At 39.0% G+C, this 288358-nt stretch overlaps 3 protein-coding genes across 12 annotated transcripts; 2 read left to right on the top strand and 1 right to left on the bottom strand.

Moving 5' to 3' along the window:
• Window positions 1–27718: 27718 nt before the first annotated feature.
• Window positions 27719–29509, bottom strand: LOC141362510 (ADP-ribosylation factor 6). Its single transcript, XM_073864706.1, has 2 exons — window positions 29354–29509; window positions 27719–29164 (listed from the first exon to the last, which is right to left on the bottom strand). Exon 2 carries the CDS (start codon window positions 28484–28486, stop codon window positions 27959–27961), a length of 528 nt encoding a protein of 175 aa, XP_073720807.1. The 5' UTR covers window positions 28487–29164; window positions 29354–29509; the 3' UTR covers window positions 27719–27958.
• Window positions 29510–31858: 2349 nt separating this feature from the next.
• Window positions 31859–69926, top strand: LOC129417342 (60 kDa lysophospholipase). 7 transcript variants are annotated; one of them, XM_055171959.2, is made up of 19 exons: window positions 31859–32011; window positions 32386–32536; window positions 35546–35675; window positions 36102–36137; window positions 42042–42153; window positions 44029–44154; window positions 44549–44632; window positions 45103–45229; window positions 46452–46564; window positions 48109–48294; window positions 48361–48474; window positions 49206–49325; window positions 49900–49995; window positions 54479–54642; window positions 63237–63323; window positions 65650–65749; window positions 65931–65996; window positions 68339–68460; window positions 68646–69926. In XM_055171959.2, coding segments are annotated over exons 1-19 (1953 nt in total). In that variant the 5' UTR covers window positions 31859–31993; the 3' UTR covers window positions 68647–69926. The 7 variants fall into 7 exon arrangements, with proteins under 7 accessions (XP_055027934.1, XP_055027930.1, XP_055027932.1 ...); XM_055171955.2 differs by lacking the exons at window positions 31859–32011; window positions 68339–68460 and adding exons at window positions 67280–67303; window positions 67875–67901 and having other exon boundaries at window positions 32234–32536; XM_055171957.2 differs by lacking the exons at window positions 31859–32011; window positions 68339–68460 and adding an exon at window positions 67875–67901 and having other exon boundaries at window positions 32234–32536.
• Window positions 69927–76073: 6147 nt separating this feature from the next.
• On the top strand, window positions 76074–183063 carry LOC129417557 (kinesin-like protein KIF26A). Of its 4 annotated transcripts, none has more exons than XM_055172314.2 (15): window positions 76074–76557; window positions 78810–79046; window positions 116515–116994; window positions 123460–123626; window positions 158141–158324; window positions 161329–161538; window positions 166342–166435; window positions 167094–167356; window positions 169321–169504; window positions 173762–173921; window positions 174513–174675; window positions 174833–178172; window positions 178605–178795; window positions 180226–180373; window positions 180529–183063. In XM_055172314.2, the coding sequence occupies exons 1-15, from the start codon at window positions 76423–76425 to the stop codon at window positions 180705–180707; spliced, it is 6135 nt and encodes a 2044-aa protein (XP_055028289.2). In that variant the 5' UTR covers window positions 76074–76422; the 3' UTR covers window positions 180708–183063. The 4 variants fall into 4 exon arrangements, with proteins under 4 accessions (XP_055028289.2, XP_055028290.2, XP_055028291.2 ...); XM_055172315.2 differs by lacking the exon at window positions 76074–76557 and adding an exon at window positions 77983–78284; XM_055172316.2 differs by lacking the exons at window positions 76074–76557; window positions 78810–79046; window positions 116515–116994; window positions 123460–123626 and adding an exon at window positions 153074–153626.
• The last annotated feature ends 105295 nt before the right edge of the window (window positions 183064–288358 follow it).

Below are 288358 nucleotides of genomic sequence, written 5' to 3' on the forward strand. Positions count from 1 at the left end.
TATGCTGTAGTGTGCTTCAGTCTGACAGTATTATAGAGTGGCGGTGAAGAATTGTGCGATTGGCGGTGTGCGTGAGTACTACATTTACTGTTGTTACTTTACCTGTGTCTTTTTCATCACTACAGAGTAGAGGCGAACGAGATCTGCCGGCCCGAGGTCTCGACGAAAGGGCGCCCCGGTCCGGTTTTCGATTGACCAACGTGTCTCGAGGAAAGGGCAGCGCTCGACCCGGTGTGCCGGCGTGACGTCCTTGCCCCTCCGTCAACCAACAAGTTCGCCGAGTGGGTCTTGGTCCCCGGCGTCCCATTGTAAACTACTGTCCAATCGACGCATTGCATAGCCAGCCAGCGTTAAGCCCGCCACCCGTAGCCGTCTGTAAGATATTGAGCTGTGGAGAGAGTCATGCCTACCTAGAAGCTGTAACCAGCACAGAGGTGAGAGAAAATCTAGAAATCGATTCACTGTGCCCTTGTATCCCAGCAGTCGTCTGTGGAGAGAAAGAGAGCCAGCGTGAGCACTGAGAGATTGAGCTGTGGAGAGAGCCGTACCTACCTAGAAGCTGTAACCAGCACAGAGGTGAGAGAAAACCTAGAAATCGATTCACTGTGTCCTTGTATCCCAGCAGTCGTCTGTGGAGAGAAAGAGAGCCAGCGCGAGCACTGAGATATTGAGCTGTGGAGAGAGCCATACCTACCTAGAAGCTGTAATCAGCGCAGAGGTGAGAGAAAACCTAGAACTCGATTCACTGTGTCCTTGTATCCCAGCAGTCGTCTGTGGAGAGAAGGAGAGCCAGCGTGAGCACTGAGATATTAAGCTGTGGAAAGAGCCATACCTACCTAGAAGCTGTAATCAGCGCAGAGGTGAGAGAAAACCTAGAACTCGATTCACTGTGTCCTTGTATCCCAGCAGTCGTCTGTGGAGAGAAAGAGAGCCAGCGTGAGCACTGAGATATTGAGCTGTGGAAAGAGCCATATCTACCTAGAAGCTGTAATCAGCGCAGAGGTGAGAGAAAACCTAGAACTCGATTCACTGTGTCCTTGCATCCCAGCAGTCGTCTGTGGAGAGAAAGAGAGCCAGCGTGAGCACTGAGATAGTGAGCAGTGGAAAGAGCCATACCTACCTAGAAGCTGTAACCAGCCCAGAGGTGAGAGAAAAGCCTTGGAGCCGATTCACTGTGTCCCTGTGTCCCAGCAGAGTCTGTGAAGAGAGAGAGAATAAAGAAGAAGAGTGAGTCAACGAGTAAGGAACTGTGGGAGATAGGCGGCGAAACGCTGTGCGCTGCAGAAAGGTACACTGATCAGAAAAGTCCATACCCACACTCACTGTGATTTTATTCTGCCTCCAGGAAGGAAGAGGAGCGCGCCACGGGTAGAGGGAACCAGAGGCGGGAGCCAGTTCCCCGACGCAAAATCCCCTCCCCTTACCCTCCGTCTTCCATTCAGCCGTGGCCCCCTGGAGGACAGATTCTGATTTTAGTTTTAATTCCCCTTTCCCCAAGTCCCCGTATATTTTAACTATTTAAATAAATAAAGAATATTTTTATACTTACCTGTACTCGTTGTTGTCTGGTCATTGGGTTGGTTTTGGGGACCTCCTCGAGGTGGAAGTTTAGAAGGGGCGTGGCTTAACCATTAGCGGCCAGCCCCTGGCTTGTGACAGATTTTGGCGTAGTCGGCAGGGTTCCACCTCGAGTTGAGTAACCAGACTAGCCCAATGACCGACAACGCAGGACCCGCAGCCCAACCCCGTGCGGTGCCTGTCTTTATGGGCAGCCCTTGGGTCCAAAAGTATGGAGGGACAGAGTCGGGAGTACGACTTACGGAATGGAAGGCCCAGTTGGAGTATCTAGCCGACCTGCAAGGCCTTAGTGTAGCCCAGCGGCTCCAGTTCGTGCTGAACTCCCTAGAGGGAGAAGCGCGGCGAGAAGTACAGGCCGCCCCTGAAGCTGTCCGAACCAGCACCCAAACTATATTCCAGTTTCTCACCGAGCAATATGGTGATCACACCCCCGTAGCCGTCCTCCGTTCCCAATTTTTTAATAGTAAACAAGGCCCCCGACAACCCATTAGAGCTTTTGCCCTGAGACTGCGAGAGCAGTTCACCCGGTTACTAACCCGCCGCGATCATGGATTGGGAGATGGAGAGACTTTGCTGCGCGACCAATTCCTTTTGGGGATGAAAGAGGGCCCCGTGAGACAGAGTCTGAGGGTCCAGTTTCGGAGAGACCCCGACCTCACATTTGAAGATCTAAGGAAGGAGGCGCTAGCGTTGGAGGGCGACGAGGTTGAGGTGAGTGAGACCCCAGTGTGTGCGGCTGTGAACGAAAGCGTGCCACCACCACCTGAGCGCACGGATTGGAAACAGGCTCTGAAGGCAGAACTCTTGAAAGACGTCCGGGAACAGATGTCAGAAATATCTAAGACCCTCCTGGGAGAGCTACGCCAAGGAAGGGCGCGGGAGGAACCAAGGCCGGCACCCCGAGAGCGAGTGTACTCGGAGAGGAGCCGAGAGCCACCTGGACGCCCAAGCCGCTACAATCGGCCCCGTTTCGAATGGGATGACCAGGGGCGGCCGATTTGCAACCGCTGTGGTGAGCCAGGACATTATACGCACAACCGGCGCAACGTCATAGAATGTCTCTGAACAGGTTCACGCCCACTTTTGGGGGAAATCGCACTAGACGTTCCATTGACTTCCATTCAAAATAGCGGAACAAAGCAACCTTCGTACACAGCCGGCAGGCGTAAATAACTTATGAAATCACTCAGATTAAACACGTTGAGTAATTATCTGTCCACCCTGCCTGCCTTAGAGCGCGAAAGATACATTAACACATTTAATTTGGTCAATATAAAAACATGTCTCTTTCATTCTCCCAGCATCAAATTTGTGTAACAACGCTCCCTATTGGCCAGAGGTGTCTTACCCGGACATTAAACACGTACCTCATCAAGTCAACAGGGAAGCAAGTGAATGATTTTACTTCGTATTTGAAAGTTACTTCGTATTTATTTATTATGTCTTTATATTTAGAGTAATGAGTGCACTTTTCCTTCCAGCCATACAACTAACTGGCTTAGCGATATTTCCAGCAATCACTGGATGGCGTTGTTACACAAATTTGACGCTGTGAGAATGAAAGGGACATGTTTTTATATTGACCAAATTAAATGTGTTAATGTATCTTTCGCGCTCTATGGCAGGCAGGATGGACAGATAAATACTCGACATGTTTAATCTGAGTGATTTCATAAGTTATTTACGCCTGCCGGCTGTGTAAAACCGTTGCTTTGTTCCGCTATTTTGAATGGAAGCCAATGGAGGCGCTGCTTTTTTAACCCCCGAAAAGGGGCGGTGACGAAATTTACAGTCAAGTTCCCGGATGTGCCGGTAGTCCGTATAGCCGTCAGTGTGGGCCCCGCAGGGCATCGGAAGGGGGTTTTTAGGACGACCGGCCACAGTGGGTCGTGTGGCCGGGGCCCCTCGAGAAGACCCGGGAAGAAGGGACAGTTCAAGGCAACAGAGGATCGGCCATAGCCCGGTGGCAGAAGTAAAAGTGTGTGGCAAGTGGATTCAGTGCCTGGTAGATACGGGCTCACAGGTAACGATGTTTGCAGAAAGCCTCTCCAAGGAGATATTCGGACGTTGAAGGGCGCTAATGGCCTGGAAATCCCCTACATTGGCTATCGCCTGACGGATCTGGAAGTGCATGGAGTCGTTGTCCCCCAAAAAGGTGTGATCATTGTTGAAGATAAGTGTTTGGGCGCCCACAGGGCCCTGTTGGGCATGAATGTCCTCTCTGAGTGTTGGGAGGAGATATTCCGGGCTAGGCCTGGTCCAAGGATCTCACCTACCGAGAGGCCCAAGTGGGAGCGCGTAGTGGCCGACTGCCGCCGGGTCCAGATGAACCAGGTTCGTAGAGATCAGGAGGAAGTGGGAAGAGTAATGTGTCGTTTTGCTTTGTCTATTCCCCCTAGGAGTGAGGCTATCGTATGGGCAAGAGTGCCCCTTCGGGAAGCGAGCCCTGAGGAGTGGGTGTTGGTAGAGCCACACACAGATTGTCCACAAGTGGAGGTAGCAAGAGGATTAGCTGCGGTCCACCGGGGGAGGATCCCTGTGAGGGTACGAAACGAGCACCCCTATGCAGTACAATTGTACCGACATCAACGACTGGCCCGGCTGACGATGGTCACGCCCCACCAGGTGAGAGAAGAGAGGGACGTCAGTTTCCGTCAGGTGTGCCCCACTGTGATCGAGGTGGCCCTGACTCAGATGGATGCCCCGGCGAGTAGCCAGGGGAGAGGTGTGCCAAGACATCTGGCGGGTGAGTCACTGCAAGGGGATGACCTGGGACAGGTACAGACACAGAAACTACAGACACTCCTTCGGAAGTGGCAACATGTGTTTGCGAGGCATGATGAGGACTATGGGTGCACCCGGGTGGTGGAACATCACATCCCCACTGGGGATGCAGGGCCCAGCAGGGAGAGGTACCGACCGATTCCACCTACCTTGTATGCAGAAGTGCGTACACTTCTGCAGGGCCTGTTGGGCCGGGGCATCGTCAGAGAGAGTAGTAGCCCCTGGGCAGCCCCCATCGTGCTCGTACAAAAGAAGACAGGAGCCTGGAGGTTCTGTGTGGACTATCGCAAGTTGAACCTGGTAACCAAGAAAGATGCTTTCCCTTTACCACGAATTGAAGACTCCCTCGCTGGCCTCACGCAGTCGGCCTGGTACTCCACCCTGGATCTGGCCAGTGGATATTGGCAGGTGCAAGTAGCCGAGGTAGACCGGGAGAAGACTGCCTTTACGACCCCGTTCGGACTATTTGAATGGGACCGGATGCCTTTCGGGCTTTGCAACGCTCCGGCCACCTTCCAACGCCTGATGCAACGCTGCCTTGGAGGTCAGTTGATGGTATACTTGGATGATGTGATTGTGTATTCCCCAGATTTCGACTCTCACCTCCGGCACCTAGAGGAAGTCTTTCGAGTCATGGAGAGATACGGGCTGAAGCTGCAGCCAGACAAATGCCACCTGCTGCGGCGAGAGGTGAAATTTCTGGGCCATGTTGTCAGCGCAGCAGGGGTGGCCGTGGACCCCGAGAAAGTCTCTGCAGTGAAGGATTGGAATGCGCCTAAGACTGTGAGGCAAGTACGATCCTTTCTGGGGTTCGTGGGATATTACAGACGTTTTATTAAGGATTTCTCGAAGATTGCCAAGCCCCTTAACCAGTTGCTGGTTGGCACGGGACGAAGCCGGGGCCGTGGATCGCCCTCTATTAACTGGGGTAGTGAGTGCGAGATGGCTTTTCAGAGGCTGAAGCAGGAGTTGTTACAGGCCCCCATCTTGGCGTATGCTGATTTTTCTAAACCTTTTGTCTTATATACAGACGCGAGCAACCTGGGATTGGGGGCAGTATTGGCCCAACGACAAGAGGGAACAGAGCGGGTAATCGCTTATGCGAGCCGGAGCCTTCATCCGGCAGAGAGGAACGACGCAAATTACAGCTCCTTCAAGCTGGAACTGCTGGCCCTGAAGTGGGCCCTGAGCGAAAAGTTCAAGGACTACCTGTGGGGAGCTAAGGTAACAGTCATCACAGATAACAACCCTTTAGTACATTTACAGACGGCGAAGCTGGGGGCCGTGGAACAGCGATGGGTGGCTCAGCTGGCCAACTTTGATTACAAGTTGCAGTATCGGCCCGGACGAGAGCATACGAACGCGGACGTCCTCTCAAGACTGCCAGAGGTAAAGAGCCCCAGATACCAGGAGTATTGAAGGGAGGATAGCCAAGAGGAGGGCTACATGATAGGGGCTGTAGAGGCGCCAGGAGGCCAGCAGGAAGCCGCACCAGGGAACTGGGGGTGGGACCCCCGCCGTTGGATGGAAAGGCAGGCCCAGGACCGGGACGTGCGTCAGGTGAAGACGTGGGTGGAGCAGGGCCAACGGCCCACACCGGCGGAAAGGCTAGCCCAGACAGAGACTGGGAAGAAGTTGCTGGGACAGTGGGAGAAGCTGGAGCTACAGGAGGGGGTACTTTGCAGGAAGACCCGTGATCCGAAAGTGGCTGAAGAGGTGTGCCAGATCGTAGTGCCCGCCGACCAGGTAAACGCATTGGTCTCAGCCTATCATGACCAGTTGGGACATCAGGGACAGGAGAGGACTGTATCTCTACTGCGTAGATTCTTCTACTGGCCGGGACTGGAGGCGTCTGTGCACAACCTAATTCAAGCTTGCCCCCGGTGCATGTTGTTTAAATCTAGACGAGAGGCCCGAGCACCGATGGTACCCATTCACGCGAAAGCCCCCCTCCATATAATGGCAATGGACTTCCTGACGCTGGGTCGCCCTCGGGACCGTTATCAAAACATTCTGGTAATTACTGACCTATTTACCAAATACGCCTGGGCAGTCCCGACGCTCGATCAGACAGCCAACACCACCGCCACAGCTCTATGGCGAAATGTGTTCCAGACATTTGGATGCCCCGAGTTTCTGCACTCCGACCAAGGGGCAAATTTTGAATCCAAGGTAATCCGTGAGTTATGCCAGCTGTATGGTTGTACCAAGACCCACACGACGTCGTATCATCCCCAGGGGAACGGAAGCTGTGAGAGGTTAAATCAGACCCTATTGGGACTACTGGGGACTTTAGACCAACGACAGCAGAGCGATTGGGTGAGTGCTTTACCAAACCTTTTGCAAGCCTATAACAACAGTGTTCATAGCACGACGGGGTATGCCCCTACTTATCTGATGTTCGGCAGGCACGTACGGATGCCCACTGACCTGGTCTTGGGAGTAGCAGCAGACCGGGAAGAAGTGAGCGTGACAGAGTGGGTGGGGCGCCATCACCAGCGCTTACACTTTGCGTATGAACAGGTTTCAAGGAGAATACAGACGGCAGGAGAAAGGAACAAACGGTTGTATGACCGGACTGCCCGAGAGGCCCCCCTGTTACCAGGTGAGAGGGTCCTGGCGAGAGATAACCGGCGGCAAGGAAAAGGCAAGTTAAGCGACCGCTGGGAGGCTATCCCGTATGTCATCTGCAAGCAGCAGAGGCCGGGACAGCCGGTGTACACCATCCGGCCGGAGGGAAAACCCGGCCCCGAACGTGTGGTGCATCGAAACATGCTTCGCCCCTGTCCGAACTACCCTGAGGCCGTGATGGAGGGGCCCACCGAGCCAGTACCGGAGGCCCCCTGGATGGAAGGATGGGCTATGGTACCAGGTCGACCCGTGATAGCGCCACCCCCGGCCGCCCCGAGACAGCCAGAGATAGCACCCGAGCCAGCTGAACCCCCTGTGGCCCAGATACAGCCTGAGCTGGCACCTGAGCCGGTTGAACCCCCGGCGGCCCAGATGCAACTAGAGGTAGTACCCGAGCCAGCCGAGCCCGATTCACCCGTGAGACGCTCCCAACGGGAGAGCCGAGGACGCCCCCCTGCCCGGTACGGTGAGTGGACAACGCCGAGGCATTCCAGGGACTAGAATGCATTGGCGGGGGAGGATGTCACAGGAGTGACGATCTTTTAGGCGGAACCAAAAATTGGGAAAGTTTGGTTCCGCCCGGATGTTTCCACCCGGACCGGTAAGAGAAAACACCGGACATCCGGTAGCGTCGCGAACGCTGAAATCAGCCAAATCATACACAGCTGGCAGTTATTAAGAGGAGCGCCGGGTGATTGGACGAAAGCGACACCAGGAGAGTATTTTAGAACAACGTAAATCACAGTCTTGGTGGTTGTTGTTACGGTGTGTTGTTGTGTATCGTAGCGCCGAGTTGGGCTCGCCGGATACGCTGTTTGGATCGCTGTATTGCTCTCTCTCTCTCTTGCTTGGATTACAGATCTATGCAAAGGAAGATATCGACGACCTTATAGGTGGAATATTAGACGAATACTAACGTTGGATGAGAGAAATGGAGGAAGAGGAAAACTTACTGTTGTGAGTACGCACCTGTGGAAGAGTGGTGTTGGTGGCTGGAAAACACCTCGTTTATGCATCTGGAGTTATTACAGCGTGAAGTCAACCTAGGACGAAGGGAGACAGATGTTGTGAGTAACTACATCTCTTGAAGTAGGTGTTTTATATGCAGTTGATTTATGCAATCGTTTGGAGTGTTTTTCAAGAGAGAACGAGTGGCCCTACCCCTGTACCAGCGTGGTGGGTGAGCCGAAGGGTTTTTGTGTAAGCAGCTACAGTGACGACAATAAACAAACGCTAGGCCGTCTACCATCTCCCTATTCTCGCCCAGAGCAAAGTGGAAGAAGGCGGGTGTCATTTGGCGCTTTTCCATTGCATAGTACCCCACGGTTTGGTTTAGTTTGGGTCGGGTCAGCTTACTTTTGGGAGCTTTTCCATTGGGATCACTTCGTAGTACCCGATACTTTTTTTCGTACCACCTCGGTTGGGGTTCCAAGCGACCCGAGCTGATACCAAACGTGACGCGTAAACACTGTAGTTCACTGATTGGTCTGAGAGAATCGTCATCGGCGCCGTCATCCTATTATGTAAAATACTCGCTTTAGCTTAAGCTTGCTGCTAGCTTGCGCTGTCTCGAGCAAACATGTTGTCATCTGTGCTCTGTTTTAAGTTTCCAAACACCCTTTTAGCGATTAAAAACATCCACAGGTTGTGAATCAGGAACACATAAAAGTTTTTTCCAGACTTGCAGTTTGTGGCGGCACATTCGCGACGTGCACGTCAGTATTATTTATGCTTTAATGCAACTTCATTGAGGCTCAGCGGAGCGCCGTCGACAGACGCCACGGGTGTTTGAACAGAAACTGTTATGTGAGACAGTGATGTGCAAAGTAAACTTCTATTTGTGGTGGCCAATTTTAATTTTGTGGCGGCACATTCGCGACGTGCACGTCAGTATTATTTATGCTTTAATGCAACTTCATTGAGGCTCAGCGGAGCCGTCGACTGACGCCACGGGTGTTTGAACAGAAACTGTCATGTGAGACATAGGTAATTATAAACGCGATGTGCAAAGTAAACATCTATTTGTGGTGGCCAATTTTAATTTTGTGGCGGACTGATAAATAAATGTATGGGAATGTACCAGGACGCTCTCACTTGTATGATGTCACAGCCGTATGCAGCGCAAATATAACGACACGCCTATAATTCCTCCCACTGCGAAGTGATACTAAACTCAATGGAAAAGCTAACCACGCCAAAGTGAGGTGAGCTGACCCGACCCAAACTAAACTAAACCGTGGGGTACTATGCAATGGAAAAGCGCCAATTGTGTGCACTGAGCGTGGTGGGTGAGTCTTTTGGATGTAGAACTTTTCACTTGAAGTGGTGCTGTGTAATGCTGTGTATTGCAGTGAGAGTGCTGTGTCTTGTCTGACGTAACCCTGCCTTCAGTCACTCGTCCCGGTACGACGAAGAGGAAAAACGGCGCTAGAGAACATCTGTACGATTATGCTGTAGTGTGCTTCAGTCTGACAGTATTATAGAGTGGCGGTGAAGAATTGTGCGATTGGCGGTGTGCGTGAGTACTACATTTACTGTTGTTACTTTACCTGTGTCTTTTTCATCACTACAGAGTAGAGGCGAACAAGATCCGCCGGCCCGAGGTCTCGACGAAAGGGCGCCCCGGTCCGGTTTTCGATTAACCAAAGGGTCTCGAGGAAAGGGCAGCGCTCGACCCGGTGTGCCGGCGTGACGTCCTCGCCCCTCCGTCAACCAACAAGTTCGCCGAGTGGGTCTTGGTCCCCGGCGTCCCATTGTAAACTACTGTCCAATCGACGCATTGCATAGCCAGCCAGCGTTAAGCCCGCCACCCGTAGCCGTCTGTGAGATATTGAGCTGTGGAGAGAGTCATGCCTACCTAGAAGCTGTAACCAGCACAGAGGTGAGAGAAAATCTAGAAATCGATTCACTGTGCCCTTGTATCCCAGCAGTCGTCTGTGGAGAGAAAGAGAGCCAGCGTGAGCACTGAGAGATTGAGCTGTGGAGAGAGCTGTACCTACCTAGAAGCTGTAACCAGCACAGAGGTGAGAGAAAACCTAGAAATCGATTCACTGTGTCCTTGTATCCCAGCAGTCGTCTGTGGAGAGAAAGAGAGCCAGCGCGAGCACTGAGATATTGAGCTGTGGAGAGAGCCATACCTACCTAGAAGCTGTAATCAGCGCAGAGGTGAGAGAAAACCTAGAACTCGATTCACTGTGTCCTTGTATCCCAGCAGTCGTCTGTGGAGAGAAGGAGAGCCAGCGTGAGCACTGAGATATTAAGCTGTGGAAAGAGCCATACCTACCTAGAAGCTGTAATCAGCGCAGAGGTGAGAGAAAACCTAGAACTCGATTCACTGTGTCCTTGTATCCCAGCAGTCGTCTGTGGAGAGAAAGAGAGCCAGCGTGAGCACTGAGATAGTGAGCTGTGGAAAGAGCCATACCTACCTAGAAGCTGTAACCAGCCCAGAGGTGAGAGAAAAGCCTTGGAGCCGATTCACTGTCTCCCTGTGTCCCAGCAGAGTCTGTGAAGAGAGAGAGAATAAAGAAGAAGAGTGAGTCAACGAGCAAGGAACTGTGGGAGATAGGCGGCGAAACGCCGTGCGCTGCAGAAAGGTACACTGATCAGAAAAGTCCATACCCACACTCACTGTGATTTTATTCTGCCTCCAGGAAGGAAGAGGAGCGCGCCACGGGTAGAGGGAACCAGAGGCGGGAGCCAGTTCCCCGACGCAAAATCCCCTCCCCTTACCCTCCGTCTTCCATTCAGCCGTGGCCCCCTGGAGGACAGATTCTGATTTTAGTTTTAATTCCCCTTTCCCCAAGTCCCCGTATATTTTAACTATTTAAATAAATAAAGAATATTTTTATACTTACCTGTACTCGTTGTTGTCTGGTCATTGGGTTGGTTTTGGGGACCTCCTCGAGGTGGAAGTTTAGAAGGGGCGTGGCTTAACCATTAGCGGCCAGCCCCTGGCTTGTGACATAAACAGTCGCTTCACTTCACATAAAAACATTATGTTGTTTTTCATTGCTCTATTAACCAAATGTATGTTAATGGACTACAATATAAGACACAGTAGCACAACTCTCTCTAAAGTTTACACATCAAGAGTTTTGATCTTTGAAGGGCATAGATGATCAAGTCTGACTGGAGCTAGACTGGACACATTTAACCGCATGTGTATACAGAAACCTGCTCACTTTAGCACCTTTTTATGGTTAAATTGTTTAAAATCACTTGAATGTTAACATTTTCATGCCTTTGAAACGTGTAAATGATAAACTTTTTTCCAATTTAAACTTGCATATTAATCCGTGAATCGCATATGCGAGCAGAACGTTTGGATCACGGATCAATTGCGATCCGTCACAGCACTGATTAGAAGACTAAACGTTACCGAGGCTTTCTTCTTCCTTTCTTCGTTTTTGTCCCAGTGCACCAGAGGGTTTAGTAGGCCGCTTGATTTTAGATCAATGCGCCAGCAGCTGAGCACTTGCCTAACGTAACATAACTCCCCTCCCACCAAAGGGTGCCCGCGCCCCCCAACACGTTTGTCGTCCTAGGCAACTGACTAGTCCACTTATAGCAAAAGCCGGCCCTGCTTCCATGTTTTCCCTATTTAAAGACTGTTACACGAGTAAGTATGGTGGCACAAAATAAAATGTGGCAATTTTTTAAGCGGATAAAAAATGAGAACTATATTGTTTGGTGAAAGAGCACTTAGTTTGCAGCACTTTGACCTCGGCCGCATTAATTTCGACGGAAGTTTGAGGAGGGGTAGTCAGGAGTGATGATGTTACTGCGCGCCAAGGTAAAAGTGCTGCAAACTAAGTGCTCTTCCGCCATACAATATAGTTCTCATTTTTTATCCGCTTAAAAAATCACCACGTTTTATTTTGTGCTACCATACTTACTCATGTAACAGTCTTTAAATAGGGAAAACATGGAAGTGTTTGGTGGCTTCTAAATTCATCACTGTTTGGATCCTAAGGAATGAATGGGGCTAGGCTAAATGCTAATAAATTCACGACGTGCTGTGCAAAGTTGAAGTACACGCATTGAAACAGATAGGTATGTATTAGTTAGTCTAAAATGAGGTAAGAACATAGTAAAATATTTAAAACGGTGGTGTTTTCCTTTAAGTGTAAAATGGCATTAATATTTCACTGTCTGGTGCCTTTCTTATAACAGATGATAGTCACTAATTTAAAGCTAGGATTTTCTTATGGCTCTAGAAAAATATCCTACATTTAAAGCTCATTGGATTGGTTAAAAAAAGTTAATTCTGGTAAGATTTCGATCACACTATTTCAACTAAGGCACTGCTATTATGACAAATAGGAATGCTGCACTGAATAGATATAGAATCAGGTTATGCACCATATGCAGCAACACGTAGGGGCGCTATATGAACAGGGGGTGCAAACCATCAGGGGGAGGGGTGGGTGCACAGTTGTAGGGTCAGCATACATGTTCAACACTACTTCAGAACCTTCAGGGTCTTATTAAGACATCAGCTGCTCTTAATGGTGCTCTAGTGGTCTGGCAGGTCATGTAGTCTGCTGAGGTTAAACCCCATTAAAAGACCAGAAGAAGCCATCTGTGCTGTGTCACTGCAGCCCATTTCAGTGTAATCCCATTATGTATTCATTTTACATTTATGGATTTTGGCAGACGCTTTTATCCAAAGCAACTTACAATGCATTACAAGCGATACATGTTTATCTGTATGTGTGTTCCTTGACCTATGACCTTTTGTGCTGCTAACACGATGCTCACTGAGCTATACAAGAGTCTTTGTTGTATTCTTTCAGGGTTTGAGGTTGATGTTGACACTGCACATGATCAATTAACACATATTTACTGTCCTACTATCTACTATTTACTCTCATGCTTTGTGTTTAAAAACAGCAACAACAACAAGCTGATTTTTGCACTACTTAAAGTCAACATGATGTCATTTGTGATGTGACTTATTTCCAAATAAAACAGGACGTTCAATTAAACAAATGTAGTGCTTAATAACCATCAAGAAAATATAACGATATTTATTATAACATGCTTTCTTGCTCTCTATCTCTGTCTGCCCAACATAACCAACAGGTGGCACTGTATGGACAGCAACCACAGAATACAGTAGTGTGCACCATAAAGGTTTTGAATACAGTTTGAATTCAAATGTTTAAATAAATATACAGGAAACTACATAAAAAACAGTCTAGTTTAGACAATGAGGGTTATTTCAGACATATTAAGAATTCTGTTTTTGACAGAATAAAGTTAAATCTAAAGTAAAATAAGTTTTATGTTAGTGAATAGATGCTATGGCATAGTACTAGCTTGCATGTGATGCATTTTACCCTGAAATTGCCTCACTTCCCTTGCAACAGTTACTATAGGAAACCCACACTTCCTCTCTTTCTGCATTGCAATCTGACTATGCAAGCTGCTCTATGATAAAGGCCATTGATTCATTCAGTAAAAGTTCATTGCATGTCTGTCACTTGATGATGGGACTGACCAGGTAGGTAGGTTATAGTTCTTTAGAGTTCTTTAGTCTCTCTGAAGAAGGACCGGTGTACAGTACACAAATACAGATAGAAATCCTTCAGGGTTTTTGCACAATACACATTCACTGCTATTAAATCCCATTAAAATTGTGCAGAATAAATATTAATGCTACTCTTGAATATGACTACAGGATTTGACATTGTGACTTCTAATAAGATTATTCTGCCCAGCAGGAACGGAACTGTATCAATGTTTTACATCACAGGACATCTCTGCCTTTCATTGGTAGATAGTGACATCATGCAGAATGGTTTTTGCATGGTGCATGTACACACACATTCACAGTGCAGAAATGTTATCATTTGAAATACTGATAATATTCAAAACTACCAATTACAATCAAATGAATCAAACCCAATAAGGGTGTCCTTTCTTATTAGCCTAATAACAACACTGTCCTTAGATCAGCTTCTGACCAGATAAAAATGGGCCTACATATCTGCCTAAATGTATAGATTTGAATAGGATGTTAATAGGAGAAATACTATTTAATCCATTCCTCTTGCTTGGTGAGACTTCACAATTCAAGCTTAGAAACTGGATGAAGCTGCTTAGAAATTTTACTGAATTGAATTTGGTCAGCATGATGTTTCAGAGAAGTGGTATGCTGGTTGGGAAACATTTTCTGATAGCTTTGTGTAAGAAAACAGATATAAATGTAAGTTTTATTACTGTAGTATGGAGACAAGTTAACAGTTTGATTTCAGGATTGTGAGGCAGTGGCAGGCCTGGACAGTGGAGCAATGGTGGGCCTGGGCCGTGGAGCAATGGTAGGACAGCTAGCCACTAGCATAGCAGGCTAGATGTGAGCAGACTCTGGTTGAGCAGAAATTATGTGAGCAAACTCTGGTTTGGCAGGAATTATGTGAGCAAGTTGTGACATGGCATGCATGACGTGAGCAGGTTGTGGCATAGCAGGCTTGATGTGAGCAAGCTGTGGCATAGCAGGCTTGACGTGAGCAGGCTGTGGCATAGCAGGCTTGACGTGAGCAGGCTGTGGCATAGCAGGCTTGAAGTGAGCAAGCTGTGGCATCGCAGGCTTGACGTGAGCAAGCTGTGGCATCGCAGGCTTGACGTGAGCAGGCTGTGGCATCGCAGGCATGACGTGAGCAGGTTATGGCATAGCAGGCATGATAAGAGCAGGCTGTGGCATAGCAGGCATGGCGTGAGCAGGCTGTGGTATTGCAGGCATGGCGTGGGCAGGCTGTGGCATCGCAGGCATGACTTGAGCAGGCTGTGGCATAGCAGGCAGAATGTGAGCAGGCTGTGGCATAGCAGGCATGACGTGAGCATGCTGTGGCATAGCAGGCATGAGGAGAACAGGCTGTGGTATAGCAGGCATGATGTGAGCAGGCTGTGGAATAGCAGGCATGACGAGAGCAGACTGTGGCATTGCAGGCATGACGAAAGGAGGCCGTGGCAAGGCAGGCTTGACGTGAAAGGGCTCTCAGTTCCCACAGTGAAAGGAGAGGCACCCAACAACAAGGCATAGTTTATATATTTTTCTAGAGTTCAAAGTGGATTATTGCATGGCATTAAACAGAATATATATATATATATATATATATATATATATATATATATATATATATATATATATATATATATATATATATATATATATATATATATATATATATATATATATATATATATATATATATATATATATATGAGTTTATTCACAGCAGTTATGTGAAGTTGATCTGAATTCCATTATTTTCAAAGGGCAGTGTGCCTGAAAATGTGCATTGCATATGCCTGGGTGCTTTGTGGACAGATCTAAAGCTCCTGTCATACACACACTGCTGCTGATGTCTGAGAGCTAACATTAAGAAGCCTGTCAAAGCCTGATGATACTCTGGGTTCGTGAGAGCGTGTGGGCTAGGCAGTTATAATCAAACCATAAAATTTAACCCACAGTCTAAAGGAAGTGGTTGGTAACATCCTCAAACAGCAACTGTCAGTGTCATCTTTGCTTGTGGCCATGGCTATTGTGCATAAAATAGTCTAAACCATCAAACTGATTGATTTAAGCTTTCTGAGAATCATCACAGATAAGCCTTACATAGTAACTATACACTACAATTGTTTAAAACACAGTGAGGACTTTATACAATTATTTGCTAAGAACTATGGTTGTATTTTTACCAGCGTGATTCACTCGTCCCCCCGCCCCGTGCACAACAGAAAGTTAAACTCAAAAGGCCTGTTTGTTTTATTTTAATCTGGTGGATGAGGGTAAGAGCCTGATCACCATGTTTTTCAAATCTGTGTCCAGCAGTGGCATGTATGCATGCTCTCTGAATGGAAATGTGTTTAATGTGCGTACATGTACTATGCAATTGCAAAATTGCAGTATTCCACATATGTGAACCTGTCTGTGAAATCCATTCTGCATCTGTATTACCCAGTGATAGCGTTGCGTTAGCAGCACAAAATGTCAAGGGTTAGGATCCTGGGAACACAAATACTAATTAAAAATTGTATACTTTGTATACATGCACTGTAAATTGCTTTGGATAAAGTGTCTGTCAAACGTGCAAATTTAATGTTAAATCCAGGCTAAAGTGTCAGAATCAATCATTTGATGTGGCAACCAAGTTTGATTTCAAACATTAGTTTCTCATTGATTTCAATCGTTGACCTTACTCTGTCAATATATTAAAGATATTAAGGTTATTTTCACAAAATGTTTCTTACACGTAAAATGATTTTATGTAGAAAACAGTAAATCACTAAAATGACTTTAGCTGGGTTTTAACATCCAGAGTCAAATATATTACTGCAGTTACTACTTCAACAATAAGCATAATTACATTAAAGGGGATTTTTCACAAACCTTTTTTGAGATGTAAAATAAATCTTTATTGTCCCAAAAGTACGTATGTGAAGTTTAAGCTCAAAATACCATATAAATAATTTATTATAGCATGTTAAAATTACCACTTTGTAGCAAAAATTTGCCATTTGTGGGTGTGTCCTTTAAATGCAAATGTCGTGGTTGGATATTGCAGATTAAGGGGCGGTATTATCCACTTCTGAGATCACAAGGGGAGCCAAATTTCAATGACCCATTTTTTTCACATGCTTGCAGAGAATGGTTTACCAAAACTAGTTACTGGGTTGATCTTTTTCACATTTTCTAGGTTGATACAAGCACTGGGGACCCACTTGAAAAAAGTATAAACATGGAAAAAGTAAGATTTTCATGATATGACACCTTTAACATAATTATAGTATTCTGTATATGTGAGTTTAAATGCAGTTGCAGTATTACCTTGATTCCATTATAATAACATTTTGAGGTTGCATGTAAACATACTGTAAAAAAGCAAGCATGAATTTAAAACAACTTGGTTTTGCAAGTTAAAGGCGGGGTGCATGATCTCTGAAAGCCAATGTTGACATTTGAAATCACCTAAACAAACACACCCCTATAGAATCTGGACCTATAGACCCATACATACGCAACCCAGGCAACAATGTCAGTAAGTAGACACACCATTACTGCTGATTGGCGCTATACTGTTTTGGTAGTCAACATGACTCCCTTTTCTAAATTTTTTTTTTGTTCAATCATGCACCCCGCCCTAATAAAACTTAGTATTTTAAGTTTTGGCTTGTGAAAAGTTAATATAACTTAAAAAAAATTAAAAAGTTAAACAATTTCAACTTTTATAAGTTAAAATAATATAAAAAATATGTTGATTTGAGAAAATTGCTGTGTATTTTTTACAGTGCATGTTCAATGCTTTGAGACTAACAGCACAAGTAGTGATTTTGTATAGCAATTTTCCATCTGTAGTTCTGCTAACTCCTCACCTGCACCACATGCCCGCAGGGTATGTACAGAGTTTCTCTTCCCAGTCATTGTCAAATAAGACAATCATGCTTTGTGATTGAATAACCGCATTATCTTTCTATATTTAAGTTAAAAAAACAAACACAACAAAAACACTTACTCTGTTTTTCTCTATTGTGTCGGAATAATGAAAACTTGTATCTTGGTATAAGCACCTTTTGTACTATTGCCTCCCTACAGTATGAAATATTGTTTATTTTTTCCTAAGCAAGGAAAATGCCTAAATGTAAATGTTACATATTTAACAAAGCATAGATGATTGACATGCATGTAAATTGGTCTCCTTAAAGAAACATACCACTTTTTTGAAAATATGCTCATTTTCCAGCTCCCCTAGAGTTAAACATTTGATTCTTACCATTTTGGAATCCATTCAGCTGATCTCCAGGTCTTTCGCTAGCACTTTTAGCATAGCACAATCTATTGAATCTGATTAGACCATTAGCATCGCACTAAAAAATAACCAAACAGTTTAGATATTTTTCCTATTTAAAACTTGACTCTTCTGTAGTTACATCGTGTACTAAGACAGATGGAAAATTAAAAACTGTGATTTTCTAGGCAGATATGGCTATGAACTATACTCTTATTCTGGCGTAATAATCAAGGACTTTCCTGATGTAACATGGCTGCAGCAGGCGTAGTGATATTACACACTGCCCGAAAATAGTCCCCTTGGTTACTTTCAATAGCAGGGGACTTTTCTCGGGCACTATGTAATATTATTGCCCCTCCTGCAGCCATGTTACATCAACAAAGTCTTTGTTTATAATGCCAGAATGAGAGTATAGTTCCTAGCCATATCTGCCTAGAAAATCGCAACTTTTAATTTTTCGTTGGTCTTAGTACACAATGTAACTACAGAAGTTTTAAATAGAAAAAAAACTAAAGTCTTTTGTTATTTTTTAGCGCAATGCTAATGGTCTAATCAGATTCAATGGATTGTGCTAAGCTATGCTAAAAGTGGTACCGCCAGACCCGGAGATCAGCTGAATTGATTCCAAAATGGTAAGAATCAAATTATTAACTCTAGAGGAGCTGGAAAATGAGCATATTTTCAAAAAAAGTGGAATGCCCCTTTATTTTTTTACAAAAAAGCAATTTGCAATTTAAAACAACACTGCCAACATTAGTTGTAAGGCTAGATCATTGTTTTGATCCTTAATTCTCATACATTTTCTAATATGACACTCCGTTTGCAAAACCAACACATTATTTCCAAATAAATGCACAATTTATTGGTGAAAAACAAAATTATTGGGAGCACTAAGATTTAATATTACTTTCAGTGACAGCATGCAAAAAAATGTACAATAAATCACCATCAGAGAGTGATTTTTCTATTCAGTGCTTGGCACAAGAGAGGGGTCACTTTTCTCAAGGCACTTGCCAAAACAGCCTTGCACTTCAATATAATATTGTTTTCTATGCCAACCAATCAGATCTCTTTCTTTTTGCATCATAATGTCTGTGCAAAAGGTCAACTCCCTCCTTTCTTCCTGTCTGTGGCTTTTATTTGAACTAGACTCATGGTGGATGATTACTGCCTCTTATATGAATGTGAAGGTCCTTAAATTCCCATTTCCATACATTTATAAAATGTGCTTGTTACATCTGCATGGTTCTTAAAATGTTTACTTTTGCGAGTCAAGCTCAAATAATATTTATCCTATAGCTCGGCATGAAAGCAACACCCTTCTTCATTTCACATGTTTACAATTAGCATGAAATATTCTGATGTGAAAGAAAACACAGGCTGTTTGAATTATCTCAGTGCCTGTCTTTGCATGTTGCTTGGGTTTAGTTTTCTAAAGACCTGTAATTATGACTTGTTAGGCGTGAAAGATTTAGTCCTTACACTTTTATTTTTGAATGCAACAGCTCAGTATGACTATGGCCCGCTACAGGGTTTCAGTGACTACAGATGGCTCCATTCAGTCTTATGGACCACAACAGGAAGAGTGCAAACTATAAACCACTTCCTGTGTCAAATGAAGAACGGTATGTAGTGTTTATGAGCAGGGCAAAACTCTGAAGACACGCTGATGCCTTAGGGTCACAGATTAAAAAGAAAAGCAGTGGTGGTTTAAACTTAAATCATATAAATGAGGTTTAAATTTATAACCGCTTTAAATTAAAATTGTAATAAAGGAGATAGTGGTATGTAAAAAGGGAGACAGTAAAACTCCCTGCGATCCTCTCAATCTATCCCATTTGGAAATCTTTGAAATATTAGTTGTTTCTAAACTGTAAAGTTTTTTTGAGTGTTGTGAAAGGCTTATTAGAGGTCAAGCCATGAAAGGGTAAAGACCTCGATTGTATCTATTATTCTTCTACTTCTGCTATTGCATCTATAGCAGCCCGCAGAAGCGCAAGTAGGAAAGTTATGAAATTTGGCACACAGATCATTTGACGTAATTTTCGGTCATGGAAATGTATCCGCCATTTTGAAATTCTTGAAAACCCCACTTTTTCGTCCTCCTCCTACAACTTTTGTCCAATTAACGTGAAAATATCTATAGGCACTCTGGGCAAAAAGTTATGGAATTCGTGTTGATTGGCCACCCCTCAATTTCAAAACGCATGGTAGCCGCCACACGACAAACATGTCGTCATCTGAGACAACGTAGAGACAAAACATGCTCTGTAGAACAGTTCAACGCTATCTCACAAGAATTCGTACATATTTTACAAGTTGGCTAATTCGTACACATTCGTACGTTTTTGTGCAATTTGCCTTGACCCCTGTGACGTTGGGGTTAGGTGCGGGGTTTGGTTTTGTTGTTGTTCTTTTAACGAGAATCATACGTTTTTGTACGATTAACTTTGTATGAATTCATACGAATTAGCCAACTCGTAAAATATGAATGAATTCTCGTGAGATCGGGCTGAACAGTTTTGTCTGTTTAGGGCTACTGTGGAAACTTGACGGCGACGTTCATGTAAGTGTGCCCACGGTGTACAAAAAATAGCTCAAGAGATCCTTCTAAAAGTTACACAATGTAGCCTACCTTTAAGGAGTAACTAAACCCTAAACCAACTTTTTTTAGTTAATGATCTGTAAGAATGATGCTCTATTATTGCTGTTCATTGATTTTAGTAATTTTTTGACATTTGGATATAAAGTGTTTCAATACTACAATATATGGTGTAAAAACGTATAGTGCTGCCCTCTTCAGGTTGAACGGTGGCTACTGCAGTTGAATTTTCCTATTGGATGTTGGGTCTAAAAAATAACTCGTGACGTAAGCAGGTTCAAGCTCACCACGCCCTTGTTACAGTCTCACCACAAACTTGGTAAGAACTTAGTTCATCCCTTCTATCTCAGTTGGGATCTGCCCACTTTTCTTGCATTTTTCAAATATTGACAGTGGGTGGAGTCAGGCTTTGACCAGGGGTTTAGTTACGCTTTAAGTGATTTCCCAGGTTGAGCTTGACTCCGTAATTGCTGCTTTTAGCTATATTTATTATTATTGTTGTTGTAAAAGTACACCTCCAATTAGATTTTTGATTAAAAAAATTGCCTGTGTAAAGCTCATGCTATAATGCTGGGTGTTTTGGGTGGTTACCAAGGTACTAATGATATGTGGTTGTTAAGGTGTTTTAAGTGGTTTGAGTGCATAGCTGTACAGTTGCTAAGGTGTTCTGGGTGGTCGCTTATGACTCAAGTCAAATTCACCCACTAGCATGCCATTATAACATTCAGGTCCTTGGTGAATCCTTATAGAGGAGATATAAACGACTCCTACCAATTTAACCATAAATTGTATCTCTAGTCATTTAGAAAAATAATGAACTCACATTTCCCTGCAGAATGATACCATTCAGGTACACATAACCAGTGAGCTCTGATCTGTGTTAAAGGTAAATCCTTAGGTTTAAAAAAGCTTGAATTGGTGGATTTTTTGTAAGCTTGCAATAGTGTGTTTAAAGTCATATTTGCATGCTAAATAAGAACTCATATAAGCTTTATATAAACCATTTAATATAAACCAAAGCATGTATAAAATGTGAGTACAGATAATGACATGTCCCCATGTCACGTCAGCAAGACAGGTTTGACCCACACAACCCTCTGAAAAAATTCTGACTCAGACTTACTCATGATTTGCAGCAACAGTTTTGTAAGACTGTTGCCACAGCAACGGATCAAGCAAACAGGCTTTTGGGTGAGTTTATCTTGCACGCTTGAAAAATGGGTGGGTCTGCTCTAAACCCACGGTTACACCCTTTACAGAAGTGAGCTACCACTGAAGCAGATTTACTGACATACTTTGGCTCAATTAATTACAAAAATTATACACATACAATGTTTCAGCCAATGGTTGGGTAAAATATGAGCAAACCCTAAAATATGAGTTGACCCTAAAATAAAATTAGCTGATAGGTGTATTTGACTTCCATTCTTCAGTCAAACAATAAAATCATTTTTCAAAGTTAGTAATGCATTAAATGGTGTTTGGTTTTCTCAAGGCCACCCATAATCAAAAAATGACTCCATTGGGTTAATATATGTCTTCTAAAACAAAACATACCTTGTATGGCATTAGGGTTAGTAAAATATTGGGTAATTTTGGCTTTCCTTTAGAAACAACCTAGAAAAATGAAAGTTAATTTAACAAAATGGTTGGATTTCTCCATTTTGACCCAACCACACTGGTAAGTGATCACAATCAATTTATTTAAGCTACATTCTACAGTAAGTTACTGGCAACCAGCTGCATAATTACAGCAAATTTTTTACAGTGTAGTATATAAGTGGAAGGTTGAAGGCTGGTATATTATACATTCATGCTGTCTATTTGTTGCTCTGAAAGCTTAGTTGAAATTGCATGATGATCGGGTAGGAGGGAAATCTCTCCTAATGTAATAACAAAGAGCAAGCATTCAATTCCCACTGGTTGTCAGATCCATTAATGATTCGCCAGGCAAGCATCTCATTGGTTGTGCAATCTATCCCTCATGCCTAAACAGTGAAACAACATCTGTCCCATTCCACTTTCCCATTCATCGCCTTTCCTCCCAGGAAATCCTACAGAATTCCACAAATTCCCATAAGAATACTTCCTCTAACAATTCCCGAGCTGCAGAGCATACATTAGAACATTGTAAGTGATAATAATAAACATTTTATTTAAGTTATTTTAAGACTGGTCAGCCAATAAATTAACTATGACCAAAGCCATGGGTAGAAAGGTTGTTTACCACAGTAAATGAGATAATCCAGTTTGACTGACCATTCTTTCTTTTAAAACTCCACCCCCTTGGTTACTTTTGATCCCCCAGGCGACCTTTACAGAAGTTACTATTGATGGAATTATAATGGAATAATTAGTATATTTCTATAAACAGTGTCATCTTTGATAAAATGTGCTCATAAACTGGTAAAAATTAAATGGATATTATTTTTTACAAAAGCTGGAATGTGTAACATTATATTTTATCTGCAATTTTAAATGATTAATTAGTTTCAAAGTAAGCAGTCACATGATGAAAATTGCGTCAATCATCTGAAAAAGTCTTGTTTCTCAGAACTGATATCAAAAGCGTAAGAGTTTTTTTTTTATAAAATGCTATGATCTATATAGTGAGAATTTTATTTACTATGATTTTTGTTTTGTTTTAGGTATAGGCAATTGCATTTAAATTACATTGTTAACACTGGCCTAACACACAACACTTTGGACTTAAAAAATCTAAATCTAAAGGTTTGCATGATATTACATATTATTTTTTTAATACAGGGCCTACTGAAAGACCAATGGTTGGTGATATGGTTTTGATAAAAATAAAGATAAGCACATGTGTGCATGATGGGCTTGGAATTCGGATCAGTCTTTATGGATTTGGGGGGCTGTTTCATTACATACAATATACATCAGTGAGCACCAGTGCCATTGGTAGTTTTCTTATGCCGTCATTGCTAATATTGATTCTAGATGCTACCATTTGACCTTTCCCTCTTCCCCCTGTTTCTCTCCCACCATTCGCTTTTCCATATCCAGTGTAATCTGAGAACATCTGTAGCTGAGGTTCACCAGGGTCAAAGTACAGAGAATGTAAACACTACAGAGTCACTAACAAATCTATGCATTTAGTACACAGCCATATGAGGTACAATGATATTTCTATTAAATGAATCATTTGAGTATTTATGCTTATTTTATTACTAAATATATTTATAATATATAATCTATTACTTCCCTAAACATCAGTTAACGATTGCACCTTTTTTAACAGTTGAATACGAGTCTGCTGGTTGTCCTTATGGTAGAAACATGGGTTTCAACTCGATTCCCAGGGAACACATACACAAAAAAAATGCAGTTTAAATGCAAATGCAAGTCACTTTGACTGAACGTGTCTGCCAAATGCATAAATGTAAAATATAAATGGATATGCAAACTTTTAAAAGGGGGTTATTTTGTAAATTTAGTTATTACTCAGACAGCAGACGACACTGGGCCAGATCTACACCGGATAAAGTCAGAGGATCCGATCCAGCGTTGTCTGTTGTGTTGTGGAGTATATGTACACATCTGTCTTGTGAAATAGCATTTTCAGGACAGTGCTAAATATTAAACAAGCTACGGTTTTATAACGCTTTTTTTATGTAAACCCCAACTGAATACAGATGTATAGTACAATATAGTATTGTATATGTAAATTGACTGCATGATTTGGTATTTTAATTAATGTAGCTTACAGCGTTGACATCCTGTATTTGTTTAATATAAGGGAAGCATTCTTCACATTACTCTTTCCACAATAACGTCCTAGTTCCCAATTCAAAATAAGCAGGTTTATGAGGTATAAAGGCCATATTTTCAGCTTAAAACCATTTTCTCTGCATGGCCTAAATGCACCTGCACATGACTGTGAAGAAGGTACCTGACAAGAAATAGACCTTGAAGATCACAGCCCATAGATGTTCACCTCCAAACATGTCTCATACCCATTTTATATTAATGCAGAAACTGTATTAAGGTAATATGACAATTAAAAACTGCAGTTACCAAACCTGTTCAACAGAAACTTTAGTCAAGCTGTACAAACAATAATGTTTACTTCAACTGACTGGATGGTTTGTGTGTTAGATTGTGTGATAAGGGTGTCCATGTACTACACATCAAGTTCATAATTATGGACTTGAATTGGTTAAATACAAGCATCAGTTACCCCTATGGCATCAAAAACATTAAAAACTCATTTACTGACAAGTAGACTTATTTCATCGCTCTATTCTGGTAGGCGATTTCTAGTTCTAGCTTTTATGATATGACCATTTTATTTTTAACACACAGGCCTAACTTCAATAATACACAATAGTTACAAGACAATAGTCAGGTGGTATAAGTGTAGTGGTTGAATGAATTAAAGGTTATGTTGCATTGAAACTGATACCAGAACAGGGTGAGTGACCTCAACTCAATGCAGCTTGGCACACCCAGGCAATAGGGATTGCTAAAGGATGTGTACACATCAGAAACAATGTAAACCAAACGTTTACTACAAATCAGAATTAATTTTGTGTAAACAACACCTAGACATATAAATATCTGGTTTGAATGAATTGTTTTTGCACAATGAATGCGTACGAATGGTTTCTTTGAAAGACGCAGGTCCCATAGCCGAGTCACATGCATATTCAAACATTATAAGTTGTGTTCTGTTCCGAGTTAAATATATACAGAGTGCTATTATTAGCGTTTGTGTCATTAGCTCAACACCGCCGCAGAACTACACAGTACCACCCAACCTCCCACAGCCAGGCCTCACAACATACCGACCACTTCCCTTCACAGATCGCCATGAGATTCTAAAGCTAAAACTTCCTGCAACGCACTTACATTACTGTCTACTGAGAATGTGTTGGAAAAACTGCTGATTGGAAAATGTAAAAATAAACATTTGTTACTGAACTTTTGCCTGCCTTCATTAATCATTTGACTCACGTGAAGGTCTTTGGAAAGACTGAAGAAAAAGAAGTGATTCTCTTTTTAATGTTTAAAATGCATTTGCTTACAGCTAGCAATTCTGAATGTTACTGAGCCCATTTATAAAAATACAAACGACCAATCAGAGGGGTGCGTTGAAGGCCATTTTAAGATAAGTGCAGGTGGTTTGGCATAATCAAACCATAAAGTGGAAGTGAAACTCTAAACCTGGTAGTTGTTTGGAAAGGCGCTGTCACACTTCCTCTTTAACTTAAGTATGAAAACCATCGAAAAACTGCAAACTGATGTTACCACGCAAACATTTCGGTTTTATTCACTGTGCAGGAGTTTACCCTTTTTCTGCATACCAAACTGATCAGTAATAAAAAGCATCTGTTTCCTCCATACACTTACTCACCGTTTACAAATAGTAACTTTTCAGGCTCAACACTATTCATGCCTTTGTTTTTACTATCTAGCACATCTCTTCATGGGCTATGAATGAAACATTGTGCATTAGGCGAGATATAAAAGGGAGAAACGAGATCAATTATATTTTTAACCTTAGCTATTCATAAACCCAAAGAAGAAAGGTTATAAAATGCAACTATGAAAATAACATGTGACTATCACCTGCTTTGTGATTCAAACAGTTCCATCCTTAATGTGACTAACATACAAAGTCTAAGTGGCAGGTCTCAACTAGTTGGACGACAAAAGTAACAGTAACATTCATCCCTCAGGAATGGTTAACAAAGAAAACAGTCCGTTTCATTATTTCTTGCTTAAAAAAAAACACACCATCACTTCTTCTCGATGAATACAAAACTACTCCACATACCAAGTGTCAAAATGCCAGCGCTTAGCTCATTTCCGGCAATATGAGCGCCTTTGACTGATTTGAATACTGTTGTGTTCAGTGCGGGACAAAAACAGCCTACTGGTTTAACAATCTATCAAGATGGCGAGCAAAGCAACAAGTGTGCACAGCACTTGTTATTAACAGCTGTGTCAGCAAGTGCAGCATTTGTGCCGTCCAGTGCCGGCCGCCCATTACACTGTGCAAGAGTTTAGCAGCTGTGCAGCCTTTAGAAAGCATGCGGGAGACATCCTGTTTTTAAAGCTGGATTTGCTGGGGTGTATAGACCTGACCTGTTTCCAACACACCACTTTAAAACAGCAGAGAGAGAATGATGCTGGATGAGCTTATTTGGATGAACTAAAATGTTTATAGGAAACATATAATGAGCTTATGAATATTAAAAGAGTTGCCAGATTCCCCCCCCTAAGTTAGGAACCACTCACCACAAACCTATGTAGCCTTTAGAAAGGTGTTTCTACTCCTGTGTGCAAACAAATGAGGATGAGGTCAAACATTAAACCCAACACACATTCTTTGCAATCTTATCTACTGTAGCATGGATTCCAAAGTTCTCAGTGTCCCAGTTTAGAAAATATGGTACTAAACCCTACGACACAGTCAAAGTGAGAATACTTCAACAAAAATTAAAAAGGAAATAATGGGGCCAGTGGGAGGAATTTCCTAGCACAGAATTGCTAAGCATATTTTCCATTTCACTTTGGTTTGGCTTCTTATAAAACTGGAAACTCCCATGCATCATAGCATAGCATAGTCATAAAAGACGGCAGAATTGGCAAGAATAAGAATGAACTAAAATGTTAAAATGACTAAGTTTAATTCGAAGTTACAATTACATAGCTGATTCTGTACATGTTTCTCAAATTGAGTAAAGCAAAAAAGATGAAACGAATAGAATGAAGCATTTCTCTTAAAAATTAGTCCACTCTACCATGAGCACTACACTGGAAATGCAAGAATGAAATAATCCCACATTTTAGAAACATAACTGTAAGTCAATGACAATCTGGTCAATGCATTAAGCCTAAATGGTAAAAGGGATACAAAATGCATCACTCTGTCAACAAACAATGCTGACGATTTTCAAGCTTTTTTCTGAGCACAAGACGTGTTTATGTGAAAATAAGTTATGCTTATGAAAACTGTTACTTTCAGTATTATAGCCCAAAACTTTTGCATAAAATGTTCCATGGACTCATTTACAAGTTTATCATTGGATGTCAGTGATATCATAACTATGGCACGGTTTAAGGTCCGTTTCACCACATAGCTACTTACAGTTAGTATGCTACTACCTCCTCAGCAAAACTGTGATTTGCTACAGTAGATGCCTGGACAATTCTGATACACTGTAGTACAAAATGTCTTTAACAAACTGATGGACCTGTTGTCGGGGAGCCAACCAACAGGTTTTTGACTTTCTCAAAAGAAACAAGCTGAAGACAACAAAGATATAAAACCTATACTGTCAAAGGAAAAAAATAGAGACTCTTTAATCAGGAATGCTTTATCATGTTAAGCCACAGTCCAAGGTGTGTGACAAGTGTATGCCACAATACACAGAAAACTATAAGCAGGCCAAACCCATTATGTTTTTAAAGAGAAGGGTCAACTCAAAACAAAAATAAATGTTAACTATAAATCAAAATATTACGAATATTTGTTGGAGACATCCGATTTTCTCCAATATTAAGTTCATTTGTCCTAAACAGTCAGTGCCAAACGGTGTCATTAAGACTTGTAGTTAGATGTCAACCAAGTTAACCCCTCATACAGTCCATCACCGGTGGTCGCACAGGAGGGCTGCACGTACCAATTCCTATCTCTGATGCGGGTCAGTCCCAGTTTTTCCTGGATTTCGTGCGGCTTCATGGCGTCCGGTAGATCTTGCTTGTTGGCGAAAATCAAAATGATGGCATCCCGCATCTCGCGGTCGTTGATGATGCGGTGGAGTTCTTGCCTGGCCTCGTCTATGCGATCTCTATCCGCACAATCCACCACGAAAATTAACCCTTGAGTGCCCGTGTAGTAATGTCGCCAGAGGGGACGGATCTTATCCTGTCCACCGACGTCCCACACGTTGAACTTGACGTTTTTATAAGTGACCGTCTCCACGTTGAAACCGACGGTGGGTATGGTGGTCACGGACTGGCCGAGCTTCAACTTATAAAGGATGGTGGTCTTCCCTGCGGCATCCAATCCGAGCATCAATATTCTCATCTCTTTGTTACCAAATATCTTTGACAGCATCTTCCCCATCTTGTAAACTGTTCATAAATACTTAACACCTTCCCAAAAAAAGTATGATACTGTTTGTTTAAGAGACAGTACAGTCTTGGTTTGTTTTTCTTCAAGATTTCTTTCTGGGAATGTCAAGTTTAGAAGGGATCAGGATGACAGGGGGTGTATAACGTCAGTATATTGGAATGAAGTTACTGTGATCAGTGATGAAACAGGCCGTCAAGGTAGAAAAAATACTGGAATATTGATTAAACGACAATACTGAAAACTTTCAGTACTACACATGCGATGCAGAAGGTCAAAGATCGTTTTGTTAAGCTTTTGCTCCAGCTGCGGGGTGGTACCAGTTTGACAAAAAGCACCGCACTCAGCAATAATCCAAGGGAAACGAGAAAAGCAGCGTTTAAACCTATATCTCAGTGCTTTTCCGGTGTGATTTGAAGTGCTGCGAGGCCTCTTTAAGAAATTGCGGTGTTTCAAGACTTCCTTCTGGCGTGTGAATGTCCGTCTCTGGGGCTTTTCTACGTCCTTCCCCCAAATTGTAACTGGATAGCAGCTGAAGACGTTCAGAGCCTCGACTGTGAAGCATTAAATTGGCCGGCTGGTAACGTTACGTCTGTCATCCAGGTTGCCCGAAGCTGAGGCGCATCGATTTCAACCGTCCCGTCCCGAATTCGAATTGTGCCTCACGTGCCCCTGAGAGACAAGAGAAGCTCAGAGGGAGTGCCAGTAAAGAGCAACTTAGCCAGCTAGCTTAGCCGGCCGAACAGCGATTAAAAATTCGTTAACAGATTCTTTTCGCACACATTTTCGACAGGATATATAAAATATAATGATTAAAAAGTTCTTCTTATTCATTTTAGACAATAAATTTGTTTCGGTTACCTGCAAAGGCCCACCATTCTCTAGCTGTGTCAACCCCGGTGCTCACTTCTACAATCAGCCGACTTACAACCGCCGAGTTCAGTGTGAAACTGGCTACGTCAACAATAACCAGCGGAAATGGCTGTTGCAGCCCCAATTTCACAATAAAGGTTCTTAGCAAACGTCAAAACTGTGAAGCTTGTTGTAGTTACTGTATATAAAAACTACAGTCTGCAATAAAAATAACTTTTATTGAGTGCCGAACATTAATTTGTGTTAAAAGTTATATTTAACGAATTACAGATAATGGTTACCACTAGTGCTCCTCATGAATGGGTCAGAAATTGTGTGGTAATTATGGAAATAAAATGCTAACATACTATGCCGTTTATAAATAAGTAATAATTTTATTTTTTTATAGAGAATTTTTATTTTATTTTGTGCACTACCAAATTTCAAAGGCAAAATAAATAAGAATGGGAAATACAATTTAAAGCATAACAATACAATGTTTCTCAATGTCCATATGCAATGCTGCTAATTTGCTACATCATCTGAGGACTTTTGGATTGACATAGTTTCATTGTTCCTCTCACACGCACGATCTTCTGATCTTCTGACGCAAATACCGCCTAAGAAAAACCGGAAAAGGTGTGGGTAAGACTCTATAAAGCCGTGGTGTGGCTATTTTGTGCCATTGGCTTAAATGCATATTGCTAGAATCCCACAAGTTACACTTTTGATCATTAAAAATGTCCCAAGTTCATAAAACAGTACATTGCTTTAACTATTATAATATAACTGTTATTGGATTTAATGGCAATAATAGCAATTAATAGCTGTTTAGTAGTGTTTAGTAATAACTATTATAAACTTTTCCTGTAGATTCACAAAATTACCTCTTACAAAAGCTAACGTGTATGTACACAGTTCAATTTTCAGTGAGAACATTGTGCACGTAATTATGCCATCTAGCGGTCCTAATCCTCATCTTCAGCAGGTTTTCTGTTGGTACATGAATCATTATTTTTCATTATAACGACGTTCCGTTGCGTTTACCAATAGTTGTAAGAGTCTCTTTGATCACATTACGGTTTATAGTTGTCCACAAAAAGACAGCCAGTTTGGTAATGTAACAATAATTAAATTTGACTAATTAAGATGCAAGACTGTGATATTTATTTTACAAGACAGGTATAAACCAGGTAAATGGCGACATCTATTGGTAGAAAAAGATTACAACATTAAATCAGGCCTATGCTTCCATACTTCAGCTCCCATATCTCACATATTTCAAAGTTAACAATGCTTTTTATTATATTCAGAGCATTTTAGCATTTTGTTAAGTCAACAACCAATTGAACATATTCGTATTGTGTACTTGTTTACAAGTAAAAACGAAAACCAAAGTGTACTGATGTGCATACAGTAGCTATCTGGGAGCTAAACAAAACCACACATTTGTATCCTAATACTCAATTTGTAACAGACAAAAGCTTTTCTACGCTCTTTTAAAATGAAAAATATATATATATTTTTTCATTTTGAAAAGTTTTTTTTTGTCAGGAACATCAACATACATGAAATTGTTTGTGTTTAAAGTTAAAGGGATAGTTCACCCAAAAATGAAAATTCTGTCATCATTTTCTTATTTTCATGTTGTTCTAAACCTGTATGAATTTCTTTTTTTTATGAACACATGGTAACCACATAGCTGACTTTGACCATTGACTTCCATAGTAGGAAAACAAATATTATGGTATTGTACTGTGATAAATGATGAAGAAGATAATTTGATAAATGATGGTAAGCACCATAGGGTAAGCACACAGACAGTACCCACTGAATTCCATCGTATTTGTTTTTCCTACTATGGAAGTCGATGGTTACAATCAGCTGGGTGCTTACCATAGGACAGTGGTTCTCAAACTGGGGGCCGGGGCCCCCAGGGGGGCCGCAAGATGGTGCCAGGGGGGCCCCAGTTTTATGACATTTTATAAAATACATTAATTTATCATGAATTCTGTGTAATTAAACCTAAATATAAGCCAACTAAGCACTACTAGGTATAATTTAATATGTTTTGTTTAATTAAAATATTACATTTTAGAACTGTTTTGTCATAAATTTTCTTTCGGGGGGCCGCAAAAGAATGCACCATATACAAGGGGGGCCGCACGCTGAAAAAGTTTGAGAACCACTGCCATAGGAGGCTAACATTGTCGTACGCCCCATTTAAGAAGACAGCTTTAGGCAGGCAATTCATTATCAAGCCCAACTTTAAGTTAGTACATGTTAATTTCAAGTTTAAAATATGGTTTAATTTACCAAGTAGTGTCTATAAACAGCTTTTCACAGGCAAACAGTAAGCTACCTGAAAGCTTTAAACACTAAACAAATACCTCCTTGGAAGAAAATTAAACATGAAAATTGAATAACTAGAAATATGTAAAAATGTAATAACATAATACAGTCGCCCTGTTAGTTCAAAAACTATTTTGCATTCATTATACACCGCGCCTCCTCATTGGTCAAACACTTTTACATCATGTCTTTGACAAATGAGAGTAAACTAGAGAAGAGGGTGTGAGTAAATGTTATTTTCATTCCCATGGTCTATGAGGCATCCTGCACGAACATGATGATAAAACCTTTACTAAGATGGCTTTGAATATTTTGGTAAGAAAAAACGCTAATGTTGATTTTATTTTAAAGCATTATCGATTATCAATACTTTTTGTCACAATAAAATACAATAATATAATATAATATAATATAATATAACATAATATAATATAATATAATATAAAAGTATAATGGCATACCTGTGTCGTATGTTTCCAACCACGTGTGTGAAAGTGTTTAAAATAAATGCGCTGTCTCTTTAAGAAACACACATGCTATTCGCGGTGGTACTAGGTTAGCTTAAACAGTCAGATATGGCGGAATGGAAGCGCACTACATCGGCTCCGTCTTCAACAAGCATGACCTCGCTGGCTCGAGCCCTGTCTCAGACCAGGTTAAATCAACTTGACCAGAACGATCTATTTCAGTCGCAGACGTCTCTCAGCCGGGGCCAGGGACGCAGGAGAAGGAGGTCGAGCGGTACCAGTGTCGATTCTCTGGACATTAGCCCCAGTGCCGAGGCGAGGGTTCTGGTCATAAACACCGGCGGAACCATCGGAATGATGTACCACAATAACGGTAAACACCTGACTGCACGAACGATCAGATGTAACAGATGATTACCATTCCAGACATTATGCACACAGCATTGCAGGATTATAGAGTTATGTGATTATAGAGTTAAATGCTCACACATAAAGATTTGCCCCCCAAAATATTTTGGGAGTCAAGCCACAATTAAATGTTGATTTTCACTGCCACAAATCTCAAAAAAGGAGACATCTAACGTTTTAAACCAATGTGCTCCCCTGAAGTTCGTAGGCTACAGTTTCGTAGCAGAAGTATGGTTGCAATGTTTGCTTGAAATTGCTCTTGTGATATCTTTATTAAAAGCCATAGCTGTCACGTGTGGCTTGTATATGGGGCACTGTAGGAATCCATGCCTCTAGAAAGATGTTGGTTGTAAGATACTGGATGCAGGTTTATTCTCCAAAAATGTCATTGTGGTCCTAATCAGTAAACTTTATTAAATTTGCATGCCCTCACCACAAACACATAGATATTCACCTGGTGGAATATGCAGCTGAGCTACACACGTGATTTGATTATATAACACAATGAAGAGTAAGCATCAAGAGGAGTTTGGTTACATAATTTAAAAAGAATTGAAAGTCTGTACGGTAGATCATGCTTTAAGCCTTATTAACATTTTAAGGATGGATTTGTCTTTCCAACCACTAAGCTTTAGTATCAGCGTCTGCACAATAATACTACTTTTCAAAGCATAGGACCTCAAATTCAGTTTTGAATTTCATCCAAAATGAGAAAGAGATCAATATTCGAAATTATGCAATATTAAAGATAGCATCTTTTATAGAATTAGGGTCGAATGCAAAACACAAAAGTTGACTCATAATTTACAGGTACGCATTTGGCAGACGCCTTTATGCAAATAATTTCCAGGTAGCTTATAAACTTCATGATTTTGCTGTTGCACGCTCTGTCAGTTTGGCTGAAACACAGAGTTCAAGAAGAAGCGTGCTTGTGACAACAGAAATACAGACGTTTTTCCCTGAAACAAATAAATTTGGATGTTTTCACTGTAACCTCTGCATATCAGAAACTTCCAGTTTTAGACTCAAGATCAAGGACATTGTTTTTCAACACACTATTTTTGCTTAGCAGCTGATCCGGCTCAGTAAACACATGAACAGTGGTAGTCGTATGGTGGGCGTGCTGTTTTTGTAATGTGACACTGCATGACGTAATATCGCATTTACCTTTCAAACACAAAGAAAAGGATTCTAAGAAATATCAAGTGTTTCACTGACAACACAGTTTGACAATTTGAACTTTGTTGTTCTAAAAAACTTAACGTAGAAGTTCTGTCTGTTAGTGTGAATTGCAGTACTGTGAGCTGATGCAATGTCTTGCAGTCTGCCCTTCAAGCTGTTTGAGTGTTTTGAAAGTCAATACCTTTGTTTGAATAAATTAAACTAGGAAACTTGCCATCACATAGAGTTAACTTTTAACTTTAGTCTTAAGGCTTTTTCAAGTAGTCCCTTTTTATATATTTTGAAGTGGTTCATTTTTATTAACTAACAAATTGAGACTGTGGTTATATTAGTTTTTGCTACTTTACTAATTTTTTTAAATATTTTGTTTTTGACTTTAACACTTGTCATAAAAATTGCACAAACCATGAAAGCCAAACAAAGATTTCAGTATTTACTGTGAAAAAATCATTTGTAGCAATTTTTACACACTGCAACAAAACGTGATTTAGATTAAATGAGTCATGTGATGTGTGAGGAAGATAAAAATCAAGGTCAAAGTTATATATAATTTGGGACCAAAATATCTACATTGTAGGTAAAGTAAGTAAGTGTGACAACATTATTCAATTGTTTTAATTTATAAAATGCTCGGCAGTGAAATTAGATTTAGCAAGACAAAAATTGAAACCTGAAATAGACGCAAACAGTGCTATTTGTTGGTTCAACTAAATGATTTGGGATAAACACACAAGTCTCCTGTGATGTTTGTATACTCCTGCAAACAAACTAAACTAGTAAGAGGGTAAAAAAATCATATAGAAGTCCATAAATTATTTACATTTATGTTGTTTCCAGTTATTGTTACATCATATTTTGTGTCTGTTTTTGTTTTATAATAAAGAGGACAGATTGTTACTGTGAATTATACAGGTCCAGTGAAACATAAAAAGACTAACTATATCAACCAGAAGTTAGTCAAATTTTAGTTCACCCAGAAATGAAAATTACCCCATGATTTATGTGAAGCCATCCTCGGTGTATGATTATCTTTATTCAGATGAACACAATCGGGGTTATATTAGAAAATGTCCTGGGTTTTCCAAGCATTAAATGTTAATGAATGGTGGTTTTGATTTATAGCCCAAAAAGTCTATCCTTCACTGTAAAAAAAATTGCTGTAATTATGCACCTGGTTGCCAGTAACTTACTGTAGAAGATAAAGCCTGAAAATGTTTCATGTTCATTTACTGTTGCCAGTAAATAACATAAATGTAAAATCTACAGTAAGTTACTGACAGCTAGTTCCCAGTAATACTGTAATTTCTACAGAATTTTTTACAGTGTTCCTATGCAATTTTGTAAAATATAAATAATATAAATTTAAAAAATATAAAAACTTTACAAATAAAACGACTAGCTTCTGGTAACGACCGACATGCGTTCATGGATTTCTTTTTGTGAAGGATGGATAGACTTTGTTGGGCTTTAAGTCTGAAGCAGCATTAACTACCCTTGGAACAGTCAGGACATTTTCCAATATAACTCTTACTGTGTTCGTCTGAAAAAATATAATCATACATCAAGGATGTATTGAGGGTGAGTAAATTTACATTGTAAATTTGATTAAAGATCAGTTCTTGGGAAAACGTGACTGCAGAAATGATAAAAATCTATATTTGTATCTATAAAGTTTACTGCTGCTCTGGAATTACCTTGATTTTTATGTTTATAACTGGTGTGCTGCAGCATTTGCTATCAGCCGCATCTTTGTTTATAATATTCTTATCAGCTTTTTTTATCTTATCTGCAGTGTTGTGTCCAGAACCAAACGCACTAGTCAAAACTTTACGCAAGCTTCCCATTCTGCACGATGAGCAGTACGCACAACAGACCAGACTGTACGACTACTATGATCCTCCAGAGATCACGCTGGTGCTGCCGTAAGTTCCCACACAAATAGTTTTGTCATTATTTACTCACCCAGATGTCAAACCACTTATATCTTGTGTTTTATTAAAAAGGTTTTTATAAAAATGATATTTTAAAGTGTGTTCAAAAAGCATTATTAAATAACTCAACAAGATGTTCCAAGTGTTGTAAAAAAAATAGGAACAGGTTTGATGAAAAACAAACTATCGATGTAAGTGTTAAACTCACTAATTTTAAGTAATTTATTTTAATGATTATATTCCATCACATATATTTTTGTGACCGACTTTATTCAAAAATGTTTTTTCCTTTCATTGCAGCTCTTTTTAATGATTTTAAGTGCTTCTGTCATGTAACCTGTGGAGGGTGCTGTTTCCTAATATTTTGAGATGTCAAAATTTACTGATAGCGAAACTGTGTGTGTGTTGTTTTGACAGGAAGCCCACTCATGCTGCTGATCATCTTTTTCATGGGTCCTGTAGTACTGGTAGCAGAATGTTTGCCCTTGTGGGATGAGACATAAAAAGTTTATATGTACTTGTGTGTATGTTTGCATGATTTGTGCAGTATTTTGCGTAGTAGTGTTTACTCTTCTGGGTGGAGCTGTGAGAATAGCAGAGAGAGAGTATGATGGATAGTATGTTTCACGAGTTCGCATTAACATGGGAATGAGAGAAAGCGTATTTGGTGTGCTGTCTAAGAAATTTTAGCCCGAACCCAGAGTACCCCCCCTTTAACTGGGAGAAATGAAACACGATGAGATAAAGTGCAACCAAATGATATAAAAGTGTTTGCTAGATCTAAACTGTTCACACTGAGTTAATGCTGCAATTTTGCTATCTTGTATTTACCATTACTAAAATATTATATTACAGATATTCACAGCGTGATATCGGGAATTTGTCATGAATTTGGAATTTGGTGCAAGTAAAAGCTTTTGGAGTTACACACTGGCTTTAAAAAATTCTGCTGAAATCTATTTGCATGATGTTGTTGTCAGGCTACTTTTTAGCTGAAAACTGAAGGCTTATTTGCTTAGTCATTTTTGCCTATTTGTTTGATCTTTGCATTAATTAATCTCAATGGGCCAGTTAGGTTGTTATTCACTGTATCCAGTCTCTTTGGGGTGGAAAATTGGGAATTTGGGAGTGGACAGCTTTTGAAACTCTTTCATCATACAAGGTCTGTGGTGCGTGAAGTGCATTCTTGGGCAATGATGTGTGATGGTTGTCGCACAATATTATTATAGTTTACTTTAAATACTATGGCATCTATCTGGTAGTTTTTCATGTGTGAATGTTTTACTCCTCCTCACTCCCACCTTCTTACCTCTCAAATCGTCTTTATTTTGATAATAATGTTTCATTTGTATTTTTTCTGTATTGTTTATCATTTATATATATATATTTTCCGGTCCGAACATAAGACATGGTATTATAGTTTAATTGTAAATGCAGTCAACTGCCACAATTTGCAGTGTTTCCCCTACCATTATATAAGGGGGGCGCCCCGCCCTCCTAACGGCTCCTCCCGCCCCCCTTGAAGGTCAAGTATATTTTATTTGATTTTCTTTATAGCGCCAGATAACAATTTGTTATTTTATTAAACAAACTAAATAGCCCTCAAGTAATATTTATCTTATTTCTACGATGGCATGTCTTTTTGTCTGTGTCTGCGCGTTTAAAATTATCCAATTGAGTGCGCACATTATATTTTACTGTCCGGCTTAATTCACTGAATGCGCGCTCTGTCATGTTGCGTGCAGCGCACGCCTCATAACTGAAAAGGGGACGGTGTTTTCCCACACACACGCGCGCATTCTCTCCCTCTCTATCATGCTGTACAGTAGCTATGCTATACCTCTGTGTAACAGTAACAGTGTATGCTGTCATTTTTCTGAATTTGCATCAATTTGTCTGCGCTATTAGGCTACGCGACCAGGGCTTGACATAACACCCGCCAAATGCACGTAGATTTCGGCTGTGGCGGGTAGGACAGCCAATCCCACTAGCCACTTTGGCTGGTTGAATATTTTTTTTAATTGTAGTTTTCTTAAAAGTTATGCGAAATTATAAACAATGCGCAATGACACTGGGAAACTACAAGTCCCATGAGCACTCCCTGTACCCAGCGGAACGTACTGAGACGCGCGCACGATGCAGCGGAGGCTCGCGTTGTGGACCAAGCGCCAACTTTTTACCAGAGAGAGTGCAAAAGCTGATGGATTTGCGAATGCACGGGACGCAGTCTGAGCGCATACACGCACACTTTGGGAAGGATAAAACAAACGCATGAAAGTGATTGGAGAGATTAAAAGTGCGTGCACACTCTCTGGGCAAGAGCGGAGAGAAATTCATAGCGCATACCTGAATGCACACGTCCCAGTTTTGTCCGAAATCAAAGGAAACCCACAAGTGGAGAGGGTCGCGCATCATTTTAATGTAGGCTACTTTGGGCAAAGATAATACCCTCTCGACATTTGCCATTTAAAGTCTTAAATAACTTTTAACAGAAATGATCAAGCATATAAATTTCACTGCTGTTGTTAATAAATATTTAAAGTTTGTCTAGGGTTTTTGTGTTTATCTTTTTAGTTAATCTTTTACACCGCGCTCCACTGTTAATATATTAATTTAAAGTACATCTATTTATGCCTTTCTAGCATGTTTTTCATGCACCTAAATATATGATATGATCTATACTGATATTAACAGCTTAATAATGTAGTCTTAACTAGTGGTCAGTCTGCATTTGAAAGTCAATCTGCATCTAATCTAGCTAAATCGAGTACAATTACTCAAAGTCATTTTAGGATGCCATAGTCAAGTTTAATCATATAAAATGTATTTTACCAGCAACAAAGTTGTGGCCGGTGAAAATGCTGAGTGTGTAAGTAACTTTGGAAAACAACTAGCCACTTTGGCTGGTGAGCAAAAAAGTTATTGTCAAGTCCTGTACGCAACAATAAAACTCACATTTGAAATAAAAAAGCTCATAACACAAAAAGACATGATGAGAAAACAGCAGTAAGGCTTCAATGTAAATGTATGATTATTTTGTCAGACAATTATAAATCGAGTTTATATATCAGGATTTCAGCAGAGTTAAAGGAACAGCTGGTTGGATTAAACTCAAGGTGTGACTGCATCGTGTTTACTCACTACTTTATAGTCGACTCGTTTTATGTCTGACAACAGAACAGATAATTAAAAAAACAGGATTATTCTCTCCAACAAATGCATCATTTAAAATTTGGTTATCATATAAATTTATTAACTAACATTGATGAACAATGAATGAGCAATAATATATATATATATATATATACCTACCCAACCAACCAACCCCCCCCCAAAGCTGTAAACCTAGGGGAAACACTGATTTGTGTATAATTAAATTGAAATATTTTGACATAACTACAGTGAGGAAAATAAGTATTTGAACACCCTGCTATTTTGCAAGTTCTCCCACTTAGAAATCATGGAGGGGTCTGAAATTGTCATTGTAGGTGCATGTCCACTGTGAGAGACATAATCTAAAAAAAATCCAGAAATCACAATGTATGATTTTTTAAAACTATTTATTTGTATGATACAGCTGCAAATAAGTATTTGAACACCTGTCTATCAGCTAGAATTCTGACCCTCAAAGACCTGTTAGTCTGCCTTTAAAATGTCTACCTCCACTTAATTTATTATCCTAAATTAGATGCACCTGTTAGCTGCATAAAGACACCTGTCCACCCCATACAATCAGTAAGAATCTAACTACTAACATGGCCAAGACCAAAGAGCTGTCCAAAGACACTAGAGACAAAATTGTACACCTCCACAAGGCTGGAATAGGGCCATGGGGAAATTGCCAAGCAGCTTGGTGAAAAAAGGTCCACTATTGGAGCAATCATTAGAAAACGGAAGAAGCTAAACATGACTGTCAATCTCCCTCGGACTGGGGCTCCATGCAAGATCTCACCTCGTGGGGTCTCAATGATCCTAAGAAAGTTGAGAAATCAGCCCAGAACTACACGAGAGGAGCTGGCCAATGACCTGAAAAGAGCTGGGACCACCCTTTCCAAGGGTACTGTTGGTAATACACTAAGAACTCATGGTTTGAAATCATGCATGGCACGGAAGGTTCCCCTGCTTAAACCAGCACATGTCCATGCCCGTCTTAAGTTTGCCAGTGACCATTGGGATGATCCAGAGGAGTCATGGGAGAAAGTCATGTGGTCAGATGAGACCAAAATTGAACTTTTTGGTCATAATTCCACTAAACGTGTTTGGAGGAAGAAGAATGATGAGTACCATCCCAAGAACACCATTCTTACTGTGAAACATGGGGGTGGTAGCATCATGCTTTGGGGGTGTTTTTCTGCACATGGGACAGGGCGACTGCACTGTATTAAGGAGAGGATGACCGGGGCCATGTATTGCGAGATTTTGGGGAATAAACTCATTCCCTCAGTTAGAGCATTGAAGATGGGTCGAGGCTGGGTCTTCCAACATAGCACACAGTCAGAATAACCAAGGAGTGGCTCTGTAAGAAGCATATCAAGGTTCTGGTGTGGCCTGGCCAGTCTCCAGACCCAAACCCAATAGAGAATCTTTGGAGGGAGCTCAAACTCCATCTTTCTCAGCGACAGGCCAAAAACTGATCTAAAGAAGATCGGTGTGGAGGAGTGGGCCAAAATCCCTCCTGCAGTGTGTGAAAACCTGGTGATAAACTACAGGAAACATTTGACCTCTGTAGTTGCAAACAAAGGCTACTGTACCAAATATTATTAACATTGATTTTCTCAGATGTTCAAATACTTATTTGCAGCTGTATCATACAAATAAATAGTTAAAAATCATAAATTTTGATTTCTGGATTTTTTTTTATTATGTCTCTCACAGTGGACATGCACCTACGATGACAATTTCAGACCCTTCCATGATTTCTAAGTGGGAGAACTTGGAAAATAGCAGGGTGTTCAAATACTTATTTTCCTCACTGTATATCGAACATCTACCTCACTTTCTATTATTTTTATTGCCATTATTTGTAAATAATTTGTTTCCAATTGTGATTTGGATTTGCACCAGCAACCAGTTAACCTGTCATAAAGTGTGTTCACACATAAAGGCTTTAAAATGTTTAAGTAATATTTCAATCGTTTTTAAGCCTTAAAAAGAAAAGATTCTTGCTATTATATTAAAGCTTATAAACGGTCACACCAGATGACTGACAAGTGCCCTAGACTACCGATTAAATGACTAATCAAAGATAATAACTCTTGTAAAAGACGTCAAACAAGTCAAAACAACACCCGTCCGCTGTCTGTCTCTTTCTGCTCTATTGTAAGCTTTGTCTTCCCATGTACCTGTTTATCACATTCTGTTATACACTCATAGCAACATTGTTTGGTAAATAATACTTTGAAATATAAGTCGGTGCTATTTTTGAAGGTAAGGCTAATCTGAACAGTTGGGCTGCTTGTTCATCGTAGTGGAGGTTTGAGTTGTGTGTGTGTGTGTGTGTGTGTGTGTGTATGTGTTTCTGCTTCATCCCCTGCTGTTCTATTGATCTATCGAAAAAGGCTTGGGCTGCACCCTCCTCCATGTCTTTATTTGTTAGTAGGATGTCATAAGGGTTGGGAGGATTCCTTTTTAAAAACGGAGAGATTAAAGCAATCTTTTCAACAAGCCATAAGCAGCCACATGACTCTATTAGCTCATCTGTGCTTCTAACAAGAGTAACAGCACTTGTGGGGCCACATGAATATTTATGCGGTTTTAGGATAAGCCACCCGTTTTTAATTAGGACATGGAGGTCATGCTAATCTGCCCACTTTCTGCTCTTAAATGGAGAAAATCCCAACAGAGTTCCCTCTCATCATGACAGTAACCGACACCGCGAGCCGCCCCCTAAGCGATGAGCAAAGTCTAAGGTCTGCTTCTTCGCAACATTTGCTCATCCCTCCTCCCCTTGATACACAAAATCACACAAATATACAAGGACCTGCTTTCAGAGAGCCATAATCTTCCTGTCTGCACTTTTTGCCTTTCACAAAATGGGACACCCCGCTGCTCAGGCAGACGAGCCCCTTAAATCGACTTTGCTCTTACCCCCCGCCCCTTGCTGCTTTTTCTGAGAAAACCTGAACTTGCGCCAGCTCTTACTGTCTGTGAATAATCTGTCCATTTGAGTGAAATCTGGGCTTTTTGTTTGTTTTCACTGGTTTAACTTAACAAATTTGTGTTTGGCTATGAATAATTTTCACCTATTTAAATGAGATGTGTTGCTTGACTGATGGAGCTTCTTACTGTTTCAGTTTATTTTTAATTCTGTATGGTTCTCATTTCAGCTTTTTTATTTCCCTCTTTTTTTTATTGTAGACTGTCCAAACAGAACAAAAGGATTGTGTATACGGTTTTAGAGTACTGTCCTCTGCTGGACTCCTGCAATATGACCACAGATGACTGGGCCTGTATTGGTAAAGACATAGAGGTGCATCACTTTTAACAAATTGAATGCGCACAGTTTATTTCTGACATCAACTCTTAAGTAAAGAATCTAGAATGATATTAAGCACATTTTGTGACCGTTAAGATCAAGACAGTATGCTTATTTTGTTTAAGAATGCTTATAAGATGTGTGTACAATCATGACATTTATGGAAAAGCACAACATCTAAGGCCCTGTTTACACCTGGTATTAAGATGCGTTTTGGTCGATCATCTAACAAGTAATACAGATGTAAACGGTGTGTGAAACGTTTTGAGCTTGTCCACTTTCAACCACATTCAGAGGTAGTCGAACCTTCGACCGGATTGCTTTTGTGGTGTAGATGTGGTTGAACAGCCACAAAAGAGTGTCTAAACTCCGCCTAGTGATCTAATGTGCAATGTACAATGTTTTTACATCGGACCTGTTGTGTTCGGCATGGTCTTATAGGGCTGTCACAATGATTAAAGAATCGTTTCATCGCGATTAATTGTCATCATCGCAATGATTTCACGTTCTTTAAACCATCATTGTTAAATCGAAAGCTGCTGCTCTCTGCCTTTTTCATTCCGGTTTCATTGCTCATTTTATGAATTGCTCTGGAATATCTGAGAAAGCTCTTATACATGCACAGAACACCGTGTGGCATGTTTACTAAAACATAAGTGATACTCTCATAATAGTAAGCGTCAACTTAAACCCGGCATTTCTCCCGCTCGTGTTTTGAAGTGATAGGTTATCCAAATTGCATTACATTAACTACAGTAACAGATTCGGTAACTAGAAAAAACGCAACTATGCAGCAGAGATGGTCTGTTACAAACATCTATAAGCAAGGTAATCACACAAACGTACAGAATCATTGTGTCGCTGTTTATTTCCTATCAAATAAGTATGAAATTAACAGCATGTACATAAAAATATATATTAATAAGTATATACACTCAAATTGATGGTCAGGGCCAAACGGAATCTGCGCCCGCAGATTTCCGCGGAGAACTCATGGAATTCCGCAGATTTTATGCCCGTGATTGACAAACTTACAGTTTGAGTTAAGCAGATCTTGTCTCTCGTCTATATGACGTGACAGTCAGCACTCAGCACCTCATCATTTCAAATCCGTTTACAAGACGAATGCTCTTTTAATATAAAGTTTACATTGGGTTGTAAAAATGCTGAAATGCGTGCTTAATTCATAATGAGAACGTATTAACACAAACTTTTTTTATTCTGCTATATAACACTATAAACATTAATATGTCATTTTATATACAAACTATCATTCTATCTTGACATGCACATTATCTGGTTCATGTTGGTCCAGTTTAATTCAGAGAACTCATTGGTTTGGTGTATTCATTTAAGCCTTAAAAAGTAATTATTTTAGATGAAATTAAATTAGATGTAATATTTATAGCTTTAATTCTCTAATATCTTCTAAACACATTTAAAAACATTCCGCAGATTTTGCTTCAAGCACTCTTTTTCTTCCTTCTTGGACAACCAAACAATCACAGCCTTCAAAAGATTGTGTCACACGTAGCAACAGGGTAACCCCGCCTCCTCACTAAGATAAAAGTTTTTGTCTTTTCCTTACTCAGAGTTGCTCTCAGATCCGTCCCGAATAGCTCTTAAGCTAAGACTCCTAAGTAAAAGTTTTGAAGCTAAATTAGGAGTTTTCTGAGAGGACTCTTAGAATCTTTATGAAAACGGGCCCAGGTGTGAACGAATATGCGTCTCCCTCGATCAACCAAAACGCATCCTAATATCAGATGTAAATGTGCTTTATGATGCTCACATCATAAAAACAAAACAATCCACTAATCGTTTGAGGATCTGAAATCAATGCTGAAGACTTTATTTCTATCATGTTCACAGAAACACTATGAGAAATACGATGGCTTTGTTATTCTGCATGGTACAGACACCATGGCTTACACAGCCTCTGCTTTGTCCTTTATGTGTGAGAACCTGGGAAAGCCTGTTATCCTCACTGGCTCACAGGTAACACACCTTAACCATATTACAATTATCTATTACATTTTTTTACATCATGGCTTAAATGTCATATCAAGCAAGCTTTTTACTGTTAGTGTTATTCTTGGAAAAAAAGTTGGTTGTTGAAAGGGTTTGTGTAATCAATGAAGTAAATAATGTTCACTCTGTTGGTTTAATGTTTTATTTTAATAATAGAAATTAATGAATTATAATAACTAACATTTTTATGATGGATGTATGGTTATATATTAAGATTAAAAGGCTAGGTCTTGACGCTGTGCGTACATGCATATTAACTTAATGTTAAATGTGCATTAACTTAGTTATTAAATCTGTGGTTAACTTTTAACACCTGTGCATCAAATTCTTTCTTTCTTTTTCTTTTCTACAAAACAACCAGGTGCCTATTTATGAGATGAGAAATGATGGGAGAGACAACCTCTTGGGGGCGCTGTTGATAGCTGGACAGTTTGTCATCCCTGAGGTGAAACTGCCTTTCATTCTTACTGTCAGATGCATATGACCATTACACATGCAGTGTGTTGAATACAGTCAGTATTAGTTATTTTAAGACGTGTATTTCAGGGCAAATGTTAACATGGTATTGTTTTCACATCCCTTTACTCCGTATTCATTAAATCTAAAATCAGTTATAGAATATGAAATAAAATGTATGCATGAAAATTTATATATTTTATTTCTGCCATTTCTGATCTTTAAATCTGTGCAAAAAAGAATGACGTAAACACAAAGTACACCTGTACACCACCTGCCAAACAAGTCACTACATGTTTTGATGGCACCATGATAAGGTGTTTTAATGAGGGTTGACAGAACTGAAATTACTATAGCTTATAGGAAAATACTGTCTGGTATAATAAAGAGACATAAAATTGCGCTGTTCAAATTTTTCAGAGTATAACAAATAATCCCTTTCTGTCATTTTCTTCACAGGTGTGCCTTTATTTTCATCATAAGCTGTACAGGGGTAACCGTGTCACCAAAGTGGATGCTGGAAGCTTTAATGCGTTCAGCTCACCAAATCTGCCACCATTAGCCAATGCTGAAGTTGACATCAAAAGTAATTCCAGTTTATCATAAAGGTTTATGTACATTAAAAGTCTATAGAGTGTATGCATTGACGTCACTTTTCCACGTGACCACGCCGGAACTCGCCCTGTTAAGTGGCAAACGTTCAACAAAATGGCTGGTTTTCATAGCGGCTGCCAGGAAAACTGACTATTGTCAGATTAAATTGAATTTTTTGGGACTTGATAGCAGAGGTGGACAATACTTAGGTACATTAGTTACATTTTTCAAGCATCTGTGCTTTATTAGGATGTTTGTATTGGGAAAAATTTTACTTCACTACATTCTAAAGCATAGAATCATACTGTGTATTCTTTTTTTATTGCATATTAACATTTATTTAATATCTACTTACATTAAAATTGTGTACTTTTACTTGATTAAAAGTACGTTAATGCACTTTAATATTAAATGTAAAACAAACACGTGTATTTATGAAATGTAATAGAGTAAAAATTATGATAATATGCTTTGGAATGTTTGTTTTCCACAGAAGAACACGAATTAAATACAAATACGTGAAAAATAAATTTTAGTAGAAAGTAAAACCTCTGCTTGATAGTGACCCTAGCAAGTTATCAACCCACCTGTGGTCTGTGGACGTTGGCATGAACGATCTATTTATTTCTTCTTTCAGTGTTTTTTGGCAGTCTGTAAAACGATAGCTCAGAATTCTTGTTAATCTGTTAGTACAGTCTATCGCACAACAGCTTTTTCTCATTTAGACGCGTTTTCCCTGATTTTACACTGTACTCAAATGGTGCCGCTCTGTCTTTTGCCACTCAGTGGGCGTAACCGCAGGCACTTTCGCCAAAGGTGACGTCACGTGCATACCCTCTATAAATTTGGAATTGATGCTTGAAAATGTTAATAAACATGTTGAGCAACTTTTAGCCATTATTCCCATATTTGGATTGTTTCTAACTATAAATATAATTGGTAGTTAAAATATTATTTTAGGATAAAAGCGTATAAATGTATAATGAAAAGCTATATTTTACCCTATTTTAGATTGATATTAGAAGTTTCTTTCAGCTGAATTACATTTTTAAAAGTAAAATATTAAATTAATCTTTAAAAAAAGCTGCGTAACTATATCCAAATAAACCGTAAAGCATATCCTATTCTTGAAATGTAATGTTGGTACTAAAGCCATTGTAGTATTCTCTTTATGTGTAATAACAAGCATTTTGCTGCATTTTCTATTGTTTCAGTTAACTGGGATACTGTATGGCGAGCCAACACAACCTCTAAATTCACCGTCAACACGCAGATGAACCGCAATGTGGGTCTCCTGCGTCTTTTCCCGGGAATCACTGCTGCAACTGTAAGGCTGTGTGGTAATGTCTTAAAAATTTTTATTTGGTTCATTTAACCAAAGTAAAGAAATTCCTAACCTCTTTTGTGGTACACAAAATTAGCAGAACATGTTTGGTGTTCTTTCCACTGCTACCATCATCCAAAATTAAAATTATTTGCTATCAAATCTCACTGATATCTGAAATCAAACCTGGTGTAATTTGTGTATAAGCACCACTTTTGAATTTTTCAGAGCGATGATGTATTGGAGCATTTTCAGTGAATCGACTGAAATTTAAACAAGCAAAAAAAAATCCCATGGTTGAGTCAAATATAAACATTTTAGGGTTAATTTAACCCAGTGGTTGGGTGTGTCCCTTTTTGACACATCCATGTATTTTTCTATATAAAAAATAAAACACATATGGGTTTAGAACAACAGTAGAGATGAGTAAATGACTAAGTTTCGAAATTTGAGTAAACTACAGCGTTAATTCAAATGCAGGATTTCACTTTGTTTCTACTATAAGCCAAATTACAATATGTGCAAACTGTAGTTTCTTGGTTGTCCACCAGTGCTTAGTGTTGCTTTCTAGCTGCTGTTATTTGGTCTGTATATAATGAAGCAGAGTTATGAGGCATGTCTAATTCTTTACAAAAAAGCCAGGAGTTGGCACTAACATTTACGCCACCTCTATTAAGAGGAGTGGGGGAAGGATGCAAATATTTACTACCTCAATCTGGCTGTTTTGCCATGCACGGCCTGGGTAGATTTTTTATCTTTTATGACCTCAGTTTTTATGGCAGATCCTTTATATAAGCTTCTGTTTTTATGACACCTCTTCACGTTCATTTATAGCCCTAATGCTAATATACTCTTCTGTTGAAAGTCAGATTAAAATGATATGGAACCGTGAAGGTATTGATGATTTATTCTGCACATTTTCTCTTTGTATCTAAGTATGACATTGCTAGAAGTTTATGGAACTATTATTAGCTTAGTACCTGGAAATGTATCCTAATAGCTATCAAGTTGCAACAGACTTAACTTTCATTTGACCTGTGATAAAGCTCTGTTGTGTCTGTGGTTCCTCTGAAATGTCCTTGGGTGTGCAGGTGTTTAGGAGCAGCTCCAGATGTGCTGTAGTGGGTGTGGGGTCCACCAGGGTTTTAAATTAATCTTTAGCATCGTTAATTCTTTTCTCTGTGGGACACTTGGGCCACACACATCCCAAAGTACAACAATATGGAGACGTGATGGGTTAGCCATCCAATTGGGACACTTCTTGGTAACAATAAAACGTATAGCTTGCGATGTCTGTTAATAAATGGACCTAATAATAGCTGAGCTGTATTTCTGCACATAAACTTACAGTTTACATAACATTAACCAAAATTGGTTTGACTTTGCAAAGACAAAATGTGATTTTAATGCTGCCTTTTTTGGATGCAGTTTTAAATAATTTCTATAAACGTAACCCTTTTAATTTATTTAAGCATAAATATTGTAAAATATTACTTTATTAGCGAAAATATATTTAAACTTTTTAATCGGTTTTGTTCCTTGCACAGGTCAGGGCCTTCTTGCAGCCTCCTATGGAGGGGATCGTTCTGGAGACCTATGGCAGCGGTAACGCCCCTGACAATCGAGCAGACCTGCTGGAGGAGATCCGTAAAGCGACAGAGAGAGGACTTATTATGATCAACTGTACCCAGTGTCTCAGGGGCTCGGTCACAACATCATACGCCACTGGCAAGGTATGGCTGTTTGCTTTAAAATAGCTATATTACAACAGTGTGTCATTCCGGAATGTTCTCTTTTAGGCCCTAAGTGATGCAGGTTTGGTCGCTGGGTGCGATATGACCCCAGAATCTGCTCTGTCAAAACTCTCCTATGTGTTGGCAAAAACAGACCTCAGTACGCTAGAAAAAAAGAAGGTATGCAGAGTGTTCTGAAAATGTGATTTCAACCACATATACTTTATGGGTGTTTCTTCAACTACTTCTTGGAAATGTTTTACCGTCTGTCTGTCTGTCTGTCTGTCAGTCTATCTATATCTGGTAAATATTATTTTGTTTGTACAGTGGGGAAAGTAAGTTTTGACACATCAGCATTTTTATCAGTAAGGGGACTTATTATGACTCAACTTGTATACTTAAATGTTCTGATTTCTTTGTATATATTTAATATTTGGCTTAATGGCTACATCTGGTGGAAATTTTGTCAATAGCCCACTTAGAAATCCCCTTACTGATAAAAATGCTGATGTGTCACTTATTTTCCCCGCTGTATATATAATGTCTGTCTGTCTGTGTATCTGGTAAATTATTATTTTGTGTGTATATAATACTGTCTCATTTCCAGTCAAGTTGTTATTTTGTTAAATTGTGCAAAGAAAAAACAAACTGTTACTACTTACTATTTTAACTGTTGTCTTGGCAAAATAGTTTTGTTTTAATTTTTTTATATAGACATTTAAAACACCATGATTTTTAACACATAACTGTATCAGTTTACACTATTGACAGTGTGAAAGTGTGTTTTTAAGGGAGTTTATTTACCAAAAATTGCTTTAACAGAAAGGCAATTTTGACTAGTTTGGAGCATTTAGCTTCAAACAGTGCAAGACATGTTATTTTAAGCTGTAAACACACGATTTGTTCTAAAGATGCTGAGCCGCAATCTACGTGGTGAGATGATAGCTGACCTGGAGGGAGCAAAGCTGTCTCTCAGCGACAGTCGCTTTATTCAGGTTATTGCCAAGTCCCTCAGCATTAGCTGTAAAGAGGTGAGTTGCCACATTCACTTTATATGTATTCACAATGTTTTTGCTTGCAATAAAAAACAAACAACATCTCAAGTATTCATCATCATTTAAATGGAATAGTTCACCAAAGAATTTTAAACCTCTTATATTGCTAATGGTCTAATCAGATTCAATGTATTATGCTAAGCTATGCTAAAAGTGGTACCGCCAGACCCAGAGATCCGCTGAATGGATTCCAAAACGGTAAAAATCAAATGTTTAACTCTAGAGGAGCTGGAGAATGAGCCTATTTTCAAAAAAGTGGAGTGTCCCTTTAAAACCATGTACATCTATGATTTATTATCTAGTTGGTTCATAAACGTCTTCTAAAGTAAATAGACATTTGAGGGAGAAAAAGTATTAATATTTTGAGGCAAAAAATTTAATTAATAAATATATAAACCAACAGATCGGAGTGATACATTCAAACTTGGCAGCACGTCCATGACTTAAAATCTCATTGGTTCTCACACATCTCATATAAACTGAAATGTAATGTTTAGTTACATTGCTCTGCCCATTTTGTAACTAACAATAATATGACTAATGTTCTTAGGAACTTGAAGCCATCCGGGATGCCCTAACACCTACTTTGGCCTGCGCTGCTGCTAAGATTGGAGACATTGAGGCGTTAGAGGCCATAAAAGAAATGGTAAGCAGCTGGGTGTTTGCGGTTACATACCGATAAACCAGCACATGCCTATGCTATGACTGTATTCTATCACACTCTTTGTTAAGACACATGGGGTAGTTTCTTAAAACCTTTAACGCAAACTGTCAGTCAGGTTGGACCAAAATACTACCACTTCTGCCGAACAAATGGCCCTTCACCCATAATTCCAAATACCTGTTTTTAGACCAGTTTTGAGACCTGTTCTGACAGTCTTTTTGATGGACACGTGCACACGTTCCTTTAGAACGACTCAACGTCTTTCTGTTGTGCTGAAAGATTGAAAGTTGTGCGCAAGATGATTTATAATCTTTTTCCAAATTACAATGGGTTTGTGTTTGCAGATTGGGTTATCAACACAATTTATTTAGTAAATGCATACGGTATATTACATGTGTAGTTTGCATATCTATGCCCTTATCAGTTTGGACACAGTTGGTATAAGATAAATGTTGACCCTGCTTATCGCAAACATTAGTGTCATGGCATCACTAGTTAAACAGAAGAGGAAACCAAAACATGTTTTTCATCTGCAGTTCGATAATGCAGATAAGGCCTCTAGTTCAGTGTACTGCTGTTTTATTTATGTAGCCATACAGCTGATAACCCTAACCCAGTTAATTCATGTTACTTATGTAATAGATTTGGCTTGTGTTTACAGTAGTTTCTCAAGGTAATTTGTCTAGCATAATTATATGCTACCCCATATCATTTACATTTTGTGATGCAAAGACAAAATAAAGTATAGTATTCTAGTATAGTCATAGTTCCTGCAATTTAAAGGTGCCATTCTTGTGTTTTTGAAGCTTTGATTGTGTTTACAGTGCGCAATAACACGTGTTCATGTTTCACATGCAAAAACACTGTATTTTTCCACACAACTTACTTACCTCTATACTGCTGCTTTCACTATCCTAAAAACGGGCTGATGTCTCCCTTGTCCTATAAAGTCCTTTCTTCAGAAATACGTAAAATGTTCTGCTTGTGTAGCTTGTTTAGTGTGTTGTGATTCGACAGCAGCTTAGCTTAGCAAAACCGTTTGAGCTTAGGTGGCGACTGACGTATTCTTGTGGGCGGTGTTTAGTGAAAAACTCTTATATTTATGTCATTCAACTAGGAAGTAGAGGGCTGTAGTCCAAACCGGCCGTTCGCTGTAGGCTTTGAAAGGGGACTTCGCCTAGCAGTGAACTTTGAGCTTTATCATTTTGCAGTTATTATTTAAGCTCTAAAGCAACATTACATACTAACTAAAGTTTGATAAATGGGATCAGGAAAACGGGACCTTTTAATAGATTTGTTATTCGCCAAAATATTCCCTATGGTCAAAGTAGTGGAAAAGCAAAGTAACTGGATTGCTTGTATAACATCATAAAATTAAACCCACAGTCCCTCATAACTACATACACAGTGAAATATAACATTTACTGCAGTGTATATTTACATTAGGTGACCCATTTTCAATTTAAGTATTGCTGTGACAAAGATTAGTGGCTGTAGACCAGGGGTTCCTAAACATCTGAATCCTATGATCACCAAAAAAATTGACTGGTGGTGCTAAAATCACTTATTTTACATTTTCTGTGATTACCTGTCAGGAGTAATGTGTAGCATTTTATTAAGCAATGCCTGCCTTAAACAAAACAATTGGGATTATAGTTCCTTGGCAATCTGTTCGCTTGATGTTTTCCAGTTTGTTCATTGAAGTTTTCAAGTTTAGTGTATTTATGTAACGCATTTAAAACAGCCACAAGGCTGACCAAAGTGCTTAACAAAGGAAACACCATCATAAAATTAGAATGGATAAAAACACAATAAGCAGGAAAGAAAATATATAAGACATAACATCATAGAATTGAAATGACCGTAGCAATTAAAACAAATGCAAATAAGAGAGAAAAGGCGCAGAAGTAAATCCTAATAGGCCAATGAAAACAAATCGTCCCACGCTTTGTCCCCTGCAACACATACCCACAATTGGGGAGATGCTGCTGTGGATACATTACAGTAGGTATTGGTACCTGTATGGGTTCTAGTTTTGCCTACAGCTTATGTCAATTCAATGTCTTCATCTCTTTACCAATAATTTTTACTCTGACCCTAAAACAAACCAAAATCATTCAGTGAATTTAATCAAATGCAGTACTGCCAAAAAAACTAACCAGGTGATACCTGGCTTTCTATACTTATGTTGAATACACTTTTTTGAAAGCGACTTACAAATGTGGAGAATAATAAAGGCAATAAAATATGCAAAAGTAGAAGTAATGCACACTGTAACGGTAGATTCACACGGAGCGTAAGCGTTTATGGTTCCCATTCACTTTTTATGGGTGACGTCATGCGTTGACGAACTGAATTGTGGATCCATCTGCGGCGTATTAACTGTCGTTGCTCACGGGAAAAGTTGAAAATTTCTCAACATTTCAAGCGGCAACGTGTGCGTCAGCCAATCAGATCACTTTATGCAAATAACCTAGGGAAAGCCAGCCAATTACGTTTATGGAAGACCGGCGCATGTGTCGCGGCCACTGTTATTGCCTGTTGGCCACGCTTCAGACAAGCCTTCCGTCAAGCGTTAACGTTTTCGCCCCGTGTGAATGTGCCGTAAGTGCTCCGAGAAGTCCCAAGTTGTCTACGCTGTTAGAAACAAATGACCAAAATGGTTACCCCAGCTCTCACTGGCGCAGTACCCTTTAAAAAGCTCCTAAATGTATCATTTGGTACCAGTATGTACCATTGAGGTGCTAATAGCTAATCTTTGTGCAAAGCTGTACTTTTTGAAAGGGACAGCTGAGGTACATATTTTGACCATTTTCTTTCTGACAGTGTAGCATAGCCATAGTGTACATACAACCCGAATTCCAGAAAAGTTGGGACATTTTTTAAACTTTAATAAAATGATAACTAAAAGACTTTCAAATCACATGAGCCAATATTTTATTCACAATAGAACATAGAAAACATAGCAAATGTTTAAACTGAGAAATTTTACAATTGTATGCACAAAATGAGCTAATTTCAAATTTGATTTCTGCTACAGGTCTCAAAATAGTTGAGACAGGGCATGTTTACCATGGTGTAGCATCTCCATTTCTTTTCAAAACAGTTTGAAGATGTCTGGGCATTGAGGCTATGAGTTGCTGGAGTTTTGGTGTTTGAATTTGGTCCCATTCTTGACTCACATAGATTTCCAGCTGCTGAAGAGTTTGTGGTCGTCTTTGACGTATTTTTCATTTAATGATGCGCCAAATGTTCTCTATAGGTGAAAGCAGGCAGGCCAGTTCAGCACCCGGACTCTTCTACGACGAAGCCATGCTGTTGTAATAGCTGCAGTATGTGGTTTTGCATTGTCCTGCTGAAATATACAAGGCCTTCCCTGAAATAGACGTCGTTTGGAGGGCAGCATATGTTGCTCTAAAACCTTTATATACCTTTCAGCATTCACACAGCCTTACAAAACATGCAAGCTGCCCATACTGTATGCATTTATGCACCCCCATACCATCAGAGATGCTGGCTTTTGAACTGAACGCTGATTACATACTGGAAGGTCTCCCTCCTATTTAGCCCGGAGGACACGGCGTCCGTGATTTCCAAGCAAGAATGTCAAATTTGGACTCATCTGACCATAGAACACTATTCCACTTTGAAATAGTCAATTTTAAATGAGCCTTGGCCCAAAGGACACGACGGCGCTTCTGGACCATGTTCACATATGGCTTCCTTTTGCATGATAGAGCTTTAGTTGGCATCTGCTGATGGCACGGCGGATTGTGTTTATCGACAGTCGTTTCTGGAAGTATTCCTGGGCCCATTTAGTAATGTCATTGATACAATCATGCCGATGAGTGATGCAGTGTCGTCTGAGGGCCCGAAGACCACGGGCATCCAATAAAGGTCTCCGGCCTTGTCCCTTACGCACAGAGATTTCTCCAGTTTCTCTGAATGTTTTGATGATGTTATGCACTGTAGATAATGAGATTGCAAAGCCTTTGCAATTTGACGTTGAGGAACATTATTTTTAAAGTATTCCACAATCTTTTTACGCAGTCTTTCACAGATTGGAGAGCCTCTGCCCATCTTTACTTCTGAGAGACTCTGCTTCTCTAAGACATACCTTTTATAGCTAATTATGTTACAGACTTAATATCAATTAACTTGATGTTCTCCCAGCTGAATCTTTTCAAAACTGCTTGCTTTTTTAGCCATTTGTTGCCCCCGTGCCAACTTTTTTGAGACCTGTAGCAGGCATTACATTTTAAATTAGCTAATTAAGTGGATAAAAGTGTAAAATTTCTCAATTTAAACATTTTCTATGTTATCTATGTTCTATTGTGAATAAAGTATTGGCTCATGTGATTTTAAATTCCTTTAGTTTTCATTTTATTCAAATTTAAAAAACGTCCCAACTTTTCCGGAATTCGGGTTGTAGTTTAATTAAAATGTTTCAAATTTTTTTCTATAGGGTGCTGACTTGAGCATGGCCGATTATGATGGCCGTACCCCTCTTCACATCGCCGCATGCGACGGGCATCTGAAAGTAGTTCAGTATCTTTTGAGTCAGGGGGCAACCGTCTACGCCAAAGATCGCTTTGGCAACACACCCCTCCGCAATGCCGTTCGCTTCAGGTAAGGCTGGGTGGTATAGCTCGATACGTTTGTGAATGAGTGCGTAACTGAATGTTCTTCTGTGACTGAAGGTTTGCCATTGTTCAGCCACAGCTAACATGTGGGTGCGGAGATGTGTGTGGGCATGTTGTATAACAGGTCTTTTATCCTGTAACACATTTCTGCTCTTTGCTCACACTGACATCACCAAAGTGCTCACAGCTTTAGTCACCTAAAGGTTTTAGTTTTAATGCAATACTGTTTTAGTTTTGTCCACCTCATTTACAAAGTTTTCTACCCCTGGTGCCGATCTTATCTTGCAGAGCATGTTTTCAACATTGCTGAACCTTTTGATCTAAAGGCGTATGCTTCTGTGATTCAGTTTTCATAGATGAGTAGGTATAAGTTGTGCCTTCAATTTTTTTGTTTTGAATGTTTTTTTAATGAGATAATGAAGGGATAACAGGCAAAAATTGCATAGTGTAAACTCATTGCTGTTTACTCCTGAGAAAGTTTAAAAGCTTAAGTTTTTACATTTCTGTTTAAGTCATGGTTTGGGTGACATTATTGTTTATCCAAAATGTAAAAAAAAAAATTAAGAATGAAGTATGTATGTCTAAACTTTTAACTGCAGGTGTACAGTAAGTAAAACCATTCATAAATAATTCCTTTTCTTTTCCTCATTTTATATCAGATTATCCCCTCTTTACTAGCAAACTCAAACTATCTTCCTGTCAGTCTCTCTGTCATCTTGAAAACTGGTGAAACTTAAGATGTTTATGCTCTGTCTTGATTGAACCTTGTCTATGTAACCCATATGCATGCCCTTTAAAGCACGACTTCTTTTTAAAAAATTAGAAAACCCTTTTAATCCATTTTTATTGTTTAAATCTTAAACATGGTTTTCGACCTTCAATTGAAAACGATGCTAAGAAAATTTGTAAAAAAATTTGTAGAATCGTGTCTTACAGAAATGAATATCATCTAAAGCCCTATTCGGACGAGATTAGTTTTCCCGTAGGAGGACTGAGAAACTGACATTTCACAGACAAGTTTGTGATTTTAATCTGTGGAGTATTTACAGAGAAATTTACCTACTGTTTAAAAAAAAAAAAGTTAATTCTGTCCAAATGTAATCTCATTTTGTCAAGGTAAACTACTGTAAAAAAAAGTCCTTGTTGCACTTACATTTTTACATATAAAAAACTTGAATGATCAAGTCATTTTAACCAGGGCTGTGACGATAAATCGCGTGTCCCATTAAAAAGACCGGTCTGAAATCGATTTTGGCAATTCTGTGTTTAATGCGCATCTTGTGCGTTTTGGTCAGTAAGAAGTCCTTATCAATCTAAAATCATTATGAGTCTGAGTCGTTTATAACATGCATTTAAAAAGCAACACTCATTAAACAAAATCATTCAAAATATTCTTTATTATCTTGAAAATACCGGAAACAATTTGAAGAACAGCGATATAAATTATCTTAGACATTTCTTGGGCTGCGTCTGAAAACTCAAGGCAGTGACTCGTTGCCTCGCTGTCTCATGAGGAAATTACTTCAGAGGCATGAAGGCAGCTCAGAGAAAGACTTTCGGACACACCTCAAAGGCAGCGTGTTTGAAATAAAAACAGAGAGCGCCTTTGTGATAACTAATCACATATTTGAAAACTACAATATTAATTTCTTCGCTAGAAATGCAATTAAAAGGTGTAAAAAGTGAAACTCTACCTTTATTTACACTAAATTTATGCTCCAGTCGCGTCCTTGGCCGCCATTTTATTTTTTTCGAACTCGACCAGGCTCGACCAATCACATTCTTACTGTACGCCCACGCATAGGTATCTCAGGAGACAGGAAGTAAACCTAACATTGAATTCGGACATGCCTTGATGCCTTCCTGCCTTGGAAAGCTGCCTTAAAAGGCAGCAATTTAGAGTTTTCGGACGCAGCCCTGGATTGTGTTTGTAATGGTACTTCTTCTTTGGCACAATTGGAGTTTCTTCAAGAGAGCGCCCTCTGGCTTTTGGATGTGCCGGGATTTCATAATTCATTATAATTCATTAATTAATAATGATTCATTCAAATTCATTCATTGAGAAAATGTGCATTTGCGCGATTACTCATTACAGCCTTATTTTCAACTTTTTAGTTTCAATAATTTATTAATTGTTATTATTTCATCCAAATTCATTCATAGAGAAAACACGCATTTGAACGATTAATCATAAAAGCCCTAGTTTCAACTTTTTTGACTAGTGAGGAGTTGGCATAAATAAAAAAATAAAATTAAATGGGCTTAAAGGTGCAATTTGTATAATCCGCGCCACTAGAGGGCGCCAGATCAAATCAATAACAATTACGTAGATTAATGATGCTCTGAAGCAGCGTGGACTGATGGGATTTGTTGTCTTTAACTCAAACGCTGATGGCCATCAATCAGACGGTAATGAGAAATCATGTTACACATGAGATAATCAAGTTTTATAAATGTTGTGTTCGATGACATCATTTTTTTTTTCATTATGTAAGGTTTCATGTATTGTTTAAAACGCAATTGTTAGTCATAGATTTTACAGTATTAGTCCAATACGATGGTTTGTTAACACAGCACAGAATTAAGTGTTCAGATGAACAAACTTACCATAAAAAAGCGAGTGGCCCGACAGATGCTATTACTTCGGCATTTGTCCACGACACTGTTGTCATGTGGTTTTTACGTCAGTAAAGGCGGTAACAAAGGGTAACGTAGATATTAACGTCATTTACAGGCAACTGCACTGCCCCGTGTCACTGTTTAGGATAGCAATTTTCTCATCATTTACAAGTAGTTGAAAACATTATAGATATTGTTAGTAATCAGCTGGACAAAATATATAACACCGGACAAGTGGTTTTTGGATATTTTACTGCAAATATCTTACAAATTGAACCTTTAATTTCTTACAACTTTATTTTGTAATTTAGTTTATAAACTTGCTAATTTATAGCAACTTCTAACTTGTCAAAAAAGTTAAAATGACGTAATTGAATGCATACATTTTCCATTTATTGCGCTACGTTTACCGTGGATATTTATGTTTGTGCCATCCAGCGAAGAGCTAAAGAATACAATAATAAAGTCAACGGCTTAATCATGTAACTGTAAATCAAAGTAATGTCAGCTTAGTATACGGTTTCATCGGACGCACGTGATACACGTCTGGATCCGAACCTTACTTCCGGTTTGGTTTTTTAATGGTCTGACTAGTTGCTAAACTGATCTCTTGAACAAATGCCTCGTCGAAAATAACTAATGTTTTGGTTTCCTAGGTAATCTATGTGTTGTTGTTTTTTGCTTGTTATATAAATAAACTACGTTTAAAGAACTTTGTTGTTATATATTTTTAGCGAAGTTTACCGGAAGTTCATGCGGACCGTGACAGCCGCTTGTTTATGTTGTTACTACTGAAACGGTCTATACTTACTTTAATTTGTCAATTATGCAGGCTTATGTTGTTATTATTATAAAAGGTAATTGTGTTTATTTCAGTGGGTTTGTTAAAGTAACTAGTCCTTGTAATTGTATTTTAAAGTGCTTCTTAAGTAAATAATTTTGAATTTTAAGTTTGTTGTTTAGAAGTTTATTTATTTATTTATTTTTTACCATACGTGTTGCACGCATTCAGTACACGTAATATTATCCAACACACAGATACACAAAACAGACACTCCCATGCTATATGTCTGAATCAGTACATGAAATCACAGACGTCGGGTGATAACAATCGTAACTCAGCTGTCTTTATATTAAAACTAATCCCGTCCGAATAGAGCTTCATTCTGACTTGATCATTTGTAACATGTATAAGCAAAAAATAATGACTTTATCTTAACTTAAGTAACATCATTTAGCACACTTAGACACGTAGTTTAAAAATATTATGCAGGATTTGTGCTAAAATAGGGCATGCAAATGTAGTGCAAATGTTTAGTAGACCGCCTAGTTTGAAAACAGCAATCAGATTTGCCTTTAAAGGAGAATTTTACGGATAACAGCTAAACCGGTTCTCCCTGTAATGTTTATTTTACTGCTGTTTGTCACATTTTTAATTCTTGACTGCTAGCCAACTGACAATACAGAGCCGTGGTGTATACTGTACCACAGTTGCAGATAAACTCCCTTAAACGGATGTTAAGTCTACTGTATGTCTGCCCTAATTCCACTGTTTGTGTGCATGTAATTGTACTAATAAGAATTTCCCCTAATGACCACATTATGCTCTGTCGAGCAAAGCAAATTATTTGAAAAATCAAGAAACTGGGACGAAGTCTTCACATTTTTTACACTAATCCTCTACAGACCATCAACAGCCACTTAACGTCTTATTCTGTCTCTCTCTCTCTCTCTCTATGGAGAAATAATGTACAATATACACAGTGTCAACCTCATTAATAAGAGTTTAGAAGCCTTAATAAAAGAAAGTAGGGGCTGTTAAATTAGCACAGTGTCCAGAGACAGAGAAAGTGTGTGATTCAAGTGATTAGAGATGCATAATTGGATTCATTATCGGTCAGATCATTTTAGCTCTGTTTGCTTGGACCTGTACACACATTTTATGTTTCACATCATTAAAGGGGGTCGCACACCGGATGAACGGCGTAGCCCTGCATCGCATCTAGGACAAAATATACGTTAGCAGTCAATGTTAATCGCTAACGATTTGGGACAAATATGATGTTATTTAATGTTAAACTACGTGAGTGGCGCTCTGTGGCGTGACAGGGATTTGAGCAGTGTCCAGAGTCACGGCGGACAGATGCCGCCAGGTCCCGCCGGTGTGCGCACATTCATAGAAAATAATGCGTTCTGTTTTTAGATTCATGGCACGATGCGGCGTTTCTCGTCCGCATCTGCGACCTTTTAAATCTTTTTTTCATAGGACATAAAAGAACTATACACATACCAAATGCACAATTATACCAAGCTGTTACTGTAGCAGTACCCTTTAAAAAGATAACCTAATATGTTTAATTTTGGTACAGCCATGTATTCATCTGATAACAATATTTACCATTCAGGTACCTGTAGGGCTGTTATCCTAGTCCCAGACTAAATTGCATGTTTAATTAATTTAAAAACACCTTGTACTGAAATATCAGTGACATTATCTTGTCTCAAGATATGTTTTCAAAAACGACATAAATGTCCAAATAAACCTATAAGGCCTACTCCTAAATTAATCTAAACCCAGTCTAGGAAACTGTCCCTGTATGTACATATATGAAATATTTAGGTGCAAGTTTACTTTATGAAGGGTTACTGCCCCAGTGACAGCTTGGGGCTATTTTTTGAAAAAAAAAAAATTGACTGTAGAAAATGTTTGGTAAAATGTCTTTCGTTTACATTTAGCAGACGCTGTTTTCCATATCACATACAGTGCATTACAAGGAATAGATTTGGTTTTATTAGCATGTGTACCCTGGATCGATCCCATGACCTTTTCCGCTCCAGCACAATGCTCTAACAACTGAGCCACAGGAATACGTTTTCCAAGTTTAATATTGAGGGGCAACCTTCCGATCTCTCTGATGAAGCCAATACTGAAGTGATTTAAACTGCAGTTCATCGACTGGGCGATAAAGACTGTCTCCACTTTACAGTAGAAAATAATGTTTACAGCTGGGTACAAAAAGTGTTTTTGGTCTATATAGCTTTTTGTATATGTAAATAAAGGGAATTTTTTATAACTCATCCGTTTAAATTATATTACGCCTTAAAGTTCTGCATAATTAAGGGGGTGGCCGCTTGAGTGATGGTTGAACAGCCACTGCCGTAACTACAGTCGAGCTAGGGGGGTCGTGGTTTCAGCAACCAGCCACCTCAGCTTCACCCACTTCCCGCCTCTTTACCCATTTTCGGATATCTGCGAGTGATACGCGGGCAAGATGGCGACGGCAGGCACCGCCTATTTTAATCTTCAAAAACTGGCTGAATCCCAAACCGCCTACTTCCATACTATATAGTATGTAAAAAGCGCTACTTTGCGTACTATATAGTATGGAAGTAGGCGGTTTGGGATTCAGCCACTATCTTCAGAAACCTGGTGATGTCATGGACACAGCGTCCATCTTTTATACAGCCTATGTTTAATACAGGGACAATATGGACTTTTGAAGCTTTGCAATTGATTTGTGTGAGGAAAAGACTGAAAATGAATGCGTTATTTGCTAAAAATCTTTTGTCTTCGGCAGCTTTGACATTTGCATTCACATTTGTGTATTCACAGACGTGTTGCACAAGGTGATGCCAAAATCTTCAATATCATGTGACCAATCATGTAGCAGTGAGTTTGAATATGCTTAGCACAAATGAAATTTTAAAACTTTAATTAAAACATTCAGTCAGTAATTACTTATAGGAAAACACCACAGTTTTTCAATATTTTACTATGTTCTTAGACGAATTAATACATACCTATCTTTTTTCAATGCGTGCATTTAATCTTTATACAGTGCGTTGTGAATGTGTTAGCATTGGGCCTAGCCCCATTCATCCAAACAGGGATGAATTTAGAAGCCACTAAACACCTCCATGTTTTCCCTATTTTAAGACTGCTACATGAGTAGTTACACAAGTAAGTATGGTAACACAAAAAAACGTGGTGATTTTTTTTAAGTGGATAAAAAATGAGAACTTGTATGGCGTAAGAGTACCTCAGCATGCTGTAACATCATCACTCTTGACTACTCCCCCTAGCTCAAACTTTCATCAATATTACTCCACGCAAGGTCAAAGTGCTGCAAACTAAGTGCTATTCCGCCATACAATATAGTTCTCATTTTTTATCCGCTTAAAATGCCACGTTTTATTTTGTGTCACCATATTTACTCGAGTAACTACAATAGGGAACTAAATAGGGAAAACATGGAAGTGTTTGGTGGCTTCTACATTTATCCCTGTTTAGATCCTAAGGAAAGAATGGGGCTAGGCTAAATTCTAACACATTCACGACACGTTTTACAAAGATTACGATCCATATGTATTCATTTGTCTAAGTTGAGGTAAGAACATAGTAAAATATCGAAAAACTGTGCTGTTTTCCTTTAAATCTTTTACATAGAGCACTAAACAGCGACAGAATAGTATGTTACATTTTTGGATATGAGCAGCATCAGCATTCTGCCACTACTTGAGGAGTAAATAAAATAAAAATGTTTAGGTGAACTGTTCCTTTAAATACGTGATTTGTGCATGTGTAGTCGTCAGTGGATACGCCAGAGTTACGGCAGCATCTTTTTGTTTGCAGTGCAAGTCCAAACATGTTCCACCATTAAAAACACTTAAGGGTTCAACTGACCTGAGAACTGACAACTTTCGACTTTCAATTTCGTTCTGAGTCATTGAAAACCGACGAAAAATGATTCCCTTTAGATCTGTTGTGACAACAGCAATGTCTGATTTGACAATTTGGGACCTCTAGATGTTTACCCTTTTCAAAGTAATAAGGAAAAGTAGGAAAAAACAGAAGCAGGCAAATAGAAGGGGGTGTTTTCTAAACCAGCCCTACCTGATTCAAGTTTCATGTCTAGCAGATACTCTGACTAGTGAAGAGAAACAGAACAAACTGGAAGGGTGACTGCCACCAGATTTGTCAGAGCTTGGTTTGAAACGGTGCCACGGGGGTAGGGCCAACGCTGAGGTCTAAAGTACCTGAAATAGATTAGGCAACAACCACGCCTGGATTCTACACAAGACAACTGCATTATTTCATATTATAACTCAGTTCCGCTCCAAGAGGCACGACTCTTACGCCCTTTCACATTGCTAAAAGTTTTTCAAAGTTTCATTAATTCTGCTCACCAAGGGTGTAGTGTCTTAGGGTGTTGAAGTGTCAACTGAACAGGATGATAAAAATAGATCGTATTAACTTGAATTAAAGAAAACCATATCTAAGAATCAGAATTGGGTGTGAGTTCTCTTGACTTGGGTCTCTTGAGGTTTTTGACATCCTTTAGGAAATTTGTACTGTTAGGAAATGTTTTATTCTGTGCAGCCAATGACAGCTTGGTTACTTATAGGCCATATCTGATTTCTACTATAAGTAACAAGAAAGGTCATGTCTCTTCATACTCTTATCTTTTGGCCGACTTTAAAATTACACTTAAATGCAATTGTGTTAACAATGATTTCTCATATGACTTTGCTTGTCCCTGCGTGTCAAGACCTTCACGTGTGATAAGCAACCAGTCATTACTGCTGAGCAATGAACAGGATTTTAGTAAAGCAAAGCAGTAACAATGTAGCTTATACTTGGCGTTAAGGATTTGAACACTCGAGTAAACTTGTATTAGTCTTAATTTAGTAAATAAAAGAGATCAAGAAGAGATACATTTTTAAATAATTTAATTATATTCACTATGTTAATTGATTTCCTTTAGCTCAATAGATTATGACAAAAAAGTAACAACAAGCTCATAGGTTTGATTCTTAGGGTACACACAAACTGATGTAATCTTGTGTACAGTAATATACATTACTTAAAGTCTATATCCAGTATGTCACTCTAGTATGTCAGAAATCTATTGGACTTTCCCATGAGTCACCTCTCTATACTCTACATTTCTGTGTCTGCAGGCATAAGGACGTGGTGAAACTTCTCAGGAAGACTGGAGCTCACTTCTCTCGTGACGAGATTGAGGATGCAGGGACTGAAATGTGCAGGTCTTTTACATAAACATTTATACACACACTTTTCTTCATGCCCCCCTCCCTCCTCAGTAGCATTTACTCAGGTCTGACCAGTAATTCAGGGACTTTCAAAAGCTTTTAGAATGCTCCCGGACAACATTGCTTTGAGGCGGCAGAGATTTTCAAAGAATTTGGATTTAAACACGACAGGTGTCTTGTGGCATATCAAACCTACATTGGTTTTTCTTGCTGTGTCATTTAAGATCTTTAAAGTGGTTAATTTTTTAAGCAGTAAATGACAAGAAGGTTTTAAAGGTCGTCAAAGTGATTGTACCATGTGTAAGGGGTGTTCCTTCAAAAATGGCAAAATTGACTGGCATGCAAAGCCTTAAGTATAGCTTTTTTAACCAGTGCCAACAGTAATATAAGGACATACCAAAATAATAATATCAATCTGAATTAACAGTTCCTATGCCAAAAAATGTACTTTATTAGAATTTATCATGTGGCTTGTTGGAATGCTTGATTCTGATTGGCCAGTCGCAACATTTGCAGGTTTATTATTCCCAGATAACAACCGCTCGAAACTAATAACACACTGTAACCCAGATGCTGCAAACCTTTTGAGGGGTACATTTTAATATTACACAAAATGAAATATAAATATGCCTGTACATTATCCCACTTATTACTATTTACCCCATAAGTAAGGAACATTAAATATTGGTTTGAAATATTTTTTTACTTTCGGTTTTAAGATAAGACAAGACATTTAAGTGTCATGAACACACCATTTGGTTAAATCATTTGTAAATATAATGCTATATTAAAATATTGGACTATTTTATCCAGCAGAAGGGAGGCTTTTAGTGATTTTTAAAGTTTATACATATTTTTTGCTTTAATATTTGTATTGTATGCTAACTATTTAAAAAAGCATTAAGGTACCAAAGGCTAGTGCTGTTTTGTGAATAGGTAACGGTTAAAGGGGTTGCAGGTAGAAGTTTTGTTGGGTGCAAAGAAATGTACGCGACCTGAAATGACCCAAATCACTTTTTACCCAAACCTGACATGCAAAAATCTTTTTTTTTTAAGAAACACCCGACCCGAGACAAACCCATGAAAATAGACACTTTTACAGCCCACATGATCAAATAGTTGCGTGCGCATTTTGGCAACGGTAGTGTTGTTGTTGTTTCCTGGTGGTGTTCAAAAGCATCCAGTGACTTATATGCTCGTGATTTCTTTCAGGTGTACACGCTCAGTTTCTCAACTAAATACGTATATAAATCCCGGGTCTCATTTATAAAACTGTGCGTAGGATCCTTACTAAAAGTCTACGTATGCACAAAAGCCAAAATTGGCATATGCCAAAAAATATTACGACTTATAAAGGAAACATTGCTATGTTTTAGAGTCACAGATCACCTGCAAGTGTGCGTAAATGAATAATCCTCAGATCTTACCCTGCAATCCCATTCTCCCATCAAGTGTTTTTATAGATCGCAACCTTTGCGTGGGAACTGGCGTACGCACAAAACGGGGCTCGAAATCTGCGTACGCCAGTTCCCACGCTTTATAAATGAGACCCCAGGTCATTGTATATTTGGCCATCTGCTAACGTCTTCTATCCACTCCACTGAAGTACACGGATCTGGTAGCCGGATACCATTTGATAAATTCAACTTTTTAAAATAACTTTCTCTGTGTTGCTTTATCCCCTCACGTAGCTTCACACGCTGCTGATTCTTGCCATACTTTCGTTGCCAAAATGCACGTGCATAAGTTGCAACATCATCATTGTGTACAAACAGTAAAAGGGTCTATAAGACCGGAGTCCGACCTCCCCACTCGCTGTACATTTTTTGGACCCGATGGCACCGACGTGTGTTCCGTTTGCAGCCCTGCACGTACCGTCAAACAGAAAGAAACCCCGGTGGCCTCGCAACCAATTTGATCTGCTGGTCCAATTTATTTTCATTTTAAAATACACAAGAACCGATAGCGCTCATATTATACCCAACCCATTTCCGAGGGACACTTTTTTTGGATCTACAGTAAGTGGACCCGTGAAGACCTCTAGTTGTAGGCACTTCGCCTTGCGTTGTGCTTAACAGCACCCTTAAGCTGTGACTTATTACACAACCCCTATTATTACAGTACCTTATTGCTTACTAAAGTGGTAGCTATATACAAAAAAATGAACTTTGTACCAAGAACATATCAGGAGTGTCCTGCTGAACAGATCAGTGTATATCACTGATATTTTCCAAGAGTGGGTGTAAATGTAAAAGTTTATGAAGTTCCAGTGTTTGAATTTACGACTGTCCATTCAGATGTTCTGGTTTATGTTTTACAGTCTTGCGGCCAGTGCAGATTTGGAGGGATTGGAGATATGGCACTTAGCTGGAGCTGATTTAACTACAACCAGTTATGATGGACAGACACCTATTGAAGTGGTGAGATGTGTTTGAAGTTTATAATTATAACTTGACGGCCAATGCCTACAGTGTCATTAGATGATCAAATCTATGAATAGAAATAGAAGACAAACGTTATTTTTATTAGTGTTGTGTATTAGTAGAAACATATGGCTTCTGTCTTGTTTAAATGATGTTATGTGAAATGTTGGAAATGTAGGCAAGAGCTTCTGGACTTGAGGAGGTGGTTGACTTCCTACAACAGGCTGCTCAGTACCGAACCCAGGTAGGATACAGACACACAAATCCAGACTTTAGAAGCAATATTAGTGTGGTCCTCAAATAGACACAATGGTTTTTGCTATTATGATATATACACTTATATATTAGCTACACCTTACCTCCCCAAAGCTCTTACATAAACCTGTTGAAATTACAGTAGATTATTTGTGAATTTCAAACATGTGTCCCTCAAAACATAGCCACATCAGTACCGAGGGGCAACCTTCTGATCTTTCTGATGAAGTAAAAAATGAAGTGACTTCAACTGCACTTCATCGACTGGCCACTAGAGGCAGCCTCCAAAAGGGAGTCAATCCCCATAGACCCTCATGTTAAAATGCAACTTTACAGCAGAAAATGTTTACAGCCTGGTACAAAAATCTGTTTCGGTCTGTATAGCTATAGCTATTTTGCTCTTCATGACAACTGTGAGGGGGGTGAATTTTTTGTAACTCAACTGTTTAAATTATATTAAGCTTTAAAGTTCTGCATAATTAAGGGCGTGGCAACTTGAGTGACGGTTGAACAGCCACTGCTGTCACTAGAGTCAAGCTATGTGGGCGTGGTTTCAGCAACCAGCCACCTCGGCTTCACCCACGTCCCCCCTCTTTACCCATTTTCGGATATCCACGAGTGATGTGCGGCCACGATGGCGACGGCAGACACCGCCCACTATTGGCTTCAAAAGCAATCTATGGGGGACGTCACGGACACTACATCCATCTTTTTTTACAGTCTATGATCAGTACAAACACGTCTGCATTGTCTCCAAAACACATGCAAACAGACAAACGAACCCAGTCTCACCGAGTGCGTATAAATAGCATGAAGTGTGAAAATCGTGCAATACATACGCCAATTTCCAATTCGGCGTGCATATGATACGGCAGTACTCCCGATTCACTTAAACGGCACATTCTTTGCTATTTTTACCATTGTCTCTTGGGTTTAGGGTTAGAACAACTTTTTGTTACATAAAATTGACATCCAAACCCCAACCGACCATGACTTAAAAATAGACAAAAACATGAAGAAATCTATATATTTAATAACCTCTTTAAGCAAATCTCAAATCTAACCCTAAACCCAATTGAAAAAAATTGGGTAGGACAAACACATGCATTTGTCCTTAACAGCATTTTCAGACTGGTAAGATGTATGGAGATTAGGCTACATTTACCAAATATTGCAAACATGACACATGTTTATTCTGGCCTTTTATTTCTGGTTAAGCTAGTGTCTTTATTTTTGTAACGTATCTGTTTACTGCTACTCTTCACTTTTCAGCATCAGGCAGATGAGGGTAATGAGGTAAAAAAAATGTTTTCAAGTCATTTCACTCATCAAAGTCAACATCCATCAATTAAAAAAAAACTTTGAATTTGAATTTTTGGTCCCACCAAAATATTAGGTGCCTTAAAATACTGTGTACTTCATTAAATATATACTTATTGTGCACATACTTTCTGGGTAGGTTATGGGTGGGTTTAGGTATTAAAGATAATACAATTGTACATGCACTTAAAAATTACACTCTTGACCTTATTTTTTTATGCAAGTACATAATATTTAAAGAAATCTAATATAAAGTGATCAGTTTTTAATGTGCATTATGTAATGTGCTTTAAAGTCATAAAAAATGTATACATTGGAAAAATACAAGTGGTGCTGACATAATAATAACAAATTATCTTTAGACAAGCAATGTATAAATGACCATTAAAATTAAGTAGAAAATCCACTGTGATGAAGAGATTTAGGGGACCTGTTAAAGCTCATGTGATTCATTCATAAACCGTGGCATCTTTGTGGCATGATTTGGTGTATACTTCAACACAATAAGCCAGCTTTAATTTAACAAAAAAAATCCCTTTTCTTGCAGTCAGTATTTGAGGAGAATGATGAAGAGGTAATCTGTGCTGCATATTATTTAGCACGATTGATGTTTATCTTGTTGTTAAAGCGGTAATGTGTACCCTAAGCTGTGCTGTGAATGGTGACTTGCATGTTGCAGTTTTTATTGGTGCATCCATTAGTAGTTGTTATGACTCACTATAAAGCTGTGGTCACACCAATTTTAACTTTTGTGAAAAAGCACTTGCTAATCTATAGAATTTATGCAGAAACCGTAAACTGAATTCATGATGTAGTGCATTTTCACTAATGGAGACATTGGTCTGACTTGAGTCGAAAACTATATGAAAATTGTATTTTAAAGTTTCACATTTAAATTGTACACACAAAACATTATAACTTTGTGCATGTGTACAACTTTGAACAATTAAATGCATCACTTAACATTTTGATATTCATTTATATTTATTTTGAAACATTGTTTCTTTGTAGACTTTGTCAACTATGATTTCAAGCAACGAAACTGGAGAAATCCAAACTAAAACTTTGCTTCAAACAATGTGGGATCCACATACTGTAGCTGTTTTAAGCATGAAAATGGCTGATAAAGTGTGGTAAACGCACATTGTATTTACATCTTCCATGTTGTGTAATTTGGATGTTTTAAGCTATCCAGTATATTTTTTGTGTACAGATTAAACAGCTGTTGCCTGTTTTGCTTATAGCCTTTAAACTCCAGCCATTGACTTTTGAAGTCCAGAAGTTTGCACATATTTTAGTCTCTTTATCTCTTTTCTAGAATGGTGAGTTTATTGAGTTCACCGCTTGTCCAGCAAGATCCTGAGGACGTCGTCCTGCTAGCAGTCACTTCCTGCCATTATCATCTCTTCAGTTTCTTTAAGGTTTTTTCATTAAAATTTCAACAACAGAAACGCACAAGTCATGCTGGGTGTTAAAAGCCGTCCATCTATAAGAGGCTCTCTGTGTGCAGTCAGATATGAATGCATTGTAAAGTAGATAGTAAAGGAATTTGTGTAAGCACATTTTTTCAGGAAAAGTTACAGGACACTGTAACTTAGAAAGTATCAATGTTTTTGGAAATTATTATGCAATTACTCTACATTTAGAAAAATGTACAACTGCCTTCCACTGCTTCATTTAATGGTCTCACTGTTGCCCCAAATACGACAACAATTCAATTAATGTTATGGTGGCCATGTCAGAAGTACAAATGGCAACAAATATAAGATTTAAAGTGTGTGGCTTAAGGTTATTTTACATTTATGCATTTTACAATTCACTGTTCCCACTGTTCTGTTAATCCACTCTTATTTATTTACATCTATCAGTGTTAAATATTTGTGCGATCATTTTAATGTGAATGTAAAAAACTGTAAAACTAACTTGTTGCACTTAAATTTTTAGCTTTAATCAAATAGAATTTATAATTCATTTAAACTTTTCTGACTAGTGAGGAGTTGCTATAAATTATAAAAATAAAGTTTAAAAACTTAAGCTAATTCAACTTTATTTGTGAAATTTATAGTAACTCCTCACTAGTTAAGAAAGTTGAAATAAATTGTAAGTTGAAGTTTATTAAACTTAATTTAAGTGCAACAAGGATTTCTTTACAGTGTAGTAATGATAGTACCATGTAAGGATGTCTTTAAATACTGTATCTAAAGAGATGCTGTAAAAATAAACATAGAAGTAAGTGACTATCAAAAACAAAGTGTTCATACACCAAAATGAATTAATGTATTGCTGTAAGTTGTTTTTCTTTATTTCCTTGTCTTGTTAGTTAGTACATCTGTTTCTTGTTGAATGGTTTGAATTTTGACATAAGAAAGTTACATATAAATTGTTTTATAAACCCATTTTAAATTGTTGTAGCAATAAAAATACAACAAAATATATTTATGATCAAATGCAAATTATCAGCACATACTAGCATTGTTGTGTTCTGTTTTTAGTGTCAGTAGAACAGGAAAAGGCAATAAATGTGTATTTTTGTCTGAAATATGAAATAAAATTGTTAAGCACAAACCGAAAAAATAAAGTTATAAGTGGTAAAATTTCAGTTTGTTGTTATTGTGAAAATTAGTTAAATGCTCTCTCATTTGTAGGTCTTTGAATTAGCATTAATAAAAATAATGCAAGTGTAATTGCAAAATAAGCAACATTTAGGATAAAATTTGTTCATGAACAGTTTGTTCATGTTTAACAATAACTTGAATTCACATTAACTTCGAGTTAAAAACTATTTAGGCACTGTATGAAAACCTAGTTGTAAATTAACAGATTACAAATTGCTAAAAGACTTGTGATTAAGTAACCTTAAGTTCTCCCACCCTTTTTGTTCATAAAAATGTCTAAATACCATCATACACGTTTCTATGGATTGCTGGGTACTGAATGATTTTGGTTTCATGTAAATGCAGGGCCCTCAAATATACTTCAGCTTCCTAAAAATATTTGAATTTTATTTGAAGCTGAACAATACATAAAGGAACATTTTGAAGGTCTATACAAAGTAGATGAACTGTTGAAAAAATATTTATCATATTAAACACATTCAGATAATGGGATGAACGACACGTGTCTAGCCAAAAGCAATTGGCTACAATTGGTAACATTGTAATCATTGTTTAGTTTCATAATAAAAGAAAACAAGTTATTCAAATGTGTTACTATGCGAATTTATATAACACGGTGATAATCTAAGCTTTAAAGACAATAAATGCATGAGTTAACCTAAATCACGTGTGAGATGCAGATGGCTCTTTCCTTCCCCGACAACCCAGAAAATCTGGTCGGACCTGCAGAGTCGCCATTCCAGTCTGAATGAAAAGACCAGTATGAATAGTACACGTACAAAGCAGTATAAAAGACACACTGCACACCCAAAATATGTATAGCTGAGACGAGGACACTTCCAAAAGGTCTGTCCAGCGATCTTTCATTATATTTCTTGCATGACCTGGACTGGGACGCATATCTCGGAGGAATGAGGTGAACCAGGTGCTCCTCAAGCTATCTGGTTATAAGGAGGTTTCTTTCTAAAGAGGAGATACTATTCCAGAAGTTATGCGGCGCAAGCTACGCGAATGAGAATTTTAACGTCGCGTTCAGCTGTTTTGTCAGCGTGTCGCAGTATGTTTAAGGTAAAAGTAGTTCAGCTTTAACGCGTCGCGTGCGCTCGTTATGGTAGTTTTCAGATGAAGACGCGCTCCTGTACAGCTTCACGTGTGGATGTCGTCGGGTCTGCTCTCTTTTAGTTAGTCTCTCTGGTGCAGTGGTTCTTAACAGTTCAACAGTTCTATCTCAAAATTGTGAAATGTTTAGGACCACTTGATCAGGGAGGCACTTCCATTGGATCTGGGAAAAAGAGGAGACTCTGAACCTATGAATGGTTAACATGAAACATTGCATATTAAACGAATGAGCGTGAGATTATGACTTCATTTTGTCAATTAAAACTTTTATTTGTTGTTATTAAAAGTATTATTTAGGCTGTTTTGCGTGAATACTGTATACAGTGCAACAGAACTGTATACTGTACATATCACGTACAGTATACTACAGTGCTTATATTAGCCTATTTTTTCTTTCTTATTGTCTAAATCTATTGAGATTTTTTTGTTTCTTTTTATACTGTTTAAAGGGTCGACTGGGGTGTCATTGTTCTTTAAGATGTAATATCAAATCACTGTAAATTGTTTTAACAGTTGCCACAACTGTATTTGAATCAACTTATAATAGGTCTGAGTTATTTGCTTAACTGAGTCTGGGTAAAAATATATGCATGTGATCTGAAGTGACCTGACATGTTAATTGAAAATGTAAACGACTAACGATTGATATCTTTCAAACGATTGGACACCAAACAGTTTGATTTAATATATTATTTATAATATCTTTAAAGTACATAATGCAATGAAAATAACCTATTGCTGACCTGTTGTATCTTTTATGTGTCACTTTACAAACTGGCTTTTAAGAAATATTTTGTAGGTTCACTCTTATTACAACTGTTTCAATAACACTGAAATAATAAATAAATTAAAGCTTGGGTATGCCATGTTTATATTGTATGAATGCAGTATCCATTCAAATCATTCACACGTGAAGACTCAATTGTTAATGTGACATTAATGTCACAACCAATACAGTAATGCCTCTTTCATCCTATTTGTTATCACTCAAAAAATGTAAATCAATTTATTAAAAGACAAAGTTCTTTTAAGAGAACTTTTAAAAATGCTTTACAGAATGATATTCAACAATTTGTCTTACAAGCATGCATACACAATTGAGGTCAATGATTACAGTAATTTTTAGTCAGAATAAATTTTTGTAGTTACTTTTCTGTGTTATGTTCATGTTATGCACTGTTCTTTTTCTAACAACCAACTTTATCTTCCACCGCATCGCCCTCTTTGAAATTTTAAGACCTATATGTTACCATTATGTATAATCCAAACTTAGATTCAGATTCACGGTTATTTGAGGTATTATGTCATAAAATACTACATTATTTACAGTATTACAGTACAGTATTTTTGGATTTTTTCTTAAAATAAAACCGAATTCATATAAATTTACAATACGTAATTAAAATATGTAATTTAATGTGTAGTTTGTTATATTGAAAGTACATGACCATACTAACCATTTAGCATGAGAACCACAAAAATTTAAAAATGACATCTGTTTTATAATTAATTTATTGTAATTTATAGTATTTATTTTTCACTATCACATTACCTGAACAAACTTAATCATCACAGAAAGGTACAAAACCCAGTAAACACGTGAGATCACGCAATGATCACAGTGACACCCCATTCTCATAATGAGATTCTCATATTGTGACTAATAGGAAAGCTCATTGTAAGAAATACTGATTTGATAGTATGAGTGCACGAGAAGTGTGTCTTATATAAAATGTCAAGACATGGCATCAAGAACCCTATATAAAGGTTCTAGAAAGCTCACACAGACTGCATGTAAAAGTGACCGGGATTCACAGGCTTGTGTTGTCCAAGCATCTCAGCCTATAGTGGTAAGAGAGTCAGACTTGTTTGTAACACAGAAGTTGGGTTCAATTCTCACATCTGGCAGGAAGTGTTATAGTTGTCCAGTGTTTGTGTCTGTGTGTGGTTTGTGTGTGTTCATGACTTGCAGTGGACCTTTTATTTTATTAGTCACTTTATTAAAGGTGTTTGATCATAATAATATGGGGTAAATCTGTAAAATAACAATATTTAGCTACAGAACTTGGGTATGCCATGTTTATATTGTATGAATGCAGTATCCATTCAAATCATTCACACGTGAAGACTCAATTGTTAATGTGACATTAATGTCTTTTAGCTTACAGAAAAAATCTGTAAAATTATTGTTTTTAGACTTTATTAGAATTTAATTTATTATTTAATTTATTATTTAATTTTTTAATTTATTATTTAATTTTAATTTGTGTTTGACAACCGCTGCTGCCAGTCATTTGACCATTTTTTTAGAATATTTTTACAGTGCATTTTTGTAATGCCAAAATACATTTCTTGAGAGATAATTGTAACTTAAAAGAGGTTTAGGTATACTGCTTATTTAAGCTGAACACATGACCCAGTTTAACTTGAAAACAATGATGTTGACACAGAGGTGGACTTTAACAATTTGCTTATAACTTGATAGAATAGACCTGACAGCATTGAATGCTGCTTTTAATGTTTACCAAAGTAAATTATTTATCAAAAGGTTTCCTTGACTTAATGTGTTTTTCTAAACAGATACAGCACTTACAACAGAATATATTTAATCTAATAATAACTACAGGGTTTAAAGGTTGGGTTAGTATTTAGAGCAAGCCTATATGAGAACAATAAAAGATTTCCTATTTAGATGTACAAAAACATTTTGATGTGTGTGCTGTGCGCTGCATAGGATTAGATTTTAAATAGATAACATATGGTCTGACACATTAAACATTAAAGTTTTTGTCTTTCTCTCTTATGCCCCCTTGTGTTTCCTTCTGTGCATATTTAGCTCTAATTAATTTCTTTTACGGAATAATTTTTTCCATTTCAAGATTCACATATATGGACTCTCAATAGACTGCTTAACACAAACTGTAATAGGACACTCAACAAAACTGACCATAGCCTCCCAGTTGTCGTTTACACAGTGATGTGCTGTCCGTGGTGCTGAACGCTATAAGTCTCTTGGGTACCACTAACGGGCTTTGCTGGCCCTTTGACATTCGTTTGTCTACATGATTAAATTGGTCCAACCTTAAGATTTAACACTTTGTCTTGAGGTTTGACAACAGAACAACTAGGTGGCGAGAGCAAATAAACACAAATGAACGTCATGCAAATCAATAGTCACAATTATCGCGTCTCAACAGTTTCAACAGTTCATTAGGTAAGCAAAAGGCCAACATGTGACCCTGCTTTTAATTAGAGAGCATGACAAAACCAAGCTGTGAATCAAACTCTGTACCCCTATCAAACTGTTTGTGATCAATCGATCTGAATCAAGAGGGACAAAACAGAGGGGGCTGAAGAAACATCTCATGAATTGCAAATAAAAGTGTCATGCTTAAAGTTAATTCATGCAAGCAAAGCAAAAACCCATTTTTAAAATATCTTTGCAGGTCAGTTTAGCCATTTGTGTTGCTGAAAATAAATGCATATTAACAAAACATGTAGGCCTACTACTCCTACATTAACAAAAGTGCCTTGCTCCGTTTTAAGTTAATTGCTTTTTATTTAACAACCCCTGGCGTACGTTGCATTATATGCAATCCTTTTAATAACAAAAAACAGAAAACTAAACACTGTTATTTGATGTAGACAAGAACCCTCGCTCCAGTCTAATGCTTCAATGGACCCACATTTTGCTGTCCCTTGTTATTGATAAATTATTCATGAGTTTAATCAGTTATTCTGTTTATCCGAGTCCTCTAAAGGCGCGCCTCGTTTTCTTTTGGATCTCAGAGGCTCGTCCTAAACAGCGGCGATATTCGCTAAACGCTCCGCATTGCACCCATGGCGAAATATTTCAGGGGCCTTAACGAGGAGCCTCGAGCGATTTCCCTACATGCATAAGGGCAGCAGATGTCGAGCTGCCCTCCCATGAGACTCGATCTGCGGAATTTCATCATCGTGTCGGGATGACCCTGCGCCAAGAGGGGAGTGGGCCAAAGACTTGTGTAGCCTACGTGGTAAATCACCTTTACAATGGATTGTAATCATCAGGACTAATGCATGAGTGACCCATCTCCCCTTAACACACAGCTGAAAAACTAATCTGAAAATCCTCAGGCTATCAATGTAACTTACGCCTCAGAATATTGAGCCGAGCTGATGACCCAATATCCAATTCACAATCAGACTTGTCAACAGTCAACTGCCTAATTTTCTTAATCGGACCAACAAACCGCGCTCCTTCAAAGGACAGTCGAGAGGAGCGAGTATATTATGGCAATAATGTCTGAATTCTTATCTACAACGCGCTCCTCTGTATGCTTGAGATAAGAGTTTTTATGAAGAGAGCAGCAATAATGCCGCGTTCATAGCCCAGCAAATAAGTGACTTTATCTAGCATATTAAGCTTTCTTTTTAAGCTGCTCAATAACAGCCCAGTTTTGCATTAGTTACGCGCACCAGGGAGTCCTTGGTAGGTCCATTTGGTATAAGTGATGAAAATGATATGGGCTAGTGTTAAAATATAACGATAAATATATGATAAAAGAGTGTTCATAGATATAAAGTAGTTTGAGGTGAATTGTTTCTTTTTCAATAATTTATTGAATGCAAAATTATTTTTTTCACCCTTTCAGCATATTTTAGTAATAGAGTTCCCATATAAAGGTCGTATCACGTCTGTATTCCTGTAACATCACAATTCTTTGTCAAAGTAAAAAAAATGTCATGTTCATTCTTATAGCTTAGTTTTATTCTGCTTTATTGTTTTAAAGAATATTAAAACGCCCTCACATCACAAACGAGTAGCTAAGCTCTCGAGCAGCGTGGTCCGCTTTGCGCACACTGACTGGGTTGCTGAGCATCATGCACGAGACAGACCACACTAGCCACACTTGTGTCAGTGCGCGCGAGCGAGAGAGAGAGAGAGAGAGAGAGAGAGAGAGAGAGAGAGAGAGAGAGAGAGAGAGAGGTGGAGTTGCTCGAGGTGGTCCACAACAGGCTAGCACGAGTTCACTCCAAGACCTGCAGTGGAGACAAGACAAGGCGTAGACAGCCTGTTTCACAAGGATGTATGTCAACAGCTCATGGATCATGAATGGATTGTATGGGCTTCTTGCGTGCTTTGATGACTATCAACATTTGGATATATGATTATTCGTGGCAACTGATTTGGAACAGAAACGGAACGATCTAAATGTTTTATCAGTTGGATGTATCTAAACAGAAACCTCTGGATAAGAGCATGTCACTGGTTTGGAATAAATTTGAACAATCCGTAAAATGACTCCCAACTCCAAAAAGCTGCAATGACTTCTCCACGTTTCCTATAAGCTGGCCGAGGACATAAATCCACCTTTCAAAATGGATTTACAAAACTCTGACGGGTCGTCTGGGGCGGACAAGCAGAAGCCCAGTCTGATCGACTTGGGGACGTTTTTCGTGGACGCTGACATCATTTTTGGATTCACTAGCCATCTATTAAAGAGAAAAGCGAAGGTAAGCAGCCTTTGAAAGGGGAAAAAGTGGACTATGGTACAACAGGCAGAGTACAGAGTAAAAAGTTTGTTTTTTTTAGAAATACTCTCTTTTGCTGTTTATCAAGTGTAATTAGAGGAAGTCCTAGCCTTTTATGTTTTGGGGCAGTCACCATTATGCATGACAGATGTCATTGGTTATGAAGCGTGGCACTTTATTTCAGCACCACGAACAGCGCTCATCGTCTCCAGCATTTGTGCTTTCAACACGTTGAACCCACATCATCCAAAACTCACACATTTACCTGGACTTAAAAAAGTTTCAAAATAGCCCACGAGACTAATATTTTAATATTACACACCGTGGATTGTCTTTATCTTTAAAAAACAGTAGTAGCCTATTAGATAAAAAAATGTTAGATAAAAGTATTTAGATGTTGAAAAATGTCATCCCGACAGTGGACTTTATGATCAAATTATTAAAAGTTGGCCTCCGATTTGTAGCCTGTTTAAAAAATGTCGATTGCATAGAAAATATGAGAAAGGAATTACGTTTCAAACTTGGTCGGAAAATATCAATAGAAACGCAAAAACAGCATTTTTGTTCAAATAAACATTTGAAATCAGTCACAAATTACATACAAAACGTTCACGTATGTTCTGAAAGTCGACCGCGCAAAATTGTCTCTTCTGTGCGCGCGCCTAAACGGTCCGTTATTGATAGTTTATTGGACCAGTTGCGCTCTCGCAGACAAAGGATTGAGTGTAGGTTATATGAGGCGAGACTGACAGGATTTGGGTTGTGATTTACCCTCACGTGACCCAAATATAATCTTCATCATCACTATCAAATATTTAGCGATGAATAATTAAACATTTTATTTTAGCATTTATATACCATTTTCCTGAACACCAAGGTTGGAAACTGCAGTTAAAATAAATTCCAGAGGATGGCGCCAGAGTAACAAGTAAAATACAACAGTGTCATCAGGATCCGTAATCTTACAGTAGACACGAGCAATGAATTGCAATATAAAAGGTGACGTAATTTATATCAGAAAATAAACTGCAACTGGTGTATAAACTGTTTTTAGTCAACTATTTATTTTTTGTCATTCGTATCTTTTAAGGACAGTATGTCACTCACTTTAATCACAAAACGGTAAACAATTTGATTATTTTAACATGTAGTATAGGTCTAATCAACACATGTTAAACACACCAGAAAGGGTTTAATTCAGGAGCAATTTCTGATCTGGTGCGACCTAATGTGTTCAGGGTGATTCCGTTATTTTTTATTCATGTCTTAAATACATCACTAACCTTATGAACCGTACCTAACGAACCAGGAGTTTATTAACGTTATCGCATAGTTTATGAACAGGCAGTGGAAAGTAACTCCTCAGCCACCGCATCAATAGTGTTTGAAAAAGTTACTGAACGCAGCTCCACCCTTCCAACCAAGAGACCGCGCGGCTCGCATTGACAGCAGTCAAACTTCGCTTCAGCACACGCGCGTCGTCATGGGATTACAGAAAACCCAAACTTTAGCACGGGAGTTTACTCATGCTTGTTCTTTTGCGCTCAAAACAACACTTCGGGAACCGCGTCTATAGTCAATGTGCCTGGCACGGGTTTAGATAAAACAGATGTGCATTAAATGCACTGTTTAAAGTGTTAATCATTCATACTGAGATGGATTTAACATATGGAGATGAGCAAGAAGAGTTCCAGTTCAGCCGATCATCTGTAAGTGCTTTTAATAAGCAGCTAATGCTGAGAAGTTGTTGGATGTAAGCTACATAGTTTACATGATCATAGTTTACATTACATTGTGTATTTAAGCTGCGTAAATAATTATTGTTGTTTGATTACGAATTTAATTAGGGGAGTGGCCTTTAACACATATTGGTAATATTTCTTAGTTTAATTTGTATTATGTAATATATGTGTAAGTGTAAAGTGGGTAACACAATGTTAATTTAAACATTTACGAATACATTATTCAAATCTTGTTAACATTAGTTAATGCACTGTGAACTAACATGAACAAACCATGAACAGCTGTATTTTTATTAACTAACGTTAACAAAGATTAACAAATACAGTACAAAAATGTACTCCTCATGGTTAGTTGTTAACAAATGACCTTATTGTAAAGTGTTACCGTAAAGTGTAAAAGTGTAAGTATAGGAAGTTTTATATACATACAGTATATCACTTCTGAATTTGACGGATGCATATTTTGTAAATGGTTTTGTTGAATTTTTAAAGGTTGAAGGCAGTTCAAGCGGAGAGTCTTCATTCTCACTCGAGTTGGGTCCAAGGAAAAGACTGTCAGTGGACGAGGAAAGGTGTGCCAGTAGACCACCACCTGAAGGTGCAGGAGCGGTGAGCGTCTCGGAGTCAGACAGGAATGAGACGAACGCAGATCTGTGCAAGCAATGTCAGATGACCGTAGTTGAACTAAGGAGACAAGCCTTCGCTCTGGCCGATCCCACATCCTTGAAGGTCAGTCAGTGAGAAACATAATTTTTTACGAGCAAACACATCCGAGGCAGGGAAAAACTTTTGTATTATTATTATTAATCTTTAGAGGACCCTCGATTCGTGCAGCAATGGATCTTTGGATCTTTTGTTAGTTTCAAGTAGCACTTGACTTTCACCTTGGCTCTTGAAGTGCTGAAAGTTTTTCTTTGTTCCACTCCGCTCTTTTCAGCGCATTGAGAAAGCTTTTGGATCAATGGGATGGAATTCCCAGTGATTGGCTATTAAAGACCGTTTTGTGTAAGATCTCATAAGCTGATGAAAAGTTGACACAAATAGGCCGTGTCTTTCTAGTTTTATGACACCCTTAACAGAAAACTGATATCCTATTCAGGTCCCTATTCACAAAGATTACGGAGTCATCAAAAGGTTAATCTTTTTACTAAACCTTCAAAGAGAGCAAATATTTTAACAACGTCTTTTTGAAAAATGTTGAGCTATGGGCTTTGTAGTGCTTTGGAGTGATTGTTTAGTTACACGTTCACATTTTTTTCATATTCTGAAATGTATACAGCACTGGATAGAAGCTTGATCATAGCCGTACCACACAAACACTTTGTGAGTTAATTCACTACAAGCTGTTATATTTATGGTCAATGTGATGATGATACCCCCTCAAGGTGAAGCTAAGGGACTGGAGTGAGATATAAACACTCAACTGTGGATGGGTAGGATATAAAGAAAGCAAAAAAGAAAAAGAAAAGAAAAGAAAAAAAACAAACAATGGGCTTTTTCATTAGACAGTAGTTGAGTCAAATCAATCAAATGGCTTCCACTGAAAGATTCTATATCACTAAGTCCCAAACAGTGAAAGTAAATCCACAATATCACCAAACCCCAGAACAATCATTGTCCTGTCATAGATACCCCTGTATCACAGGTCTCCACCCTTTGCATTTGGAAACTAAAACACCAGCCACCATTGTTTGTTTGCATTGACTGCAGTCAATCTGTTCAATTCCTAAAGCCATAGTTTTCTCATAACCTTCCCTTTCGGGAGTTCTTGACAGCTTTTTTTTACTTTCACACACTGTATTCATGGAGAGTACGAGAGTGCCAGTCTTTGAAAGTCTATTGAGAGGAGGGGGGGGGGTATTTTGGAAGTGGCCCATTGTTTTAGGAAACAATGCTTATCTCCCCCCTTGTCTGTCGACATTGGGGGGAGAAAACGTCGAGTGGACTCGCTGCGGAGTCTGTGGAGGAAGTGGAGACCCAGTTGACCTTCATCACACATTCAAAGTGTTCCTGTATACCCCTCACCAAATTCCCACCACAGTTAAATATAGGCTGTCGACTTTATATTGTTGTCTGACTTGCTGCTTGGGTTAGCCTCAGGTTTTCCCCTCCTCCTTGCTTTCTTTTGTGCTTGTTTTCTAGGAGAGATCTCATGCTTAGGTAGGATTACAAGCCCTTCGGTGTGCTTTGAACCCCCTCAATTCTCCCTCTGCAGGTTACCTCGGGGAATAAGAAGAGGGCTTTTTTGTCTGTGTTTGTAGGTGTGCATCAGTGTGTGTATGACCTTGTCCAACCCTATCATGTCAGAATAGTGCATCTACTACATACTTATATACTAATAAGTACAGAATCATCCCAAAGTTTGGCTGTCCTTTTTATGGCACATTGCACTGGGTGGTCTGCTCCAGGTGTGGGATGAAGCGATGGGGTCAAGCCGAAGAGGTAATGGCTCTATCAGCTCATCTACTGATGGCTTAATAAGACTGTGAAGACATTGGCAATGGGAGTTCTGCGTTCCCCACAGTATAGGAGAAGAAAGGATGCTTTGTCCAACAAGAGATGTAGGGTGGTTACCTGACCTGAACTTCTAGACTGAGCAATACAGTTCAAGATGAGGAACTACAAAAGGGGTACTGTTTATCAGCTCCTGACAGAGATTTGTGCATGCGTGGGTGGCCTGGGTTTAAAGAGTTTGGTTTGTAATTTTCCTAATTTTGTACAGCAATTCAATTTTAGATGTTTATAATGTAAGTTTGTACTGTAAACCTCAGCAGTCAAGAAGTTTCGTATATCACCTCCTCTAATGACCCAGCTGCACTTCAGTGGTTCATATAGTTAATAATCCAGAGCCAGCTTATATGCCGATAAGTACTAGAGTTAGTTGCTTTTGTTCAGTCATTAGAATGCATTTTTTGTTTAACCCCCATTCAGACAGCCAGCGACCAGCAGTTAGCCTGACTACGTCAGACTTCGTACTTCCGCTAAATTTCATTACGCTTCTGTACTCAGTCTGAGATACCTCCCATTCAAACCGTTTTCCACCGGTCTCAAAACGACCGTCCAATCAACGAACAGAGGGCGGGCTGAGAGCCGTGACGTAGACGCTAAACGCCGAATCACGGTTGTAGTCTGTTATGGACATGGAGACACAGAAAGCTCTGTTGTGGAGAACCGGCACTTGCCAACTTAAACCCGAACAAGAAAAGTGTTTGTTAAACATTTGAATGGAGATTATGTTGTTGCCCTGCTCCCGACAAGTTTTTGGAAAAGTTTAATTTATCAACTTTACCGATCGTCAGCGAGAAACTGTGTGCAGCACAGCTTGACGTGCACAACGATCGAGAAATCATGGAAGGGAATTATATTGTTCACAGTTAATGTTGGAGGACGCGTGGGCAAGCATTATTTGGTGACATTCCTGATTAACCAGAAAATAAGGTAGGGAGATTTAATTTACATATGGTTATTGTTGTCTGGTGGAAGAGTTTGAGAGGAGAGAGGGGCTTTCCTCCCGTTAGACGTGAGTGGAAAGCCACCGTAAGGATAGTGTTCAACTAGCTCTGGCCCGATTTACTTTACATAATCTGCAAAAGTCGTTCATAGCCATGTTAACTCTGGTATTTCGCTCGATGGGTTTGTTTTCACATCATACGTGTATTTTACAGCAGAGATTCGATGCGGCTGATCCGGCGCATAAAGCACATCATATCCAAATGTTATGTGTGATTGGCTTACGTTTAGACCAATGATTTTAAACTTCAGACAAGCCCCTCCCACGAGAAGGAAAACGATTGTCAATTATGCCCAGCCAGACTCTGTCTATGAAGCGAAGCAAAATAGCAGAGGATGGTATTACCAGGCTAACCAGCAGTAGCAGAGCGACGCGATCTCATTCATTTCAATGGAAACCGGGCGACTTCCGGCGGCACGAGCGAAAGTGACCGTTGGCGACCGTATGGGCGTGTCCAGCGACGCGAGAAAGTTAAGAAAAGTTTAACTTTATGCAAATGTCGAGCGAATTTTGGGAGCGACTACCATTGACAACGAGGTAGTGGAGTTCACGTCATCCTTCTCTCGTCAGTTATTGGCGTGAATGGTACTCATTTGTGTATGATAAGCAGATTTAGAAACGCCTCATTGAAAGAGACGGCGACACACAGCGATAACATCGCTGGCTGTCTGAATGCGGTGTAAGGTTCACTTTTAAGGTAGTAGCGTGAGCGTCTTGTATCATCAGATTTTGGTCATCAGCATAACCAAAACCCGGCCAGAATCGCCTCGAGTTCGGTAATTTTCGCAAAGTTACAAAAAATGCCATTCACACCTCCACGGGAAATAGGGTCTAACGCACCCAACGCGCACGACTGCCCACTCCGCGTTGACGTAATTTTTGCCGCGCGCACCAACGCACCCGTGCAGACGCGGGGAGCATAAACATAGCTTTAGTACGGATAAGATTGTAGGCAGCATGTAAAGTGATGAAATAATTCATACCTCAATAATAGACTGACCTAGAAAAATTTTTTTTGGAAGGTATGTGGATTTTGTATCCAAGAAGAATTAGTATTGATCATTTCTCATGATTCAGAGCTCGGTGCAGACGATAAAAATCTGCTGATGCTTTCTGAGTGTCTGTCAAACATATGATGCCACTAACTTAACAACACGGTACACTCCCAGTCTCAGAAAATTGTGCAAAAATGTAACTTTTGACAGCTTGACACTCTTGCAGTAATCTCAAAAAACAACACCTCAAGCTATACAAACATGTGACCCTGCCTGTAAACCCAGCTCAAGTCATTTATGGTGATTTACTGTGCATAAAATCATCCTAGGTAATATAAAGAACATTCTGTGAAAATATAACCTTGATATCTTTAATGTTGACTGAGTAATATCAAAGATTGAAATCAATGTGAAATTAATGATTGATACCAAACTTTGATGCTTAATTAGATTATGAGACTTCAGTACTGCCCTACAAAGGCTAAGTGCAGAAACTACGCAAACACTGAAACTGAGAAAAATGCCTTTTTTTACAAGTTTTTTACACCAGCCAGTCAAACACATTACTGCAATTTTGGCACACACGTTTCTCTGCAATGGGACACATTTGAACCAAGAGACTTTGTCACAAGACACAATAGATCTCACAAAGTCCATTTCAACCTTTAACTCAATTTTGTCCAAATGCGTAGTTACTGCACTTTGGCTTTGTAGGGCAGGTGAGGTACAAAAAATTGTCAAAATTGGTCTCAAGGTGTCACTGCATTAATACCTATTAAAAAGGTCTGAATGTTAATACCTATTAAAAAGGCCCGGGTATACCTTTTTTCAGCTTTTAAAGCATTACGTGTTTGACGTATGCAATGCAAACGTATGCAATGCAAATAATGCAATGCAAAAAAATGTTACACGTATGCAATGCAAATAATTTCTTATTCAAGCTATTACTCTACCAGGCCATCAGGGCAGCACTGATTTGGCGGCATTAACAGTACATTCAAATGTAGAATAGGTTTAGAAAAGTAGCCGATCCACCATTGCAAACTAAGTTTAGAACAAACAACAAGAAAACAAAGAACAGCAATCAAACATTATGGTGACAAAATGCTGAAAGTAAAAACAAAAGAAGAAATTGTATATTGCCTTTGTGTAATTGTTTGTAGTGGAGTGTGCTGTCTCAATATTTTCTCGCACATGTGCTGTTGTACTCGTACTGTGGGACGTCCGTGTATGCGCGCTGTCTGCATGACGTCATTTTCGTCATCAGGTGGGTCCGCAGTTGTCCCCGCGGTCTCAAATTTTGGGGCGCATACGGATGGTGCGTGCGGACGCACGCGGACCTTCCTGATGACGAAATGACGTCATGTAGACGGCACGCGTACACGGACGTCCCGCAGTACGTGTACAACAGCGCATGCGCGAGATATACGTCCCTAGTATACCTTCGGCTTAAGGTACTTGAACTCTTTAGGCCGGTTTCCTGAACAGGGATTAGACTGTCCTAGACTAAAATAAATGTAAGAGCTGTCCAAACTGAAAACTACTTGCACTAACATATCTTAAAATACATCAGTGCCCTTTGTTTTGCCTCAAAATGCACACAAGTAATGTTTTTAGCAAGGCATGTTTGTTAAAACTAGTTATATTTCCTAATTAAACTAAGGCCTAGTCCTGGATTAAGCTAATCCCTGTTCGGGAATCCACCCCTTTAAGTGCAAATGTGTCATCCCTGTGACAGCAAGGGAGGGATTTTTTATTCTGACAGTATATAAAAACATCTCTGAACAGTTTTTAATAAAAATACAGGTGGTGTAAAAAACTGTGCACCTGCCAAAAATCTGTGCACCCTGAACTCAATAAAGCTAATCAGAACAGAACATGCCATATTTGAATGGATTATGCATCAGACGGTCTGTGTGACTGTGGGTGTGCCATGTGAGGCTAACATTCTAGCATAGGGTGGATCTGTAAAATGTGAACATTACAAATTAAACCAAATTTAATGTGTAGGTTAGGTCAGGAGCAGACTTTAACTGTGCCCAAGTAGAATAAAAGGCCTTGTACATACCGTTAAGGCAGTTTAACAACCTTTTTAGAAGTCCAGTGCTCACTAAAGACATTCTGAGGGATAATAAATATCTTAAAACTGGTCCTGAGTGAGTCGTCTTCCAGAAAATGCCATGTCAGCGTTGCAAGCCCACCAGTGACAGGCTGTTTCTTTGCAGTCTTCTGCCAAGCACACGTTCACGGGCGGCAATTAGTCTTTCTTTACGCCCCACAGCTTTTAATGGCTTCACTCTTTTTCACCAGGTTTGCTTTGAGACAGCGCCATCCTTTGTTTTATTATTTATTACCGATGATTCCTTCGCCTGATATCTGTGAGGAATGGTCTCTCCTCTTCAAACAATAAAGAAGCGCTCCCCTCAGTAGTTCATTCACTTCAATGTCAGGGCACTTAACACCTGAACAATGCCGAGGATGGAATGCCTGGAAGCTTAACACGGGACAATGGACAAAGACTTCATTGCCTTCAATGATTGGCACTAAACTTGTCACAATGCTCCAACACAAGGGATGGTTTCAGCACAGCTGACGCAACTCTCAATTTGAGAGTTATCTCTAAATTATGTCTCTTGTATACAATTGTAAACAATTAACTGGTAAGAACTAATTTGAAAAGGTTAAACTCTTCAACAAGATCATTCAACAAAATTGCATTTGCACCTGGGTTTTTGCAATGTAACCGTATGGAATGTATAGCATTTCCATTGTGATGACAGATTACAAGGTATATGGTATCACATTTAATAAGAAGAATATGCGCTTGAGGGCGGTCGCTGTTTCATCCTCATTGTCCAAAGTAAGGCTCTGAAATGGCTGTCATCAATAATAACGGCGACTATATTTCTGAGGGTCTGTAAGCTCTCTGTTGTGACACGTTAGAAGTTTAAAGTCCATTCACAGTTCAGGTCAAAAACACCTGCATCCCTCTGCCCTTCGCATTGTGTGGGAAACCCTAGACGACGGTTGTAATGAGAATACTTACCTCTCCTGTGCTATCACTCATCTCTTCAAACTCCCTCATGACTAGTCCCCTAACAACCCTGGGAGAATTATCTAAAGGGAAAGCCAAGCTATGGACTCATAGTTTGGCTTTCATTTAGAGTACTTAACCCCTGTAGCGAGTAACACTGGGCTTGTAATTGTTACGTGAAAGGTCAGTTTAGTTTGGCCACCATGGGACAGAATTACAATAAAATATGAAAATGGGTGGACCAGCCATGATTAGACTGCATTGTCTGGCCGCAAGGTTTAGATCTTTCAGACCGTGGGCGGATTCATTCATTTGGTAGTTACGTAAGACGCTTTTACTGAGTTTTATTGCATGCCCGTTCTGTGTTATGAAAAATCTGTGAGGCTTGAAAGGACGTGGCATTTCAAAGCCATTGCAAATTAAAAAAGCTAAACCTCTGGTACCGTGCATATCACTTTTATAACCTTGCCATTTTTTTGAAATGTGTCAATATGTCAAGCACTGTCATGAGCTAATCGGAATTTTCAGGTGGCTATATGCCCGGCGGCATTTTTTGGATGGTTATTCCGAGGACTTCAATTATTTCCTCACGCCCCTACCAAAGAAAAAGTTCTCACGAGAAGCGAGGCTGATTGGAGCGCAGTTGAAGGACTACTGGAAGTCCTGGTTCGACTTGCTCGCCCCATTCTTTACTCTAAACCCTGCAGGAGAGGTTTGCCTCGCACATGCCACAGCAGTCACTGTAAATCACTCCGCTTTTATTACCATTAGCAATAGTTTCACATTCATTTTTGCTCATGTTTTAGTGCTTTCGTATACTTTTAAATGAGTGTAAAAGAAATTCACAGGTGTTTATTAGAAGATTTGTGACGAACGTGGGGGCGTACATGCAATCCAGAGAACATTTTAGTGTCAATCACACCTTCTCAACTGTTTAGTTTGCATGCCTTCTGTTTTATTTGTTAAGAAAGTTTAGTGTCTTTAAATGTAAAATATTTTAAGGGAAATCAATTTAGTCTTTTTACAACATCAGTAAATCAGTCTACAAAACCTTGATTCATGACTTTGTAAATGATCATCCAATGATATTACGGCTCTGGGGTGCGTTTCCTGAAAGCATTGTTTGCCAACTACTGTCATAAGTTTCGTTGTTACTGACAAAGTTTAACGATTTGGTGTTTCCCGAAACCATAGTTCAAACGGACATTCGCAAGTTGCATCGCAAACTTGTGTGGTTTGAACGACATCTCTTTACCTGCTGTTAGAAGCATCGTTCCTTGTTATTATAATATGTAGACTTACGTTGATCATGCTTTTGAACAAAATAAACAAAAAACATGTAGTACAATGTATATCCATCATTCTAAATATGTTAAAATTTTATTTTACGTTTTTAAGTTTGTAAACAGAATTAAAGCGCTGCATTTAAACCTGCGCATGTGCGCATACTACGAGCTTTAAGTCCCTGGGGAATCCCTGGGAGGAGTGACGTAAGAGGGAACTTGCGCGTGAATAAATATCTTGAAAATAAACAACAGATAACTAAATCACGATAACAAAATCAGTCTTCCGATGCAATATATGTTATTTACAGAAATAATCTGAGATTAAATCAATTTGCACAGATTAATTAATACTCCCACGTGACATCATTAACTATGTTGTTAAACCAACATGGTTCAAACGACGAATGTGCGACAAAGTTACTATGCTTTCGGGAAACAGTCGTGACAAGGTAGTTCGTTTCTCCAACTATGCATAGTACTATGTTGGTTCAGCAGCGAGTTGCGTTGTTGTTCGTGAAACGCTCCCCTGATTCTGTTTACAAACTTAAAGACGTAAAATAAATGTTTTATATATTTAGAATAATGGATATAAAATGTACTACATGTTTTTTACTTATTTTGTTCAAAAGCATGATCAACGTAAGTCTACATATTATAATAACAAGGAACTATGCTTCTAACAGGTTAGACAGCTGTCGCTCATAGCGCACAAGTTTGCGATGCAGCTATGGTTTCAGGAAGCACCAAATCGTTGAACTTTGTCAGTAATAATTACAAAACTTACGACAGTAGTTGGCTAACAATGTTTTTGGGAAACGCCCCCCTGAAGTGAAACAGCTGACCAGTAGCATTTTGAAACCAAACATTGGGTGGGAATAATGTTGAGCAATGATGTTGCTCGATGGGATCACCGGCAGCTCAATTTGGAGATGGTCTTTTATGCATGCTGCCTTCCTTTTAACCTTTTCAACCCTGACCCCTCTGACCATATCGGAAACCAGACCGTAAACCACAGGGTATGATGGCATAGACAGAGCCAAGTATGGCAATGCATTATTGATGTTTACTCTAGCGAGCTGTTCTATCTGATTTCCAATCGGTAAAGGTTTAAACTCTTTGTTTGCTTCTGGGCTGTGTCACTGTTAAGTTGTGAGCTCAGCTGATATGACTCTGATAAGCTCTTCCTAAACGGTTTCATTCTCTGTATGATTATTTTGTTGTCTTGGCGAAGCACCTGCATTGCATTTGTCTTTTTAAAACATGCATTGATTACTACTGATACAAAATGAGCTATAGATGTCATGATGATTTACGCTGTCAAGTGAAAGGTTTTTCCCACAGGAGGTGGGTTTGACTTTCGATCTTTAAAGCGTATTGAAGTTCCTCTCCTTGCCTCTAGAGGCATATAAGCCTTTTATTTTGAACGCTCTTTTTAGGATTTTGACTTGGTGTGATGGGTTTTTTAATCGTTTGCCAGTTAAATCAACACTTTGTCTTTTAATAACTGGTCAAGTTTATCTACTGACCTATTTGGTATGGAAATGGTTAAATAGAGTAAATATATAGAGTTAAACACATTAAAGGACAAGTTCGGTATTTTAACCTTAAAGCCCTGTTTTCAGATTGTTTATGATGAAATAGAACGGTTTTGACTGAAATTTCGACATATGCGGCTGCCCCGAGAATTTTCGGGTGTTTGTTGTTTCACCTCCCACCTCTACAATGGGTATATAGGTGCACTGGAACGATCCTTCCTAAAATGCATTAAACTTTCGTTTACAAAGAAGTGAAACTCACCGAGTGGTCAGGGGTGTTCACTGATATACTCACACAAAAATCGCTGCAAAATACACATTCCAACAGGTTTTATCGTAGTTTTTGTCAACTCCATTGACATGTATTAGATGTGCTGTGAGGTACGGTATTACTCCGCGCCGGGAACTTTGTTTGTATTCTTGCAATTGGGAAAGGTGGATTATCGCCACCACCTGGGCTGGAGTGTCTATTATTCAAGCTCTCAACGGAAGAATATACGGGTGTGAGGCGTTTGGAAAAATAGGTCCACAAGTTTACAATGAATGGTAAAGCACCTGTTGGAATGCGTCTTTTGCAGCGAATTTTGTGTGAGCATACCAGTGAACACCCCTGACCACTCGGTGAGTTTCACGTCTTTGTAAACAAATGTTTAATGCATTTTAGGAAGGATTGTTTCACAAACAAAACAAAACAACAAACACCCGAAAATTCTCGGGGCAGCCGCATATGTAGAAATTTTAGTCAAAAATACCGAACTTGTCCTTTAAATAAGAATCTCACAACCAGAATGTGTTTTGCATATTTACTGTTTTATTGTTAAAAAAGGTTGTTTAGGTAGCTGTGTTATGTTACCTTCAAATGCAATTACATTCTTAAACCCTATTCGGACGGGATTAGTTTTATGGGGGTAGATGGCGTAATGTAATTTTACCACAGGACGTCTGTAATATTGATGGTCAATTCGCACAGCTAGGATTAGAAATCTCACTAAAACATTCAGAAGTGGGAGGGGTAACGTGATTACGCAAAGCGTCACCTCCCTTGTCGTCCTGTTCACATTACCTTGCTTCTGAAATCCCATGTGCAAACACGCAACATGATGCAGATGAGAAAAATTCAAAATCAGACCAGAGAGGAAACACTGTGTTTAATTGCGAATTGGGGATACGTCAGTTTCAGAAACAGTTCGTTGCCTCTGAGAAGTTTTTTAAACAGTCTGTGTCGTGGTATGCAAGTGTTGCTTGCCACTGACTGTTTCCTCCACCTAGAACCCAAGTGAATGCTTCGTTAGGCGCTTCTATATAAAAAACCATGCAAAATTACAGGAAATGACGGAATTTACGTGTATATTTACTGATGGTCTATTCGCACAGGATTAGTATTAGGCTACCTGAGGTAATTTCTCCGTACCTTTTTATAGAAGGTAAAAGGCACCGTAATCTTTACTGACATTGTCCGTAATGATTACTGACATGGAGCATTCGGACAGGAATAAAATCACTGAGAAGCTCCGATAAAAATGTATTTACCCCACCTCCCTATGTAAAACTAATCCCGTCCGAATAGTACTTTACATTTTTAAGCATTACAGTAGTATCTAAAATTTCAAGATTCACGATTGGATGTCCATAAAGTCACCTTTTCTGTACTGTATTTTTGCGACACCACATGAGAAGTAATGCAGGGCAAAGAATGCAAAACTGTTCTGCTGGCTGTACAGTGCAAAAAGGGTGAAAAGTGAAAAGAAATTGACCTAGTTCACATCCATCCCTCCTCTTTCTGTATTTTATCCCAGGCTGGCAACAACAGGAGGAAACTTCTCAATGTTTCAGGGTGTGACACAGGAAACAGGCTGAAGGGGACCTAAGCTGAAGGCTGTGTACTAACGTGTGTGTGTGTATTTGCGCAAGTACTTTGGCATTTGTGTTGTGTCGAGCTGTCTAGGAACCCACACGACCAAATCTGTGTGGAAAAAGAGCATCCAAGAATGTCCCAACCAGCATAATTGCCATTCTCTCACCGTGCCTTTCTTTGTTCGGTCCTGCCTGCTATTAGACTAAATGTCAGACTGACTGCAGGCTAGCAGATAAGAAATAGGCATGCAATGTACCACACCAGCTCTGAATATCTATATCTTAAAACATCTGGCCATCAGCTGACCGGCCCACTGCCTGACCATTGCATTTACAGACTAAATAAGTGAACTTGCATGGCATACACTTTGTATTCTGGAGGAATTTATTGTGATGATTTTTATGTCACCATACAGCACAGTGATCTTAATACAGTGGCAGTCAGCCTGTATGGGGACCCTGGGGTCGAGTGCGTGAACAGAAATTCGTGACATGTTCACGCAAAAAGTCGGAAAACCGTCTCAGTGTCATTTCGTGGTACTGGGTTGGCTTATTCTTCAAATTCCATATTAACAGGCTCAAACCTTAGGTCTTTTTACACACACAAGGAGCTACTGATAGGATATGCTCTGTAAAACAGCCAATCGGAGCAGAGCTCAACATTATTATTCATGACCCTTTCAAATAAGGTAATAATAAATCATTTCATTCGGAAAGCAAATCAAGCCACATACCTTCCATGTAGATATCAGATAACAATTTAACATATTATTTTAATGCATTTTTTGGCACCTTCAAGAAAATAAAAAAAATGTGACTTTTAGCCCCACCAAGATTAAAAAAATAAAATCTTTGTATTGTAAGTATATCTGCAAGTTTTGTCCCTGTTCTGTTTGCTTGGCGTGGGCAAGCACGATATGAGAGTGTGTGTTATGCCTCCTTTGTATGCCATTATTTATTTTTTATTCTGCAGAACTCATGCTGATATGTGGCCCCCATAAATCTCTGCATGGAAATGCCAGTCAAAGTTCACACCTAAGTTCATTTCATGCTTCACCGTCTTCCTCTTGCATCTGTGGTTTGGTGTGTTAGTGAGCGTGATATTTTGCATTAAATTATGCTGCTTTATCATGGAACGATTATCATTTTTTTCCTTCATGTGTGAGTGTGTGCGTGCGCACGTCTTCAGAATTTATTCAGGAGTTTAAGAACTGCTTTATGAAAGTGTTCCTCTCAAAGATGAGAAGATTTAATCAGCCATTAAAGTAAAAAATGATTTGTCTCACCTTTAGAGAAGAGATTTGCAGGATTTATTTATAGGTCACTGCCTTCAAAGTTATTTGTCTGTATGAATAATAGCAAAGTTGTTTGGGAAGGCATGCATCAGGGCCATTTCTTCCCAGGTTATCAAATTGAACCTGTTTAGCATTTAAAATGTGTCACTGTTATGTTTTGTGAGCATTGCTATGAAGGAAAAAGTTAGAGTATCTTATTTAGACTTTTAGGGGCTGTTTTCCGGACGGGGATTAAACTATTCCTAGACTAAAGAGCTGTCCAAACTGAAAACAAACTGACATCTTTAAATACATCCGTGCCCTTTGTTCTGCCTCAAAATGCACACAAGTAATGATTTTAGTAAGGCATGTTTGTTAAAACTAGTTATATTTCCTGATTAAACAAAGGTTTAGTCCTGTCTTAAGCTAATCCCTGTCCGGAACACCGCCCATAAATGTTGTTTGCAATAGTTATATGCTTTTATCAAAAAAACAATTACACTGCATTCAAGCTATACATAATGTTCCCTGGGAATCAAACCTGTGACTTTGGGGTCATAACCGCTATGCTGTACTAGTTGAGCAACCTTGTTGTTTTGATATAGCAGGCATCCTGCCAGGATATTCTAATCTCTGTTTTATGGACTTGTAATTACGATGCATCATGCTTCTTCTCACATTTCTCATTTAAACAGGCTTTTCATGACACAGAGCAGATAAGTGTCATTTTAGCTTGTTGTGGTTACTATCTGTCTGTTCTTTCATCTGTAATGTCTTTATTGCTGTTCTTCTTCATCATTTGCAACATGGTAGAGGATTACGGTGTATTGTAATGCCTTATTATAAATAATGATTTCATGTTTTTGATTAAAAAGGATGACAGCAGGATAAATTAATCACTTGCATGTCTTTAGGTCCAAATTTCCAAGTTTTTCAATGCCAGTCACTGAAATTTGCACTTTATTGTTTTGGTGCTGTAGATCTAAAGATAAAGTCAATATGAAGAGCTATGGGTGGGCGATATGGCAAAAATCTTATATCACAATAGGATTCATTTTATAAATTTTTTTAGATGGTATTATAACAATATGTATCACAGTAGAGTTTTCTTTTTCTTTTAATACATATAGTGCTGTGGAATTAATCGCATACAAATAAAAGTGATTTTTTTTGCATAATATACGTGTGTGTACTGTGTGTAATTATTATGTATATTTAACCACACACACATACATATATTAATTTCAGAATTTTTTATTTATATATACTTTATTTATATATCATAGAATATATAAAAATATAAATAAATATACAGTATATACACTTGTAAATGTTTTTTTAAATACATACATGAAGAGTTTGGTTCCAAAACGCAATAAATCCATTTTGACAAATTTCGGTAAAAACGTGTTTTCTATACCAAGAAAGTGACAAGATGAAAACCACTATTTTCTGTTACAAACTTTCATATAGCATCTTTAGGTTATAAAAACATAAAAAATTCAAATCCATAACTTGATTTTCAAAGATTTATTATAAAAACGAATTCTTTTTTCCACAAAATGCAATAAATCCATGACAGTTTTTTATTTCAAAATGCTATAAATCTATTAAATCAATGTATAAATGTGCATTCATCTTTACCATTTTATATTTATTTAGTTGACTAGTGGTATACAATGATTAAAAAATAAACATTAATGGCATTAACCAAAACACTTACTTTGTTATATTAAGAACACATTGCTGCGGTTATACTTGACGTCATCTCTTTACATTTTCACAGCGATCAGCTGTAAAATGTTTTGGTCCCGCTCGATTTTCGTTGACTTTGAGTAAAATAATGTAAAGTTTTCATAAGATCCTCTGGGGTCAATGTTTTAGCATGACAAGCTTGATGCTGTCGGGAGAACAAGCAACCGAGTGCCTCTCGCGGAAATGATTAGATGTTGATGACTTACGTTTCTTTCCCGTCACAGAAAACCATCACAGGTTTAGCAATGCAATTAAAGTATTATTTTGTTTTGTTTGTTGATCACGAAGTACAAAGTAGATGAGGAAAACTAGGACTCGGCGGGTATTGGATTTTGCGTAAAATTAAGAATTTACTTTTAACTACTGACCTGATATAATACAGATTTTGGCAGTAACTCATTTTTTTCAAAAATGGCGTTTTGGAACCAAACTCTTCACATGAATGTGTGTGTATTTCTATATAAATAATAATTACACACAGCACACGCTTATATATTATGCAAAAAAACCTGTTTATTTTGTATGCGATTAATTGCGAATAATCTTTGCCCAGCACTAATTATATATAGACGCATATGTGTATTTTTTTGTCATAGTACATCACTGCTTGTTAAAAACACCTTATATTAAAACCCACACTATTAAGAACAACTCTATTTTTAGGTAGTTAACCAAGACTTGTTTGCCATATTCTTTCAATCTTGATAATTAGCACCATGAGAGGTCACAATAGATGCTACAAAAATCCTCTTGTTTGGGGCTATTTATGTTGTGAATGCCAAAGAAATCCTCTGTTGGGTCTGTAATAACCTCCAGTCAACTATTCTGTAGAACCCAATCTGTTACCATGGCCTTACTAATGATGTCACAACACAAGGACTTTGCATTACCCCATCTGTTACCATAGCATCATTTATGATGTCACAATGCTATCATCCTTCTCTTTGCCTGAAGTCACTTGCAGGCTTTTATGATGTCAGATCGGCAGCATCCTCCTGGAGATCTTGTCTTTTACTCTTGCAGCGTGTCAGCTATTTTATCTCACGCCTCTCTTTATGAGCCCCACCGCAGCTTTTCCCACAGACATCAACAGTTCTGTGGTCCTCTGTGTAAAAGGTCTACAAAATTGGACACTTAAACGGCGCAGTCAGGCCTTTTCACACCACACTGTGAAGTCACGTCGTTACAACGGTTACAGTTATGGTTGTTAAAGTTATGTTTGATCCCTGTGGTCTTTTCATGAAAGGAACAGTTTAATTATCAGTGACGCAGCTATTAATGCCAGCTTGTTATGTTGTTGTAAAGGGGCAATGGGTGGTGTGAAGCAATCTTCTGTTTTACTTTCCCACACTGTCTGAGCCAGCGACCGTAAGCAGAGTTATGGCTGTTTCACTTTTTTATTTTCCTTGGAAGTGGCGTTAATGAACTCAGTTGCATTTTCTTATTGAATGATGTTTGGAACGGTTATATAGATGTGTGTGAGCTATCTATCAAATGAGTGTCAGCTTTTTAAGAAGTCACAGCCTTTCATCTTAAATATTGACTGATGGAGATCCATTAGTGGATTAAATACTTGTTTGGTTGTAATGTAATATAGGAAGTTTCTTTAATCATTTCTACGGATCAAAGTGGCAACCTGTACTTAAAAGTGAATACAGCTTATAGATGTATTTCTACTCATACTGACAAAATCCCAAGTACTTTAAAGTTTGTCTTGCAAAACACAGAACTTTATGGAACATGGCAGCGGTTTAAACAATTAAAGGTGGTTAGGTAGCATATTTCTCTTAAAATGAGGTACAATTGTACTCGTATGGCATAGGATAATGTTCATGTAAATGTAGCTATTTTAATGCTGCGTTTACACCAGCCGCGGTAGAGGCGTCAAACGCGAGTGATTTCAATGTTAAGTCAATGTGAAGACGCGTTGATGCGTGTCTGGAGGTCGCGCGGCGCGGTAGACGAGATTCTGCCTAGATGTGCGAATGGCGCGAATTGAGCGTCTGCAGCGGTACACGCAAATGATATTTTTTGTGCATTTTGGGTCTCATGCGAATTTGCGTCTGACACAGAGTTAAAAAATGTGAACTTTGGCAGATTTTCGCACCGCGTTAACCAATCAGGTTGCTTGCTGCTGTGGCCCGGCCCCGGAGTCACTCATTCAACATAGAGGAACGCTTGATATTGTCCGTGAGCAGTCACCCGGAGCTATATGACACAAGTTCTTATTTCTATAGAGACAGGAATAAAAAGGACCTCGCTTGGAAGAGTGTCAGTTAGGACATTGGGCAACCTGGTAAGTTGTAAATACACATTTCACTTTTGAGTCACGTGACGTTTATCGACCCGTGGCATTCCCGCCGTTTTTTTAAAGTATTTTCCCCCTATAGAAAGGCGACCATATACAAACCAGTAACTCTCTCGATGAATGCACGATCAACATCAGCCATCTTGCAAACAGACAACCGCAAACCAATTGCCCCTCCCACAAGAAGCGGATTTGGCCTCTGATGCGCGTCAAATCAAATGCTCGCGAATGCATTCAAAATGTTCAAGCGGCAAAATAGACGCGGTAGACGCAATTTTGACACCTCAAACACAGCTGGTGTAAACCCACGGTAAGCGTCTATACAGCCCAGTCTCACGAAATTATGTACCTATAGTCACGTAATTTTTTATTCTTTTTTCTTAATACTGTCACAAATTTTTGCGTTTTTCTGTGATCGTGTCTCACATTTTTGTTTATGTGTCACTTTCACGTATTGGTTACTCAACTGTTATGTCGTATTTTGTTACCATTGTTGCTTCGGTTTAGGGTTAGATTTACATAAAATGACATCCTTATTCAAACCCCAACTCTAACCCTAACGCCAGGTGACAATGGTTTAAAAATCATAAAATATAAAAAATTAATCTGAAAAAAATAGTACCGTATTTTCCGCACTATAAGGCGCACTTAAAAGCCTTTAATTTTCTCAAAAAATGACAGTGCGCCTTATAATCCAGAGCGCCTTATATATGGATCAAAACTTCGGGTCAATGTCAAAATGTTCCGGGCCGGCTCGCGTGAGGACGCTTCTTCGGCGGCCGGCTCGCGTGAGGACGCTTCTTCGGCGGCCGGCTCGCGCAATGACGCTTCTTCGGCGGCCGGCTCGCGCGATGACGCTTCGGCGGCCGGCTCGCGCGATGACGCTTCGGCGGCCGGCTCGCGCGATGACGCTTCGGCGGCCGGCTCGCGCGCTTCCGCGGGTATCAGACTGTTTCATTTACAACGTGTTTACTGAATTATTCCCTTCCACGTTTGGGAGAAGAGTGAGCAAGGCTGGGAGATATTGTTAATATGCACATCAACGTTTGAACAACGTCAACATGGTGAACTGAGTTTTCAGAAGGTTTGACTTTATCTGACATTCCCATTAGCACAGCTCCATCTAGTGGATGCATAACGCAAAACCAGTCAAACGTTTGACTGCAGTATCTTTCATTCTTTGCGCCTTATAACCCGGTGCACCCTATATATTAAAAAAAATCTAAAATAGGCCATTAATTGAAGGTGCGCCTTATAATCCGGTGCGCCTTATAGTACGGAAAATACGGTATAAACCAATACTTAAAGGGACATCCTAACCCAAAAACCAAATCTAACCCTAAACCGAAGCAACAATGGTTTGAAAATAGGAAAAAGCAGTTGAGTAACAATGTAACATAAACAGAACTTCGTGATACGATCACGAAAAAACGTGGAGATTCGTATCACGAAAAGGAATCAAAAAATTACGTAACTATAGGTACATCATTTTGTGAGACTGGGTAGCAGCGTCTATAATACCTGAAAATAATCCAAAGGCATACAACACAGTTCACGGTTAAAAATCAGCCTATGTGCATTTTCACAAAAACAAATAGTTTCAGAAATTATCTTACAACATGACGTGATGGCAGTATTCCCAAACGTGATTTATGTTGCAAACTTGGAATGGAATGCTTTTGAACTTTAAGGTCCACTTCCACCACTACTGTGCACAGGGCACCCCCCCACTGGAAGGGGATACACTTAAGAAGTGCACCTGTTTCTACGACCTTGGTCAGATTCCTTCTTAGGTTTATGGCTCTGGCTTCAGGGGACAGGAGTTCGAGTACTGTCCAGTCAAATTGTCTGACTTCAGGCTAAATTCAAGCTCTCCTCCCCCTGTTTGTTGCTCTGTCCAGGAGGTCTGCTGGCTGTGGGAAATCCATCCAAGCAAGGACACGTCATGTCACTGACGTCCAATGTATGTTCATGCAGCTACTGCAGGATACAGCGTGAATAAAGTATACATGTTTGCACATTTGGGGTTGTCAGGGTGGGTGATCAAAAATGTATAGCTTGAATGAACTATATGTTGGTTTGAGTCAAAGAATCTGCCACATGTAGAACGCAATTACTGGAGCCATTATTCTATTCTATTCTATTCTATTCTATTCTATTCTATTCTATTCTATTCTATTCTATTCTATTCTATTCTATTCTATTCTATTCTATTCTATTCTATTAATATTATTTGTTGGTGGTGCTTGTAAAGACACTATTACCATATCTCATACCTACAGGGTTAGTGATTTAAATAAACCCATAAGACAGATAAGATGAATATTTAATTTGGTTTGCATTTTTGTTCAGCGTCAAAATGCAAATATCTGTGTGGGTAGAAATTAAAGTGAATCTTGAATCTGTTTTTCATGGTCATGTGAGAGACTATGTATGTACTCCCGTGCTTCGTAATTCTTAATTATCTCTTGAACAATAGGCCAATGAAGATCAGAGAGGCAAGTGAGGGGCTTGTTGTGTCTTCTCACAAGCAGCTTCCTGAACACATGAAAGGAACACACACTGCCCAAAAAAAAACGCGTGTGGAGAGAGGAGGAACTCCTGTCAACACCAAACTATGGCCTTCAAAGTGAATGCCACCCGCCCTGCTCCACCCCCCACACGTACATGCAGACAGCCGAATACGTTCATTAGGATGCTTTAAACACACACACACCAATGCATAAATAGACAAACACACACACACACACACACACACACACACACACACACACACACACACACACACACACACACACACACACACAGCATGTATGCATTGTTCTGTTTTCGATTCTTTTGTATTGTCACACTCGTCTGGTTATCACTGTCTAGAATAAGGTTGTCACTAAAATTTTGATACGGCAGCAAAAACAAATATGCTATAGGACAATTTTTATCTCTTTAACTTTGAATGTTAAATATTATACACACACACATGCACATATACATCATCTGTGATTCATATGGTCAGGTGCCACTTGATTTAGATGACAGTTTAGTAAGCAAATTTATTCTGGACTTAACTGTATAAATACTGGTAGTGTTACATTTTATTTACTGGTTTTGTTGTAATTACGTTTTTAAAATATATATTGATACTTCATCCAGAGTACTTATATTTATGTGCTATCTATTTAGTATAACAGTTGCATGATATGCTTTTTCATGAATTGACTATACAGGTATTTTGATCATTTATTGGCTTTATTCGGAAGCAGATGGCCTTTGCATATTTCTATCATATGGGTCATGAGTATCTGATCCAAAATCTTTGATTCACTGCAGATGATATAAATAATAATCTAAAATGACCCGCCACAGGTCACACCCTTCATATCCCTGTTTTCTAGACTGTGAAAACAAGAGTAGGATTCCAGCCAATACACATCAATACAGCAATTTCCTATTCGGTCATTTCCTGTTTTGACAGGAAGCAGAAAAAGATAGCTTGCTCACACAAACAGAGAGAGCAAAAGACTGCTGGGTAATGAAGCCAACTGTCCTCAGGTAGTTCAAGGCAATAGGGGGTGGCTGCCTGCATACACCCTGGTAATGAGATTGGCCTGACGCGTGTGTTTAGGAAAGGAAGCATTTGTGGGGAATGCTGTTAATCATTTCTGAAGCGGTGCCCCCATTTCCAGGACGCTCTTTTTTTGACCCGCACACAATGCAATGCTTTTGAAGCCCCCGTTTCTTTTGTTTTTTCCCCTCACATTTCATCAATCACTGTAATCCATCTTGCTATGGTCGGGAAGTCATCACCTCTGTTCACACCTAGCTTCCTCTAATGGGAGCTGAGCATATGATGTTACAACTGCACTAAGGACTGCTCAAGGCATTTAAGTTCAAATAAATATTAGCATGCCTGACAGCCTTGTTAAGATAAACAGCTGCTAATTGATACGTTATTGAGTATAGTAATGGGCATGAAGACACCTTGTAATCACTTAAGCAAGAGGTAAATTAATATGTAATGCTCTCTGTTTTAGTGGTTGTACCAATTCATTCCACTTTTCAGATTATGTACTTTTTCATTTGTACAGTGTATTTAAATCAAGCGTGCCCCATAAGCCTTGAAAAGTGAAGCCAAAACGTCTTGATCGCCCCCCAGTGACTGGTCTCAGTATAGGTCATAAACCCCGCCTCCCCATGTTCTTCAATAGGACTTGAGACAAACTAAAAAATTGAATTACACTTCAATTATCTTTTTCCGAAGCTGGTTTCTGTCATTTACTGTAGTTTTTATCACGCTGATATAAATTCAAATGTTTGTTTTTAAAATAAGTTTGTGTTTAGTTAGTTATTTAATGATTTAAAAACGGTGGTGTCACGTCATGTTTGACAGCTGTGATATTGTGGGAATTGCGCATTCTGCGAGAGGGAGGGCAGGGTCTTGATTTCGCGGCTTTACTTCCTGCTCACTACTGCGCAGGACTGGTCCAGAAATCGCTACTGCGCAGACTCAAGACCCAAGATGTCAGCGCCGTATCGAGACACTGGCGGCTTCACTTTTCACCAATGGAAGAGAGCGAACAGGCATCGTCCATCTTTTTTTACAGTCTATGGTTTAAATACTTTTACAGTATCTACAGTACATTTTACTATAGTAATCTGTGATTAAGGGTCTTGCTTGCCAACAAGGTTTGAACTAAAACTGCAAATGGATGTTATAGACGGTTTCAGCAGTAACAACATAAACAAGCGGCTTTCGTGGTCAACACGCAACTTTCGGTAAACTTCGCTAAGAATAAATAACAACAAAGTTCTTTAAAAGTAGGTTATTTATATAACAAGCAAAATAAACAACACAAAAATTACCTAGGAAGCCAAAACATTTGTTGTTTTCGACGAGGTATTTGTTCAAGAGTTCAGTTTAGCAACTAGTCAGACCATTAAAACAACTGAAACCGGAAGTAAAGCTCGGACCAGATGCTTATTGCGTCACCGCACATGCTTCCAATGAAACCATCTATAGTGAACGCTTAGCATGAACACTAGAGCATAAAGCGCTCTTATGATGAACAAGTTGAGATATGCAGTCATCCCAAAAAGTATTAATATTCCTAAAGCATTTATTTTATGCATTAGTCCGTTGGTTTTCAAATACAGTCGAGTCAGAGACAAGACTGAGTCTTTGAGGAAGCAAGTCTGAGTCGAGACCGAGTCCTTTAGGAGTCGAGACCAAGACCATAAAAACATTTCAGTTTTCATATTCATGATTTAATATCACCCCAGTTAATAATCAACAGTTAGGCCTACAGACTAAGCTAGATTGGGAATTAATATGAAAATCCAGGAATTACCAATCAAAAGTAGAATATAGAAATCCAGAACGATTGGTCAGTGTGTTTTGTGTGTTTAAATGTCGGTGTTTGCGAGGGGGTGGGTCTGTGTATTGTAAATCATTTTTTTATGTAAGGAGTAACCTAATGAGGATGTGCCATACATATGTTATATAGTACCGGTAAAGGTGAGATGTCAAAGGTCAGTGCTCCTGAAAGCTTGACTCGCTTGTAGCTATTGAGCACTCCCACACTGACCTTCAGAAGCTGCACAATTAGCTGACCTTTGACATCCTATCCCATCCAGTGAACCCTTAAGCACAAAGAACATGCTTACGCATTCTTATCCCACATTTTGTGTTTGCTCAGAACAAAGCAAACATCTTAATAAGGCTGCACGGTGAAATGGAGAGGACACATGTCTTACTGCATTGTCTCTCTCTGTCTGCTTTTATATAACTGGCATAGACATTTTAATGTACCTCTGTCAGCCTTTTAAGTACTAAGGTTTATTATCAGCACAGAAACAGCAAAGAGTGCATGCATATTATGTATTTTTAATGGGTGTAAATATGGGTGGATATATAATTCTCATAGTTTTGAAGTCATGCATGGTCATTTTTAAATGACCTATTGTTTTTAAATGACCCATTGTCACAAATGCTCTAGTTAGACAGGTGATTGAGCTTTGCATTGTACATTTTAGAGTGCATCTATGGTGGTAAATTATTTTACCAGTATGCCCCATTTATTTTAGTTACCTAATAATTAACCATAACCACACTTTATGTACTAAATATGATTCTTAATTCAGAACAGCAGGCACACATTGGCAGAGGTTAATGGTCATGCAGGAAGTGCTGATATGGACTCCCTTGCCTGGATAAAGGGCGTCCATAAGCCCTGCTCAGTCTTTAACTGAGTACACGACTGAATATTTTAGCCCATTAAAATAATGTAATGAACGCACAATGTAATAGGCTCTCATTCATATGCAAATCAAAGTGGATTCAACCCTGGCCTTGCTGATCCCTCATTCCACATTGACGCTTTATGACAGGAGATGTTTTCTGGTTATACTGTAATTGCCTAGATGCACTGACAACCAATGAGTTTTTATGTAAGTGCAGCAGAGATGTGATTTTTCCAGGTGTAGGGCTTCTGGCCCATGACAAATTCAACGTATTTCAATAAAAATAACTTAAACAGGGCAAGAAAGTTCAATTCTTAAATTTTTGCATTTGAATATTTTACAAATGACCAATAACAATTTTAATAATGACATGTTAAAGCACCAAGGTCATTTCTCACAATCATCTGCCCTTTTCTTTATATAATTTTGTCATTTTAATACTACCCATTATAAGTTAGGATCCCACCGCCTTTTTGAATGTGAAGGAGATTTTGCTTTTCGTTGTTTCCTTCAAGGCCATTTGCAGCTCTCTCCATTATTCCTGTCACACCGTGACTAAATACCTATTGTTTAAATTTTTGATAAGGAAATCTTTCAAAAGGAAGAGAATGAAAGCAGATAGGGATGTATGATGGTTAAGGGGATTCATTCATGTGGTACTGCGTTATTTATTTTCCAAGTGCCTGTTCCAGACGGAATCAGCGGTCTATCTTTCTATCTTTATTGACTGTGTCTAGACGACTCTATTCACTCACTGAACACATTTAAACCTGCCAATCTGCAAAGGCCATTAGATTGTAATGTGTTTCCAAAATATATATAGCACACAATTAAACTCATTAAAACTGTAATTAGACTAATGGATTACTAAATTGACCTAAAATAAATGTTGTTTGTTGTTACCAGTTAACAGAATTGTCTTCTCTAACAAAAGAAGACAAATAAATCAAATGTTTTATACCAATTAATATGTATTTATAATAAAAGTGCATTATTTATTTATGCAAAGTGTCCATAAGATGATTTTATTGCTCACTTTTTAAGAGTGTAAATGGATAGTTCAATCAAAAATTTAAATTCTGTCATAATTTTCTCATCCTTATGTTGTTTTAAACCTGTATGAATTTATTTTTTTCTGATGAACAGAAGGTATTTTGATAAATGATGCTAAGCACACAGCTTATGGTGGAATTCAGTGCTTACCATCATTTATCAAAATACCTTCTTCATCATTTATCATAATACTTCCATAATATTTGATTTAATTAGTAAACAATGATTAAAATAAGATTTTAAAGAGATCATTTAAAGGCAGGATAGGCAGGAATTATCTAAAAAAACTTTTTTACAAATTTGTTTAAACTGTCTTCATATACCAATACATAATTAAAATGTAAGTACTCTGAAAAAAAGAGAGTATAAAACTCGATTGTTTGTAGACCTCTCAATGTTGTTTTAAACACAGCTAATTATTTCCATTCAGGATGAAACAAATGATTGGCTTGCGCGACTATCACTCTCTCTCGCAACCATGGCACAACCCCTCTTGCTACGGGATCTGCCCACAGTATTCACAGTATATTCAGAACTCACAGTACCTGCATATCCAGTCAGCGAAGCCAAACGAGGCAAAAAAAGGAAATAAACGAAGAAAACAAACGAGAGTAAATATCGCGTGGCTTTCCCCCGGGTCGACGATGCGGTTAGCGGTATTGTCTCCAGAGTGTAGTCCTCATCAGAGTCAACAATGCTTTCATCACGGAAACTCTTACATGCAAAACACCGTATATTTTATGAATCTTCCACGAAATTCACCTTCATCACAGTGTAACTGATGGTAATAAAAAAACTTGTATAAATGCAATCTATTTTTAGTTTTGTCTTATAAATATAACTAGCTCGTTTGTTACCGAATCAAACAAGATATATTTGAAACTTTACCAGTATCGATATGCTAGCTTAATAGTGAGTACTAAAAGCCATCATATTTGTTTATATTCATAGTGATAAGGTTAGGTGTATTATTACATGTGATTTTGACATGATGTTACTACATGCACCGCGCTCCCTTCTCTCCGCTCGTCTGAGGTAAATGCTTCTCCCAGCAGAGCCGGTCAGCGTCGCGCGTTCATGTGTTTTGGGGCGTGGCTTTAGAAGGAACCCAGAAGGGAGGGGGTGGAGTGAATGGAAAAATGAGCTGTGTTTAAAACAGTCGTGAGAGGTCTAGAGACACTCGATTTTTATACTCTCTTTTTCAGAGTACTTACATTTTACTTATGTATTGGTATATAAAGACAGTTTAAACAAATTTGTAAAAAAGTTTTTTTTAGATAATTCCTGCCTATCCTGCCTTTAATTCCTACTGGCACATCTGATTAAACTTTGTTCATGTGGTTTTGACAGAATGATTTTGATAGTGCAATCAGTACACATGTGATTGTTTTTAGCAACAATATTTGAGGAGTTTGGTTACAAAACGCGATAAACAGTATTAAAGGAACAGTATGTATTTGTGGCCAAAACTGGTACTGCAATCACAAAACTTGTGGCTAAAACTGGTACTGCAATCACTCAACTGGTGGCCAATACACAACATGACAACATAAACATCAGTTTAGTGCTGCAACTCCACTTTTTAAATGACAATATCCTGGCCAGACCACTGTTGTCAGTGATAAAAGTATTTGAAATGAAAATGATTTCTTAATGTTTAGTGACATATCAGGGACATTTTATGATTAATTGATATAAATTTCTTACATACTGTTCCTTTACAAAAAAAGCTACCGCCAAAATCAGTATTGTATGGTCAGTATTCAAAAATAAATTCTTAATTTTACACAAAATCCAATATCCGCCGTGTTATTCTGTCATCTTTTCTCTCTTTTTTCCCAAAACGTTATAAACGGCAGTCCTCCTTCTCTGCAAAATGCAATAAATCTGCTCAACAAATCACAGCGCACCATTCCACGCATTGTAAACAATAATGGTGGCACGTTGAATACACACAAAATCCTAGTTTTCTTCATCTACTTTGTACTTCATGATGAACAAATAAACAAAAACAAAATAATACTTTGATGGCATTCATAAACCTGTGGTGGTTTTCTGTGGCAGGGAAGAAACGTAAGCCATCAAAATCAAATAATTTACAACTGTGCTTGTTCTCACACGACAGCATCAAGCTTCTGTCATGCTAACACATTGTGAAAAACTTTCTTATGAAAAACTTTCCATTATTTTACTCGAAGTCAAAGAAAATCGAGCAAGACCTAAACATTTTACAGCTGATCGCTGTCAAAAAGTTCAGCGATGACTTCCCAAGGATGACATTTGCAATGACAGTGTTCTTAATGTTTATTTATTTAATCAGCGTATACCACTAGTCAACTAAATGAATATACAATGGCAAAGGTTAATGCACATTTATATATTGAGTCAATAGATTTATTGCATTTTGCAGAAAAAATAATCAGTTTTATAATATATCTTTGAAAATCAAATTATGGATTTGAATTTTTAATGTTATTTTACCCAAAAAGCTATGCTATGTGAAAGTTTGCAACAGAAAATAGTGGTTTTCATCTTGTCACTTTCTTGGTATAGAAAACACATTTTTACAGGAATTAGTCAAAATGGATTTATTCCGTTTTGGAACCAAACTCTTCATTTGATTCAGCTTGTTGCCATAGTTCATGTTTCATCATCACCATCAGTTGTGCTAAATGATCTGTAAACAAAGTGGTTTCTCTAGTTTCACTAACCTCCATGTCGCCTCCTAATTTCTGTTGCAGAGAAATACGTTTTTGAAAATCTTTCATCCTTCCCCTAACAGATGTTGTCCCGTGAATCATATAGCAGTCAGAGTCGACTAATCACATTCAACTCAAAAGTTTATACACTTAGAGCAGCTGAAGACATCATTCTGTTGTGAATTACACTGCATAATTATACATGTGTGCAGCTTTAGAAAGGGTTGTCTTGAGATTGATTCTCAGTGATGAGAGCTTTAAAGCCCGCAATCCCAGTTCCTGTGCATCTCTCTGCATATGAGTGGGGCTCATACAAATTACTGATGCATGTGTTAGTGTGTTTACCTTTCCTGTTTGCATTTTTCACTAGGTAATTAACTCACTACTCACCCGCGCAGACCGGTGCGTGTAAGATCCCAGAGAGCGAGTCTTTGCTGAGCACAGCTGTCTCTGTCTGCCTTTGAGGGCTTACAGGAAGTAGAGTAGAGGATTATAGCTGTTAGTGGAAAAGTTAATGAAAGTTGGCTGAAAGCTGAGATGATGTTTAGCATACAGTGTTTGTGGATAGAGGTGCTCAATTTTAGAGGATGTGGTGGGATTGGGAGGATTTTCAACACATTATAGCTGCATCTCAAAACTTTTTTGTTAGAAATAAACAAAACTCAGTTATTGAGCAAGAAGATAAAAAGTGTTCAAAATTGTCCCATTACCTAACCCTGATTCACATTGGTAGGCCTATAATAATAATTTATATGTTGAGCTGTTGGGAACCCTTTCAGTCTGACATCATCTGACCTCAACCCACATGAAGAAAAATACAAAGTAACTTGCAATTTTTGTTTACTACATCAAATACAATGTGATTTTTATTAAGGTCTGGTAGCAACAGCACATTTTCTGATTGGTCGATGCTCTTGACTCACATGTGCTGGGGTGCCTGCTTAGCAGCTTCCCGCACCCCAAGTGGGCAGACTCGTTCACTTTTCTTTCGAAAACCCCACCCAATGCAGAAAGAACCCAGCAAATTCCCATTAACACATAAACAGAACAATCGTGCAGCTTGTCTTAACATTTAAGCAGAACAGTTTGCTACAATAATGACTGAAGAGCACAACAAAAACAATAATGATGATTTACAGCCCAAGTCAAGTTTTTGTGAATGTGATCCGCTCATCCGAGCCCTCCATAACAAGCACAGAATAGCAGTAAAAAACTATGATCTTTCTTTATGTAACCTTTATGTTTGTTAACAGCTTCCCTGTCCTTATTTTCTCCAATGGTACGCAGCACATATATGAACTTCATCCTCTTACACTGATGTAAAGAGCGATTTTTGTTTCATTTATGAATTAGATTATAAAGAATGCAGACTTGTAAAAGCTTTACTTAAGCTACCTTCTGCAAACTATGGTATTTTCTAATTACTTTCTCAAAAGTGGTGGGACAAAAATGGGGAGGGGGCATACCACCCATCCCACCTGCAAATTACGCCTTTGCTAAGCATAAATAGAATTAAAATGTTCAGGTGCATGGGTTTATAGGTATTCATCACATCATGTTGTACTGATAATTAAGTTCATTACACTTGAGGTTTATGGATTTTAATTTAATGTAATTACTAAGATTTTTATATGTCCAGGAGCCTCATTTATAAAGTGTGCGTACGCAAAAATCCACGGCAAAGTCTATATTTATAAAAACTGTCTTTGACGTGGAAAAGTGCTTTGCGTCACGTCAGGGTCTGAGCAGATGTACGCACTTTTGCTTGTCCGATTGCTGCAGGTTTTTGAAATGTAAGCCATTCTTGCTGCTCAAAAAGGATTTAAACATTGGCAAGCGCTCTTTTATATGTCAGTGACATTAATTAGGCATCGTTAAAAGTCGGAGATCTGAAATTGTTCAGCTGCGCACGAGTTCAAGATCATTTGCGATTTATAGATTTCACATCTGAAAGAAAGGGGGAAGTGCGTTTTCTTTGCGGACGTTCGTTTTATGAATTACACGCAGGGTTTCCCGCAGAAAATGTGTTAGTTAAGGTGGTAGGGTTGGGGTGGGCGGGGCCAAGGGCGTGGCAATCAAAGGGGCAGGGCGTATGCGTCATGATGAAAATTTAAATATTTTAATAAAATAAATAAATAAAATATTTATTTTTAAAACACGAACTTAATTTTGAAGAAACTATGACAAATGATTATTAATGAATTAAATGTTTTTACCTCTAATGGGAATAGTTGCGTGGTGAAGTGAAACTAAAGGGTTAATAAACACAAACTAAACCAGATGGTGAACGATGATAGATCGTTGTAAAAACTGATTATTTCCCCTATTACATTATTTTGAAGGAGTGTAATTGTAGCATGTAAATAATGCACATAAATAAAGTGAGCAAGAGCGCTCAACAATTATATCTAATCAACAGGCACGTGAACCCCTGCAGGTTGTTCAAACAACAAAATCACCAGCTAACTTACTTTATAATTAGAAGAACTATAGACTAATACAATAACAGGCTTAAATAACCCCAAAACATAAGTCCACTTACAGTTCGCACGGACACGCGTTTTATCAACTGGCTATCCTCCAGACATGACGGACCACGTCTTATCTCATTTCGACCGTGTGGTGCGGGTGCACGCTCGAGGTGTGAAGCGCGTCTGCGCTACTCTCCGAGATGTTTTATCAACTGGCTAGTTATTATCCAGACAGTGACGGTCCGGACCACGTCTTTCACATTTCGGCTGTGTGGAGCGCCTGCATGCGGTGTGATGCGCGTACGCGCTATTCTGCGAGATGTGCTTGCCGATTTATTTATTATTTTTTTGGGACGACCTAGTTAAGGCGGTAGGGTTTCCAAGCTTAGGCGGGCCGCCTTAACTGAAATATGCTGCGGGAAACCCTGACACGTACACATTTTTGATCAATGATTGTAAGATCAAATATAGGATGGTTTCTACGCAGCATTTTTTAAATGAGGTATTTACATTTTAAGTGCCGTTTAGCATTTGGGTTTAAAGTGTACTACCAAATAAGTATGAAGAGTTTATTTTCCAAAACTCTGACTAAAAATTAATTATTAAAGACAGTCTGGAGAGTTTCCAGACAGCCTCGGCAAAACAACTGTTTTAATTAGATGAAGAGAAGGAAGCCGGTGAGCATGTATAAATATGTATACACTAGTGAGTCTCCAGCGCAACGTTAGATAGTGTTGTTAGTTTAACTGAGTGCTTTATGTCTCCTCCCTTAGCTTTGGGCCACATTACACTTTTGCTGAATAGATGGCAACCAATTTGTGTTACACTTTGAGCCTCTTCAGTTATATTGAAACACATAAAGTCTTTATAAAGCAATACACCAATAAACAGTTCATTTCATCTGGTCATTATCACAAAATTAGCTAAACTAGGTGATCAGGGCATGTCTTGTATTTACATTTGCGCTTTTGGCAGACGTTGTCTTCAAAAGTGAATTACATTGCATTTAAAGGAAAACACCACTGTTTTTCAATATTTTACTATGTTCTTACCTCAACTTAGACAAATTAAATACATACCCATCTTTTTTCAATGCGTGCTCTTAATCTTTGTACAGCACGTTGTGAATGTGTTAGCATTTACACTGAAAAAAATGATTCATTGAATTTAATAAAAATTTTTAAGGTAAGTGGTTGCAATCAATTTATTTAAGCTACATTTAAACAAAAGATTTATATTTTATTTTACTTTACTAATCTTTTTTGTTTAATTGTAGCTTAAATAAATTGATTGCAACCACTTACCTTAAAAAATTGATTAAATTCAATGAATCATTTTTTTCAGTGTAGCCTAGCCCCATTCATTCCTAAGGATCCAAACAGGGATGAATCTAGAAGCCACCAAACACTTCCATGTTTTCCCCATTTAAAGACATGAGTAGTTACACGAGTAAGTATGGTGGCACAAAACAAAACGTGGTGATTTTTTAAGCTAATAATATTGTATGGCGCAAGAGCATTTAGTTTGCAGCACCTCAACCTCTTTGCGCAGTAACATTCTCACTCCTGACTACTCCCCCTCTCGCTCAAACTTCCTTCAATATTACTGCGCCTGAGGTCGAAGTGCTGCAAATACAATATAGTTCTCATTTTTTATCTGCTTAAAAATTGTCACGTTTTATTTTTTATGCCAGCATACTTACTTTGTGTAACTACTCATGTAACAGTCATTAAAAAGGGAAACCATTGAAGTGTTTTGTGGATTCTAAATTCATCCCGGTTTGGATCCTAAGGAATTAATGGGGCTAGGCTAAATGCTAACACATTCACAACGCGCTGTACACAGATTAAGTGCACACATTAAAAAAAGATAGGTATGTATTAATTTGTCTCGGTTGAGGTAAGCACATAGTAAAATATTGAAAAACGGTGGTGTTTTTCTTTAAGCTATACATTGTTTTGAGTTTTTATTAACTTAACTGTTTATTAACCTTCTTAACTTAGTAGCACAGCTACAAAAATAGGTTTCCTGGAAAATCTATCAGTTACATTGATATTAGTGACAACGCAGTAATACAAACATATTTCATTGGTGAATGTCACAATGTAGTAATCTGGGAATGGTGCAGCAGGTGTACAATAAACTTATTTTCTGTTTTTTTTTTTTAAACAAAAGTTAAACAAAAATAGATCATGTGTCATACTGTACCAAAATATACCTTGGGAATACAAAATTTAAGCCATGTGACTGGTGTGTGAGGAAGACTGAAGTTATTCACACATTAATGCTCTTAAATTTTTATTATCCTCTTACCTGTCACAGATAAATGAAGTGTGTGTGCACTGCAGTGTCTTCGCTTTCTTCCTATGTTGTCAAAAGCTCTCGAGTCTGTGTCGTAATTTTTACAAACATAAAGCAATATCTTTTTTATTTTTTAAGATACTTTTTTATATTTTTATTTAATTTTTGGTGCTTGACAGCTCAGTTTCAATCACTACTATTTAGAAGTGTTTGACATAAAAGCAGTCAAATGTAATATTTAGGGCTGTCAAAAGATTAATCGTGATTAATCACATCCAAAATAAAAGTTTGTGTTTACATAACATGTGTGTGTGCTGTGTATAATTATTATTTATATTAAAAAAACACACACAATCATATATTTATATATCGTATATATTTAAGATTTTTTTTAAATATTTTTTATATAAAATATTTATATTTCTATATAATATAAATTATATAAATATATATACAGTGTATATATGCAAATATTTCTTAAATATACATGAATGTGTGTGTATTTTTATATACATAATATTTACACACAGTACACACACATATGTTATGTAAACACAAACTGTTATTTTGGATGCAATTAATCGCGATTAATCTTTTGACAGCCCTTGGCTTCTCATTCGCTTGCACACACTTTGTGTTCTGTTTCTATTTTGCCCCTTCACCCCATGTTAAAACCTCAGAAGAGCTACTGCTGTCTCACACACTGGCTGGCTGTCCATCCAGAGTTTGACAATCCACTGACAGCTGGAGTGATCCATGGGAGATGGAGAATGGGAGTGTAACAGACAGAAGGGAGACAATATTGTTAGAAATGGGGGATGTCCAGTTGGAAAGAGAACTGTTTTTTTTTTTACAAACCCCAGTAAACAGGAAAAGCCATTTAAATAACTGAATGACGAAAACGATCTGTGATGGGTAGATGACCACACACAAATTATCTCTACCTGGGCCTTGGAGAACAAGAAGGTATTAGTTTTTTCAACAAAAGATACGCATTTTGCTGATTCAGAAGATGCACATGGACCTAAAATCTGGTAAAATGCTTTAATACCTAAAAGCATAAAGATAATGAAGTTTGTGTATTTGGGGTACTTATTGTCATAATGCAGTTTACCACAAATACTAAATGAATAAAACAAAAACATGTTGAATTAACTCACAAAAATCCTATGCTTTTATATATAATGTTAAACTGGTCCAAAGACAAAGAGGTCTTGATGTTCTGGCTATGTACTGCATAAATATTCATGTGACTTAGCTTTAAAGCTCACGTAACACATGCTGTTTCTGCATTTCTGATGTTAATCTGGAGTACCTATAGAGTAGTATGACATCCTTTATATCTCCGAAGAGTCTTCAGTTTAATCAGATTTATAAAAGAAAGATTAGCTTTACCAAATCTTTCCGATAACGTACAAAAAAATTAAGAAGGAGGAGTTACTACCACGGCTGGAGCGAGTACGAGTCATGCAACACTATACAACACTTATAACTTATGATTCATGTTTGTGTCATTTATATAATATGAACGCGCCAATTTCCAACATAAGACAGAAGTCTTACTTACCGCATGCAACTCGTCATGACCCGGTTGGGAAAATCCACCGCATCAAACACACACGCAAAACGCCGCTGCTACCCCGGATAATAAACTATATCCATTGTTTTCATAAGGCTGACTTTCTTCTCCTTACATCCAAAAACACACTTCTTCATTCGTGCCAATGTTGAGTTTTGAAATTAAACAAAGCTGTGTCGCATGATAAGATGTTTGTAAGTTCTAGCGTCTCCCGCTGATTGACGGGTACGCAGGGTTTTCCGGGGGAAGTGCCCATATAAAGAAGTGATACGTATAGAAAACCCCTGAAACGTCAGTTGGACCTGTAATCGAAAAAAACTTTCTGAAACTTGTACGAACCCTGGCGAAGTGTTCAGCACAGAAATACTCTGTAACACGCCCAAATGCTTTTTGACACTTTGCCTACGTTTAGCATGAGGAAACAACTCTATAACTGTGTTAATAAGTCAGAATGCTTGAAATACCATTGAACCCCCCCCCCTTTAATTGATAAAACTCGCTAAAATACTGAATGTAATGATATTTTAAATGATGAATGTATAAATATTAACCCACATACATGTTTAAGTGGAAATACATTTAAACAAATATTAAAATATATGGTGTGCATTTGTGTCATAGATTTCAACCGAAAAAGCTTAGTACTAGCAAGAATTTGAATTGAATGTGCGGCAGCCAAAACCCACATTCACTTATGATACACAAACACGCATGAATACAGGTATGTACTATACACCTACAAGTGTCCTCTTCTCCATAATTACACCCAAATAGGCCCTGAACATCTAAAAGCCTTTCATTTAATACGTGGTACAGTTCTATCTGTCTGCAATACTTTGACCATGGTGTGTGTGACTGTGTAAAGGTCCATGGAGATTAGTGTTGGATGTGGTCTTTTGCTCTTTAGTGTACAGTATAGTGAATGTAATCCGAATTGCCTGCTGTGAAAGGACCCAGCTCTTACCTTTTCACTACAGGGTGTGTAGCAACAGCTGTTCTTACGACTTTCTCACAATCCTGTTTACACCTCATAGATGCTCCTCCCTCACATACCAAATTACAAAACTGGCAAATCAGCTTCGCCAGTGGCTAAAACTGTCGGAAACATATTGATGAAACATACATTTTTTTTCATCTTAAACATTATTTGAGTTCTATATACCGAAAGAATCACTCACATAATTCTTGTTCTTTAATGCAAGATACCAATTTTATAAGTCTACATGTAACTTGCCTAGATATTGTTTAGTGATTATAGCAGTCAGACTTCTAAAACATCCTATATGACTCATGTGCCTAATGCAGAAGAGGTCATGTACAGTCTGATTAAATTTTTTTACTGTCTTCAGCTATGTTTTCAATTTCAGCTAAGCAGCTGGTTTCCAAACCCTGCTAATATTGGCATCTAGACTGACTGATCAGCACAGAAACTCTTTTTCAGGCATAGTTATCAAACATCTGATTATTTCTTTTTTAATACACTTTACAAACTCTTCTATCATCTCTGATTATTTTCTCTTTTTTCTATTTTTCCTGCATCACTGTTTCCTTTCTCCTGTGTTTTTCCAGTATCTCAGAAGCTTCCCCATCCCTGTATTTCCCATCTTCTCTTTTCACACTTGTATCTTATCATCATTCGTTTTAAAGACAGTCTGACTAGCAGGCCGAGGGCACACAAGAAGTCGTTTATCCTTCTGTTCAGTCTCTGTTCTTTAGTGCATCACTAATCGGCAGATAGTCTCCTACATTCATCCCCAGAGCTTCATAAAAACCACAACTGGCTTCCAATAAAGTCACACAATGGCCAACTACAAGCCCCAAGGCCAGGGGTCTAACCCACATCATGCCTTGTATTCTTTTGCTATTTCACACATACTTTCCATTTTTCATAATTTTCTTTCTGGCTATATTAGATGGTACTATCTATGAAAAACTGTATTTTTTCTCTTAAAGCTAACTTTTTTGAATAGATACCTAAAATCCTTGAGTATAGTTTTTTACCTGACGTGAGGGGTTCTGGTGGACCAATCACAGCGCTTGTGTCCACGTAGAACTGACGCGTTAAAAATTTTGCGAGTTACAGATCAGGCTACGCAGAGCTACGCACATAACCTACGGTGTAGAGCTTACGCACGACTATAAATTAGGCTTAAGGTACACTCTGTAGTTGTCACTGGGGAAGTATCCTTTTAAAAAGGACACATTTGCACCTATATTAGTATCGTAATATGGTACATATTGGTACCAAAGTGTGCATATTATTACCTCAAAGGAAGATATTGGTATCAAATGTATACATATCTGTAGCCTACCTAAAAAGTACATATGAGTAGGCCTACCTTTTAAAAGGCTACTGCCTCAGTGACAGCTAGGGATCAGTTTTGGCCATTTTTTCTGACAGTGTATCCAAGCTTCAGTAAGTATGGATTTTGATTCATATACAAGAAAACAGCTCTAGTCTACCTCACTATCGTTTTGAGAAATCCAACTCAAATGGGAGTGAATGCTTTGAGAAGAACGGCAAGGAGTGGGCGGGGCACATGATATAATAGGCTATCTAGTCCAGGTACATCTTAACAAATATTAAGATTTACTAAGAATAGCTGTTTTACAGAGATAATTTAACAGGAAAATCATAGTTGATGGCAAGCCAGACGCACGCAGACAAACCGAGCCTGCGTCCCAATTTGCCTACTAATAGACCCTTTTACAGCGCATGTGATCTAATAGCCTGCGCGCACATTTTGGCAATGGAAGTGGTGTTATTCCCCAGTGGTTCTAACGTGTTAGCAACTCAGAAGGTTTATTAAAACGGTTTCCCAGCATCAAAATGTTTGGTTGTTGTGTTTGGTTGCACTAATATAATATACTAATATACGTACTGTATATATGTATCTGGACACTTTATCCAGATACTCATCTGCTAACATCTTCTATCCACTCCACTATAGCAGTGGTTCTCAAACTGGGGTCCGGGGCCCCCAGGGGGGCCGCGAGATGGTGCCAGGTGGGCCCCAGTTTTATGACATTTTATAAAATACATTAATTTATCATAAATTCTGTGAAATTAAACCTAAAAAAAATAAGGCAGCACTACTTTGTATAATTTAATGTTTTGTTTAATTAAAATGTGAAGTTTTAGAACTGTTTTTTGTCATAAATTTTCTTGGGGGGGGGCTTGCAAGGAATGTACCGTACACAAAGGGGGCCGCACGCTGAATAAGTTTGAGAACCACTGCACTATAGTACACGGATCTGGTAGCTGTGTTGAAAAAGTTAATAATGTGAACTTTTTAAAATAACTTTCTCTGTGTTGCTTCACTGCTGATTCTTGACATACTTCCATTGCCAAACTGCGTGCGCAATCGCTGCCACCTCATCATTGTGTACAAACAGAAAAAGGGTCTATTCTATGCCCTAAAAGTACAGTATGTGCAGTTTTTGTTATGAAAAAGTATAGACTTTTGAGTGCATTAAAGGAGATCCTAAATCTAATTCCGACTACTGCTTACTACTACATGATACTACATGACCCTTCAATAGCAGTGAATTATCTTGTGCTGTAACAGTAGTACATGATCCGAGCACATCGCTGTGATTTGAATATGAGAAAGCAAAACATAAGCCCCTGGCCACCAGGTAGGCTGGCTTCATTCCCCTGGCATTGAATGGGAGATTATTATTTTCATGCTGGGCTTCTTGTCATATCTCTGCCTGCTGGGAGTCTTATCAAATGTAAATATACACTGCAATGCGCTTCATGCCCCGGCTCAGCTGTTGTTTTCTTTACACCCTACCACCATCCACCACTCCCTCATGGCCTTCCACAAAACTCTCACTTTTCAGCTCTGCCTAGTTTGAGATTATAATTAAGATGGGGTTTTGGGAATCCTGGGAATATTTTATTGTTGAAATTTCTAAAGGTAGTTGTTATTGATAAACAGTTTTTTTTATTAAAATCTTATATTAGTTGTTTTACTTAGACAAAAACAAGATTAACAGAGTACAAATAAGGACTTTCCTCAAGTAATCGGCATTGTCTTTTGCACATCTGTCTTTTGCGATGGTTGTGTTATATTACATATACTAAGACACTTGAGGACCCCATAAAGTCCATACAAATTATAAAGCTTTGGGTTAGCAGAACAAACGCCGAGGGCATACTGATTAAATTAACCTTAAAGTCACTTTGAATTAAAGCATTTACCGAATGCATAAATGTATGTAATGGAAGTCTTAATACAGAAAAATATGTAAAACAAGCACCATTTATTCTCTTCACCGTTTTTCTCTTGCTCTCTATAGGACCCTGGATTTGCTTCCTTCATCATTGACCAGCTGCAAGTACCTGATTGGCCAGCAAAACGTGGGCATGAAGAAACAAGGTGCCATGTGTGTGCCACACCAGCACAGCAGCTAAGACAGCAAGCACTCCAGGATCTATACCTGGATTCTGACATGCCATCATTGCCTCCCAACACCTACCCTGGACATCCCACCAGGTTGACCACTCACAGCGTGGTAACTCTTTCCTCTAGAGCTGCAAAATCCAGGATACCTCACCCAGCGCACAGCATCCTGCCCGTGGGTGAGAGACAGCGTGAGATGGGCTGGACCCAGAACCCGTCTTCCAGCACTGCTGCACTGAAGCCTGGTGTACAGGTGACTGTGAGTGGAAGACCTTTGACGGGAGCCATCAGCTCAGTCACCATTCAAGCCCAGCAGTACCTGGAAGGGATGTGGAGCATCTCACGTGTAAACAACTTCCTGCCTCAACCAAGCCCAGTATGCAACCTTTTGTTATAAGCATTCTTAGTTTCGATTTTTTTTTATTTGTAGATTTGAAATTATACATTGAGTAAGTGGTTACCAACTAATGCATACGATCATATGCACAACCTGTTTATGTTAGTCTACCATTGCCTTTCCTCCCAAAGAAAAACTGTTTGTCTTCATAATCATTTATTAAAATGTAACAACTTGCCTCTGCAGGATTTAACCCCTCCCATTTAACCACCTGTCATATTGATGACAACTTTACACGATTAAATTACTTGGCAATTTGAATGAATAGCGTTTGGTTAAGTACACCTGAAATGCCTGCACATGTAAGATTAAGTGTTGATACTACATGCTGTATCTCATTTCATTTGATTATAAATTTGTAGTTTGACATTTGTTAACGCACCCACAAACTTGAGTGAGTGATTTGGAAATTTAAATCACATTATGGATAGTCAGAGGAGTTGTTTTATTACTTTATTGATGGGCCGTTTCACTGCACTGTTACATTCCACAGTGAACTGCACTTGTGTGCTAAGTGCCCAGCTTTGGTATGTCAACCAAACAAAATAACTAAGCTATTCATGTCCAACTTTAATGGCAGATGCTCTTTTCTATCAAGAGCAATCTCATTTTTAACCCAAATCACCGCTTTTTTATAGTATTGATGTTTCTTTCACAATGCCGGCAATTGCCACTGATAGGGTTCTTTTGTTCTTGCCAACAGTGAAGCTATTGGTGAACAGCGGTGAATTTCCTCTGTGCACTAATGTCAATAAGCGCCGACACACAAGCTTTTAGCAACCAGCATGTGCTTTTGCACAGACAAAGCAAAAAGCTCTTGAAAAAATGAAAAGCAGACCAACTGCTGGCCCAGTTCATGTATAAAACCAACAGAAGCTCTCTGCCTGGCGGTGCTCACCCACAAACACAACTAAGATTTACATGCAGGCTATGCATGTACACTACTGAAACAACTTTGAGTGGATACTTTACACTTGCATTTGGGATTTTATAATATGAAAAGACTTCCTGTGAAGTGAAGTTTCCAATCTCCATGAAGAACCTTTAAAAGGATAGTTCGGTCAAAAATAAAAAGTACTCCATGATTTCCCTACTGAAAAATCCAGCTAAAACCAGCATAAGCTGGTAGCTGGTTTTAGCTGGCTTTAGCTGGTTTAAGGTGGTTTACGCTGGTCCTCCCAGCCTGACAAAGCTGGTCATGCTGGTGGGCCAGCCGGTATTCCAGCCTGACCAGCTAAGTCCAGCTAGACCAGCTTAAAATGTGACCAAAACACGGCTAGACCAGCTTGCTACACCAGCAAAACCAGTTTCCTACACCAGCAAAACCAGCTAAAACCAAGCTGGAGACCAGCTAAAACCAGCTCACCAGCTTATGCTGGTCTTAGCTGGATTTTTCAGTAGGGTCACCATCCCAGACTCATGGAGATAAGTAGCACGAAGTGTGAAAACATGTGCAATACATACGGCAAATTCCAATTTTGTTTGGATATGATACGCCAGTCCTTTTACATTAACTTAATACAGTGCATCTTTTGTGTCATTTTATGCGTAAATTTTTTACCATTGTCGCTTGGGTTTGGGGTTAGAGCAATTTTTTGTTACATAAAATGGTAAATGGACTGCATTTATATAGCGCTTTTCATAGGCCAATGGCCATCCAAAGCGGTTTACAATTTTGCCTCACAATCACCCATTCATACACTGACGGCCGTGTCAGCCATGCAAGGCGCCATCCAGCTCGTCGGGAGCAGCTGGGGTTAGGTGTCTTGCTCAAGGACACCTCAACACTTGGTCAGGTGTAGCCGGGGATTGAACCACCAACCTTCCGATTTGTAGACAACCTACATGAACCACTCAACCACTGACACCCAAACACCAATTCTAACCCCAGCTCCTAGTGACCATGGCTTAAAAATAGACAAAAACATGGAGAAACCTATATATTAAATTAAATCCCAAATCTAACCCCAAACCCAAGCGAAAACGGTTTAAAAAACTGGAAAAAAAAATAGAGAAACCAATACATAAAATTACACAAAAAATGCCGCGTATTAAGTGAACGTGAAGGACTAGCGCATCATATGCATGAAAAATTGGAATTTGGCGTATGTATGTGTTGCATAAGTTTTCACACTTCGTGCTATTTATACGCATCTACATGAGATATATATATGTCCTAGGTCTTCCAATCTTTATAACGGATGAATATGGGGTGGCTCCTTCATGTCCAAAGAATGTGCATCAATCCTTTGCAAAAATAAACCACATGGCTCCAAGGGGATAAATAAAGTCATTATGAGGGCAATCGATGCGTTTCTGTGAGCCATCTTAGAGGCTGTTTATAGAGTGTATTAAAATGCGGTTTGGTTCATAATAGGTTCACAAGTGAATAAAACTAAATACATGTGTAAACAGGGTGTAAAACATTTTGAGCTCATCCACTTTCGACCACATTCAGAGGATGTCGAAAACGCTTTCGACCAGATTGCTTTTGGGATGTAGGCGCTCATGTGATTGAATGTGTTTGAGAAGCAACTGTCGCTCTCCGCCTCTTGATCTAATCTGATGTACCGAGCACAATGTTATTTTGTTGGACATGACTTCTAGCGCAAACCAACAGTGTTCAGCCAATATTTAGGCTTTCATTAATAAAACCGCAATATTTAGGCTTTCATTGATAAAACCGCAATTTTTAGGCTTTCATTGATAAAACTAAAGCGGCTACTCTCAGCCTCTTTTATATTTGTTTCATTGCAACCATGCGCGAGCTTATTTCATTAATAGCTCTGAAAAATTACAGAAAGCTCTTACATGCACATGTACAAAAATCTGTGCAGCATGTTTAGTAATAACACAAGCAGCGGACATAATATTAGTTTGCATCAATTTAAACGTGTAATTTCTCCTGCCCATGTTTAAACAAAATCAGAGGGACTTGCCAATGCCAACAGTCTCCACAGACCATCCCCTCAAAGTAATCAGGATCAGAAGCAGTTGAAAATGGACAAAAGAGAAGGATTAAAATGGCAGGTGTAAACGTGAATGTGTCTCTCTCATCCACTTGTGGTCCGATTGACGGAAACGCATCTTAATACCAGGTATAAACAGCCAGCCCCTTACTGTGGGTTCACACAGCTGCGTTTGATACATCAAATTCGCGTCTACCACGTCTAGTTTGCCGCTTGAACATTTTGAGTTTACTCGCTTCATTCACTCGTGAAATTCTAGTCATCGAGACATTCACGCGGGAATTCACGTCATGTGAGGGGCTTCTGCGACTCCGCTTGCTTCCTGTAATCACGTCACTATTAGAGCAAGCTCCTGATTGGTTAATGTGGCGCATTTTTCCGCCACAGTTCACATTTTTCAATTCGTGCCATTCGCGAATGAGGCGGAATCGCGTCTAATGCGCTGCACTAAATGCCTCATTCGCGCCGCGAGACCTCTAGACGAACGTCAACGCCTCTTCACATTGACTTAACATTGAAATCACTCATGCTTGACGCCTCTACCACGGCTGGTGTGAACGCAGCATTAGACCCCTCTGCATGCAAACGAGAGTATTAATGTTGTGTACACACTTTTTTTATTGACGTATGACAAATGCAGAGGCACTGAACAACCCTCCTCATTCCTCATAACCCATAAAATATTAATATTCGATCCAACAATGGGTTAAAACAACCCCAGCTTTTAGAGCTAAAACAATGCAGAACAGATTAAATTACAACCAAACAAGTTGGGTTTGTCCCATTCTGACACAATGCTGGTTTGAAAAAAACACAGCATTTATTTAGAGTGTAATGACATCATAATGTCTATTTATTTTTAAACTCATCATCTCCAGTGATCGGTCATAAAAAAGTTATGTTTGGCTAGCTATGCTGACCTATTCTGATATGCCCAATTCACAGATCAATGCCTGTTAGATAAAACAAAAACATGTCATATTCAACGAATATCCCGTTTAACAGGTTACACAGAAAAATAAAACGATTGCTAATGCAGCGTCATGTTGCCTTTAAGCTTGCCGTATATCTATCACAGTTATCTATCTAAAATGACAGACAAGGCTGTGATTAATAGTTTGTCTCAATATAGTTTATAGCCTCTTTATGACGTGCTTTAAAGAAACGAAAACATTTGACTGAAACCTGATGAGTTTCAACTTGAAAACGTCTTGAGCTGACATTATGTCAGCTTTATTGCTTTTGTAGATGGCAGATAAAATTATTAGAGCAGAGCGAAGTGGGATTTTCCACCGGAGTATCGAATGGGTTGAAATGACCTACTGGCCTACTGGGAGCGCAAGACCAGGAATCCTTAAGCAGCTTGAACAGACTGTGCACTGCCTGAGCTGAAGAAAAAGAGAGATGATATCCTGCTTCTTTTCATCTAAGAAATTCTGAATCAGATGTTGATAGTTGGATTTTCTGGTGAGGGTGTAGGGAATACCTGATTTTATCGAGCGCTCTAAGCACGCTGCAGCTGTACTTTAATGACCCGACCTGGGGATACAGCATGCTCACCTCATGCTCCATGTCTGACACACATGAAAACTGCTTGACTGGAGGGCTTAAGTCCTCAAAAACCCACAGTGTTCGGTTGACAGCTGCTGCAGTGTGCGTGCACACAAGCTTATGCCTAATGTCTGCATTTGTGCTTTCCAAATTCGGTATCACCCCTACTGTGAGGCCCATTTAACCGTCTTGGTGATGTGTCATCTGACACTCATTTCATCCTTATCTGTGCATGGGGGTTTAATGTGCCGTCCAGACAGCCACCATTCGTTCTCAGTGTGACGCAGTTTTGATTTATCGCGCCTCATCTGAAAGCGGAATGCCATGTGCTGGGATATGATTCCTTGTCATGTCACTGATCCAGCATTGATGTTTTTTTGCATTGATGACTGCACGAGTGTTGTGTTCATTTATGCCTTTCTGACTTTTCAGAAAATGTACTTTTCTTTTTTAAAGTCGACAGCTGTAAACTATTGCTTATATAAAAACGGCTTTGACAGTTATCAACTGTGTTCATTGTCAAAAAACTAATCGAAATTTTAGTCATGCATTCCATGTTATTTTGAACCACGCATTTGTCAGCTCCACAACCAAATTGACAGACATAATTATTGACTTGCACTATAAACAGAAGACAATTACAGACATAAACACAAGCCTGAGGCGTTTGAATAAACAGACATAAACAAAATCAAAAATCATTTGTTCTGCTTTGATTAGAACTCTCTCGAAACTCAATTGCAGCTTGAGGTAATTGTATTTTCTCAACCAAGTTCAACAAAGTGCAGATTAGAAACATCTCAAACTGGACGCTGCTTGTCTGGCTTTATCTGTTGGAATGATACCACCACGTGTCTGCGGTTCTGTAATGTATGGCGCTCATATGTCATGCTAGCTATATAAATAGGCTTCCTGTCAGTTATGTCGACACATCGGGCACATTGGATGGCATATGCTTCATAAACCGATTCTTAATGCTGTTATTTTAGTTGCCAGACATCAATCCAGAGCAAACACGAAGCCAGCCATTATGCACAGCCACCACAACGTAGATGTCAGTTGCTCAATCTGTTTAACTCATGCCAGACTCTTGGATAAAGCCCAACCTTACCTGTGGGTTCTTTGCGTGCTGCCTTCATACAAAACAACCACTTGACAGGTCATATTGATTGTGGGTTTAAGCTGCTCACTTACTCACAGGCCTCAGAGACAAAGAGCGGCTCTGGTAAAATAATGAAAACGTCCCTAAATTAATGGTTTCAGTTTGAGGGGCGAGCAGGGACTAGACGTCATTCTAAAAACTTTTTGATTTGTGAAAAGGCTTTGACATGCAAGACTATGTACATTTCAAATATAAAACTTACTCGAAATCTCAGTTCTTTCACTGATTTGCTGTTTAGATTTCACTGGAGTCAGTAGCTTCTTTACATGGTTGCTTTTCGCAAGATCAGTCAACCACCTCCCTACTGTATATAAGTCATGAAAGCCCTGATGGATCCACATCTGAATCCACATCTATCTCTGGCTTAGAAGTGGACACTATATGTAAACCAGCTCAATCTCTGCTCCTCCCTGGTGGCATTTTTTATGTCTTTGCTTGTGTAATTTTCGATAAATGCATGTACGTAATTGTTTTAACTCTTAAATGTGACCTTTAAAACATAATTCAAGGAACCGGCTTTTGTTCCATGTAATAACCTGCTCTACTTTGTCTAGCTGTTAGCAAACCTACGTTTTAAGGTGTGATACTTCATGGCCTAGGTGCAGGATTCTTAGGGCGCACTCATAATATACCTAACACAAATGAACCGTGCCAGATTGCGATTGTCTCCCCTTCCTTCTCCCCAAGAATTTTGATTTGGATAATGTGAGTGCGCCCTTACAGCTGCAAACAAGTGTGAAGCATCTCTCTTTTCCTCCTCAGACACAAGCCCTCATGAGTCAAGGAGAACAGAGCGACTCGTCCTCAGACACATCCATCTCTAGAGTGTCTCTAACACCCTCCAGACGGAAAAGCCCGGTTCAGTTTGGCCAGGACGTGTCCTCTTCCATCCAGCAGCCAAGCTCAGCTACAACATCCTTCTTCATCAAGTAAGAAAATCATTGAATTTGCTTGACATTAGCTTGAATGTGGCCATGCATGTTTTTTCTTAGATGCCTTTGGTACTCTTCTTTACGTATGAGCAGACTATGCAGGTTTTGCACTTGTTATTATGCGATATGCTATTGGGCGGGTTATAGGAACATCTCTAGAATAGTCCTGGAAAGTACATATGACATTGTCCCCAAGCCAACTGACAACATGGGACATTAAAGAGTGATCAGTGGGCCTTTCCCTGGGTGGAGAACTCAGACAGCCCAGTCTTCAAATCCGCTTGGGATATTGCCACCTGCCCAAGCACATCCAGGTCAATCTGACACAACAGACAGACCTGACCCCATGTAGAACAAGGTTAATTTTTGTGCTCTGATTTATTTTGCTTGTCTGTTTTCTTTGGAGTTGTTCTCAAAAGAGCGGATATGAGGCTGCTATGTCACAGAAAGACTGAAAGAGAGAGAGAAAATATATTTGTTTTCCCTTCTTAATTTAACTCCTGGCTGAAAGCAGCAGGAAATTTTGTCGGGTACCACCTCATGTTTCATCCCAAATACTGACACGTGCCAAGAATTTTGATGTTGTTGTTCGGAATGAGTTGCGTTCCTGGAATAGTAGTCAAAAGATTAGGAAACATAGTGGTGTAGTGCAGGATATACATAGGTATACAGAGTAAACCCACTTCATATTAGATGGCATGGGCTATACCCACTTCTGCTTTAAATAAATTGTGTCATAAATTAACAGTATACTCACTTCTTCAGGCACCACTACACACACCACTGAGGACACACATAACCTTTACTTTAATACAGCAAAAGCTAATAAATGTAAACTAGTATTGCAGAGTATCCTAAATTGTATCATGGCCATAGCCAGGGTTTGGAAATTAGTGAGGTCCAGGGAGGGGTAAGAGTTAACAAAAGCTATCCCAGGTGAAAAAGTGCACTAAAAAACACTTTTTAAAGTACAGTTATTAAATGTACAATTTCGTGCATTAATTTTGAAGCTAATATATCAATATACCAAATTTGTATTTAGTACTTCTTAAGAATAACTTAAGAACATTTTTTTTATTTTGAGACACCATTTATTTTAATACACTTAAAAATTTATTTTAGAATTATTGGTATTTACGTTTAATATACTGTACTATACTTTTTCAGGTGCATTGAAGTACTACTAAAGTAGAATTTTACTTTTAATTAGTGTATTTGTAGCATAACTTTACAACTTAACATAACTTACAAATGTACTTGCTAGTATTTAAGTGTAGTTTTAGTACATTGAAGTATACTTTATTTTTACCTGGGGTCTAATGTGTTCTGTCTTAACCTTTTTTGCCATTTTACACTTTGGGTACACACTCTGTCTGTCTGTTTTGGGGGTGGACTGAAAATGTGGATAGAAAATGTATTTATTTTTAATGCAACAATGCTTGTTATTGTAAATCATTTTAATAAGCAATGTTATTAAAACTTTCCAAGATACTAAACAAGAACTTTGTTTAGGGCTTTTATGAATGTTTTCAGAATGACTTTGTTAAAGGTTAACTCCTAAATTAAATTAAATGAAATTACATAGAATTCTTAAGGCTTATGTCCTGTTAAGATAAGCTTTTTATGCTTGGGTTGTTAACAATTGATACATTTTATATTTCTTTTTTTTAATAGTGTTGATATAGTTGATACTCTTACAGACACAATCATGATGATTACTGCTTTTGTCTTACCCAATTTAGTATTGTTTGATTTGATTTGATTTGTTTATTTGCACATTTAAAATACAACTTTAATAAATCCATAAAAGGAAACAAAAGAAAAAAAGCAAAAAAAAAAAAAAAATACTGTGCGGGAGAGAGTGAGAAGACCCTAAGGTCTTATAAAACCACCTCCCCGAAATCTCATTAAATGAAACATAATATTACATGATCAAACAAGACAATACAATCAATACATAAATCATTTTAATATAACAAATTTACAAAATAAACTTATTTGTATATAAAAAATTTTTTCAATTCTCCTTTAAAAGAGGTTAAAGTGATTTTAGTCTTTAATGCAGAATCTAAATGATTCCATAGGAAAGGCCCTCTGTATTTTAGTGTAGATTGATTAGCTGTAGTTCTACAAAAAGGAAGATCAAAATCTTTGCAGCGCCTTGTGGAGTAGGCATGAATATCCGAAGAATACATGAAAAAGTTTTTAAAAGCTCTGGGCATAATTTTTGCCATATTCACATACTTATACATAAAGATGTTTATGCAATAGATGTTAACATTAAATATTGTCAAGATATTATATTTTATGAAAAGCGGAGCAGATGATGACAATCTATTTGAGTTACTCATTATTCTTAAGAATTTCTTTTGTATTAATAAAATCTTATTTAAATATGTTTGGCATGTTGCACCCCAAACAATATTACAATACAAAATATGAGGATAAATTAAACTGTAATATAATGTTTTCATACATGAAATATCAATTAAAGAGCGAATTCTACTCAATATAACCTGCCGTGCTGAATGATGCGCCTTATTTTTTAAATAGTCAGTTAAGGTGCTGGTCACCCAGTGTTGCCAGATATTAGTACGAAAAACAAACAAAAATAATAGGCCATAAAGAACAAAGTAAGTCCAAACCTTGTCCTTCAGAAATAAATAGAGAAATCGCTAAAAATAATCTACACCTAATCATCACTTTATAAATATCCCAAAGTGTCTTATTAATTGCTAAAACACTACTTCTAAAGAGGATTTTTAATAATGGGATTTGGCAACACTGCGAATTCTGCACCAGCGCCCTCACGTCAACGAGTCAGTCTCTATCATTTTACACTAAATAAGTTTTACAAAAACTAATAAGTCATTCAGGGAACTTTACAGACATTTGGAGAAAAATAAAAAGCATTAAAGGACAAGTTCGGTATTTTACACTTAAAGCCATGTTTTCAGATTGTTTATGATGAAATAGACTAGGTTTTGACTAAAATTTGGACATATGATGGTGTCCCGAGAATTTTCGGGTGTTTGTTCTATCACCTCCCACCTCTACAATGGTTGTATAAGTGCACTGGAACAATCCTTCCTAAAATGCATTAAACTTTCGTTTACAAAGACGTGAAAGTCACCGAGTGGTCAGGGGTGTTCACTGATATGCTCACACAAAAATCGCTGCAAAAGATGCTTTCCAACAGGTGTTTTAGCAATCGTTGTAAACTTGTGGACCTATTTTCCAAATGCCTCACACCCGTATATTCTTCCGTTGAGAGCTTGAATCATAGACACTCCAGCCCAGTTGGTGGCGATAACCTGCCTTTGCCAATTGCAAGAATACAAACAAAGTTCCCGGTGTGGAGTAATACCGTACCTCACAGCACATCTAATACAAGTTAATGGAGTTGGACAAAAACTATGATAAAACCTGTTGGAAAGCATCTTAAGCAGCGATTTTTGTGTGAGCATATCAGTGAACACCCCTGACCACTCTGTGAGTTTCACGTCTTTGTAAACGAAAGTTTAATGCATTTTAGGAAGGATTGTTCCAGTGCACCTATACACCCATTGTAGAGGTGGGAGGTGATAGAACAAACACCCGAAAATTCTCGGGACAGCATCATTTATCCAAATTACAGTCAAAACCGTTCTATTTCATCATAAACAATCTGAAAACAGGGCTTTAAGTGTAAAATACCAAACTTGTCCTTTAATGTGAGCATCTTCTGAGGGAGCCATTTAAATGTCCACATTTAAAGTAAGAGCCAATGCTGAATGTCGAGATCTGCAGTGATATGCATTGGCCCTTTAACATGCTTGTAAGGTGGATCTTTTTGTAAATAAATTGTTAATTACACTTTAATTAGAGGAGCACAGCAGAGAAGAAAGCAACAGGGGATGTCAATCTGTTTCAATCTCCTGAATATCTTTAGTGTGGTTATCAGGCTTCCAAAAACATCTGGGTACGTTGTTGCACGAAAATCTCCTTTATCTGTTGTGTATGTTTGTTGGTAACGTTTTTTAAACGAGAAGCGCCATTTCTGCACCACTGCTGGCACCAAATAAAATAAGCAAAAGAGAAAATCACTCCCACCATCATTAATTTTGATTATTAATTACCTTCTTTATGGTATCTAGCATTAATACATCACTAAACAATAGTCCTGCCACTGTATATTTTGAAGGGGATTTTTGACTGCAAAGGGTGATTCAACCTTTTATGCAGCATTAAGTGTGTAAACAGTAGTGGGTAGACAGCATAGAAATCGAGGAGCGGATGGCATGTAGATGCCTGGCTAAGAAAGTTGACTTTGCGTTAACCCTCCCCTTCAGCATATGTTCCAGTGTGACGAAGCATATGATCGGTGTATTGACATTCTAGCTGGCTCCTGTAATGAATACAGACACAAAGTCTCATAGCTCTGGGAGGCACTGTCACAATCAGCAGTCTGGTGTGTTTGGCTATTCCACCTCAGTGCTCCACAAAATGAAAGGCTCAGAACTGCAAAGCTATTGCGTTGTGTGTGAGGTCGTACTGTATGAGTGAACCATCTGCTTGTGCTAGATGGGAGTTGAGGTAGAACTGATTAAAAGGATATGACTGTTTTAGATGGCCACATGCTCTATTGACTCCAAACGGGTTGAGAGAAAGAAAATAGGGTTTGTGTGTGCGGAGCTGTCCATGCTCAATGAATGGTAAAAGCTTTGGTGTGTATGTGATGAGTTTTCAATGTGAAAGGGTTTTTAAGCTTCAGGAAATGTTAAGTATGTGTAAAAACATCATACATGCTTGTGCACGCATGTGTGCAGGTCAGCATGCACATTGGACAGCTGTTTGGCGGTATGCGGACCTGCAGTGGCATCGAGCATAACATGCAGTGAAATGTTTTTATGGCCCTGTTCTCATTTTCAGCCGCCCGTCCAGGTGAGCTCAACGGTAATGACTATGATTGGAGTAAACATTCCACCATAATTATACGTAGAACAATCCAGACTGTCACCAGATGAGGTGAGTAGCCAACGAAACTGCCAAAGTGCTTTGTTACCCCAGCCTTAGGGAGCAACCATAGAAACAAATGTTTTTCTGAAAGTACATTTGTGGCATGTTTGTGCTATCCCTCAAATGAACGCAATTGCAAAGCGAAATAGACGCTAGTCGACGTGTCTAAATCCAAATTAGATTTCACCTCCTTTAAATGGTTTTGTTTAATTTCACATTTGTATGCTCGCCAGAAAAATACAAAGCTTTGAAGTGGCCTTTCATGAGTGCATAACTGCTAACAACTTAGTAGATATTTAACAAGTCTTCCTCTTGTAGTGAAAGGTCAGTTGATACATTTGGGTACTTACCCGTTTACGACCCTAATTCTTGGATGCTCACTGCGTGCTCCAATTTAAAGTCAATTAGGTACATAAATGCATCAGTTTAATCTCATTGTTAGGAAGATTAGCTTCCTTCTCCTGCTGTAAAGGGACAATAATGAAAATGCATCCCCAGAGTTGTTAACAAGGGAATGCCATTCACCTTCCTACCCACATGCAGTGTCAAAGCTAATGGAGACAGTAAGGGGCAGGGCTTAATGGGGGGATGGTTGACTGTGGAGTAGAGAGGTGGGTGAAAGAGGAAAAGGGCATTGAGAAATCTTGCGTACACGTCCACAACAGCACTCAGCTAAGCTGATAACATTGGCTCCGTAGGCCACCCATCACTGCAGAGGATTACAGGGAGAGAGAGACTGACACGGAGAGATGGAGAGATAAAGTACACAGAGAAAAAGAGTTGTGGAGATAAAAACAGGCAAATGATCCGTGTGGCTGGCTGCTTGTTGAGTGACAGCACTAATCCCTGTCAGGGACAAATTGGGAAAACAGATTAATGCTGAGTGGTCGAGGCCCTGGAGCGGAGCCGGGCCCTGCTGCGCAGCTGTGTGACAGGATCTGGGAACCACGGACACTGCAGTGTGAATGAGCTCTAAGGCTGATAGAGGCAAACACATGTATCAATGTGCAGTTAGCCCGAAGAAACTCATGTGGTTGTAAACTGGTAGGCATTGAGGTGAACCCACAAAAATATCCACTCATGGTGGGCAGACTCGGACTAATGCCCCAATCTACAGCTCCCAACTGCAGGGAGAGAAAACCGTGGACTGTGGATGAAAGTAGATGGAACGCCAGCATGAAACTGAAGTGAGTAACTGTACCAGTGTTTGCAAAGGTGCAATGTTTAAACTTTATGCTGTTGTAGTTTGTTAAAAATTCTGTAGTGTTTGTTAAAAAGACCCAGACAATTGCACATCTGACTTGAGTATCCATAAGACTCATGTTTTTTTTAATCTAGTTGACACAATCCTTATCCTTATAATACCATAGTATTACCTGAATACAATCTTCTGCGATTTTGTGAACACTTCTGCGTACTTCTTGATACTTCTTTAAGTATTTTATGCATCCAAATTTTCGTTGAAGAGCTGTAAAAAACTTTTTTATCCTTAAACATTTAGGGACGTTTTCCGGCCAGGGGACGGTTTCCGGCCTAGTCCCAGACTAAAATGCATGTTTAATTTAAAAACGTTTTGCATATATACTTAACATATATCAGTGCCATTGTTTTGTCTCCAGATGTGACCAGTATTGATTTTTGTAAGGTATGTCCTACTTTAACTAAGGCCTAGTCCTGGATTAATCTTTGTCCATTAAAATGAACTTCACTGATTACTGTCTTCTGATTTGAGTAAGATTTTATTTGTTGCCTGTGCTGTCTTTGGCTGTACCTTGTTGCTTTACCCTGTATTTACTTTGCTGCCTAAGCACCAGCTGGTGTTCACCGGTCCTAATCAGACTGTCAAGCTTGAGTTTGTCTGTAAGTGTGTGTATGTGTTTGTGCGTGATGATCTGCGTGTTTGTATAATGGTCATGGAGCAGCTGAGTCTGGTACTTGAGAAGTGGAGGTTGTGAAGGAGGGGTGTACTTTGGGAGCAGATAAGTCCAGGTGTGAAGAGCCTGCTGTGGGTCGTGAGCTGTTCTGGTGTGTGGTTTGGATGGGGGTGGATGATGGAGGTGTTGATGGATCTATCACTCCGGTCAGGAGCCCCAGGGATCTGCTCGAGACAATCTTTCTTCCTATCCTCAGGGGTTGTCCAAATGGGTCGATCGTGAATCACACCAATTTACAAAGTTTTTTTTAAATATGTGTTTTTACTTTGTACTCATGCCTTCCATTTTCTGTATCTTAATGTTTTATAGCAATTAGCTTCATCACTATATTGATCAATCTCACAAAATGTATCCGTTCAACACATCTAATAATCAAAGGAAACGAAGGCATACTTTAGGGCCTTTAGGATTTTAGAATTTGTGTTTTATTCATATATATAGAATTTATGTTTTGTATATACAAAAAATCAATTTTGACTAATTTGGGCAAAAATGTGTTTTCTATACCAAAAAAAGTGACAAGATGAAAACCACTATTTTGTGTTATAAACTTTCACATAGCATCTTTAGGTTATATTAACATTCAAAATTCAAATCCATAATTTGATTTTCAACGATTTATTATAAAAAAACTATTATTTTCCCCGCAAAATGCAATAAATCCAAGTTTTTTTTCAAAATGCAATAAATCGATTGAATCAATATATAAATGTGTTTTCATCTTTGCCATGTTATATTCATTTAGTTGACTAGTGGTATACATTGATAAAAAAAAACATTAATGGCATTAATCAAAACATATACTTTGTCATATTAAGAACACTCTCATTGCTGCTGTCATCCTTGGGACGTCGTCGCTGAACTTTTTTGACAGCGATCAGCTGTAAAATGTTTTGATCCTGCTCGATTTTTGTTGACTTTGAGTAAAATAATGGGAAGTTTTTCATAAGATCCCCTGGGGTCAATGTGTTAGCATGACAGAAGCTTGCCTCTCACATAAATTATTCGATTTTGATGACTTACGTTTCTTCCCCGCCACAGAAAACCACCACAGGTTTATCAATGCCATAAAATTACTATTTTGTTTTTGTTTGTTTGTTGATCCCAAAGTACCAAGTAGATGAGGAAAACTAGGATTAAGTGTGTATTCAAAGCACCACCATTATTGTTTACAATGCATGGAATGGTGCGCTGCGATTGGTTTATTGCATTCTGCAGAAAGGGAGGACTGGCGTTTGTCGTGGTTTGGAATAAAGGGAGAAAAGATGACAGAATAACACGGCGGATATCAGATTTTGCGTAAAATTAAGAATTTATTTTTTAGTACTGACCTTATACTATACTGCTTTGTCAGTAACACATTTTTAAAATGCCGTTTATTGCGGTTTGTAACTAAACTCTTCAAATATAGAGGAATGGAATATGTACCTTCATCTCCACACCTTTACTAAAACAAAGGCTGCCCTCCCGAATGTCTTCCCCACAACCTATGACCACCTCCCCTTAATGTTTCTCACCCACTTTCTTCATTGTCTCCCATCTTCCTGCTTTTTACACCCCCCCAGGTTCTGTGAATAACCCTTATTTTGTGAGTCTCAGCCCAAACAGTTTTCACTAGGGTGATTATCACCTTCATAGAAACATGAAGAACACTAAAGCTCCTTTGTTTTGTCTGAAAGGAGGCAGACTCACCTTTGAAGCGCTTGTGAAACAAATGTACTGTCAGCGTTTTAGCATCACAATGGCTTCTCTCTCATATGTCACGTCTCTTAATCTTTCCTTGCTTGTTCTATGGTCAACTTGTTTTTGTTAACTGCTCACTCTGTTTAGAAGTGTAGCGACAGCAATTCATTTTAGACATATAAACTACATCTTGCTGAGTTTACGTGTTACATAGTGAAGAATGTGCCTCCTCATCAGCTCTGTGATGAAGGCATCACCACATTTGTGGTGTTTGTCTGGGAGAAATCTCATGAAACCTGAGGAGACTGGTCAGTGGCGTGACATCTGGAGCCATTTACACCTGGTGTTGACATCTGCCTCAGATGATCCGTTCTCAGGTGGTCAGCCGAGATAGATTTCCATTTACACCCGGTGTGTCTAAAATGCTCCAAAGATCCCTTGTGATTAGATTGTGTTAATATTTTTTTAGAGGAAGCTCCGATATATATCATTTATTGTGATTTTTAAGGCATACTTACAGTAGCAGGAAACATGTTAAATCCTTGTTGTAGCACAGTTATTATGTATAACATGATCACATCAAATGTTAGCGCTGTCCAGTTGTGATTAAATTACTCAAGATGGATGTAAATATGAGACATAAATCAGACTATGAGGTACTAAGGCTCACACATTTACAAGAGTACATACAGATTCAAGAATGCACCATTTTTTCCGTAACATTTACAATGCAAAGTGGTCAAAAGCCTCATAAGGGCATTCAGCATTTAAAAGGGCTGTGGTGTAAACCCCTCATAAACCAGGAATCCTAAATGAACCATAAGGGATACCGCAAACATTTGGTATTTTAATGCTTACAGTGGGAGATCTGAGGTCTGTGACAGCTCAGGGAAAAGCCACACAAACTGCTGTGTCATGAACACCAGCCAGCCCACTCGCATAGAGCCACCAAAAGACGAGCAGCAGGCATCAACGAACCCCCAGACAACACAGATCTCCCGATTCATGTATGTGGACACAAATGATAGGGGGCTGCAGGAGAGCTAATGTTTACTGTGACACATTTTAGAGGAAATCCTGTCAAATCAGTCAAGTTGAAAGTGCTGAGGAGGTCAGTTGGAGAAGCGATGTTTGCAGGCATTTTGTTTTAAATGAGATTTATAGTTTATTTCCTGTATATTGTCTGAAAAACATATTTGTTGCAGTCTCAATAGAGACTTTAGTTGCATTCAGACTTCCCACGGTGAAGTAGAGTACCAAGGACTGATTCCGTATTGCTTTAGCGCACAGTTAACATGACAGACGAATCACCGCTCCTATTATATTTACCTTCTCAAGGCTTCTATTTACTGCTTTCATAAATGTTGAATAAAGAAGACCCTAAATAACAATTGCAGGCATTTCACAAGGGGAAAACAGTAAACACGGCAGAAGATGGAATCAACAGATCTTCTAAAGAGGTCTCCTGTTGGCTGGATTTATGGAATACAGATCAGATAAACAGAGGTTATTAATTGCGTTACCAGAACGAGTGGGATATACGTTTAGGGGTTTATTACCTATTGTGTTTTCAGACCGCGGATGTGTTTGATGTTGAAAATTCCCATGAGGTCATCCAGCCTGTATATCCTCTGTTGTGGCTGGAGAGAACAAAAGCTACAGCCCACAATCCCACCACGATCCACCCGGTTAAGCTCCTGAGCAAAAAAAATCTCAAAACAGCATTACGTCTAATTTGTTTTCAACATGATCTCCCGGCCCAATACCACCCAAGTGCGCAGTTCATACTTATTCATGCAGAATGCTGTAATGCCACTCAAACATAATTTTATAGAGCTTAATGAGTTCCCTCTTGCATGTCATTATGGATACACTTATACAGAGGGGTTCACCGAGGCTGGAAAGGTTTGTGTAAAAAATGGGTAGCAACTTTTTGGCCAAAAATGCAGTCGTATGCGTTTAAAGGGACATTTCACTTTTTTTGAAAATATGCTCATTTTCCAGCTCCCCTAGAGTTAAACATTTGATTTTTACCATTTTGAAATCCATTCAGCTGATCTCCGGGTATGGCAATACCACTTTTAGCATAGCTTAGCACAATCCATTGAATCTGATTAGACCATTAGCATCGCACTGAAAAATAACCAAAGAATTTTTATATTTTTCCTATTTAAAACCTGACTCTTCTGTAGTTACATCGTGTTATAAGACCGATGGAAAAAGTTGCGATTTTCTAGGCGATGTGGCTAGGAACTATACTCTTATTCTGGCGTAATAATCAAGGACTTTGCTGCTGTAACAGCTGCAGGAGGCGTAGTGATATTATGCACTGCCCGAAAACAGTCCCCTTGGTTACTTTCAATAGCAGGGGACTATTTTCAGGCGCTGTGTAATATCATTGCGCCTCCTGCAGCAAAGTCCCTGATTATTATGCCACAATGAGAAAATACTTCCTAAAAATAGTTCCTAGTTTCCCTAAATAGGAAAAATATCAAAATTCTTTGGTTATTTTTTACCGCGATGCTAATGGTCTAATCAGATTCAATGGATTATGCTAAGCTATGCTAAAAGTGATATCGACAGACCCGGAGATCAGCTGAATGGATTCTACTGCTAATCTAATTAAAAAAAAATTATTAAAAAATCTCAGCAGGTCAAACAAGAGTTCCACTTTGGTTTGTTGAAAATTGATGCATATTGTGAAGTTGAAAATTGACTATGATATATTACAAAAGCGATAAAGGTTCTTAGTAAAAGGAGAATATAGAAAGGAAATGAGCAAGCAAGGTGGAGTTTAATCGGATGTTTTTATTTGTTGAAAGCTGCTCAGCATGCAGATTGTCTGAAATGGAGTGGATTACATTTATAATCTGTTCATGACCTAGCATGTAGGAATTGAAATTGCCATTTTCGCTTCTCTGGTTATGTTTAAAATGGAATACTACTAAATGTCCTGCCTATAAATTTTCCTTAATAATTTTTTCACACTGAAAGTAAAAAGTTAAGTGTATTCTGTGATACAGTAAGCCTATTTTGTTGCACACTTTAAGAAAAAAGTGTCTCTAAAGCTAAACTCTGGGTAGGCTATAGTCTGTTTTTACACATACAGTGTAATACAATGTACACACACAGTCAAATGCACAGCCTTGCACAGTAGTTTATTTGACTCATACATGTACGCAGACATTGGATGCATGTGCATTGCGACAAAATGAAATGCATCTCCTGGGCTATAAACTACATTCTTCTGTATGAGCATGCGCGACCTTAAGGTACAAAATGGGACTATACTTCCAGCCTAAGCTTAACCCTTTAAAAAAGGCCCTAATAGTTACTATTTGGGTATAAATGTATACATTTGGTACTAATGTGCAGCTTTTACTACTAATATGCAGTCTTTGGTATGAATATGTACTTTGGAGGTACTCTTTAGGTGCAAATTTGCTTTTTAAAAGGGTACTACCCCAGTTACAGCAAGGGACAATTTGTGACCCTTTTCTTACAGTGTAAAGGTATTTGTTGTATGCATTACATTTTGGCAAATCTATGTAATCTGGGTTTTCTATGCATACAAAATATTTGCATAATGTGCGCAATAAGCGCTATGTTCTGTAACTAATTATTTTCATCTCCAAAACCCCGCAAATATACACATTTGCACATTAGGTCTTTTTATGCATTAGGGTTGATTGTGGGTTCCTTAAAGTGCATGGATGCAATGGACACAAAAGTGATTTTCAGCATGTTACGACACAATGTATGTATCTGGTGCAGACAGGGTGTGACCAGTGCCATGTGAAGGTCACCACTGAATATAATGAAGGATTTATTCGCTAGATCTGGTGTAAGGTCATTTTAATTATATTATTAAACTTATGATCTATGTGTGATTAGGGACGCATCCATCATTCTGTCTATGACTTTCTGACTTTGGTCAATAAAGACTATTGACATATTTATCGTATTTTAGGATGGGGCTCATTAAATGGCATGATGGATGTTCATTGCACTGTGACATTTCTTAATCCACTTCATGACTTCCATCTATATTTCGACTCTGTCCTCTACCCACTTTTACTAATATTTTTTCCCTCTTCCCCCTTTTCATCTTATGCACTCTTCTTCCAGGCCCTCTGATTCATCATGCACTGATGCTCCCAGAAGCCACTGGGGTTGTTTGTTGTGAAAGCCTCAGAGCAAAGAGTGCAAATAAATAAGCGTTTTGTGTCCTCCCCTCCTGACAGAGATTAATGAATGAGTTCTGGGGCGACTTGGTAGCAGTAGGATGCTCTTGTTGTCCTCTTTGCATATCCGCAGGGCTCGGCCACCCTCTGTCGCAACGCTGTGGCCATAATTTGTTACAGTCAGTTAAATGCAATTAGATCTTAGCCTAAAAGGGCTGAAACATCATAATTGTGTATAAGAACAGATGAAGGTCCTGTTCATAAACATCTCAATCCTCTGATCGTACAGTACAGTGTGAGCTAGTTTACCAACAACTTCCTAAATTGGGTCGCACTTTTTGTAGTATGTGTAGGCAGGATTATTACCGATCCATGTGCTTGTCCTGTAATTAAATTCCTTTCCCTCAACAACCTTTTAGTGAAACCTAATGCTGCGGGTTGTATACCTGTAGAGCAAATCCCAGCGGTGCATAAAGAAAAGATGTATCACGGATGAGATGAAAGTAGATGGTAATCTTTGTAAACAGAACAGGGGTGCGTGTGAGAGATGCGAGTCTTTGCTATCTGTCAGTTTTTTGCAAAAATGGAATTGATCTTCCTTAAACGTTAGCTTGCTGTGCTTTTATACGAACGCCGGGCTACACTTCTCATAAATAAAAAAAGAAAATAATCTCAAATATATAAAAGAAGACAACCCCATTAGTATCTTTATTCTGTGGCTTTCAAGAGCTCTACCCCAGGGGCCTGGGATTGAACTCTGCAACTCATTAAATAACAAAAAACCCTTGCCACGTTTATGGCTTCTACTCTGTCCTCCCTACCGTGGCTAAGCCACAACAAGCCGGTGCCTGGATTAGCCGCATATCCTGTCTGCTTAGGGATGCCATTGAGGGGGTAATTGAGGAAACGGCAAAAAGGCAACAATGCTTTTCTCGTTCACTCCCTCTTCAATATGCTTTTTGCGGCCTTTTTCATGCTCTATAAACAATTCGTCCCCTCTTTCATTTACTGTATGCATTGTTGAAGGTGGTGGGCTTGACTTTGTGGAAATCCGTGTGGAAGTCTGGGTGTTTTGGTGACACTTTTTATTTTAGTGTTTTATGAGTCACATTGCTAGCACAGGAAGCAGCAACATTAGCACCTACCTGTTAGCAAACAATGCTAGTCAGCAAATACTGACTTTATTTTCTTACAAACACATACAAAAAGTATGGATACGGTTGACTGTATATATGTTTTTAGTAACTTTAGGTGGGATACTCTGCATGTACAGTACATCAATTTACAATATGTTTTATAGATTATGTGTAAAATAGCAAGTGTTTGCACATCTGACATCAGTACTATAAAGGGAAATATTTGCAATCTTAAGTGAAGGCATCTATAGAATTAGTAAAAAAAATGGCACTTTTAACTTAAAGGCAGAGTAGGCAGGTTTAAGTCTAAAAAAAGTCTAAAACACTTTTTTCCCGAATTTGTTTAAACTGTCTTTATATACCAATACATAAGTAAAATGTAAGTACTCTGCAAAAGAGAGTATAAAAATCGAATGTCTGTAGACCTCTCACGACTGTTTTAAACACAGCTAATTTTTCCATTTACTCCACCCCCTCCCTTCTGAGTTTCTTCTAAAGCCACGCCCCCAAAACACATGAACGCGCGATGCTGGCCGGCTCTGCTGGGAGAAGCATTTACCTGAGATGAGCGGAGAGGAAGGAGCGCGGTGCATGTAGTAACATCGTGTCAAAATCACATGTAATAATACACCTAACTTTATCACTATGAATATAAACAAATAGGATGGCTTTTAGTACTCACTATTTAGCTAGCATATCGATACTGGTAAAGTTTAAAATATATTTTGTTTGATTCGGTAACAAATGAGCTAGTTATATTTATAAGACAAAGCTAAAAACAGGTTCACTATGATGAAGGTGAATTTCGTGGAAGATTCATAACATATAAGGTGTTTTGCATGGAAGTGTTTCCATGATGAAAGCATTGTTGACTCTGATGAGGACTACATTCCGGAGACAATACAGCTACCGCATCGTCGACTCGGGGAAAAGCCACACGATATTTACTCTGGTTTGATTTCTTCGTTTATATCTTTTTTTGCCCTGTTTGCCTTCGCTGACTGGATATGCAGGAGCTGTGAGTTCTGAATGCTCTTTCTCTGCGTACTCTTGCTTTTCCTAGAGTGCCTCGTGCACGTTCAAATCAATCGGGTGTGCGCATGTGTGGGCAGATCCTGTAGCAACAGGGGTGGTGCCATGGTCACGAGAGAGAGAGTGATAGTCGCGCAAGCCAATCATTTGTTTCGTCCCGAATGGAACTAATTAGCTGTGTTTAATCTTGAAAGGTCTACAGAGACTCGAGTTTTATACTCTCTTTTTCAGAGTACTTACATTTTACTTATGTATTGGTATATAAAGACAGTTTAAAGATTTTTTTTAGATAATTCCTGCATATCCTGCTTTAATGCAATGTAGAAAGTTCATATAATTACTTTGCATAAATTAAATAATAAGGGATTAACATTTATATATAAATATACAGCCAACAAAATATAGCAATACGGCAATTTTGGGGATTTTCTTGTTTCTTTTTATTTTAATTAGACTGTTTTCCATTGAGAGTATGACTGCTTCATTTATTCTGCTCTAGCGGGGGATTTCCACCCTGGACCCACTAAGGGAATAAAACAAACTCTAACTGAGCTTGGTCCGACACAAGCGATCATTTTTCAGTTTTCTACTCTGGGGCTTAAAATGATTTACCTCCACTCAGACATACGCTGACTGGCTCACAGCCAAAACAGCAAGACCAGACTGATAACTCACTATCACTATCTACCACTGGCACTGAGACCTCTCTCTCTCTCTCTCTCTCTCTCTCTCTCTCTCTCTCTCTCTCTCTCTCTCTCTTCTTTCTCTCTCTCTCTCTCACACACACACTTTCTGCAGGTCTTCGCCCTGTTTCTTTTTTAATTTCCATCTCATTTTCAGATTTTTGACTCTCTGATTTTACATTTCTGTATTTTATACTCAATGCCCCCCAATGCCCTCGGCTGCATATTTATATCTGTGCACTCTCCCTTTTTTACATTTATTCTGTTTATTCATTTTTTATTTCATTATTTTATTCCACCTTATCCTTTGTCCATTGCATTTTATGATGTTCCTTTTCATTCTCTGCACAAGGCATACTATGCATAAATATATTACATCCACAGTTTGGAGACATCCAAAAATTGATTAATTCATGTGGTTTGTCAAAACATTGTACTCCATGTACATTGTATACTAGGGCTGGGTGATATGGCCAAAAATTATCAAGAAAATGTTTTCCATGTCAGTCGATATCGATAATTATCATGATAAATAACAAATCCTTATTCCTGTCAAATTAAAAGGCAGATCTATGCTCCTGAATGAAAATTGTAAAAAACAGTTAATAATGGTTTTAAACTACTTTTTAATCAGAACATGTATACTAAAATCTTGTTTTAATGTTCAGGCACTGTATTAAATGTAAATATATTTGTTATGAATTCAACACATTTCTGACACAGAAAGCAGCAGGCTACTGTCACTTTAAGACCCAAGACAAACTGCTTTAAGTTTCAATATACTGATAAACATCCAGCTGTTTATGTTCACTTAAACAAGAAAGAAAACTTTGTTCAGTGATCACGCGTGTGTCATACATATACGAGCTATACATGCTGATAAATGGATGTCAAGAGCGTCACATTGCTGTGGGAGCATACTAACTGCAGTGATGGATCCGCTGTTTTTCTTCAGTTGTCTGAATTTGTGAATCTCCTGTAAATATACTTTTAAAGCTGTACCGACGTGTGCGCACACAAGGCGGACGCTGAAAGAAAGTACAGTATACTGTACCTATTTTGTCTGCTGTGTTCCGGGCTTTGACGAACCCTGTTTGCACGTCCATTACACAAAAGAAAAATGCGAAAATCATAGGGCTCCACTAATAAATGAATAACTTGCCTCATCTTACTCCACTCCTTCAAGTCTAACTGACACTGTGATTGTAAACCAAGAGCGCGTGACGCATCCGGAAGTGCTTGCGCAACATTACGCACAGTGCGTAAACATTATCGATCACTTATCGAACTGTCGTTATCGCTTCATCGGGAAATTTTGTATCTGTAAAATTATCGTTATGAAATTATCGCCAGGAATATCGTATATTTGTGCTAATGTGTAGTCTCGACCTCCCTAATATAGCACTGCCATTAGCATGCGATTCATTGACCAATGCAGTGTATAATATGTCTATGGATGATTACCAGAAAACATTTGTATGCATTTATTACGGAACGAACCATGTCACTCTTTTGTGTCTGTGTCTGTGACTGGCTTGCGGAAAGAATTCCCAGATCCCAGTAAAACAGCGTCTGTCCGTCATGTTCTTGTACTGTGTGTGTGTGTGTGTGTGTGTTTGTGAGTACACCTAAATCAAACTAGTCACAGATGGTAAGAAAAACCGCTATGACAAACTGGTTTTAAATATACTGTAGGTGATTCCAGGTATACACATTGTACCAACTAGAGAGAGACCAAGAACAAACAACAGGCAATAAAATGACAAGAGAGCAAAATACTGCAAAAGGGAGGTTAAACACTGTTTTATCTTCACATTCAGTGCAAATATTTTTTTCCCGGGAAGTTGTTTGTTTAAAGTTCCTGGGTTTTTGTGTGCTTGAGTTTGTGTAAGAAATGATTTTCTGAATCACAACACTTCAGCAGGACACTGTCAGTCTTTAAATGGCTTTAGGGCTTTGAGCTTCTGTCTTGTTTGTGCTTGGCTGATAAATGGATGGCTTGTTAGCACGATGCAGCACAGCAACAAAATGTCGAAAAAGCAGTTATCATACTGGTTTGAAAGTTTAACCATATGTCATGCAAACTTTGTGATCTGTATATTTTGTCACTAGTACTGTACTGTACTGTAAACGTTTTCTGATTAAGCTTACACGTTTTTTAAGTCGGGAATAATTGACGAGGGGCCATTGAAGTATAAGAAAATAATGCACACCCATATATATATTAGACAGTCAATCAAGTTATATATGTTATATAACTATGGTATAAGCTAATAAATCAAAACATTAACATCCATATAGCTAAAATTTTACTTATTTACAGTGTTGTATTATATCCCAAATCCTTAACAGTCACTGGAGTTTGGATGTATTTGGAATAAATGACCAGGCCAGTTTTATACATAGCATGTATTGTCTCCACAAGGGGGGACTAAGGGACTTTACAGTGCATTAGATTTCATTTACACCATCTTAATATGTAACACATCGGATCAATGGCATATGGCTCTTATGAGCTACACTACATTATGATAAGGCAATATGTTACATTACTAGCTCAATGAACACGACCAGAACTGCCCTGTGGTGAATTCTGTATTGACATAATGCCCAATTTTTTAGATTTCAGACAGTGTGCTCTCATGTACACGTTTTAATGAGGGATAATGTTACGGGGTAACCAACGCCTCAGGTCAGAAGTGCTTGAAGGAAGTGTTTAGTAATGGAGGTTGAGAGAGCCCTCATACCCCTCCTGCTGCTTACAACAAAAGAGCATCTATACCAAGCCATTGAATTATTACAGTAGATCAGATTTAGTTTGTTAGATACTGGGGCTACCAGGTTCCCTGAGATCAAACTATATTCAGTATTATGGTTGAAGAAAGTAATGGATATTTAAAAATTAATTTAGAATGTGATTGTGCAACGTAATTGCAATGCTATATCTTACGTCTGTGGGAAAGAAACTTAAAACCTATGGTTACTGTGCAGCCCACTCCATATGTCGGTTATTTAAAGAAATCCTGTTCACACATCTTCTACTGTTCTGGTTCTTAAAGTGATGACAGAGATATTGCATATTTACAATACGTTTAAGAGTACAATCATTTGAAACTTATACGCACTCATGCTAACTCTCACTGTAGAGTGAATTGTTGAAATGGCTAGCTGAAGAGAAGCTGAAAGCTTTGTCTGTGACACATGTGTTTCCGCTATCAGCCCCTTGACCTGACTACTAAATCTTATTTGAGGCAACTGGCTGTGAGGAGAGGATGACATCATCCTTCGATGCCCATGAAGTGATGTCATAATGCATTTATTACAGTTGCTACAGTAATTGTTTAAAGAGCCAATGTACATTCAATGCTCCTGCCGTCATCGATCTCACTGAGAATTCACTTTTGACCTCATAAATTTGGACTATGATCAGTTTTACGTGATGCCGAATGATTTGTCTATGTACTGGATGTCTCATTTTGACCCCAAAACCCATCATTTTTTAAAGTGTAAGAAGCTTTTATATGCTGTGACAACCAAGTATCTCATTTATGTTCGTCCTCCATGCTGTTCGTGAAAGCACATCGAAGACACGCACTGATTGACTTGGGATCCTCCTCAGTGTCCAAAGCTTTGTTATCCACGCAGTCCGAGAAAGAAAAAAGACCTTGTTACTATAAAGGAAAATGTCAGGGATGGTAAATAGGGCCAACATGGCAATTAGGTACAAAAGCTGTCTGGACAGAGAGAAAGACAGAAAGAAATCCTTACAAACAAGCTAATGGCTCTACAGGCTAATGACTCGGTCGGCTTGAGGAATTTCTCTTTCTAATTTGACAAAAGCTGAAAAGCAGAAAGGCAGACTGCAAAGATTATTGACAACAAGCCAAATGGTTTTGCTTTCACAAACAGTAGATAAGCAACCCATGCCTGATACGGACACGCTTAAAATGCCCCTCCTCACCCCCACACATGTTCACACACACTCAAGTCCATTTTGATTTTAACAAAAGCTCTAAGAACCTTTTATAAGGCGTGACAGCCATGTATCCCAATTATTTTAGCCATATGTATGCACCCTTAAATACTGGGTTGTTTGTAAGATATGGACAACCCAAACCTAGAAAATGTCCATATCATTGTTAATGGTCAGAGTAAGTAGTCGTAATAAAAAGGCCGTAATATGTACCATTAAAGGTGGTGTGTGTAAATTTTAGCCGCATCTAGATTGCGAATTGCAACCAACAGCTCACCCCTCAATTATAAAAGCCACCACAGGCCAAACATGTGGGACCACGTAAGGATGAAGCTCGCTATGTAGAGCAGTTTGTCCGTTTAGAGCTACTGTAAGAACATGACGGCAACTTCCATGTTAGTGGGCCCATGGTGTGTGGTGATAAAAAATGTCTTATTCTAAGGTAATAAAAACAATACAGTTTGTTATAGGTCTTTATACACCACTGATGATATAGTTATGCATATTATTATTGCATTTATGTCAAGAGATCCTTATTCACACAATGAACCTTTGTACATGTGTATACATATTGGTACACAAATGTACATACATTTGGTACCAATATGTACCTCTAAACTCGTTAGGTGCAAATCTGTACTTTTTAAAAGGGTACCACCCTAGTGACATTTGGGGTGCATATGATGAGCTCAGATGCAAAAGCAGCTAAAAAGCCACCTCTGTCAAAAATGAAATAATGATATTACGTATAATAATGGTATTATACGTTCATCAAACACTTCCACTTCAAATCCACTTAATCCCTGCCTCAGGCCATTCAAAAATACTGGTTTGTTGGTAGAATCCATTAAAAGTCTGATAAAAAAAGCTGGCAGTGATGTAACTCAGCTAACATTTTGAGGTGAAACAATAGGTTAATTTGAAGAGTTTGGTTCCAAAACGCAATAAATCCATTTTGACTAATTTCGGTAAAAGCGTGTTTTCTATACCTAGAAAGTGACAAGACGAAAACCATAATTTTCTGTTACAAACTTCATAGCACAGCATCATAGCGCATAGAATCTTTAGGTAATAATAACATTAAAAATTCAAATCTATAATTTGATTTTCAAAGATTTATTATAAAAACAAATTATTTATTATATTCCATAAAAATGCAATAAATCCATTACAAGTTTTTTTTTGCAAAATGCTATAATTCTATTGAATCATTATATAAATGTGCATTCATCTTTACCATGTTATATTTATTTAGTTGACTAGTGGTATACACTGATTAAACATTACTCAAACTCATTAGTTTGTCATATTAATAACACTGTCATTGCTGCGGTTATACTTAGGACGTCGTCGCTTAACTTTTTTTACAGCGATCAGCTGTAAAACGTTTTGGTCCTGCTCGATTTTCGTTGAGTTCGCGTAAAATAATAGAAAGTTCTCCTGGGGACAATGTGTTACCATGAGAGAAGCTTGATGCTGTCGGGAGAACATGCAACTGGCATTTTCCGTCTCCCGAGTGCCTCTCGCGTAAACTATTAGATTTATATGGCTTACGTTTCTTCCCCGTCACTGAAAACCACCACATGTTTAGCAATGCCGTCAAAGTATTATTTTGTTTTTGTTTGTTTGTTGATGACAAAGAACAAGATGAGGAAAACTAGAATTCCGTGTATTCAACGCGGCGTCATCATTATTTACAATGTGTGGAATGGAGCGCTGTGATTTGTTGAGCGGATTTATTGCATTCTGCAGAAAAGGAGGAGTGGCGTTTATTGCCTTTTGGGAAAAAAAGGGAGAAAAGATGACAGAATTACATGGCGAATATTGTATTTAGCATAAAATTCAGAATTTACTTTTAAATACTGACTTGATACAATACTGATTTTGGCAGTAACTCATTTTTTTAAAAATGGCGTTTATCAAGTTTTGGAACGAAACTTTTCATTTAAATGCTACCGTTGCATTCGTCCATATTTTACCCAACCATGGGTTGAAACAACCTAGCAATGTTTTAGCGTGCATGACCTCCAAAATAAATAAATAAATAAATTTTGGAGAATTCTTTGTTTCCTATCCATTCTGTCAGTCAATATATGTAAACACTGTCAGATACAAAAATATTATATGTTTTCATAAATTCATTATAAATATTGGAATTTGTTTGAATTCAGTTGGATGAATTAATGAATGGAAAACTGAATTATCACAACCATTGTACAGAAAATCTGAGTTGCCTGCTGACTGTGTTGAGGAAATAACCATATTTTGCATTTCAATCTTCTTAAAGCAGTAGTTCCCTTTCAATACGGTTCACTTCGCATTGCGTCAGTTAGCTGACGCTATGGGGGAAACTCCTGTTTACTCCGTGACTGAAGCCTATTGGTTAACGTCTGTAGAAAATACAGACCAATGACGTTTGAGCCCGCGCGGGGCGTGGCAAACACGTCCCTATATAAGACGGGGAAATACGTCAGGAGCTCATTACTTTTCTCCTTCAGCGCGAACCTTCTCGCTGCTCCGAAGAAGAAGCCCTTACTCGCCGTCGATCTGAGCACTGCAGCGGATTACTACACGCCAGCGTGTTCCCCTGCCGCTTTCCGGCTGAGCATAAAGAGCGAATTTCGTCTAAAAGAGCGAATTTTATCTAAAAGAGCAGAAGCGCGTTGATATAATGTCGCTTCGGCATTGCGGCTCGTGCCGAGCCCCTTTGCCTGTGGAGGATTTCCACAAAGAGTGCGTCATCTGTCTGGGTCCTGCCCACGCCGAGGCCGTACTCACCGAGGCGGGCTGCGCCCACTGCGAACGGCTTCCCATCGCGGTGCTGCGCTCCCGCCTCGACGTCTTCAAAAGGAAGGCTTCCCGTGCTCTCCCGCCTAAACAGCAGCGGAGCCGTGAAGCTGAAAAACGCCCCGAGACCGAGTCTACGCCGGCTCATCCCCCGCGTGCTCTGTCTCCCCGCCGTCACCCTGTCACCTTCGTCCATGAGGACCAACGCCCCCTGCCGAGTGCTAGCGGCATGGTCTCCTTTGGGTCCGGTGACAATGTGGATATGATGTCATCCTCTGAGGAGTTGGAGGATTGGGCGGCTTCGGATGACGACGCCCACGCCGCCGCCACCGCTGAAGAACCAACCGAGTCGCGTCCTCACGACTCTGAGCTCATCCGCATTCTGACGAAAGCTACAGCGGAGCTCGACATTCAGTGGTCGCCGCCGTCAGAGCCTCAACTCAGCCGGCTGGATGAGTGGTATCTGCAGCCCGGGCGCCGTCAATCATCCCGCCAACGACAGGCGCCGTTCTTTCCTGAGGTTCACCAGGAGCTCACTAAAGCCTGGCGTGCTCCTCACTCCACTCGAGCACAGAGCGCCGTCTCCCACGTCCTCTCCGTAGTGGACGGCGCCGACGAACACGGCTACACGAAGATGCCGCCGCTCGAGGAATCTGTCGCCGCCCACCTCTGCCCGTCTTCAGCCGGCGGATGGAGGGCGAAGATGAACCATCCGTCAAAGCCCTGCCGTCTGACATCAACCCTGGCGTCAAAGTCATACACCGCCGACGGCAACGCCGCATCCGCTCTCCATACGATGGCGGTGCTGCAGGTTTACCAGGCAAAACTCCTCCGTGATATGGACGAGACAGGCCCGGACCCGGCAACCTTTAAAGATCTGCGCAGCGCGACTGACTTGGCCCTCCGCGCTACTAAAGTCGCCACTCAAGCGGTTGGAAGAGCCATGGCCAGCCTGGTTGTTTTGGAGAGACATCTGTGGCTGAATCTGACGGAGATCAAGGACTCGGATCGGGTTGCCCTTCTTGACTCGCCCGTGTCACCGTCGGGGCTCTTCGGCTCTGCTGTGGAGGGGTTCACCCAGCGCTTCACTGAGGCACAGAAATCGTCGCAGGCTATGCGTCATTTCCTTCCGAAACGATCCGCCTCAGCGTCTGAGACCGGCCGCCCAAAACCGCCGCCAACTCAACGCCCTAAGCCAGCGCCAGCTCAACCCCAGCAGAGAGCTGAACCGGAGGTCAAACGCCAGCGTCCTGCACGATCGGCTGGCCCGCCTCGACGCCGCGGTCCCCGCCCTCGGATCACGCTGGACCCGGCGCCGCCGCCGCCTCCCTGAAGAGAGTCTGAGGAGGAAAAGAGGCTCTGGTCCCGCTTCGGCCGGCCCGCCCTCAAAAGTTCTGCGTGTCTCAGTCCCCTCGGGCGCTGGACACACCCCCGCTGTAACAGCGAAAAACAAATTTTTACTTTATCACAAAAAGAGCAAATTTCCTCCTCTGTACACACACACACACACACACGGCTTACCGTCCATAAGCATATCGACGCTCGCCGTCAAACTTCACGTTTGGCAATCCACCCCCGGTATGCCGGGTTGGATTCTAAACGTGATCCAACACGGTTATTCACTTCAATTCGCTCGGAGACCACCCCGGTTTCGCGGCGTTCTCTACACCACTGTCCCAGACGATCGCATGCAGATCCTCAGGGAAGAGGTGCGTTCTTTATTAATAAAAGACGCGATAGAGACGGTCCCGGCGGATCAAAGCGAATCAGGCTTTTACAGTCGTTATTTTCTCGTTCCAAAGAAAGACGGCGGCCTCAGACCGATATTGGATCTACGCGTTTTGAATCGCGCTCTTGCCAAACGGCCATTCAAAATGCTTACAGCCAGACGAATCATGGCGCTAATTCGACCGGGCGATTGGTTCATATCAGTGGATCTGAAAGACGCTTACTTTCACATTCCGATAGCACCACGTCACAGGCCGTTTCTAAGATTCGCGTTCGACGGGACAGCATACCAGTACAAAGTTCTGCCCTTCGGATTATCTCTGGCACCACGCACATTTACCAAATGTGCGGATGCGGCTCTCGCCCCTCTCAGACAGAGCGGCATCCGCATATTGAATTACCTCGACGATTGGCTTATTCTAGCCCAGTCAGAGAGGGAAATTATTGCGCACAAGACCGTTGTTCTCCAGCATTTGGAGACTTTAGGGTTCAAAATCAACCTCCAGAAGAGTTTGCTTACCCCCACCCAGCGTATCGCGTTCTTAGGCATGACGCTCGACTCGTTAAAGATGCGGGCATGGCTTACACAGGAACGCGCGCTCACGGTCAGACGCGAGGCGGCATCGTTCAAAGCGGGTTCACATCTCCCTCTCAAACGATTCCAAAAAATGCTGGGTCTGATGGCAGCAGCATCCCCACTAATACCGTTGGGAATGCTGTTCATGAGACCGCTTCAGTTTTGGTTGAAAGCGAAAGTTCCGCCCCGTGCTTGGTTGTCGGGCCGCTTATTAATCAAAATCACGTACAGCTGCGTGAAAGCGCTTTCGATATGGACATCCCCTCACCTTTTCCTCTCGGGCACGGAGCTCGGCTCCGTGAGCAGGAGGAAAGTGGTGACTACGGATGCGTCTGCGACGGGTTGGGGCGCGCACTGCGACGGCGAACCCGCCTTCGGCACGTGGAACAACCAGTTGTCTCAGCTACATATCAACCACCTCGAGATGTGGGCGGTTATCTTAGCGCTACGACACTTTCGACCGAAACTCCAACATCAACACGTTCTAGTGCGGTCGGACAGTATGACGGTGGTCTCATTCATAAACCACCAAGGAGGGCTGAGATCTCGCTCCCTATCCAGGCTGGCGAAACGGCTTTTATTGTGGGCTCACGCGAATGTACGCTCGTTAAAGGCGACTCACATACCGGGTGTAGCCAATACGGGTGCAGACATTCTCTCACGCAGCGGTCCGCCGCCGGGAGAATGGAGACTGCATCCTCAGACGGTCGAGAAAATATGGACCGTCTTCGGCCGAGCGGAGATCGATCTGTTTGCATCCGACGAGAACGCGCATTGCCCGATCTTCTTCTCGAGACACCACGATGCCCTGTCGCAAGCATGGCCGGCGTGTCTTCTATATGCTTTTCCTCCGGTGGCTCTGTTACCGCAGATCCTGCGGAGGATAAAAGAGACGAAATGCGCGATAATTCTGATCGCCCCGCTTTGGCACAATCAACCGTGGCTCCCCGACCTATGGCAGCTGATAACATCAGCACCATGGCCAATACCGCTGAGGAAAGACCTCCTATCTCAGGCGAGAGGGACGATATGGCATCCACAGCCGGAGCTATGGAATCTACACGCTTGGTTTCTGAACGGCAACCGTCACGCCTTTCAGGACGAGTGCTAAATACTCTATCAGAAGCTAGGGCCCCATCTACCAGGCGCCTTTACGCTCAAAAGTGGTCTATTTTTTCTGATTGGTGCACGACAAAAAACTTAAACCCAAACACCTGTGAAGTGGAGCATATTCTCTCCTTTCTACAGGAAATGCTGGACAGCGGTCGCGCGCCCTCGACGCTTAAAGTATATGTGGCGGCAATAATGGCGAATCACGCCCTTATCGCCGGTCACACCGTGGGAAAACATGACCTTGTCATTAAATTTCTCAGAGGCGCTCGCAGACTAAACCCACCGCGACCTAACACGGTCCCGTCCTGGGATCTGTCCACGGTTCTGAAAGCGCTGCGCGGTCCCCCTTTCGAGCCCCTCGAGCAGGCTGACCTGCGCGCTCTCTCGTTTAAAACCGCTATCCTCCTGGCGTTGGCATCGGTTAAACGAGTGGGCGATTTACACGCGTTTTCAATTGACCCGTCGTGTCTGGAATTCGGTCCTAACGACAGCAAAGTGATCCTTAGACCGAGAGCGGGATACATTCCTAAAGTTTTGACCACGCCATATAGAGTTCAGGTGGTTTCACTTCTCGCCCTCCCACCGGCGGACGGCGAACAAACCCCGAACACGCTTTGCCCCGTCAGAGCGTTAAGAATATACACGGACCGTTCTGCCTCATACCGCAAGTCAGATCAGCTGTTCGTAAGCTTCGCGCAACACTCTTTAGGTATGCCGCTCACTAAACAGAGGCTATCTAAATGGATCGTCGAAGCCATTGCTTTAGCTTACGCCTCCCTGAATGAACATTGTCCTGTCGGTTTGAAAGCGCACTCCACGCGTGGTATTGCTTCATCGTGGGCTTGGTCTACGGGGATTTCTATTTTTGACATTTGTAATGCGGCCGGCTGGTCCTCGCCGTCTACGTTTGTCAGATTTTATAGCCTGGATGTCCCTGCCTTACAAGCACAGGTCTTATCGGCTTAATGTTCACGCGACTGCGTTTCTGTATGCCTTCACGGTGCGCTGCGAGCTCACCGTCATGGCTACCTATTAATAAATCATGCACAAGCTCGCGGCGCGCTCAGGAACCCGCCGCCTCGTGCTCTATTATATATGCATCATGGTGCGTTTAGAAACTTCACTGTATGCGTATTAACTGTCTCATATATGGTGCTTTCACTTACGCTCGCTAGAGCTATGTACACGCTGGGTATAGGGCCACATGCAGTGTCTCTCCGGTAAGGGCACCTCAGCCCGTTGTGTATGCACGGCGGGATGGGATTACGTTCCCCCATAGCGTCAGCTAACTGACGCAATGCGAAGTGAACCGTATTGAAAGGGAACGCTTAGGTTACTCACGTAACCCCGGTTCCCTGAAATAACGGGAACGAAGCATTGCGTCGCTGGCCGTGCTACAAACGTCTACGCAGCGAGTGTTATTCGGCTGCGCGCTTCAGTCGAATAATAATGAGCTCCTGACGTATTTCCCCGTCTTATATAGGGACGTGTTTGCCACGCCCCGCGCGGGCTCAAACGTCATTGGTCTGTATTTTCTACAGACGTTAACCAATAGGCTTCAGTCACGGAGTAAACAGGAGTTTCCCCCATAGCGTCAGCTAACTGACGCAATGCTTCGTTCCCGTTATTTCAGGGAACCGGGGTTACGTGAGTAACCTAAGCGATATTTTGCAAATTTTAGTGTTACTAACAGTATTATCAGCTAAAAACCCATCTCTTCCACCATTACCTCACTTCCTAATATAGGACTTACTATTTTTCTCTATTTTCCTTTTTTCCTCATCTCTATCTGTACATTCTTGCATACATTCTAAAAAAAAAACTTTTAGTTTTACTAAAAATTACAAACCAAACCTTTGCTATGTATAATGTATTAGACTTGACAAAACTATTTCTGGTGCACTTATGTATTGCTTTTCTTGTGTTGCTATAATCGCTTCTATTGTTTGCCTCATTTGTGAGTCGCTTTGTACAAAAGCGTCTGCTTAATGACTAAATTTAAATGTAATATTAAGCGAGTTTCGGGGCACATGACGTGACAAACACATATTATGACATGACAAGCCACACACATGATGGGCTAAAAATACATTTTAACAAGCTTCGCATTGTGCGGCTTCGAAAAAGAAGTAACCAGCCGTCATTGGTTAGTGGCTAACATGATCCAGAAGTGAAATAATTGAACTCAAACATTTTGTTAGAAATTGACATAGTTTAGGCAATTTAAAGCTATTAGCCTTTCTGCTTTCCTTTCCCAATTCGAGGAACAGTTTTCTAGTACATTTTCATTTTAAAGTGGTGTCAGAGATCACATAGCTTCAGCATTGCCTGTACCCATCTCATCCCTAGCAGTGGGCGGCAGTGGAAGTCTGTGTTATGTGTTGATATGTAGGGCAGTATGTTGGTAGGGTAGCGTGTGAGCCGTGCTATGCTGTACACCAACAGAAAGGAGACTCCCGCACCCTCGCAACATGTTCAAGCATTCTCTCTTTCTCTCTCTCTCCTTCCCTCTCCCTTGCTCTTCAACTCAAATTAGCAGTTTAGGGAATAGATCTCTCTCACATAAAGCGCTTAGACTTGTTACAGCTGCTGGTTTTTCCCCCGCCTTGCCCTTACCCACAGGCCAAGGACATCTCTAAGCGCTGTATGTGTCTGGAATATGATTTTAAGGTAGTGGTCGCTCACAATGCGCTTTTGTAGATGTTTGATTTTCTACACCTGAATACACACACGCGCTACACCACACCTTAGCGCATGTTGTGTGCTTATTTCACGTTTGTGATAATTAATAGCTTTATGCCACCCGTCAGAGCGATTATGTTTGTGACAAAGCAAACACTTAATGAGATTTTCAGCACACATGGAAACACAGGTGCAGGACGTGAATAAACAGACGTCTTTTCCTTCTCTCTTTTTTTCTTGTTAGTGGTGCTTGCTAAGGGAAGCATCACTTTTGCTCATAATTAGGGTTAGACCCCTAACGCTAAGTGTAGGGGTGTAGTTTCCTTCCACGCTGTTTGTGCTGCAAACACGAATGATGTCTCAAATAAAGGAAAGATTTGCCGTTACTTTTTCAAAGCAACCCGGCTTATGATTTCACCTGGTAGATGATAAAACACGCAAACAATTTTGTTACAAGCGGTGGGTTCTTTTCTCTCAAAAATGTACCCAGACAACCACTAAGCAATGCCATAGCAAGCACCCTAGCATCCACTAAGGAATGGTTAAGACACTAAGAACATCTTAAAAAGCATGTCTACTTTAGTTCTGTATTTCTCATCCAAGTTTTATTTTCTCTAGGATACATAAAACAACACACTCTCTTTTACACACATGCATATAGCACCCAAAGCCGTATAGCCGTACACACACACACACACACACATGCATAGACAAACAGAATAGGCATGCAGCACATACTAAGCAAATCTGTTTGAAGTCTGGGCTAGAATAAAAAGAGACCCCCTCACACATGAAGAATTCATGCAGTAAGGGGCATGTGTGTGTGTGTAAGGGTAAGCGGGAGAGAGAGAGATAGAGAGAGCGAGGGAGCGCTGATTCCTTTTTTTGGCCGTGGGGAGTGAAAAGGGGCTGGGCTGAGTAAAAAGACAGAGAGCAAGGGAGAGAGAGAAAGTGTATGAATGAGTGTGTTTGAGAAGCAGGACAGCTGCCAGCGCTCCTTCGACAGCAACAGCCGAATCCAGACTGCTGGATTCCTGCCTCTCCTCCATTTGGCGGAGCAAAAGAGGGATGGATGACATGAAGAACCGGGATGCGTGACAGAGGAGGTGGATTGAATAACAAAAGTGTTCCAGGGAGTTGCAGAGGAATGGAAAGAAAAGTTCTCGTATGGTTTGGTGCATGCTGGAAGGTGCAAAGAAAAATTGTATGAAGGAGAGCTCCCAAAAGTCAGATGTGTCGGAGATGACTTTAAACTTCCATTGACTGATGTTTGCAGAGGACATGATCTATAAATTGCAGTCTTTCAGATGTTTGTGCATTGAGAATGGGCAGTGAGCAGACCTTTTACCTTTGTGATCACTTTTTGAAGAGTTTCTTTTTGATGGCGAAATGTGGATATGGACACATGGATAATGTTCTCTTGCATCCCGGCTGCCTTTTTCTGGGTATGAGTGGCGAATACAATAGATGATGGATTGGAAAGAAGTGTAAGTACTTTAAAACCTTTTCTGTTCAGTGTGTGCTGTAGGTGGGTTTTGGGGGCGGGTGACCCGTGCTCACTTTCGTAACGCCATTGCCGATGTCAATTCCAACACACCCGTCTTACCACTAGGAATTTTCGCTTTGTCCACTGAGCTCACCTGCCAGTTCTACAAAGGCTGCTGTCTGATTGTTTATACATACTTGGGATATGGATTGCTTCTTGACTGCACGACTTGTCAAAGCATGTATGTTTAGTGCAGAGCTTGTGTGCGTGTTTGTGTGTATGTTGCAGGTGGATAAGTAGCAGAAAGTGCATGCACACAGACTTGTTCTTTATGTCTGCTCTCCGTTTATTAACTGAGCCAGGTTTTTTTGAAGCGATAGAGAGAGAGAGAGAGAGAGAGAGAGAGAGAATTAAAGAAGGAGAATGTGTGTCTTAATAAGCAATTAAGTATTTGTATGAGTGTTAGTCTACAGGTTAGCATGCTGGGATATTGTGGATTCATGAACTGCTTTATTACCGTACAAGCACTTAATTGCAACCAATTTATCTGTTATTTTATCTTTGCCAAAAACCTAAATAAATGTAAGGGCACTTAAAAAAGTCAACTGCACTCATGCACTGTAAGATTTTATTCTTAATCTTTATATTTTTAATATTAAGAACTTCATATTAAGTAACTACACTGTAAATTATGCTGTAAATATGCAGCTGGTTGCCAGTAACTTACTGTAGAAGATAAAGACTGAAAATGTTTCATGTTCATTTAACTTTGAACAAACTGTTGCCAGTAAGTAACATAAATGTAAAATCTACAGTAAGTTACTGGGAACCAGCGGCCAGTAATACTGTAATTTCTACAGATTTTTTTTACAGTGTAATTATTTTAAGTGTATTATAACTTATATTAGGAACTGTAAAAATAATGGCCAATCAAAAAAATGGCTATTCACTGATTTCAATGATTGGTTTCAGAATTTTTTTTTTCAAAATTGTAGGACTGTAAATGTGTAGTTTGACATGCTCCACTGTTTTTTATTTGTTATTAACTTAAACGTCACTATTACATTATTTTATAGAACTGCATTTGATTTGTGGCTCTGTTGGCTTTTATTGACTGAATCTTTGTATAATTATTTCTAAAGATGTTTGTCACATCTACTTCTGCATGTTTTACCAGGATTTTTTGACACACGCCACATATGCGCACACACATAACTCCTGCTCTGTCTGACTTACTATGTCTGTCGCTTTATCTTTTTCAGTTGTTCTGTCTGTCTCTCACACATACTGTGTTCTCAATGCAGTACTCACACATTTTCTCAATCCCCTCCTTCTGTTTGTACACACACACAGACACACACACCCACATGTGCGCACACACACGCATGCATGCACGCACACACACACTCATGTCTCCAGTGGTCCACCAGTTCCCTGGGGAGAAGCTCCTCCTGTATTCCTCCTGGATGTTATAATTATTTCATCAGCGAGCGGTGTGTTCTGTGATTGTGCTCTCAGGCTGCTGCTGGACGGCTCGAGAGAGAGCAAGAGAGAGGGGTGGGGCAGGGGGGAGAGAGAAAAGAGAGGGAGGGGTTGTCACTCCTAGAAGTATGGAGTGATGCAGAGAGGGGTGAGATACAGAAAGAAAGGGTGTATTGCTAGACATGCTCTGACACAAGCACACGCTGCATGTCCAAAAGGCATGTGACTAGACTAATGAGCAGGGATTACTCGGCTTTAGAAAAAAAGACATTTGTGACCTAGTCTGAAAAAAAACAGCTAAAGTAATTTTTTTGTGATTTATTGATTTCTACATAAAATCATTGTACATTATGTAAAGAACATTCTGTAAAAATATTACCTTAATATATTTACTATTAAATAAAAATGAAAGGGAAATCAATAAGTAAAATCAAGACTATGAGACTTTAGCCTGAATTTCACAGACAGGGTCACATTTAATTTTATTGACTAAACAGTTCTTAGAGAAGATATTTAGATTTTTTATGTTAAAATGCTTTCTACTAATATGTAAAACGCTAAAAGTGATTTATTAAAAAGCTGATTTCCCTGTGTCCATGTGCTATCAACATAGTTCTCGGGCACAGTTCAACAAAAAATGTGATTTTGGGCAGGGCTATCAATTTGCGTGCCCACTGTGTGTTATGAAAACCTGTTAAGAACGTTCATTATTTTTTGGTAATATTTTCGGTAACGCTATTGTGGCACTGAAAGTACACACTTTACTTTAAAGGGGACATTTCACAAGACTTTTTTAAGATTTCACATAAATCTTTGGTGTCCCCAGAGCACATATGTGAAGTTTTAGCTCAAAATATCATAGTTAATTTATTATAGCATGTTAAAATTGTCACTTTGTAGGTGTGTGCAAAAATGTGCCATTTTGGATTTGTCCTTTAACATGCAAATGAGCTGATCTCTGTACTAAATGGCAGTGGCGTGGTTGGATTGTGCAGATTAAAGGGCGGTATTATCCCCTTCTGACTTCACCAGGGGAGCCCATTTTTTTCATATGCTTGTGGAGAATGGTTAACCAAAACTAAGTTATCGGTTGATCTTATTCACATTTTCTAGTTTGATAAAAGCACTGGGGACCCAATTATAGCACTTTACTCTTTCCCCGCCAACGTTTTTAAAAAAAGTTGCCAGCCAGCGCCAGCATTTTTCATGATTTTCACAAAAGTTTAATGCCTTCCAGAAAATGTTCCCCTTTAAATATATAAACAAACAATATATCAAATGAAAGAACAGATTGTCTGCTTTAAAAAAACAAAAACAAAAAAAAAACGTTTCATCCTACCCTCATTAGTTCTTTTTTTATCACCTCTCAAATATGGGTAGGTTTCTTCTAAAACACCCAGTTTTAAGCAAAAGCTGAGATAATTGCATTTTTGTGAAGGACTTTTGATAGAGATCAGATGCAGAGCGATCTTTAAAATATACACAGAGTTCTTTCTCTTTCACGTGAGGTGCTACTTCCAGGTTGTATAAGTTGCGGAAGTGCACCTAGTGGATAATAGCGGTATTGCGGAAAGCCATCATGGGCAGGGAAGCGTTTTCTCTTAATTGACGAGTTATCTCGTCAATGGCGGGGAAAGAGTTAAACATGGAAAAAATCTAATTTTCACTGTATGTCCCCTTTAAAATCTCAATCTAGACATCTTGTTTTGTTTTACATCACGTTAGACATCATATGGTCAAATTATCTGGTTATCTGGGTTTTTTTTAGCATGACTTAAATGATCTCCAAAATATGTTTAGGTCATGAAAGTGATGATTGATTACATGGTTCTAGCATGAGTTCTAGTACTTTAATACTGGTGGCCATACAGCAGATTCGGGTTCACTAAAAATACATCCACTGTTTGGTGACAGATTTTTGGAACTGAGCCTAGATTCAGTGTCTACATCTTTGGATCAGTCAAGAGCTATCAGGTGACTAATTTGCCTGGACAACGTGTTGGTCTGTCAGTAATTTTGAGTGTTCTTCAAAGTGTTCATTTAGTGATCAATTACAGAAAACAGCTGTGATCTGTCATGCTCTCTAGCCCTAATGTAGCTCTTAACACGAGCTAAGTCCCCAAATGTCACTTGATATCCATTGGCTCACACGGTTGTTATCCTCATATGTTAATTCAGTCGGCAGAACAATTGTAAAGTTCAGCCTGAGGTTATTGATATTGCAGGCTGGGAAGATAGCTGTTGCTTTGGTTAAGGTCTAAGGACAAAACCATTAGCCTACTACCACTACTGTATATCTATCTAGTTAAAAAGTGATATCTCATATGGATTTTCAGATTAATTGCCAGGCTGTATCTGGGTCAATATAAAGATGAACTTAGCTAATGGCTAATGTTAGGTTAGGGGAATGAAGGCCTTCGGGCTAACTACAGGCCCGACCCCATTAGCCTCAGTGTTATGTTTTTAGAGGACATTTATAAGGGTTTCAGTGTGCCTATTTAGTTACGAAATAGAGAGAGGGAAGGACTGCCTAAAGAGAAACTGTGAACAAGGGAACCCAGTCGGTGTTTACTTTGGCAATTCAATAGCGGGCTTTTGACCTTTCAGGTCTGATTTTATAGCTTTCAGTTTTAAATGTCAAACTATACTACTAAATCAATCAGACCAGATTGATTTTTGCACACACAAGCCTTTGTCTGAATGGAATAGGATATATGTAACTCTCCTTGGAAGTTGCTTTTACTGAGTTTTAGCTCAATTTAGATGAAATCCCATTTCAATATTCTGTACCGAGTGGATTTGGGAGACTGCTTTGTTGACTCTTTGTTATTAATGTGACAGCAGGCTTTGCTCTACATTTTTGCATTTAACTTCATCCCACTTAATGCATCAACATACTTTAGCATCATGAACATTAGTGTAGCTTCATAGCATATCAAACTTCTTATTAAAGTTTAAAATAAAACACGAAAGTATTGTGTATTGAGTATTGTGTGCTCATAATTCCTATCCTGTTTTTGTCTGTTGTCTCAGGGCTGCTCAAAAGCTGAACCTGTCATCCAAAAGGAAGAAACAGCAGCCACCACTGGCATACTCCCCGGAGCCCTCCATCTACCCAACTAACTTTAGTGCTGTTCTCCAGTTTTCTCCTCCACCTGCTCCACCATGTCTGCTCAGGGCGGGGTCAAAGGCCAAGGAGAACCCTGGCATGGGCAAGGTCAGTGTAATGTTTTCTTTTTTTAACTCTACCATTTTGACCATTATTCTAGTTCTTTATTTCATCCTACAAAAGAAAACATAAACCTAGCATCTGCAAAAAGAATACCAATTGTCCATTACCAGCAGTACCCATATGAAAGTGAACAGATTGTGTTTTTGGGTTCTCGGCTTGGGATCCTGGCCAAGAGTAGTGAGTTGTTCAGCATCTGCACAGCCCTCCTCATTATACAGAGGGTTTTGTCTTTAACACCATATTACAGTATATGTATAGTAATAGCATGGACAGTTTCCAGATTAGATGCCACCTGTTTAGTAGCATGATTGTAGAACATTATGGCAAAAGCTCTAGCCCACTGAAATAATTGATAAGTGCCTATTCAGAATAGACTCATTACAACCCAGCTTCACAAATGAGCGTCCTTTTCGTTCCACTGAAAAAACCCATCTGATGCTGCTTGAATGGACTCCAGTTGTTGGCAGCTTTTATGATAACTATAAAAAGCTACAGGCATTATAATAATTGCCCAGCCGTCTGTGTGCGGCTATTTTGTTTTGCACAATTACCATCTTGTGCAGAAGAAAGCCCCTCATCAAGACACGTGTTAATATACTGTACAGAACTAGAACTTCTACACTAGATTCTATACTACACTTCTTAAGCAATACAAAGGAATACTTTGTATTAGAAACATATGGTGACCATCACATTAAAAAAAAAAATTTTCGCTGGCCAACCCTTCTCAAAAAATCGGACACACCAGCTTGACCAGGCTGGAAGACCAGCTTTGCCAGACTGGGGGGACCAGCTTTAACCAGCTACTTTCATTGTAAAACAGCTACTTCCTTTGTAAACCAACTTGTAAAGACCAGCCAACCAGCATAGCAAAGCTGGCCAAGATTTCAGCCTGTTCAAGCTAGTTTTAGCTGGTAGGTCAGCTGGTATTCCATCTTGACCAGCTAAAAAAATGGCCCAAACCTTCTAAAACCAGCCTGTTAAACCAGCTAAAACCAGGCTGGGAGACCAGCTAAAACCAGTCAACCAGCTAAGTCTGGTTTTGGCTGTTTTTTATTCAATATATAATTGTGCCCACCAGGGCATGGACAAATGTGATTGAAATTTGTAAAAAAATGTTGTAAAATTAGTTTTTATTTAATATTCAGTCTATTGTATGGCTTTAATTATGTAATTATTGCAGAGCACAATGTCAATTTATAGCAAATTATTAGGTAGATATTGAATTAATAGTGTTCTTAAAGCTCAAGTGGTAGAGCATTTTGTTAGCAGTCCAAACGATTATGGGTGATTCTCACGAAATCCAGACTTAGAAGGTGTCCAGCATCAGATTTTTTTAAAAAGCCCTTGAAGCCAAATTTTTTGCACATATAAGATTAAGGTCTGAACGTACTATAACCATTATTTTTAGAGGATTTAAAAATATTTCCTATTGAACTATTTAAATGTTTAGATTATCATTATCAAAAATTATCATTACCGCAACATGATATTACATTAAATATATGCATTTACAAACTCATGTTTCGGTAAAGAGAACTAAAAAGTCTAGGTACTATGACAAACAGAATTTCAACTTTTATCTGGATAGAAAAAATAAGAACTGCCTACCTGGTAGCCATCTTGAGTGTCACAGTCAATTATGTCCCTTCCAATAATCATTTTTTTTGAAAATGTTAGTTCCTTGAGGGCTTAAACAATGATTAAAAATTATAGCGGAGGATGAGAAAATTTTTCTTGGACACATTTATATTTTTTATTATTGTCTCTACATTTACCGATGATCACCAAATACCACACATTTCTTTAATGTAAATGTTTATAGTATAACATGCACTGAAACTTTTTTTTTTTTTTTTTTTTGATTTTTTAATTATAAATATTTCCATGTCAAAGAACCAAAATCCAGCAGACACGTTGCGGTAATGAAAATTTTTCCCTTAAATGTGGAAAAAACAACAAAGTTGGTTTGTATAATGTCATTTGAAATCATGTGCAAAATTGAGAATCACCCCTATGGGTTTGATTCCAAAGAACTCACATACTGATAAAATGTATAGCTTGAATGCACTGTAGTGGATTAAAGCATCTGCCAAATGCCTAAATGTACATGCAGATTGCTGTTTGGATCGACTTAAAGGACAGCATTACGTGCCCACCATACGGAAGCCATGAAAAACCAACAGCCGAGGGATCAATTCCCTCAAACCTCATATCAAATGGCCAACAAATGTAAAGCCCAGCAGCCCACATATCTGCGGTGTCTATATTGCGGCCCCGTTCTGTGGCCAGTCATATATGGCAGCCTATTTTCAATGTCACAAGCGTAATTTGTTCCCCACGTGCACATGTCCATCAGAGTAATCGGCCCCTGCAGAGAGAGTGAGAGGGAGTTCACAGCGGGCCGACGCTGTGGCGCAGGCATGCTACTTGGCCCCGGGTGCCGTGGAATAGGATCAGCAGTGCAGACATTGTTTTATAGCAATGGAGCCTAAGTGCTGTAATTGTATCTTCACTACGAATCAACCGTGGAATACTGTAGCTTTGTGTGGCTGTGAATGATATATGGAGTCCATGAGGTTTTCCTATGGTATGTTTGTTTAACTCAACTGTATTTGCTTCAAATGTTAGCGGTTCACCGTGACACAATCGTGACAATGTGCAGTATAACTGACATAACGGCTGGATTTGTTAGTGTGCTCTGTGTGTGGTCAATGTTAATGATATAGTAGAGGGTGTTTTGTTAAAAAGTTTCCTCCCTGTTCAGCTGTATTTATGTTAGAAAATGAGTTTGCTGTTGAATGAGTAACTGTTGCACCACAGTCCTCTGTGTTAAGTTAATATATCTTCGTTTAAACTGATATTCATCATTTTATGTTGCTTGCAATGTTGTATGACTTTGTTGTATAGGCATACTGTTGATGAAAAACATTTTTTAAACATTTTCAGTGAATTTTATCATCAAATTTCTTTTGGTTCCTTTGTCTAGGTCAAAGTGATGATGCGCATCTGTCCAACTCTAGGAGTTCTGGATTCGTCTGAGTCCATGTCCTTCCTAAAGGTGGACACTCGTAAGAAACAGTTGACCCTTTATGATCCCTCACTCAACACACAGCCCACCTCAGTGCACAGACGTGCAGCGCTGCCCGCCCCAAAGATGTTTGCCTTCGATGCTGTTTTTTCCCAAGATGCCTCTCAAGTAAGACCCACTGGGGAGATGTTTTACCTTTGTTACGTTTCCATGAAGTTTATGATACTTTTGATGCAAAATATTGTGTCAGGACGATATCTGAGAAGCACACACACACATTCTTAGCAGGACAAGGGGCTTAATACGAAATTGCCCATTTTGAGGCAGCACCAATCTTTAAAGTATGAGCTCAACAGCTGTTTCTTTAAGTTTAGAAAATAGTTTGAATTCCAGACTCGCATATCTAGCACCTCATTCACAGTTCATTATTTGTCCTCCAAAAGCTGCAATGGTATCCACATCAAAATTAGTGTTGAACAAATGGACTCACACTAAAGAGAAACTTGAGGAGACATGACTGTCCTTGAAAATGATTAAGTGCAAACAATTTAGTTGTCACACAGATTCCCATGTGTATAAGGAACCAAAAGTAAAGGCAGATCTTGTAAGTTCTGACATGAACACCTGACATCTGCTAAATAATTATTTTGGCCAACTTTAAAATAAACTTTTTATAGAGATGACACAATCCCAGAATGCACTGCAACAACCTCAGGTAAACAATTTATTCAAGATTGTAGAAGAAAAGTAGAGAAAAAATGGTCAGAAAGTAGTTATAAATACATTTATTTTCCGAAAGCTCAGATAAAACAACCCATTCTCATGAAATGTGTATAAATAGCATGCAATGTGAATATAGTGCAAGACATACGCCAAATTCAAATTTTGCGTGCATATGATACGCCAGTCCTTCCCGTTCACTTATATGGCGAATTTTTTGTGTCATTTGTTTCCTGTTTTTAAACAATTTTTGCTTGGGTTTAGGGTAAGATTTGGGTTTTGCTTTAGGATGTCATTTAATATATAGGTGTCTTCATGTTTTGTCTATTTTTAAACCATGGTCGCTTGGAGTTGGGGTTAGAATTGGGGTTTGGGTTAGGATGTCATTTTATGTTACAAAAACTTGCTTTAACCCCAAACCCAAGCAAAAAAAAAGAAAGAAAATAAAACAAATGAGAAACCAATAAATAAAAAGACATGAAAAGATTATATGCATGCACAGGGTTTCTCGCAGAAAATTTGTTAGTTAAGGTGGTAGGGTTGGGCTGGGGGGTGGGGGCGTGGCAATAAAAGGGGCGGGGCATACGCGTCGTGATGAAAATCGAAATATTTTATTTAAAACACTCAAATAAAACTTAATTTTGAAGAAACTATGACAGAACAAAGAACACATATTAGATTATAAATGAATTAAATGTTTTTACCTCTAACAGGAATAGCTGCATGATGAAGTGAAAGGGTTAATAAACACAAACTAAAGCAGATGTTGTAAAACGTCTGGCGAACGATGATAGATAGCGCAAAAATGGTAAAAACTGATCATTTCCCACTATTAATTACATTATCTTAAATGAGTGTAACTACTGTAGCATGTAAATAATGCACATAAATAATGTGAGCAGAGCGCTCAACAATTATATCTAATCAACAGGCATGTGAAACCTAGCTAGCAGGTTGCTCAAACAACAAAATCACCAGCTAACTTACTTAAAAATTGCAAGAACTGTAGACTTATACAATAACAGGCTTAAATAAACCCAAAACATAAGTCCACTTACAGTTCTCATGGACACATGTTTTATCAACTGGCTATACTCCAGACCAGTGATGGTAATAACGACGTTAGAAATAAATGGCGTTACTAACGACGTTATTTTTTTCAGTAACGAGTAATCAAATAAATTACTGTTTCCCCCGTTATAACGCCATTACCGTTACTGACAATAAATGCTGCGCGTTACTATAATTAATCTCACTAAAGCAATTTTCACCAGAGTAGGTTCTCTCATCCAGACTGTTATGTAATGTGCAACTTATGCAGAGTAAGAAAGAGCCTCTTCACGTCTGTAATTCTGATCTAATAAAGCACCTCACATCATCACATGCTGTAACACAATTATTGATTTCTCTTTAGTGTCTAATTCATTCATTTAACAAATTTTATATGGGGGGCATCCAAGTTTGAAATATTTTAACTTTTTTAAGTAACGTAATAGTTACTTTGCCTGGTAATTAGTTACTTTTATAATGATGTAACGCAGTTACTAACACAGTTACTATTTTTGAGAAGTAACTAGTAACTATAACTAATTACTTTTTTAATGTAACGTTGCCAACACTACTCCAGACATGACGGACCATGTCTTTATCTCATTTCGGCTGTGTGGTGCGCGTGCACGCTCGCGGTGTGAAGCGTGTCCACGCTATTCTCCAAGATGTTTTATTAACTGGCTAGTTATCCTCCAGACAGGGATGGTTCGGACCACTTCTTTCTCATTTTGGCTGTGTGAAGAGCGTCTGCGCTATTCTCCGAAATGCACTCAACGGTCTTTTTTTTAACAATCTAGTTAAGGGCTGAAGCAAAATTGTAATTTGTCGTATGTATTGCACAATATTCACACTGCGTGCTATTTATAGGCATTTCATAAGAATGGGCTGAATAAAATTTATTGGTCTCATTCCACTAAAAGCAGGGATCCCTGAGGGTCCACACGTGACGAAATTTTTGTCACCAGTATAGTACTCGCACACTGTATGCGCACAGCTAGATTTTTGCCACCGTGCATACTTTGTACACGTAGGTTGCGCATGCACATACAAGAGAATGTATGATGTAGCCCTGGAGATTGATTGCATTTTGACGCAATGCGCATGTGTCGAATGTTTGTGTACACGAGTCAGATAAACTATACTTTGCAAAGCTGTGCGTTCGACTGTGCAGGTACATTTGCATACAGGTAAAAACTGGCTATATTCCAGGTGTAGGATGCTGACTTTGTAGGCAGCTGACAGCAAGGCTGAATTTTTCGAACAGATCTGTAGATAAACATTTGTTGTAAGTCACATGCACAAAGACAGATTCCAATGTTTTTTAAGCAGATTATCAGTTTAAAGTGCTTTCACTGTAGGCTGTGCCAGCATGCAACTGTCCTGTCTATAAATCAGGGAGTAGCCAGGAATAGGTTTTCTGATCTCAGTACCAGCCCAGTGAAGTTGTAGAACAGTAAATCCTCCACATCTACAGTGTGTGTGGTTTAGTGAGACCACAGGGAGATATTTCTTACCAATGCACGGTGCTGTTGTTCTGTCTTTTGTAAGAATGTATGTGTGTGTGATGATCTATGGGAGGAAATTGCTGCAGTCCCAAATTGTCTCCGGGGACTGGGCCTAGTGGAACAGATTGTAGCGATATGGATGTACAGTGCAGGCGGTGTGAAGCTGCCCATGTCTGATGAATCTGTGATGAGGAGCTGCTTTGTTGGCGCTCTTTGTGGTTTACATTTGCTAGTGAATAAATCAATGATTGAAATAAAGATAAGCCACTCTTTTACAGTGCCAGACAATGTTTTGTTTACATTGCAAAGCTTTTATTTGAGTGTTAACAATCAGATTATTGATTACTGTTGCCTACTGCAACATCCAATAGTGATTAGAAATTGAATTAAACAGCTTTTTCACTGCATACCACAATTTCAACAAATTTCAACAAAATTACAAATTCAAACACTCTAATGGTGCATTCACACCAGACGCGGAAGAGGCGGCAAGCGCGAGTTATTTACATGTTAAGTCAATGCAAAGATGCAAATTGGCATCCTGCGGCGCAGTAAGCGCAAATGATGCGAAGCGGAACAGATTGAGCATTGCCGCCTGATCCGAAAAATCTAAACCAATCAAGAGCTTGCTCTAGCAGTGACGTAATTACAGGAAGTGAGTGGAGGCAGAAAAATAAAACAACAATGGAGGACAATCACCACACGACACATCTTCATACTTTTACAAGAATTAAAAGGATCTTGTTTGGAAGAGTGAGGAGGTCGAACAATCTGTTAAGTTTAGTCAATTTGAGCTATATAAGCCCCGACCATGACATGACTTTCTGAGTGATGTCTCGAATTACTAGAATTTCACACGGTGCTTTTTTATGCACGGCAAATGAAGCGCATAAACTCAAAATGTTAAAGCGTCTAACTACGCGCGAATAGCACGTTTTTGCCACCTCTTCCGCGTCTGGTGTGAACGCACACTAATTAAAGGGCTGCCAGTTTGTTGACAACTTTGTTAGCAACTTCAAAATAGTTTAATCACATATTAGAAACATATATTTTATTTCTGAATGAGTAAAATGTCATGAATATTTACATTGAGAAAATTATTTACATGCACTTTAAAAAACCCTTGCACTTACATTTATTTTTTTAAATGTAAGGTTTAATGCCTTCCAGAAAATGTTCTTCTTTAAATATATAAACATCCAATATACCAAATGAAAGAACAGACCCTCTGCTTTCAAACAAAAAAATCCTGTTTCATCCTACCTTCAGTAGTTCTTTTGTAATCAGCTTTTGAGTATGGGTAGGTTTCTGCAAAAACACCACATTTTGAGCAAAAAGCAGAGATAATTCCATTTTTGTGACGGACTTTTCATAGAGATCCCATTCAGAGCCATAGGGCAATACTTTCGGGTTTAAAAAGTTGCGGAAGTTAATAATAGCGGTATTGCGAAAAGCCGGAAGTACTCGTCATTGGCAGGGAAGCGTTTTCTCTTGATTGACAAGATATCTCATCAATGGTGGCGAAAGAGTTAATCAAGTCAGAATTGCTTTAGTTATGTCAACTTTATTTAATAAGTTACAGCATCACTAGTCAATAAAGTTGAAATTACTTGTAAATCCAAGTTGATTAAACTTAAAAATTTAAATCCAAAATATTTTTTACAGCCACAAAACAGTAAAGTAATTGTTTCCACAGGCTGAAGTTTGCTCAGGGACAGTGGCTGAAGTTATTCAATCAGTGGTCAATGGAGCTGATGGGTGCATTTTCTGCTTTGGTCATGTCAACGTTGGTAAGTCATCATCAATGCACAGCAATGAACTGGTTTGCCTAAATTGATTTGAGTTGTTTACAAGATTCTTTGATGTCTAATAATAGAGTGAATGTTTAGACTTCTTGCTTTTTGGAAAGTGAGAATAGTGGTGTGTGCGTATTATGTGTGTGTGTGAGCGTGTAATTAAAACGCTGTCTAATTGATCCTTACAGTACACTTACTGCATCAGAGGTTTGTGCTTGTGCCAATAATGCTTGTAAAATCTTTTTCTCCATCATTTACTACACATGGTCTCATTGCTCAAGCTTTATTTATGACTCTTACAAAGCCAATCTGCCTTTATATTTTTTTGATGCAGTAGTCTGTTATACTGAGATTCTCATCGTTTCATTTTTGGCACATGTGATGATTGTGATCTAATATCCTGAACATGCCATATGTTAAACTTGAGAACGTTTTTTTACTGTCTAAAAACATGAAAATTCGAATTCGATTGGCAGTTTGACAAAGTCGTCAGATCTTATTCAAGTACTGATAATGATCTACTGTGATTTTGTGATGTATTATCTATCACGATTACCACATCAAATAAGTGCTAGAAATGCCTGCACTTGAAACACTTTCTCATCCCACTCACCTTGCCAGAATCAACAGATTTCTCTCTTTTTCTCAACAGGCAAGACATACAGCATGATTGGCACGGACAGCTCCACGCAGAGCATTGGCATTGCGCCCTGTGCCATTTCCTGGCTTTTCAAGCTCATCAACGAACGAAAGGAGAAGACTGGCACGCGCTTCTCGGTCCGGGTGTCAGCTGTAGAAATCTATGGCAAGGATGAGAGCCTGCAAGACCTGCTGTCTGACGTTCCTACAGGAAGCATGCAGGATGGACAGTCGCCTGGTGTCTACTTGCGTGAAGACCCCATCTGTGGAACGCAGGTAAATAACTTCACAGTCTCACTTTCTGGTTATATATTTACAAAATCACGTTCACAGTTAAAGGGGTCATGACATATGTTCTCTAAGGTGTACTTATTATACTATTACTTAAAGGGACTGTAAGTAAGGTTTTAAGTGTTTTATTAATCAAAATAAATATCTTTATTCATAAATATGTCCTCGTTGGTGTCAAATGACCTCTGCCAGTGATCTGACTTTTCATTGTAAATTTAGGATTTCTTGTCTTTACTTATATTGAACGGGTAAGTCCAAGGAGGCTTCCATGTCGTTCCGCCATACTGATAAACTATAATAGTAGAGAGGGACAAAAAGCACTAGCCTACCAACGCATTTTCCACAACGCGTTTTCATTCAGAACACGTGAACTAGCTGAAACGGACAAGGAGATCAGTGATTACATAACGACTACCGTAGTTGCAACACGCATTTGGAAAAGCGAGGCGCTAGAGAGCACTATTCGTTTGAATGCAAAATACAATTTCACCACTAGATGGGGGTAAATCCTACTTATTGTCCCTTTAAGGTTTTAGCCAAAATACATACAAATTTAAGTAATTTATGACCTTTTATGATTTATGTGTTTCCCCTTTAAGAGCATTTAGTCTGGCTCGGTGTCCCGCCCACTTCTATGAATGACAGCCTACATGTATTTCACTACAAATACAGCTTGTGTGCTTATTCATGTCACAGACAGCCTAAAATCTCAGAAGCACAACAATAAAAGCTTTAACCACTAAAGGAAGCAAAAAAAAAAATTGATCACTAGCAAACACAGACTTATCGCTCACAGCTAGTGTGTACAACACCGAATATTGTCTGACATGGCAATCGTACTGTTATTACAATCTTATTATGATTGTAAACAACTACTCCTTCAGATCCCTTTGAGTTGCTGCTCTGACTGAAGTTCAGTCACTGAACGCCAGTGGGCGGAGCCAACAATACAGTGATCTGCTGTGGCTTTCTCTGAGGCAAAGAAGGGGGAGGCTGCAGACCTGGAGCAGACAGGTCATATGAAAAATATTATATCTATATGTACGTCACGAATCCAGCCAATTTTCCGAAAAACGATTATATAAATGCTTTTGCTATTGATAAGGAGAATGTTTTAAATTACTAAACTTGCAGGATGTATTAATGATACCAAGACATGTTATATGTTAATAGATTAATTGACTAATGTCATGACCCCTTTAAAATTGCATTTAGCTTGCATTTACTCATACAAGTGTAAAAGCGGTAAAGTGAAATACCTGTCACATGTCTAGGCCAAGGCTGTAATGATAATTTCTGTTCTGTCAGCTAACTTGTTTTCATATATTTTAATAGTACCTCTAGCAGTAGTATTTATTACAGAATAGATTTAGCTGAGTGTAATCACTAAATCTCAGATTGATGAGCAGATGTTGTGGTGACTTCTATACTCAGTGCCCCATCAGGATCCATCTGCAAAAGCTGCTGCTCTGTTTCCCCCCTCCCTCCCCCTAATACTTTCTACTGGAGAAGGGTAAATATCAGGAGGGGGTCGTTGGATTTTGGGGGTAGGTAGAGGGTAGTTAAAAGCGCTGCCAGGTGTTGGCATCAGATGTTGTTTTTTTGGGGGTCCATATGAAGCAGACATCAAAGGCTGCCTTGAGGCCTCTGAAGTTTTCGATTTTAGGAGTGGGACTACACCCATCTTTACATTCATGGCTCTTTCAGTGGTTCCAGAGCGAATTATTGGCCACAGGCAGTCTGTGGGCATTGCAGTAAACATCTCACTGTTGTTTTGAAAGAGACCATTCCACACTGTTAGTCAAAATATGAACCCCAGGTGTCACCGGGGTGGTACCATTTAAAAATGTCCTAATATGTGACATATTAGGTACATATATGTATACATTTGGTACCAATATGTACCTTTGAGATATTAATATGTATCCATCTTACTATTTATGTCCTAGCTTCAAAACCAGAGCGAGTTACGAGCTCCCACCGCAGAAAAGGCCGCCCTTTTTCTTGACGCAGCCATCGCGGCACGAAGCACCAGCCGGCCGGATGCAGATGAGGAAGACCGCCGCAATTCCCACATGCTGTTCACCCTTCACATCTATCAGTACCGCATGGAGAAGAGCGGCAAGGGTGGAAGTAAGTCTTGTGTTGGTACTGCGTGTACTGCATGCAAAATGATACCACTATGATGTTGAAGCCTCTAGTTGAATTCCCATTCCTTCTCCTACATATTCAGCCCATTAATGTAATAGCTGTGATATTACAGGGCAACTCACTGAGTTACCAAAATTCATTTAATTTGCCTCTTACTCTATCACGATGGGAGGGAAATCAATCATGTCTGTCTTGACCACTTCATTAAACCTTAATGGGAATTTTAACAGAGAGTAATAATTCATGAGCAGCTAAAAGCTCTAATCATAGTGTAGAGGTACCTGCCATTATGGGATTAAATGCTGTGTTGGTCACAATCTCAGAATACTTGAAGTACTGCGAAAGTGTCCTAAAATGGGTTCATCAAGCCTGCTAATTTTTAAAGCTTGAATATGTGCTTTTAGAAAAATAGCAGAAGGATGAAATAGAAATAGGTACTTTTTTGCTTTCCACAGGTATAATGATAATGATTTTAAGGTATAGCATTTTTCTATATCATCATGTGTAATAGCCCATTGTGCAGCCCGTATGATATCACTCGATTGTCAGCTCAGATTTAGCCTTTGTCTTTCTGTATGGCTTGTGTAAGACAACTGTAGTGAAACCATGAATGAAGATAATGGCATAGCAATCATTTGCAGTGTTTGTGTTATTTTATGCAATTGTGCTTTTAGATTATCCATTCCCTTCTACCATGTAATCTGGTAGCCATTTGGCAAGAACCATTTACTAGCAAAGTTTTTAAACCCCCAAAATATGAAAAAATACCTGAAAAAATGTTTAAAAATTACATCTCATATTTAGCTGCCCAGCAAACTCTGGGTGTTCCCTTAAAGGGATAGTTCATGCAGCAATAGTTTTTTGAGGAAACATTCCAGAATTTTTCTACACCAACAGTTTACAGTTTAAATGCAGTTTAAAATTGCAATTTTAACGCAGTTTTAAAGGACTCAACCGAGGCATAAAGGTCTTATCTAGCAAAACGATTGTCATTCTTGGAAAAATCGGAACTTTGGCGGAAAACATGCCGCGTTAACCAATCAGAATTAAGCGAGTACGCTCAAAATGTTCAAGCGTCCAATTTACGTGCGGTAGATGCGAATTTGACCCCTTAGGGCGCACTCACACTATCCAAACCGCTCTCGGGCGCGTTGATCCCCAAAGCCTGGTTTGTTTGACTAGTGTGATCGCTCTGTTCCTCGCCCGGGCGCGGATTGGTTAATCGCGCCACGGACGGGTTGCAAAGGTGGGCCGGAGCACAGTTCACTTGGGCTCAGGCGCGGAAGGTTGTGGTTTGAGCACAATCGCGCCTGAGCGCGATTCAAAAGGATGACATGTGAGAGGGCTGTCTGTAATCGCGCACCAAACAACTCCAAATAAAAAACACAGACTTTTCATTACGTGAGTTCCAGTGTTAAGAGAGAGCTTTACTTCCTGCTTTTTTCAAAACAATTGCATCTTAATGACGAAAATGCGCCCGGACTCGGATCGATAAAAAGTACAGTGTGAGTGTGTGCACCTGGGGGAGTAGGGAGGGGTGAAAATCGCGCTGGGGCATGGTTTGGTTTGGATAATGTGAGTGCGCCCTTAAACGCATCTGGTCTGAACCCACAGTAAAAATGGCTGCGTTATTTTTTACGTATGTTGGGTGAATATAGGACAGAACACACCGCTGGGTTAAAATTGACCCATTGCTGGGTTGTTTTAACCCAACTGCTGGGTTATTATAAACCATGGTTGCATAACAACAACCCTAAATTGGGTCATTTTTAATCCAGCATGGGGTCATTTTTAACCCAGCATGTGTTCTGTCCAATATTTACCCATTATGGGTAAAAAATAACCCAGTCGTTTTTAGAGTGCACACTTGTAAACACTAGGGGTGGAACGGTACACAGAAGTCCCGGTTCGGTTCGTACCTCGGTTCAGGCACCACGGTTCGATTCACTTTCGGTACAATGGAGGGAGAAGCAAAACAAAAATGAAGAAGGCATTTTTTTAGTACTTAAGATAATCTTAAAAACATAGGTGTCCTTATCAGTGTTATTTTGAGATGTCATGAATATGAACTGAAATGCATTTAACATACTATCTTGTATTTCAAAAATGTATACCACTTTAAGTAATCTTGTACTCATCTTTCATACAAATATGGGTTCAAATGTATTACAAGTGTTACCTAAATACATTTTAAAATTACATTTTGGTCTTATTTCATATTAATGTACTAAAGAACAAAAAAATAGGCTTGTAGGATGAATAAATAGGTGTGTACGACTTCACGAGGCGCTGCAAGAAACGACAAGTGGATGACATCAGAGTAACGCGAGAGCGATTTGAAATCAGCCTCCTCCGCAAGATTTCTTGCGGTACTCTGACGCTGATGGCGCTGCGTAAAGTTGAGCACAGCACACTTTAAAAAAGCAGCTGAACTCGACAGAACTGCGCCTCGTCCATTAATTGTATATTTGCAGGACAATTTATCTCCTACTTCTCAGCGTGAGAAATACAAAGTCGTGTGAACTGACTGAAATGTGTGTGTGTCAAGGTGAATGCGTGAGACTTGAGAGCCCTGATTAGATGTATTTCCACTCACATACCTAACAACTGCTGAACAACGCCGACGCAAAGTCCTCATCTTTTCCACCACTCTCTCGCCTGTACTATTGTAACTGACTGGAAAACTGGAGTTTTGCCAAACTTGCGATCTTAAAGAGGCTGGCGGAGCGTCTAACTCTTGTGGAACACCACTTGCCATCCTCGCTATCGCTGCTCATTAACTGACTGGACCGGCGGACCCTACAAAAAACTGCAGAGTGCCAGAATGTAGACGGTCTCTGATAGAGCGCATACATAGGCGGAGCTCGGCTGCATCGGCGCCAATCAGAGCTTCAGAGCTTCAAAGCGGGGCAACAGATGAGCTGTCCATAAAGAACCCGCGGATCTAACAGTAGTTCCGCATTACATTAATTATTTTGCACGCAAGTTTTTTTTATTTTCATACCATGTATTCTCCGTTTAAATTCACGCACCGAACCGTGACCCCCGTACCGATTCGGTTCGAAACGAATACATGTACCGTTCCACCCCTAGTAAACACTGGGTAAGTTTCGCATACGTCATGCGTGACCTTTTGACATGATGACGCATTATGTAAAGTCGCGCTTGCGTGTCACACCACATGGCTGGTGCAAGACAAGAAGTTTAAAAGTACATATTTTTTATTTTTCTCTCCGAAAATGACAATAGTTTTGCCAGATAAGACCTCTTATGCCTCATTTGGGATTGTTCAGAGTCCCTTGAAGTTGCGTTGAAACTGCAATTTTAAACTGAATTTAAACTGTAAACTGTTGGGGTCCAATAAAGTCTATTAGGGGCTGGACACACCAAAACTTTTAAATGCAGCTGAAAACGCCTTGAGGTTTAACCTTGAGATTAACCTTTTGTCTGGTATATTTCTGACGCAGCTTTGTCATGGATTAATGACAGTGGTCTGTTTTATCCATAGGCACAGAGTGACAACACATTATTGGGTATTAGTCCAGACCCGCGTGTGCATTTATGTCTTCTACTGAGCATAGTATGAATATAGGTTTTTTATCTAGGCCAGGTTGTTCTAGGTTTGAATCATAGCGCGCTGTGTAACTTACTCATGAATAAATCACACAGCCTTGTCAGCTGCAGGTCATCTCCGGGGGTGTTTATTAATGTCTTTGAGTTTGCTTCTCCTTATTTTACCCGACACTACCTCAGTGTGGGAGTGTCAGCAGCATGCTTTTAACCGCACTGGCAACATCTCAAACTGTCAGTAAGATCATAATGAGTGGGGTTGTCATTGTATTTGTAACTTCTGTTGCATGGTTGGTTAAACCGAAAGTATCTTACATGAACGAGGCATTATCTTCACTGAGGTGATTCGGTTGGGTCGGCTGTGCTTTATTTTATTTGCTCGTGTTTGTTTTGCTCAGAAGCGTGAAACTTCGGAATTAAACTTTATTGTGAGTAATTTTATGCTAGGAGGAGGTTTAATTGTGCTTTACCAGTTACAGTTTTTTCATGTTTTCATGGCTGCAACATTTTATTTGATCAGTTTTTATATTACTAAGCATTTCATTATATTATTTATTTGCTAGCACAAGTTTGTTTGATCTTTGATGTACATGTTAATGGTACTTTTTGGAAAACTTTGAATGTTGTGGCACAGGATCACATACTTACTGGTGTATATTGTTCTTTCAGTGTCTGGTGGAAGGAGCAGATTGCATCTGATTGATCTGGGAAGCTGTGAGAAAGTCCTGAGTAAAAGCAGGGATGGAGGAGGAGGACTGTGTCTGTCTCTCACGGCGTTAGGCAATGTCATACTGGCACTGGCCAATGGAGCCAAACACGTTCCATACAGGTAATAAAGCACATTATCTAAGAATCATTTTTTTAATCTATTAGATTTGTAAAACCAAGTAGTTATTTAACTAGTGTCTTTAGTAAAAATATTTATTTTATGTTTAGCATAAGTGTCATGTGCATGACAATTCTGTAACTATCTGCCTGAGGTTTATTGTGTTTCCATAGAAGATGTAACAAAAGGATTTGGGCACAAAATCAAAGCTGCCAGCAACAAGCTCGTACTTGTGAGCTTGTGTTGACAGGTTTATTTTTCGCCTGATGCACTGCTGTTTATCTACGTTTTGCTGAGCTCATAGATGAATCCTGCATGTGGATGTAAAAATGCTTTAAAAGAGACTGATGCCTACAACATTGCAGATACATATTTCTTTAGCATTTTAGAACCTGCCAATGTGCGGATTGTGCAGTATTGCAAAATAGACATTTTTGTGATTAAATACAATGTCAGGAGTATACAGTGTAAACTTTCTGCGATTATGTGCTTCTAGGAAACATTTTATGGCTTGGCTTTCTCAGTACAGCCTACTTTCTGCTGACAATCTATTACGCTGACAATAAAAATGTATTTGGTAATGTGTTTTTTCAGGGATAGCAAGCTTACAATGTTACTGCGAGACTCCCTTGGGAACATCAACTGTAGGACAACCATGATTGCCCACATTTCTGACTCCCCTGCCAATTATACAGATTCTCTCACCACCATTCAATTGGCCTCTCGAATTCATCGCATGAGGAAAAAGAAATCAAAGGTTATCTATTTAAATAAATAGAAAATCAGCACTTAACTATTAACAATTTCTAACTTGTAGTGATGCCTGTAGTGTACATTTCTTTCAAATACATGCAAGAATAATGAAGAAGACCCTTTTCATATTTGTTTGACTGAGTCTTTGTCTTTGTGTGTAGTATGCATCCAGTTCTTCTGGAGGAGAGAGTTCCTGTGATGAAGGAAGGATTCGTCGACCACCACACTTGCGTCCCTTCCATCCTCGAACTGTGGCCCTTGACCCAGATCTCCCGTTAATGCTTAGTGATCCAGACTATTCTTCAAGCAGCGAGCAATCATGCGACACTGTCATTTACGTTGGCCCTGGTGGAGCTGCCCTCTCTGATCGAGAGCTCAGTGACAACGAAGGTCCTCCAGCCTTTGTTCCTATCATACCTTCACTTAACCGTAGACAACGAGGGAAAGAAGGGCCAGTTGACCGTGATCTCTTCAAATGCAACACCTTTGCTGAGCTTCAGGAGCGATTGGAATGTATTGATGGAAGTGAGGAACCTACAGCATTTGTTGGAGAATCCGGAGGAAATTCTGCAAGTCCTAAATTGGAGCGTAGTGCAGACACATTGAAAGAAGACTCTTCTAGTTCAATTTCAGCTTCTCCCAAGGCTCAAACCAAAGCATCTTCATCAACACAGGAAAACATATCCATACAATCAATATCTGTAGCTAGTAAGTTGCCTGGCAGTCCAAAACACAAATCCAAATTAGAACATTCCAAGTGGCAAAGTGCTACCATGACAGACAAAGATCAGAGAGACATGTCTGAGTTTGTGTGTAGGACAAGTGCAGATGGGGAGAAGCAGCAACTGCCGGACAATGTAGCTCTCCAATGCACTCCAGAAAAACAAAGTAAATCAATAGCATCCCAAAATTCAGAGCCTGTGGTTAGGGAAAAAGTATTTTTTAATAAAAAACAGTTACCCAAGCCAGCTCCCCCACCACCACAACAGAGAGACTTTGTCAAGGTCAGTAGTGAAGCAGAAGAAAAGTCTACCACAAGGATACCACCAATTGGAATGAGCCATCAAAAAAGAAGTGATTCAAATATAAACCTATCTGTGAGGGTCAATCATCTTAATCCTAGGACTCCAATGGAGCTAAGGTCAAACCTTAGGGAGAAATGCATGGATAAGGACATATTAAGGACAACTGTGACCCTTCAGCAGCCAGTGGAATTAAATGGCGAGGATGAGCTTGTATTTACTCTTGTGGAAGAGTTGTCTATTGGCAGTATTGTGGACAATGGAAGGCCCTCTAGTATTGTTAGTTTCAATAGTGACTGTTCTTTACAGGCACTTGCTTCAGGATCACGACCTGTAAGCATCATTAGCAGTATCAATGATGAATTTGATGCCTATACATGCAATCTTGGTACCTCAGAGGCAAACAGTAAAATTGTGGCACCACCGCAGGAGAAAGCAATTGCTTCACTGGGGAGCTGTGGTTCTTCTATCACCTCATGGCTCAGTGAAGTAAGTGTCTGCACCCTGGAGAGTGAAGGTGCTCAGTCATCAGAGGTCTTCTTCCCTCATGGTACTTTTATAGGCCCAGAGAGTGAGTTTCACTTTGAATCTCCAAGCATATTCCAAAACAGGCCCCAGAAGGAACCCAAGAACTCTTTGAATGATAGTGGCTGTAGCATCTCAGAGTTGGACAGTGACAGTGCTACATCAAGTAAGCTATCCCTTAGCAGGTGCCCATCCTCTCCAGATGCCCCAAAAGTATCTGCCAAATGTTTGCCAAAACTGGCAAAGGCAAATACCATTCATTTATCTGGTCCCCAGTGCTTTCAAGACTCTCAACTTGTTCAGTGTAGTCTTTCCAGGAAATTAAAACCTACCTCGTCCATAACCCAGAGTAGCAGCATTAGTGGAAGCAGCTCTAGTAGTAATTGGAGACGTGAGCCACCTAAGCAAGACTGCATACCAGATAATCCATGGCATCGAACCGATAGCCCATTGGAGTCTTCAATAACCTCTAATTCAAGTTCTTTGTCCAAACTGGGTAAAAATGGAGTGAGTGGAATTCCTGCTAGAAAAGCAGGCACAATCAACAGCAGTGTACCTCGAATGCCCAAGGCACTGGGGTCAATTCCATCTCAAAGGGTGGTGGATGGATGCGAAAAATCCAGTAACAGCAGAAAGATTGAGTTCCCCAGCAAAATGCCACAGCTCAGACGAGGAGCAACAACACTTGGGACTGTCCCAGTAATTCATACATCGAATGATGTCAAAGTTGCTCAAGATATTAATTTATCGATGGGCAATTTAAAGTGCTCTTCTTTAGGGAAAAGTGGAAGGACCAACAAGCAGGAGGAGACTATGTCAAAACTTGCCAATGTATCACCTCCTCCCCCTCCAATTCGTAAATCCAGTTTGGATCAAAAGAATCGATCCCTGTTTCCCCCAAGTGCCTTGAAGTCTGCTTATGATGCAGGAAAGTCTTTAGCACCAAGGGCTACAGGTTCTGAGGATGACATTGATCCTCTCTGTAAAGGTGATTCAAATAGTTTAAGAGCATCTAACCTAAAGTCAGAAAATAGTTTGATAAAAGCAACCTGTAGTCTCAAGACTAGAGGAACTAGAGGTGAAACAGGACTGCTTTATGGAAGCCAGATATCTTTGGAGAGATGTGACAGTTTTTCATCTTTGGGGTCTAAACCTGCTCTTAGTAGGGAGAACAGTGGAACTAGTCTTAACAGCAAGTCAAGCAAATCAGTCAGTAGGTTTGGATCACCTGTTGCCACATCCTCCCCAATTGCTACCTCTCCACCTCCTTGTATAAACCCTGTGACCACTGTAAAATCTGGGCTTGTCAAAGGCAGCCTTAATGCAAGACCAATACCTGTTAATGCAAACAAAACTCGTTCATTGTCTGCAAGCAACTCCAAAGCGCTAAACTCATCAACTAAGTCTCTTGCTTCACCTGCATCAAGGAATGCCAACCTCCCACCTTCAGGAAAGACTGCATTACCTAGGGCAGCGGTAGGAGGTAATAATAAATTGACAAGAGGAACTATTATGGGTACCAAGCAAGCAATGTGGGCAGCAAATAGTCGTGTTACTGAGTTGGCAACAGCCAATCCTTCTGGGAAACACCCAAGAGGATCAGGTGATTCAGACAGTGGCAATGACAGTGGAGCAAACCTCAATGAAGATAAGCATACCCCCATTCCCATTCTTCCATCTCCATATAGTAAAATTACAGCCCCCAGAAGACCTCAACGTTACAGCAGTGGGCATGGAAGTGATAACAGTAGTGTCTTAAGTGGAGAGTTGCCCCCTGCCATGGGCCGAACAGCACTGTTTTACCACAGTGGTGGAAGCAGTGGTTATGAGAGCATGATCCGTGACAGTGAGGCTACTTGCAGTGCCTCTTCAGCCCAAGACTCTATGAGTGAGAGTGGAATGTCCTCTACTGGTCGCACAAGGAGCTGTAAAACACCCAAGAAAAGGTCAAATGGTGAGTACCACCTTCTGTTGTTGACAAAGTCAACATGTCTTATAATGTGGTAATATTGATTTTGCACTACGTACATTATGCATAAGCAATTCCAATACTTACTCTAATACTACTTTCTCGTGGAAATTTAGTGTGTTTATGTTTAATGTATATACTGTATGGGTACCTAAGAGTGATATAGCATAGCTTCACATTCATATTTATTTTAGGGTGCATGCTACATATACCTTAAAATGCAATTCAGGCAGGAGGCTTTGACATAAAATTCTATAAAAATCTGCATCCCATACTTGTGAAACAAAAATGCGAAACACAGAATGTCCATTGATATTTGTTCAGTCCTTTAGGTACTATCATCTAAATGACACAGTTTGCTTTCCCATCCTTCTTTTTTAAATTGATTTCTTTTTGTTTTGTTTCTCAATATGCAAGGTCTCCAGAGGCGACGTCTCATCCCAGCTCCCTTGCCAGACACTTCATCCCTGGGTAAGGCTGGGACCACAGGCCAATGGGTGGACCTTCCTCCTATGTCTGGACAATTGAAAGAGCCTTTTGAGATCAAGGTGTATGAGATTGATGACGTGGAACGGCTTCAGCGTCGAAGACAGGAAAAGGCAGACGAGGTTAGTATGAGCTCTCTTTGATAAATGGGTGACTTTTTTAAACTGAGTCTGTCCTCATGGCAATGCAAAATATGCTTGATATACATTTGCAATTCAAGATTTTTTTAGAGGAAATTTTCCTGAATTGAGGATTGATTTACAACAATTTGTCATGACTGGTGTTTTTAAAATCAATCTGAAGGCATGTTTCCGCATTTGATAGCAGAAATCTCACAGACCGTATTTTTTTTTGGATTTATCTCTCTAAAGATTTGCTTTGATCCAGGTTAATTTAATCTTTTTGGCCCTGCTTCTTATTAAAAAGTTTAAAGATAATGATAAGATAATGTGTCTGTAAATAATTGCATCTGTACATTTTTAATAACTGTGTTTTTTTAAAGGGTGCACTCACATTATCCAAACCAAATCATGAGCACATTTAACCGCAAAGCCTGGTTTGTTTGATTAGTGTGATTTCTCCGAACTGGCCCAGGCGTAGTTTGGTTAAAGGCGGAGGGCACAATGTTTGAAAAAATGCTTTGGAAAAGGGAGTCGGGCCGACTACCAAAACACACTGGTGTAGCCAGTCACCAGTAAGGGGCGTGTCTACTAACCGACATCCTTGCCGGGGTTGCGTATGTGTGGGCCGGGTCTATCAAAAGGTGGTCCAGATTCTATTGGGGTAGGGGCGTGTTTGTTTAGGTGATTTCAAATGTCAACATTGGCTTTCAAACATTGTGCACTCCGCCTTTAATCGCGCCATGGCCCGCTTGCAGTGGTGGGCTTGGGCGCGGTTCACTTGGGCTCGGACATGGCAAAATGCAGTGTAGTGTTCATTTTGCCCTTCTTATGCTTTAAAAAAGCACCTAGTAATGATTTGTTAAGGGAATATGCATTTCAGAGTTATTAAGAAAATTGTGAAAAACTGTGGCTCAAGATTTACATTCTATCTTGCACTTTCTGCATTATTGCACAGGATGATTTTCCCAGGCGTGTTGTGATGCATGTTGGTGTAGCATTGGACCATGCCTTTGATTGGAATAATTAGAGTGCATGCATGCTGTGAATCTTTTATTGTTATTCTGACATTATTTCCCTCTTTGTTTCAGCAGTCAGTTCAGGATGTTGAGACGGTACAATTATTATTTTTGGCGTAGACGTGACTAGGTCGAATAAATCTGTCATTCAAACTCTAGCATACAACCATGAGAGGAAACTTAATCTTCCATTACAATACTCAGCAGTCACCGAACCATTCTAGTTCTGCACCTTGTGGTTCCTGTGTGGGCAGATTAAATTGGTTTTGAATGATCTGCATTCTAGTGCGTAAACAAATGTGGAAAAGTATTGTTAGTAAAAATGTCAAAAACATTCCCCTCTGTCTTCCAAGCAAAATCTGTGGTGTGTAATTGCGATTTTTAACCAAAATCATGTCTATCTTCTGTCCACAGGGCCTGTACTTTAACAGTAAATTGAAGGTTCTTGAGAAACGACAGCAGCAGATCAAAGATCTCAAAACAAAGCATAAGACTCTGAAAGAGGAACTTGAGGACACCAAGTCTAGACTAATGATGGACCCCAGCAAGTGGATAGATGAGTGTAAGTACATTATATATTTAAATTCCCTGTCAAGTGTGTCTTTTTGTACCTAAAAGAAGTTACTGCTTTAAAAAGCCAAATGTAACATTTGCTTTATAACTGAAGTGCATTTAACATAATACGTCTACTGTTTATTTATTACTTGTTGCACACAGTTGAGGTGGATCAGGATTTGGATCAGGAGTCGCAGGAGTACCTGGAGGGATTGGAGCAGGTCACGGCTGAACTGGAGTATTGCGTCAACCTATGCAAGTCACGCATCATGATGGTGACCTGCTTTGATATCCGAGTAGCATCTAATGTGCAGGAAGGTCCGCGTGAGGTGGAGGTATAAGAGCAGGATGTGGTGATTGATGGATAGCAAGATGGTGAGATGGAGTAAGACAGGACCCTGGATGTCTGAAAGAAGGATAGTGAAATGTAGCAGCCTGTCAGACGATTCTGAGAACACGAAAACGGAACAAAGCAAGATCTTAACAATAGGACACGGAAGTCTGCATGAAGTACGAACTGGTTACCTTAGTGGGGAAGTGAAACAGTTCTGGTTTATATATGCAGTGCCTCATAAAAACATACGGTATTGACTTGTAGAAATGGAAAGCGAACAAGCTCTGATGTGTTTCCCAAACTGAGGAAAGAAAAAAATCATTCTCATTTACCGAAGAGTTATTCAACCACACCAAAAAGTGCCTTTTTCATATGACTGTTTTTTAGATTGTTTGTCAATCATTATTTTTTCTACAGGTGCTATGACCAGCATACCCAAACCGAACCATATATATTTTTATTATTTTGTTGTATTATATATTGTATTTATATGATCATGCAGTGTGTAAAATATGATTTTGGTTGCGAAAGGAGAGCAATAAGCTGATTTTCCACACTTTGCCTCCTGTCTAATCACCTGTCCGCATATTGTTATTAAACCATTTGAGCCTTATGTTCTATTTCTGTTTACTAAGTGTTTTTCTACTTTGCGAATAAAGGATCTTTTTTTGTACAAACCATTAAAAAGTCACTGAAAAAATTGACAGTCGTATGTGACGCAAACCAGCTTTCATAAAAACAAATCTCATTTTGATTGGTTGCCTTGAATTTTCCAAGCTGGATGCATATAACCATTGATTTTTACTGATAACAACACTTGCTGTGATAATAATATATGATTATTTGAATTGGTACTACATTTGCCTACAAGGTGCTCAGCCACATTGAATGTACATTTATGTACAACTGAATGATCAACCAATAAATTTCAGGAATGTAAAATCTCGTTATTGGTCCTAATAGGATGAACACATCCATGTTGTGTAGCATTGCCATTGTTATGCCTATAATGGATGTGTCATAGTGAGATTAAAATGCAGATTGAGCTTCTTGTTTACTTTAAATAGACACTTTGGCAAAGGGCATTCATCAGTGTATCCTGACATGTCTAGCTCTCTCTTTCTCTCTCTGGACACTATGTAATTAAAACGTTAAAGAGCTTGGTGCATGATTAATGTGGGGTGAGGTGACATTTGTGCGGTACAGAAAAGAGTCAGTCAGTCTCTAAATACCCAGTCAAAGAGTGACTTCAAAGTAAATTAAAAAATTGATAAGATTGAACAAATTGCGGCTACTTTAATGGCATATTTAATGCAATTGAAAGGACAGTTCACCTGTATGTCTTTCTTCCATGGAACACAAAAGGGATGTTAAGTTGGATGTCAAGGACTGACGGCCTCTGTCACTATTCACTTCCATTGCATATTTTTCCATATAATGAAAGTTAATGGTGAGTGAGGCTTTGAGTCTTTAAAATCCAACATCTCTTATGTTCCAAAGAAGAAAATCTGTCATAACAGTTTGGAACGAAATGGATAAGAGTTACACCCATTTTTGGGTGAACTATCATATTAAAATACATTATAGACTAAGGGAAGGTTAATAATCTTAACTGACAGTAGATCCATGTCGCTAAACATGAAAACCATGAATGGTTCAGGTAATGACACTACTGTTTGTTATAAATGGATATAGATCCACGCCTTAGTCCTATGCATTCATGCAATTGTGGTCTTAAACAAACAACCTCAAAAATGCAATAGAAAGCATTTAGCACAAATGATTGTTTTACGTGCCGGCCTTTCTCACAATTTCAGGATTAGGTGATCAATGTCTTGTTTAAATGCTGTACACAGCTCGCATTTCAACGATGTCAAAAATGCCATGACAGAATTTGCAAGCATTATGGATGTGTCAGTGCGTTAACATATAGCTGCCAAACGGCTTTCATGTTTCTTGTCTGTCAAAGTAAGACTTCGAATCACCGTTAGATACCATTTAACATTTAAGCTGTTTTTGTTGCTGACATCAAAAACATTTCTTGGATTCATTTACCTTTATAAACACTCTCAGGCCCGTTTTCAAGATGCTGCATGAGATTTGTATTTTTTTCTAGACTTCAATTGATTTGAATGTTTTGAATGATAATGCTGGCATTCACTATACTTTATGAACATGGATTTATCTGACACCAAACCTTTTTTGAACGAAAGCTGACAATGTATATGTGAGTCATGTTTCATATTAAAATATTTTCTAACTTTTTTTGTTTTGTAAAGAATTTCTGACCCTCTGTATAAATGTACATTATGGCAGCTTGGGATAACACTGTTTTTCTTGTGAATAAATATGTAATTCTAAAATTTGTCTCTGCTTTTCTCTTTTTAACTATATGTCAGGAGTATTAAGCTAATATTTTCATACATACTTATAGATAAATGCATACCTTTTTATGCACTGTAAGTTGCTTTGAATAAAAACCTGCACACAAATGTAAATGTTAAATGGTTGCCAGTGTGTTGCGAATTTGTTTGTTGTTGTTCGAGTATATTGATAATAGCATATTAATAAAGTTTTTTGAATAGTAGATCATTATAAGCAGCAGTTGCTACAAATATATTGTCACTTTACTCTAAACGCTTTGTCTTTTTACCAAATCTATCCCTAAACCTAAGCCCAAATGCATATTAAGTACATTAAGTTACCAGTTTTTGCTTGGTACATAAACTGTAGGTATGATTTAAGGGTCATATTTACTAGCAGCTTACGCCAGCACAAACGCCTCTTTTGCAGTTAAAAATCTACTGTCGGGATCTGTTACTGTGGAGTTTTTTTTTTTTTGCGATGGACCTTACTGCATATGCATTTGTAAGAGTTTCCCTTTCATACCCAAAATTTAAATATTATTAGGGCCCGAGCACCGAGGAGCAGGCCAGAATGGCCTGCACCGAAAGGTGCGAAGCCCTATTGGTTTTGCTCGAATTTATTGTTTTTTTTTTATTAGGGCCCGAGCACCGAGGAGCAGGCCAGAATGGCCTGCACCGAAAGGTGCGAAGCCCTATTGTTTTTGCTCGGATTATTATTTTTATTATTTTTTTTTTTTTTTTTTTTATTATTTTTTTCAACACTTTTGGGATTTTTGGGGGCCTTAACATACTCGAAAACTCTTGAAATTTGGCACAGACATCAGAGTCGTCCGTGATCGCCGAAAGCCAAAGGCTGGAACACGGGCGTGGCACGGGGGCTCTGTAGCGCCCCCTGTAATGCAAAAACAAACAGGAGTGCGCAGATCGGGCAAACATGTACGCACATGTACGAAAGTTGGTACACACATAGATCTCATCGACCTGAACAACTTTCCCACTCTAACCTTTTAGCTCCGCCCAACAGGAAGTCGGCCATTTTGGATTGTTTAAAAAATGCATGCGGTGAACTTTTGAATACTCCTCCGAGGGAATACATGGGATTGACACCAAACGTGGTGATCATGATGTCGAGACATTGTACTTGCTAAATTGCGAAGGGATTTTTGATATCTCGAACGGTTCTGTCATGGCGAGGCGACAAAGTTGTGGCGAAATCAGAGAAACAGGAAGTGTCTAATATCTAAGGCAAAAAATGTCTTATAGTGATGACACGCGGGGTGTTTGTTCGTCTGAATATTCCGATCGCATCGATGTGCCTATTGTAAGTCTCGGGTATAGCGCCACCACCAGGCGCCAGGAAGTGTTGCAGTCACAAAGGTTGATTTTTTTGACAGTTCCATGTGATGTTCTTTTAAATACTCCTCCTAGAATGTTTATGCGATTGACACCAAAAGTGGTCAACATGATGAAGAGACATTGTAGATGATAAATTGCGAAGGGATTTTTGATATCTCGAACGTTGTTCCCATGGCAATGCGTCAAACTTTACTTTCATTTTAAAGGCACATTTAAGCCTTACAGTTGTATGCAGTGAACTTTTAAATACTACTTCCAGGAAATTGATGTGCTTGACTCCAGAAGTGGTCAACATGATGCTGAGACATTGTAGATGATAAATTGCGAAAGGATTTTTGATATCTCAAACGCTGTTCTCATGGCAACGCGTCAAACTTTACTTTGATTTTAAAGGCATATTTAAGCCCTTCAGTTGCATGCAGTGAACTTTTCAATACTTCTTCTAGGATATTCATGCGATTGACACCAAACGTGGTCAACATGGTGCTGAGACATTGTAGATGATAAATTGCGAAGGGATTTTTGACATCTCGAACGCTGTTGCCATGGCAATGCATCAAAGTTTACTATTATTTCAGGAATATTTAAGCCTCTTGGCATGCTTAAATTAACTTCAAATTTGGCACACACATCAGAGTTGTCAACTGTTAAGTGTTGACAAACAGGTCAGACATAGGTGTGCCTCTTAAGTTGCTTACTAGTGCCCCCGTTTGTCCAAAATGTGGGTTTTTTTTTACCTACAGTCCCTAATTGGGTCAGTAACAACATAAATAGTCCACCGATATTTACCCACTTGATGCACTTGCCCACCGTGCATCGTTTTCTCGGAGGCACCGTGTAGCGGTAAAAATACGTGCGAGGGCCCGCCATCGCTGCTTGCAGCTATATTTTTTTTTATTTTTTATTTTTTTTATTTTTTTTAACACTTTTGGGCATTTTGGGTGCCTTAACATACTCGAAAACTCTTGAAATTTGGCACAGACGTCAGAGTCGTCCGTCATTGCGAACGGGCAAAGGCTGGAACGCGGGCGTGGCACGGGGGCTCTGTAGCGCCCCCTGTAATGCAAAAAAAAACATTGATGCACAGATCGTGCAAATATGTACGCACATGTACGAGATTTGGTACGCATATAGATCTCATCGACCCGAACAACTTTCGCCCTCTAACATTTAAGCTCCGCCCAACAGGAAGTCAGCTATTTTGGATTGTTTAAAAAATGCATGCGTTGAACTTTTGAATACTCCTCCTAGAGGATGCATGCGATTGACACCAAAAGTGGTGAACATGATGTCGAGACATTGGACTTGCTAAATTGCGAAGGGATTTTTGATATCTCGAACGGTTCTGCCATGGCGAGCCGACAAAGTTGTGGCGAAATCAGAGAAACAGTAAGTGTCTAATATCTAAGGCAAAAAATATCTTATTGTAATGACACGCGGGGTGTTTGTTCGTCTGAAGATTCCGATCGCATCGATGTGCCTATTGTGACTCCCGGGTATAGCGCCACCAGCAGGCGCCAGGAAGTGTGTCAGTCACAAAGCTGGATTTTTTTGAAAGTTCCATGCAATGTTCTTTTAAATACTCCTCCTAGGATTTTCATGCGATTGACACCAAAAGTGGTCACCATGATGCCGAGACATTGTAGATGATAAATTGCGATCTTTGATATCTCAAACGCTGTTCCCATGGCAACGCGTCAAACTTTACTTTCATTTTAAAGGCATATTTAAGCCTTTCAGTTCCATACAGTTAACTTTTAAATACTCCTTCTAGGATTTTCATGCGATTTACACGAGAAGTGGTCAACATGATGCATAGACATTGTAGATGATAAATTGCGAAGGGATTTTTGATATCTCGAACGCTGTTCCCATGGCAATGCATCAAACTTTACTTTCATTTTTACACATATTTAAGGCTGACAGTTACATGCTGTGAACCTTTAAATACTCCTCGTATGGGATTCATGCGATTGACACCAGAAGTGGTCAAGATGATGCCGAGACATTGTAGATGATAAATTGCGAAGGAATTTTTGACATCTCGAACGCTGTTCCCATGGCAATGCGTCAAACTTTACTTTAATTTCAGGCATGTTTAAGGCTCTTGGCGTGCTTAGTTGAACTTTAAATTTGGCACACACATCAGAGTTTTCGGCTGTTAAGTGTTGACAAAAAGGTCAGACATAGGCGTGTCTCTTAAGTGGCTCACTAGTGCCCCTGTTTGTCTAAAATGTGGGGTTTCTTTTACCTACAGTCCCCAAATGGCTCAGAAACAACATTAAATAGTCCACTGATATTTACCCACTTGATGCACTTGCCCACCGTGCATCGTTTTCTCGGAGGCACCGTGTAGCGGAAAATAAACGTGCGAGGGCCCGCCATTGCTGCTTGCAGCTATATTTATTATTTGTTTTATTTAAAAAACATGACACAGCACGATTTACAAAGGTTTGCGCTACTAAGTTTGCGCCATTATTTAAACTCTACACTATAATTGGTACATTGTGTTGGTCATTATGGAAATGAGATTTCTGCGGCTGTGTTTTTTAACGTGCGCCTTGTCTGTAAATTTCCACACCCATCCCATCCACTCCCAAAATGTGCTCTCATGCTAACTTGCCCTGTTTAGTAAATCTGGAACAAACATTATAGGGCATTATTAATATGCCGTGTACACTGAAAAAAAATTATTTTCAAGAAAAACAATTCTTAATATATTTGCCTTGTTTTCAGTAAAAATATCAAAAAAATTCTTAAATTAAGATGCTTTTTCTTGATGAGCAAAACGACCCAAGAAAATAAGTCTGGTTTTTAGACCAAAAATATAAAATTTAAGTGATTTTGTGCATAAAACAAGCAAAAAAATCAGCCAATGGGGTAAACTAAATTTTCTTGAATTGAAATGTTTAAGGTTTTTTTTTGCTTACCCCATTGGCAGATTTTTTTTGCTTGTTTTCTGCACAAAATCACTTAAATTCAATATTTTTAGTCTAAAAACTAGACTTATTGTTAATGGGTCGTTTTGTTCATCAATAAAAGCATCTTTATATAAGAATTTTTTGATATTTTTACTGAAAACAAGACAAAAATACTAAGATTTTTTTTCTTGAAAATCATTTTTTGCAATGTAATGTGGTATGTGCTAGAAATGGATAAACCACTATCAATAAGTCTGCCCGTGGGTTGGGTGCACCGCAGCGCCAGGGAGTGTCCCACAATGTCCCTCAGAAACATACCCCTTGTACCCCTTGGGCTTATTAGCAGGTGGTCACCGTAGTTTTATGCCTTTTTCATGAGGTATTGCTTAGCCGACTGGACAAATTATTGTGCCACATTGCAAACCAGCGTGAATGACCAGCAGAGATACTTGGTGTCTAAATATATTCAATATAAATCTTCATACAGTATGAGCAAAGCATCCTTCATCCGTTTTGTTTGTAAATTAAGACCACTTGTGTTATATTCTATATTTACATCGATGTTATTATGAAATGCCTTTAGGAGCTTTTTAAATATGGTAAATGTCAAGGCCAAACAGAAGGCTAAAAAGGTGAACATAAATCAGTGCTTGAAACAGTGTAGCTGCCAGAACATGTTTAGTTACATTAATATCTATCATGCCTTTAAAAGGTAAATATTTTGTCTGTGCAGTTTAAATACACATGCGGGTGTAATTTCATCCAATGTTGAGCTGCTAGTAAAACAAATAAAATTGAAAGTTGAGCTAGCATAACAGTCATTCTAGTCAAAGAAAATGTAGTTGAATTTATAAACAGCAAGACAGAAAACTGTATAAGGAATGAGGAATATGTCAGCAATCCACAGGTGGTAGAGAAAAATTTAGACGGTGGTGAACTGTTCGAGCAAACCATCACAGCACACATTCTTACAAAAACACACACAAAACCATAATCCTGCCACCTTGTCATCCTGTAGCGCTGCCACCTGCTCAGAATTTCACACACGAATAGTCTATTTGATTGGTTGTAACCACACACACATATAAAAATGTTCAGCCTGAATACTACTTGAACACTGCACGGTATATGCTTCATATTGTTTACATGAAAACAGTGCAGTGGTAAACTTTATTGTATTCCTCAATGCATAAGCTTGTATGTTTATTGAGCATTTGAAATTAAACTATAATTATGTGTACAAATGTATTAAAACTTAGCAATCAAATAATAAGTCATAAAAGTGATGTTAGAATACCTACTTCATAATACTTCTGGTTCGTTCAAAACTAAATTTGAGCATATTGTAATATGTGATGGCATTACATGCAATAAAATCTGTTGTAAAGTTGGCAACATAGTGCAATATTTTATCTGCACGTTTTATGCATATACAGAAAATTTGCATACTAGGAACATAATACAAACACAGCAGCTGCAATTGTAAAGATATTTCTTAAACACCCTGCATGCAACACACTGCCCACAGGGCCGTTATTAAAATAAAACACAGGTCTTTAACCAAACTATGAAGTATGTTAACACTAGCAGGTCATGTAATCAGCCATTTACACAATGCATATGGTGAAGTCTCTCTGGTCCTATAATTCCCTCTCCCGTTCTGTCTTCATTCCATTGAAAGCTGCAGTAATGATTTGGCTATTGTATTGCAGCAGCTGGTCACTGTATCACTAATCACATTTGTTGCCTTTAGTCTAGTGGGCCTTGAGTGCTTTTTGACAGCAGGAAAGTGCGCCAAATCACTCAAACAACAACGTTAAAATGTACAAACAATCTAATCTAGGATACTGTTTCAGTTTTCTTGTGCTTGTTATTACTGGCATATCACCATAGAGTTGTTAGGTCATGTGGACATTTTACCACAAAAACTATTGAATGCTTTAAATGAATAGTTTAAAATAAAAAAGTATTATTATTATTTTATTTATTATTTATATAATAATTTTATTATTTTTTTATAATGATTATTATACAATTATTTAAAGCAGCTGTTTATATGATTTGAGTGCTAAAATCTTCCAAATGTAAAATGTTGTTTTGAAATTTAAATCTTCAGACTATTCATCCTGGCATGCTTCAAAACTAGAAGAGTTGGTGCAGAATGTTATTGCTAAGGTAGCAATTTTGCAGACTGACTGGATTTAAATCTCATTTGCGTATATGTAGTCAAATATGCTGCTTCAAGATGTGCCGCTCCCGGTTTGACATCAGTAATGTGACCAATGTGAGAATTAATGATGTTTGCTGTAACTGATGTCAAACATGACAGTAACCATTGTATGTAAATGTGTTTCATGGAATATAGAAAGTTGTATAGGTTTGGCGTTATATTAAACTAAATACATTTTGACTGACTGCGACAAACTGGCCACCATTACAGGTGTTTCTCTACCTTTACTGCAAAATATGCTATATCACTATATGTACAGGTAGAATCTTCCATTAGTAACACAAAAGCCATAGGTTCGAACCCAGGAAACACACGCACGTATTGATAAAAAACTGATTGAATGAATGGTAAGTTGCTTTGGATAAAAGTGTCTGCCAAAGGCATAACTTTCCTGGGTTGTCTTTCTACTTTCATAAAACAAATTAAAAGGGCCCAAAAGTATTTTTACTCACACATTCAAAAGTATTCATACTCACAGTATTTATAGAGTAACAATGGTTTGGAACGATATTGAGAAAAAAATAACAGAATATTAATATCTGTATGAACTACTCCTTGAAGATCTCTCATGCACATACATATCCATATGCCAGCCTGTCAACCATACACATTAAATTAACATTACATATATACCATTTTGGGCTAAAACCTAAACAAATCTTACAGAAAACCTTTTACATACAAACCATTCAACGGTGAAGCGGATTTCATGTATATTGTGATTTCATGTATTATTCCTCTACCGATTATACCATCTCACCTGGTAGAGCTAATGTAATCATTGTGGTGACATTTGGTAAAATGTAAGTGAAACCTGACCCCCTGACACACAAAACTGTAAAGACAAAATTTCCTTCAATTTACAGTATATTTGGAAGGGTACTGGATGATAGCAGCCTCAAGATAGCAGAAATCTTATGTGTCATATTTGTGTCAGATTTTCTGTTTTATCTGTTCTTGCTCATGCATTATTAACTCATGTAGCAAAGTCCTCTGGTATCCAGCCAGTACCTGGTGTGTGTATGTCTAACCACTTCAAACCCTTCCAGCTCTCACAAAGACAACTCAGTATTGGGTGAGGGCCATAGCTTCTGCGCTCTATCATCATAAAAAAACAAGACAAAAAAAGAGACACTGCAGAGTCTCTATATGGAGAGATGTGCTACACTGTGGGGTCTTTGGTCTTTAAGGGCCATTTTATCAGACGTTGAAATGAGAACCTTCAGACTCTCCTGCAGGGGATGGAACGTGATGGCAATGTGATGAGATGGAGTTCAAGGAAATGTCAGAAGACCTAAAGCAAACCAAAGTTATTCTGGGTTATTCTAAACCCTAGGTTAATGGAATCCTGGGTTAATGTTTCACACTGTTCATTCTTATCCAAGGGTTAAGAGATAAACCTGGGTATTCATAATCTGACGTTTCACACTGTACATTCCTAATCCCTGGGTTAAAATTTTTATTTGCATATTTGTGTTATAAACAGTCATGATTGGATAAAAAGCGATGTCAAACGGACTGAATTAAAATAGATAAAATTTATGTTATTTACTGGCAAGAGTTTGTTCAAAGTTAAATAAATGTTAAATATTAACAAGTCTTTATCTTTACAGAATAAAACTATACAATAACAGCCTCATGCAAAGCATTCTGGGAACCAGAAATCATCATCAACCTTTTTCTTTTTTTTGCTTCAGATTTTGTTCAGAATGTTTTGCTTGATGCTGTTTTTTTAGTTTTACTCTGTAAAGACAAAGACTTGTAAATGTTTAATGTTCATTTAACTTTGAACAAAATGTTGCCAGTAAAAAACATAAATTTAAATCTACGGTTTAAATTTTTTAATTAAATTTTTTTTACAGTGTACTCCAATTCAGATTTTTTTCTGTACACAGGTGGTACGTGTACCTCAGTTTCTGATTGGCTGTCCGTTGCTAGCATCGAGTCAGAACATTCTAACCCCACTTCGTTTCCCACTGCATGCGTTTGGCACAGCAATGTGGTGCTAACCCTGCTTCGGGGCAGGGTTTCATAACCCTGGGTTAATTTCAGAGATAACCCTGCTTTCAAACCCAGGGTTAAAGGTGCTCTAAGCAAATTCACGCATTTTAGACCATAAAACAATTTTTGTTACATACAGCAAACATCTCCTCACTATCTGCTTGCTGCCTGTCCGCTGATCAAAATGTAAAAAACTGCGATCTCTGTAGACAGCCCAGGCTCCACAAACTGCAATAAAACCAAAGTGGCCAAACCTACCATCACGAAACATAACAAAGTGTTCCAGCCAATAAACGACAAGAAGGATTTGGGGGTGAGGGTTGTGCGCGTTCATGAAAGCACGGAAGGAAGGGAGAGGAGTTTGGTACGCTCCGTTTGTTTGAAAACAGTTCAAACATCAACAAAAAGTAAAGTCACACAGATTCGCTTAGAGCGCCTTTAGGTGCAGTGTGAAAAGCCCTATTGTGTTGTATAAGTTGACAAGCACTTTGTAATGTTTTTTATTGGTTAAATATTTACAAAACCAACAGGCAGACATGGTGACTTATAATAATGATTTATGACAAAAAATGTAAAATCACAAAACATGGAGTTACAAGGTTTTGAAAGGACAATATGCAAGTGTGAACATAGCATGGAATAAATCTGGATAATACAAGCCAAACAAACTAGATATGTATATGTTCTTGCCTACACAGTCATCTCAGTTACTATTGTACAAACTGCTAACCCCACAAATTAAATCTTAGGGATCTTCAGTTGGCTCCTCTTGAAGATAAGATTTTATAATTGAACACTGTTCTTACATCTAATTTGGATCATTTTGCTCCCTTCCCCTTGGTATACTGATGACCTGCGCTCTAAGATGGCAGCTTGGCGTAAACTGGAGCGCAAGTGGCGTGACTCTGAATGTATTTAAACAGTCATGGAAAGACAACTTGGGGGAATATAGAGCTGAAATTGAGTCTGCATGATCCGCTTATTATTCTCAGATTTTAGACAGCAATCAAAGTTATCCTAGACATCTCTTTTATACTATAAACAGACTTCTAAAAGTTAATGTTGCACTTCTTTACCCGTCTTAAATCAGTTGTGTAATGATTTTCTAAAATTGACAACGTTTATAAACTTATTCATTCTGCACCTGTTTCCTCTTCTACATTATGCTCATCTACTTTCTCTGGCACATCCCTTTCTACCTTTTCTTAAATTGACTCTGAGCTGCTCACTAGGGAGGTATCACGTATACTGTTAAAGTCAAAACTTGCTTACTTGTTCCCCCTCCTACAAGCTTGTTTAAATCTTGTTTGGATTCATTGTGCACTGCTGTTGTAAACGATTCCCTGCATACTGGTGTTGTACCAGCAGCACTGAAAACTGCTGCTGTAACACCTGTTCCAAAAAACCTAATATTGATTTGGATAACTTAAACAATTTTCATCCTATTTCAAATCTTCCTTTTCTTGTAAAAATTCTGGAACGTCTTGTGGCGTTGCAGCTACACAGTCATTTTACAGTAAATAATCTGGATTTAGAAAATCTCATAGTACTGAGACAGCCTTGGTCAAGGTCACCAATGATCTGTTATTAGCCTTAGATTCTGGTTCTCTTTCTATTCTGATCCTCCTGGATCTTAGTGCCACTTTTGACACTGCCAATCACAATCTGTTACTCAGGCGTCTGGAAACTGTCTTTGGTGTTTCTAGAGCTGTTTTAACATTGTTTAGTTCATACCTTTCTGACTGTTAACAGTTTGTATGTACTGCATGAGTGGATTCAGGTCTGTGTCTGGCTTTGTCTTTACGGGTGTTCCTCAAGGTTCATTCTTAGGCCCCTTACTTTTTAGAATTTACATATTTCCACTTGGATTGCTTTTAAGATCACTTGGGCTTTATTATCACTTTTATGCAGAAAATACTCAGAATTATATTCCCTCTAAGCCTAATCAAAAATTTTACCTTCCTTTTTTAACACAGCATATTTCTAAAATAAAAACATGGATGTCACAAAACTTTTTAGGTCTCAATAGTGATAAAACAGAGGTCTTGCTTACTGGCACCCATCATCAGTTTTCTAAAGCTGGTTCACTATTTTTTAAATGTAAATGGCTCTTTTCTGGAAGTACAAACCAAATAAAAAATCTAGGAGAAATTTTTGATTTAAGTTTGTCTTTTGACCCTTATGTTCGGTACACTGTACTAATTATTATAAACTAATTTTTATTATCTCAGAAATTTTGCTAGACTCCACTTTATGTTATCTCTTTCAGTGACTGAAAGGCTTATTAATACTTTTGTGATTTCCCACATTGACTATTGCAATGCACTTCTGTCTGTGGTTCCTAAATCCACACTTAAAAAACTGCAATGTGTGCAAAATTCAGCTGCTAGCATCCTGCACTGGCTTCCGGTCAGGTTCCGTGTTGATTTTAAAGTATTTTTGCATTGTCTGGCCCCCCAGTATCTGTCTGCCCTTTTAACCTTATACACACCCAAGCATCACAAGCAGGTCTACTGGCAGTCCCACAGACATGACTGCATTCGTCGTACTTGCCACGACTGCATTTCTCATCGTACTTGCCTAGACTTTGGAATGCACTCCCTCCTCTCATCAGATACGCACATAATTTAAGTATTTTTAAATCTCTTTAAAAACTATTTTTTAGGGTAGCTTTTCCTTGACAATGCACTTCTGAATGGGGTTCCTAAATCCACACTTAACAAACTGCAATGTGTGCGAAATTCAACTGCTAACATCATGCACTGGCTTCCGGTCAGGTTCCAAGTTGTTTTAAAATACTTAAACATTGTCTGCCCCCCAGTATCTGTCTGCACTTTTAACCTTAAAATTCAGCTGCTAGCATCCTGCACTGGCTTCCGGTCAGGTTCCAAGTTGATTTTAAGTCCTTATACATTGTCTGGCCCCCCAGTGTCTGTCTGCACTTTTATACACACCTGTCTTGATTCTTTGTGTGTGTGTGTGTGTGTGTGTGTGTGTGTGTGTGTGTGTGTGTGTGCGTGTGTGTGTGTGTGTGTGTGTGTAGGTGCATATATACAGTATGTATAACTTGTTTTACTTTGTGTGTGTTGTATTCTTATTTGCTTGTTTCATGTAAAGCGCCTTAAGAAGCTAATTTAAAAGCGATATGTAAAAATAAAGTAATTATTATTATTATTATTAAATCTTGGTGCATAATTGATTTGCTATGCATTTGACTTGGTGGGTTGGCTTAGACAGGCACCTTCATAAAGAGAACCATTTTGTACAGATTCTTTAGAAAGTTCTTCCAAAAAATAATCATAAAAGAATTAATAAAAGATTAAGTGGAAATAAAATTCAACCCATCCAGTGAGTCATGATTACACATCCTGGAGTAGTGGGCAGCTATCACTGCAGCACCCAGGGAGCAACTTGGTAAAGGGGGGACATTGCTCCAGGGCATCTCAGTCACTTCCTGCTGGCACTTTGAACCTGTGACTTGGGTTTCAAATACACCTCTCTAACCACTAGGCCACGACTGCACAAAAGATAGTAAAAGTGATAGTAATGTTGGGTTTGGAAAAACTTAAATTTAAATGGTATAGTGCAGAGTCAGGTGTTGTCAGGAAAAAGGAAACATTATTGGTGTTTCTAGCAATACTGTGCACACAGAACGAGGATGTGATTGTTAGATTTACTTTCACTTGTCACTTCTAATGAGTAGAGGCTTCGGCACCTTAATGACACAGGGTCTCTCATTCGGTCAGTCCCATAAAAACGCACAGTTGATTTGTGAGGGAACTAAACCAATCCGTATATTGCTTAGGTAGATCAAGGAAAACATTAACATCCCCTCTATAATTTATTTTGGTTTACACCTGACATGATAGGTTCATGGTTTCATTAACCCAGAGCTTATTTACACTTCAATCTAAAAGTTCTTTCTTCACACCTTGACTTTCCCAGATTTTGAGTTTTTTGGTTTCTTTAGAAGATTCAACAGTTTAAAAAAATCACTCTGCACACACACTCACCATGTCAGTGAAAACCTAGCTAAAGTCATTTCATTGTGATTTCTTATTTCCAAAAATCATCCTATATAACGTGAAGACCATTCTCTATAACCTTGATATCTTTAGTATCAACTGAGACAAGCATGTCATCAATTCAATGAATAAAATTACATTTCAAATTACATCCATGGCTTCTTGACCATCCTTTCCTTTTCTGAGTCCAGGTCTAGATACCATTTGGCCTTTGATACTGTAAGGTTGTTTGTGCCACCCATTGTCTTTGTGAGTTGGAAAATTAAAAGAGAATTTACGAGTGGCCTCCAGTCAAGGGGTAAAGCCGCCGGCCTGGGTATTGTTGGAGAAGCAGCAAGTCTAGGGATTTACAGCCTTGCAATCAGGCAGAGTTGGCTTTCTAAAGCAGGGGCCTAGCTCTTTAAAGAACAACCATAAACTCAGCCAAATGCTGCCACTTACTCTTAAGTAATTAAAACAAGCTGCTTCAGAAAGGGACCTTAAACTACCCCAGTGTGTGGGTTAGATTTAGTGCTCACACATCCCTCGCCCTGCCTAGGGTTGCTTCAGGGGTGCTGTAACTATTGACAGCCCCTAACTAACACACATATCACTTTTCATAGGGCCAGTCCTATCCAATGCTTAATGCTGAGCCTTCCCAAGGGATTGCAAATTTCAAAATTGGCTTTAAAGATAAGGGAATATTTGAAACTCTTCTGTAAAATATTTTCTGTTTCTTTGTAGTGGAAAAGGATCTGGCATGAACGAAAGTGTTCTACTAAGAACCTTCTTTGAGGAAAAAAATGATTCTTGGTCAAAAGTACCAAGCTTTGGGGTTCAAATGGAGTCGGGTCTCGTTTGGTACACATGATGTGACAATTCCCTCATTTTGGTCCTTACACAAAGGGACCAAACGTGTAACTTCAGAACAATTGGAATTGAAGTATAAAATGGTCCCTGTCCAAAAAAACAACAACAACAGCCTTTACATTTTGCAAGACAATTCAAAATGGCTTTTACATTCCACAGTACAATTTGATGATGTTTTATAATTAACTGAATTTCTTTCTGTCAATAGCCCTTAAATATGCTTGGATAGACTGAAGCTCTACTGACCCTATACACTCACCTAATGATTATTATGAACACCTATTCAATTTCTCATTAATGCAATGGTGTAATAGTGTGGGGGATGTTTTCTTCGCACATGTTAGGCCCCTTAGTGCCAATAAGGCATTGTTTAAATGCCACGGCCTACCTGAGCATTTTTTCTGATCATGTCCATCCTTTTATGACCACCATGTACCTCCAGCAGAATAATGCATCATGTCACAAAGCTTGAATAATTTTAAATTGGTTTCTTGAACATGACAATGAGTTCACTGTACTAAAATGACCCCCACAGTCACCAGATCTCAACCCAATAGAGCATCTTTGGGATGTGGTGGAACGGGAGCTTCATGCCCTGGATGTGCATCCCACAAATCTCTCTCAACTGCAAGATGCTATCCTATCAATATGGGCCAACATTTCTAAAGAATGCTTTCAGTACTTTGTTGAATCAATGCCACGTAGAATTAAGGCAGTTCTGCAGGCGAAAGGGGGTCAAACACAGTATTATTATGGTGTTCATAATAATCCGTTAGGTGAGTGTATAAGATATGTTGTTTGTAAAATATATAATGGTAAGTAGATGATATATCAATCAACAGTCTGGTCAAGCACAACATGGCCTTTAATATAGCTGGATAGAGACCTCTCAGGTCAGTTGGCAAGCCTACACAAACTCCACCTAAAATCCCTGTGTAATAGAGATACATGGCAGACACAGACCTGATCTGAGCTGACAGCATCCTGGCAGCAACCAGCCAGGCTGGTGTATCCTTCTCATTATCCTTTCTCTCCTCTCAGCACCCCAATGGTGCCACTGCATATAGTCAAACAACCTTTCTGGACGAGTGTTCAGAAAGATGAGACCCTTATAGAGGCTGTAGCTCTATGACTATGAGAGAATGCTCTAAAAATGGCTCACAACCAATTAAACTGGGTCCTCTATTTTTTAGCCAATTCCACTCTTATATAATTAAGGTTCTGACAAGGATTGTTCAGAGTGATGCCATAGAAGAACCATTTTTGGTTAACCAAAGAACCTTTCAGTTAAATGTTCTCAAAAGAAACATTACTTTTTATAAACCGTACCTTAAGGAAGCTTTTATTTTAAAGAGTGTTTGTCTTTTCATGTTCAGTAATTTGATGCTATTTTGACAACCTACTTTTATTGTCTAATACAAATTTTGATTCATCCCTGTTAAATGACAAAACAATAAAAAAATGTAAAGCATGGTACCGGTGCACATCTACAGTCAGAATATCATTATGACCTGAGCTTGGGTTTGACTTGCTAGTAAGCAACACTGTAAAAAATGTCTGTAAAAATTACAGTATTAATGGGTATTACTGGCAACTAGCTGCCAGTAACTTACTGTAGATTTTACATTTATGTTATTTACTGGCAACATTTTGTTCAAAGTTAAATGAACATGAAACATTTTTTGACTTTATCTTCTACAGTAAGTTACTGGCAACCAGCTGCAAAATTACAGCAAATATTTTAGAGTGAACCTTCAAGCAACCACTCAGAACACACCTGCAACCACCTAGCAATGTCCTTGCAACCAGCCAACAATACCATAGCATAATGGTGGAAAGTTTTGCATAAGCAAGCACCACTCCTGTTTTCTCCATAAAATGTAAGAATGTTGTTTCCTTTTAACACGGTTGAATGAATGTTTTACATAATAAAAGCTCAATGATAAAAGTTCATTAAGAACAAATTTAGTATTAGCTGCTCCTATTTTAAATTCTGAAACATCATTTGGACCTTATGAGTTGTTAAATTTGTACAATCATCTGTGCATGATCTGTCTCTGTCATAGACAGCCATAAATCCCATATGTTTTGAAATATGTGTGTCTTCATGACCTTCACAATGCTCCGGATGAAACAGCTGCCATGCAACAGCTACAGCTTTCAAATGCAATGTTTTACTCCTTTAGACCTCACACATGAGTGAACTGTAATCAGTCTTTGGAATGCAGTCGATCACAGCGGTTGAGATTAGAATCAGACAACTGTGCTCGGCTTGTTATGCCGAACGGCAATGTTTGTTGCTCTGCTCATTTTCAAAGCTTGAAAGCAACTTGTGGTGAAAGGTATGAAAATAAATTAACATTAAATTGCTTTCATATAAACAAAAGAAGTTGGTGGGAACGATGAGCTCCTATAGCAGAATGCTGTGTGAATGCTCAATGTGATCTCATGAGAATAAGTGTGTATTTTTAGGTAAGGTTGTACCACACGTACATTTACTTATGTTTTCATACACACTGAAATGTATAATAACGACATATTGTCAGGACAAATACGCTAATTATTTAAGTAGTAACAGCTTTACAGATGTTAAAATTTGTACGTTCCTATAAATATTAAAATCGTTCATAACTTTCAAAGAATTACATTATTAAACAAGATTACACTTTAAAACCTTATGGGGCGGTTTCCCGGACAGGGATTAGACTAGTCCTAGACTTAAACACTTTTAAGAGCTCTACAAACTGAAAACAACTTGCACTGACATATCTTAAAATACATCAGTACCCTTTGTTTTACCTGAAAATGCACACAGGTAATGTTTTTAGTAAGGCATGTTTGTTAAAACTAGTTATATTTCCTAATTTAACTAAGGCTTAGTCCTGGATTAAGCTAATCCTGGTCCGGGAAACCGCCCCTAAATGTATACCATTTCTGTAATCATTTAACCATTTTGTAATATTTTGTTAATTTCCCATGATACACAAAATGCGTTTTCTCTTATGCAACAATAATAACACCAAAACATTTTTTTTAAAAATTCGCTGTAATCTACATTTTTAAAATTCATAAGAGGAACAGATCAAAATTTAGCCCTTTAGCAATACTGATTCTAGTTCTCAGCAGCGACTGTAATTGTAAAATCTTGAGTTTATTGTGATTAGAATTCAAATTCATATATTGCGCCATTGCTTTACGGCAGTGATATCAAACACTTATTATATATATATTTTTTTTTTGTATACTAGGGTTTGGGTTTAGGGTAAGGTTTAGGGTAGGGTTGGGGTGGTAACATTATCAATAAAATGGTTAAAATGGAAATTATACAGCAGTCTTTAATGTAGGAAAGACTGGTAAATGTTTTACATTTTGTAGCTGTAAAAATGTAATAATGCTACGATTAAATGTTGCAAATATGTCTGGTGTATGCTTCAGCATCTATTTACATTTTAAAAAGTACATTTTAAATGTTAAATGTGTTTTTAAAAGTTACGTACGCTTGTGCCGCACAAGCCCTGAAAAGTGAAGCCAAGTGAAGTCATACCCCCCCCCCAAACAAACAATTTAATTACACTTCAATTATCTTTTTTCTGAAGCTGGTTTCTGTCATTTACTCTAGTTTTTATCACGACTTAAGACCCAAGATGTCAGCGCCATGAGGACATTGGCGGCTTCACTTTTCACTAATGGAAAATAGCAAACGGCCATTGTCTATCTTTTTTACAGTCTATAATTAATACTATGTATTAACAGTGACTACGCACACCAATAATACGATTATTTCCAATAATCAGAGTAAAGCAAGATATTTTGAGAAATGTTTATACCCAAACCGTTCGTGTACCCCATTTACTTCCATAGTAAGTGAATGGGGTCTACGAACATTTGGTTACAAACATTTCTCAAAATATCTTCATGTTTATTAGAACAAAGAAATGTATGCGGGTTTGTAACAATATGAGAGTGAATAAATGATGACATAATTTTCATTTTTGGGTAAACTATCCCTTTAATAGCAGTAAGATGGACTCACTGGAGCTAACTTCTTCACTCAGTTTTTATTTTCTATTATTCAGAAAATAGCCCAATGCAGAGCACAAAAATTTACTCATATATACTGTCCACTGTTTTAATTTACTTAAGGTACTTTGTGGAAACCCAGAGAGCAATACACTCCAAAAACTGTAGAAAGAGATGGCACTTTGAAAGGGCAAGAACCTTTTACTTAGTGGTTCTTTGGGAAAAATCAGAAATGGTTACACTGTAACATCTCTATGATAAACCTTTGGGAGCACCATTATTTTTAAAGGGGCAATAAGTAGGATTTTAAGTGTTTTATTAATCAAAATCAATGTCTTTATTCATAAATGTCCTCGTTGGTGTCAAATGACCTCTGCCAGTGATCTGACTTTTCTTTGTAAGCTTAGAATTTCTCCTCTTTACTTACATTGAACGGGTAAGTCCAAGGAGGCATCCATATCGTTCCGCCATATTGATAAACTATAATAGCAGAGAGGGACAAAAAGCACTTGCCTACCAACGCGTTTCCACAACACGTTTTCATTCAGAACACGTGAACCAGCTGCAACGGACAAGGAGATCAGCGAATACATAACGGCTACCGTAGTTGCAACACGCATTTGGACAGGGAAGGCGCTAGAAAGCACTGTTCGTTTGAATGCAAAACACAATTCCACTACTAGATGGGGGTAAATCCTACTTATTGCCCCTTTAAGAGTGTATGTAAACCAGACAATAAGCTATAGTAATATAAGTTTGCAGGTTCCTATAACCTGTTTAAAAAAATTCATCTAATAAACATTAAATTACACTATACTGTATGGCAGGTAACACCCAGAGCCATCATAAAGAAAAAACTCTAATCTCATAAGAGAACATCAAATTATTGACAGGCCACAAAACATGAATTTAATGCCAGCTAGTGTGAATATCCATACCAATGGCTCACCAGGTCTTGTGTTGCTAACAGATGGAGTCCTCTAATGAAAAATACCCTTTTAATTAGCATGTCCATGGACATTTTCATTCTCCTCTTATGGCCATCTCCCCAATAAAGTTTCATTGAGCTGGTTTGCCCTGCAGTGGGATTCCAGCAGCTGCCATCTGGTGGGCTAGGGGCTCTATGATGGTAAAGCGGCACCCTTCTTCCCACTTCAGTGAGCCGGAAAGGGGTCGAGGAAATCATGCAGGAAGCTTGATCTGAGGGAGTTCTTGCTGTGTCACCTTTCACTATCTTAAAGGTGATCTTGTCAGTGGGCTTTGATGCAGGGGCTGGTGGGTGGATTATTTTTCATGCATGTTAAACTGCTTTAACTTAACACAGACAACAGGAAAAGTGACAGGAAATTAGGGTCATATACTGTATGCCCACACAGGCGAGCAGTGCTAACATATGCTTTTGTTGCTGATGATCCCTGCTGGGATTATAAGCTTTGCATTATGGGGTCATTTTTTAAACATGTTCTTTTGTATCCTTACCTTACAAATTTAATTAACCACACATAGTTACCATCAAAAGAGGGTTATATACACAATACATAGCTTTTAATCGGGTTGCAATGATTTGGCTAAGGAGTAAATATAACAGCTCTAATTGAATTTTTGGAGGGTCTTTATACTCTTAAAAAATTGTGCTTATGCCATAGAAGAAATTTTTTTGGCTGTATGGTCCCCTAAAGAACTTATAACATCTGCATAATCTTTATGTTACACAGGAGGTTCCTTTTTAGTAAAAATGTCTTTTTAACTACACTCTTAAAACGAATGTGTTAAATTAACACATCTTGTGTCTAGTTAAGGACAACACATCTAGTGTGTTGTCATTAATTTAACACATCTCTGTGTTATTTTTAGAACAACACACTTTGTGTTGTTTTAACACATCTTGTGTTGTCCCTTTTAATTATATGAACTCTAAATCAGCACGAAATGACACATAATGTGTTAAAATTAACACATAATGTGTTAAATAGTTTAACACAAAGCAATGTGTTAAAATTAACACACCCTGGATGTGTTAATTTTAACACATTGCTTTGTGTTAAACTATTTAACACATTATGTGTTGTTTTTAACACATTAAGTGTCATTTAAGTTCATAAAAAATAAAAGGGACAACACAAGATGTGTTAAAACAACACAAAGTGTGTTGTTCCAAAAATAACACAGAGATGTGTTAAATTAAGGACAACACACTAGATGTGTTGTCCTTAACTAGACACAAGATGTGTTAATTTAACACATTAATTTTAAGAGTGTACAAAAAGTAAGAAAGAAACATTTATTTAAGAACAACTGAATAGTTCTTTAGGGAACCCAAAATGGTTCTGCTATGACATTAGAATAACCTTTTGTAACATGTTTACTTGCGGTCCTGTATAGCTAATACTTTGTTTGACCCCCTTTCGCCTTCAGAACTGCCTTAATTCTGCATGGCATTGATTCAACAAAGTGCTGAAAGCATTCTTTAGAAATAGGATAGCATCTTGCAGTTGATGGAGATTTGTGGGATGCACAATAGATGGTCTATTGGGTTGAGATCTGGTGACTGTGGGGGCCATTTTAGTACAGTGAGCTCATTGTCATGTTTAAGAATCCAATTTGAAATGATCGAGCTTTGTGACATGGTGCATTATCTTGCTGGAAGAAGCCATTAGAGGATGGGTACATGGTGGTCATAAAGGGATGGACATGGTCAGAAACAATGCTCAGGTAGGCCGTGGCATTTAAACGATGCCCAATTGGCACTAAGGGGCCTAACGTGTGCCAAGAAAACATCCTCCACACCATTACTCCACCACCACCAGCCTGTACAGTGGTAACAAGGCATGATGGATCAATGTTCTCAATCTATTTACGCCAAATTCTGACTCTACCATCTGAATATCAAGACCAGGCAACCTTTTTCCAGTCTTCAACTGTCCAATTTTGGTGAGCTCATGCAAATTGAAGCCTCTTTTTCCTATTTGTAGTGGAGATGAGTGGTACCCGGTGGGGTCTTCTGCTGTTGTAGCCCATCCGCCTCAAGGTTGTGCGTGTTGTGGCTTCACAAATGCTTTGCTGCATACCTGGCACCAAACGAAAGGTGATTTAAGCAATTATGAGCGTGGCATGGTCGTCTGACACCAACAACCATGCAAAATTGTCAGGTTAAATCACCTTTCTTTCTCATTCTGACATTCAGTTTGGAGTTCAGGAGATTGTCCTGACCAGGACCACACCCCTAAATGCATTGAAGCAACTGCCATGTGATTGGTTGATTAGATAATTGCATTAATGAGAAATTGAACAGGTGTTCCTAATAATCCTTTAGGTGAGTGTAACTGTATACGTTGTAAGGCACTTTAAGTCACCAAAAGTATTTATATACATTTTATCATACAAAATATATTTAACTAGGTTATATATTATTGCACTGAGAAAATACTATCTGTTTGAGGTGAATAGTTCAATCTCAACTTCAGGTTAACTCTATTTTCATCCTTAGGATCTGCTCTCCATTATAGAAACCTGATAAGATGAATTGGATTCACAAGTTTGACTTGTTCTTTGATGGAATGCATAAATTGAGTCTTTTTTGTATTGTCTTTGCTCTTGTCTTCCCACTAAAATGCGTCAGTTTTTGATTGTGTGTCTTTCACAGGTGAACATTTGATTTTGCTGACGCTAGATTGCTTTTGAGCAGAAGGTAATTTTGTAACCGTCTTTGCAAGACAAATTGACTGTATTGCATATAAAAGAAAAGAGAAAAATGCATGCACTTTAACAAAATTGAGATGTGGGCAGGACAACTTTCTATCAGGACGGCTTAATTCTCTGAGCATTTCGAACATTAAAGTAAGCTACTACAAATGTAATACAGCAAAACTGGCCACCCTTCCCCCTGCAGAAAGACTCCAACATGTGAAAGTGTTTTTCATGTGTGTTTCAGTTATTCTGTCATGAAATAAACATGATGAGCTATTTTTTTATTCTCGTCATAGGCATTTTTTAAATTTGAGCAAATCTTAATTCATGTCTACTGTTAAACGTTGAGAACGTTGAATTCACTCCAAGAAAATTAAAATAAATATGCATAGATAAATACACAGATCTGCCAAACCACTGTATTAAATAATGAATGGTCAGTTCATATGGCATTAAAATAAGCACAGAAATTAATAATTAATTAATAAAAATCTCATGTTGTTTTCATTACTGCATCTTTCTCTATCTCTCTTTTTAGTTGGCTGGCAGACAGCGATGACTCTTTATACACTTGTCTAATATTTATTCATAGCTTACCAGGAAGAGAAAAGTAATAGAGCTTTGATGGAGATGGGAACTCTATTACTGTGCGCTTTGTCTGCCCGGCACCGATTACAGTTACAGCTCGCCAGGGTAATTTCAATAACATGTTTTTCTATTGGCTTTTCTGATACTCCAGTTAGGATTTTCTCCTTTTAAACTTTCAGTGCTTGAGCAGAGAGTCTTATTTCAGCACTAAGATCTTTTGGCATGATCTTTTGGTACCTACAGAAATATTGCTGCTATATACACCGATCAGCTATAACATTATGACCACCTCCCTAATATTGTGTAGGCCTCCCTTTTGCCATCAAAACAGCCTTGATCAGTCGAGGCATGGACTCCACTAGACCTTTCTATCAGAACCAGGATTCACTTTTTCAGCAATTTCAGCTACAGTAGCTCATCTGTTGGATCGGACCACACGGGCCAGCCTTTTGTTCCCTACGTGCATTAATGAACCTTGGCCACCCAATGGCGCCCATGACCCTGTTGCCGGTTTACCGCTTTTCCTTACTTGGACCACTTTTGATAGGTACTGACCACTGCAGACTGGGAACACCCCACAGGAGCTGCAATTTTGGAGATGCTCTGAATGCGTCTAGTCATCAAAATTTGGCCCTTGTCAAAGTTGCTTATGGCGCTTTTCCATTGCATAAGTACCCCATGGTTTGGGTCGGGGCAGCTTACTTTTGGGGCCTTTTCCACTGGGTGCAGTACGTGGTACCCAATACTTTTTTTAGTACCACTTCGGTTGGGGTTCCAAGCAACCCGAGCTGATACCACTGCAGATCATGGATTAGTCCGAGAGAATCGTCACTACCAGTGTCATCGCTATAATGTAAATATAAAAGATTAGCTTACCCTCAGGCTAGCTTGCGCTGTCTCGAGCAAACATGTCATCTGTGTCGTTTTCATCTGTGCTCTCCTATAAGTTTCCAAACTCCCTTTTAGCGATAAAAACATCCACAGGTTGAGAATCAGGAACACCATAACAGTTTCTTCCAGACTTGCAGTTTGTGGCGCCACATTCATGCCACACATGTCCGCATCAAATGAGGCTCAGCTGAGCGCGTTGACTGATACCACGGGTATTTGTGTCATGTGAGACAGAGGTAGTGATAAACGCGATGTGCAAACATCTATTTAATTTTAATTTTGTAGTGGACTAAGAAATAAATGTAGGCAGCACACATATAATGACACACCTATAATCCCTCCCACAACGAAGTGTTACTAAACTCGATGGAAAAGCTAACCAAGCCAAAGTGAGGCGAGGTGAGTTGACTCAACCCGACCCAAACCAAACTATGCAATGGAAAAGCACCAATAGATACATTTTTCCTGCTTGTGTTTTCCTGTAAGTGGTGAACCGGCGACAGGGTCATGAATGGACAAGGTTTATTGATACACGTGGGGAGTGAAGGCTGGCCCGGGTGGTCCGAACCAACAGATGAGTTACTGTAGCTGAAATTGCTTTGAAAGTGAATGCTGGTTCTGATAGAAAGTTCTAGTGGAGTCCATGCCTCAACGGATCAGGCCTATTTTGGTGGCAAAAGGAGGACCTACACAATATTAGGCAGGTTATAATGTTATGGCTGATCGGGGTGTGTGTGTGTATCATATATATAGGCCAATTATATGGTTTCACGTTTGATCTTCAGAACATCTTATTCTCCTGAAGCAGTACATGAAACAGTCATGTTGACCTTTTATAATAGAGCTAAAGTTTTATCTGGGTCTTCGGCTGCCTACTCTTGAAAGCTTGGGTATCAAAAGGTATGAAGAAACTCATAACTTACTGAAAAGCTAATTATTGTGCTTTACAGCACCGTTGCTTAATAAGAGGAAAAGTCTGAGAATCTCCAAGGCCAATGAAAATCACAGCGATAGATTTAATGGATGCTCTTTCATGATGCTGACTACAGCACTGCTGTATGGTGTAAAATTCTGTTTTACTGTAAGCTCAGAAGGGGGTGATGAACAGTGGCTCAGTTGTGAAACTCCTCACCCAGTAGCACAGATCAGTGAACTGCTGAAATCAATGGAACTCACACTGACAGCTGGAGATGTCAGTGAATATAGGTTAGCCGACATATGTCTGAGATAAAATGGAGAAGAACTGGTTGCGAATTTTAGAATAGTTGTCACACTACAGTATGTGTAGGCTTCTATCAAGAGGAATCCACAGATACCAGAGAGGAATCATTTTTGGCTTTTGTCCAATGTTCTTTAACCATTTATTTCTTACTTTTGTATAGTCTTGAGAACTTTTTTACCTTTTATGTACCAGAAACAGTCTGTACCATTCTATGGATGGTAAAGCTTCTTTTTGTAAGATATAAGTTACAGGAGGCTGTGCTATATTGTAAAATAAGTCACACCTGAAGGGCGTTGCAAAGCAGAGTGTCAGGAACCCGTTCATGTGCGACTTATTGCCGATACAGCACTAGTCTCGAGTACCTTATTGCTTTTATAAAATGTTTGAAATGGAAAAAATATATTAAGGCAATATAAAATATGTATCAACACAACTTTCATAAAATAAAACCTCTTGAAGCCTTCTTTCTGCTGGAAAAATAGTCCCTGACCAACTGTGAACAGCAACAGAATGTTTTAACATGTTTATGTTGCTAAAGGCTGAAGTATGGTCTATTTTTTACACGTACGCAAGGGTCCATTCATTTTCGTCAAGAGTGCGTGCATACTATGTAGGTTGTGTCAGCAGGAGAATGTAGTATGTATCCCAGTATATGCATTGCATTTTGTCGCAATGCATATGCGTCAAACGTCTGTGTACATGTACGAGTCAAATAACCTAGGCTGTTTACACTTGGCATTAACATGCGTTTTCATCGATCGGATCACAAATGGACGACGTTAATGCCAGTTGTAAACGGTATTCAAAACGTTTTGAGCTCGTCCACTTTTGACCACTTTCAACCACATTCAGAGGTAGTCGAAAACCCTTTTCGATTGGATTGCTTTTGTAGTGTAAACGCACATGTGGGTGAATGTGTTCGAACAGCCACACTTGACCACCTTTTTTCCGCCCATTTATCTAATCGAAGGTAATGAGCACAATGTTTTACGTCTTTTCTGACTTCTGGCGTGAACACACGGTGTATAGCGCTATTTTTAGCCTTTTATTGATAAAACTAAAGCGGCTGATCTCCGCAGTTTCATTTTGCAAGCGTGTCAAAGTTGCGTGATTTTATTTCATCAAATGCGCTAAAAAAATTCAGAGAAAGCTCTTACATATACACGGATAAAACACTGTACAGCATGTTTACTTACTACACAAGCAGCGTACTCAGACATAATATTAATTTGCGTCCATATAAACTCATTACTCCCGCTCGCGTTTAAATGACAACAGAGAGACTCGGCCATTGACCACCCCCTCACAGTATTCAGGACAGAAGCAGTCGAAAGTGGACAAAAGAGACAGATTTAAATACCAAGTGTAAATGTGATGTGTCTCTCTCGTCCACTTGTGATCCGACCGATAAAAACACATCTTAATACCAAGTGTAAACAGCCCCATACATTCCAATGCTGTGCGTTCGACCGTGCACATATGTTCGCTTACACTTAAAAAAACAGACTATAATCCGGGCTTAAAGTTCCAATGAAATCAAAACTGACAGTTGTTATTTTTAATGTAATATAGGAGTATTTATTATAAAAAAAATTCTGTGTAAGTCATTTTTTTATTCATGTGCCCTCAATTAAAATCTGCAAATTCATTTTCAGATGACGTTTGTTAGACAGCTCAGGCAGGAGCATCCGTTAACAAAGCAACAATGCTTTCCTCAATTAAAGCACAGTGGATAACACAGGCTACACCCACTATTTTTCTCGTGTGGTATTCTGTTCACTCGAAAATACGTCATAACCGTGAAGTAAAGTCGATTGTGACTTTCGATTTACAGGGTGCTGTGCAGTGATACACATAATTGTTGGGTGCAACGGTTGTTGTATTTTATGTACGATTGACCAATCAGAATCAAAGACTGGAATTAACTTTATATGGAACATACAGCTTGACAAAGACCCTTTTAGGAACTTTTCTTTTTAAAAGTGTAAAGGGAGAAAAAAATTAAACCAAAAACTTTGTTGAAATAAAGAAACCCCTGTGGCTTCAGAAGACATAAGCCAGTCATCTCCCCAAAAATGTGCTAAATATATTTTATTATTTTTGTATGTTCATTGTTCCCACAGTGTCTGAGATGAAATTGTTCTATTGATTTGTCTGGTAGAGCAAATTAGACCTCGGCTCAGGAGACAACGTAACCATTAATTTTGTGCTGCCTAGTTTACCTCCCACCACGCTGGGCTCTGGGCAGACATATTATCCAAGGTTTAATTACCGCTACTTACCTGACTGCTGTTACGGCCGAAAACACAATCTCAGACACACTGCCCCTTTAATTAGATGTCAGCTGTTTTAGCATTACAGCTCATTGATCAGGACATGATGGTTAATAAGAAGTGAAATCCTGATGCTTTTATTGAAATAGATGAAGCTGAACTGGTGACAAAGAGATATATCTGTTTACAAGCTCTACTTGGATTTACTTGCTTTAACATCATTATCCCACTCTTTTTTATTTTATTTCTTTCTAGATAAACAGAAATAGATAAACACAAATCTGTCACAAAGGGTCTCCGGGTCTAAAATTGTTATGTAAGTGGAATTGGTTCTGTCACTTTTGTTCAGATGTTTGCTTCCTTTAAGCCCTCCTGGGAAATTATAATTTTGTAATGTTGACGTGACTTGAGTGCAAGTGATTTTAGTTCAATTGGACGCAATAGAATTTCATAAGTTTTGCTATTTCACTTCTAGACATAAACTTGACAATCTAATCAACAGTATGCAAAATGCATGCATAACTAAATGGTTTGTGCTTGCTTTGTGTTCATCTGAATATGTAAAGTCAAATATATCTGTGATGGCATGAGGGTTAGTACATTATGAGTGAATTTTCATATTTGGGTGAACTTTCCCTTTAAGTACATTTGGAGAAAAAAGATTACCAGCTAAACTAAATTGATCAGACTGTAAATCAGTCCATCACACACATTTTTATTAGCACAAATTAAATATGACGTCAAGCCTGTCTACGATCTGTGCTCAGCATGTTTTATTATGCACAGAACTCAGCATTAATCATGCACTCAGTAGCAGTAAACCAGAAAACTGACAACAATTAATTTGTACACACAAGTTTCCTTGTGATGGTTCATACTAGCATCGGTTGCATTGTGATCACACATTCTTCATCTCTCCACAGGTCTTGAGCATTGGACAATCCTACATGTGGGCACCTGGTTGTAGGCTGGTAAACTGGCATTGTTGTTCTTCAGGATGTGCCTGGAAGAGTTTTGGCAGAATCTACATCCCCCTCCCCCCCTTTCTTCTGTTCAGCCTCTCCTCACAGTTGTTCATGAATATGAATGAAGGGCGAGTCTTGCTAGCATCATTAATGTGCTGCAAGTCCACATAAATCACAGCAATATAAAACTCAAAACGCTAGTGGAGGTTGTTGATAATAGAAGAGGGACCGAGTAAGACTGTCATGATAACTTGGCTAGGAAAGAGTATCCTTGATGTTATTAAATTCTACAGGCTGCCTCTGGCTTATTTAAAGATCCCCTATTACGTTGCTAAAAAACTTTATTTTGTGTATTTGGTGTAAAACAATGTGTTCACGTGGTTTATGGCTCAAAAACAGTATTTTCTACATACCATGCATTGTTGTTGCGTCTCTATGCCCCGCCTTTCTGAAACGCGTCAATTTCTACAAAGCTTATTGTTCTAAAAAGCATGGTGTGCTCTGATTGGCCAGCTATCCAGTGCATTGTGATCATATGACGCTCCTTTCCATATTTTCAAGACAACATGATCCCACGGAAAGTCGTGTTATAGTCACATACAATTTTATTTATTTATTCGTGTCCATGGCATGAATTTCAGCTTTTTTCGTGCCTTTAGCACAAATGTCTTTTTTGTGACACTTTTCTCGTGTCCATGGCACGACTTACTTTTTCGTGGTTTGTGTTAGGATGTCATTTTATGTATTGGTTTCTACATGTTTTTCTTACGCTTTTAAAACTATTCTCGCCTAGAGTTGGGGTTAGAGTTCTGGTTTGGGTTAGGATGTCTAAAAATGTAACAGAAAGTAATTCTAACCCCAACCCAATGGTAAGAAAAAAGGAAAAAACAATGAGAAAACAATCCATAAAGTAAAACGGAAAAAAAAAGTCGTGCCACGGACAAGAGAAACTATTTATAGAAATTTGTGCAAGTGTCACGAAAAAAACATTTGTGCTAAAGGCATGAAAAAGCTGAATTTTGTGCCATGGACAAAATTTTGCCTGACTATAACACGACTTTCCAAGAGATCAGTCAGTTGGAAGATCAGCCCCTAAAGCAATAAAGAAGATAATATGGTCTTTACTACCTTATCAATATGAGCCTGAATCTGACCCCGAAAATGCAGATGACCAAAGCTGATTTATCAACTTTGCCAACGTGGCTTAAGCAGAACGTAAAAGAATGGTAAGGTAAGGATACTAAAACATTAACCCTTTATGTGTTGTTGGGGACATTTTCATCCACTATGTTTTTTTTTAGTTTAGTTTGGCCAAAATGTTCTCTGTGTTTCAGCAAATCTAATGATTTTTGGTGAGAAATCTATCAATACATTGACACATATTTTGTGAAAATGCTTTGAAATGTTTCAAAAACTCAGCAATACACCCATGGGCAACTTCCCAACCTCTTGTGTTGTTTGTGGATGAAAACATCCACTAAATTAAACAGCTGTAAAAATGTAACAGATGAATTTTTTTGGCATAAATCTGTTAATCAACCCCAGTACTGATCAAAAATACCAAATCTTTACAAAAAAAATCATGATTTTAACAGATGCAAGTGCTGAATGTTGTTCTTTTTTGTTCTGTGCACCACTTGCATGTTTCCCTCTTAACTCATGAGCTGCTGGTGTCTGTGGATTGGTGTCTGGAGGGAGGTGTAGGAGACTAAGGGCTCTATCATACACCCGGCGCAATGGAGCGCCATGCTCGACGCAAGTGTCTTTTGCTAGTGTCAACCCTGCGCAATTATAATTTTCACACTTAGCCCCACATTGTTTAATTAGCAAATGCATTTGTGCCCACTTTTCACCCATGGGCGTTCTGGTCTGAAAACAAGGTGTGTTCAGGCGCATTGTTGGCGCATTGCTATTTTGAGGCAACTAAAATAGACTACGCCATTGACCAACAAAAACCTGCTCTAAATTCTAAATTCAATGGCGCAATATGTTTTTTTTTTATTTAAATTGCGCAGTAAATTATGCACCTGTAAACGAGGTTTGCTTATCACATACATTAATGCGCAGCAGCACAAAACACTTTTAAATATGAAAGATTAAAGGATTGAATGTAAAATATTATTACTGAGTCTCTTGGACATAAATGAGGACTAATTATGAGACGTTAGAAGGAACAAAGAGTAGCTTCACCTGTAGCCTGGTAAGTAAATAAATGCTTTGCTTTAAACTAGGGCTGTGAATCGATTAAAATTTTTAATCTAATTAATTACATACTCTGTGATTAATTAATCTAAATTAATCGCCTACATAATTTTTGCTGTGAAAGTATTAAATATTTCTTTTTAAATAAATCAGTGAATAATCAGCATTAGTGACAATGAAGCTCAAAAACTCTTTTATTATTACAGTATTTTCACTGTTCAAATAATGGCCATAACAATCAACAAAAATAACCTAAAGTAATATGCTAAGGAAATAAAGTGCTTCAGGAAGATTATTTACCAAAAGTTTAACAGTGCAATATCAATTGCAGAGCTTTTTTGTGCAATTGAACATAAACCTTAAATAAAGAACCCGACAGGTGGATGACATCAAAGTACCGCGAGAGCATTTAGGAAGCAGTCTTCTGTTATGATTTCTCGAACTACTCTCACGGGATTTGGATGTCATCTGCTTCTTGGTTCTTGTGGCGCCACATAAAGTGTACTCACTAGTTTAACAAACCTGTTTTATCAGCCACTGGTTAGATCAACGTAGCAGTCAAAAACGGGACGCGAGTAATCACGTACGAGAGAAATCGTTTACCCACAAAATACAGGACACCTATACTGTGCTATATTTGGTTGTCTGATCCCAATCTTCATCATTCCGCTAAGACAAGTCAATCTCCATTGGTCTTTTACACCTTTATCGATCTCCAAAACTTCGGAGCCTTCCTGCATTATAAGTATGTCCATGCTAGCTGAAATAAAGTTTTACCTCATCTTACGCGCTACAGCCAGAAAACCCGGAGTGGATCCGGTGCGTAGTGATTACAGAAAGCTTACAGTGGAGAGAGGAACGTGATTTTGCTCCACTCCAGGCTTTGATCACATCCCACTTAAAAAGCTGAATACACGTCGTATTTATGAAAAGTTAATTTAATAATTTTGCAATTGACGGAAATCCGTGTAACGACGGAGAACTTTAATCCATGTGCTTTGTATGATGTGGTACTTTAGAGTGGACGAACTCTATGATATGCAAATTCTTTGCTGCAGACGTTGCATACTTTTTTATCATCACTTCCATCAGGCCGTTTTTTATAAATGTTCCAGTCAATGATCCAGTCACCGCCAGAGCGTTCTCGTCTACCTCCTTTATTTTACAGTCAAATGGTGGCTAGAATGTATCCAGGTTCAATATGGAATGGATTAATCTGCGTTATTTTTTCTCAGATTAATTAATCGAATTAATGCGTTATTTTCACAGCCCTACTTTAAACAAATGCATCTATTTTTAAATGTTTTTAAATGCTACCCTACGGATTTATTGTATATGATGACATGGTCATGGTATATGGTGAGATGAGAAACATTTTAAGTAACCCCGGATTTCCACCGACTGCGGAGTGGCTGCACATCAGCTCCGCTGCGTTACGGCTCCGCACTCCGCCGTCCGTTAATACCCACCAGTTCCGTATTTGTTGCAGAGCGGCTGCGTGCTGAAGTGACGAAGACCCATGAGGTCTCGCAAATTCACGTGATGATCGCGCTATACCTAATTCAACGGCATAATGGGCAGAGACAGAACTATAACGTTTTTACAAACCAGCCCAGATCACAACACGAGATCTCACGTAGACAGAGCAGTACATCAAATCCATCCAAAATTAAAAAAATAAGAAGGCTGCTAAAACATTTATTTATGCTCTTTAATGTATTTATTTGAAACTCCCCCTGGCTCTGTTCCTGTCTATTATTTGTTGTTTCTGTATTAATGACTTTATTTGTGTGTGTTTGTAATGTTTGTATTGCAAAGATTTAATAAAAAAAAAAAACATGAGTTCTCGCGAATTCAGGTATGATCACGCGATAAAGTCATGGTTCCACCCTGCGGAGCTGTCCGGCATCCATCAAAAATAGAAGCTCTGCGCATTTGTGCCGGAGGGCTGCGGATGGCCGGAGCTGTGATGGATTCGGAGCGCAGTCAGTGGAAATACACACATTGACTTGAATGGAAACCGATTGACTCCGCCGCCGTTCCGCAGCGGATCCGCAGCCGTTCCGCAGTAGGTGGAAATCCGGGGTAATGCTTTTTTTAAAAAAATCCCATGGCGCTGTTCTAGTGCTGAAACGCTTCAGCTCTCTGCACGTTTGTAAATCCTTTATCTCTTGTTTGTATTTTTAGAGACAAACCTTTTCTTGCATATTTGCAAATTATTTTATGAGATTACAATGATTATGTAGGATATCAATACATTTACAGCAATTAAAAGCCTGCTATTTGTACTTCTATGACTAAAAGAAAATGTCTTTTAAAGGTTTTAATCCAAAAAAAAAATATTTCAATAAAAATGAAAACAACAATTTTTTTAACATTATTTTAAACTGGGGGTCGTCTTTCTCTGCTTAGTTTTTCAGTTTACAAAGTCCATCATCTAAATAGGGATTAGACATAGTGCCAGCGCAACTGGCTTTTAAAGGGGATGAGAGATAAGACTCTCATTGGTTTATTGCACGTTACGCCCAAAACACACCCAATACTTATTAGGACAATATTAATAAAACAACCCTTTTCTACCGTGCGCTCGCTGCACAAACCATTTTTCCCGTCGTTAAATTAGCAAAAGTGGCATCGGACACGCCCATTTAGACGGTGTGCCATGTGCTTTAAATAATCCGCTTAGATCGTTAAAATAGGGCCCTAAATCTCTCTCACCAGTGCAGCAGCAACTGCTGTTATATTCTATATAACTTAATGTACAAACCAGAAATTTAGCTTTGTTTTTTCACAGGCCCACTAAAGGGTTAATGGTGCCACATGGTGATCAACAGTAAAAAGGACAAATTTTACATCTTTGCAAAAGAAGAAAACCCCACCCACAATCAAAATATGTTGTCATAATGGAAGTCAATGGGGCAAAAACAGCCATAAACAATAAATGAGGGAGAAAAAATTCAAATCTGATCCTGCACAAAAACTAAAAATGCATCAAAGCCAATGTTTTTACTAATCTTTGACATGCTCAAGACTGTAAAAAGCTTTAAAAAATCCAGTCCACAAGCACTTTTTATATTTAATCGTTCGTTTTGTGCCCCCCCCCCAAATCAATGACATCACTTATGAACTAGGCAATTCAAGAATTTTTTGTAAACATTTAGTAGTTTTGATCAGTACTAAGGTTGATTAACAGATTTATAAAACATTTAATAAAACAATATTTTGATAATATTTTTACAGCCGTTTAATTAAAGTTGATTTTTCATCCACGAACAACACGAAAAGATAGTGAATTTGAACAATGCACAAGGCTTAAACCATGTTTGCATTTGTGATCTTAGAAATGACAAACAACAAGCGCTACTCTACACTGCTCAAAACTCAATCCTTGGTTTAAATCGTCAGTAGCAATTCCTTTAAACATAGGCTACTTACAGGAAATGAGGCAGAAGTTGGCAGAATTTTGATAATGTGCATCGAGTCCACATCAACAGGCTGAGGAAGTAAACTGTTGCCTACAATCTTTTTGCTCATTGAAGTCCAAGAAATGAGATTTCAGTTGGAGACGATAACTTGCGTCATCGTAGACGTTGGGATTTGTAACTTTGCATTGTTAACATGTACTAACACACACTTACACACCAAAAGAAATGTAAAATCATGTAAAAGAAAAAAATGGGCTCTTTAAAACATACAAGGTTTGCTTATGCACATCTGATATTTAAAGCTGTTTCAGTAGTTTTATCTGCAACTCTCATAACAAATTTTCCATTTAACAAAAATAAGAATTATTATCAAATCATGATAAAGTAAGATGGAAATATACAACTTTGTAAGTTTAACCAGAATGTTGATACCATTTTTAGTACAAAAAGGAACAATAAAAAATGTGCAAATCTATCACTTGTACTTTGGTGCTTTGATCTTGCACCTGTTGAATGTGTTTCTTAATTTTTTTTGAACATTTTGTAAATTTTTATTTAACAAAATGCAACGTTTGTATTAGTGATGCGCGGGTCAGCGTATTTGGCCCACCCCAACCTGCCTCGCACCACTGTATCTATTTTTACAATCCGTCCCGCACCCGCGACCATTAAAATAGACATACTATTCAATTAAATTAAATTCAATTTTATTTATATAGCACTTTTCACAATTGTTAATTGTTGCAAAGCAGCTTTACATGAGTAGATGTAGAGGAGAACACAGAAAATCAATAGATAATTTAAGAAGTAGAATATAGCGGCTAAGGTTTAACCGTACAAGCGAGCGTATTAATAATGTAACATATAAGTGCTAAGTTAAGCCAAAGTTGGCTGACTCTCCCTGGGACGAAAAAACCCCCTAGGAGAAAACCCGGTGGGAAAAACTCCTAGAAGGACAAAAGCCCTTGGGAGAAATTAATATATACAGTGCCCTCCACAATTATTGGCACTCCTGTTTAATATGTGGTCGTGGACTTCTAGAACCCAACATAGAACCCAAATGCAAAAAAAGACAAAAATCCAACCTTTGATTTAAGTACATTACTTTGGTGGTAAAGAATTTACACGTTTAGAAAAAAAAAACTTGAAATCATGCGTTTCACAATTATTGGCACCCCTGACATTAATACTTTGTACAACCCCCTTTGGCCAACACGACAGCACTTAATCTCCTCCTATAACATTTCACAAGATTGGAGAACACAGAGAGAGGGATCTTTGACCATTCTTCTTTGCACAATCTTTCTAGATCATCCAGTGTCCTGGGTCCTCTCTTCTTTAGCTCGCCCCACAGGTTTTCGATTGGGTTGAGGTCTGGGGACTGAGATGGCCATGGGAGGACCTTGAGTTTGTGACTGCTGAACCATTTTTGTGTAGATTTTGCCACATATTTTGGAACATTATCCTGCTGAAAGCCCCAATGACGACCCATCTTCAGCTTTCTGGCAGAGACCCTCTGGTTTTTATTTAAAATGTCCTGGTACAGTAGTTCAAAGCATTCATAATGCCATGCACCCTAACAAGGTTCTGAGGGCCTTTGGAAGAGAAACAGGCCCACAGCATCACAGATCCTCCACCATACTTCACGGTGGGCATGAGGTGCTTTTCGGCATACTCATCTTTTGTTTTACGCCAGACCCACTTAGAGTGTTTGTTGCCAAAAAGCTCAATCTTAGTCTCATCTGACCAAAGCACATGATCCCAGTTGAAGTTCCAGTACCGCTTAGCAAACTCCAGATGTTTACGTTTGTGAGAAAAGGCTTCTTCCTTGCATGCCTCCCAAACAGCTTGTTGGCATGTATAGAGGTTCTGATAATTGTTATGGAGACTTTGTAACCCCAAGATGCCACTCTTTGATGCAATTCTGTGACAGTAAGCTGAGGACAGTTTTTTACTTCTCTAACCCTACTCCTCACTGTGCATTGTGGCAAGATAAACATGGGACCTCTTTCAGCCTTGTTTGTCACTGTTCCAGTTATTTTAAACTTCTTAATGATTCCTCTGACTGTAAATACGGGCAAGTTAAGGCGAGTGGCTATTTTCTTGTAGCCATTGCCTGCAGGAGCGGAGTGGGACCAAAAAATCTACCGGGAAATTTTGTATACCACCGGCCCTCTGGTAAAAAGAAAAAAAGGTCTTGTATTTGTAGTAAAACTATGGTAATACAAATCGTAATCAATCTGCAAAAAAAAAAAAAAAATCATAATAATAATAAAATCATCAAATCATGGATAATTTCCCTAAATGAGTAACTATACAAAATGATACTTGTTTGAAAGACGGAGATGCGCACCTGTCAATCAGCTATTACATAACAGAGCGAGACCAGAGATGAACGTACTCATAAATGGGAGTAATATGGAATACTTTCTTTACATCTTTGAAAAACTGTAAGAATTTTTCCTTTAAATATCATTTTTGTCATATAAAGTTTTGAGAGATAATAATGTTTTTTTCCTCTGCTATTGCTCATTTATTTTAACGTGTTTGGCTCATTTACCTCAGAGTTTATTTCAGTTATTTTGCTGTTTTTCCGGTAATAATAATACAATTTACATGCCAATCCTGCTTCCTTGTCTGTTTATTCATTTCATTATGCTGTTATATGTAATATGAAAATCACATAGTAGGAAATATATAATGTGATACTGCAAAGTTACCCTTCTTATTTTTATTTATTATATAGCCATATGAAGACAAACATTTGCAAATGTGCTGATTTGATCCATTCATGTACTGACCACCAAGCTAGAGATTTTAAACATCCTTAATCCACACTTACTATCAAATAGTCTATCTGCTTGATGGATCAATCTGACCGCATATGAACCCCAATAAACAGGCATTCGGCGGCGCTGCTTTTTACATCAAAGGCCGACAGGCTATGCCATTTGGGGAGCGCCGTTCAATGATCCCCCTATATTTTAAAAAATCCTAAACATGGTTGGACCTGTTGAACAGGTTGAGCACTTTTATGTTGAGCAAAGAGGCTGCACAGTTTGACCAGCGGGAAGCGGCCGCACATCAAGCTGCCAGACGGGGTTGCTATAACTCGCAATGTATAACTATTATCAGACCGACCCTTGCAGCCTCAAAACACTACCGGCCCACCGGGAAATGTCCCGACTCTCCCGATGGCCACTCCGCCACTGATTGCCTGACTTATGAAGGTCGACACACATCTGCCTTACTTGAATGGTGTGTTCTATTGTCTTTGCCATAATGAGACAAATGGGTAAGAGAATTAGATCTCTTTGTCATGTCATATTTATACTCCAGGAAAACAGGAAGTCATGAATTACTAATTAAAACTTCATAGATACCCTGACCAACTTTAGCAACTACAGAAAAATATATTTAAAACTTTTTTATTATTATTTTTACAATTTAACTGGTAGTCAGTGTAAAGATGCCAGAACTGGACTAATGTGGTCATACTTTTTAGATCAAGTAAGCACTCTTGCGGCGGCGTTTTGAACCAGCTGTAGCTTGTTTACCTGATTTGAATGGCATCCCCCGAGTAACGAGTTACAATAGTCTATTCTAGAGGTCATAAAAGCATGGATAAGCTTTTCTGCATCTGATGCAGACCGCATATGGCGTATTTTTGAGATATTTCTAAGATGGAAGAATGCTGTGCGCAGACCCGTCGCCAGACCTCAGTCTTAAGGGGGGCATATGAAATGCATGGGAGGGCACACTTATTATTAGCCTACAGTACGTATACTTATAATAATATATACTCTATTCGCGCAGCACGTAATCACCACGTTAAACAACCATCAGCAATATGACCAGATAGCCTATAGCCTACACACCACATTACATATAGAAACAATTTTATGAATATCCATTAATCTATACAACATATTACATGTAACACCAGAGACATCTCTCAAACATTGCATTTTAAAGCAGTCAACAGAGGGATATGCATTGCCATGAGACACGTGCACACACACACACACACACACACAAATTCACACACGCACGCACGCAGTACGGTACTGTGGAGGCAGCGCTGTCGTCTCTCCCTTCCCTCCTGTCAGTACAGCGGCAGGCGGCGTTTCTCCGAGCAGAAGCTCCTCATTAATAAAGTGTCCACTCGGAATTAAACTTGTGAGTGAGGTCCTTTTCAGAAGCAAGCTGAATCACCGCAGTGATCAAGTCCATATCTTCTGAATGTAGTAGTATGTTAGGCCCGGGGCCTGGCTCCACGGTAGAGTTCTTCACGGGTCCACTTAGATCCGAAAACCCGAGGTCCGACCCGAGACCCGATCGGGTTCGGGTCTAAAAGTTTCACATGTGCCTCGGACACGAGTCGGGTACAACAATAGCGGCATCGGGTCTCGGGTAATTTAAAAATGAATGTGTTTTTTCTGAACGGACCCGAGAAGACCCGAACTCTCTCGCCTGTGTGCGTCAATGTCCTTTTCAAACCTCTCATCTGTTTGCCAAGAGCGCCTGCGACATTGTGTGGTTGTCGGAAGGTTCATTTTCGTTGAGACAAACATGTCAGTCAATTATAAATTTACATTTTAGCGGTTACGTTGGTGTCGTCGTCAGATAACAAAGTAAAACGAATAGAGCAGCTCGCCAAATTGGTTGCAAGGCCACCGGAGTTTCTTTCTGTCTGACTGCTGCGCGTCTTTTGGAGACTGTTGTTGGGCTTTTAACCATTTGCGGATAATATCCATCTTAAAGCAGTAGCTAAGCGAAAACTCATCCAGTTTAAAAAAAAGTGCAGTAACTGTTGAGCGGCTACACTGACGTAGGCTACGTCACGTACGTGTCGTACGTAGCCTCGTGATAGGCTGTTGCAGTGTAGCTAGATTCCCATCAATCAAACAAAATCACACCATTGTTTTTTATATTTTTAATGTTTTAATTATAAAGAATACAACATTAATGCAACACAAAATTAGCAACATTAATAATTTAAAATGACAGTATTTTTTTAAATACTGGGGGGGCACAAGCGTCCTTGAGGGCGGGCCCGGCCCCCTAAGGCCCGCCCATAGCGACGGGTGTGGCTGTGCGGCAGACGTTGGAGATATGACTCGAAAGATAGATTGCTGTCGAACATTACGCCTAAATTCTTAACCGTGGAAGATGACACCACCGTGCAGCCATCTATGGGCAACTTGTAATCTGACTACACTGAAAAAAATTATTCATTGAATTTAATCATTTTTTTAAGGTAAGTGGTTGCAATCAATTTGTTTAAGCTACATTTAAACAAAAGTTTTATATTTTATTTTACGTTACTAATCTTTTTTGTTTAAATGTAGCTTAAATAAATTGATTGCAACCACTTACCTTAAAAAATTGATTAAATTCAATTAATAATTTTTTTTCAGTGTAGGCATAACGTTAGTAGGCATACTAGGCATAACGTTAATGAAAAGAGGCTTTATTTCAGCCTAAATGTGCTTGGAAACAGACATTAGATTACATCGCCTGTAAACTGGCAACAACACACGCGAACCATGGTCATATTAATATAGAAATAGAATAATGATAAATGTTCAACATTTACAAAGCAGCGTTTATATTATCTACACTGAAAAAAATGATTCATTCAATTTACTCAATTTTTTAAGTTAAGTGGTTGCAATCAATGTATTTAAGCAACATTTAAACAAAAAATTTGTGAAGTAAAATACAATAAAAAACTTTTGTTTAAATGTAGCTTAAATAAATTGATTGCAACCACTTACCTTAAAAAAATTGAGTAAATTGAATGAATCATTTTTTTCAGTGAAGATTTGGGGATATCAAGTTACGCTGCGCAAGTTACGTTGCGCAAGTTACGTTGCTACATAGGCCTATGTAATTTAACTTGATCAAAGAACCTAATAAATTCAATGTTCCTTCAAAGAAACACATCAAAAACTGCTGTCAAGACCAATTTTTATAAAAATATCATTTCAAAAATTCTATGTTTTTGTGAAGTATCATTCCTTAAGCAAAAGCAAGCTGCTCTGCCAATTGCAGAAGAGAATTTAGAAAGAGGCTTCTAGGCAAAATGTATAAAGCCCACCACATCCAAAGAAGGCTGGAGGGCGCAAACAACAGGGAAGAGGGATGGTGACGATGAATATAGGGAATGCTCTGACAGCAGTTTTGACTTCTTGTGTTTAGCTGGAATGCTTCATGTCATTTGAGTTGTCTGGCAGAGAATCATGTTTGCAATGATTCACTGTGATGGATGCTACATGACCTTGTTCGCTAATCTCTTAACATTTAAATAAATCATTTTCATCCATATTAATTTAATATTGGTAAACAATTGCAAATGTTTGGAGACGTTCTTTGTTAAAAGATTGGATGTTAAATCAAGTTTGCCTTTTACAGAATTAAAGTGGGAATTTTCTGTATGGTCCATTTCAACACAACACGCAACAAAGTTACAATAGAAGGAACTGTGTCCTTGACGGATTCCTATTGAACTGGAAATGTAAAGACTGGGTTTTTTACATTAAATATAACTAGGAATGGTGCTGAATTTGTAAAAAATGTATTTATTATGATAACTGGCAAATACAGTAAAATGTATATTCATTTTGATTGGTCCAGAGATCCAAAATAAAGTTAAAATAAAATATATTTTTAAATAGTTCCTACCAAATAATATTTTCATAGTGTTTCATCGTTTCATAGTTATTGTAAATGTTAACAATTACAACATGTACAATAACACTGTTTGATGTTTGATATTGTGTGAAAAGTCTTAACATTTTTATTGTATTGATGTGGCCATAAGCCCCCAAGACATGTCAATAATACAGTTTGAAGTACATAGTGCTTATATATAAAAGATAACATACGGTATGTTATATGATTTATATGTGTGGATGATGGATTTACTGTTTTTATGGCTGTATGATGCTTTTGATTTTCTCATGATGTTTAATTTGTTTTTGATTTCCTTGGGGATGTAGGAGGCTAGCACATCATTCACTGAACTTCATTGAAATCCAGTTGAATTGGTGAAAATGATAGCTACTAACCCAATCAACAGACTTTAACAGCTCGCCTCTCCCACTTTAGGCAGAATGAAATTATAAAAGGCTGAATGCTGGTATTAACCTGGTGATGTAATTACCTCTGCAGGTTGAGTGCTAATGCAGTTATCAAGCATGCTGAATATCCCCTAATCTTATCAGGAACTGACCTCTCCCTCTGCTGGGGATTCTCGCTGTATTTTGTGGTAAAGTGAAAGCCGGTCAGTTTTGCCTTCCAGTTGACTTTCACAGCAAGGTGATCTTCATCTGACCCTGCCAAATAGCAGTCATGCTTTTTTATGGTCGGTTGCCTTGCTAATGTGTGGAATTCGATATTTGGGCTTGAGCTGTACATACTGATGCTTACCTGAATTAAACCTAGATGGGAAGAATACAAAAAGGGCAGGATTTGCAATGTGTAAAATGTACGAACATCAGATGCACAACTTATTCATTAATTTATAAGTCAATTATATGATATTCATTTTTGCTGCTTTGTCTATATCTATTAAATTCAGTGTAAAATCATTTCAGATAATTGTTTCTGAACACATTTGAATGTTTTAAAAGATTGCTGAAACAATACGCAAAGACTGTTTTACCACATTTCTGTGTTCAGGAGTATTTGGGCACTGCTAAAATGGTGGCTTCATAAAACACTGGAGCCACAGAGTATGCTCTCGCCCCAACACAATAGTGAGCATCCATTCAGATTGTAGTGGTATTTGAAAGTTAAAGGACAAGTTCGGTATTTTACACTTAAAGCCATGTTTTCAGATTGTTTATTATGAAATAGAATGGTTTTGACTGAAATTTCGACATATGCGGCTGCCCCGAGAATTTTCTGGTGTTTGTGTTTCACCTCCCACCTCTACAATGTGTATATAGGTGCACAGGAACCATCCTTTCTAAAATGCATTAAACTTTCGTTTACAAAGACGTGAAACTCACCGAGTGGTCAGGGGTGTTCACTGATATGCTCACACAAAAATTGCTGCAAAAGATGCTTTCCAACAGAGTATAAATAATTTATAATTCTTCATATTCTTACCCCCTTATTACCCCAAACTTAAAATATTATTCCCTTATACCTACAAGTACGTACTGTAGAGGTACAATGTTGTTACAAATAGGTACGCTGTAAATTCGGTTTAATTACGTGGTACTTTACGGGTCGTAAAATAAAGTGTTACCATGCAAAGAAATAGAGTTGTTGCTAAAAGGGAAACAGCAACTGCCAAATTAGCATGAAATCTCGCCCAATCAATGCTGTTTTAATCCTAATCCTACCCCCAAACCTAACCGTAAATCCAACATTTTATGGGATTTAGGCCATAGCTGTATTCATTCTAGTCAAAATGAAGAGATAGAACACATGCGTTAAATGCATTCATGTTCTCCTCACAATTATGAGGGTAGACATAGGATCCACAACTAGATCAACGAGTATAGAAGCCCTCGTGTATGATTGCAACGACCATTTAAAGTAAATTATCGTACATAGTCAAAATTATGGTACGATTACAATAATTATCGTACATCTGGCAACACTGATCATAGACAACCTTATGTATTTGCTGTACAGTTTATTTCCAATGTGTATTCTCTGTAATGTACATGATCCAGTATAAGAGATAGTGACACAGAAAATATGTCCCAGGGGAAATTATAACTCAAATCTTATACTGTGAAGGCATATAAATGTGTTCATGAGATTTTGTAAAGCAAAGAAATAAATAAAGTATAAATATAATCAAATATCCAATAAACCTCAGTTTAGTCCAAAGGGGTTTTCCGAGAGAGAGAGAGAGAGAGAGAGAGAGAGAGAGAGAGAGAGAGAGAGAGAGAGAGAGAGAGAGAGAGAGAGAATATATTATATTATTTGCAGGATCCTGGGCCAGAAATGTTCTATAGATAGGCTATAATTGTAACTCAAGGTCATGAAATGAGAAACAGGGCTGTGACAAAAGGCAACTGATGTGTTCACCCAGCCAGGTTGGTGTAAATTATGTTACACAAGACAAAGAAAGCACAGCATGACCATGCTGATAATACCATAATTGGAGCGGATTGTGGTGTTTGGACCATACATCATATTTACAGTTTGCTATAAACAGTTCAAAACAGGACATAATTCATAACAGTACAGTATATACAGAAGACAAAGCCTCAAGATTTAGAGAATAGTAATAGAGAAAACTCTTACCCTCACATTCTGGGTCTTGTTGTGTTCATTCTCATCTTCTCCAGTCTGGATGTCCTGGGCAGTCCTGCCTGCCACAGTGCCTCATATCATGCAGAGCTTTAGGCTGGGAATCTGGCTCTGGTACAATGATGACAGACTCCACTGGTGAAGGAATCACACCACATTAATTTGTGTTACACACGTGAAACCTCTGCTTGGTTCATTTCTTTTATATTATTTTACAATTAATATAAAAACTGTATTCACCTTATTTACGAATGCCGAAATAAGTGATGTGCGAATCTTCCGTTTCAATAGCCACCCAGAAGAAAACAATGTTGTGGGAGCACACACAAAATATGATTAAAACAGTAATGGTAAATATTTACTAAAACGGCTATGTATAACCCAGTGGGAGGATGAAATTAAGAAGTGGCTTGTACTGTAAATCATATGATATACTACTGTATCTTTATATGAGGACAAGTCTTCGATGAGCAACTATAAAAGCACAGAGGCATAATGGTAAAGTCAGTCAAGCGTTTGTACATGAAAAATATCAAGAATTTGTGGTTTTACCTTTTTCATGCTTTGTTTAAAATGTCCCAACTGTTCCCCTTGAGTGAGTTTTTATACACCACAATTTTTAATTGACTGTTAGTAGCTGTTTCCCAATTCGAAGGCTGCGACTTTCGAATGACACACTGTTAGACTTAACTGTAATTTCTGCAGTTACTTACCACAAGATACCCAGTAAAATACCATTGTTTTCTTTTCCAGTTCATTACTGTAATATGCATTGCATTAATGGGTATTAACATTTAATTTACAGTGATATACTGTATGTTTCGAATTTGTGGTAGACTGCTGTAAAACAACAACAGCAGTAGTACTGTAGTTGAATAAAACAGTGTTATAAAAGCATATAAAATGGAAAAATAAAATATATCTACGAAATGAAATACATTTTATTTGTTATGCTTTTAGCAGTGAAGCAAATTTCAAAATGTGAATTGTTTTTCAGCAGTGTAAATAATTTAATTAGAATTGTAGATAGAAACAAGACAGGAATTATGGATAAATGCTTGACCGTCAGATTTATATTTGACTCAAGACATCAAAACACTAGTGATGCCAAGATTTCGCTCCTCGGAGTGTCGTGAGAGTGACAATATAAGGCAATATATTTTTTAAAACTAGGTTACAGTAAGGGTATTATATTGTAAAATGGAACTGCGGTAAAGGCATCATACTGTAAAAAACAGGTACAGTTATGGTACTGTAATGGGGCAGTTACAGTAACTCGTGTTGCCAGTGACTTACCGCATATATACAATAAAAAGTCTAACAGTGCATATTCTAAGACCAAATGTGTCACAGGAGCGTGACTGAAGACTAGTAAGGCTGTCCTAATTCAAAGGATGCTTAAAATATATATATTTAAAATATAATGGCTGTGTATTTTAAAATGAACATTTAAAACCTTCATAAAAAGGTTTCTTGTAATTGTTTTAGTATTTTAAGTTATGTTTTGTATTAATATTATTTTGTTTATGTTGCGTATTTCTATGGTTGATTATTTTGATATACCGTTGATCAATGTGCCATACTTTCTCAAATAAATTTATATATTTTTTGGTTCCATATTTATTTTAATAAGTCAGAAATGTCTCCACTGTGTCCCACTGACAGGCGCGGTGAGCGTGTACATCAGTTGACGCAAATTATGGATCCTCCTGCTAGACGTCTCATTTCAGTTCTCATTGTGGACTTCGGAGGCTTGACCTTTAAAGACTGAGTGGCCGCCTTCTGAGGTCGCGTCTTTAGAAAGTCGCAGCCTTTGGATTGGGACATAACTATAATGTTTGAGTTTCTATAGTGACACATCAAGCTCATCACGTGAATGTGGCCTTCATCCTGACAGCCATCTTTCTTATTCAACACTTTTTAAGTTATTTAAACAAACCATAATAAACATATAAATCAAATACATTTATTCAGTATAGTTTTCTTTTATGCAAAATTGTATTACATCGTTCTTATGTACTAGAGGGAGACATGAGCAGGTAATTTAGGAAATTATTTGCATTTTCATTTAAAAACATAACATAAGTAACTTGCAAACACATTAAGAACTAATATAAAGATTAACCAATAAGCAGTTTATGTCATAAAATATTCTGTACTGTAAGCACATTTTGTAATAATAATAGCAAAATAAATATGTCAACATAATATTAGTTGTTTTTGAACAATTATTTAATTTATTGTTTGCTGGGATTATGGGTGTGTGTGTGCGCCAGATCCATATTAAGCTCTGGTGCATGGATTATTGTCAAAACAAATGAGATTTACTGCATTTGTACCAGCTATTATGGCATTGGCAACCCCTAACTGCACAAATTATGCTGGTCTTTCTGGATTTCATAATATAATTAACTAGCCAGTCAAACGACACACTTATGTCACTTGCAATGCGACTACCATTAGCTTTAGTGGCTCACCAGAAGTCTATCACAAGTCTTAAAAGATCTCAAAGATGCCGGTGCCCACATTTATGTCAAAAGTAAGGTGCATAAAAATATTTTAATGTTTCAAAGTAATTGTTCAATTTTGTATGTTCTTATAACAATATCAAACAAATATATTGGTTTAAAGCAATATCTATTATTAGTCCCTTTCACACATATCTTTACTAGTAAATTAATGGTAAATTGCAGTTAACAGATCATGTGTGAACAGAACCTGTCTGGTAAATCAGTGCTGCCAATTTACCAGTAATTTACTGGTAAGCGCTATTTGTAAATGGAGAATAAGGATCAGAATGCTTAGGGAATAACGTTTAAATACAGATGATGCGTTTACCCCTGCATTGTTAATAGACGTCAAGCACACCTGGAGTTAAATGGCGGGGTATCACATTTGATCCTGAAACATTTTTAGTTATGCTAGTTAAAAGTCTCCTCAAATCCTGATAACAATCACTATGTTAAGTTGTTTAAATGTATATGTAGAAATTTATGTCATCTGTGAAAGCAACACATTCTCACCCCATGGCGTCAACATTTTCGCGTCGGTTTAGGGTTAGATTACGCGAAATTAAACAGTTGTCACCTGGCGTTGGGGTTACAGTTAGGTATGACAGTTGTCACCTGGCGTTGGGGTTAGAGTTAGGTTTGGGTAGGGATGTCATTATGTAAATCTAACCCTAAACCGACGCGAAAATTGTAAGAAAATAGGAAAGAGAATGCAACGGACGTAATAGTATTGAAGTCCCCAGTTCGTCAAAAAATGACGCGAAAGGTATACCCTCCGCGTCACATATTGAGGCATGGTCAAGTGCGTCAAATATTGACGCCATGGGGTGAGAATGGGTTGGTGAAAGACGTAGAACCAATAAATGTTTAACCAATCATAGATCTCGGTCCAAACGGACGTTGCCTTTTTATCCCTCATCCGTTAGCGTAATTTGAATGCCAGCGCGCAGCTTGTTCACGCAGACCCCATACGTCATCGGCGTGTTCACGTGCCCTCACCTCCCGTCTGTAAACAGAGGGAGAGAATGGCAAACTTTTCTGGTGAATTGACAACCTGCACAGGAGCCACAAAACAAAATACATCTTTTATAACAACAACAGCAAAAACTGCCTGGTTCAGCAAAGAGCAAAAACCCAAATTAATATTACGGTAACTTTACTGCTTTACCACGAGATGCAAACAGCTGCAGGAGGCAAAGGGTCTGAAAAGGTCGTTGCACTGTTTATTTTGGTAAGGTAGGTACGCGATATGTTTGTATTGAGATGGATTCAGATATTCTACTTTGATGAAACATTGTGTTGCTTATGAAATGTTTGTTTGTTTATGGATTAGTGTAACGATATAGTTACTACGTCTACACAACTGAAAGTTTGCTTTAACTAATTCTGATCCCTGCTGAAAAAATCAGCATACCAGCAAGACCAGCATATGTTGTGTTTTGGTGCTGGTTTGCTAGTGAACACCAGCTAAACCAGCATCAGCACCAGCATTAGCACCAGCTAAACCAGCATCAAACCAGCATAGACCAGCATAATTCCCATGCTGGTTTGATACTGTTTTTTTTCAGCAGGGATGTAAACCAGTTGTTTATGTTGGTGTTTTTGGTAATGTTGGATTGTGATTTGAATGGAGGGTGGGATTGTGATTTAATTGCTAGGCTACCGTTAGCATTTTCAAAATTAAATATCCTACCTTTAACATCCACATCTCTTTACCAAAGTTGTTTAAAACAGCTTACCAAACAGTTTATTTGCAGAATTGCAAGAATTAAGATGCAGGTTGTGACTTTTCTTCAGTTCAGTTCCGTTTGAAGTCACTTAATACAATGTTTGGTCACGAGCAACTGCATGACTGTCAGTGAAAACAACAAATATTCAGACTGTTGATATAAAGTCATGACCCATCATTGTTAACAAATACAACCGCGTGGCAGTTTAGAGGTAACTTCCACTTTCTCACAGAGTTTACCGGTATTTTGATACTGATGTGTGAATGATAACTTACTGGTAAATAATTGAATGTGTGTGAACAGCACATTTTTGTATTTAATGGTAAAGTCATTCTGGTAAATTCATGGTAATTTACAATAATTACTGTGTGAAAGATGCTATTGTCGTTACAGGCACCATGTGTTCATACAGGATGATCTTTTGTTAGGGTATTTCAGGGTATTCAGGACCATTAGTTGAATTTCAACTTTACAGAACATTTTAAGTGTTAACATAGATTGTGATGGAGCAAGAAATTTCACATTTCTCAGTGTTCTAAATTACTCACCCAAGTAAATTACGTTCATTCTCCTTGACATGATCCATAAATTCAGTGATGATGTGAGGGGTTGACAACCAGAAACACTATTCTCTATGATTTAGCCTACTCATTTGGCCCAGGAGAGTGGGGGCCCATTCAATTCATTTAGTCACTGAAACTTTTCAACTGTGGAATATTATTTCTGAAGCATCTATCATGGGTAAAATGTAAATAGACAATTACACTGTTATACATTACATGGCTGTCATGCTGATGATCAGAGTGTTACAGCAGATGACGTGTCCAGTAAATGTCCAAGCTTCAAATACTCAGCTGGTAGCTGTGTTTTGTGATGGTAGCGCATCAATAAAGCACAATCAGACCCTACCAGATCAATAAAATCAAAGCTCATCCCGGTCAGGCATTAATTATCTAATAAATGGCATTTGGCTCTCCACATGTGAGTCAATCAGTTTCAATTGACAGTGTGCCCTCTAGATAGGGACAGTGATTGTGAATTTAACACACGGTTAAGTTACAATGTGCTTCTCATGCAGAAATTATGTTGGGAAGGGCTTTTTTTTACAGTTGGAGCAGTAGCAGAAATAAATATGGGATCCACATGCTGTGTCAACTGTTAGAAAACCAAAAATGCTCAAATTAAACAACAACCTTCTTGTCATCTGTTGTGTTCGTGTCAAATCATTGCAAAAAGATCCCTGGGAATATTTATAAATTGCAGTCCTTGGCCAAGAGGCATCCCGACAAGCTACAAAAAATGTTTTGTCACAAAAACGTGCAAGAAATGAGTGTTCACAAGATTTTCCCAGGATTCTACATGTGTTGAACTTGTTCCCCTTCTGTCTGTGCTGTGATAGTCTGGAGGAGTTTACCGTTGTAGTGCATATTATGTGGTTGTGTAACAGGGTTGGGACTGGCAAGGGTGGTGTGTAGAGACTTCATTTGCCCCCATAAAAATGATTTTTTTCCGCTGAATGTAATAGTAATCAATAGAGAATGCACTATAATGATTACTAGAGGAACTGGCAGTGTGCAGTGTTGACTCACTATTCCTTATAATCAACTTTGATGTTAACTTGTATTATATAACTTTCTTTATACACACAGATATTAGATAAAATTTTCTACTTAGATTTGACAATTTTATATAGTTACTTTTTAGTTGAAATAATGAACTAGTTGTTATACTGTAAACTGTCAGAAAGGTACAAAAAAATACAAAACGGGACCTTTTTGTTTGCTGGTGTGGTACCCCCAAAGGTTAATTTTTGTACCTTTGTGTACAATACATTGAAATGTTGTACCTTTTGGGGTATCATTTTATACCATAAAGACCTATTATATACTTCAAGGAACAATTTTGTTTTAGTTAAATTGTTCGGGCACAAAATAGTTTACTCCACCTTTAAAAGTACACAATACATCATTAAGGTACAGTAATAGCCAAAAAGGTTCAACATTTTATTATGTTTAGTACACCTGTAAATGTACAAAATGGAACCTTAAAGTGGGTTCACATCATGCATGTTTGAGGCATTAAATTCGCATGTACCGCATCTAGTTTGCCGCTTGAACATTTTGAGTTTACTCGCTTCATTTGCGCGTCAAATTCTAGTCATCGAAAGATTCATGCAGAAATTCGCGTCATGGGAGGGGCCTCTGCAACTCTGCTCACTTTCTGTAATCACGTCACTACTAGAGCAAGCTCCTGATTGGTTAACGCAGCGTGATTTTCCGACAAAGTTCAAATTTTTCAACTTGCACGTTTCCCGCGGCAACGCTCAATTCACTAGACACTTGTATGAGGCGGAACGTCTCTTTCGCGTTGCAAGACCTCCAGACGTTAATTTTACATTAACGTAACATTGAAATCACTCGCCCTTGATGCCTATTCGTGCGTAGTTGGACGCTTGAACATTTAAATTTTACTCGCTTCATTCAGGCATGAAATTCTAGTAATTCGAGACATTCACGTGGAAATTTGGGTTATGGGAGGGGCTTCTGCTACTCCACTGGCTTCCTGTAATCACGTCACTACTAGAGCAAGCTCCTGATTGGTTAACGCAGCATGATTTTCCGCCAAAGTTCAGATTTTTCAACTTGCGCGATTCCCGCGGCAACGCTCAATTCCGCAGTAAGACTATTCGCGTCTTTGAATTAACTTAACATATAAAACAATCGCACTTTGCCACCTCTACCGCGTCTGATGTGAATGCACAGTTAGGATATCACCACAGCAACAGAAAAGGTACAGTTTTAAACCTTTTTATTTTTTGACAGTGTATTTGAAAATCTGCTATTTTGTATTATTTTTAAATTTACATTTTACTCGGCACAATTAAGTCCAAATATGCCTTGCTTGGGATACATGCAATGCTGTCTTGAAAGGTTTTAGAAAAATGTTTACACCAAGAAAATGTATTTAATAGCAATGTTTGAAATTATTTTTTTCATTGAATGTGTCATTTAAAACATTTAAATACCATAAGGAACAATTCAGTCTTGTTGTTTCAAAGGAAAGAGACGACAACAATAGACTTCCAAAGCCTTATTTACACTGTCAGCACTTCCTATGCCTGATCCAATATTTTCTCTCCGACTTAATTACTCACACTGCCAGTCAATACTGTTTGCATTGAAGACAATGATGTCAGAAATGAAATTACTACTGATTTTCTTTTTAAATTTATGCTTATGGATCTGACTTGCATTCTTTTGTGCTGGAACATATTCATTTGAACATTTTCAGGTAGTTGGCACACCATTGCAGGAATCTGGGATTGACTTTTACCTCTGCCGTGTCGTTATTACCTTTCGTTTTTTTTTTCGTTTGATGAATGACATCATTTGTCACGCTATAGGACAAAACTATTAATCACAATCGCATGAATCATCTTTTAAAGGTACTTACATCATGCTTAAGTATTAAGCGTGACAGTTGATATCAGTCAATCAAATCCAGAGAAAATCATTGTGACATGTTTAATGAGACATGATCTTAAAAATATTACAAAATAACACCAAGAATATATTATTTGAAATATATTTCTTAATTATTTTTTCATTTGTCCATGAGGTTTTGTATTTTTGTGTTAAAGGCAAATCTAGACACTAATAGAATACTTGAAATCCCTATGCAACAATCATACTGTGGCATACAGTATAGCCAAGACAAAAAAAAACACGGCACGCTTTGTCTGACCTTTCAGAGTAAGCTGGTGACTCTGGAAGTGTGTTGAAAACTAAACCAGCTTTATGATAATTACCATGGCTATGCTCTATGAATAATTTAGTGTTTAGATGGAGAAACCCCAAGCCAAGAGCTTCCACCAAAACATTTGCACACATGTACTGACAGCCCAACACCTGCTCACCTCCACCGTTATTTCATTAGCTGAAACATTTAATTCTGAATAAATACACCATGTCTTATCTGTGAAAATACACTACATAGCCACTAATTTGCTGGATATTGTACACACTACTTCATATGCATGCAAAGACACGTTTATCCTCTATGGAGGGTTGTTCTACATCCAGCAAAGTGTTGCAAGAGGACAACATCTCTGAGGACCAGCAAATCACCAACACAAATATTCATTATTTTTTGGTGGTCCTGTTTATGTTTCCATACATATTTATGTAGTATATTTTTTACAACTGGTGTATCGCTGTAGCTCCATGTAGTTTATGAATTAATTCAGAGTCTTCACAGAATGCAGTAATTACTAGGGAGTGGCTTTGAATGTGTTCTGCATTATAAGCAGCTTTGGAAAATAAATAAATGGTCATTGGGGATATTATTTTGAAAAGGAGGTGGGGGTGCATGCAAGGAATTCTGCTATGTTTTACAATCTGTCAAATACATCATTGTTTGTTTTTGAAGAATGAAAGGTTGCTGCTGTTCTGCAAATAATAAATGTCTTATACCATATACATCAATTCTACAATTAAAGCAACTTATTGACATTGTTTATAAATATGTAATACATATTAAACAACATAAAAACATAAACATTTTGGACTAATGACATAATTGTCAACAGCAATTTTTTGTAAACAACACATCATCAGGATTAGTATTATTATTATCATTGTGAACAATTTTGCCATCTACCATATACATACACTTAACCTCACATTGCCTCTCATATATTTTTAATAGTCTTTTTCTTTCTTGTCAAAAATGGGGGGTTGTCCCCTATTCTGCCCAGCCATTCCTCCTGTCCTGAATATCAATTATCTCACACTCTAAAAAAAGCATGAATTTTCTTAGATAAAATGTAAAAGTGATGTATATGTTCTTTAACATTTGCAGTTGAAATAAATAAAGAAATGCCTAAATATTGATTTATAGATTACTTTCCCTCCTCTCCGGGGTAGTGGAAGGTGGAGGTGATTTGAATATCAAACAGTCAACATAAAGCGGATGGTGAAATTACAATATCTCATTCAAAATGTTTCATATGGACAAGGCTGGATATATTAATTTCAGACTAAATATTTAACTATGCATTCCTAATGCTACGATTTCAGAAAACTATCATGAAAAGCTGATTTATTTACTCTAATACCAAATATATTAGACCAGCTAGAGCAATATTTTAAGAATGCACAACAAAAGTCTGCTGCATTGACATTATTTTGATTATTTTTATTTCTTGCTGTATGTGATGGTTATAATCAGAGTATGTTTTATGAAATGTCAAGACACGCATTGTCATTACAGTATAACATTAGCTGTAGTTTCTGTACATTAGCAGTATGATTTAGTAATCGTCCCAAATTAATAATCAGAAAATACACTCATCTAAAGGATTATTAGGAACACCATACTAATATTGTGTTTGACGCCCTTTCGCCTTCAGAACTGCCTTAATTCTACATGGCATTGATTTAACAAGGTGCTGAAAGCATTCTTTAGAAATGTTGGCCCATATTGATAGGATAGCATCTTGCAGTTGATGGACATTTGTGGGATGCATATCCAGGGCACGAAGCTCCTGTTCCACCACATCCCAAAGATGCTCTATTGGGTTGAGATCTGGTGACTGTGGGGGCCATTTTAGTACAGTGAACTCATTGTCATGTTCAAGAAACCAATTTTAAATTAATCGAGCTTTGTGACATGGTGCATTATCCTGCTGGAAGTAGCCATCAGAGAATGGGTACAGAGAATGTACCCATTCTCATCAGAGAATGGGTACATGGGTACAAGGAATGGACATGGTCAGAAACAATGCTCAGGTAGGGTGTGGCATTTAAAACGATGCCCAGTTGGCACTAAGGGGCCTAAAATGTGCCAAGAAAACATCCCCCACACCATTACACCACCACCAGCACCACCACCAGCCAGCACAGTGGTAACAAGGCATGATGGATCCATGTTCTCTACCGTCTGAATGTCTCAGACCAGGCAACATTTTTCCAGTCTTCAACTGTCCAATTTTGGTGAGCTTGTGCAAATTGTAGCCTCTTTTTCCTATTTGTAGTGGAGAGTGGTACCTGGTGGGGTCTTCTGCTGTTGTAGCCCATCTGCCTCAAGGTTGTGCGTCTTGTGGCTTCACAAATGCTTTGCTGCATACCTCTGTTGTAACAAGGGGCAATTTCAGTCAAGTTTGCTCTTCTATCAGCTTGAATCAGTCGGCCCATTCTCCTCTGACCTCTAGCATCAACAAGGAAATTTTTCACACAGGATTGCTTCATTCTGGATGTTTTCCCCTTTTCACACCATTCTTTGTAAACCCTAGAAATGGTTGTGCATGAAAATCCCAATAACTGAGCAGATTGTGAAATACTCAACAATACTAACAACCATGCCACGCTCAAAATTGCTTAAATCACCTTTCTTTCCCATTCTGACATTCAGTTTGGAGTTCAGGAGATTGTCTTGACCAGGACCACAGCCCTAAATGTATTAAAGCAACTGCCATGTAATTGGTTGATTAGATAATTGCATTAATGAGAAATTAAACAGGTGTTTCTAACAATCCTTTAGGTGAGTGTATATTACTGATATATTTCATTCAACACCAAAATGTATAAAAACATAGATCAATGGACTATGTTACATTATTATTCTTATATATTCTGTATGCTTATTTAAATATTTTGTTACTGTCAGAAAAAAATGATCAAAAATGGTCCCTAGCTGCGTTACCCTTTCAAAAAGTACACATTTATACCTAAAAATATATCATAATAGTACTTCAAGTGAACATATTGGTACCAAAGAGTGCATACAGTATTAGTACCTCAAAGGTACATATTGGTTCCAAATATACACAGTGTCAAGAAACATTATGTAAACCCCTAGAAATGAACTTTTTACAGTAATTTGCCATAAAATGTGATCTTACCTTCATCAAGGTCACAACAATAGACAAACATAATGTGCATAAGCTGACAACACACAAATAATTCTAGTTCTTTTTTCACTTCATTAAGTATTCTACATTGTGCCTTAGGAGACATCTTGGCTGTGCGTCCACTTCTAGGAAGGGTGGCAACAGTATTACTCCATTTATAGACAATTTGTCTAATTGTCGACTGATGGATGTCTAAACATTTTGGGATTGTTTTGCATCCCTTTTTAGCCTTATGGAGTAACAACTCTTCATCAGATATGTTTAGAGAGCTCCTTCTTGCAAGGCACGGTTCATAAGAGCTGATGCTTAAAAAGTTTGAGGGTCTTTTATCAATCAAAGTAGCACTAAACCACACCTTTAAACTCATTTTATTAACTAGACTCCAGTTCGACAGCTTCTGACACAAATTAGCTATCATTAAAGTAATTAGTCTATGGGTTCACTTACACTTTCCTTCAGCACTGTGAATATTTACTGGGTATTTTCAAAAAAGACACAAGAACCTAGAATTATTTGTGTGTTGTCAGCTTATGCACATTGTGTTTGTCTATTGTTGACAAGATGAGGATCAGATCACATTTTATGGAAAATCACTGTAGAAAACCAGTTAATTTCTAGGGGTTCACATATTTTTCTTGCCACTGTACATATTATATATATACCTAAATGGTACATATTAGGACCTTCTTAAGGGTACTACCCCAGAGACAATTTTCCCAAACCGTGTAATAATAATGGATAATCACATCACCCTGTGATACTTAATGTTCTCCTGTTTTGTCTTATTACCATATCACCTCTAGTCGTAAATGGTGTCCAGATTCTACACAAAGACAATTCTTCAGCACATTGACATATTTGACATGATACAAATGCCAAGCAAAACTTTCGCCCGACCTCTACATCCCTGGAGATCTGATACATGGTTCCCGTGCAGGAGATCTGTAACATACTTCATCTGATTCTTCAACCTCCGTCCTGATCTGGCAGACACATATTTAAACTTGAGATGGATGGAGCATCGGAGCATGCCTATATGTCACTGCGCTGCTTGTAGCAGGAGGAAATAAATAATGATCGAATTGAACAGAGCTGGAGACAGTGTGTCAGAGCAGAGCTTGATCCAGGGTAGTAATACTGTGAGGTGTTAAATCAACAGTGGAAAAATATGAGCCCAAGGTTATTGAGTGCTGGGTGAGTGATAGAGCCTTCAAGACTTTTGGCCCTAGCAAATCAGGTTGCCATGGAAATTTATATTTTACTTTGCACTGTGACATTTCTAGCCCTGGTACAGAGATATACAACTGTGATATGGTAATTGTTACTTTTTCCACTGGATTTCAGTTTTATATTCTCAATTAGTTCCTAAATAAAATGAATTAAATCCTAAGAAAGTCAAATATGCTGTTGAGAAAGCTAAAGTTATGAAATTCTTTTAATGGAAAATCAGAGAGTTTGAAGCTCTTCAATAAATCCATATATTCCTCTATTTCCTTTTCTATTATCTGTATTGGATTGTGGCAACTGCATAACATCCTGCAAGTGGCCTTTACTTTACAATTCGCCCAATTATGAAAACTACAAAAAACAATCCATTCAGAAATCTTTACAGTTATTAACATTTGACCACCTTGTAGTCATTTTTTCAGTACATTTCAATCCCAATTCAAGATTCAGAGGTTTTAAAGCTACAAAAGCAAAAACAGCATTATAAATCATTTTCAAGAGACAGGGTGAAAATGGTGCAAATTTAAACTATGCAACTTTGCAAAAATATTACAAAAGTCTAGAATCTGCCCCTTTAAATGCAGAGGGTGTTTGAAGAAAGAGTAATAAGTGGTGTTATGCAGAGGGCAAAGGGTGATACCAGAGTTTAGGAGGAACAGCTGCTACCCCTCAAGCAGGTACTTTACACAAACAGTTCCAGTAAAAAGCCCATCTGTTGAAATGAGGGCCAGCAGTTCTTCGGTGCATCTTCGGTGCGTCATTTTGGCCAAAGGCACTCATGGTTGAAGCTATATGTGAATATGTGTGTGAAAGATAAGCATGTGGTAAGCTTATTAGATGTGCCATAAAGTGACACTATTGTTCTGAGGCAGCATGGCAATGCTGGATATACAGCCTTCCATATCTGCACTGCTTTAGAAACCACCTTTCCTCATATGCGATTTGCATTGGCTCCAAATCAAGATAAGTGTTAAGCCCTGTATTTTCTGAAGCATAAAGCTTGAGATACCTCTTAAGTCATGCAATAACATGAATAGCATCTCACATAGAAAGATTTTAATATCAGTTCATGACAGATTGGAACTGAATGTTGGAAATTAAAATTGGCAGAGCCTAAACCATTAAGCTCCTAATTTCCCTGTAGGTAAGACAGTAGAAATAGATACTGGTGAATAGCTATTCTTCTGATTCAACATGTTGTTTAACCACTGGAAAATGAAACTCACAGAATAAATTTTGTGCAAACGCTCTATAGTCTATTGTTATGTACAAGGCAGTCATAAAGTGAACTTTGAAGAACTTACTTTGTTGTGGCTGCATTGTAATCTTTACAAATGGCCTTTTGGTTCTTACAACAGTATATGCATTGATTAATTATTCACAACACAACACGACTTGCATTGTATATTTATGTTAATTTTTATGTTGACCTTTTGACTGCTGAAATTTTAACTGTAGAGGAAATAAAACTCCAATGTCCTGTGTGTGTAAGAAATTATAGAAACTCTAATTCTTAAAGCAGTTTTATTGACTATCATACTGAGAATTAGGTGATAATATAATATTCTGTCCTTTTTATCTACTAGCTGGCCTAAATGGCAACATTATGTTAGCAGAGCCCAGGGGGTACTTCAATGCCCCTTAAGAGAACTAACACATCTCTCCATTTTCTCTCCAATGATGTCCATTTAGCCCACCAACTGTCTGTTTTCAGAAAAAAGTCTACTGGGGCCAGAAAAGAAGTGTCAGAGAACATTCTCCTCCTTTACTCTCTCACCATGGATATAAAATGTCCATAGTTGCCTCATTTAAGTTGGTAAAATGACATGGCTTCCCGTCGGCTTCAATCTTGAAAGGAGGTGCTGCGCTGGGGTTTGTGTGCGTGACCATGCGTGTGTGCGTGTGTTTCCAGCGGTGAGGTTTTGGGGCATAAATGACACTGACTCCACATGGGAACCACCAACCACCATCATTTCTATCTTTACTGTGTGTTCATTTCACTTCAAGGTCATTCACAATGACTGATATAAAAATCAAATGTTCAAAGGTAAAAAACTGCCATCAAACAGGTATTGTAACACTATCCATTCATAATTTCTCTATACAGCTTATTTCTACTGGGGTCACAGGAAGTGCTGAAGTCTTTCTTAACAAATAGGATAATATTAATCAGCTAATAAAATTATTTTAATCAATGACTGTATAGTAACTTTCTCAGCACAATATAACTATTTGCCAAAAAGCAACAAACTTGGAAACAAATGTAAAAGTGTATTATTGGGGAATTTGACACGCATCACATTTATCAACAAGGTTTAGACAATTCTGCTATCATGATCTAAACCAGCATCCCCAAATAGTGGGTCGTATCCCAAAAAATGGGTGTTATCCCCTCACCCACCTGCTGCTCAAATATTCAGTTCCCAAACCATCATCAATGGGTAGAAAGGGTGCAATTGTTTAATTAATTGAAAACTAGAAGGCATCAGGCACCAGTGGGCCCTGCACCCCACATTTTGGGCACAGAATAATTAACGATTTACACAGGCTAAAATGGATGCTGACTCCTGGGGATTCCCTGATAAATTTTCACATTTATCAACAAGGTTTAGACAATTATTCTGCAATCATGATCTACACCAGCACCCCCAAATAGTGAGTCGTATCTTCAAAAAATGATGTTCTCCATTCATCCACCTGCTGCTCAAATATTCAGTTCCCAAATCATCATCAGTGGGTAGAAAGCGTGCAATTGTTTAGTTAATTGAAAACTAGAGGGCATCAGGCACCAGTGGCCCCTGCACCCCACATTTTGGGCACCGAATAATTAATAAATTTTCACATTTATCAACAAGGTTTAGACAATTATTCTGCTATCATGATCTACATCAGCATCCCCAAATAGTGGGTCATATCCCCAAAAATGGATGTTCTCCCCTTATCCACCGGCTGCTCAAATATTTAGTTCCCAAATCATCATCAATGGGTAGAAAGCGTGCAATTGTTTAGTTGATGGAAAACTTAGAGGGCATCAGGCACCAGTGGGCCTGCACCCCACATTTTGGGCACAGCATAATTAACGATTTACACAGGCTAAAATGGCTGCTGACTGCTGGGGATTTCCTGATAAATTTTCATATTTATCAACAAGGTTTAGACAATTATTCTGCTATCATGATCTACATCAGCATCCCCAAATAGTTGGTCCTATCCCCAAAAATGGATGTTCTCCCCTCATCCACCTGCTGCTCAAATATTCAGTTCCCAAATCATCATCAATGGGTAGAAAGCGTGCAATTGTTTAGTTGATGGAAAACTAGAGGGCATCAGGCACCAGTGGCCCTTGCACCCCAGATTTTGGGCACAGCATAATTAACGATTTACACAGGCTAAAATGGCTGCTGACTGCTGGGAATTTCCTGATAAATTTTCACATTTATCAACAAGGTTTAGACAATTATTCTGCAATCATGATCTACATCAGCATCTCCAAATAGTGAGTTTTATCCCCAAAAATGGCCATGTTCTCCCCTCATCCACCTGCTGCTCAAATATTCAGTTCCCAAATCATCATCAATGGGCAGAAAGTGTGCAGTCATTTAATTAATTGAAAACTAGAGGGCATCAGGCACCAGTGGGCCCTGCACCCCACATTTTAGGCACAGAATAATTAAAGATTTACACAGGCTAAAATGGCTGCTGACTGTTGGGGATTTCCTGCCAGTGCATCTAAATCTCCTGCTAACATGTCATGCTGAAAGAGTAGTGGAAATGGCCAATGAACCCACAGTAAAAGGCACACAGTATTTTGTGAAAATTATGTGTATAGTGTAGTGCAAAGGAAATGGCATTACCAGCTTAACTACATTTTTCATTAGCACGAAATTAGAAATCGGTGGACAACATAAGAAGCAGAGTAAAGCTCTAAGATTATACCGCACTATTCCTGTTTATATATAAACAGGAAACGGTCGGTGGTCGCTGAGCAGACATTGGCTGGGCATCATGTTGGAAGAAAGCCAGTAGATCAGTGGTGTGATGACCTTCACGGCAGCAGGAACTGGGTCTGTTAGTCTCAGTGTCCTCGGGATCGAGGACAAGACAGGGAAAGAGAAACAAAATCCTATTAGCGTATGGCCATTCGCATGTAATGCAAGTGTCAAACAGTATTGTGTATGAATTTCTGCTCGGTTCCGGACATGCTAACTATTGCGGCATAAGTATATTTCCCAGACGAATTATGTGAATGCTTTGTTCCGGACAAGCTAACTATTGTGACATAAGTAGACTAGACAAATTATTTGAATGCTTTGTTAAAGAGAAATGTCTTTGGTTTAGACTTAAAGAGCACCAATTCATGATTTTACATTTCCTTTGGTGTGTAAGTGTGTATTAGTACATGTTAACAATATGCAAAAGGTACAAGCTCCAAGGTAAACAATGGCGCGAGTTATCGTCTCCAATGTAAATCTCTTTTCTTGGACTACAACAAACACATGGATTGTAGGTAACAGTTTACTTCCTGGGATTGGTGATGTAGACCAGTGCTTCCCAATCCTGGTCCTCGAGCACCCCCCCACCCCCCAAGAAGTTTTAGATGTCTCCTTATGTAACCCACCTGATTTAACTCCTGATATCCTCTTGACTTGAACGTTGCACCTACATGTCAGCTAACTATCAGTATTGTATTAGTAGACTGACTGCCAACACTTTATTTTGATGGTCCCACCTCTTTTTGTGGATTAAAATGTAATGGCGCTTTTCCATTGCATGGTACTCCACGGTTTAGTTTAGTTTGGGTCGGGTCAGCTCACCTCACTTTGCCGTGGTTAGCTTTTCCATCGAGTTTGGTATCACTTCGCAGTGGGAGGGATTATAGGCGTGTCGTTATACTTGCGTTGCATACTGCTGTGACATCATACAAGTGAGAGCGTCCTTGTACATTCCCATACATTTATTTATTTCTCAGTCCGCCACAATATTAAAATTGGCCACCACAAATAGATGTTTGCACATCGCGTTTATCACTAACGTTACCGCTGTCTTACACGTGACAGTTTCATTTCAAACAACTCGGCGTCAGTCGACGGCGCTCAGCTGAGCCTCATTGAAGTTGCATTTAAGCATATAATTCTTTGCCACCTTTAAAAAGTACTCCCTTATGCTGTATAGGCTACTGTATTGCTGTACTGTACTTTGGTTCTTTTTAGGGAAGTTCATGGGGTATTAGTGAATGGGGTACATAGCTTGGTGTCCAAAAATTTGCTTTTGAGTAAAAGGTTGTTGGCTCAAATGTGATACTATTACAATTTTTACTTGCAATAAACATCCTTCAATTTGCTTTGGATAACGGTGTTCTATGATACATCAGAACCTGATAATGAAAGTCATTAAAAATTGTCAGGGAGTTTGGCAATTTTTATTTATTGAGTTTACCTAGTGGAGAATGTGTGCTGCGATTGTTTGTTCGATTATAGAGTCTACATGTCTCAACATGCGCTTGGACATGATACCACTGCTTAACATGCTGTAAACACTTCATTTACATTAGGAGTGAGAAGACTGTCTGAGCTTGCATTACTGAACATGGCAGGGTGCTTTGCCATGTTTTCCGAATGTTAACAGAGATAATGGCTACGCTTCTCTCAGCTTCTCAGTTTGATTCCTTGACAATGCAGGTTTTACACAGGTTGACTTTGACACAAATAGCTTGGTTAGTGCAGTCTCGTGGGAGAGATTTACTCATCATTTTAACTTGAAATATAGCTAGAGGCACTCTCAGAGGAAATCATCTGAATGAGTGTATAAAATCATCTCACTGACATTAAACAATGGATAAAACAAAGAATAGAATTGAAATACTTTATAATTCTTTAAATTAAAAAAAGAAAGAAGTGTAAAAAAACACTTACAGAATTTTATTTTTCAATGTAATGAAGCTGTTTTTATTGTAGTGTTAGCTAAGGGAGAACTTATTTCACTAAGGTTATAAGGCTATGATCTAATTTAGATATTATTTTAACTATTCTGGTACTATTTGTGACTTGATCTTAAATTAATACTATTCTTAATAAAAATTACTATGTTTTAGAATTTCAAAATAAAGAAATTAAAGATAAATTGTATATTTCATATATCACAGCTTTAAAGGCAGGGTAGACAATTTTGTCCAAAACATTTTTTTATGCTGGTTGAAAATCCTTTCACATTCTGATCAATCAATAGGGGTGTAAATGTATTTACAGTATATAGCATAACATGTTCATCCAATCATTGCATTCTGTCCCAAAGCAATTATAGGTTGTCATACCTGCCTTTCAAACTATGCCTTAGGGGTATGCAATAATTGGAAAAAAACAACAACAACAAAGAACAACTCGATGTTGATAATATCTGATTTATTTATTTATTTTGCATCCTTCAAAAATGTTTGTGAAAATTGTTACAAAATGGTAATAGGATTAATGTAAATACGTAAATGTTGATTAATGAAAACAAAAGATGAAATGTGGAAACAAAATGGAATGATAAAGCACTCAAGTAAAAACATTTCAAAACACTGCTATATTAAACAGTAAACCATGCAACATAGAAGAAGCAAAACTATAACATTGTAATACAAGTCAGCAAATACAAACTTCTGTCAAACACACCACTAGAAGTGAAGCATAACTTTACATAGTGGATTATTGCTTTAATAACGCGAGTTCCTCTATGAATCATTTCACGCTGTCATGTTTATAACAGTTCCTTGTTCATAGATCATATTGGTGATCCAATGGTCCATTTGAAATGATTCGTACGAACGGTCTATATTCGTCTGATAAACACTAAATAAGTTCTCAAGTAACTTTTCTCTACCTGTCGCTGTCCTCTTCGCGTGTGTGCGCCCCCCGCCTCCGACACAGAGATAACAAAGAGTGCAATCAGCTAAAGTATTAAAAATGAATATGAAGTTGATTTTTATGAGTACACAAACGGTATCAAAGGTGATGCTACATCACACTAAGGGCCCTAATTTAACAATCTAAGCGCATTGTCTAAAGCATATGGTGCACGATCTAAATGGCTGTGTCCGATGCCACTTTTGTTTAAAACATTTAAATGGTTTTAAAAACATTTTAAAATAGATGCATTTGTTTAAAGCAAAGCATTTATTTACTTACCAGGCTACAGGTGAAGCAGCTCTCTACACCTTCTAATGTATCATAATCAGTCCTCATTTATGTCCAAGAGACTCAATAATAATCTTTTACATTCAATCCTTTAATCTTTCATATTTAAAAGCGTTTTTGTGCTGCTGCGCATTCATGTATGTGATAAGCAAACGTGCAAAAATGTTGTTGTCCCGTTTATGAGCGCATATTACTAACGCGCTCTTTAAATAACAAATAAAAAAACTTAGTGTGCATTCACACGACAAAATTTCGGGAGTGACAACTGTATTTACTTACAGGTGTAAGTCTGGAAGTGTCCTGTTCACACAGCAAATTAAGGACACAAATAGAACACTGCCTGTATGAACGAGCAACCGACCTCAAACCCCTATTGTAGTTACACGCGGCACCTGTAACCATAGTGACGGACGAAAATATTAAAAAAGCATTATTTATGCAATGGGCAAAACTTTATTTATGTAAAAACAGCTGGCTGGTGTAACACTTACCATTGTGCAGAGAAAAATAAACAAGGGTGGTTCCTTATTAAAGTTTTGATTTCCAAAATGAATGAACAATCAGTTTCAGCAACTGCACGTTTTACCAAAGCAGATATATCCACTACAAATGTAATCATAATGACATTTGAAGGCAATCGATTCGTTTTTGCAAGAAATTGAACTTTATTTAAAGCATTAACGCAGCCAAATAGGAAGTGCCCTTACGCTCCCGCTCTGTAGGTGGCAGGCAAAACCAGCCTCTTAGCGCCACCTAAAGAGCGGGAGTGTAAAAAACGCACTTTATATGTCGTCACAGTTCTGTATGGACGCTAATAATGTTGTAAATAACGTTCAATATCCTACAAAAAAGACCGATTTGCTTCAAAGGCAGCAAAAAATTTCACCAGGAGTCATGGAGATTACTTTTGTATTGGATATATCTGCTTTTTGACCTCTCAAAGTGACGCATCTTTTGTCTTGCATTATATGAATCACAGATGTTTTTTTTGCAAAATATCTTCTTTATTGCTTCACTGAAGATAAAAGGTGAGTAAATAAACAGCTAATTTTTATATCCTTTTTATTTGACACTTAACATTATATTAATCGTCCACTTTTAAGGTTTAAACTTTATATATCTCACTTACTGGGCTGCACGGAATTTTATGCGTAATGTAATATGTTCTGTGGCGTCTATGAAGGTAATATAATATCACATTAACCTTATGGAGCAATTCTGCTGCGTAGTTTGCAGTCTTTTTCATGCACTGCAACGTTATCTTAACACAAAGAGCAACAAATTACGTGACAGACAACTGGTTGTCCAGTGCGATTCCGTTCACACGTCACAGCTTCTCTGTAAATACGGTTGTGAAACCCGAAAAGTTACGGGTGTGAGGTCGGTTATAGAATGCGGTTGTCAAACCCGTAAATAACCAAACTGCGTGTGAACGGAACCGTCTTAAGGACTCAAATATGGGTTTGACAATCGTATTATGGTACCGTGTGAACACAGCCTTATTCCGCCATTGACTTTAGACTTTAGACCAGGTTTTAGTTTGTCAACGGCATAGTCTATTTTAGTTGCCTCAAAATAGCAACGCGCCAACAATGCGCCTGAACACACCTTGTTTTCAGACCAGAACGCCCATGGGCGCAAAATTTCGCACAAATGCATTTGCTATTAAACGTGACGCTAAACGTGAAAATTATCATTGCGCTGCATTGCGCCGGGTGTATGATAGAGCCCTAAATGTGCATACACACAGAGTATTTGTGTACACTGAATGCTATTTTTTAAAAAGCTAGCAATATACTCAATAATATTATTTTACACACCGTTTAAACAACAACTACAATATTAGCACACCCCTAGTAATTTGCATATGTTTATGTACCCTACTCGCACAGACAATCTCTTGTGATATACGTCGATTTATCTGTGCAGTAGCACTTCACTCTGTTGTTGCTTCAATCAAGCTACATTGGGCTGACATTATAATGTAATGGTTATAAAACTTTATTTCAATATGTCATCTATGAACATGATTTGTGAGTCTTGTTAGATTGATTCCTATCAACAGTTAGGGTGAATACTACAACTCCCATCGCTCCATGCTCTTTCACAGCATTGTCAAGCTACGCCATTGTTGTTGTTTAACAACCTCTAGGGGTCTTTAACTTTGCAAAGTGGTAAATACAAGATGTTTTAACGCTTACTTTTATGTAGTTGCTCATTAACTGATTTTGGTTTGTTCTTAATCACAAAACGTTACAAATTGCATTATTAAAAACAAGTTTTCTTTGTAAAGCAAAAAAGGAAAGAATAAACACACACACGCACACACGAACAGAGAATATTTTTTTGAAGTCCTGCTTCTTTTAATAATGCATGTTTGCGTATGTGTGTGTGTTTTCCTCAGGGTGTTGTGTCTGTCTGTGTAGCATGAGCTACACACAGCGCCCTATCTCTCTGGCTGTGCTGAAAGCTTTTTGGGTATCATGCTGATCCAAAGCGAGTCCGCTGTTACCTCTGCAGGATGCGTTTGTCATTGGGGAGGGGTGTTATTGCAGATTTGCCCTGCAAGCTCACATGGCAGGTCCTGCTGCTCTTCTGTGTATGTTTTAACACATCTGTGCTGGACCTCTGCTATTTGGCTTCACCTTGTTCAACTCTGTCCTTCATGAATTTATCGAATTTAGCCTCTGCAGGAATCTGATCTGCAGCATGTAGACTGAATGCATTTGGAGCGTGTCGGTGCATTCTGAGCGCAATGAACCTTGTCTTACGCAGGAATGCTCGAGAGATCGCTACGCGTCAGTGATGCACTCAGCACATTGAGCTATTATTGAACCCAGCCCACATTTTTCAGTGTCCTCTTTCCATATCTGCTGGGAGACATTTGCATCCTGTCGGACTTCATCATGTCTGAGACCCAGCATGCCCTGGTTAGCCAACACTTGGTTACAGGGATGGACAACTATACTTCTACAAATAGATGCTGTGAAAAAGTGGGCGTGAGATCACTGGTACATCGCACTGATTAAATGAGCACCTATGTAGGTGGAGGGATTCACAGAGAAAGGGAAAGGGCTTAGGGTAGGAGACATCTGCCTTTCAAAACAAACTAACAGATGGACACCTGTGTGGGGTCCGACAATTTTGGTTCCTCTTTGAATGCGTTCCACAATCAAATCTTTGCAAGGTTATAGTGTGGCAGAAAATTAAGGCAAAAACTTCTCTGAAGGCTAACTTTGTATAACAAACATGTTTGTTGCAGATTTGCATACATTGGTGGCACACCACTGCTTAACATTTATGCATTGTAATTCTATTGCTTGGCATACATATTAAGTGTGGGCTTGTTGCAAATTAAGAAAGCACTGAAGAATATTGATAAGCACTTAGGCTATATCCTTAAATCTGATTGGAAGAAAACTGTTTGAAGAGCGACAAAAACAGCACTGAAACACTCTTCTGTTTTGTATCAGTTCACCTTTAACTACCGCTATGGCCAAATCAAGCATTTCTGATAAAAATCCATAACATACTCTCGCTGATGTGACATTTTTAACTAGTTTGTGAGAGGTATGCCACCGTCTGATAATTACAGTATTACTGATGATGTATGGTCTTCTTTGTGCTAGTTAATTTGCTTTTGCCTGCAGTATACTTTGGGTAAATGTTGTAGAAAGAAAATCACCATTATGTGGTTTTTGGTGTTAGTTGCATTTTTCAGGACTTCTAAGTTCACCATCTACTGTAGCTAAACCAGCTATACCCTAAAAAATAATTGGTTATTTTAACTCATGGTTTGAAATATGTTGGAAAGGTAGGGTTATAAATAGACCTACAGTATGCTGCAGGGGCACAGGAAGATGTTTAGGTTGGGGTGCTGTGTGTCTGGACCGCTGTAAATCTTATTCTCTCTGAATTAATAATAAATAGTTTAAACTCTTTATTTGAGTGTCTGCATGTGTAATTCACTTTAGACAGTTTGCAAAAATTATCACCCAGATCACTGCATGGTTTGAGAGAGAATTGAGGGGGCACAGGCACAGCCTCCGCAGTTATCTATTATTTATATTGGCAGATACTATTCAGACCTTAGTGTTTCTGTACATTAACAGGATGTGATAATAACGAGTGTAAACAATTATATTTATTAAAATGATTAAATCGATGCTGCATTATTAGGACCCCTATTATTATTTGTACACAACCCTTAACTTTACCCTATAAATACTTTCTTAACACTCTTTGGGCACCTTATTTCCACCTTTTGAACATGTTCTTTATATAAAAAATTTTGATGTAAAATGTGAAAGGAAAACTTTATTTAAAAACCAGACAGTGGTCGGCAGAACTGTAACGTTTGCCAATAAGGGAAACTATTACTTAGTAAAAGTAAACACTCAGAATGAATAAATATAAATAAACCAAAATTTGTGTTGCTTTTACAATTCTATGAAATTAGGGGGTGCTATAACACCCTTCCTAGCTACCCTTCTTCCCCGGTATGCTGGGGTATTACCCACCTATAGCTTCAAAAAATTTGCATAAGTTTACTCTAGGGCTGTCAAAAGATTAATTGTGATTTATCAATTTTTTTTTTTTTTGCTTGTTTGTCACACTTAATGTTTTAGATCATCAAACAAATTTAAATATTAATCAAAGATAACATTTGAAAAAGGATTTTATTAGGAAAAAGGATTTTATTTTTCCGGACTTGTGGTCCTTCTCAGAGTCCACACTTTGATGACATCATGTAGTGCAGACTTTAGGGACCCTTGATGCGAGTCCACGTGGGTGCACCGGAGTTGTATTTTGGGACAGACTCGAGCTTCTCGCCGGAAATAGTTGGAGAAGTTGCCTGTCAGTATGAACCCCTCCCTTCCATCGTCTGATTGGTCTGATTGCTCTTTTGCAAGGACTTCTGGGTTTGTAAAGTGTGCGAAGCCTGCTGCAGTGCGGGCTTCGCTGAAGACCGCATCAAGGGGGCAAAGGAGGCGCTGATGAGCACACTTTAAAGTGTAGAAATGACAGATGGGACACCCTACAGACTCGTAGACTCAGCGAGCACGCGCAATTTAAGGCCATGAGACCGAAAGTCCACATGAAGTGCGCCATTTGGGACAGGGCCAAAGGGAAGGGAAGGGAAAACAAAATCCAAACACACATGATGAAAAAGGTATGAAAAAAGTGGCTGTATGAAAAAGGGCTTGCCCCCTAGGCCTGATTACTGCCACACCTGTTCGCAATCAAGAAATCACTTAAATAGAACCTGCCTGACAAAGTGAAGTAGACAAAAAGATCCTCAAAAGCTTCACATCATGTTGAGATCCAAAGAAATTCAGGAACAGATAAGGAAGAAAGTAATTAAGATCTATCAGTCTGGAAAAGGTTATAAAACCATTTCTAAAACTTTGAGACTCCAGCAAATCACAGTGAGAGCCATTATCCGAAAATGGCGAAGACATGAAACAGTTGAGAACCTTCCGGGAGTGGTCGGCCAATAAAAATGAACGCAGCGATGACTCATCCAAGAAGTCACAAAAGACCACACAACAACATCCAAAGAACTGTGGGCCTCATTTGCCTCAGTTAAGGTGACTGTTTATGACTCCACCATAGGAAAAAGACTGGGCAAAAATGGCCTGCATGGCAGAGTTTCAAGACAAAAAGCATTGGTGAGCAAAAACAACACAAAAGCTTGTCTCAGTTTTGCCAGAAAACATCTGGATGATCCCCAAGACTTTTGGGAAAATATTACGTGGACTGACAAGACAAAAGTTGAACTTTTTGCAAGGTGTGTCTCATTACATCTGGTGTAAAAGTAACACAGCATTTCAGAAAAAGAACATCATACCAACAGTAAAATATGGTGGTGGTAGTGTGATGGTCTGGGGCTGTTTTTTTCTCCCTTCTTCAGGTCCTGGAAGACTTGCTGTGATAAATGTGACATCTTGGTTACGTATGTAATCCTTTTGGGAAATGAGGGTTACATATGTACCCGAGACGTTCCCTTTCAGTTGGTCACTGCAACGTCACATCGTGACTGAAGTATTGGGAATCCCTTACAAAGCGCCAAGGGTGCTGCCCCTTCCAATGCCCTGCATTAACCTTCTGCAACTTGTTTTTATAATAGGCGTATGCAGAGAGGCTGGTCACTACTTGTTCCTTAACCCACTAGAGTAACCTTAGATAACACTGGGAAGCGTACCCACCTGGGCAGTAGCTGGGAACACTGTGGAGCCACATCCCTTTGAGGTTTCTTAGATGGTGCATTACAATATGTAATAACCACTGAGGATTTTACTACATATCGAGGTCTCTGGGGTGCGTGTACATAGACAGCAGAGACAACTCTGTTGAGGGAAAAACGTGGGCTTAGTTTTCACTCCATGGACATTACACATATGGGATCCTGCTTAGGGGTCAATCATATGGACACCAAGCCTTAACATAACCTTTCAAGAATTCAGCTGATGAAAGGCTGGCAGCAGACGCTCCGTCTGACTGTCAAGCGTGTTGGAGGAAGTACCAAATTCTACAAAAAAGGATTTATGGCACTAATATTGCCTACACACAAGCCGGGGCTCTCAGTGTTTCTATCAGTTTGATGATGGAGGGGACAGCCTCCTCTTCAATTGTTGTGGAAGGAAAGCAAGCACGACACTTATCGGGCATCTCTGGGGGTCCTCTTGAAGAAAGTAACACCACTTGACAAACAGGTTCCGCTTCAGCGCATAAGTGTGTCTTGTAGATGGTGCTCAGGCCGAAGTATTGTATTAGCTACCTCCTGGGGTAAACCACTTAGAACTTACCATATTGTGCCCCCTCCCAGACAAAGATGGTCCTTCCTCAGGGAAATCCCCTGGGGGGGATTGTCACGAGGAGCATGAGTTTGTGGAACCACGTCTTGGTGGGCCAATATGGAGCCGAAGTCCCCTGGAGACCTCACCTGTCTCAGGGCCATTTACATTTTTTCCCCTCCAGGTTTAGCAGTGGGCTGGATGGGCGAGACGACCTGCTTGCGACCAGTTCCTCTGTGCTGCCTGGATAGTGTATGCTGTGGAGGCTGCGGAGGAATGCACTCGGCAAGAAGCCGACTGAGGCACTCATGTAGATAGATGGAAAGAGGCAGCTGGCTTCCAATGTGACAGGATGTGACTTATTGCCTTAGTCTGCTTCTGGGCGGCTGAGAACAGTTGGGCGAAGCTCTCGATCCATTCGCCAAAGAGGCACTACGAGACAGCGAGACAGGAGCATTGAGGAATTTCTCCACATCCTTCATGTCTGTCACCGTTGCTTCACCGTTGGGACAGCCGTATAGCCCTTAGAGAGGTGAAGGGTAAAGGTGTACAAGGCCCGTTGTGGGTGAAGAAAGGAGTCCCCACAAACGCTGAGAAACAGCACAAGCAGCCCCCAGAAACCAATCCTTGAGGTGGGACAGTTGGGTGGAGGTGGTTAAGTTTACTCTAAGCTGACCGCCGCTGCCCGAGAGAGCATAGCCGCCATATCTGGGACAGCCACGGGTTGTGGAACCTCCCCCATAGGCAGCAACATGTCCAAGCCGACATCAGAGAGTAACGGCCCCCCTATGTTGCAGCAACAAACATATGGTCATACTCAGGAGAGCCGAAGAATAAGGGTGATCCAACATTTGGCGGACTAGCCCTTTCTTCAACCTCTCTGCTGGTTGCGAAACTGAGGTGTGAGGGGGCCCGGACACGGTGACCCGGAGGTTGCCTCCCCAAGTGTTTGCACTCGTGGTTTTCACGGGGTGAGGCAAGGGGAGGGGGGCCATGCCATCCTTTAGATAGTGAACCCTTTTCCTCAGATCCGTGAGGGTCATATTCCCACAATGGGAACATGACTCCTCCATGAACGCCACCTCAGCTTGCTTAATGCCTAGGCACGAGAGGCAACGATCGTAACCATCCATGGGTCCCATATATTTGCCGCATCCAAAAACACACAAGTGATACAACATCTTTAAAAAGACGCGACAGACCTGTGTACACGGGAGAACCGTTTGAACTCGTGCAGCTCTTTTAGGGAAACTGCTCTTTAGGGCTGAGATGGATATGGCAACCCACTCATTCAAATTAAAGATGAAGATAAACTGCAGAGCCTTTGCGTACAGTGCTTTAGACGCCAACTATCTCTGAAGCACGCAGTTCTGTTCCCAGGTGAATAGAGAGCTTCTCACAAACAGCTTGCTGCAGAATTTGGAAGCGAAAAAATCAGATTAATGGATTGCACCTGCCTCTCATTTATCTAGTAAGTTCCCAATACGTCAGTCACAATGTTACGTCGTAGTGACCGACTGAAAGGGAACCATAAATTCAGCTGTCTACCAAAAAATCCTCAAGGACAATTTCCATCTTTTCGTAACCTTAAGCTGAAGCGAACTTGGGTTCTGTAGCAGGACAATGATTCAAAACACACCAGCAAGTCCACCTCTGAATGGCTGAAGAAAAACAAATTGAAGACTTTGGAGTGGCCTAGTCAAAGTCCTGATCTTAATCCTATTGAGATGCTGTGGCATGACCTTAAAAAGGCAGTTCATGCTCGAAAACCCTCCAATGAATTACAACACATGCAAAAAAGAAAAAAAATAGAAAAGGAAGTACCAACACTTTCTCACACCACTGTTGTCAGGCACAAAACACAGAGGATCCCAATGCAGTTAACAGAAGGTTTTATTTAAACAATAATGACAGCAAACAGACAATGGCACGTCTGGGCATAAAGCCACACCAGGGCAGACGGCTGAGACAAGGAACACACACAGGCACCGGAACGATGAACCACACGTTCGGGCTCCGGCCAGACAACGAACGGTGGGAGGAAGTATGGAGACCCCGATACGGGGTAGGGTGCGTAGACCGCTCCCGTGAGCGCCGCGTCACGGAAGCCACTGGGACAGGGGTAAATCCTGCGGCGGGCAGAGGGAGAGAGAGAGAGCGTTAGAGACACTGATGAGAGAAGCTGGACAGCTCCAGTGATGAAGGACCTCTCCAGTGGACAGCGACAATGCCGCGATGAGTCTCCGCCGTAAAGTGATAGACCAGTCTATAAATCCAACAGAGGTTGAAGACAGTCCGTAACAGGCAGCAGAGAAACAGTCCAGAGAGCCGTCGAGTAATCAGAGTCCACAGGAAAACTCTCGGGTAGCAGTGAGCTCAGACTGGGGTAGGGAAAATAAATCCACAAACTAGAATCAGACACAAAACACGACTAGAAACTAGCGTAGCTAGAAATGGCGAGAACATACGCCGTGACAGACGAGTATATAGACAACTTTGACAAACGAACTTGCCAAGACACACTAAACACACAGGGATTAAATACACAGACAAGATGACCGGATAACAAGCAACAGGTGAGGAAGACATGAGGAGGCAATCACACAGAGCAGGAACACCTGTGAGGAAGCACACGTGAACCTGTAAAACACATACAAACACAAGACAACCACAATACAAACAAGACAAAACCCTAAATATATTTATATATAAATAAATATATATAAATATATATATACATGAAAACAGAACACTAGACTAAACAAGACATAAAAACAAAGACTGGAAAATGCAAGGGAGCGGGGATAAAGTCACAATGACAAGAGAATACAAGGGAGCGGGGAAAAGTCACAAGACACGAGAAAAGCGTGGTCTGATATGACTACCAAAACCACGTTCTCCCACACAAAACATTTACTGTTAGGACCCTGCCATACAAAACTAGATATAATTACCAACAAGATTATGGCAGAGTCCTCACAACTGTATAATATATATACATATAAATGTTTCTTAAATACATACATGCATGTGTGTGTATTTATAAGGTTTATACAAAATAATTACAGACAGTGCACACACATATATTATGCAAAAACAAACTTTTATTTTGTATGCAGTTAATCTTTTTGGCAGTTCTCTCATAACCCAGCAGCTTGTTCTGTCCAATATTTACCCAAACATTTTTTAGAGGTAATACACTAGTTTGACTAGGCTGGAAGACAAAGTAAACAACCAACAAAACACCTGGGGCTGATTTGAGTTTATTTTATTTGAGTAAGGGTTTGCTGGGTGTGCAGTGGTGCTAAATTGTAAGAGTTATGGCAATAGTGTTTTCGAGAGATGCGGCTGTTTTCATAGCCCCGCTCGTCTAACCACCTCATCTTACGACTGACTGTCAGGACGTTTGGCTCATGATGAATGAACACTGTCTATATGATGAAGTCTTCCTGGGAGGTCGTTTGCTCACAAATATCCTCTCAGCCTGGCGTGTGATACTTTCTGTCATAACAAAACACAGTGGATCGACCAGCGGCAATAGTTTATGGTTAATTAATCACATGGGAGACAATTAATCAAGGACTAATTTCACTCTAATGATTCCTATCAAAGTACTCTTTACATTGGGAGGTTTGTAATTACACATTGAAAACATCTTCATCTCTGCATCTTAATTTTCTTCCAGGCCTGTGCAGTGGTTATGAATTAATAGGATTGTTTATTTATTACTGTCTAGTACTCATGATATTCATTAAGGTCCACTGAGCTCAGACAGAGGGTCATATCTCAAAGAGTTAAATGAAGTTAGTGAGAGGTTAAATTATGCTGTATTTGTAGATGGCTCTGCAATTTATCAAATTCCTTTTAGTGTAACAGAGAGTAAGCCAGATGTGAATTTGTATATTGTTGTAATAAAGACGGATTACTAAACGGTATAGCCAGCTTTGTATAATTAACTGTTTTAATTACACAAGCACATTAATTATCAGCCTAACATGTTTGAAAAATTGTTCTGAGTTAAACATTTGTGACATGGGATTATGATACAAGTTTTTTGACTTGTCCCTTGTTTTGTAAAAAAAAAATCACATTTACAGTAATGTTCTAAAAATTAACTCTGTATAATGCGACATTCCAGTGGGTTCAAAGCAGAAATGTGCAACTAGAAATTGATCTGTACAGTAAATTTTTGTTTGGCAATCAATGGCAATACTGTTATAGATAGAGAACCTGTTAGTAGCATTGAAATTACAAAACTACTAGAGATAATAATATATATCATCATTTAAAACTACATAATGACATCTTTTGCACTGAAAAATATTCTAGGCAAAATCCGAACAAGGTTATGCTTTCTCTGTTTGGCAGTATTCTTTACTGTTAGGAATGTAACCACCTGTGTTACTTAGTAAACATGTGAGGCATTGAGCTTTAGCTCAAGAGCCAATGTTATTAAAGGCGGAGTCCACGATGTTTGAAAAACGGTTTGGAAAAGGAGACGGGCCGACTACCAAAACACACTTATCGCCAATCAAATCAAATCAAATGCCGGGTTGCGTATGTGTGGGGCGGGTCTATCAACAGAAGGTCCAGATTCTATTGGGGTAGGGGCGTGTTTGTTTAGGTGATTTCAAATATCAACATTGGCTTTCAAACATCATGGACTCCGCCTTTAAAGTTATGCCATATTTAATTTGATTTAATGGCTTCACAAGACTTCGATTCAACCACTTTATGTCCTTTTAGAGCTAGAAACTATTGACTTTTAATGTATAATTTTATAACAGCTAAACATTTATTTAAATACGGTATTTTGTGTTATAAAGGTGAATTAAAATGATAGATTTCACCAGCTTATACCTACTAACTTACTAGTGCACCAAAACACTGTTTAAAAGATAATTTAAAGGAAATAAAAGCATGCCATGTTTTTATTAACAGTGTTATAACTTCAATAATGGCAAATGCACACTGTATCTACAACTCATTATGGTATACAGTACTGTACCATATATAAAAATAACAATAATTAAACATCTGCTTTATTGCAGTTGCCTCCACTTGAATGTAGGGATAATGCCCTAAAGCAATGGATTGCATTTCCCAAATGATATAATATGAATAATCAAGATCACTATCTGAGGCATCAACTGTGTTTTCCTATGTAATTTGCATATAAACACTCTTTTAATTAAACCCCAAATTAGGTAGGGAAATGCTAACTAATACATAAATATAAAGAGAAATGGAGAGAACATGATTATATTAAAGGGCTTTTGTAATAAAGAGGTATTTATAGTTAACAGAAGACCTGCCACTAATTGAAAAATAATCAGTTTCTTGTAAATGGTTGCATTTTTCTTTTGTAATACTGTTGGATTAATTTTATCTCAGACAGCACTTTTTATTTCCATTAAGTTAAGTGTCAGACTAATTCTTCAGTGGGTTAAATGTATAAAATTTTATATTTCACATAGAATTTCATAAGGTTTAACAGAGTAAAACGCATTAAAAATAGATTTGAAGCATATTTAGTGCTTAGAGAAATCACATCCACTCTTTTTTATGGACCATGGGAGTCAAGGAATCCCAAAGCCATAAAGCGCTGTAAATCTGTTCAAGTTACTGTATAATCTATAATGATATTAGTGAGCTCGGCTCAGATAGTAAACACCAAGGTGAGTTGCTAGAGCCGTGATGTATTGCGCTTGGAGTCTCTGCTGACAAATAAACTCCCGTTGATAGAGAGAGGCATCCGAGGTTAAGCTGTTTTAAGCTTGAAGAAACTTGACCTTGAACTTTTTTACTTTTTATTTATTTATTTTTATGAGAGACACATTCACATGGCTTGTTAACCCTAATCCTTTTAATGACATTCATTTAAAATAATAGTAAAAATAAATCCTGTAATCATTTACCCTGCTGTTCCAATATGTGTAGGCTCATGTTATGTATAGAATAAATAAAGATGCTTAAAGTGTCTTCAAAATATGTATTCTGTGTTCTACACAAATGTATTTATTATTAATTCATTTTTCAAATGATGTACACTTTTAAAAATAAATATGCTTCATTATGTCAAAGAAAAAAAGGTTTTGGCTAAATGGTTCAATAAGACCCTTTAACATTGCTGTTTTACAAAAGAGTTAAAAATAGTTTTTTAGATTATAAAAAGTACCAAAAAAAATTATTGACTATATGGTTCTTTTAAGGAACCAAAAATGGTTCTTGCATAGCATCGCTGTAAAGAACATTTTAAGCACATTTTACAGTGTAAAACCTTAGATAAAGAAAGTGGTGCACCATTTTGAAATCACTCTCACTTTTTTCCTCTATGATGAATAGCATCCCACACTACTGGTCTTTACCAGCACTCAGCCCATTAATAAAGTCAAAGGCCAGACACCAGTGTGTGGGACTGTATATGGCTGGTATTTTTACTTGCTTATTTCTTTTTTTATTGCACTGTTGCAATAAAAATAAAGGTGCTTAAAAGGTTCTTCACAGCAATGTCTAAAAGAACCATTCAGTCAGAGGTTCTTTACATTTTAAAGGTTACTTTTAGAACCATTCAGACAAAAAGGTTTATCTATGGTACTGTGAAGTACCTTCATTTAAAAAAGTGTAGCTGTTGTCACATTGTGATGCGTCTGTCACACACTTACTCTGTATGGACCCTTCTCATAATCAGAATCACACACAGATAGCTATTCTGTCATTTGTGAATGTGGGTTAAAACATTTCACTCTTCTGATGTTCCCAGAGATCTCTGCTATTGTGCCAGGAACAAAGAAGCAGGCCCTACGAGAACAGGTATGATAACTTACACTCTGTTCTGTTGGGCCTTTGAAAAACTATTTGTTAAGGAAGGGGCATCCTTTGTTTCAATGCCTGAGGCAGCACCAGTGAATTTAATTATAATCTTTTTTTGGGTGGGGAGTTGGGGAGCTAAGAGGATTCCAAATTTGAAAAGCCCTGGTCTTAAAAGGAATAAAATTGACAGTATTAATTATATCTGTGTGAAGGAGAGGAGAAACAAAAAATAAATTTGATAGATGAAGCTTCTAACAAGGAAGCTAGTTCTTCCAAAACAAACTCAATGGAACATACTTGACAATATAGCACTTACAGTAAATCCTAAGACTACAGAAAAAGCTGTGAGCCTTAAACCGTAGACCAGACCCCAACTTAACCTAAGATTTATTTATCATAGTTTAAAATAATTAGAAACAAACATATAAACAACATAACAGTTTAAAGTGTATAAAAGCAATGAAACAGACAGAATATTATGTCAGTTGAATGGTTGTATAGATAACGAACAACCTGATCTCACGAATTTCCGTGGCATAGTCACGGGAATTTGTGCTCAATTTTCCGTGGCATTCTCACGGATCTCCGCATTTTTCCGTGGCCCTGCTACGGACTGTCTTTTTCCGTGGCATTCTCACGGATTGGTTACTCAACTGTTTTGTCCTATTTTCTTACCATTTTCGCTTCGGTTTAGGGTTAGATTTACATGAAATGACATCCTTACCCAAACCCAACTCTAACCCCAACGCCAGGCAACAATTGTTTAAAGTTTAGAAAATATAAAAGAATAAATCAGAAAAAATAGTATAAACCAATATTTAAAGTGACATCCTAACGCAAACACCAAATCTAACCCTAAACCGAAGCGATAATGGTTTGAAAATAGGAAAAAGCAGTTGAGTAACCAATCCGTGAGAATGCCACGGAAAAAGACAGTCCATAGCAGGGCCACGGAAAAATGCGGAGATCCGTGAGAATGCCACGGAAAAATGAGCACAAAATTCCGTGACTATCCCACGGAACTTTGTGAAATCATGTTGATAACGAAGCAAGATACTTTCTATTGCAGTTGCGTTGAAGACAGAGGAAGTGATAGCGGTGATGAGGATAGAGGAGCAGGGACTCGAGGCACGAATCACCGACCAGAAAAGCATGCAAGTCCCCGATTATCGTTATCGAAGCCAATGCAGCGAGGAGCAAAGTTTTAGTTGACAGAAACTTAAGTTGCACTGACTGCAGGGGCTCTATGGTATTGAAGATCGTGGACCTGATAGAGATGGTATGGATGGAGGAACAGGGACAGGGGCTGATCTAGACCCTTTAAGAGGGTTTAAGCCACCCTGTCTGTCATCTTAGCCACCCTAAAATTTGTAAATCTATCAAATTTTCAAAGATGTTTTTCAAAAGTTTTACTCGAAAATAGTAACGAAAAAAACGCAATATGCAGGACAATTTGTTTTTCTGTTCTGCGCATGCTTGGTAACGTCTCGGTTACAAATGTAACCCTCGTTTCCTGAAGGTAGGGAACGGAGACGTCACGTGGATGACTGACGAATTGAGAAAGACCAATCTGCTTTGAGTGTAACTAAAAAGAGCCAATGAACATTGGCGTGCAGTATTTGCATATGCCGGCCACGCCCCGCTGGGAGAGTATAAATACAGCTGGCAGCTGAACTGCATTTCAGTTTTTGGCTGAGGAGCCGAGCATAATAGACGCGGCTACCTCAGCAGTGGTACAGTAACCGTGGCAATGGTTCATTCAAGAATTCAACAATAAAAGGCCGGAGCCAGACGCTTAGTGAGAACACAAGAGCATACTGATTGGTCTCAGAGGCTATAGAACCTATCGAACATGTTAGGTGTCCCCCAGCCCGCAGCTTTACAAATGTCCGTTAGTGAGGCACTAGCGCCCAGGAAAATGCAACACTACTTGTCTAGTGCGCTCCCATTCTGAATGGGGACAATGTGCCCTGAGCTTGGTAAGCATCCACTATCCAGTGAGACATTCTTTGCTTGACAACAGCTTTTCCATTTTGCTGGCCTACTTAACAGACAAAGAGCTGTTCTGAGGGCCTGATGCTTTGCGTTCGGTCCACATATATCCACAGAGCGTGGACGGGACAGAGCAAAGCCTTGGGCATGTAGCTGGGTTTCAGAATCACATAAGAGTAAGTGGGCCCAAACTCAAGGCATAAATCGCCGTACGGAAAAGCATGCAGGTCCCCTACCCTCTTTACAAAGCCAATACAGCGAGAAGCAAAGTTTTCATTGACAGAAACTTGAGTTGCACTGACTGCAACGGCTCAAAAGAGGTGTCCTGGAGTGCTTTCAGCACCAGGGACAGGTCCCAAGATGGTATAGAGGAAGGACGAGGTGGATTTAATCTCCTCGTGCTCCCTAAGGAACCTGATGACCAGGTCGTGCATACCTACTGACTTACCTGCTATGGGATTGTGGTGGGCAGAGATTGCAGCAACATACACTTTAAGGGTGGAGGGAGACAGCTGTCCCTCCAGCCCATGCTGTGAAAACGAGAGCACGACACTGACCAAGCATTTTTGGGGATCTTCTCCATGAGGAGAACACCAGTCGACGAACAGGTTCCACTTCAAAGTGTAAGCATGTCTCGTAAACTGCACTCGCGTTGAAGTGATGTTGTGCACTACCTGCTAGTGTAGGCCACTTAGAACCTGCGCACCCGGTCCAGGGACCACACGCAGAGTTTCCAGAGGTCCGGACATGGCTGGCATAAGATGACCCGTCTCTGAGAGAGGAGGTCCTTCCTCAGAGGAATGGCCAGGCGGGGCTGTTGCAAGAAGTACTAGTTCCTGGAACCAGGTTGAGCAGCATCCGGAGACACAAATAAATCTACCTGCGCAGCTCTGAACTGACTCCTACTCAGCTGGACCATCTGGGGGTGGAGTCACCACTCGCCTGGGAGTAATGTTTGCGAGAGCTCGTCGACTGCATGATTCAGTGTGCCTGAAATGTGAATTGCTTGAAGTGACCTTAGATGCTTCTGACTTCACAGAAGGTGATGGTAGGCGAGCTGCGACATGTGACAGGAGTGTAGACCACCTTGCCGGTTGATGTATGCCACATTCACAGTGCTGTCTGTGCGGAATAGCATGTCTTTGCCCTGTAACATGTACATAGCCCCCAGCCCATGTTAGAAGCATCTGTGAATACAACAATATGCCTGGACACCTGTTCCAAGGGCACATCAGCCCAAAGAAGCAAGGGGTCCGACAACAGAGTGAAGGTTTGGCGGCAAATGTGACATGCACATGGTGAGTGCCACGCTGCCACGCCCATCTCAGGACTCGGTCAAACAGCCAATGTTGAAGCTCTTATGGAATAGCTTAAGCAGTGTTACAGCTGCCACAGCTGCCATATACCCCAGGAGCCTTTGAAATACCTTCAGTGGGAACACCTACCGGTGTTTAAATAAATTATAGCAGTTCAACATAGACTGAGTACGCTGTAAGGTGACCAGGTCCAGCTCCATATTGAGATAAGAGACCTGCTGCACAGATACAAGTTTAAGGCCCAATCAGGTGAGGTGCCTGAGCACCAGGTAACTGTGGATGCATAACTGCCCTTGAGACTATGCTAGGATGAGCCGATCGTCGAGGTAGTTGAGTATGCGAATGCCCTGCTCTCTCATGGAAGCAAGGGCCGCCTCCGCTACCTTCGTGAAGATGCAGGGAGACAAGGACAGCCCGAAGGGCAGAACTTTGTACTCATATTCTTGCCCCTCGAATGCAAAGCGCAGAAACGGCCTGTGTTGGTGGAGAATCGAGATATGAAAGTATGCATCCTTCAGGTCGATAGCTGCAAATCAATTGTTGGGACGGACGCTTTAGAAAATGCATTTCTGCATCAGCATTTTGAACAGCATTCTGCACTGCCCATGGATCGCCACCATCCGTAGGTGCCAGAAATTGACCACATCCAGAAACACATGGGTGGAAACCCATCTTTTAAAATATATATATATACTGTATAACAATGATATCACAATGAAACAAAAGGAGCATGTACTGTAGCGTTGGACAGTAGTTACAAACTAGTTAAAATAGAGGATTCTATAATTTTTAAATACATTTTTAGACTGCTGTATCCATTTTCACATTGCATAATCTTTGACATAGAAACTGCTCCTGAAACATTGTTTTCTGAACTTTTCTGGGACTACACAATTAACAGTTCTAAGGTGTTAGTCTATGTAGACAGGTCAGTTACACTTTACAATAACACTATATGAATAATAATGCACAAAGACCTTGATCCGTTATAAAGTAAAGCTGAGTTAAGGCATGTTCTAATCATAAACTAATGAAAAGTCACCCCCTTCATTTGATACCTGTTAATTAATACATTAAATAACAACTAACATGTCACACTGTTGTTAATGATGACTTTTAATCAATTTGTGATTAGTACATGCTTTCACTGAGTGTTGTAGTCTATGTCAAGTCGAACTCAACTACAACACTGCTTTCACTCATCATATTTAAGTAAGGAAAAATCAAGTGCATTGTTATTCATGTGTTGTTAAAGTGTTACTCCCAGTCAAGCAAAAACCTTTATTTTTGCCCAAACAGGATCCTTCTCCAAAAATGCCTTTCCCTATTAGGACACAGCTGGAGAGGGTAGATAAGAGAGGCATGCAAGGGTCCCTGGCCTTCAGTCATAAACTAAGGGGTGAACAGAGTGAAAAATACAGAGGTAGAAGAGTAAAAAGTAAAAGTCAGAATTGGAGACCTATAGATTTAATTACCACGGATTGTAAAACTTCACCTTTCTTACAATTAAAATGTCTTTAGCCCCGCCTCGGCTGTACTACATGCACATGAATAGTTAAAGTCTCTGTTGTAATTTATAGAATACATAAAAAAACCTGCTTTGTGCCTTCATTGCTTTACCATTCATGCTTAGCAGTAATTCATGTTTGGTTGCCTTTATAATTAACGTTCTGCTTTTTGAAGCTGTGAACTGACTGTTTTAAAAGGTTTTTGTTTTGATGTAAATGGTTGAGTTGCAGGACTTGTTTTGAGGGATATACATGATCAGCTTACTGTGTCTCTTATCAGCTCAGGCCTTAGTGTACACATGATTAAATGCAGTGCTGTATTAACTTAAAATCAGTGACGCTTGGATGAATAAACTCCATCAAATTGCAAATCCTAAATGTACACATCAAAGAAAAAAATTTATAAAATAGACTCATTAAGATGGCATTCTTGTAAATAAAGCATTGTTTCTGTTCAGCCAAAAAAAAGAAGAAAGTCATATACATTTGGATGGCATGAAAGTAAGAATGGTAAGAGAAATCTTGTAATTTGAGAAAGGAATAATTCCTCCAACAAAACATGTAAAAGTATCAATAGCAAAAGGAGAATTATCAGAATATAGTGCACACATGCCCGGTCTTGCATTTTTCTTACAGCATTCACATCTAAAATGGGTCTACAAATTGCCAAATGTGACATCATTATGCCTCTGTATAGACGGTTTCATCGGACGCACGTGATACACGTCTGGATCCGAACCTTACTTCCGGTTTCGTTTTTTTAATGGTCTGACTAGTTGCCAAACTGATCTCTTGAACAAATGCCTCGTGAAATGTTTTGGTTTCCTAGGTAATCTATGTGTTGTTGTTTTTTGCTTGTTATATAAATAAACTCAGTTTAAAGAACTTTGTTGTTATTTATTCTTAGCGGAGTTTACCGGAAGTTCATGCGGACCGCGACAGCCGCTTGTTTATGTCGTTACTGCTGAAACGGTCTGACTCTTTTCTGTCATTTAATCTTCATTTGATGAAATTTTTTTTTGCCATGATAAAAAGAAAATGCAAACATCTCTTTTAAAAACAAACTAAATCCTAGTCTAAAATGTCAAAGTTTGATTTCAATCATTGATTTCACAATAATTTTAATCTTTGACCTTAGCCAATATTAATGTTATTTTTTCACAGAATGTTCTTTAGATTATGAAGGATGATTTTATGTAACAGCAATTAACCAAAATGACTTTAGCTGGGTTTTCACAGAGTGGGTCACAGTCATCCCAATACTTACACATTTATTGATTTAGGAGACATTTAAGATAAAAGAGCATTTAAGATTTTGTCCTAAATTAATTCCATAATTCTGTTTTTTTTTCTGAAAAGACATGGGCACTTTCTTCAAAACATTTGTAATGCTCTTAGGTTGTGCAAGACCACTCAATGACACACAAAATAAACTAGTGAGTGTTTTAAGGCTGACTTTACACTCCAACTCTATTGACTGAAAGAGAACAGAGAAGCGGTCGGGGACTCATTTCTGACTCCTGATTACAGCTGCTTTGTGACACCTCAGAGAGTGATGTGGTGGATGGTTAAAACCTCCATAAATATTCAGGGCAAGTTTACAGTGCGTGCTGAAGTGCAGGCGTAAAATCAAGCTTTAATTATCCCTCACTGGTGGCTGAATGGGTTCTTTTTGGTCTTTGCTGAGTAGGCTTGATGTGTATTCTCCATCAGCGCAATCCCTGGCCTTTTTTGCTGTAGGGAGCACATTGTGAATGACTTGTAGCTGTATTTTAAAACTAATTTAAATGAATGAAGCAAATGTACAGATTTTAGGTATGTGTTTACCTAATTGTTTTTAACAGTATTTCAAAAAAAGTTAATTTAACCATGTGATAAATGCACAAAAAACTTTACCTTTAAAAATTAGTAATTGCTAGCCTTTTGAAAACAATCACACCTCCTTTCTATAAGTTAGACTTATTTTAGATGGTCTTGTTTAGCCTTTTTTGGGGGGGGGGCAGTAAGAAACCAGGCTCTACAGGCTGTGGAGCCAAGCTGGATGCTAGAGCCTGTGTGCACTACGCTGATGGTGGTTAAATAAGGTTTGCTGAACCTATTCCTAAAATGGCCGCCATGCCTAAGCCTGTCCTCAAGATGGCTGCCATTGCCAAACCTGTCCACAAGATGGCTGCCATGCCCGGACTTGTCCACAAGATGACTACGGCCCTGTCCCAAATGGCGCACTTCATGTGGACTTTCGGTCTCGTGGCCTTAAATTGCGCGTGCTCGCTTAGTCCACGAGTCCGTAGGGTGTCCCATCTGTCATTTTTACGCTTTGAAGTGTGCTCATCAGCGCCTCCTTTGCCCCCTTGATGCGGTCTTCAGCGAAGCCCGCACTGCAGCAGGCTTCGCGCACTTTACCAACCCAGAAGTCCTTGCGAAAGAGCAATCAGGCCAATCAGACGACGGAAGGGAGGAGCTCACACTGACGGGCAACTTCTCTACCTATTTCCGGTGTGACGCTTGAGTCTGTCCCAAAATACGACTCCGTTGCACCCACGTGGACTCGCATTAAGGGTCCCTAAAGTCTGGACTACGTGATGTCATCAAAGTGTGGACTCTGAGGAGGACCACAAGTCCGGAGTGTGCCATTTGGGACAGGACCTATCATGCCCGAACCTGTCCACAAGATGGCTGCCATGCCCGAACCTGTCCACAAGATGGCCGCCATGCCTGAACCTGTCCACAAGATGGCCGCCATGCCCGAACTTGTCCACACGATGGCCGCCATGCTTGAACCGGTCTCTTAGATGGCTATCATGCCCGAACCTGTTCACAAGATGGCTGCCACACCCGAGCCTGTCCATAAGGTGACTGCTACATCCGAGTCTGTCCACAAGATGGCTGCCGCACCAGCTCTCCCAAAGAATTACAGGACAAGGCAGCTGGTGTCGAATATAGGAGACACTCAATTGGTGTCAGTGCGGGTGGCTGGTATGGGTGGACCTTTTGCTTCTGTACCTTTTTAGGTATGTCCCTGGTCCATTGCACTTCCTATGACAGCTGTGGCTCTGTGCTGTGTGTGTAGGCTGCTCTTTGTTTTTAATTTCCCCAGAGGACGCAAATATCTAGGAGCCTAAGCCGTCTGAACTCAATTGAGCTTTATGATCTGACCAAGTTGGCTGAACCAATGCCCTCCAAGTTTCCTGTTTCAAACATGTGGACTGAATCTGTGTTTCCTGAGTCCCCTTTCACAGCCACAATGGTCATTCTGGAATCCCCTGTGTCCGATAGGTTAGGGGACTGTCTCTGGTCCTGCTACCCCATCTCTTTAAACTGCAGATTCCCTTCATACATATTAACCTGGCCAAGACTGTTTCTCTCTGTCTCTGTCCATGTTCCTACCACTACTGGTGTCCCCATTGCTTCCAGTTCCACCCTGGCTTCCTGCTCTGCTGGCTCCACCCTGATCTCAGGGACCATTACTTCACATGTTGATAAACTAGAGCCAGCCAGACGATCACACAGGGAGAAGTTGGAGTCCTAATTACCTGAACATCCCAATTTGCCATTCTAAATCAATAGATGCACAGTTGAAAAAGGAGGCCATTCATCCTAATCTGAAAGCTGCTCCTTTAAGGTGTGTGTGTGTGTGTGTGTGTGTGTTCTGTCACAGTCCTCTATTGTGCTTCCCCAGTCCATGTCTCTTATTTTAAAGTTGTGTCTTTGTCTGCCAAGTTTGTAGTTCTGTGTAGTTATTTTGTTCCACTGGTCCTTATTCTTGATTGTCTCCCAGGTGTGTCTAATCAACCATGATTACTCTGTATATTATACAATTATAAAAATAAATAAACTGAAATACAGTATACAGCGGGTGATACAGCAGACAAGCTTATTGTTTATATCTATGCACGCATTAGCTCTTATGCATGCATTAGCTTTTGGTTGGGATGGGACACTGCAGTGCCTTGTTTGTCTAAGTCCGTCGCTTCTCTCTCTGTTAGTAAAAAATATTAATCTAAGCTGCTCCAATCATCGCCCTCCTCCACAATGCTGCATCAATGCCAGCTTTGAAATGCTACAGTTTGCCTCCACCCACTTTAACTCACCATTGTGATCAGGGCCTCCCACTGTTTTATTGACTATCTCACTAATTACTGCTTGCATTAACAAAGCCCTTAAAGTACTGTAAAGAAGTTTCAGTTGACTGGATTGAAGAGAAAGGGGGTGGAGTCTTCTCCTCTGAGCTTCGGGGTAAAGGATGTATCTTCCCTTTGGCAGGTACACACTCCCTCTGATCATAGATCATTGATCACAGTCGTCAATATCTGCTGTTCCCCTTGCATATCAATGCTCTTATCCATCTCTGGATTAGGATGAATGGCCTCCTTTTTTCCTCAACTGGGTGTCCATTGATTTAGGATGGCATATTAGGATGTTCATGTAATTAGGCTTCCAACTTCTCTCTGTGTGATCGTCTGGCTGGCTCTAGTTTATCACCATTTAAATCACTGTTCTGGCACACAAAGCTGGCAAAAGACCAAGCACTAAAATGCAATGACTAGTTATAGGACGACAGTGTTGTGGTGTGGTTTCAACATATGTTCTGGTTTTCATGTTGTTATTAGTGAGTAAGTAAATATTAATTTAATAATGTATATAATGGAAAAATTCCCAAGAATGTGGTTAATTTGAAGATACTTAACATCAACTAGTCATCTAGAAAAGTAGTAAACTAGTTAGTTGGTGTTTTAATGTAAATTATTTCTCATGAATCTTGTCACAGAGTGACTTTTAGGGCGGAACCAAAAAGTGAGAGGGGAGGTTTCGCCTGGACCGAAATTTTAAAACACCCAATGACTTCCTGGTTCTCCATGGCAACAAAACGGGGTTATTAGAAGCAGGTGACATCGTTTAGCGTGGCGATTCGTGATTGGGAAATGCAGCGAGGGAGAGACATATAAATAGGACATCCAAAGACACAGAAGAGTGAATTTCCGGGCTCACTTCCGCCATGGGCGCAACCACAGCACGATCCCGCTGAAGAGTCCGCGAGCCCCATTGATCCGGCAAACGTTTAGAGCGAGCGGAAAGAGTGCGGGGCCGTGAAGGACGAAAGGAAGGAGTCGTTGTTGTTTGGGAAGTGTGGAAGTCATCACGTTCATGATTGTTCCATTGTTTCTTGTGGATGTTGGAGCGGGTGTTGTGGCAAGCGGTGTGTTGATGCGGTGAAGTGGATGAGGAAGAGTTGAAGAGAGGATCTGTCGGAGGAAAGAGGAGAGAGAGACAAGTCATTGAAACAGGTTTGGAAGAAGGCAAATCATATTGAAGCAGTACATTCTTACTTGTGTGTGTGCATCTGCATTGAAGGTCACAGTGAAGCACGATCTCTGGCGGAGATTTCGCAGAGTCAAGTGACTTTTTGAAGACTGCTAAAGGAGGGAGAACAACACGGAAGAAGAGAAAAAAAGCGTTACCAGACTGTGAGTACCAGTGGTTTATTTTACACTCACTGAAGCATTGGAGGAACGGACAGTCACCATTTGTGTGGAGTGTGTCGTTGCGTAGTGGCCCTGCCGTGGAGAACGAAGCCGGTGGGCGAGCCAGTGGATTGCAGGACATCTGGAGCGCTGTGCGGGGACTCGTGTCATCTATCCAAATCGCCTGTGGCAGCGATTGCAACATCTCCCCCTTCAGTGAAGTACTTGATCCAGCGTGGAGGTATGGGCCTTATCTGTCACTAACGAAAGTGTGGATTGCCGTGGGTGAGTGTGCATTTTTGACGTGTGTGCATCTGAGGTATTTGCAGTGCTGTGCCGTGTCTCCTGTCGCCCGTACCGTCCCTAGGTCAAGCCAGTCGCTGTGAGGTGTGTCGTGGAGCTGCTATGGCGCGATCATCATCGTGGACTTACCTTCTTATCCCCCCCACCTGCGTGTCCAAGCAACGAAGGAGATTGGTTGAGTACAGTGATTGAAGTGCTGTGGAGGAGATAGCGCTTGTAGCTTTAGAGCAGCACGCCTAGTGCACCACAGAGCCACACTAGAATCAAGCTAAAAGCTATATGTACCCGAAGTCGTCTGTTGATTCAGAGCAGCACACCCAGTGAACCGCAGAGCCACACTAGAGCCGAGCTAAGAGCTATATGTACCCAAACGCCTTGTCGATTCAGTCCAGCGCGCCTAGCGAAGTTCATACTTACCTTGTGCATCCACTAATTGTTTTATTCTGCCTCCAGGAGAAGAGGAGGGCGCCACGGGTTTAAGAGACAAGAGAGAAGGAGCTCCGTCCCCCTGTCTCCCCCTTAGTAGTGCCCCTGTCTCTGGCACCTGCCCTCTCCCCTCCTGCAAGATCCAGCTGGGAGGCAGAAGAAGGATTATTTTAGCTCCCCCTTTTCCCCTCTCCCACCATAGTTTTAGATAATTTAAATAAAGTTTGTTTTAATTTTACTTACCTGCTTCGTGTGTTTGGTCATTGGGGTGCTTTTGGGGACCTCCTCGAGGTGGAACGCCCGGAGGGGCATCAGTAGCCCGCTCCAGTTGGTGACAATCTCATGGCAGTTTGTACATATTTTTTGAGGTGACTAATTCATATGAATTTGTAAGACTTAATGCATAGAGTTCAGGATGGATATTTTGCTCAAGAAAGATGAGGTAGAAGGGCATCAGAATTGTCTCAGTTACGAATGTAACCCTCGTTCCCTGAAGGAAGGCAACAGAGACGTCACATCGTGATCAACGAATTGGGAACACACTTTGCGAAACTTGTTAAAGGCCAATAAACTTGGCATTCAGGTATTAGCATCTGTCAGCGCCGTTCTGCTGCTGGAACATAAAACGAGCGTCAGGTGCAAAACCAAATCAGTTATTTTCGCTAAGAAAGCCGAGCATCAGTGCCTGGCCAACCTCAGCAATAGTTCAGCAAACTGTATTGACGGGAAATAACGCCTCCGTTCCCTTCCTTCAGGAAACTAGGGTTACATACGTAACCGAGGCGTTCCCTTTCAGTCGGTCATTCAGCCGGAATTCAGGGAATTCCTACCAAAGCACCACTGAAGCTGTCCCTTCCAGTGCCTATGTAAACCTTCCAACTCTAGATCTGACCCTCTACTGGGGGAGGTTGAAAAGCAGTCCCCTCTGTCTCCAAGTCGCCCAGTCCAAAGCTTACACTTTTCCTTTTCATGAAGAGGGCTAAGTGGGCGGGCTGCTTACTTCAGGTTCCTCTGCGGTGCCTGGGTGAAGGAACGATGTTTGCTGAAGCAGGATACCCTCGGCGAGGAGCAGGCTTAGGCGCCGGTACAGATTGAGAAGGGGCAGCTGGCTTCCGATGCGGCATATATATGGCCTCAGTCTGCTTTTGGGTGGCCGAAAACTGTTGTGCCAAGCTCTCTACCGTGTCGCCGGAAAAGTTGGTCTGGGAAATCGAAACATTCATGAGACAATACTGATCGACATCCTTGATGTCTTGCAACCAGAGATGGCAAAAGACAGCTGCGCTTGGGTTCTCTCTTGTGCAGATCCATCAGAGCCTTAGCATGATATACCTGCAGCAACTCCATGGCATGAAGTGCAGAGGCCACCTCCCCGCAAGCCCAATACGCAGACACCGTTAGTGTGGACAACTGCCAACACGCCCATGATGGAAGGGCTATCCGTCCAGGTGGCCGGAGTTGCTGGACACAGCTGTGTACAACTGACCACTCCACTGTCGGGACGTCGCAATACCCTTTAGCGGCACCGCGATAGAGAGAAGTGGGGGTGATGGCTGAAGGGTCACAAGAGGAGAACAGAAGGCAACAGAAGGCAACAAAAGGGGAGGTGACGTTCCCGGAGGTATCCAAACACAAGAGACAGAGATCATGACCATCCTCAGGACCCATAAATTTGCTGCATCCGGAACTGCACAGACAAAATGACATTTTTAAGACGACACACTTGTCGTGACACGAGAGAATGGCTCCCTTTAAAAAGACACATATTATTTAAGACAGAGAAATAAAGAGGTGGAAATCTGCAAGACTTCACTGTGGTGCTGTCTCTCCAACCAACTTCAAACAAGCGGCGAATTTCCGAGCAGAAAGAGAGCTCCTGATAGCAGTTGATCTGCTAGCTTTTGAAGCGAAAAAAACTGATTTGGTATTGCACCTGACGTCCGCTTTATGCTCGCGCGGCAGATGCAAATACCTACATGCCAAGTTCATTAGCGTTTTACAAGTTTCTCAAAGTAGATTGGTTCCGTGAAGCACGTTTCCAATTAGTTGATCATGACGTGACATCACAGCTGGGGTTATGTGTCTTGCTCAAGGACACCTCGACACTTGGCCAGGTGGAGCCGGGGATTGAACCACCAACCTTCCCGTTTGTAGACAACCTACATGAACCACTGCCACCCCATAGGAAAGTAGTTACTCTATGTAAAGTGGTAATCTTAAATGGATAATGTGTCTGTTCATGTCACATTTCATATTTAATATGAATCTGAGATCATAATGGACAAATCTGCATTGGTTAAAAAAGCAGAAGGTAAAATAGTCACATGATTACTGAGATAATGAAGCACTTTCTATTAACAAACATGTCCTAACAAACCACCCTTTCACCTCCCAGGGGAATCTGGAATTAAACAGGGTCAATGCCCCTCCTCACCTAGGTGGCACGTGTAGGGATGTCAGTGACTAAAAGCTTAGAGGGGAAAGACCAAGATGAGGGTGTGGGGGGTTGACCTTGTACATGGAGGGTTGTGGGGCAGACCAGCCAACCATCTGTCAGAGCTGCTGTGGACCTGACCTGTCATGATTGTCTGGCTGGGAGGTCAAAGGGAGAATGAGATGATAGGAAAGTAAAGAAGGAACCAAGAAAATAGAATGGAGAAAAACTAGACAACTTAACTAGAAAGCATTCCGATTATTTTCTTATAGTGAATCCATTACCTTTGTCGATCTGAAAGTAGATTTTTTTTCTATAAAGACATAGTGCAAAAGCCTCACTAACCTTTAACCATTTTGAATGTCAACACTGTACATGTAAAAATTTGATTTTTCAGTAATTTTCACAAGGTGACATAAATGGGCAACTAATGCATGGCATTAATAGCTGACTGTAAATGGGTCTTAAGTATACGCTTATGGTGTGTGCAAGCACTTTGCTCTAAAAATGTTCAAACATTAATGGCAATCTATTTTTAAAATGTCTTTTAAAGAAAAATTCAAGAATGTGAAATGACTGGTATAAAAAAATGCATATATCTAAAGTAATACAATATACAATATGAATGTGAAACTCAATAAATGTAACATCTGTAATAACAGTTTGCACAATGCAATTGCTATAGCCATACAGTATCAGTTGTGTACATGTGCAGTTCGACCTGCAGCTAAGCATACATTTGATATAATAGTAAGTGTGGTTTATGGGTAAATATAGGTAAACCTTTGTATACAGTTTTTAGTTTAACTGTGTTAATGGTGTTCTTGAAGCTCGGCTAACAGGTTGTTTGTTATGCTACCAGTGCCAGAGTCGTGGGTTTATTTAAAAAGTCATAGCTATTAAGCGTGCGCATGACAAATCAAAAACAGAATAGATTAATTATGACTCCACATATTAATGTAATTAATTATCACTATACCACCTGCCACTACTCAGCTGATGAACTTAATGCTAGTTTAACAATTGCAAGGTCTCTACTGTCTACTGTCAACCATTTACAAGAGGGATGATTTTACTACGGGGTGCAAAACAGACAGCATTCCAGACCCTTGCTAATTTGTAAGGATGTGCTATTTGTGAGTCTGTCCACACCTCACATCTATCTGAACACATATTTCATTCTTTGACTACTTGTTCTTTGTCAGACAAGAGTAATTTAACTCTAGGATGAGTAAGACTTGTCACTTATGTGAGACTGACACTGATGTAGAAGTGACCTTTGACCATGCGTGCTTGTCTCTCATTATCACTTACTCTGGAACTGAAATCAGACTGGGCCAGCCTGTTGTCACATGATTTCCCAGTATGGCCTTCTGGACAACACATTCATGGACACACCCGTAGAGAGAGAGAGAGAGAGAGAGAGAGAGAGAGAGAGAGAGAGAGAGAGAGAGATGGCATACTTTGACAACAATACATACTGAATTAGATGAAGTAACTACTTTCTGACTGTTCGTATGTTTTTTTTTTATAATATAGATGGGTGGAGTATACATACCCTGCATCTGAAATGTACATGAATTCTGAATATACTACACCCATCATGTTATCATTGTCATGTGACCCGTGTGCATATGCACTGCGATTGAAATAGCTTACTTCCATACTATATAGTAGGTAAAAATCAGTATACAAGACAAGAAGTATGTCTGAATTATAAAAGTCTGAAAGTACCTGGGTGACCTACTATTTTAAGCTAGATTTTTAAAGGGATAGTTCACCCCAAAATAAAATAACCTCATGATTTTCTCACCCTCAAGCCATCCGTGATACATATGTCTATCATCTTTCAGACTAACACATGTTCAGTTATTTCCTAGCTTTTCCAAACTTAATAATGGTTGAAAACAGGGTCTAGTACCTTGAAGCCCAACAAATGTGCATCCATCCTTCACAAAAGTAATAGCTTTAGGTGTGCATTCAATGGACACTTTCCCATGAGGCTGTGCAAACTGTGGAGCTGACACATTCAAAAAAGTAAGTATTGTTAAAAGAACTGGGTGGCTCTTTAAGTTATTTAGGTAATAAGAAATGTATTCCTCACAATTTTATTGTACAACGCATAAATTATGGCCATGGTTGTTCAAATTATGCAATAGGTCAAAAGACATATGGGTCACATAACAATTAAAAACATGGGCGGATGCAATACGGCTGAAATGAATTTATACTGCACCCAATAAAGTTTAACAATTAAGCAGTCGGTTCTTCATTTAATTCAGTAATCCAGATGCAGCAATGTCTTTTAATTAAATATAGACATTTCAGCAGCAACAACACAAACAAACGGCTTTTGTTGACCAAACTTAACTTCTGGTAGACTTCCTCATAGAGTTAATATCAACAGAGTCCTTTCAGAATAGTTCATTTCTGATAACACGCAAAAAAAGACAAGTAAATTACCTTCATTTAGATATTATATTTAACACGTATCAACTACACTGAGCTAACGTTACTTTGTAATTTTTTTGCTACAGATCCTTGAATTGTTGCCTGGCTGCAAAATCTCTCTTTACAGTAGGCCTGGCAAACTCGTTTCCTTTTAAGGATCCGGGTTACTGTGAGTCACTCACTAAAGTGTAACCGGCTGATCCACGCGACTCGAGATTCTCAAAGCAGGAACATTGCAGACTCGCAGACCATGGGACTCATGAGACTTCACTCGCTCTACAGATCCACTAACCGGCTACGGCTGATCCGCGCGAATCAGCCGGTTAGTGGATCTATAGAGCGACTGAAGTCTCCTCAAAAGCAAATCCACAACAAAAGCCTTTCACTTCTGAAAAACATGCTTATAGGTTTTAGATTTGGTGTGTATGGTCGACCATTTAAAAAAATAGGCCTAATAATAATATCAAAATAATATAGAGAAAATGTAGAAAAAACTGTGTCCTGATTATGTAGCCACCGAGCCGGAGAGTCTCGAGTCTGCAATGTTTCCGGCGGATCTGCGAATCTGCAGTGCTTCCGGCTCTGATTCGAGAGACAATTCGCCTTTAAAAGACGTTTTCTTTCAGTCATAGAAGTACAAATAGCAGGCTTTTAATTGCTGTAAATGTCATTGTAATCTCATAAAATAATTTGCAAATATGCAATAAAAGGTTTGTACTCTAAAAATACAAACAAGAGATAAAGAATTTACAAACGTGCGGAAAGCCATTTCAGCACTCGGACAGCGCCATGTTTTTTAGAAGCATTACGTAAAAAGGTTCTCATCTCACCATATCCACAAGTACAAAGTCATCATATACAATAAATCCATAAGATAGCATTTAAAAAATATTTTAAAACAGATGCATATGTTTAAAGCAAAGCATTTATTTACTTACCAGGCTACAGGTGAAGCAGCTCTTTACGCCTTTTAACGTCTCATAATCGGTCCTCATTTATGTCCAAAAGACTCAATAATAATCTTTTACATTTTAATCCTTTAATTAGTCAGCTTTTTTGTGCTGCTGCGCATCCATGTATGATAAGCAAACCCGCGTTGTTGTCTCGTTTATAGGCGCATATTTCTAACGCGCTAATTAAATAACAAAAACAATATTGCGCCATAGACTTTAGACCAGGTTTTAGTTGGTCAATTGCGTAGTCTATTTAAGTTGCCTCAAAATAGCAATGCGCCTGAACACACCTCGTTTTCAGACCAGAACGCCCATGGGCGCAACATTAGATGCAAATGCGTTTGCTATTTAAACAACATGGCGCTAAACATGAAAATGATAATTGTGCTGGGTTGAAACTAGCAAAAGACACTTGCGTCGCGCATTGCGCCGCATTGTGCCGGGTGTATGATAGGGCCCAATAGCTTGTTAAGGTGTTTTAAATAAGGAGACATGTATAACTCTCTGGGAGGGGGTCCTCGAGAACAAGGATTGAGAAACACTGATCTATGCTATCCGGTCTTCCCTCCTCTTTGAGAAACTGAAACTTTTATTTTCAATCTCAGTTTTGCCACTAGCAAGACCAACAAACAAGCACAGATCGTAAGATAACTTCTGGGCCGTTTATAGCAAACAGGAAGTAAGTGTAGAAGGAATGGAGTAGTTTAAATATTCGGAAGTGGGCTCCCTCTGGTGGTTGGAGCAATCAGTCTCTGGCTGTGGTCTTACAGTGTTATTTAAAACAAAGTGATACTTAAAGCTAACATTGAGGACATAAGATAATGCTTTACATGAATTACCACTTAAAACAATATTTCAGAGAAAACATTAGGTTATAGAGAGAAGAAACAAAACAAATGATGGTTGGCAAAAACTCTAGCATCCACTCAAACCAAAGTAGTGTCATGCTTCAAAAACAGTCACATAATTGTGATAAAAATACTTGGCACTGTAATGTGATTTTTTAATAATGCAGTCTTTCATGGTGTTAATTAAGATATAAGAAGGAAGTCAATTTTCCAGTAGCTCTTTATACAGCATGTATTAACATCTCCGTTCTTACCCTCTGACTCTGAGTGATAAGTGCACTTGCATAAGGCCCAGACTTGTAAAATGAGTTTCTTTCAGGGAAAAACGGGGCACTCTGGTCTCTGATGTGGCTTCAAGTTCTATAAACCACTGTGTTGTTAAGCATTTGATGGCAGTATGCAGAGCGCAGTCCTGGCCTCTCCTAATGAGGCTGTTTTTATAACCTTAAAGAAAGAGGGGGAGAACTGTTAAGCCTGATTAACTTACCAAAATCTGCTCATGTTTCTTTCACACCAGACTTCAAAGGGATCACATTTTAAATTTCCTGGACACTGGTATTAAGTGGACCAATTTACAACTGCTTTCTTGATCTTCAAAGACCGCACACTCTCTGCCGTGAATCTTCCCCGTCATAAGTTCATGGGGCATCGCATTAACACAATTTGTCAGCAGTAATGCCAATAAATAATGACCAGTAGTAGCAAGAAGGTAATTAATCTCTTTATGTGTTGGAGTTTATGGCTTTGTGTTGTAAAATGAACTCTTACTTTGGTCTTTCATTGTAGTTGTAATTTAGAGTTTAGTGGAGTATGTCACCAGCCATGTTTGATTCCAACACAAAAGCTGAGGATGATTTTGTAAAATGAAAGAGGCTCTTGCTTTATATCAACAGTCTGTGCGTAAGAGTGATGAAAGCCAAAATCTTGACAAATATCAACACTCAGTTCTGAAGTAACCCCCAAGAGATTTCCATTGCTTACAGAGTCAAGAAGATGAAGTATCACTTTTTAAATTGTATGAAAGGCAAAATAAATTAATCCAACAGTATAATTAATGATGTGACACCTAACTAATGATGTCTGGATTGTGGTGACCTTTCCCTAGAGTCAATGAGGTATACCGTGTCCACCTGTGACCACCCTTAAGCTGGCAGATTGAGATCTGAATTTGTCTTCTGCCCCCTTGTCAGGCTTGTCAGTGACCTCTTGTTCTTGATTTAGACATGGGTAAATGGACCTATTCATCTTTGTAAGTTCATACAATTTGTTCATGAATTTAGCATTTACAATAAATCCTGACTAGAACAATTGGTGTATTTGATACCTCCTTTACAGAACTATTAAATGTTTATTTCTGACTGGCAGACAGATGTATTAAATTATGTTATAATAATTCACTAGGCTTTCCATCATATTTGCAATACCACAACGAAAAACGTGGTTGTATATCACATAACTCACTGTCTAGATATAAGAGGTCCTCTGTGCACATATTCAGAGCACAACTTTTGATTGAGAACCCATGTGATTTTCTAGGGCAAGAGTATTCAACCTATTTTAGGCCAAAGGCCTCTTGGTGGATAGAGTGACAGAGTAATACAACCACTGACACCCTGTTGAAGGCCCTTGCTCTAGGTGTGCATACATACATGTTCACTTTTTACAGTTTTTAGCTAAAATCACATCATATGTCATGCATCCTGTGGAACACATGCCATCTGTCCCTACAGAGCTGTTCAACCTTACTTCTGTTCTTCTCTGTGGACTGTGTCGGTTGACCTCATTGTTGCACAAAACCAGCACAAACCATTATAAACCACCTTTAAACCAGCAGATAAGTTCATGCTAGTCTGTGTTGCCTTTTAAAGGCTCTCTAAGCGAATCTGCGAGACGTTAGTTTTGTTGACGTTTGAAACAGACGGAGCGTAGGTAACTCCTCCCCTCCCCCTCCCTTCCGTGCTTTCATGAACGCGCCCAACCCCCACCCCAAAATCCTTTTTGTCGTTTATTGGCTGGAATACTTTGTTTTGTTTTGTGATGCTAGGTTTGGCCACTATGTTGATATTGCCGTTTGTGAAGCCTGGGCTGTCTACAGAGATCGCGTTTTTTTACAGTTTGATTAGCGGACAGGCAGCAAGCAGATAGTGAGGAGATGTTTCCGGTATGTAACAAAAAATGTTTTATGGTCTAAAACGCTTCAATTCGCTTAGAGCGCCACTGCACTTTTTAAAAAAAATAGGCTTATTCGGGCTTAGTCTCTCATTCCGGCATAATAATCAAGGACTTTGCTGCCATTTCATGGGTGCAGCAGGCGCAATTATATTACCCAGTGCCCAAAAATAGTCCCCTTGGTAACTTTCAATAGCTGGGGACAATTTTTGGACACTGCATAATATCATTGCGCCTGCTGCACCCATGGTAGCTACAAATAGGAAATGTTTTTTTTTTTTTTTTGAGTGCGATGCTAATGGTCTAATTAGATTCAATGAATTATGCTAAGCTATGCTAAAAGCCAGACCCGGAGATTGCCTGAATGGATTCCAAATGGCAAAACTGAATTTTTTAACTCTAGGGGAGCTGGAAAATAAGCCTTTTTTTAAAAAGAGAGTGTCCCTTAAAGGAATAGTCTACTCGTTTTCAATATTAAAATATGTTATTACCTTAACTAAGAACTGTTGAATCATCCCTCTGTCATCTGTGTGTGTGCACGTAAGCGCTGGAGCGCGCTGCGACGCTACGATAGCATTTAGCTTAGCCCCATTCATTCAATGGTACCATTTAGAGATAAAGTTAGAAGTGACCAAACACATCAACGTTTTTCCTATTTAAGACGAGTAGTTATACGAGCAAGTTTGGTGGTACAAAATAAAACATAGCGCTTTTCTAAGCGGATTTAAAAGAGTAACTATATTTTATGGCGTAATAGCACTTTTGGGAGTACTTCGACTCGGCGCAGTAACACCCTCCCTCTCCCATTATGAGAGTGAGAAGGGGAGCGGACTTTTCAGGCGAGTCGAAGTACTCCCAAAAGTGCTATTACGGCATAAAATATAGTTACTCTTTTAAATCCGCTTAGAAAAGCGCTACGTTTTATTTTGTACCACCAAACTTGCTCGTATAACTACTCGTCTTAAATAGGAAAAACGTTGATGTGTTTGGTCACTTCTAACTTTATCTCTAAATGGTACCATTGAATGAATGGGGCTAAGCTAAATGCTATCGTAGCGTCGCAGCGCGCTCCAGCGCTTACGTGCACACACACAGATGACAGAGGGATGATTCAACAGTTCTTAGCTAAGGTAATAACATATTTTAATATTGAAAATGAGTAGACTATTCCTTTAAGAGATGTAACTTTTAAATATCTGCTTTATTTTTGTTGATACATATTTTCAGGTAAAATTAGAAGTTCATTAATTTTCTATCTGCCTCATTTGTAAAGATTAATATTATTTGTTACGTAGTGATATCACTGTCTGTGAGTTGTTCCTGGTTCTACATGAAAACATCAGAAAGTCATGGTGTGCTGCACCAACCATTGCATCCACTTAAATCCATCATAGAGGCAATGTCGTAAGTTCATCTATGTGACATTAGAAGCAAGCTAACGGTGATGCTAAAAGTCATCATGTTAATGACAAAGAGTGACAGTAAATGATCAACCTTACTTTGACTCTGTCTTCATTGGCTACGGGTTAACTTGTTGTATAGTTAGAGTTTCAACACACTGCATGAGAACACTACATAGTCAAAGACGTTTAGCAAGGTGGAAGCAAGGTGGAAACACACACACAAATGCAAATGATTTCGTTTCTGCAGATTTGCAATTTTGTGGATATGTTGGGACTCAAAATTGAATTCTGCTTTTTGACATTAAAAGTGCACCCATGCACCCTTAACATAAATATGGTTGGAACAGAATAGTTTCTATCAAATATTCATAGCCTGATTTTCTGTGCTGGTTGACCACTTTGTCATTTACTGTAGATTTCATCTCAGTCTTTTCTCCATTTCATCGCGTCAGAGTTCTAGAGAACTGTTGATTAATCCCAATTCACACTGAAGTCCCAGCCATCCAAAGTTCTATCAGATAACCAGTCTGACATTCTCATAATGCTACGAAGTCATTTCACGCATGGCACTGAGCTAATCTTCAATCACGGTATGGCAGATATGCTCATCTCCATCACATGTCTAAAGCAGACCCCCACAGACTGATATCAGACTTATAAAATGAGTTTGGTTGAAGCTTACTATGTGGGTTCTGGCAATGTATTGTATCAATGTAACATAACCATGCACCCTGTTGATTGATATGGGAACACTGGTCAGACGGTCTCTTTTCGTAATTAATAGAGTCAACTGTGTATGCGGTAAAGCTTTTGAATCACTTAAAATTGATTGCTATAAGTATTAATATTCATAATCCCCATGCCACTGTTGGAAGATGTGCTTAGTGGCATTCCAAGTGTCAAATATCTGATTTCCCTAAACCTGAACTATTCCACTTGCCCAAACCTGAGGATAAGTTCTTAATTTCTGGCAATAACATAAAGGTATATAATACCGGAGAAAGCAATTCTCATTCATCTTAATGTTTTTTTTTAATCTTATTATAATTGACTATGCAGCCACTGCAGAACTGCAATGATACATTTTGCTTATATGACCACTTTTTATAGCCAATCACATGAGCCAAAAATGTCAGAAATTATGTTTTAGTCCAGATGTTGCAGTTGGTACATTGGTAGTTGTAAAAGGTAACAAGCCAAACATTAAGGGGTGGTTTCCCGGGCAGGGATTCGCTTTAACCAGGACTAGGCCTTAGTTTAATTAAGAAATATAACTAGTTTTAACAAACATGCTTTACTAAAACACATTACTTGTGTGCATTTTGAGGCAAAACAAAGGGCACTGATGTATTTTAAGATATGTTTTAAGTTTGAACAGGTCTTACCCACTAAACACAGGACGTCGGATAGACGTGCAGATCATGTCTATATTGGGTCCGTCTGTCCATGACCAATTCTGGACATCTATTTGACGTCCAAACTAGGTCCACTATTTGGACGTCCAACCATGACCCTACTTGGACGTCATATTTACGGGCAACATTTGACGTTTGAGCTGGGTAATATTTTGGACGTCATTTGGACGTCATATTTACGGGCAACATTTAACGTTTGAACTGGGTGATTCTTTGGACGTCATTTAGACGTCATATTTACGGGCAACATTTAACGTTTAAACTGTGTGATTCTTTGGACGTCATTTGGACGTCTATGACAGGCCTATGTCTATATTACATGATTAGACCTATAAAAATGTGTTTATTTACAAATATCAGCATTATTGTACCAACATGATTAATACTTACGAATAGTCTATATTATTTATACAGTACTGTTTTTTCTGCTTTCTTGAATTATATACAAATTCATCTAAATGTACAATTTAAAATCTGTAATTAAATGTGTAGTTCGTTATTAAAATTAAAATTATATGATCATACAATGATTATATACAAAGTGAAGATATGGCTGTGTGGCCGAGTGGTTAGCGAGACTTGCTTATAACCCAGAGATCGAAATGACTGAAGTGTTTCAGTGTTGCAATGGATGGGTGAAATGCAGAGACAATAATTTATTTTCGCTTTTTTCATGTCTATTTTCCTTACACGGAGGTCCTACGGATGTCAACCTTAAGACGTGCAGAAGACGTCGAAAAAAAAGACGTTGCCTGGCGTTACAAAACAACCCCTTTTATGGACCGGATTCGGACGTCCAAAAATTACATGAAAAAGACGTCATTCCAACGTCACTTTGCACAGTGGGTAGATTTGTTTTAGTCTAGGACTAGTCTAATCCCTGTCCGGGAAATTGCCCCTATAGCAATAATACTAGACATATATTTTAAAATACTAAAGCTATTTGAAATCAATATCATATCTGACTCTTCCTTCCATGACCCTACTTTGAATGCTAGTAAAATATGTTTTTGTGAAACTTTCTCTTGAAGGGTTTTGGTAAAAATAAGTTTTTGACTAATTGCATTAAGATTGGCCTACACTGTAGCATATTCTGTCCAAGAACAGTCCACTATGCTGAAAAGATCACAATGAATTTCCATGTTGAAACAAGGTGCAGGTCTAACTATCTTCCAACCCATAAAATTGTTTTGATCGTTTGACCGTTTTCCCAAATACGACCAAAAGATGCATTTTCTCCTCTACCGGCTGGTGAAAATTAATTAGGGTATGAAATTATACATATTGAGGTACAATATGATGACATGTACTGGAATTGTGAATTTCAATTTAAACCACCAGGATTCATATTTTTTTTTTTACACATTATACTATTCGGGCATTTAGGGCAAATAACGTATCTATTTATTTATTATATGATTTACTACACAGGATACAAAACAGTGACAACTTTTCACGATCATCTGTGTATGAATGGGTGAATTTGAGGCTAATTGTAAAGCGCTTTGGATGGCCATAGGTCTGTTAAAAGCGCTATATAAATGCAGTCCATTTACCATTTAACGAAAACGTTTTCAAAAAGTACTTAAAATATTAGCAATGATAGGTCACCTTTGATTGTGAAATACCACTGGTTCTCGTGTGTCTCAGCTAAGGATGTGAAGCACTTTTGGCTCTCGTGGCAGATAGCTTCATGCTCTAATATTTTGGTTTATGTTTGAATGAGCCTGACTCTGCACTTTGCATTCATGGATTTTTTGTATAAAGTGATAGTATGACTTCAGTTCGCAAGGTTTGCAACGCAAAATGTTTGTAATACTGTAAAGCAATGCATATAATAAATACATGTGACTGTATTTTACTTGCATGTTGTGTTTTGTATGGTTGAATAGTGGTTGGGTTTAGGGTAACCCTGCTGAAAAAACATAATAGACCAGCATAAATCCCATGCTGGTCCATGCTGGTTTGGTGCTGGTTTAGCTGGTGGTCACCAGCATACCAGAACCAAAACACAACATATGCTGGCCTTACTGGTATGACCAGCATGGGATGCTGGTATGCTGATGACCACAAGTTTACCAGCACCAAACCAGCATGGGAACCAAACAAACCAGCACCAAAACACATGATGCTTTCTGTTATTTTCAGCAGGGAAGGGTGGGGTTAGATGCTCCAAAATATCTTGAAAAGCATAAATGTTTATAATCATTTTTCTACATTTAAAAATTCATAAAATTAAATGCGTCTAAGCTAACGTATAAAGCAAACATATAAAAACGTTAAAACAACCACAGGTAGTATAAGCTAGTGGCGCTATAAGGCACAAACCCCTTAACACAGTACTTTAGGTTGTAACAAGGTGCTTGCACAATCAAATTATGAGGTCGTTATTTTTGGAGGACAGTCTCTTTAATCCAGTTACAAACATATAGGGGTGGTTTCCAGGACAGGGATTATAGGATGAGGCCTTAATTTAATTTTGAAATATAACTAGTTTTAACAAACATGCTTTACTATAAACATTACTTGTTTGCAATTCATGTAAACTTGTAAACAATGACTCCAGAGGAATTAGTTTTCTGCTACATAATGAATTTTAGTGTTATTTTGATACATTACTTCTGTCCCTAATGTATTTATTTATTGGTCCCATAGACCCAGTTTTGTACAAATCTATTATCATTTCTGTTTGTGTTCCATAGCCATATTGCAGAGTCATTTCAGTAAGATAGCTTTTGTGTGCCATCACAAAGTGTCTACAGATGTTGGGAATGAGTGTATATGGCCATTTGAGTGCTTATCTGAACATTGCTCTCAACACATTTGTGGCTAAAATGGGAAAACTGAAAGGCTAAAATTAGGTGCTTTGTAAAAGTGTTTATATGCCAGAAGGCTTGCCATATGGAGAATGGTATGGCTCAGCATGAAAATATGTTATTACAGTGAGAAGAGATGGGTAAATAGTCTCCCACGAAGAGTGAGTTATATTGAATTTGAAATGGAAACAAATGGAAATTCAAATGAATGCAAGTGTTCGTATGATGTAAATTGATTTTTTTTGTTTTTACTTTTCACTTAAATAATTAAATAAACGTATAATTGTTTTAAAAATGTGTATTTGTTACATGTACTTATTATGGTAATATAATGATTACATGCAACTAACCCACTATTGCCTCAGAGAAAGAAGGTCCCTGTTCAAGCTTCGGCTAGGTGAGGAGGTCTTTCTATGTGGAGTTTGCATGTTATCCCTGTGTCAGTATGGGTTTACTCCGCATACTCCGGTTTCCTCCCACAGTCCATTGCATGCAGGTTTGATAATTTGGAAATGAAAATAAAAAAATGTCCTTCTCCAACTTATGTGTGGTTTAACTTGTGTATGGATTTACTTGTGAGTGGAATAACCATTGTTCTTGCAACGAATATGGATATCGGAATGGTGTTAAAAAGTTAATACACAAATATGCAACTTATCCAACCCTAACCATATACTAGGTGCATGTTGTTAATTAATATTATTCAGTATTCAAATGTATAGTTGCACACTTACAAGGACACCTTAAAAAGAGTAACCAGTTACAATGTACTGTGGGTGAAACATTGCATACTTTGACAGTAAAAATCCACCTTCCTGTAAAGTCATCTTCACATATAATAATAACATTTATAGAATGCATAAGTGTCTGGTAGCCACTGGACTTTCTAACATCCTGACATTATTCATGATCTTAGGATACTAGTGTCCTTTCTTTCAAAATTGATTTTACTGAATTTGCAGATTAATGTAAACCAGCTCCCCAAACTGCCTTGACATTTATGCTATACATAAAAAAATATAATACCAATTTATGTAATAATTTGCCATAGCATTTGAAATCTTTAGTACCTCTGGGTCATTCTACAGAAAAGGTGGAATTCAGATGATGGGAATTTGCTTAAATGAACTTCTTTCAACATACCCAAATCTTCTTTAATAGCATTAAATAACTTGTCAAATCTATGAATCTGCAAAGCGGGGAGCTTAATCTATTTTTAACTTTTTAATACACTTTAATAAAAAATCCATGAGTCATTTATTTGTCATTGGTGTTACCTGTGATTTAAACAACATTCATGTTGATAATAAATATTTTTTCTCATTACAGCTTGTGTATTTAGTTAAAGGTTGAGTAGAGGAATGATAACAGCAAGAAAAATAATTGATTATTAATATTTGTTTAATTAAATTCTTCATCTTTACCCAGCATTGTATGAAATTATTTGATTCAAAGTTTGACCTTTTTCTTTAAAACCAACAAAAACAAAAATATTCAACCAAAAAGGCTTTGATGCAAAGACTGAAATATCAACAATGTCTTACATCCCATATCAACAACAAAATATTACTAGAAAGTACAAGAAAATACATTCATAACACCAAAACTTTATTTAACACCAATGACACAATATAACACAAATGACAAAATTAGAATATAATAATAGATAATGAATATGATAAAACTTATAAACTTTCATAGAATTTTCCATCTTGTTTTGTTTTTATGCATAGTTTTAGGAATAGTGCTAAGGAAGTACTCATTAGTGAAGTATCACTAATGACGGTAACACCAATGATGATAACACAAATGACAATTTACAGAAAATAAATTATATTTTACAAAATGGCTGTCATTAGCCATGTGCTATTTCATCAGAGATGTAACAATCACATACTTATTCAGAATAATGTATTTTTATGTAAAGATCGTAACACTCTCAGCTATAAAAAAAAGAGTAACACTAATGACATCCAAAAAATCTTATCTTAAAATTCTTAGATATATGAAGAGTTTTGTTGCAAAACGAGATAACCACCGTTTTTTTAATTGTTCAGAAATCTCGTTTTTTGGTTGTGCATTCCAATTAATTTCAATGCAACTGCAGTTGGTTTGTTTTGATTTAAACCTTCATAACTTAAAAATAAGTTAAGTTACTTAAGTAGCACCATAAAACAAAATAATAACATGATAACATAATAATAAACATGTTTTGAAAAAAATTTTAAAAAATGGATTTATCTCGTTTTGCAACGAAACTCTTCATATCATGATATTTTAGACAAATAAGGTAAGACATCTCAAAAACCTTTTGCCTTCCTCCACTGCACTTCTTTCACTGACCTCTTGACCCATGAAAAACTTCAAAGAGCTGATGCATTGTTTCAAAATAAAAGTGCTTTGGGTAGGGTAACACCAATGACATAAATTTGAGGGAAAAATATTTATTTGATATTATTCTTATTAATAGTATTTTTACCATTTCAGTGTTGTAGTAAATTCATACAGGGTTAAAGGTACATGTAAATTAGATTTGTTTTATAAAAACATGGTTTTAAGTAATAAGTACACAGTTTAACTCTCATGTATGATCAAAGAGACAGGGCAATTTTCAGGACCAGACATATAAAAAAAGTTTAAAAAAGGAAAAAATAAAATTAAATAAATAAACTCTCTCATCATTTTAAGGACAGTCTATATTTATTAAATATATATCATTATGGGATTATTGGGTCAAATTAAATGATTAAGGGGTCTGCAAAAGCAAGGGACAAGCATTTCCACCTTTTTTGTAGAATGACCCACCTGCAATTCCACAATTTCAAGTGGTTTTGAAAAAAAAAACAGGCCTAATGAGAGTAAATAAGTATACATGCCTGCCACAAAGAAGGCGGTCTGAGATAAAGGGCAGGATGGTGTGCCAGATGTGCCTGTGTCTCACATAAGAGAGGTTCATAATTAAACTTCAGACACTCAATAACTTTACGGATTCTGTGTTGCCAGCATTTTCTTCTTTGTTTTCCACGCTGCCTTTCGAATAGGCTGGTTGTTGTTGGCATGACTCCCTGTCTACCCGCTGAGCAGCGTCGCAGTGCTAGAGTCGAAGCGGGCTGCGTCATGTCTGTGTTTTATCCTTACCCCCTTCTGGGAGATCACACATACAAATGGTGCCTTCCGAATTCTCACCCCAAACATGTTTCAGATACTGCTGGAAGAGATGTCCTCTGAACTTTAACCTTTTCTGACAAACATATTGCTACCAGTAATGTTCGCAGTAAAATAAAAGAAAGCTTCTGTTCGGAAACATATTCCAGGAAACGATTTTACTTTGTAAACGTCTGTAAATGTTTAGCCTTTATACAACTGCGGTATACCAACAAAGAACATTAAGATTTTATTCCATTCAATTCGGTTTTTGGAGCCATGCCACATACATACCAACAGCGACAGATATTGTGCCAAGTCAGATAAGCTTGTAAAACCATAAGGAGCCTTGTGCACATTTTTGGCTAAATGGACGCAAATGTTGTCAGAATGTGTCAGAGAATTACCCACAGGATTTGAAACGATGGGAGGGCAATAAAAACAATAGAGTCATAGGGGAAAGAAGTTAAATGACAGACAGGATGTTAAAATCTTGTTCTGAAAAAACTATGTAATGCAGTGTTAACGGCCAAGCTCCTATAAAATAAAGAGCATTGGTATTATAGCATAAATTGTATCAAGTAAGAATTTTGTTCATTTGCTCAACTTTTTTTAATCTTAATCACTGCATCCGAAACCGAAAATCCGTAGGCGAGGCGAGAAGTATGTCTGAATTCATAGTATTTAAAAAACAGAAGACGAAATGTCCTTGGATGACCTACGACTTCGGTCAAGATCCCGAAGTGTTAATTAGATTGACACTTTACTATCCTGTAAGCCCCCAGGAGAGGAGTTATCCAACAAAGAAGTCATTGTTTTATTCAAAAATGTCCGAAAATTGAAACGCAATGCAATTCAAATTGCAAATACACAAATTAAACAGTAATTTAACTTAGGTTAAATTACATTTGTTTAACGTCATTCCAGTTAATGACTAACTTTTTCTTATGACAACGTATGTCACGTGATGTTTCAACATGACGGATGTAGTACGTCCGAATTCATTCATACTATCCATATTCATTAGGGGTGTGACGAGACACTTAATCCACGAGACGAGACGAGACACGAGATTGTGTTCACGAGAACGAGACAATATTTTTACACTTTTTAAGAAACACTCAATGATAAAATAAATGAATAAGAAACTGAAATCAGGTTCAGGTGGAAGACATGGCGGCAGCAGCTATGCGTGGTTTGGCAGGCTCCACTCATGAGCAGAATATTTCTTACATCGCCGTTCATAATTATTTCTACTTACTTTATAAGACTTTTCTAGGTGTGGTTAGCACGCCACTGCATTCTATTAGTAAACGATGCAGTAAACACAATGGTAAATTTGAACAAGGAAATATTGGCCTCTACCTCCTCATCTGCGTTATTTTATTTGGCCCACTGATGCCAATGTTTTTCAGATGTAATGTGCCGGAGTTTAGTGCTGCAAAAGCGCATCACTCTTATAATAGCATCACCGCTGACCCACTGGGCATTTTAACAGAAAAAACACAACTGTATCTGTTCGGATTTGGTTATGTTACCGTTTTTACACGTATTCT

Source organism: Misgurnus anguillicaudatus, unplaced genomic scaffold (assembly GCF_027580225.2).
Source record: "Misgurnus anguillicaudatus unplaced genomic scaffold, ASM2758022v2 HiC_scaffold_28, whole genome shotgun sequence".
NCBI classification, from domain to species: domain Eukaryota; kingdom Metazoa; phylum Chordata; class Actinopteri; order Cypriniformes; family Cobitidae; genus Misgurnus; species Misgurnus anguillicaudatus.

Excerpts from the sequence above, each read along its gene's own strand:
- LOC141362510 (XM_073864706.1), bottom strand. The coding sequence starts at position 28,486 with ATGGGGAAGATGCTGTCAAAGATATTTGGTAACAAAGAGATGAGAATA.
- LOC129417342 (XM_055171954.2), top strand. The coding sequence starts at position 32,272 with ATGGCGGAATGGAAGCGCACTACATCGGCTCCGTCTTCAACAAGCATG. Across the intron at positions 44,633-45,102 it reads GACAGTTTGTCATCCCTGAG|GTGTGCCTTTATTTTCATCA; the intron begins GTGAAACTGCCT and ends TTTTCTTCACAG. Across the intron at positions 49,996-54,478 it reads TAGAGGCCATAAAAGAAATG|GGTGCTGACTTGAGCATGGC; the intron begins GTAAGCAGCTGG and ends TTTTTTCTATAG.
- LOC129417557 (XM_055172314.2), top strand. The coding sequence starts at position 76,423 with ATGGATTTACAAAACTCTGACGGGTCGTCTGGGGCGGACAAGCAGAAG. Across the intron at positions 76,558-78,809 it reads TATTAAAGAGAAAAGCGAAG|GTTGAAGGCAGTTCAAGCGG; the intron begins GTAAGCAGCCTT and ends GAATTTTTAAAG. Across the intron at positions 161,539-166,341 it reads TTTCCCAAGATGCCTCTCAA|GCTGAAGTTTGCTCAGGGAC; the intron begins GTAAGACCCACT and ends TTGTTTCCACAG.